Source organism: Mustela putorius, unplaced genomic scaffold, assembly GCF_011764305.1.
Source record: "Mustela putorius furo isolate JIRA1106 unplaced genomic scaffold, ASM1176430v1.1 tig00000129_pilon_pilon_pilon, whole genome shotgun sequence".
Classification (NCBI taxonomy): Eukaryota; Metazoa; Chordata; class Mammalia; order Carnivora; family Mustelidae; genus Mustela; species Mustela putorius.
Genome location: NW_025421290.1, coordinates 41,237,066 through 41,481,681, shown reverse-complemented (window position 1 = coordinate 41,481,681; position 244,616 = coordinate 41,237,066). Strand labels below are relative to the sequence as shown.

Genomic DNA, 244,616 nt, shown 5'->3' with positions numbered 1-244,616 from the left:
ACCAGTTTTTTTCCCTCTGTATTCATGAGTCTGTTTCTGTTTTTGTTGTTGTTGCCATATTTTTTTTTTAGATTCCACATATGAGTGAGATCATATGGTATCTTTCTCTGACTTTTTTTATTTGGCGTAATACCATAGGGCCATCTATCTTGTCTCAAATGGCAAGATTCCATTCTTTTTTTTTTGTGGCCAAGTAATAATCCATTGTGTATGTATACCACATCTTTATCCATTCATTATCAGTGGATGCTTTGGGCTTTTTTGTACCTTAGCTATTATAAATAAGGCTGCAATAAACATAGTGGTGCATTTATCTTTTTGAATTAGTGTTTTTATTTTCTTTGGGTAAATGCCCAGAATTACTGGATCATATGGTATTTCTGTTTTTATTTTATTTTATTTTATTTTTTATTTTCTGTTTTTATTTTTTTGAGGAACTTCTGTACTAGTCTCTATAGTGGCTGCACCAATTTACATCCCACCAGCCATGCATGAGAGTTCCCTTTTCTCCACATCCACCCCAACTTTTGTTACTTCTTCTCTTCTTGTTAATAGCCATTCTGACTGCTGTGATGTGCTCGCTTCGCTCATTGTGATTTTGATTACCATTTTCCTAAAGAATAATGATGTTGAGCAACTTTTCATGTGTCTTTTGGCCATCTATAGGTCTTCTTTGGGAAAGTGTCTGTTCAGGTCCTCTGCCATTTTTCAACTGGATTGCCTGCTTTTTGGTGTCGAGTTATAGGATTTAAAAAAAAAACAAATATATATATATATATATTTTGGATATTAACTTTTGTCAGCTATTAACATTTGCACAGATCTCCTGGACAGTAGGTTGATTTTTCATTTTGTTGATGGTTTCCTTTGCTGTGCAAAAGCCTTTTGATGTAGTCCCAATTGTTCATTTTTGCTTTTGTTTCTGTTAATGGAGGAAATAGTTTCAGGAAATATTGCTAAGGCTGATGTTCAAGAGTTTACTGCCTATATTTTCTTTTAGGATTTCACATTTAGTTCTTTCAACATTAAATTTATTTTTGTGTGTGGTGTAAGAAAGTAGTCCAGTTTCATTGTTTTGCATGTAGTTCTGCAGTGTTCTCAACACCATTTATTGAAGAGACGGTCTTTTTCCCATGGTATATTCTTGCCTCCTTTGTGTAGATTAATTGACCATATATGTGTAGGTTTATTTCTGGACTGTCCATTTTGTGTCATTGATCCATGTGTCTGTTTTTGTGCCAGTACTACACTGTTTTGATTATAGCTCTGTAGTATAATTTGAAATTTAGAATTGTAATACCTCCAGCTTTGTTCTTCCTCAAGATTGCTTTGGCTATTTGGGGTCTTTTATGGTTCCATATAAATTTTAGGGTTATTCATTCTAGTTCTGTGAAAAATTACTATTGGTATTTTGATAAGGATTGCATTGAATCTTTTAGATTACTGTGGGTAGTTTTGAAATTTTAACAATATTTTTCCAATCCATGAGCATGGTATATCTTTTCATTTACTTGTGTTGCCTTCAGTTTCTTTCATCAGTGTCTTAAAGTTTTCAGAGTTATAGTTCTTTCACTTCCTTGGTTACATTTATTCCAAGTATTTTATTGTATTTTATTTTTTGGTGAAGTTATAAAGGGGATTGTTTTCTTAATTTCTCTTCCTGCTAGTCTCTTATTACTGTATAAAAATGATACATTTCTGTATATTAATTTTGTATCCTTCAATTTTACTAGATTCATTTAGTGTAATAGTTTTTTGGTAGAGTCTTTTCGGTTTTCTGTTTAAAACGTCTTGTCATCTGCAAATAGTAAAGTTTTACTTTTTCCTTACCAGTTTGAATGCTTTTATTTCTTTTTCTTATCTGATTGCTGGAGCTCTTACTTTTAGTATTGTGTTGAATAAAAGTAACAGAAGTGGACACCCTTTCTTATTCCTGATCTTAGATAAAAAGGTTTCAGCTTTTCATCATTGCATATGATATTAGGTGTAGGCTTGTCATATATAGCCTTTATTATGTTGAAGTATGTTCCCTCTAAAGCTACTTTGTTGAGACCTTTATCATGAGTGATGTTGAATTTTGTTAAATGCTTTTATTCCATCTGTTGAGATGATTATGTGATTTCTATCCTTCATTTAGTTATTGTGGTGTGTCATTTTGATTTATGGATATTGAACCATCCATGCCCTGCTGAGATCAGTCTTTTTTTTTTTTTAAGATTTTTATTTATTTGTCAGAGAGAAAGAGGAGCGAGAGTGAGCACAAGCAGACAGAGTGGTAGGCAGAGACAGAGGGAGAAGCAAGCTCCCTGCCGAGCAAGGAGCCGGATGTGGGACTCGATCCCAGGATGCTGGGATCATGACCTGAGCCAAAGGCAGTGCTTAACCAACTGAGCCACCCAGGTGTCCCTGAGATCTGTCTTAACTTGATCATGATGACTGATCCTTTTAATGTGTTGTTGAGTTTGGTTTTGCTAATATGGGTTGAGGATTTTTGCATCTGCGTTCATCAGAGATATTGGTCTGTAGTTTTATTTTTTTGTAGTGTCTTTGTCTGGTTTTGGTGTCAGGGTAATGCTGGCCTTTTAGAATAAATGTGGATGTGTTCTTTCCTCTTCTATTTTTGGGAATAGTTTGAGAAGAATGGGTATTACTGTTCTTTAAAACTTCGGTAGAATTCATCTGTGAATCCATCTGTTCCTGAACTTTTGCTTGTTGGGAGTTTTTTGATTACTGATTCAATTTCATTACTAGTAATCAGTCTATTTGGATTTTTTATTTCTTGTTTCAATCATGGAAGTTTTGTTGGTTGTTTTTGCTTTTTTAGAAATTTATTCATTTTTTTTAGGTTGTCTAATTTGTTGGTATGTAACTTTTTATAGTAGCCTCTATTTATAATCCTTTGTATTTCTGTGGCATTTATTGTAACTTCTTTTCATTTCTGATTTTATTTGAATGAGTCCTTTCTCTCTTGCTCTCTTTTTATGAGTCTGGTGAAAGGTTTATCAGTTTTTTATTTATCTTTTCAAAGAACCAGATTTTAGTTTCATTGATCTTTTCTACTGTTTCTTAAATCTCTGTTTTATTTGTTTTCAAGTCTTTTGTCTATTTTTACTTGAGTTGTTTCTTTCCTTGGTTTAGCTTTCATTTTTTAAAAAAATGTGTTTTGGATAAAAATTCTTTGTTGCAGGCGCCTGGGTGGCTCAGTGGGTTAAGCCTCTGCCTTCAGCTCAGGTCATGATCTCAGGGTCCTGGGATCGAGTCCCGCATAGGGCTCTCTGCTCAGCAGGGAGCCTGCTTCCTCCTCCTCCTCTCTCTCTGCCTGCCTCTCTTACTCCCTGTGATCTCTCTCTGTCAAATTAAAAAAAAAAAAAAATTCTTTGTTGCCTATGTGATTTGCAAATATTTTCTCTAACCTGTACCTTACTTTTTAATTCTCTTAGCAGTGTTTTTCTTAGAGCAAGAATTTTTAAATTTGGAAGTGTGGTTTATCTTTATTGTCTTTTTAATGGCTCATGCTTTGGGGGTAATGTCTAGGTACTCTTTGTTTGACTCCACATCATACCAATTTTCCTTTGCTTTCTTCTAAAAAGTTTATAGTTTTACATTTTATGCTTAGATCTGTATGATCTATTTTGAATTTATAGTTTATAAGATCTGAGGTGTAGGTCAAGGTTGGATATCTGATTGTTTCAGTACTATTGAAAAGACAGTCTTTTGTCCGTTGAATTGCCTTTCCACCTTGGCCCCAAATCAGTTGGTTTGGTATTTGTGTGGGTCAGTTTCTCCAGCTCTTCCTATTTCTCTGAGGTTCCCTTTCTTAGTCCTCCAGACACAAAGATGGGGCTTTAGAATGGGGCAGTGCGCTTCCTGTGACTGTCTCCATTCTGGGCCAGGGGCAGGAAGACAGAGAGCAGCAGACTCACATGGTGAGAGTGTAGCTCCTCTGATTAGTGAGGAAGAAAGGTTCCTTTCCCTTAAGGTTTAGGTGACTGTTTCCCTCTGCTTACTACGACCTTGTGATCAATTCCCTAGGGCTGGGAACCTAGACGCAGAGAAATGAAAAAGAGCAATGAGGAATTTCCCCCCATTCTAGGAATCACTTTTCCTGCTTCCTAAGCTAGAACTTGGAGTATTTATGGATTTTCCCACTCTCTCTGTATTTTGGTGCTTGCTCATGTTCAGAAGTGGGGCTACCTCAATTCCAGGCTGGAAAATTTTAGAGGAAAACATGGGGAAATTCGTCACTGGTTGGGTAATACTTTGAGTTTTACTCTCCTCCCCCCCTTGAGCCTGCTGTGGTCATTTACTTTCCAGAGCCAGCTCTCAAACAGCTGTTTCAGATACTCTGCCCAGGTGTTACAGCTGCTTGCAGTGAGGAGGCTGGATGGAGTGTGCCTCCTTCGTCTTGCCTGAGACCAGACTCCCTTATGTTGTTTTGAAATACAAAACTTGGGGTACTGTTTTGGGTGGATTACATAAACCTTAAAATAATAGGTATTCTGTGGACAGTTGTTTCTCACAGGCTTTCTTTTTTTTAAGTCATAGTATCTTGGCTGAATTGATTTATTTACATTTGTAAATATGAGAACAGAGTGGAAACCTTGTGGTTTGTGGAAATTGTGTGTTGAGTTTATAGTGAGATTTTCTTCCTACTAAAAAATGAGCAAATGTTGAAGGCAAACATTTTAGTACTGTGTGCAGATTTACACTTAGTACTGTGTGTTTTTAGTCTCACTACTGCACCTGGATGCACTTGGGAGGCCAGAACCATTTAATATGCTGTTTACATTGTAATTCTTATCTTTTGTGATAGCAAGAATTGTCTGACTTTATACCCTCAACATCCAGTATTGAGTTGCCTCTGAGATGTGAGTTGACATATCTATATTCTGAACCCCTTGCTTAAGCTTTGAGAGGAATTAGAAGACTTAGGGAAGTCCTAAAAAGAGTGGCAAATTATTAACATATTCATTCTCTTCTGACTTAAAAAAAATATGGACTAAATATAATTTTCCAGACAGCTGGTAAAAAGCAAATATAGCGCTGTGGCCTCCTAGTGGAAACAACTACATGGTCTAGAAATTAGCTAATTTAGGTAATTATTTATCAGTAGAAACCCATTAAAAATTAGTGAGGGAGGAATCAACTGTCGGTGATCGTAAATCTCTTGAAATCAACCTCAGGAGGCCCTGTTAATGGGAGTACAGCAGGTTATAGGAGCAGAAAATTAGAAAGGCCGAGTTTAAGGTAATTAAGAATAACTCCTTTGGCATTAAAAATATAGAAAGTGACAGTAATATATGAAGAGGGAAGATAGTTGCATAATCCTGTGGTATCCCTTTATAGATACATCACAGTGGTCGTTGTTATTGGTGTTATGATTTTGGCATCTATTTTACACAAGATGATTGAGTCTTTGAGGACTCTTTCATTGGCTCTCCTAGCGTTCCCATGCTTTTCCTATTTAAGACTATTAATGGTTGTGATCGTTTATGGACCTCTGTAGCAGACCCTGTCCTGAGCACCCTCTGTTGTTATCCCATGTCTTCCTCACCAGGCCTCGTGAGACTGGTCCTGTTTGACAGGAGAGGGATTGGGCATGGGGTGGGTAAGCACTGAGGAATGAATTCATGTGGTCTGGCTCTGGAGCTTTGCTTTACTTTTAACCTTTTAGCTATAAGATTGCTGAGTTGCATGGGGGAAGATTCTCAGAAGGATTGAGAAGTCCAAATTAAATACTAAAAATTAAATTAATTTTATGAAAATAAAGAATATTTTGACTAGGTATGTAGGAGCTTCAAAAATCATATGCTGGGTTTAGTGATTATCCAACTTAAACCGAAGAGGGAACGGGAACAGTCTCTGTTTTATGATTCATTCTGTTATCAGAACGTCTCTTCTGCCAGTTTTCCCCATGTCAGCTTGGTGTAAGTAACCGCTGTCTGTCACCACCCCCTTCCTAAGTATAGCTCGCTTGGTAGAACTGTGCCATAGTGAGCTTCGGTAACCTGGTGCCGGGGGAGTACATCTAAAGGAAGACTCAGATGGGTTGAGGTTCGTGGAAGTAGGAACTTGGCACTTTTTTTCATATGGGTAATTCAGGGTCCTAATACACTTAGTATTTTAAGCTTCCCAAGTGATAGTAGGAAATGAGTCTTTATGAGTGTTCAAAAGAGATGACTCCTCTATGAGTTTCCTTCTTGTTACTGCAATGAATTAAATTGCTCTTAAACCAATTGGTTGATTTTATACTTCTAAGAGAGATTAAGACCCTTAAGGAATTGAGGAATGGTGTTAACATCCTGTCCAGATGGATATTTGTGCCTGGATGTTCGTGTTTATCACATTTTTCTTTGTGAATCTACAGACAGCAGCCAACTCGGAGTCAGCCAGACAACTTGTGTGGTATCCTTCCTTCCTATGAACAATTTTGGCTGATAGCTAAGCATAGATAAGATCTTTTCTTGATGCCTACAGAGATGTTTTCCTCTTTTTGATAAGTGACTTCATAATTCTAGACCAAGCACATACTAAAATCATTGTGGGAAAAGCCAAAATTTGAGGGCTATCAAAATTGTATCATTTTTCTAACTCCAAATACTTGGTTGCCAGTAGTTTATCCTCATTGCATAGACATTTGACAAATGTTTGAGATAAAAGTTTTTATTTCTGTTCCTAACAGTGGATCCTAAATAGAGGGAACTAAGAGTGGAACTGGTAGTGAGAAATGGACTCAGCGGTATCTGGTGGCGAAGTTGCACAGTCCTCTCTCTGAAGATGTCTCCAGATTGACCTTTCATTTGCATGGCACCAGACTTAGTGACCACTTAAAACCAGACCACTTTATTCTGTTCTTCTGGAGCCATTGGTATTCTTGGAACATTACATGGATATAAAATGTCTACAGAAACCAAGGAAGACCCAGCTTCATTGTAATGCCTTAGGAAAATCTTATAACAGATCAAGCTTAAAATATGAATTCTGACTGTAGCCTTATTCCTGCTCACTTGGATACTAGTTGACCGTCCCATTCTGCCCCTGCAACCAGTTCAGTTTCCCCTTTGCCACCATAATTTCTGTGCTGCAAAGCATATTTATCCATGTCCTCCTCCTGCTTGAAACATTTGCCAGGGTCCTTACAGCCTGTGGGAGAAAGTCCAGGGTAATTTCTGTGGCTTTCCAGACCTCTGATGGGAACCTGGGCATCCACATTCTCTGCCAGACCTGCTTTGAACTTGGTCCTTTTGGCACACCTGGCAGTCTCTCACCTCCCAGTGCTTGCACTGTTCCCTTTCAGTGCTTCCCTTAACACCTTCTGGTTCTGGAAGATTATACTCAGGGGGGTGCCTTCTTCTGATGCCCACTAGATTGGGTGGTGTGCCCAGCTCCTGAACTCCTGTTACACTCTGTATCTCCCTGTCTTTGTTCCCTGTCACTGGATTGTATTTGTCTGTTGATGTGAGGGTGCTGTGTCTTCCTTGAGAGCAGGGCCCCATGTCTTAACTACCAGCTCCCTCAAGCCTGACATGGTAACTGACACATTGTAGATATTGTGCTCAGTGCATGTTAATGCCTGAGTGGTAGAGTGACCTTCCAGCTCCCGAGTTTCCAGCCCCAAAAATGTTTTGGGGAGGAGCTGAGAGGACTCTGTTACTCAGAATTTATTCTAGCTCTCATTTTATTTTTATTTTACTTGATGCTTTTAGTTAGCCTTTAATTTTTTTTATTTTCATTTATTTATTTTTTTAAAAAGATTTTATTTGTTTATTTGACAGACAGATCATAAGTGGGCAGAGAGGCAGGCAGAAACAGAGAGAGAAGGAAGCAGGCTTCCTGCTGAGCAGAGAGCCAGATGCGGGGCTCAATCCCAGGACCCTGGGATCATGACCCGAGTCAAAAGCAGAGGCTTTAACCCACTGAGCCATGCAGGCGCCCCTAGTTAGCCTGTTTTAAAAAAGTTTTTATCTTTCATCTTTGACAGCCAAATAATTAACATCATATTAATAGCTACAAAATCCTAATACATACATTAACACTAATTTTTCCAACAATGGCAGTGAGCACTGTTTACATGTTGTGGTTGTAGGAACTGAGGCCGGAGAGAGGTAAATTAGTCTGCCCAAGGTTTTACCTATAGTTCGTAGTCATTAGAACCAGGATTTAAATCTGGGTTTGAATCTGGACATTAGTACATTTCATTGTCCCATTTTGCCCTCAAAGAAAGCTGGTGTTTGTGTACTAATTTAACACCCAGCAGGAAGCCCTCCGCTATCAGGCAGTGCTGAAATGATAGAAGGCTTGCTGTTTGGTGACCCTCTTTGAAGTAGAAAGGAATAATCTTTTTAAAAAGGTGGACAGAAATCAACATAGAAGTAGAATTATTTTCTGTTTTGTTTCTCCATTTGGGTTTTGTTTCTAGCTTTAAACAAAATCTGTCCATCGAGTTAAAATGAAGAAGGTGGACATGACCTTTCTTTTCTACACCCTGTAAGTTTCTGGTTCTCCCCAAAGATAGCAGTGTCCCCCTACCCCCGCCCCACCAGCTTTGTGGAATTATTCTCTTTATGTTAGACATCATTTTTTGCACATAATACCTTAGTTATTTTGACAGTAGGAGGTGGAGGAAGGTGTCCAGTAGCATTTCCACAAAGATGTAAGAAAATAATGACTCTCCCCTCTATCAGACAAGTTGTTGTAAAGCAACTCTGCTTTTTCAAAATAAAATGATGATATTGAGGAGAATAAAAATGCTGTGGCATAGAAATTGCAATGTGGTTCAAGTGACAGTGACAACCAGGGTGAGTTCAGATCCTAGATCTCCAAATGACACTCACCAGCAATTCACCTGGCTTGTACAGCACCGAGAAGCTCTCCGCGAGCAGCTTGAGATGTGCGGTGCTCCTGGTGCTTACTTCTCCCACTCCCCCTCCACAGGGTCCCCCTTGCCTGCTTCCCTGGGTTTGTACTCCTGGCCCCACTCACTCCCCAGTTCAGCTCCCAGAGTGGATCAGATGTTTCAAGAATGAAATGTCTTCTTTGCCCAAAGGAAAATATTGGAAAAGATGTATTCTGATTTAAAAGGCTGTTTAGTAATGACATGGGTGTGTGATTTAGATGACAAACAGTGAATCATAAAATAATATGTTTTAATACTACAAAACTTTTTTTTTTAAAAGATTTTATTTATTTGACAGAGATCATAAGTAGGCAGAGAGGCAGGCAAAGAGAGAGGGGGAGGCAGGCTCCCTGCTGAGCAGAGAGATGGCTGTGGGGCTCCATCCCAGGACACTGGGATCATGACCTGAGCTGAAGGCAGAGGCTTTAACCCACTGAGCCTCCCAGGTGCCCCCTACAAAACTTTTTGAAACTGCTTTTTTGCCAAATCTTACTTACCATGTATGCTTTAAGTATTTTCTAGCATCTGCAGTGAAAGTTGTGTTTGACTAGTAGGAACATGGATCTGATTCAGCATGGTTGATCTCTCATGTGAAATGTCTGTAGGGAAACCTCTTAGGAGTTGTTGTTCCACCAAATCATCAGGGAGGGACTTAGGCTGCTCTGGCTTTTAGCATCCTAAGCAGCATAAGGCCATCATCCACGAAATCATGGGACACTGTCAGAGCTCGAGCCAAGCTGTCTGCAGGAGGAGGGGAAAAGAAAAGTGGCAAAAGGAACTTTCTGGAATCTCCACCCACTGACTTCTTGAAACTCTTTGGCGACCACTGTCTTCAAAGGAGGCTCAACTGTGGTGTTTAAGTGGGCACGTTGCCAGCCTAAATAAAGTCAGATTTCTGTGACTAAAGAGCAACAGGAGGGCAGTGGACATTAGGTTTGAAAGGGTTGACTCTGCCACCAAGTATGAAGTTTATTTTTTAAGTCATGAATCTGCTTAACTATCTTTTCAGAGTTTAAAGGCAGCCGTATTATGTAAGGATATTTTAAGGAAATATTTCAGTTTTAGGAAAGTTTTTTTTTTTTTGCCCAGTCTACGACTGTGCTTTTTGTAAAATGTTCTTTTATTTCTCTTGAATAAATAATCTCGTAATATTATAAATATTAATAATCTGGGCTTAAAAATAGAGTAGGATTGATATTATTACATGCTTCAGAATAAAATACTCTTTCATGCTTCAACTAAAGGCACATGTTTTAGAAATCGCTGCGAAAAATCACGAGGTCTTTCTCACTGAGCCCCTCCTTTACATGTAATGGGAAACAGCTCTGTCCATCGGGTGGTGAAAACTGCTTCGGGTGTCTGTCGTCATGATCCAGAGTCAGTCATACTCCTCTGAGGTCCTGTGGTCTCTGCATGAAAAGTTCTGCTTTTACTTTTCAACCTGGGAAAATTCTCATCCTCCAGGCTATACTTGACTACTTAGCTTTTCCTCCTAGCTGCCCCCTGCCCTCTGTGTCCCATGACCTCCTGACTGGGTGCGGCTGCTTCAGTGCTCCTGCTGCCTGCGTCACAGCGGGGACCTCCAACAGTGATGGTGTGGAGCCCGTGAGGTAGTCTGTAGGGCGCTCCGATGCTCCCTGCCCGCCTCAGGAAGCACACATGGGGCAGATCCCTTTTTCACACTGTCTTATAATCGCTTCTGCACTTTCCTCTTGCTTTTCTGGATCATAGTTTCCTTCAGGAGAGTTGCCTAGTCGCTCTAGTTATTCCTGGCACCCTGTGCAGGGTGCAGTGGATAGTGGCTGCTCAGTGAAGGTCGTGAGTGAGCGAGTGTGCGTGAGGCACAGGGGAGAGGAAGACTGGAGCTCTCCAGCGTCTGCTTTTGTCGCACTCAGACACAGAGACGTTCGGGAGGGGGGTCCCTGCATCTGGCTGGGGGTGCACCAGAGCTGAGCAGGCAGCCAGCTTCCCTACCGATCTTTTGTCTCCGTGAATGAGCTGGCCCTCTTGTAGACACCATGGCATCCTTCTGAAACCTAGAATTCTCTGTCATTGGAGTTTAGCGGATCTGGATTCATTGGCTTCACTTACTGAGTGCCTGCCCTGTGCTGGGCTCTAGAGCTGCAGAAGTGATTAAGGGTGGTCCTTGCTTTTAATTTCTTTTAGGATAGTGGGGACATACACACATACCATCTTTAGTGTGTAAGTGCTTAAGTGAAAGACTGAAGGTATGAACAGAGGAGGGACGTGTGAGTCTTATGTTTTTTTCCTTTTTCCTTAAGAACATTAAGTTCTCCTGTGGCAGATAAGTACTCTACTGTTCCTTAAGCCCTGTTCTTTCCGAGACTTTATAAGCCTGTTTATGTTCACACACATGAGACACCAGGCTGTTGCTGGCATCATGAGGCAAAAGCTGCACCAGAGGAGACTAGATCGCCTCTACAGGGCTCGGCTCTTTGACCGCTCCTGCCGCATGCGACAAACACTGAAAAACATGCTGCTTAGACATTGTCTTCAAGTTCCTGGCGGTCATCCTTAAGGTGATCGCTTGCTAGGAGATAGCTCCCTGGAGCATCACATTCACACTCTAGGAGGTGGAAGAAGAGAGAAAAAAGGGCGGAATTCTGAACAGAGTCCGCTCCCTCTAAGCAACCTTTCTTTGCTTAATTTTCTCCAAACACCTACGACTGTTTCTCATTGGCCAGAAGTGAGTCATGGACACTCACCTGGCTGCAGAGTGGGCTGTGAAGGTGGTCTTTAGGTGGATGTCTGGCTTCTCTGATCAGTGTGGGATCTGTTAGGAACAAGAGGAGGGTGGGTATTGGGTCGTAACAAGCCCTTGTCAGCTATGTGGTGGCTCAAGAAATGTTCTTTGTGTGAATGAGTCAGGCCTGACCAAATCAAGCCCTTTGGTTTAGACACTAAGCATTTAGTTTTCATGGTCTACAGGTTTTGAATCTTAAAATCAGACTAGCTTTTCAGATATCTAGAAAATGAAATATTTAGATTAGCCCTGTCCTCTGAATCCCGGAGTTGGTTTATCTTTGGGCGTGGGGGCCCCCGGGCAGGAATTGTAGGCTTGCTGGAAGAGGCAGATTTTGTGTGTGACATAATGGCCATGTCTGGCATTTTACTTTTATTCTTGATTTGTAATAGTTTCTTTATGGATTTTACTAAGTTACGGTTAGTTTCATTTACAGAAATAGATAATTTATATAGTTTTGTATTTATAGACATTATTACATTGGTGGACAGCTTGCAGTCTGTTCCTGATGTTTCAGAGATTTTTATGTCTTCTTTTTTCACTTCTGTCCTGGGGCACTTTTCCTCATGCGGATACTAAGGTTGATAGGGCGTAGTTTCCTAAGTGATAGAATGTGCTCGTGCCAGTCTTATACTACTGTGATATCTTGAAATAGAGCTTTTAAAACACATAGTGGAAGTTCTAAGTACTTTGAGACTTCCTCAGAATTGAGAATAACAACCTCCAAAATTATCATCATTCGATGTTGTAATGATTTAACAGTTATTATGAGAGGATATCTTTTCTCTTCTAGTTTGTGAACATAAATGCAACAGGAAACTGTCTTCATTGTCCGTGAGACTATTTTGGTCATGATGGCCCCGTGAACTTGTACTTTCTAAAAAGAAATGTTCTGTGAGGAACCTTAAAAATAGGTTTTTTGTTGGCTGCTTCTTTGGGATGATATTCATGTACTCTGTATGCCATTGAAAATATGCTCTAATACTTCATTCTGTGGGGCTGACCAATTGGAAATTGGTTTCCCCAAACTCTCTAAACATAAGAATGGCCTGCTTTTATTAGTTATGTGAAGAAGTAAACTGCAGAGACCCTCAGCTGCAGGATGGCTCTCTCTTCACAGCTGCCGCTCTTCCTTTGTGGACGGTGCCAGTTGCTAAGAGAAGGCTTTGTCTGTTGCGTATAAAATGCACTTTGTTTGGACCTCCCTCGAGCAACTTGAACTGCGTATGAGTCCAGCTGGACATTCCTCAGCAGATGATCATTTAAATGCAGGTCAAATTTAGAACCCAACTTACATTAGTTTAAAAATAGGCACTGCCTTTAGAAAGCTGACCTCTGGTCCATTTGGGGCTTGAGGATCTGATAGGGTATTTCTTGTAATTCCCACAGCTCTGTTTTTGACTCTGAGAGGCAGTACGCAGTTAGGCTCGATGAATCCAGTATCCTTGTAACGTGGGACCCCTGTCTTCGTGCCGTGCCTCCTTTCCTTCCAGTGCATTCGTGGCAAGATGAGAGATTTTGCATCATGGAATGGAATCTGCCTTCTGTTACATTTTATCGGACGTTTTATTGGCTAGGCCAGGCTGGAGAACATAGGAAATCTAGCAGATGAATTTTAAGGTATTTATATGATAGGTTCTTTCGTTTGGAGCTCAAAGTTTATCAAATGATGTAGGTTAACATTCATCACACGCAAGTGAATAATCAGTCATCAAAATATGGAGTAATTTTCTCATGTCTCATTTAGCACACCCAAGTCTCAGGTTTATGTAAGGTGTGTTCAGCAGAAAAGTTAATGGGGTAAGGTTGAGGTTGTGAAGAAGTTTATACTTGGCCTTTGAATGCTCAGAGATGCGAGCATGTATCGAGCTTGCACGGCTGTATGAATTACTGCCGAAAAGTTTGTCCTAGACTGAAACGAAATGGTAAGTTTAGAGTTCCAGATACTTGAATTATTTAGACTTCGTTAAAGAAGTAACCCTCGAGGACAGTTTTTTTTTTTCCTTCGTCATTTAAAAAGGTAAAATGGATACTTCTTTTTACCCAGTAAAATCTGTCTTCATTTCTGGACACCACTTTTCTTATAGTCTTCATGGTATCAACTTACTAACACCTTTTATATAAGCTTCGTGGAGGCTCTTACACTTTTAAACAGAGTTAGTGTTTGACATTCAGTCTCTTTGGTACATTTAGCAACACGAAGTTACATATTGTGATCCTCCTTTGTAACATAATTTTTTACAGTAAAGGGAATGTCTTTCCGATGACCATATGATCTCTCTGATATGAGGAATTTGAGAAGCAGGGCAGTAGGTCATGGGAGGCAGGGAGGGAAAAAATGAAACAAGATGGGACTGGGGAGGGAGACAAACCATAAGAGAGACTCTTAATCCCAGGAAACAAACTGAGGGCTGCTTGGAGTTTGGGGGGGTAGGGAGAGGATGGCTGGGTTATGGACATTGGGGAGCACAAGTGCTATGGTGAATGTTGTGAAATGTATAAGCCTGATGATTCACAGACCTGTGTCCCTGGGGCAAATAATATATTATGTGTTAATTAAAAAAAAAAAAAAAAGAATGTTTTTAAAGAGGCAATATGGGTTTTTGCTTGCTTTTTTTTTTTTTTTAAAGAGGTCAGAGTATATCGAATATACCCTGTGGGTGTGTGTGTTTGTGGTTCACGTTATAATAGTTGATGAGTTTCCGAGAGAGTCTACAGTGCATTGCACAGGTGATGTTTGGAAATCTCCCGTGATTACCCTGCCATACTCCTAGGATAGAAATGTCATACACTGACATGGTTTGAAACATTTGTGGACATGTATACACATTTTTTCTTTGTTGTACACCTATTTGGATAAAGGCAAAGTACTTGCAATAGTCATTTTTCATCATAATATTAAAGCTGAAACTATATAAAGTAGAATTTCCTTCAAAGAGGCAGCCTGAGGTATTAAGCAGCTGTATCATAAAGAACGTTTTTGAAGTTAGTGTTTTAATGGGAATGAAGATTTCTGTTCCTGATACTGGAAAGTTTGTTCCTTTAAATTAAAAATACTCTTTATAATGTCTTAATTTTCATACTGCTCTGTAGCTTTCTGAGTGCTTAAGTAATTAACACCCTTTTGGTATGCAGGCTGCATTTTTAGCAGATTGTACACAAAAGCCAATTATTTGGAAATATGAGGATGTACTTGATCCTCTGATTTAGTTCAGGTGTGTATAGGTTAAAGGTGGGGAAGCAGAAAGGGAAATGGAGGGAGACAGAACTGACAAAGATGAGTGGGAGTGTCCAAACTGGGACTTGGGAAGTAGGAAAATGTTCAGACGAACCCTCACCCCGACAAGAAAGCTGAGTGCGTTTGACAAGCTTAGAGTTAGTGTGGTCGGACCATAGTAACGGGGGAGATGGGGCTCGCCTTCAAGTTGGAAAGACTTGCTGGGTTATCATGTAGGGGCTTTTAGACTGTATAAAGCATTTTTTAATTTTATGCCTAGTGTAATTAGAAGCCACTGGATGGCTTTAGGCAAGGGTGTACTGTGTCTCTCTAAAGGGTTGCAGTGTGTAGAAGGTATTCGAAGGTAGTGGGAGTAGAGGCAGGGAAGTCAGGTTGCAGTCTTGCAGTCTGTCTCTGGGACATAAAGGGTTGACTGCATTTTTTTTTAGAGCTGGAATTTTTAGTTTTTGCATTATGGATGAGCTTTATTTAGTTCTCCCAATAGAGCATAGGTTCCTTGAGGTCCTGTGGTTGGTTTGGTCTTTTTCCCTGCTGTGTGCCCATAACTTTGAGCAGAGTTTGACAGAGAGAAAGTGCTTAGTAAAGATTTCTGAACTGACCACCTGATGGCCCGAGAAGAATGTGCTTCTGTTTCTAGCTCATCTGAGTCCATCAGCATCTTCTCCTCTGCTGTCTGCCTGGTGGTCTGACAATATGGAGACCCATCTAATGGTGAGGGTCACGACAGTCAGGTCGGCATAGACTCTCGTCCTTGACAACAAGGTCTCTGTCTGCGTACTTGGGGAAATATTGGCAGGTACCAGGGCTAAAGTGCAAAGAAGGTCTATTAGCTTAATTTTTGGTGCTAGCTGCCTAATGGCATAGCTACAAGAAGGATTTGGCTGGAAGGAGCCAGTGTGGGTTGCTTGGAGTTAGGGGGAGGTGAGACATGCCAGCATATTGGAATGTGGTAGTGGTTTTATTAGTTCAGAAATTTTAAGTTTCAGTATAACCATGTTTTTTCCAACTATATTAACAGATCAGCTTGATGCTTTATTAAGAAAAAAAGAGGAAGAAACAAGAGGTGGGATTTGAGGCTGCATTGTCAGTATGTGATCAAGGTTCTACCCCCCCCCCTTTTTTAAACCGAGATCTTTGACTTTGAAACAGCTTGGCAGATAAAACCGTTCAGTAGTGTGAACATCCAGTGAGCCGAGAGCAGTTTTATTCTCGGATACAGATCATGTTTATATAAACTCTGAGTATAAATGATTTTCGTTCTCAGGTTGAGACTTGTAGACTGGGTGACCGGACCAGACTTGTGCATTCACTCTTTAATGATGTGAAAGTTCAAGTGTGAAAGAAGCATTTGAGGCACCAATTCTGTCTTTGCTCTCGTGGTCAGGAATTGTGGGGGAATGTGCAAGTGCGCTTTTCCTCTCATTTATTACTACTAAGCTTCACCGAGGTGGTTATCTGTGCTGTAAATGGGTTTGTAAGTGACTTCAGTTGTAAAGTTTGGGATAAATTTCTTCCTTTTCTCCTTGAGGGAAGTGAATGGCATTTTCATGCAGTTATCTCCCTTTTTGTTGCTCCAGAAGACAGGGTCTGGGATCTGTTTTCCTTCTGTACTAATCCCCAGTTTCCAGCTCAGTTCTCATCAGAGAAGCTCACGGAAGACGGGCTGCCCCTCCAGCCCTCCCTTCAAAAATAGTCCGTGAACGGCCACATGCGTACGTGTCAGATACTGTTTTGGAACAATACAGTTGGCATTTTTTTGTGCATGGGACTAGAGACTATTGAAGTAATTAAATTGATTGACCAGTATGACTGAGGAGACCACCATTATTTCTCTCCAAGGACATCGTATTGACAAACGAAGGGGAGCATTTTGTTTTAAGCGTCACTGTGAAAGGAACCCTCATCAAAATATATGACTTGAATTCATATTGGAAACTGGAATTATTGCTTCCTTTGTTACAAACATTGGAACAAGAGTTATGCCTGTTATGTCAGAAGTGAAGCAGATGTTATAAAGCCTACAGAATTTTATTCAAATGGATTAAGATAAAATCTGTCTACACTTGGAAAATATGTCAGACAGTTTAAGATGAATAAGTTTGGTTCAGCACATATATTCCTTTGTTGTTCTTTAAGTTGATGTATTCAGTGTGTTGTTTGCGTTTGTTAATTTCACTGAAGAACTTTGGTACTCCTGATCACTGATAATGTTGACAAGACATGGCTTAATACTTACCACACAAATGGCACATTGGCTCTCATTTTTAAATATGAGTTGTCTCGTTGGGCGGTGTGTGTGAGGTGGTAGTATTAGCAATCTAGAAAACTGAAGCTGTGGAAGCTATCAGTTTCAGGTCTTCCTTTCTAATTTGTATACCTTTAATGTTTTTGCTTGCCTGCTTTTTTGCTTACTGTGTTAGCCAGAACCTCCAGTTGAATGTTGAGAAGAATGAAAAACAGACCTCCTTATCTTGTTCCTGATATTGGGGGAAAGCTTTCAGTCCTTTACCATTTGTGCAAATACCCTTTGTCAGATTGAAGATGTTCCCTTTCTATTTCTAGTCTGCTGAGGGCTTTTTTTTTTTCCCCTCAATCATGAATGGGTGTTGAATTTTTTCTATATGTTGATCATCCTTTTTTGTCTTATACTGTATTAATATACTGTATTAAATTAATTTTCAGATGTTCCGTTATTGATTTTCAAATGTTAAAACTAGTTTATGTCCCTGGCGTGAATCCTATTTGGTAACAATATTTGGTAACAATATCTAGTCTTTCTTTATTGTTGCTGGATAGGATTTATTCATTGAGAGTTTTTGTGTACGATATTTATGAAGGATATTGATTTGTTTTCCTTTTTTGTAATGTCTTTGCATTGCTTTAGTATCAGGATAGTATTGAATTCAGAGAATGAATTGAGAAATGTTCTCTGTTCTTCTATTTCCTGGAAGAGTTTATGAAGAATTGACATTATTCTTTATAAATGCATGATAGAATTCAGCAGGGAAGCCATCTGGGCCTGGGATTTTTTTTGTGACAAGATTTTTAATTTGCCAGTTTAATTTCTTATTATAAGTCTATTCAGATTTCCTGTTCCTTCATGAATCAGTTTTGCTAATTTATGTCTTTCTAGGAATTTGTCCATTTCATCTAAATTATCTAATTGGGTGATACATACCTTTTCATAATTATTCTGTAGGGTCAATAGTGATGGCTCCTCTTCCATTCCTGATTTTGGTAATTGGTGTCTTTTTCTTTATTTCTTGGTCAGTCTAAAAGTTTTGTCAACTTCATTGATCTTTGTAAATTAAAAGAACCACAGTTGACTTCATTGTTTTTTTTCTGTTGTTTTTCTGTTTTCAGTTTAATTGAATTTTGCTCTAAACTTTAATTCTCTTCCATTTGCTTGGTTTGTATTTGGTTTACTCTATATCTAGTTTCTTAAAGTGGAAATAAATTGAGATCTTTCTTGTTTCCTAAAAGCTATAAAATTCTAAGAACTGTTTTAGTTACATCCTATAAATTTTAACATGTTGGGCTTTTGTTTGTTTGTTGGGTTGGTTGGTTTTCATTCAGTTCAGAACATGTCTTAATTTTGCTTACAGTTTTTTTTTTTTTTTGACCCATCGTTGTTTAGAAATTATTGTTTAATTTCCGAGTACTTGGAGATTTCCTAAACTTCTTTCGGTTGTTGCTTTAATTCTTTGGAGTCCCATATTTTGTATTATTTCAGTACTTAAATGTATTTTATGGCATAACAAATGGTCTCTTCTTGAGCCTTGGAAAGAATGTGTAATCTGTTGTCAGACGGAGTGCATTAGAGATGTCAGTTAGGTCAGTATGGTTATTAGAGTTATTTAGATGTCCCAATCCTTGCTTATTTTTTTGTCTACGTGCAGTCATTTTGAGTGGAGTGTTGAGGTCTCCGCTTAACTGTTGAATTGTCTTTCTCCTTTCAGTTCTGCTCATTTTCATTTCATTTTTGGGGGGGCTCTGTTGTTAGATTACACAAACTTTTATAATTATTGTATTTCCCTGATTAATCAATCCTTTTATTGTTTTAAACTATCTCCCCTAATATTTTTTTTTGTCTTAAAGTCCACTTTGTTTAATAATAGTATGGCTACTCCTGCTATCTTATGGTTACTATTTCTGTTATATGTTTTTCAGTATTTGAAGGTGATCAGAATGAGTCATGTGTCAATCAATATGAGAATGTTATGTGTGATCCTATTATACCTTTTTCAAACCTGCTACATTTTGTTTATATCCATGATAGTGATACCACCTGAAAGTAAAAGGAGAACCCTTTTAAAAGTAGCAAACAGTTGTAAACTATCATACCTGTGTACAGTTCTGTAAAAGTTAACACCCATATAGAGTCCTATAACTTCTGTCACAGTCAGAATGCCTGCTTCCTAACCTTCCCCTACCCTCTCATGCTAGCCCTTCATAGTTACTTCCCCTCCACCACCATCCCCTAGCAACTACTGATCTGTGCTCCATTCCTATTGGTTCAGTCTTTTTTTTTTTTCCCATGAAAATTACCATTTGGGGTCTGCAAATAGCTGACTTTATCCCTCCTGTGACTTTGTATAATTGCTGAAAACTCAAAAACAAACAACAAACAAAAACTACAGCATGATTAACCTTTTTTCATTAGAGACAACTTCCTGTGGTAGTTAAGGAGCTACAGTGTTAGTTTTTTTGTTTTCAATTGTAATTTAAAAAATGTTTGTTTTATTAACATAAAATGTTTTATTTGCCCCAGGGGTTCAGGGGCAAATAATTCAGCCTGAATTGTCAGGCTTACACACTTCACAGTACTCACCATAGCACATAGCCTTCCCAATGTCCATAACATTTGGGTGCACATGCCCCTTCGGATCACTCCATTTGTATCTTTAGGTTAAATACCCAGTAGTGTGATTGCTGGGTCATAGGGTAGCTCTATTTTCAACTTTTTGAGGAACCTCCATGCTGCTTTCCAGCTTTCCAGAATGGCTGCACCAGCTTGCATTCCCACCAACAGAGTAGGAGGGTTCCCCTTACTCCAGAGCCTCGCCAGCAACTGTCGTTTCTTGACTTGTTAATTTTAGCCATTCTGACTGGTGTGAGGTGGTATCTCATTGTGGTTTTGATTTGTATTTCTCTGATGCCGAGTGATGTGGAGCACTTTTTCACATGTCTGTTGGTCATGTGGATGTCTTCTTTGCAGAAATGTCTGTTCACATCCTCTGCCCATTTCTTGATTGGATTGTTTGTTCTTTGGGTGTTGAGTTTGATAAGTTCTTTATAGATTTTGGATACTAGGCCTTCATCTGATATTGTCATTTGCAAATATCTTCTCCCATTCTGTCAGTTGTCTTTGGTTTTATTGACTGTTTCCTTTGCTGTGCAAAAGCTTTTGATCTTGATGAAGTCCCAATAGCTCATTTTTGCCCTTTCTTCCCTTGCCTTTGGCTATGTTTCTAGGAAGAAGTTGCTGCAGTTGAGGTCGAAGAGGTTGCTGCCTGTGTTTTCCTCAAGGATTTTGATGGCTTCCTGTCTCACATTGAGGTCTTTCATCCATTTTGAGTCTATTTTTGTGTGTGGTGTAAGGAAATGGTCCAGTTTCATTTTTTCTGCATGTGGCTATGCAGTTTTCCCAACACTATTTGTTGAAGAGATTTTCTTTTTTCCATTGGACATTTTTTGCTGCGTTGTTGAAGATTAGTTGACCATAGAGTTGAGGGTCTATTTCTGGGCTCTCTATTCTGTTCCATTGATCTATGTGTCTGTTTTTGTGCCAGTACCATGCTGTCTTGATGTTGACAGCTTTGTTATAGAGCTTGAAGTCTGGAATTGTGATGCCACCAACTTTGGCTTTCTTTTTCAATATATCTCTGGCTATTTGGGGTCTTTTCTGGTTCCATTTGATTTTTAGGATTATTTGTTCCATGTCTTTGAAAAAAATGATGGTATTTTGATAGGGATTGCATTAAATGTGTAGATTGCGTTAGGTAGCATAGACATTTTCACAGTATTTGTTTTTCCAACTCATGAGCATAGGCCATTTTTCCATTTCTTTGTGTCTTCCTCAGTTTCTTTCATGAGTACTTTATAGTTTTCTGAGTACAGATTCTTTGCCTCTTTGGTTAGGTTTATTCCTTGGTATCTTACGGTTTTGGGTACAGTTGTAAATGAGATCGACTCCTTCGTTTCTCTTTCTTCTGTCTTTTTGTTGGTGTATAGAAATGTAATTGATTTCTGTGCATGATTTTATATCTTGACATATTACTGAATTCCTGTATGAGTTTTAGCAGTTTTGGAGTGGAGTCTTTTGGGTGTTCCACATAAAGTATCATATCATCTGCAAAGATTGATAGTTTGACTTCTTCTTTGCTGATTTGGGTGCCTTTAATTTCTTTTTGTTGTCTGATTGCTGAGGCTAGGACTTCTGGTACTATGTTGAGTAGCAGTGGTGATAGTGGACATCCCTGCTGTGTTCCTGACCTTAGTGGAAAAGCTCTCAGTTTTTTTTTTCCATTGAGAATGATATTCACTGTGGTTTTTTCATAGATGGCTTTGATGATATCGAGGTATGTACCCTCTATCCCTACACTTTGAAGAGTTTTGGTCAATAAAGGATGCTGTACTTTGTCAAATGCTTTTTCAGCATCTATTGAGAGTATCATACGGTTCTTGTTCTTTTATTCATGTATTATATCGCTTTGATTGATTTGCAGTTGTTGAACCCACCTTGCAGTCCTGGAATAAATCCCCCTTGGCCATAGTGACTTTTCCTTCTAATGTACTGTTGGATCATATTGGCTAGTATTTTGGTGAGAATTTTTGCATCTGTGTTCATCAAGGATATTGGTCTGTAATTCTCTTTTTTGATGGGGTCTTTGTCTGGTTTTGGGACCAAGGTAATGCTGGCCTCATGAGTTTGGTAGTTTTCCTTCCATTTCTATTTTTTGGAACAGTTTCAGAAGAATAGGTATTAATTCTTCTTTAAATGTTTGATAGAATTCACCTGAGAAGGCTCTTGTTTTTTGGGAGATTTTTGAGGACTGCTTCAATCTTCTTACTGGTTATGGGTCTGTTCAGGTTTTCTATTTCTTCCTGGCTTAGATTTGGTAGTTTATATGTCTCTAGGAATGCATCCATTTCTTCCAGATTGTCAAATTTGCTGGCATATAGTTGCTCATAATATGTTCTTACAATTGTTTGTATTTCTTTGGTGTTGGTTGTGATCTCTCCTCTTTCATTCATGATTCTATTTATTTGGTTCCTTTCTCTTTTCTTTTTGATAAGTCTGGCTAGTGGTTTATCAATCTTATTAATTCTTTCAATGAACCAGCTTCTAGTTTCGTTGATTTTTTCTTCCTTTTTTTGGTTGTTGTTGTTGTTTGTTTGTTTCTGTTTCATTTATTTCTGCTCTGATCTTTATTATTTCTTCTTTCTTGCTGGGTTTAGGCTTTCTTTGCTGTTCTCTCTCCAGCTCCTTTAGGTGTAGGGTTAGGTTATATATTTGAGACCTTTCTTGTTTCTTGAGAAAGGCTTGTATTGCTATATACTTCCTTCTCAGGACTGCCTTTGCTGTGTCCACAGATTTTGAACAGTTGCATTTTCATTATCGTTTTTCCGTGAATTTTTTCAGTTCTTCTTTAATTTCCTTGTTGACACATTCTTTCTTTAGTAGGATGCTCTTTAGCCTCCATGTATTAGAGTTCTTTCCAACTTTCCTCTTGTGATTGAGTTCTAGCTTCAGAGCATTGTAGTATGAAAATATGCAGAGAATGATCCCAGTCTTTTGGTACCAATTGAGACCTTATTTGTGACCCAGAATATGATCTATTCTAGAGAATGTTCCATGTGTACTAGAGAAGAATGTGTATTCTGTTGTTTTGGGATGGAATGTTGTGAATATATCTGTGATGTCCATCTGGTCCACTGAATCATTTAAGGCCTTTATTTCCTTGTTGGACTTTTGCTTGAATGATCTGTCCATTTCAGTGAGGGGGAGTGTTAAAGTCCCCTACTATTATTGTATTATTGTCAATGTGTTTCTTTGATTTTGTTATTAATTGGTTTATATAGTTAGCTGCTCCCATGTTAGGGGCACAGATATTTAAAATTGTTAGATCTTCTTGTTGGACAGACAGATATAATTGCTGCTCTTCTTCTCTTTGATCTCCTGTTGGGTTTGTAGGTGCTCGGAATGGTTTGATAACTATCTAGCTGAACTCCTGTGACCTGATGTCATCTCAGTCTGCTACTCCTCCGCCATCTTCTGGTTCAGTCTTTTTGAGGACGGCATTTCACCTAGTGAATCAGATCATCATATAAATAGAGTCATAGATTATTTATCCCTTTGAGACTGGCTTGCTTCATTTAGCATGCCTTGGAGATTCATCTGAGGCACTGCCTATTTCTGTAGTTTGTACCTGTTTATTGCTCAGTACTCCATTGTGGGGAAGACCCAGTTTGCTTGTACATTCACCCAGTATATATTCACCCACCACCCATTATATATTCCATTTTGGGCAATTGAACATTTATGTTCAGGTTTTTCTGTAAATGTAAGTTTTTATTTCTATTAGGTAGATTCCCAGGTGTGTAATTTCTGGGTTGTAGGCTAACTGTATATTTAGTTTCGTAAGAAACTGCCATTTGGTAGCAAGAATCGGAAGCAAATGGAACTCTCAAACATTGCTGGTGGAAATGCAAAATGATACAACCACTCTTGAAGACTTGCTACCATGGGGTGTACAAGTATTTTTTTATTTTAGCCACTCTATTAGGTGTGTAGCAGTCCTTCATCATAGTTTCAACTTGCATTTTCATGGTGGTGAATGATGCTTTAAATTTTCTATATTAACCATTTCTGAGAAAAATTTTTCTAAGTACTCTAAATATAATCTCTTTTTGATAACAGAAGCTATTATTATGACCTATAATTATTATATGGGTTTGGAATTACTGGGACACTTTCAGGGACTACTATGTGGTGTTAAGGCTGCTTCTGTGTCTTTTAGGCTTTACTTTTCTGCCTTCAGTGTGCTGGATTCTGGCAGAACTCCCATCTCCCGTTCTCTTTTTGGTTTACAGCTTTTGTGAAATTATCATGAATAAACCTGTTAGAATTGTGTTTGAGAAAGAGTAGTAAAGTGCCTCTCTGAATGCCACAGGAGCTCTTTTCCAAGTAAAATACCTAACCTCAGTGACATCTGGTTTTAGAGCTTCTGAAACGGGGGCTATGAAATTGATAGGACAGATCTGTGGATGTGACTCCATATGCACTCAGGATTAAATGAACAGTCTCACTTGCCAAGTAAGTATTCTGCAAAGTATTCTGAGTAACCTTGAATTCATTCTAATAGTTCTTTCTTTTTTGGTGTCATTTCTCTACCACCTCTTTTGCTTCTTTCCTTTTTCTTGCCTGTTGTGGGGCAAGTAGAATATGTCATCTGGGGCCTTCCTGGTTTAAATATTGGTGTTCCTGATTAACCAGGACATGGTGAAGTCTTTCTTTTAGTTGAGTTCAGTTTAGTTTTGTTTTAGTTAGGATACTTGTAAGCTCTTTGACTTCTTCAAATGAGAGAGTCTATGAATTATTACTAACAACAATGTAAACTAAACTAAAGAGTGACAAGAAAAAGTATATTCTTCAAGTCACTGTTGCATAAGTGACATTTTTAAATCATGGGCTGTGGCGCTGATTCTGAATCTTTTCTCATATTCATCCTGTCACTTTGATGCATTTGTTATAAATAAACTTGATGAGTAGCTTGGTGGTTTAATACATAAATTTTAAAATTAGACAAGGAAACAGTTCCTGTATATGTACTTTTTATAAGCACAATGTCTGCCTGTGTGTTCTTGATCAGATTCTTACCTAAGTCTCTGAAGTACTTTGCTGCTTTGCATGCCTCATACTGTCAAGCAAGTTCTTGTTCAAGGGATGTGTAATTAGATCATAATATGGTAATTTGTTATGCAGATATCATGTCTTAAATTATCAATCTACTACCAGCTTTATTTTCCTTAGTTATTTTTGGTTCTCAGATGTGAAGTAAGATAGTAATTTCTTTATGTTAACAGAAATTATCTGGGCAGAAGTACAAGAAAAAGGTTGTTGATGCTCAGCACCCTGATTTCAGTTATGAGATTTTCAGCTGTGTTATTTATCAAGGGGGCTCTTTTTATCACATTCACTGTGATTCCCAAATTCCTTTATGATATTCAAGTAACACTTATCTTTAAGAACCATTGTTCAGAATTGTTTGAATGAGAGTTCAAAATGAAAATAAATGTTCCTGACTCAGGTGGGGATCAGTTAACATGGGATGTGCTCCACCAGACAGCAGGGAGGCATTCCTAATCACTTCCCACTGGAATGACCAAGAAGAGTGTTTGTTGTTGTTGTTGTTGTTTTACTGAACAATTAACACTTAGTTTGTTAGAAATTAAAATCTTTGTATAAGCTTGTTTAAGGTGATGAACTTTATGTTATGAAACATGCCAATGTATTAATTGAAAGTCTAAATGTTCCTCTTCACATTTTAGTTTCATTGAAATTAAACATAAAAGAAATTGATAAATTGAACTACATTAAAATTAAAAAATTCTCTTCATCAAAAAACATTCTCATAAGAATGAAAAAGCAAGCAACATGGTGGGGGAAGATATTTGCTATATCTATCTATCTATCTATCTATCTCCAACAGAATATATATCCAACAGAAGACTCCTAGAAAATATATAAAAAACTATAAACCAGTCAAAGTCAGCCCTCCATTCTGTCTTACCTTCTGCCAGCCAGAGACAGAACACTTGAATAGATAGTTTACAAAAGAAGATACTAGTTTGGCAATAGGTGTGAAAGTGTGAAAGGGTCTCAAAATCAGGGAGAAATGAAAATTAAACCATAATGGTATAATATTATATTCTCACAAGGATGACAAATGGAAAGGTCTGATAATTCCAAGTGTAGAGCAGCTGGGATGCACACACACACACGTCTAGGGGCAGTGTCAGTGGGTACAGTCTGTGGTCCAGCAGAACCAACAGAAACTCACGCCTGTGTGCTCCAAAGAATATGTTTAAAAATATTCATAGCATTATTTGTATGCCAAATAAGGAAGAATGAAAATGTTCTCAGTAGTAAATGGGGAAATAACCTGTGGTATGTTCATCAGTGGGGTACTAATGCTTCCTATTACAACACAGATGAGCTTCCCAGGGTTGTGAGAAGAAAGACAGCATATTCTGTGACCTTATTTATATAAATTGCTTGCCAACCTTGTACTTTCCTTGAACCATAAAGTGACCAGTTCATAAGTAGGTAGAACCAGTCTGAGGTGTTGGAAGTCATCATGGTTTTGGATGTTACTGATGACCTACAAGAGTGACTTCTAAAGTGTTAGTAGTGCTCTTTCTTGATTGAATAGTGGTTGCATTAGTGGGTTCACTTTGAAAATTCTGAAAGGTGTGTGCTTGTATGCATATATGTATATTTCAATTTTTATAAAGTTTTGCTTTAAAAAATTCATTTACCCCTCCCTTTTTTAATCTGCATATTGCATTCTGACATGGAAATGATAATTAGAATTCTTTCATGTTAGCCATAATTGTTCTTAAAAACCTCCTTTCCTTCAAGGACTCATTTTTTTTTTTAATTTTGTTTTAAGATTTTATATATTAGAGAAAAAACATAAGCAGGGAGAGTGGCAGGCAGAGCAGGCAGAGGAGAAGCAGGTTCCCCACGGAGCAGGGAACCCAATGCAGGACTCAAGACCCTGGGATCATGACCTGAGCCAAAGGCTGATGCCCAACTGACTGAGGCACCCAGACATCCCAGGACTGATGCTCTTATTTGGCTATTTTGCTTTTACTCTTTCTTTGGGTTTTTAGACCTAATTCCACTGGGACTGGAGTAGTTCCCCACACTGCCAAGCAATTCTACAGACATCAGCTGGGTGTTTTACAGTTGAGCCTCATTCTGATACCATATACCCAGATTAGGTAGATCAGGTTTGATTAACTTGCTATAGGGGCACACGGAACTGGGAAACCTGTTTACTAACCTGTTAGGAAACCTGTTTACTAACTAGAGTACCCATTTATTACAAAGAACATTAAAGGATACTAATCAACAGCCAGATGAAGAGATCCCTAGGGGGAGGAATGGGGACAGGGCATGGAGTTTCCCGACCTCCACTCATGCTACTGTCTGCAAAGCTTCCATGTGTTCACCAACCCAGAAGCTTCCTAAATCCCATCCTTCTGGATTTTTAAGGTTTCATTACAGGCATGATTGACTGTCCTTGGCCATTCTCTTGCCCATCTCCCCTCCCTGGAGGTGGTGGGGGATGGTGGACTAAAAGTTCTATTCCTCTGCTTGGTTGTCTCCATTGGCTACCACCCCCATCTTTCATTGCATTACAAAAGACACCTCATTAACATAATGTTAGAGATCTCTTCAAGCTCTCATTGCATAGGATACTCCAAGGATTTGGGAAGCTATGAACCAAAAACCTTGGAAAAAGACCAAAAATGTATCAGAAATATATATTTGGTTATCTGAATGACCAAATATATATTTCTTATTTCTTACAAATCACAATATTATAAGGATTATTTTGAAGTTGGAATATTTTAAAAGGTCAGAAAGAAAATTTCTGGGCTTTTGGTTTAGGAATAAACTATAGTGGGTTTATTAAATATGAAAACCTGTCAATGTTTAAAAAATGCTACCGAAAACTAAAATGAGGTGTTGATAAGGTCTTTTTTTTTTTTTTTAAATATTTATCTATTTATTTGTCAGAGAGAGAGAGATTACAAGTAGGCAGAGAGGCAGGCAGAGAGAGAGAAGCAGGCTCCCCACTGAGAAAGGAGCCCGATGCGGGGACTTGAGCTCAGGACCCTGGAATTGTAACCTGAGCCGAAGGCAGCCACTTATCGGGACGCCTGGGTGGCTCAGTTGGTTAAGGTCTTCTTAATGGTGGTCCTGTTAGTCCAGAGAGAATATTTTTCACTTACAATAATGCAGATCTAGTTATGGTCTAATACACTTCTTGGTTAATATAATTTTATCATCGTTGTGTTCTCATAAAATCCTCCTAGCACTTACCATATTCTGCCATATGTTAAAGTTATTTATATTTCTTTCTACTGTATATTCTAATTTTCTTGAGGGCAGGAACTGTTTCTTTATTTCTTCTAACATAATGCATTGCTTATATTAAATAATCAGAAAATGTTTTTTTAAAAAAAGAATAAAAACAAATTAGCAAGTAAAAAAAAAGGAAGAAAATGCTGGTTGTCTACATTTTATAGAAGATAGTTTATAAAATCCTGGAAGTATGGAATTCTACTGCGTATTCCCCATACATGAGACAAAATTAGCTGTAATTTTTGCTTGATGATGTGATGATCATGTAACATCTGTTCCAGCTGATGGTCTTGAAATTTTGTAGTCTTCTCCATTGAAGAAATGTGCTTAATATATGTTAGCACGATGAACTTAGTTTAAATTTATCCTCATATGGTGTAAGTAATATTATTTAAAGATTGGAAGATCTGGACTTATTACATTTGATAGTGTAGGAAAGTGCTTTGTAAATTAATACAGTTAATCACAGTTAGTAATAGTTCTCTAACTAGAGGGTCATGAAGGAGTTTTCTATCATGGTATGTATTTTGGCATTGATGCTGAACCCATGTTTATGTTCAGAATCACTTTAAAATATTTTATGAGACAATCACTGGCGTAACATAAATTGATTGTGCTGAAGAGACATTTTAAGATGCTCATTTCATTGACTTGATTATTTTGTATGTTTTCAGTTGTATAGGCAGGGGTATAATAAATGTATTGGCTGGCAAGATTGGTTTCCTCATTTGTATAAAACATTAAGGAATTTGTGGTGCATGCCAGTTTGGAGGGGTTAATTGTTGTAATTATGGTAATTTCCAGAGGTGTTTAATGTCAATATTTCATTAAGTATTTTTCTTTACAATTTTTTTTTCCAGACAACCTATTTGTTGAGGTTAAAAAACCAGTGAAATTGCCATTAAAATTTGTTTATGTATGTATGTATACACACACACACACACACACACACACATTCACTTGATCCTTGAACAGCTGTTAGGGGTACCAACCCCTCTCACAGCTAAAAATCCACATATAATTTTTGACTCCCCCAGAGTGTAACTACTGATAGCCAACTGTTGATTGGAAGCCTTCTGAGAACAAAAACAGTCAACATATAGTTTGTATATGTATAAAATCTGTATTTTTACCACAGAGTAAGCTACCGAAAAAAAATGTTATTAAATCATCAGGAAGAGAAAACATTTACAGTACTGTACCGGGTTTACTGAAAAAAAAAAAAAATCCATGTGTAAGTGGACATGCACAGTTCAAACCCATGTTGTTTGGAGGTCAACTATATATATGAGGTCAACTATATATACTTATTTATTTTAGTAAACCCTTTATTTTGGAGGAAACTTGGATTTATAGAAAACTTGCAGAGATGTGAATATGTATTTTAAATTGTCTTCAGTGATAGTTCCTTAATTAGTATTTCTATGAAAGTTTAATATTTTTAATAAAGATGGCACGTGCCTCTAATTTTTGTCCCATAGACGCCTATTTGGTTTAAAAGTATATGTTTACATGAAAGTAGGCTGATTTAGTCCTTTTTTTCTTAAATGCCACTCTCCCTCTGCTATGAAGTGGCTATCACTTACATGGAGAGCTGTGAAACATAAATGTGTGCATGTGTGATTTATGTGCTATATTTATGAGCATGAATAAACTTTATTGAATCAGGACCATGGGGATCATTTAATTATAGATATGATCAGAAATCTGCCTGGCCAAATGTTCACAGTTTTATATTTTTATAAAATAAAGTAGTTTAAAATTGCGTCTGCCAAGATTTTATTTCCCTTTCCTCGCTTCTATGGTAATTGTATGGTACCCTGAGAGGGATTTGCGAGGACAGAGGGATACCACGTTTTATTGAATGGAAGGTACTTTCAATGTGTAAGACACATCATTTTTTTATGTCTCATTATGTTGTCTTATTTTATCTGTCATTAAGGAAAAACCCCACAGCCTTTTAAAACTGTAATATAGTGCAAAGATGCCACCAATTGTAAGATTGGTCATGATTTCAGTGGTGTTACAATGAAGTCAGATGTGAATTTTAGATCTGTGCAAGGCACTCATCGTCACTGTCTCCCATCCAAGTACTAACCAGGCCCGACCCTGCTTAGCTTCCGAGATCAGACGAGATCGGGCGCGTTCAGGGTGGTATGGCCGTAGACTCATCGTCACTGTCAATGTGAGAATCATTTATTTGAATTGTGTGGCTTTTATGTGCAGATCCTGTTGGAGACATGTTCTAATGTGTCTCTTATTCTAAGAGGACAGGAAAATTTTCACTGGAGTTTTACCTCTGGAAACAAACAGAGTGCTTTCCTGGGGCTGAGAAGGAAAAGCCACATGCCGCTTCATGTAACTCGAGTCCTTGCCTGCATGGCCTCCAGAATACGTTCCATGATGTTCCTTCTCTCCTGAAATTTTAATTTTTCTCTTTACTGATTATTCACTTTTCTAGGTTATAACCTGAAAACACTTGGCTCAACCCTGATCCTTCCCCAAATTACTATCCCCTTTTTCCCCCAGACCAGCACCTGCTTCTTTCCCAGCATTGCCTGGGTCACAGGCACTTTCCTGCCTCTGTCATTTATACATCGGTGCTCTGCAGAAGATTTATGTCCCTGCTGTTTTGCTGAAACTGCTTTCTCGAGGTCCCTAGTAGCCTTCTGATTTTCTAAAGCTGGTAGCTTCTTTTGAGTGCATTTGTTCAGTTTCCTCTCTCTGGCTCTCTTGTGTTTGGCTCTCTCCGGCTCTTTCCTTCACACGCTGGCTGCTGCTTCCATCTCTGTGCCAATTCTATAATCCCATGGTGCCAGATTTTCTTCCTATTGCATTTACTGTATTATTAAAAGGATACTGAAACATGAAAAAAATCTCCATAAATCTATCACTCTAGTGTATTATTAATTATTTCCTCATTTGAATATTTCCATCCGTGGCTTGACCACATGCCAACCCTTTTTTATTTTATTTTTTTCCCTCATCGTAATCTTGGTAGGCATACTGGGTTTTGGAGGAGTTTTTTTGGTAACCATATTGTTTTATTGTCTGCCTTCATGTGATATCAGCTATCTTCTTGCGGTCTTCCGTATTGTTATATTACAGGACAGTAAATTAGAGAATATAATGTTGATGCACTGTAATTTTTTTATATAGTTTTTCTGTTGGACAGTTGACTCATCTCTAGATTCTTTGTGCTTTATTTAAAAAAAAATATTATAGTAGAGCATATATTCACTCATATAACCTTTTACTTCTGTTATATTATTGACATGAGATCCATTTCCAGGAGTGCCATTGGTTACAGGGGTGATGCTGCTAAACATTACCTATTTTTTTTTAAAGATTTTATTTGTTTATTTGACAGACAGAGATTATAAGTAGGCAGAGAGGCAGACTGTGGGGGGTGGGGAGGGAAGCAGACTCCCTGCTGAGCAGAGCCCGATGTGGGGCTTGATCCAGGACCCTGGGATCATGGCCTGAGCCGAAGGCAGAGGCTTTAACCCACTGAGCCACCCAGGCGCCCCAATATTACCTATTTTTAAAGGTGTTATCTCAGTTTATGACCCTGCAAGCAGTTTTAATTCAGGCTTACTAGTGTCAAAGGTGGAAGAATCATTTTCCCGATGTAGGGAAGGAAAGCTTTTCCCTTCTTCCATTCTAGCTTGTCTTTCCTGGCTTCCATTCTGCCTTTCTAACAATTTAATTATATCCTAAGACAGATTAACAAGAGAAAAACAAATTTTATTTCCTGTGTGTGGAAGTCCCAAAGATGTGAAGAGCTCCTCAGCCGTCAGGCAGTTGAAGCTCAGTCCATTCTTATGAGGTGAGGGGAAAGGGACACAGGTCTGGGAGGGAGGGAAAACAAATCCCAAGAAGATGAAAAGAGCGAATGTTTGGTCCAGAAATGTTTGCCAGGCCATGTAGATAACGACTTTTCATATAAAAAAGTTATCTTTGATATCAGTTGTCTTCCCGGTACAGGCCGCTCTATCTAAATTCTTCTAGGCAGTTAAGGGAGACGTAAAAGCAAAGCAAAACAAAACAAAACAAAGCCCCTCTTTCCGGGTCAATAGGCCTCGATTGCCTCCAGCTCAAAATAGTGCACGTTAGTGGAGCCCAGGTGGATCCCGCTGCACTTGAGTCTCACGGCTGACCCTCCCCGAGAGCTCTCACAGTCCAGAGGCTGAGCTGGTTGGTTGCTCCATCTCACTGGACCTGTCTGTTGGTCCTGACCGTAGGCCACTGCACTTACACTCCTGTCAGGAAGACAAGTATTTAGTAAGAAGCAGTTTTGTGGAAACAAATAAAAAAAACCCACCGTGGTTAATTGAAGGAGACTATAGTCCCAGGGTCAGAGTTCTGGGAGGAGCCAGTTGGGATCCCTAGATGTCAGGCTTGAATCATCTTCAGGTAGAGCACGCGGAGGGAGGGGCAGTCTGACTGACTTTCCTGGTCTGCAGCTGAATGTCTCCAGTGGTCTTGCTCAGTGTCCTGCACAGCCAGAGGCATGGAGATGTTCTGCACGTGAAAGGTTGTTGTGGTTTCTCTGTAGCTTATACCAAGCTGACCCACTTCAGCTTGCAGGCTTCAGGAAAAGAGCAGTGTTAGTTTTCAGTGATTCCAAGTCAGAAGTGTGAGAGAAAAATTAAAATTGTTAGTTTGGAGAGTTACTGTAGCCAAATATTGGAGGAAATGAGGAGAATTCAGGATCTAGTCCATTTTATAGGTAGCAAACAGAACCTTAAAAACAGTGAACAGTGCTAGAATTTGATACCCACAAAGTGCATTAGTGACAGACAACTTTTCTCTCTGTAATTATTTATTTATTATACTATTATACTATTTACTACAGTAAATCTAGTTTTTTTTTTTGCATTAAACTTGGCCTGGTTATTTACATAAATGCAGCAAGAACAGGAATTGACTCTTCTCTTAATCTGCTTTGCTGTATCTTTTTATAAGGAATCTCAGATTAGACTTGTAAAAGCCTCTCAAGGCTAGGAAGCCAGGCCAATGATTTACCTTCAGATTTATATTATAATACCTATAGATTTGGGTTAATTCCTTTTTCTCTTGAGTTCCCCCAAAATATCCTCAGGTTTTTGTGCCTGCCAGAAAGTGTGACATTCTTTACTTACCTGGTAAGGCTGCCAGGAACTCTGTAAGCAAGTATCAGTTGGATTTTTCCAGTGGGCTTTATTTAAACCTTCATAAATTCAACCTTATTTTCTTAAATTGTCTGGTCATATCTGAGTCTATTTGTGTCTCTTTGAAATATGACATTCCAGTCAAAGCCTTAGTAACATGACCAGTTTCCAAGTGTGAACTGTTATAAGGAGAACAGATTCTTACTGAACTTATGGAAGTAACTCTATTGCCATGAAAATAAGAATACTCTCTAAGAGTTTTTGAACTCTGGAGGGATCAAGTAAGGAGCAAAAGATAAGTGTTTTTATCTTCGCAAAAATACATTTTTACAAATTGCTGATAGCTTAAGAGAAAAACAGTTTCCTTAAATCTGGAAAAACAAACCATAAGAGAATGAAGAATATTTCAAACAAAAAGTAATAAAAATTAGAATCATCCTCACCCATTCATTCATTATCATGAAATTCATTCATGATGTTGACCTTGATCTTTTTATTAGCAGTTTTATGAAACCACTGATTTCTTCATTAGAGTTCTATAAATTCTTAACCAGTTTACTAGTATGATCTTAAAATGATCAGAAACTTGTACACTAGACTACTTGCCAGTCCTTCCCATGAATCTCTCTGAAGGTGAAATGTATTTGCGAAAGCATCAGAGTAAGACAGTAGCTCTCTGGAAATGACAAAGACTTAAAAAGCCATGGCTAAAGGTCTAACGAGAGTTCATCATAATGATACTGACAAGGAAATTTGGTTATGTCTGTGACATACAACATTTTAAGGTAATAACTAGAACTACAAGTGGTAACATTATATGGACGTATGAGATATTTTAAGAAATTTCATACAGTTTCTAGAACACTTACATCAATAATGCTTACTTACACAATCTAACCTAAGAATCTTTATCACCAACAGCAGACCAAAAGTTTAAGAAAACCTTGTCCTTTTGGGGCTCCTGCGTGGCTCAGTCAGTTAGGTGTCTGCCTTCAGCTTAGGTCATGATCCCAGGGTCCTGATATTGAGTCCTGGATCAGGTTCCCTGCTCAGCAAGGAGCCTGCTTCTCCCTCTGTTCTCCCCCTGCTTGTGCTCTCTTGTGTGCATGCTCTCTCTCTATTAAATAAATAAAATACTAAAAAAAAAAAAAAGAAAAAGAAAATTTTGTCCTTTTAACAAAGAGATAGCCACATTCTGATCTTGCATCAGTACTTTTGATATTAAAATTCATTTTTAATTAAATCCATTCCAGCCTTAGCCCACTTGACCACACATAAAATTTATTTCCCAAGATTCCTTTTCCATAAACCTTCTACAACTTTTATTTTTTTTATCTCCATTCAAATTTTGACTTTAATTTTTCCTCTTTTCTTTCTGAAATATAACCAGCTTTACTTTAGGACAAAATTACCTTCTTTTCCCTCAACAAAATATATCTCCACCCCTTGTACCTTTGCTTGCTAAAAACACACGTCTTACTTTGCTTGTATATAGAGATATTCCCTAGTTATTTCAAGTAGCTTTAGTTATCTATATTAGAATGTCAGACCCTTAAAAAGTTAATTTCCAGTGAAAATTAAGCATATAGTTGTGTGTTACTGGCAAATTTGAGTACAACTTATAATTTCTAGAATTATAAGCTGCCTCATAATACAATCTTTCAGTGTGGCAGAAGACATGTTAACAACACCCACATTTATCTTTAGTGTCTCTGTAATAAGCCAAAAAAAATTAAACCTGTGGTCAGTAATGATAATTCAGTATTCTATCTTATTTGGAAGTGATCAGATATTCAGTGAATTTCCATCATTTAAGCTAACTTAGCAAAGCTATTGGTGGAAGTTACCAAAAATTTGGGAAACTATTTTTAAGTAGATATGCCATAAAACATAATTATTGCGGAAAAGTTCACCTAAAAACTCTTGACCCACTTATATCTATTTAATTCACTTGTTTTGAACAACTGTATTTAGATTACTTATGAAAATTTCATGAACTATTATATCAGTAAGCCATCGTTTTCTGTTTTTTTTTCTTGATGGCAACTTTCAACAGATGTAACGTGAGCTTTTTGACTTTTAGTCATGCTAGGTAGAATAAAAGTATTATACTTAATGCTGATAACTTTAAAGACATGTCTGTATTAACTAAACTCACAAACTAGCTCTTATTTACCAAAAATTACCCTAGATCATGTGACGTAAAAAACATTTGGGTTAGTTTCTATTATATTTCTGAGTTTTAGAAATGCTTAATGTGATAAGTTATGTGTCTTTAGGCTAGTTAAATAGAGCTCTTTTTGATTATTTTTACTAACATGTAATATATTATTTGCCCCAGGGGTACAGGTCTGTGAATCGTCAGGTTTACACACTTCACAGCACTCACCATAGCACATACCCTCCCCAATGTCCATAACCCTACCCCCCTCTCCCAACCTCCCCTACCCCCAGCAACCCTCAGTTTGTTTTGTGAGATTAAGAGTCTCTTATGGTTTGTCTCCCTCCCAATCCCATCTTGTTTCATGTTTTCCTTCCCTATGCCCCAAACCCCTCCCCCTGCCCTGCCTTTCAAGTTCCTCATAACAGAGAGATCACATGATAATTGTCTTTCTCTGATTGACTTATTTCGCTCAGCATAATACCCTCTAGTTCCATCCACAGGTTGCAAATGGCAAGATTTCATTTCTTTGGATGGCTGCATAGTATTCCATTGTATATATATACCACAACTTTTTTATCCATTTATCTGTTGATGGACATCTAGGTTCTTTCCATAGTTTGGCTATTGTGGACATCACTGCTATAAACATTCGGGTGCACATGCCCCTTCGGATCACTCCATTTGTATCTTTAGATTAAATACCCAGTAGTGTGATTGCTGGGTCATAGGGTAGCTCTATTTTCAACTTTTTGAGGAACCTCCATGCTGCTTTCCAGCTTTCCAGAATGGCTGCACCAGCTTGCATTCCCACCAACAGAGTAGGAGGGTTCCCCTTACTCCAGAGCCTCACTAGCAACTGTCGTTTCTTGACTTGTTAATTTTAGCCATTCTGACTGGTGTGAGGTGGTATCTCGTGGTTTTGATTTGTATTTCTCTGATGCCGAGTGATGTGGAGCACTTTTTCACATGTCTGTTGGTCATGTGGATGTCTTCTTTGCAGAAATGTCTGTTCACATCCTCTGCCCATTTCTTGATTGGATTGTTTGTTCTTTGGGTGTTGAGTTTGATAAGTTCTTTATAGATTTTGGATACTAGGCCTTCATCTGATATTGTCATTTGCAAATATCTTCTCCCATTCTGTCAGTTGTCTTTGGTTTTATTGACTGTTTCCTTTGCTGTGCAAAAGCTTTTGATCTTGATGAAGTCCCAATAGCTCATTTTTGCCCTTTCTTCCCTTGCCTTTGGCTATGTTTCTAGGAAGAAGTTGCTGCAGTTGAGGTCGAAGAGGTTGCTGCCTGTGTTTTCCTCAAGGATTTTGATGGCTTCCTGTCTCACATTGAGGTCTTTCATCCATTTTGAGTCTATTTTTGTGTGTGGTGTAAGGAAATGGTCCAGTTTCATTTTTTCTGCATGTGGCTATGCAGTTTTCCCAACACTATTTGTTGAAGAGATTTTCTTTTTTCCATTGGACATTTTTTGCTGCGTTGTTGAAGATTAGTTGACCATAGAGTTGAGGGTCTATTTCTGGGCTCTCTATTCTGTTCCATTGATCTATGTGTCTGTTTTTGTGCCAGTACCATGCTGTCTTGATGTTGACAGCTTTGTTATAGAGCTTGAAGTCTGGAATTGTGATGCCACCAACTTTGGCTTTCTTTTTCAATATATCTCTGGCTATTTGGGGTCTTTTCTGGTTCCATTTGATTTTTAGGATTATTTGTTCCATGTCTTTGAAAAAAATGATGGTATTTTGATAGGGATTGCATTAAATGTGTAAATTGCTTTAGGTAGCATAGACATTTTCACAGTATTTGTTTTTCCAACCCATGAGCATAGACCATTTTTCCATTTCTTTGTGTCTTCCTCAGTTTCTTTCATGAGTACTTTATAGTTTTCTGAGTACAGATTCTTTGCCTCTTTGGTTAGGTTTATTCCTTGGTATCTTATGGTTTTGGGTACAGTTGTAAATGAGATCGACTCCTTCATTTCTCTTTCTTCTGTCTTGTTGTTGGTGTATAGAAATGCAACTGATTTCTGTGCATTGAATTTATATCCTGACATGGTTACTGAATTCCTGTATGAGTTTTAGCAGTTTTGGAGTGGAGTCTTTTGGGTGTTCCACATAAAGTATCGTATCATCTGTAAAGAGTGATAGTTTGTCTTCTTCTTTGCCAATTCAGATATGTTTAATTTCTTTTTGTTGTCTGATTGCTGAGGCTAGGACTTCTAGTACTATTTTGAATAGCAGTGGTGATAGTGGACATCCCTGCTGTGTTCCTTACCTTAGGAGAAAAGCTAAAATAGAGCTCTTTACAAATTAACTTTGTCAATACCATCTGGTGGTAGAAAAATACCACATCTATATACATTCATAGACATAAGTAAACACACAGACGCAAACCGAGAAATACTGAGGCTTCTGTTCTAAAATTTTAGCTATGCATCAGGTATAACACAAAACTCACTAGTTTATAAATAACCGTGTCTCTGGCAAAGGAGCAAGTTAAGGTTACCCACTTAAATGGTTAAGGCCTTCTAGTAATATTTGTGGAGAAGACTTTTTCAGTTTGTTTTTAAAGATTTATTTATTTATATTAGAGAGAGAGAGAGAGAGAGACCCCGTGCACGCACATGAGTGCGGATGGTAGAGGCAGAGAGCAGAGGGAGAATCTCTAGTAGGTTCCCTGGTAAGTGTGGAGCCCATTGTGGGACTCGATCCCACAACCCTGTGATCATAACCCAAGCCAAAATCAAGAGTCAAATATCCAATTGCCCGAGCCACCCAGGTGCCTCACTTGGAGAAAGCTTTTACAATTTATATTTGTCCATAAGAAGTAACGTTATGGAGGCTGTGAAATAGATTGGGCAAGGGAGCCTTTCTAGAAATTTATATTGTAAAAAGCATGCCCCACACCCGTTTTTCCCCTTCATTTTAGGAGACTGTGGGCTGTGTTTTAGTTACCTGCTGTGGTGTATACATTTTTAAGGACAATGGTAAGATTTACAAGATTTCAAGGGATGGAGAAAGAATATACATTATGGCCGAGTTTGGGATATCTTTATCTTTTATCAGAAGCTTAGAATAATTACTATTTAAGTTTTTACTTTTTCTCACATGTAGGACAATTGTATTCCCAGTGTCTTCATTTTTTGCACCATCTGCTAATGTCTGAAGGCAAATGGGAAAGGAACTGAGTGGGTTTTGAGTTTTAGAGTTAAGCTTTTGTTTCTCTTAAGATCCAAGTTGTAAATCAAGAATTATTGCTGTTAACCCCTTTTCTTTTACACTCATGCATGCCATCTCCAAATCATTGGGTAGCTGCTTCCATTGTAGTAATTCAAGGTTGACTAGCCTTGCTAAGCATGTTATTTTGAATTTGTCTTTTTAAACTAGGGAGAAAGTGCCTTACTAAGGTGGAAACTAAAAGATTTTTGTGTTCTGGAACTTCAGGGTATAGTGAATTATGCCTTTGAGAAGTCTATAAAGTGTTCAACAGAGACCTTCAGATGCTCTCCTTCTTTCTGGGTGCATGATTTAACCTTAAACCAATTCACCTTAGAGAGGAAAGCCTCTACTAATGTTTCTGTTAGCCCCTGAATATCAGCCCCCCGCTGAGACATTTCTTGGCCATTTGCAGGAGGCTGGAGAGAATTTGGGCTATCTGATTTTTTCTGAATTCCCTTCCTGCCCTCCCACTCCCACCCCAGGTTGCCCTGGCTTGTCTGGTAACTACATACAATTGTGGGTGGGAAGAACACTTCTTAGCAACAGAACAAGGTCCATGTGAGTGGCCATTCACCTTTTTAATTGCTCTTTAAATTTGGTTGGATATCCTGAAAGAGGAGTTAGATGGGCTTTATGATTTAAAAGATGTTCCTATTAATGGGGCATGAATTTTTTTGTGCTTGGGAGGATCTAGGATATATCCACAAAGGCTATTACATAGGAAGTCCTGAAGCTGGCAGAGCCTGATTTTTAGAGCCAAGCAGAGCAAGCCTTAGTGTAGTGTGGGTGCTTCTGCTAAATTCACTTCCTGGCTTCCAGCATTCCCATGAGTAACCTGTGTACTGTGGACCTAGAGATTAGGCTGGAGTGCTGTTTGTAAATCTTGTAGGGAAAGGAAAGCTAAAATAGGCAACGGGGTATTTAAGCGATTTTTCTGAGGAGGGTGGAAGGGTTTGGGAGGTAAAGGAATTGGCTGGGGAGATGGGGCTGGATTTTAAGAAAGAGGATTTATGATGCCAATTTTTGTACTTAGTCTAATTTCTGTTCTTTCGTCTTATTAAGGCAGATTTCAACATTAGCCATTATATTCCATTGTGTTCTCTTATTAATTTTGTCTTTTGTAGAATGAGAGCGCTCTAAATTTTTTTTTTTCTTTCACATATAGACAGTTCAATATGGCCATCATCTGGTCCTCGATAGGTCGGATCTTACAGTAATCTCAGCAGTGACATAAAGCAACAAGACTTTTTATGGCATAACCATGGAAAGCCTCCCAAAAGAGGGTGTAAAATACAGCCCTTACCATATCCAGAGAGTTCTTTCCCAGGCTTGGCCTGGGAAAGGGAAGACCTTCTTTGTCACAGGCAGTAAGAATGGTAGTGGAAGAAGCAAGACCTGGGAATCCGTGATATGGGGCAGGCACCATCAGAATGGGACTTCTCAACCATAACAGGACAGTGAAGGTTGAGGGGACAAAGGCCTCCTTAGCAGCAGCCCCCCGCATGACAAACCCCTACAACCTGGCATGGCCAGACAGAGAGGGTGCTGCTTGTGACTTTGTGTCTTGGAATCCTGGTCCATTTGACTGATCACCAGTTGCAGATCAGTACTTGCACGTATTGGGTGGTGGAGACCAGAGAGAACATTCTCACTGGTCACAAAGCCAATGTCTCAGGGCTTAGAAGAAAGGAAAACTTCAACTAGTTTTTACATAGGGCACCCATAGCAAAGTTTATCTAGACAGACCCTGGTCTGGTGAGAACTATCCACTCACCAGTCTGTGAGGCTGGCTTGAACAACAGGCTTATAGGCCCCATGCCTACATTCTGCCCTGTGGTTTTTCTTCTTCTAACAAACAATGCAAAAGACAGAGAGAAAAGAAGCCAGTGATCATCTCTAAGAGGAAGGGTGATGATCAAAAGAAAATAAGAGCACTCATAACAAATCATTACTGGAGTTGTTATACTGAAGAAACAGATTCACACAGAGTTAATATTTTCTCCCGCTGATATGAATTTAGTGGGAAATAAAGACTATTACCCCTCTCACTTCCACATGACCCTGCAGGCAGAAACCCAGGGGACTGGTGTGGTAAGAATCCTTACATTCTGTGGTATTCTGTCAGCTCCAGCAGCCCCCGAATATTTGTAATGTCCAGCCAGTGGAAAGCCCCACTTTGGGTGCCAAAACTGCAGGGGAGGAAAGTTTTTCCTTTTTCCCTTCTAGGTTCTTTGGCTGGTCTAATAATTAAATTCACATAAGGCAGATAAAAACAAATTGAATTTTGTATGTTTAAGAGCCCTAAATAAGTAAGAGATTCCCTGGCATTTAGGGAGTTGGGGCTTATATTCTGTTTCTTAGGAGCTAAGGAAAGTTTTTAACATGTCAGATAAGACTTAATAATTTAGATACCCTATGACAATTCTGGCCAATGAAAAATGGCTTTTGAGAACTCGGTGATAGTATTGACATAGATGGTAATTCAGAGACACATCCTTCTGTTTATACCTTAATCAATTGCTAAGTAGTCTAGTTTTCCAGGTAGTTTAAGTGGATTTTGTTGTAGATTTTGATTGATGTTGTTTGTTGATTTTGTCACTAAATAAGTTACGTTGTGGGGGACTCTGATCTCTCCCTGCAATGCTGGTGTCACAACTGCGTGAATTTTTGCTGTAATCTGTACACCATCCATGTACTTAAATCATTCTTGAGTATCTCACTCCTTGAACCTAACTTTCAATTACTGTTACCTTTCTTTTACTCTCTTGAATTGTGGGCATTTCCTAGAGTTCCATCCATTCTCTTTTGTGAGTTCAGCCCTCTTCCATTTAACCTATTTCAGACCCATCTTAAACCACACCTCAAGCCCTGTCTCCCATGAATAGCCAGAGACCCATATTTTCCACTCCCTTCTTGACTCTGTGCTTCTGCGGCAGATTTGCAAGCTTAAGTGCCTGGCCAGCAATGTCAATGAGTAAAAGCAGGCCTCAGGGTAAGAAAAAATATTTTTCTATACTAAGAAAAGCAACAGAGTAAGTGGAGTGATAAATGGCCGTTGACATAGTCTCAAGGTCAGGAAGACAGAGCTGGGGACAACAGGGAGTGGGGAGGGGAGACTGTAGACCCCATGCAGGCCATTTAGCTCTGGCCATTTGATGTTATATGGGAATGTGAGCCCAAGGTTACCAGATCTCCCAGGTTTTTAAAATTTTTTAACTTTTATTATTATTTTTAAGAACAGCTATAAATGAGGATTTGCTCATTAAACAGTCTGAATATTAAAGGATGGGTTGAATTTTTTAAAACACATATTTAAAAAAAATATGTCTATGGACCAAGTTCAGTATATAGTCTCCTAGTTTATAGGCTCTTCGTGTAAAGGCAGTTTGTGTTCTGGGTTATTGTCAAGCACTCCCCTGCCCATCTCCCATTCTTCCCTTCTGTTTCTGTTCATTTAATGAGAGAACCGTCCCCCAGTTATTTAAGTGAGGAACTTCCAAATTGTCACTGACACCTTCTTACCTCATTGCTTCTTTATTTTGGAGAGAAGAGGTCTGGGTCAAGGGAAAAGCTTTTTATGAATAAAGGGAGATTTGGACTTGTTAATAGGCAAAAGGGACAAAGCCAAACAGAGAGGGTAACGGACAGAGCTTGGGACGTCCACTTGAGGGTGGATCCAGCTGCAGGACCTTCTTGATCTACTGATCTACCCTTCATTACTTATATTTCCCAATGATTTTATTTTACCCAAAACCAAGTATTTTCTCTTTATTTGATGTGCGGATACCATATTTCCTTGAAATTTCTTTTTTTTTTTTCTTTAAGATTTTATTTATTTATTTGAGAGAGAGAGCTAGAGGGAGCACAGGCAGACAGAGTGGCAGGCAGAGTCAGAGGGAGAAGCAGTCTCCCTGTGGAGCAAGGAGCCCGATGTGGGACTGGATCCCAGGATGCTGGGATCATGACCTGAGCCAAAGGTAGCTGCTTAACCAACTGAGCCACCCAGGCGTCTCTCCTTGAAATTTCTTGAGGAAATTTATTATCCTTTTAGAAACAGGTTCTTTGTTTTTTCATTTTAACTCTTTTTTTCTTTGACATTCTTGAATTCAATGTTTCTTTCCATGTTGCTGATTTTTCTGGGGTGGATAGCGATTGTGTAAGGGAGGTAAAACTTCACCTTCTTAGGGTCTCTGACTGGGTCTGAGAATTAAGTTGACATGCGACACATTAGAAAAGCATTTTTTTGAACATGTACATGGGAGTTTTAGCAGGAAAATGAAGACCTGAAAAAACCATTGAGGCCCAAGTGTTTCTATATTAGGTTGAACAAAGAGTAATGATCGTGGAAAAGAAGCTAAAATATATGGGGAGGCTAAAGTAAGATAATAGATTTTATTTTAAAAAGATTTGTTTGTATATGTTCTTCTCAGCCTTGACTACCTGTCTCTGGTGATCATAATGTCCTTTTCCTCCAGGTACAGGAATGGGAGTTTTCATAGGGGAGTTTTATCTCCTGTTCTCAGGAAGTAAAGGGGAGATTAGTGCATCTTTCTTGTACTTGTGTTTTTTTTTTTTAAAGTAAACTCAGTATACCAAATTGGCATGTTTTGGGGTGTCATATTCTAATCTCCTTTGGCTGTTTATCATAGATTTATTTGTAGTATATGATAGAGCCAAAAGATTGAATTCAGCATTTGTCATGGAGGTTCTGCTGACCTGGTTGTGCATGTGGGCTCTGATTTACAGGAGCCATGATGGGTGGGCCAGCCATGTTGGTAGGGTGAATTTTCCAGAAGATGTGTGGGTTACTTGTCTTCTCAGTGCAGGTAAGCTTCGTTATTAGTTATGTGAGACATTGTCTAGCTTCTCTGGGGTTTAGACTCTAGCTGTGTGATCTACCCTTCGTTACATTTATTTTCCAAAGGCCCAAAGGATCACTCTGTGGGTGTTTCTCAGTGGTTTTAATCCAGGGGCTAATACCACGGAGTATGGTCTCACAGAGAAGGGACTGACGCAGGTGTCACATTCATTAATGACCTGCCTCACTATCCATGGTGTATTTCTGCTGACACGTGTTAGGTTTTCCTAGAGTCTGCTGGGAACTTTTTTTTTTTTTTTTATAATTTTTTATTTTTATAAACATATATTTTTATCCCCAGGGGTAGCTGGGAACTTTTATTTGGAGGTCCATCTTCTAGTTTCTAAGGGATCTTTCAGTTCTGTTGAATTCCATTTTCATTCCGCTTCAGTATGCTTTTTATTTGTTAGAGTTTGTCACAATGATCTGCTAGTGCCACCTGTACTGGGATTTCCTGTAATTGCTGTGCATTTATTTATTTGTTTTTTTAATATTTCTTACAAAATTGGAGATTTTGTAGGTCAAAAGATAAATTTGTGAGTTATTAGCAGTTTTGAACCAGAATTGTTCTCTTTTTATACAGTTTTACCTTTCTGTTTCTGCTTATGCTATTTCCCCTCAGTCCCCTTTCTGTGGACAGACATCAAATGTAGTATGCCTTTACTTGTGATATGTGTATGGCATTGCTCCTAAGATTCTTGGGCTTGGAAGGTTTTTTCCCCATTGTTCTGCCTGGGAAGTAATGTTAGGGAAACTTAGAGCTCAGTAGCTTGACCTCAAGTGTAGGTGCATAACTGGGATCCAGTACCATTTAGTGGCCATATCACCTTGTAGAATTACATCTTTCGCTTCCCTGACCTCCTGAGAATTGTGGACTATACTAGCATCTGCCCCTTAATGGTGCTGTGAATAGTTAGATGGGATAGACATGTTCCAACACCTGCGACATGGTAAGTTCTGAAATACTTAGCTGAATTTAAAAGGTTGGCTGAATAAATTCTGTTGTGGTTTGGCCTTCTCTGTTTTGCACAGTTTCCTTTCTGTTCTCCTGCCCCCTCCCCAGACCCCAAGTTAGAACTCCTGTTCCCCTGTTCTTGTCAGCAGCGAGTGGTCTTCTAGTACACCAGTGATACCCTTGTTTTCCTAGGTAAATTGAGTTAAATGAAGGTATTTCTTTCTTTGTATGACCACAACCTTTAAAACTCATGGCAGGATTCTCATTTTGCTCAGCGTATCCGTCAAGACTCTCTAGAGAAACAAAATCAGTGGGAATACACACGTATGCGTCTTATACATATACATAAATATATTTCCCCCCCAGTTCGATTGGAAAATAATTGATATACATCACTGTATAAGCTTAAGGCACACAGCATGGTGATTTATTCACATATCTTGTAAAATGATTGCCATAACAGGTTAGCTAGTGCCCATTTTCACATGTAGGTAGCAGTAAAAAGAAGAGAAAGATGAAAAGAAAAATAAATATTTTCCTCATGATGAGAACTCTTAGGGTTTACTCTTTGAACAACTTCCCCGTATAGCATACAGAGGTGTTACCTGTAGTTATGTTGTACGTTTCATCCCTAGTACTTGATGTATCTTAAAACTGGAAGGCTGCAAGATTGTGCCTTTTGAGCACTTTCTTCGAATTCCCCCTCCTCCCACCCTCTACCTCTGATAACTATAAGTCTGATTTCTTTTTCTGTGAATTTTGTTTTGTTTTGGTGTAGATCTCCCCTATAAGCGAGATCATATAGTATTTGTCTTTGTCTTTCTCTGACTTCCTTCGCTTAGCATAATGCCTTCAAGGTCTATCCATGTGATCGCATAGGATAGGATTTCTTCTTTTTTATGGCTAGTAATCCGTTGTGTATACACACAGAAGTAGCTCATGGATTTGTGGGCCTACAGGTCTAAAATCTGTAGGGCAGACCAGTAGGCCGAACACTCGGGCAGAATTTAATGCTGACAGTTTGAGGAATTCCTTCTTCTTTAGGAAACTTCAGTCTTTGGGATTAACACCTTCAGCTAATTAGATGAGGCCTTCCCACATTATCAAGGGTAATCTCTTTTCATAAAGTCAGCTGATTGTAGCTGTTAATCGATCTACAAAATACCTTCACAGCAACCCCTAAATTAGTGTTTGATTAACTGAGCACTATCTAGCCAAGTTAATATATGAAACTCACACCTGATGTAAGCTTAACCAGTACTGAAAAACACTGCATGATTGGTTAAGCATTCTATCAGTAGAGTTGAGGCCACCTGTGCTGATGTCATCAAATATCCAACTGAATATTTATGCTTCAAGTTCTTAGCAATTCTGTGTTTAGTGGTGGTGGAGCATGTATGGTGATGGTGAGGTCTGTGCATGTTTATCCAAATTATCGGAGAAGGCTGTTCTCTCCCATTTTGAGCAGCTATAAATATGACATTTATGATTTGAGCCTGTTTCCTTCATGCTTATTTTTAGTGAAAAGATCTGTATATTGGCTGAATTTCAAAAGAACCTGGTTGTTTAGAATTCAGGCCAAATGCACAGTTGTTACTGTAGAGGGGAAAGCAAACATTGCCTTCTGATTATTCAGTGTTCTCTAAAGGAAAGAATGACAAATTCATGTAGCAAAATTATGGCTTAATAAATTCAGTGCCTTGTAGACTGGTATACTTAGGGCATACCCTTGAGGATGAAAGCGAATGCTTTCCCTGGCCTACTGCTTGTGTGCGCCCTGGCAGTTCGTTTTGTCTCTTACCCTGCATAATTGCCTCTTACATAAGGAAAGATTGTTACCTCTGCTTAAAATAGAAATCTCCTCTATGGGCTGTGGAATTGCTCTTTTTAAAATAACGCCATTAGGAAGCAAACAAAATGAATTAGAGGTGAATCAGGTAGAACTGTCACTCTCTGTCTCTCTGCTACGTAAGGATTCGTTTTGAAGATTTTGTGCATATTCCTACCCATATGAAGTATGGACCATAAGAGTCTGAGTTCTGAACACTATTCATGACATTTGAAATAAAAAAAAAAATACATTATGTCTTTGATGACAAATTTAAATATGTAGCCTCTGATTTTTTCCACATTGTTAAAGCATGTTAACCTTACAGTAGTAAATAAAGTTAACTTAGGGAACCTCCTGGCCAGGTCAGCTTAGCAAAAGGTGAGTGACACCAGTGTTTATCACTATTAGAGGTTTAATGCTACAGCTCTGAGCAGTTGTGTTCATATAAATGTTTCGTTTCTAATCTCATAGTGTTGACTTGAAAAGTTTTTTTGTAGAAAGTTTTTTTTGTAGAAAAGTTTTTTGTAGAAACTTTTGTAGAAAACTTTTGTAGAAAGTTTTTTTTGTAGAAAGTTTTTTGTAGAAAGTTACACTGTCATAATACATATTTTTAAATGAATCAGTAGTATAATGGGTCTGAGTCTAAGAGAAGCGATCTCCTCCACGCTGGTAGCTGACTGACAGAATAACAGTGTTTTTGGTCTTTTCTTTAATTGTATAGGTTTTTTTTTTTTTTTTTTTTTTTTTTTTTTTTTAAAACCACAGTGTGGATGATGCCTTCTCAAATGTTTTAATTACGTTGGGAAATAAGTATCCTCTTCTTTAGGTAACGATGAGATGTACAATTTTTTATTTTAATGTTTGCCATGGGCTCAATTATTGTGTTCAAAGCTATAGAGAATTATATTATTATCTCTTGGAGGACTTAATAGTCTATGCCTTGGAAACATCCACAGTACTGAGTATAAAACCGTAGAAGGATGGGGTGCTTGGGTGGCTCAGTGGGTTAAGCCTCTGCCTTCAGCTCAGGTCATGATCTCAGGGTCCTGGGATCGAGCCCCCCATCGGGCTCTCTGCTCAGCGTGAGCCTGCTTCTTCCCTGCCTCTCTGCCTGCCTCTCTGCCTACTTGTGATCTTTCTCTCTGTTAAATAAATAAAAAAAAAAAATCTCAACCCCCTCCCCCAAAACCCAAACCCTGTAGGAGGCTTCTAATGACTATTAAGTGGTTTTGACCCAGCCTATAGTGAGCTTGTAATCTAATTTGTTAAAATTTTATATTTTAAAATCTTGTTGTACAAGTATTTAGGGAGATTGTCCCCTTGAATTTTTCCACATTCGTGCATTTAGCATCAGAGTTCACTGATTCTGCTGCAAACAAAACCACATTTTATTTTCCTGTTCCATTGGAATTTGGATTGTTTGCACTTTTCTGAGGTTAGGAACAATTGTGTTTGTCTCTGGGTGACAGTTCTCCTGGTGACCATGAACTCAGGAATGGATTGTTGGCCAGTGAGATATACCCATGCTTGACTGTTTTCCAAAGTGACTGTACCAAAGTGCAGCTCCCACCTGAGAGTCTGAATGTTTGCCCTGTTCCACATCTGTGCTGCACACTTGACATTGTCTCACTTGTTAAAAGCAGTTGAGTTGATGGGTGTGTAAATGTGCTTTTTATTTGTTTCCCTAATTACTAAAGAAACCATTGTTTTATGTACATAAGGACCTTCTATATTTTCTTTTATAACTTCCGTCCATTTTTCTCTTGGATCATCTTTCTTAGAAATTCATAAAAGATATATTCCAGATACTTACTGTTTTGTTGGTTATATGTTTTCTTGTTTGTGGTTTTGCCTTTTTTATGATGATTTTTAATGAACAGAAAATTTTTTTATTTTAGTGTAGAATGAATTTATTTTTCTTTATGGTTTTTTCTTTTTTATGTTGTTAACCTATTCTGAAGCCATAAGATATTCTTTTATTAAAAAAAGTTTTTTAATCCTGCCTTTTATATGCAAGTCTTTAGTTAAATTAGAATTGATTTTTCAATAAAGAGTGGAATATAGATTCAATTTAATTTCCCCCCCACGTGAATAAACACATGTGCAAGCACCATTATTAAATAATTCTACCTTTCTGTATTAATCTACAATTCCTGCTGTGTTGGAATTGATAGTTGGTAGGGCAGGTGCCTCCCTACCATCTTCTTCTTGTGCAATATCTTGATTTTTCTTGAGCCATTGAGTTTTCATGTAAACTTTATATATAATCACCTTGTCTTGTGTCTTGAAAAGCCCTGTGGTTGTAAATGTAAATGTGTGTGCATGTGTGTATGTATAAGCACATACACATGTGTATCCCCCACCTCTGTCACTGTGGGTGTGTCTCAGAGTAGTCCCCACTGGCAATGAACACATCTTGCACTTGGATTTTGATTTCTAAATACCACTTTCTAATCAAAGGACTCAGGACTCCTTGGCTCATTTCAGGGAAAGAAGGTACAAAATGAGACTGAAACATCTATTTTCAAAAAGTAAGAAATGCTCAGAGAATGATAGGGTCATATGAAAATGACCTAGAAGCCATCTTGAAGGGATTTCCACTGGCCAGATCTGGGACAGGTTGGGTTACAAAATGGATAATCGTAGTAGTGTATAATAAGAAAGAATAACAGTGCGGGCATACCTCGTTTCCTTGTGCTTTATTCTATTGCTGTTCACAGATCCTGTGTTTTTTAATAAATTGAAGGTTTGTGGCAGCCTTGTTTGAGCAAGGTTTTGGCGCCATTTTTCCAACTGCATTGGCTCATTTCATGTCTCTCTGTCACATATTGGAAATTTTCACAATATTTCAAGCTTTTTTTTTTTTAAAGATTTCATTTATTTATTTGACAGAGAGAGATGGCAAGCAGGCAGAGAGGCAGGCAGAGAGAGAGGAGGAAGCAGACTCCTGGCTGAGCAGAGAGCCCGACGCTCGATCTCAGGACCCTGGGATCATGACCTGAGCCGAAGGCAGCGGCATAACCCACTGAGCCACCCAGGCGCCCCAAGCTTTTTATTATTATTATTATTATATTTGTATGGTGATCTGTGATCAGTGATAATTATAACTGGTGTAGTTGTTTTGGGCCTCAAAAATCATGCCATATAAGATGGTTAACTTAACTGACAAACGCTGTATGTGTTCTGACTGCTCCACTGACCAGCCCTCCCTATTCCTGCAGACACAATACTTTGAGGTTAGATTAATTAATTTCCTTGCAATGGTGTCTAAGTGTTTGAGTGAAAGGAAGAGTGGCATGTCTCTCACTTTAAATAAAAAGCTGGAAATGATTATGTTTAGAGAGGAAGGCATGTTGAAAGCCAAGATATGCCAAAAGCTAGGCCTTTTGTGCCAAAAAGCCAAGTTGTGACTGCAAAGGAAAAGTTCTTGAAGGAAATTAAAAGTGCTGCTCCAGGGGACACATGAATGATAAGAAAATGAAACAGCCTTATTGCTGACATGGAGAAACTTCTGGTGGTCTGCAGAGAAGATCAAACAAGCCACATTCCCTTAAGCCAAAATAATCCAGAGTGAGGCCCTAACTGTCTTCAGTGCTGTGAAGACTGAGACAGGTGGGGAAGCTGCGGGAGAGAAGTCTGAAGCTCGCAGAGGCTGGGCCATGAGGTTTAAGGAAAGACGTCGTCTCCGTAACATCAGAGTGCCAGGTGAGGCAGCAGGTGCTGACGGAGAAGCTGCAGCAGGTTCTGCAGAAAGTCCAGCGAAGATCATTCATGAAGGTGGCGGCACTAAGCAAGAGGCTTTCAGTGTGAATGAAACAACCTTCCATTGGAAGGAGATGCCATGCGGGACTTTCATAGCTAGAGAGAAGTCAACGGCTGGCTTCAAAGCCTCAAAGGGCAGGTTGACTCTCTTGTTTAGCTGGTGACTTTCAGTGGAAGCCAGTGCTCACTGGCCATTCTGAAAATCCTAGAGCCCTTTAGAATGATACTAATTCTAATTCTATTCTGCCTGTGCTCTCTGAATGGGTTAAGAAAGCCTAGATGACAGCACATCTGTTTACAACATGGTTTATAGAGTATTTTAAGCCCACTATTGAAAACTGCTCAGAAAAATGTTTCCTTTCAAAATACAACTACTCATTGACAGTGCTCCTGGTCACCCAAGAGCTCCACGGAGATGGACAAGGTTAATGTTTTCATGCCTGCTAACACAACATCTACTGTGCAGCCCATGGATCAAGGAGTCATTTGAACTTTCAAGTCTTACTATTTAAGATATGTATTCAGAAGGGCTCAGATAGTGAGTCCTCTGATGCATTGGTTAGAGTAAATTGAAAACCTTCTAGAAAGGGTTTACGATTCTAGATGCCATTAAGAACATTCATAATTCATGGGAAGAGGTAAAATTACCAACATTAATTAGCAGGAGTTTTGAAGAAGTTCTTTCCAGCCGTCAGGTATGACTTTGAGGGGTTCGAGACTTGAGTCAAGGACGTAATTGCAAATATGACGGAAATAGCGAGAGAACTAGGAAGTGGAGTCTGAAGACAGGACTGACTTGCTGTGATCTCCTGATGAAACTTTGACTGATGAGGAGCTGCTGCTTGTGGACGAGCAAAGAAAGTGGTTTCTTGAGAAGAAATCTCCTTCCGATGTAGATTCTGGGCAGACTGTTGAAATGGCAGCAAACCATTTAGAGTATTACATCAATTTTGTTGATAAAGCCGTGCAGGATCTGAGAAGATTTGACTCCAGTTTTGGAAGACGTTCTGCCACAGGGGAGATGCTGTCGAACAGCTTCACGTGCTACTGAGGAGTTATGGATGAGAGGATGAGTCCATCGATGCAGCAAACCTCATTGTTGTCTTATTTTACGAAACTGCCACAGCCATTCTAAGCTTCAGCCGCCCCCACCCTGCTCAGTCAGCTGCCATCAACATCCAGACAAGACCTTCATCAGCAAAAAGGTTACAACTCACAGAAAACTCAAATGATGGTTAACATTTTTCAATCAAGTACTTTTAAACTTATGTATATTGTTTTTTAGACATAATGCTATTGCCCACTTAGTGGACTATTGTACTGTAAACACGACTTTTTTTTTTGCTGGGAAACCAGTAAAACCAGTGAGTTTATTGGAATACTCACTTTCTTGGGGTCAACTGGAACTGAGCCCACAGTTTCTCCAAGGTGTGCCTGTGTCTGTCATCACCTATTGAATATATATATTCAAAAGCATGATATCTTTGATTTGAGTTCAACACCACAGAATTCATTCCAGCCTTTCTTTTTTTCTTCCTTTGTTTTGTTTGTAGCCTCAGAGTTTATAGCCAAGACAGTGGTCTCCGAAGAGGCTAGGTTTCTTCTCCCCCATGTTCTCTTGAGTGGTGTTATATTGTGCATTTATAATGCGTCCATTTGTCACTGATTGTGTTTTCATTTTGAATTGCCCCACATACTGGTTGATTTTAGTTATTTACTTTTTTTGATTTTGTGAAGAATTACCATGTTTATGTATGTCAAAACTAGACAAGGAGTTATATTCGGAGATCCGTCTTCTCTCTATTCCTTGTATTCCATTTCCAACCCCCATTTCCTAGCCTAATGGCTTTGTAATATCTGTAGAATAAAATTCCAACTTAGGGAACACCTGGGTGGCTCAGTTGGTTAAGCATCTACCTTCAGCTCAGGTCATGATCCCAGCATCCTGGGATCGAGTCCCACATCAGGCTCCTTGCTTGGCAGGGAGCCTGCTTCTCCCTCTGCCTCTGCTGCCACTCTATCTGCCTTTGCTCGCTCTTGCTCCTCTCTCTCTGACAAATAAAAAAATAAAATCTTTAAAAAAAAATTCCAGTTTAGTATAACTGACAGGTTCTTCTGCCATCTCAGTCTTGGCTTGTCCTTGCCCCCCATGTTCTGGCTGCTGCAGATTTCTTGGTACTCCTCAGATAGGACTGGTTCATTCCTGCCCTTGCACATTCTCTCTCTCTGCCTACAAAGATGCTCTTCTCCTCTTCTTACCTTGCTCATCTTTAGTCATTCAAAATCCATTTTAGCTCTTGCCTGTTATGTATAGGAAGACTTTCTTTACCTACCCCTTCTCCCCACTCCTTCTCCATAATAATTCTCTCTCGTTAATTTCTAGCTCCATAGCGCTTGTGAATATTGTATACTGTTAAGACATTTAACTTAAATTATCGATGCCTAGACTTGTCAGCTTCTTTATAACTGTGAGCTCCTTAAAGACAGGAACTTTATCTTTGTGTTTTCAGCATCCAGGTCAGTTTCTTACACATTTCAGTTATGCAGTAAATGCAGTATAGTGAGTGGATTTAACTTTTTTCTTTTCTTTTCTTTTCTTTTAAATTCCTTTGCTCTTTATTTCATTCATGGTATAAGCAGCTGTAGAGAATGTGAATCCTTGGGTTATGCCTTTGATCTTTTTGTTCATGGCATTGTTGTATTCTCTGCCTCTCCCAGTATATTTGGGCATAACCCTGGTAGTTCAATGTCTTCCTCTGATCCCTGGGATGTTGCATATCTAATTAAATTTTAGACATGGTACGGATGTTTAAGATGAGGTCAAGATATAGAAACTGAAGTATGCAAATGTAGAAAGTCAAGACTATTTTGTCTGTCAGGTTTGCTTCCTCAACTTGAAAAGCTGGAAGAAATTGTACTGGAAACAAATCTGTTCAACAGTGTTTTAAGAACCCTAGTTAGCTTTTAAAATGTCATTATTTTTGTCCAAAGGGCACATTCAGTGACCTTCCAAACTGTGTTTCTAAGCTGCTCCTGTGAGTTTTATTCTGTGTATAGATTATCCAGCAGATAATATGGAAATGTGGGGCTTATTTCCACCAGTTTCCTCATCCACCATCTGTTACTTTCCTTCCTCCCTCTGGATTGCATTCCCTTCCCGCCACTCCTCTGGGTTCTGTCTCATCACAGCTGGAACTCCGAGCAAAGGTTTGGTTGCCGGGCAGACATCATGCTAGATAAGGGAGGGCTTCAGGATCCTGCCTTGTGGGGGTTCAAGATTTGCTGCTGCTCAGAGCAGTTGATGTCCAGGGAGCCTGGACTTTGAGAAAGCATCCACTTGTACTACTGACCTGTATTTTTTATTTATAAAACAAAAATCAAAAACTAAAATATTTTACTTTTTTATTTAAGTGTAACACATACGCAGATAAGTAGATCGTAAGGGAGCCCTTTGATGAATCTTCCCAAATTGAGCATGATCATGAAACCACCACTCAAATCAAGGAGTGCAGTATTACTAACGCACCAAAATTCCCTGTTCCACCCCTTTCTGGTATCTTCTTACCCCTCTTCCCACCTCAAAGGTAACTATTATCCTGACTTATATAGGTTTACCTATTTTTGAACTTCCTAAAATGGATCATGCAGTGTATTCTCTCTGTGTCTGGCTTCTTTGTCTCAACATTATGTCTGTGAGATTCATCTGTGATCTTGTATTAATTATGATTCATTTATATTTATTACCATATAGCAGACAAATTACAGTGTTTGGGCTGGCTGCTTTTTTGGGTAAATTAAGTCTTATTGGCACACAGCCAAACCCATTCAATTACGTATTCATCTATGTAAATGTACCCCAAAAGCAGAACTGTGTAGTTGCAATAGGGCTCAGTAGCTATATGGTCTGAAAAACAAAAAATATTTACTGTTTGGCCTTTGCAGAAAAAGCTCACTGACCCTTGTTGTATAATATTTCATTGTATGAATACTTGACAATTTGTCACTGAGTTTTGGCTATTAAGGTTAATGCTTGACTATTTCTGTGTGTGTCTTTGGGGCTACGAGTGTGCATTCCTGGTAGGTATCCTACTGGGAGTGGAATTGCTGGGCTACATTGTAAGTTTATGTTCTGTTTTATCTCGTTCTGCTCAACTGTTTTCTAGTTCACACCCCCACCAGCGGTGTGTGAGAGCTGAATTGTTGTTCGTCCTAAGACCTAGTATTGTCAGATTTTCAGTTTTAGCCATCTTAATCAGTATGTACTTTTATTTCATTGTAGCTTTATTTTGTAGTAAATGGTAAGGAATGAGGGTGAGTACCTTGTTGTATGCTTATTGACCATTGGGGTATCTTGTTTAAGTGGTCTTTTTATTGTTTTATCAGAGTTCTTCATATATTCTGAGTGAATCCTTTGATGGATGTATGTACTGCAAATATCTTCTTCCATTCTGAGACTTGCAGCATTATTCTTTTAGTGGTGTTTTTATTTCTGTGAACCTGAAGGTGATCAGAATAGGCCACCCAAAATATGCCACTTGGCACGAGGATTATTTTGAGTGAAGGAAACTGAGAAATGGCAGATGCAGGGAGAGTTCTCTTTCCTCCCTTCCTTCCTGCCTGAAAATTGGGGCATAGATTTCCATTTGTAAGGTCACATCCCATCTCTATACCAGGAAGAGAAGAACCATTCTTCTCACTGGAGAAACTTGGGTCCACAGAATCTTACTAAGTGGTTCTATCTGCCACTTCGTTCCTGGTCCTCTTTCCACAGTTTATCATCCGTAGGCACTCCGATCTCCTTTTCCTGTCTATAGTCACTTCTGCACAATTTGTTGCCCCTTATTAAGATGGTATTTAAGCCTCTGGGTCAAACTGCTTCTCTTGTTTTTTTACTTGTTTTCTGTGACATCCCCATGGGTGTAAAAATATTAACATCAATAAAGAAACATATACCTTTTCTTCTGTTAATTTGTCCTTGTCAGTTTAATTAGCAGTCCCCTAGAAACTGAACGTGAGACGGTAGAGAAAAAGGTCTTTTCTTCCCTACAAGCTAACGAATGCCCACAACATTGGTGAGCCTTACATACACCGAGGAAGGTGAAATTAGACGTGGTATTTGTAGATATGTGGACAATACCTACTCCCTGCCTTCTCAGAAGGGCACACCATCCCCAGGAAATATCATAGCAGAGAGTGATTTTTATGTTTTTAAGTCCTTTTTAATTAACAGTGTGATTCGCTATATTGTTATTTGTCCTGAAGTCCAAATAGGGACAAAGTTCTCACCTTTCACTTTCAAATACTCAAAACCTTTCCAGGATCTTGGGGTTCCTAGTTCTGTGGGTGTGTTTCTTTAGTGTTCCATGGTATTCTGAATATTCAAAGTTTTAATAAACATGCTGTCAGAAATTTGATCTAATATATGTATGTATTCTGAGACCTATTCCCTCATATCCCTGAGTTTAGAAATGTAGAAATTGAAGCTGACTTATCTGACTTCAGTTCGTAGTGATTTGAAGAGGGTAGGTAGGTTTTCTAGGGGATGGACTGCATGGTTTTTGAGGTCCATTTAATAATTGTGTTTTTGTTTCAGTTTTACAAATAGCAGTTCAGGACAATGTTAGTTGATTAAAATATATTTAATTTGTTTGATAGTAGATACAGATGATTTGAAGGTATTTAGAGATACTCTAACACTGTAAATGTTTTCTTCTTCTTCTTTTTTTTTTTAAGATTTTTAAGATTTTTCAAAGATTTTATTTATTTATTTGAGAGAGAGAGAGGGTGGGGAGAGGAGCAGAAGGACACTCAAACTCCCCACCGAGCCCAGAGCTCGATGTGGCGCTGGATCCTGATCCCAGGACCCTGACTGAGATGTGACCTGAACCCAAGTCAGACACTCAGCCCACTGAGCCACCCAGGCACCCCTGTTTTCTCTAACTTCTAATTTAAATGCAACTGCCTAGGTTGGTTTGCCTCTTTCAGAAAAAAGATAAAACTTTTTTTTTTCAACTCTTTTCTTTTAATGAGATTTCTTGTGCACTTAGCTATTTTTTTTTCTGGTTTTTTAAACTGCTTTTTTAAACTACTGTATATTTTTCTTTTCTTTTCAGGTTATTCACTATTAATATGGATGCTATTGTCTAAATTTCTGCAGCCATGGCACAAGAATATAGTAAGTACTATCCTCTACTTCCTATGACCTCCATGCTTTAAAATGTGTTGACATTATGTCTTCAGGTTTTTCATTGGAGCAGAGGAAGTACAGAAACAAAAGTTTTTAACACTCTGCTTTTCTCAAAGAGATCAGTTCATTTGGTCATCTACTTCTTGAGTTGGTAGCTTTATACAGAAATTCATCATGGCATTGATTAATTGCATCTTTAGATAAACACAGTCGTGCTCAGCCTGCTTCTGATCAGGACTAGCAGAGCGGGCATCAAGGTTGGATCCGTATCTCGTAGCCCTTCCATCTCCCATGTGGGAGCTCCAGGGTCGGCCCTGTTCAGGGGCAAGCCATCCCTGCTTTGTCTGTGCTTGAGTCCTCATGGACAAATGCCCAGGGTTGGGCGCTACCTGGACAGAAGGATGGTTTCAGGAAGGTCGCGTGATCCTATCGCAGCCAGTGACATTGGAAGGCATGTTGGCCAGGAGCTCCAGGCCGAGGCTGTCTCATACCTGAAACGAGCCTGCAGGAAGAGTCCGCCCCCCTTTCTCTTCCTCTGGGTGCTGTTCCATGCTGGCAGGGGATCTGCTGTGGCTGCAGCCCGAGCAAGAAGCCACCCAGGGCGGAGGACAGAGAAGCCAGCCCAGAGGCCTCCCGAAGGCCCAGCTTTTGAGCCAATGCGTTTCCTTTTTGTTTAAGCCAGTTTACACTGGGAGCCAAAACATCCGAAGTGATTCACTTAATCTCCATTTTATTTTTAGTAATCCATTAGTTTCTCCCTGGGGAATGTGGGAGTAATTGCAAAGCAAGGCAAAATAATTCCGTTAAATTAAACTGGCAGGGTGTGCTGCTGGTGTTGACTGGCACCCTCTTCACTCTGAACAGTTAACTGATGGAGTGATTTAGGATTCAGAGACAGGAGAGTAAAATAGATTGCTTTCACTCTCTCTTTCCCTCCAGAAGGTTCTGCGTTTTAAACAACCCACTTGGCCTGTGAACTCTGAAAAGCGTCTTGGCCTTCCCACCTGAAAACCAGCCCCCATCCCGGTGTAGATTTGGCAGTATGGACCTGTTCTTTGTGTTTTCAGATTTAAAAACAGTGGTATAAGGAATAACACACATACCCATATGTACTCTCCGTGTAATACACTAGCGAAATTGAATGATTACCACTTCTATGGAACAGTTAAAAATCTAGGATAATGCCCCTAACGGCAATGCCCTTCTCTGGCTCCGAAGAACCGTTCCTTATCCTGCTCTTACTCTGTATTTTTCCCGATGCATTTGCCTGTGCTTTTATCGCATTTGTGCGGTACGATTTTTCTGTATGCTCTTTAACTTCAGGTAAATGTAGATACTATGTACATTTGTTCTTTAAAATCACAGAGGAGTTGAGAATAAATTCAGGATCATCGAAAGAGGCCCTAAATTTGTTCTGAGACACTAGACATCCCAGTGACCTATGCTAAATGTGTTAGACTATAAATTGTTGAGTTTAATCAACATGTGGACAGCTTTTTATCTTATTCTCTGAATCGGTGTCTGGTCTGCTAGTGAGTTCCCTTTCCTCACCTGCTTCTGTACTCCCATGCAGGCTCGACTTCTGTTTGAATAACCCATGCTCAGAAGGCTTGCTTTTGGCAGACTTAGGTTAATCTGCATTTTCCTGCCATCACACTTACAGAATTTACTCTCATGCATTCTGAAACGTCAGTTTGTTCCTTGTATTGGTGGCAGCAGTTCCAGAAGAGGCATCCACTCCTGTGAACAGGTTGGGAAGCATGGTGCTTTGAAACACAGGACCTCAGTCACTGGCACTGTGTCATTATTTCCTTTTGTGTCTGAGCTGGAATCTTGGAGATCATTTTGTATCGTTCTTGTTGGAAATAGACCTCAAGTCATTTAACTTCTGCGATCAAATAACTCCTTCTGTTGCTCTTGGAGGATTCATGTTACCCCTTGTTCTTGTTTGGAATGTGGCCTACACAGAACTCAACAGTCATTTCCATTCAGGGATCATTAATTCCTTCACTTGGGGACATAATTGCTGATAGAGTGTCAGAGAAAGATTTATGACAGTCAGAAGAGAACTTTTCTTTTTTCCTAGGATGTTATTTTTGTTTAAATGTTTGATGTATAGGGGAAAAAAAAGTAAGCTCAAAAGATATTTTCTCCTTAGTTCATATATACTGTGTACATGTTACAGGAAGGAAAACAATAACATCTTTTGTTGGAATCAAATGGGGGTTTTTGTGCTGTGTACATGCATTTTTCTGTTGTTAAAAGAATGGGTCCTCCTTTAAATTTTATTTAGATGTAACTATCTTTAGCTTTTTTTCCTTCAGTGTGGACCCAGGATTTTAAGTTAAGATGTTGCCAGTGTGAGATGATTATAGCCATCAGTGGAAATGCCCAATGAGGCCCTTGTGAAAAAAGCTACTCTCCCATTGAAAGATAACTAGAATTCAAGATAGCACATGCTCTGTTATACATCAGGCCAAATAGAAGAAATACAAGATATTTACATTTTAATCCCATAGTATATTTTATATGCATTTTCTCATTTAAAAAATTTAATGTTATAGTTGCTTTTTAATGGACGAAGCCTATTGAAAATTTTTTTTTGAGAAATTGATATTGTGAACTGATGTGTTTGTTGTATTTGTGTGTGTGTGTGTGTGTGTGTGTGTGTAATGGTATCTTCTTATTTATTTTTTTATATAAAGGGATTGGTAGGCTTGGCTTGATTTTATACCTCAAAATGAAATGGTGCCTTTGTGGGGGATGGTCCACAGGGCTGAGAGAACTTCTAGACAGTGACTCAGACCTGTAATTAGGTCTTGCTCTCCGCACCCTTGTTGACTTGAAAGCACTGGCCATAGACCATTTAGTCTGGGAAAGCAATACATGAATCATCTAAATTGGCACAAATTATCTGGAATGCTACTAAATGTTTTCTATTCTTTATTCTGATTGAGGGACTGAGAAAGGGAGACTTGTTCTTTGTGAAAATACTCAAGAGGATACTTACAGATTTGGGGAACTGGTTTTCTTCTCTAGATAGAATGGAAAGCAGTTGAATATTCGACATTTGTAAAACAGTTTTGATTTTGTGGATTTGCTTTAGAATATTCCTCTAAGCTCTGTATCCTTCCCTTTGGTGAACTGTTGCTTGTCCATCTTTCAGGAAGGGGAATCCAGGGACGCTCTTGTTCTCTGGAGCCTCAGCTTAACCTCCACACCACAACGGGAGTTATGGGAGAATCCTAGAAGGTTCTATTGTGCTTATTTTGCTTCCTTCTAACTTGGCCCACTCATCAATATCTCTCATATTTAGGATATAATTTTGTTACCCTTTTCTTCCCTTTCTCAAAATAAAGGGTCAACAGACCTGTTGAGACCTGTTAGGTACTTGGCAATGAAGTTGGTGAAAGTTTCTATCTTTACTAAATAAAAAGTTTACTTTGTTTCAACTTAACTTTGTAGCAAAATCTTGAAAATATTCATATTCATTCTGAAGTGGCGGACATTTATAAATCATTTAGGTTAAAGATAAGACTATATATAGAAAGTCAGTCTTTTAATTTTTTTTTTTCCCCTTTGGGTTTTCTCTGATGGTGCATTAGGGGTCTTGCCAAGGGCTTACTATCTTACTGTGTCTGCTCTAAAGAGAAAAAGACAAGCAGACTAATCCATAGCAAAAAGACCAGATTTTCAACTTGTAACATGAGTTGACCTTTTGGTGCATGGATAAATCTTTATTTTCATTTTGGAATATATGCGAATGAGCATCTCCTAGGAATGCATCTGTTGACAGGAAGCAGAAGAAAGCCACCGCTTACCGTGTAATTGCATATCTCGCGGGTCTGTCTACTGTTTTGTGTCTGTGGGTAACTGTGCATAAACATGTGAGTTATGTTGTTTGTCTTCATCTAGGGCATTGGCTCCCTGTTAGACATGGCCACATTCACTTTAGAGTTGTTGGAGATCAGGCATTAAAATCATAAAATTATTATTAGCACATGCTGATTTGAGTTGGTAGATGTTAGAGTGAATTTCTAAGAAAGAGGTGAAGTATTTTATGAATACTCTTGACAAAATTCTGTATTAATGTGGTTAGTTAAACTTTTTTCCCTAAAAACAAATCACAGAGACCTTCCTATTTGCAGTTTAGGGTGTGTTCATGGAGAACTGGGATCCTGTTTGTCACGAGGACTTGCTTAGTACACAGTTAGCCTTCCACTTAATTTCTTTCTACAACTAGGGACCACGAGACCATGTCTTGGTACCAAATACAAATCACCCAACCTTTTTCCCTTTAGTTTACATATTGTGTAAACAATTGGGTCATTAGCCAATACATAAACAGAGGTGTGTGAAAGCTGTATCTCTAGTGGGAATTTAACATCACTTGATGGTTTCCAAGTTACTTTCTGTAAATTATTTCTTCCATGCCAGTCAGTACCTCTTGTTTGATGGGTACAGTGAATCGTAAAACCTCAGTCAAGAATTCTAAAGTTCTTAATGAATATAAAAATACCTAAAGGAGTTTTATGTTTGATTCTGTCCTATCCCCGAGGAGCAAATGCCTTCTAACTTTGTGCCAAGGAAATCTCAGTGTTCTGAGTGAATGCTAATCCCTGACCAACACGTCCCATCTCTCTCTCTTTTTTTTTTTTAATTCTCAGACTAATTAAATAGAATTAGTCTGGCCTGTAGGGTTAAGTGCCCCTTCTGTAATCTGGAGAACTCTGCTAAACTGTGTGTGAAGATAGACCAGCTGTCTCCATTTCTGTCTGGATATTTGACCCCATCCCTAAAATTTGATAATGTACTCCCTGTACTACATAAAGACTTCATTTAAAGATGGAGGTCAGTGGATTTTGATGCTCTGCAAGGGTATAGAACTTACTGCTTTTAAAGATTTAGGCCAAGGCCCAGCATTAATCACTGCTCTAATTTGATCCTTGACTTGTATTTTGATGATCATTTGGAATATCCATTCAGTTGTATTTATTCAATGCATGGAGAAAATCTCATTTAATACTGTCTCCCAGCATTGGGGCACCTGGATGGCTCAGTGGGTTAAAGCCTCTGCCTTCAGCTCATGTCATGATCCCAGGGTCCTGGGATCGAGTCCCACATTGGGCTCTCTGCTCAGCAGGGACTATGCTTCCCCCTCTCTCTCTGCCTGCTTCTCTGCCTACTTGTGATTTCTGTCTGTCAAATAAATAAATAAAATCTTAAAAAAAATACTGTCTCCCAGCATATTTTAAAAAAATCTTTAATAAAAATAATATATTCTTATGAAAATGTAAAAACAGATAACCATAAAGATGAAAACCAAAATGAGAACCATGTAGAATTATGCCATCTAGAAGTAGCTGTTATTAACATTGGCTAATAATGTGTTCTCACAGAACACAGAGCATGCCATTAAAACATGGATACGTCCCTCACCCCAGTTCTGAATAAAGATGGATGGTGGTGGCACCCAGAAACCCTGAAATACCTCTATATGGTACGTGTTAAACCTAGTATCATCTCAACTGCTACCTGTGTTTAGTTCCACAGGTTGTCATCACGTCGTCACAGGGTAAGGAGATAGCCTCTTGAGAGAGAAGCTGGACTGGGGCCCATACTGGCTACCTTTTGTTACCATCTACTTTGAGGGAGAGATTTTCATGAGTATGGCATAGTTCTTGTTTTTCTTTTTTAAGTGAAGGTGTATTGTGAAAAAGCTGCTTTCTAGAAAGAGTAGAATAGTGTGCTTTTGAAAGAAAGACATTCCGCTCCCTTGATGGAGAGATAGGAGAGGAGAGTCAAGGAACCGAAGGCTCATGTGGTAATTCTCCAGGGATGACTGAATGTCAGAGTCTCTCCTGGGGGGGCTGGCTCTCTCTCTCTCTTGCTCTCTTTCTTTCTTTCAGTACGGCATATCTGTCCCCTGCGACCTCCTCTCTGATGCTCCTCATCTCTCCTCTCCCTCCCCTGCCCTGTGGCAGCTTCCCACAACCGAGCAACGCAACATGGCAAACCTGCGGAATTCTGCACTGACTCGCGCTCTGATGTTCCCGCTTCAGGCTTTGGTTTGCAATAACTTGGGCGTCTGTGTGGTTTGCAAATCATCGCACCACAAAAACTCAAGTCACAGACATCTCCCTGGATCTAAAAGTATTTGTCCTTTGTGGTGTTGTGATAGTTTCTGAGCATTTGTTTGTTGGCCTCCTTCTCAGAGGCCCCAAATAACGTGGCATGCCACAGCCCTCTAGGCTTCCAGTGGGCCACTTTCAAGTGTCCCTCACCGAGCCATTCTCCATGAGCAGTGATGCGCTGCAGCCCGTTAGTGGGTAATGAGTACCCCCCCCCCGTTTCTTGTCCTGAAGCCATTGTGGTGTAAACAGAACAAATGAAGAGAGCTTTACACTCTCTTCCAAGTAGAGAGTGTAAAAGTTGTTTTAGAGGAAGTCTGCATTTTGTGTGGTGTCGTTCAGTTTTGGCACTGCGTCTGCTTAAATGTCAGCCTGGAGTTCTTTGGGAGGCTCCGCCCCTGGAAGGCACTGAGGATTTTTGGAAGAGTGTTAATCCGAGCTGTTAATGTTAAAGAACGTTTGTTACACAGCAGCAGCTTGCTGACTTCACTTTTGCCATTGCAGTGTCTTCCACTGAGAGACCCCGGAATTCTGTCAGGCAAATAGGGCCAGGTTTTACATTACTTGGTAAGTTTATAGTATTGGAAAACACTCAAACTTAGGTTCATTGATGTCACAATGTGTTTTTCGTTTTAAGTACTTTTTTTTTTTTTTAAGATTTTATTTATTTGACAGAGAGAGAAAGATCACAAGTAGGCAGAGAGGCAGGCGGAGAGAGAGGGGGAAATAGGTTTCCTGCCGAGCAGGGAGTGTTTTTAGTTTTAAATATCAAATTGAGGTCTTTGTATTTCAGTGGTTGAAGAAAGCAAATTTTAATTCATTTTTAAAAGTCATTATTAAATAATAATCCTATCTTTTCTACCAGTTTTACCTGTGGGACATTTAAATACTGCACAATGATATTTAGTAGTTCTGAACAGTTGTCTTTTTTTTTTTTTTATGATTTTATTTATTTGTCAGAAAGCACAAGCCAGGGAATGGCAGGCAGAGGGAGAAGTAGGCTTCCCATTGGGCAAGGAGCCTGACGCAGGGCTGGATCCCAGGACCCTGGGATCATGACCTGAGCCAAAACCACACGCTTAAAAATGGACTGAGCCACCCAGGCACCCCCGAACCATTGTTTTTTTATCCACAATGTTGGGATTGTTTTTCAGTTGATTCTTTTGGATAACACACATTAGATTTATTTCAGGCAACTCTTCTCAGCCCCGTTGCTGTAAGTAAATAAATAAAGAACTCTCCCCGTTTATTTATTCGCTACTTATACTCCTAACAGGTTACAAGACTATCAGCGGGTTCCTGATTTTATTAAGTTTATTACTCTGCACAAAGGCAGCTTGATGAGTTTTTTTGCTTTTAGGTATGATTCCAATATGATCTCTTTTTGGAAGGGCTGTGGATAAGTCATTTTCAGTCCGTCTCCCCATCTTGTTCCTTAGAGTGGGCTACCTCTTTCCTTCTCCACCTCCACTTCTTCCTCCTTTTTGGAGATGGAGAGTTGGAGCTGGAGTGGGGTTGGGGCAGAAGGGTAGTTAGGGTAGTTAGATTTGACTTTTTTTTTTTTTTAAGATTTTATTTATTTATTTATTTATTTATTTGACAGAGAGAGAGATCACAAGTAGGCAGAGCAGCAGGCAGAGAGAGGGGGAAGCAGGCTCCCCGCTGAGCAAAGAGCCTGATGCAGGGCTCGATCCCAGGACCCTGAGATCATGACCTGAGCCAAAGGCAGAGAGGCTCAATGCACTGAGCCACCTAGGCGCCCCTAGATTTGACTTTTTCAAAGTGGAGGATGAGAATAAAATCAAGTTCAAGTAAAGAATGAAGTGGTGGACCTGATCTGGGAAAAATATTAGAGGGTAAAGAATTCGGGCGAGGAATTTATAGTCTAAAAAGTGAAACACCAAAGGGAAGTTGCTAGCTCTGCCCTTCCCCCATCAGCTGTTTCTTCTGTGGACTTCCTCGCACCAGGTAGCCACTATTTCCTCACCAGCGTCTGAGGACAGCTTTTGAGCAATAGTTAACTTGTCAGTGGGTTTTTTTTTTCCTCTTCCCCCATAGTAGATGCTCAGTTAATAGAAAGTTTGACTTGCAGAATTAGCAGAAAGAAAAATAGTCCTTAAAACTGCCCTTCTAATTTGCTATTAGATGAGTTCCTCCTTCATTATTTCTGTGAGGAGGCTAGGAGGTAAGTGGGGGTGCTTTTTAAAAAAATTGAATCATCCCTACTGTTATACCAGGATTTTTTCTTTCTCTAGAGGAATGAAAAGTGTGAGAAATCATTCAGGTTTCAAGTTAAGAAGGTACATTGTTGTCTAGTTCCCACAGAGATGATTTCTAGCCATTCTTATATTTCATTGTTCTCCGTATATTGGTTCAATTAAAATTTTGTTCTGAAATCTTGTCACATTGAGTTCGTGGGGTCCCCTAGAGGTGGCGTGAAACCACAGCTCAGAATCATTGCATTAGGGATCATCCCTTGGCCAGAAAGGCAGTTAATCTGGAGTTAGTCTGGGAGGAATACCGTCTGGATGCTTTAGTGTTTCTCTTCTGCCTCTTCTGGTTTGCTACCTCAGATCTCTGTCCTTATCACCAGGTCTTTAAACTTCATTGTCAAGTTCACTCTCTTCCTGATGTTACAAAATAGAGGCATGGTGCTTTTTGGAGGAGTTTGTGTCTGTTTTCTGCTATTTCTGGGTACAAAAGGCAAAGCCAGGACCATTCTTCTGGGTTTCAATGCTTAAAAAACAACAAAGTTGAAGGAGAAAGAAAGAAAGGAGAGAACAAAAGGAAAAGAGTCTGGTTTCTTAAGTAGTTTGTCTTTGTTTTGCAGATCCTATTTTGGTCATGATTATTGAATGTCATGTACCACTGACTGCAGGCACAGGGTGTTTCCAATCTGGGAGAACACCATGGTCTATAAAATAGTTTCTCGGTTATGGTTTCTCAGCTGTTCTTTAGCACAAGAGAAGATGCAATTATTTCAGTTTTGCTAGTTGTTTTCCTCTAAGGGCAGAGGAGAACATTGTTTTTCTGTGAGCTTCCTAAGGCCAAGTGGTCTGTTTGACGCTGGGATGTTCCATGTAGTCCCGCATGGACTTGGCCCATTTTCCCAAATGAGATAATGAATACAAAAATGCTCTAGTAAACTATAAAATATCATAAAAAGGAGAAGTATCATAAATTGTTCTCACTATTATTCTGGGCTAGAGTGGGTGACTACAGATATTCTGCTTAGTTCGTGACCTTTCATCTAAGCATCTAAGAACCGGCTACTTCTGATAATCCTGTTTCTGGGGACTAGCTAGTTCTTGATGATGCCGGGTTTTTTGTGTTTGTTTGTTTTTGTTTTTTCATTTTTTTTTTTTTTTAATCTGCCTGGACCTTTTATGGCAGAAAAATGATTTGCATATTGAACAAATGTTGTAATGTATATTGCATTAAAATGAGTTCCTGACATTTCACAATATTTACAAACACAGGAGTCACTGCCCTTCATATACGGCAGTAATTGTCTGTTGGCAATGACCGTGAAGTTCTTGGCCATGTGAAAAATTACTTCAGAGTCTCAGTCTCCTCGTTCAGCCAGGGGCCTGCTTCTCTGGCAGATGGACTTTGTTGCCTTGGTTGAGCTTTCGTATAGAATATTGCTTTTTGTTTTGGATTAACTCTTTGCCCTCAGGCTTTTCAGTTGGTACAAATCCAGGGCAAAGACCGTTCTGACTTAGAGATGTGACCTGGTCTATAGAAAGTAGAACTTGCGAGGACAATTAAGAGGGGGGAAAAAGACTTTGTTTCCTCTCTCTCCCAGAGGATCTACAAAGCAGAACTGTTCTCGTCTAAGTCCTCAAGCCTCTGTGGGTGAAGCGACCCCGTTTCTGCAGGTACTGTCTCATCAGGTGCCTGCAGTGGGACGCGGCCACGTCAGTCCGCAGGCAGGATGATAGGTGCTTCTGCATTGGCTGCGACCGCCTCATCAGAAACGCTTCCCCGGCTCTCAGTAGTGGACCCGGGCCGACTCTCGGGGGGCTCTGAAAATACTGTCTTCGTTTACATCCCCAGGCCTCTTGGAATTGTTTCCAAACACTAATGGCTTGGTCTCTGCGGCTCGTTTCACTCAGGGGCGGAGATGGGCTGATGGTGGCATGTTTTCTAAGGCTGTCTTATTCGAGGGACGTTGTAGGTTCTTCCTTTCCAATATACAGATCTTCCTCGACTTAGAGGGATTCTGTGCCAATAAACCCATCCTATGTTGAAAATCGCAGAAGTCAAAAATGCATTGAATACACCGATCCTGCTGAACATGAGGCTTGACCTACCTAGCCTGCCTTGACGTGCTCAGAACATTTGCATGAGTCCGAAGGTGGGCAACATCGTCGTTCATAAAGCCTGTTTTACAAGAAAGTGTTTAAGATACCATGTAATTTGTTGAGTGCTGCTCTGAGCGTGAAAAGCAGAACAGTGCTATGGGTACAGGATGGCGGTCGGTGTACCGGTGGTTTACCCTCAAGATCACGTGGCTGACTGGGCCCTCTGGCTGGTGGTCACTGCCCAGCATCCAGCGACAGGATCTTAACATGTATCACTAGCCTGGGAAAAGATCAAAATTCAAAATTCCAAATAGGCATTCTCCTGCTTTTGCACCATTGTAAAGCAAAAAAATCATTAAATTGAACCATCATACCCTGGGGACTGTCTGTATATTGAAATCAAATTCAGCGAAAGGCTGTGATAAAGTTGATTCATGGAATTTGTTTTTAGGTATTTGGGTTTTGTTTGTTTGTTTGTTTTTTAAGCAGAGAATTATAACGAAGCTAACAGTTGTCTTGGAAGTGATGTCTTAGCTGAGTAAGAAAAAGAAGAAAGTGGCAGTGGAAACACTTGATGGACCTTGATGAAAATGTTTTAAACTCTTGTTAGCATAGAAGTCTCCTCCTTCAAAAGAGAGGGGGATATTTAAACTTAATTATGGAGGCCTTTTAAACTGGAATTGGGGTGAAAGCAAGAGGACTCAAACATGCAGAGAAAAGAAAGTCCAAGTTGTAACTTCCACAGCAACCAGACTTGTTTAAGCTACAAAGAAGCAATTTCTTGTCTCCACCTCTAGTCCGTGTATATAATTCATGACCCCATATGAGGTGAATTCACTCTTTTATTGGGCCATTTATTAAATGTTAAGTTCCATCTATTGGTGAGTAAATCAGCCTAGAGAACATGTTCCATATTGAGAATGTTTGGCTAACCTAAGGATTCGTGTGTTTATTAGTCTGTGATATCTCCATTTTAAGGAAAGTAAATACAGGCCCAACGACATAGTTCTCTGTTAAAAGCAGCAAAACAAGTCACTTGAAGGGCAGGGAGCAAATGGGTCCTTGCATACTTCGTTCTCAGAAAGATAATTCGTGTGGGCACAATGCAGGCTTCGCTCTAACGAGAGAGAGTCCAGTTCTGCCCACACGCCCTCGTTCTGTTAGGCCAGCCTATGGCCGCTGTGCAGCACTACCTCAATGTTCTCCCGTCATACCTTTTCCATCGATGGAGCAGAGGACTTCCACATACCTGGGGACTAGGACAGATGGAGGAGACAAAGGTAGCTTCGGGGCCAGCCTACTTCCCAGCTCCCGTCTCCTTGGTCGCTCTGTACTCGCTTCACACCTGCTCTGTGAGGCCCTGCTCCTGTCCACAGGTGACCCCTTCATCCCATCTGTCTCGTGGTCCTCCCACCTTCCAGGTGTTGACCTTTAGCTGTGTCATTGCATCTCTCCCAGCTCATCGCTACTTTGCCTGTCAGCACCCTCCAGCTCTTTTTCTGTACAGCACAGATCTTCCCGCCTGTCACAGATCTGTCATCCTCTCTCGGTCCCTGCACTGGGGGACGAGGAGCTTGACATCATCACTTTTCTACCCTTTGTCTTCAAGATTTTTGTTTTTTATTTTTTTGAGCTGTCATATGCATGCAATAAAATGCATATTAAGATTTGGGCTATGTCTAGTCATTGGCTCTTGGGAATAAGGCTGCTATAAGCATCCTTATGAAATCATTTTCTGGGCATGTATTTTCATTTTTCTTGGGTAGATATCTGGGAGTAGAATTGTTAGATCATGGAGTAGATGGATGTTTTGCTGTCTAAGAACCCATCAAACTGTTTCTCCAAAGTGGTTGTGCCATTTTATACCAACAATGTGTGAGGTTCTAATTGCTCCCCGTTCTTATCAGCATTTGGTATTGTCAGGTTTTGTTTTGGTTTTCATTTTAGCTGTTTCTGGTGGGCTGAGTGTGAAACACTATCTCATTGTGGTTTTAGTTTGCTTTTTTCCCTGAAGTCTAATAATTTTGGGGATCTTTTCATGTGCTTCTTGGCTATTTATCCCCCCCCCACTCTTTTTTTTTTTTTTTTTGCAGAGTATCTTTTTTCAAGTATTGAGTGTTTTTCTAAATTATTATTGAATTATCTTTTAGTTATTTAGCTGCAAGATTTTAAATATATATTAAAATACTATATATATTTAAGTAATAAAGATACACATAAACACAGACACATACAATGTTTCTGGTGAGAGGAAGGTTTTATTTTAAATTTAATTTACCATTTTTCATGGTCAGTGCTTTACTGTGTGTTATTTGAGAAATCCTTGCCTATACAATATTGGGAGTATACTTTTCCTATATTTACTAAAAGATGCTTTAGGGTTTTATCTTCTACATTTAGCTTGATAACCTAACTTTAATCTTTTAGGGATATGAAATAGGGCAGCTGTTGAGGTGACTTTTTTCATACACACACACACACACACACACACACACACACACACCTAGTACCATTTATTAAAAGATATTTCTATTAACTGAGCTGGTGTTTTGGTTGAAAGTCCGTTGCCCATCTACGTGTGCGCCTATTCCTGGACTCTCTTCTGTTTCTCTGCTCTGTTGTCTGTTCTTAGGGCAGTTACCTGCTGTCTTGAATATTGCAGCTTTATAATAAGTTTTGAAGTGAAATAGTGAAGTCTTCTAACTTTGTTCTTGTTTTTATAATTGTTTTGACTATTATAGGTTCTTTACATTTTCATGTAAATTTTAGAATCAGCTGTGTTTTTTTTTTCCCATAAAGCTTGGGAAAGATACAGAGATCTAACTGTATCTGTGTGATACAGTTATCTATCTGTGTCTAAAATGGGACTGGAACTCACAACCCGAAGATCAAGAGTCCTATGCCATACTGATTGAGCCAACCAGGTGCCCCTAAAGCTTTTTAGATTTTGATTGGGATTTCATTGAACCTCATTTTCAGTTTGTGGAGAATAGACATTTTGGTGATACTAAGTCTCTTCATCCATAAACCTCTCCACTTAATTTCTCTGAGCATTTTGTAGTGTTCAATATAGAGGTTTCTCACATCTTCCATTTGGTAAATGAGTTTTTTAATGCTTCTGCGAATGATGTTTTAAGATTTCATATCCAGTTGTTCACTTGCTGTTTGCATACTGACCTGAAAAACTCCTAAATTCTCTTGTTGGTTCTAATATTGTGTGCATGTGTGTTTTCTAGGATTATTGACATATATGATTCTAGGTATCTGTGAATCCCAACACTTATTTTTTCCTTTCCCATCTGTATATCTTTTTAAAGATTTATACCTTTTGCAAAGATTTGCTTTAAATGGCCTTATTGAACTAGCTAGAACTTTCAGTATAAGGCTGACTAGAAGTGCTAAGAATGGAATATTTGCCTTATTTGTGATCTCAGGGAAAACATATTCAGTGTTTTCCTGCTCGGTTTATACCTAATTTTTTTTTTTTTTACAGTGGCTAAACCCAATAATTCTTTGATCTCCTTAGTTCCAGGTGTGGAGCTCTCAATCTACATGTTCCCAGGCTTCCCTTTGTTTCTGACATTTGTGCTGAATTACCCTCATTCTTCTCTTTGTTTTCTGCCTCATTTCCCCCAAAGTAACTTCCCTCCTGCCCCTTGTCCTTCTTTTTCTTCTTTATTAACTCCTACCTCCATGAAAATCGCTTCTTATCTTTCACTAGCTTTTCTTCTTCTCATTCATTTATTCTTCTATCAGCTAGTTATTGAGCAGGTACAGTGTGGCTCGCTGTGCTGGTACCTGGGGCTGTCCAGGTTGATGGCATAGCTTTATTGCCCCCAAAGAGCTCACCCTAAAACCATGCGAAGTGGTTCCAACGAATGGAACACCCAACACCCAAGATGAGGGGTGTTTCTCTAGTCCTCTGCATGTGGTCACGTGCCTGTTCTCAGTTGTGTCCGTCCCAGGCCGTTTCCGCGTCCAGCCAGAAGCACGGGTGTTGGAATAACGGCGCTGCTTACTGCTTTCTGTTCTCTGGTTCATGGAAGGAGCTAGCCCAACAGTGCTTCAGCACCTGATGGTAGTACCTTGCTTTGTATCTTCAGGGACTCTGTAGAGTTTTATATGCATCAGAAACAGTGTTTTCAAATAAATGAACTCATAGAAGACCTTGTTCTTTGTTTATTTTTATCCTGTATTTTATGACTAGATAGATACTTTAATCAACTGAATTATGAAAGTGATTTGGGAATGTATTAATTTACCAGGACAATTTTTTCTTGTTCTTGTGTTTTGTTGGAATGTTCCCATGCAGGGCTCCTTTACCTCTGAGCTACGGGACAGTAGGATGGTTCCCAGGCTTGTTACTGCTGGCAGAGCAGACTCTTTCTTTCCTTGATAAGTAAACATTCATGAGCTACACTTTTTCAAGATTCCTACCTAGGGTTTTCATTCTGTTACTTTATCCAAACAATGTCTGTTTCTTTTCCTTTGTTTGTCAGAATGCTTCTCTTAATAAAGAGCTCTGCTTCTCCTTGTAGAGCCATAATGATGCCACAGAATACATTTCTTAAAGGAGGTACCAACTAAGGATTAATGTATTTTCAGATCATTAAATTATAAAGCCATGAATAGTGTATTAATGCTAATGGAATAGATACATGAAGCATTGTTCAGTGATTTCACTGGCACAAAGGTGAAGCAATTAAATACATTAAATATATACAAATTGAATTATGTATTTCTTTCAGGCAAATGTATGCTACTTAGTATCCATTAAACGTGTCTGCATAGCTTTATTGTGTTTGAGCATCATGTCAGAAGTCTGTAAACCCAATCATGTAATGAAAAGTCTGTTACTAGCATTTTATTCACTGAGTTTCCATCATTTACAAAATTTAAATTACTTTGAAAGATAAAGAACTTATCTTTTATTACCAATGGATTTTTTAAATATCCTTACAGAGAAGAATGTACTGATGATAGAAGGTATTTTTGTATCAGATAAAATCCGTGTATATGGATGTATGTTTTATTGTGATTTTTTTAAGAGCCCTAAAAATGCAGTTATCAACATATAGTCAACAGGAGAATCAGTGTTTTAAATAGAATTTACACTAGGATGTAAACAATTCTTATATTCTTAATTAAAAATAAAATAAATTTTATATTCAGTATTAAAGTGAAATGAAAAGACATGAGTGGACAATGAAATATTTCTTAAACTATTTGACCGGGAGCAATTATTGGGTCTTCCTCTCAGAGGTTGTATTATTCCTTTTCTTGTTTTTAAACTCAAGTCTGTGTTTTCTGTTCTTTTTCTTAATATAAGATTAAAAATTCTTCACTTTGGGGTACCTGAGCATCTGCCTTCAGCTCAGGACATGATCTCAGGGTCCTGGCATGGAGCCCTGTGCTCAGTGGGGAGTCTGCTTCTCCCTCTGCTTTTGCCCCTTTCCCTGCTCTTTCTTTCTCTCTCTCAAATAAATAAAATCTTAAAAAAAAGAACTTCGCCTTTATTATGCCTAATAAGAGTTCATAGTGATTCAGTTTGAGTGGTTTTCAGTGCTGGAGAAAGATTTGAGAAGTCCTTCTGAAGGGCAGTCACAGTGGCTCCCTTGGCCTTAAAGAGGACCTCACAATGCAGGGTTCATTTATCAGTAGATTGGGATTTTGTGGGCATAATTTATTTTCATCGATTACTCTCTCTGAATCCTACTATTTCAATTATGTTACCATCCTTTAGGCAGAGCCTTCTTTGTGGGAGAACATTTTCCCCCCTCCCCTGTTATGCCCTGAGTCCCGTTCTCCCTAGGCAGGATGCTTGCTTGCCCTTACAGGGAAGGGACCGTCCCACAGGGAAGCCCAGGTAATTGTGCTATAGCCCTTGCAAGCCATAGGACCTCTTTTGATTATTTCTGATGTTTTATTTATCCTCTTATTCTCTCTGCCCAGATTGTCCAGATAGAGTCAGATCTGACAAAGGTCAGCTGCAAACATGTGATATTTTCAATCACAAATTGGCCAATCGGGAGGTTTCTATTTAGTTACTTGAACTAGGTCACCAGACACATTGTGTTAATCCCATAGTTTAAATGGGCCATCTGTTGAGTCACCCTGGTAATTGTTCTCTTTCTGAATGCCACTGTACCCAAGTTAAGCTACAGCCGAGGGTGTTAGGAGTCTTTTCAAAGAGACTAATGCCCTGAACTGTGGGCCCCTCTCAACTGAAACTTGCCCTTGGAGGGTTTCTGTTGTTTACTTACTTGCTTCTGTATTCTTTTTCCTCAATTTTGAGATTTTTTTTTTTTTTTTTTATTGTGAGAGTTTTGGATTGTAAAAGTTGAAGGTCAAGCTTGTTGAGGATAATTAGAAAAAGGGAGATGTGGGATTGGGAGTAAGAAAATGAAAACATTTGTCAGTAGCAATAGTGGATTTCTTTGCTGGGAAGCTTTGGGAAAGGCACAGGAGAGGGCGGATGAGAAACCTGGTCTGCACATTTGGGCTTTTCTGTGACTCAGGAGAGGAGCTCAGAAGGGTGGGATGAAGGAAGATAGAATGGAGGGTGTGAGTGGAACTGGCTTGCCCGAAGCATCTGAAATATGCATTTTACTTTGTGTTTCTGATTTTCTGGGGAGATCTGGAAAGTAAGAGTCAAAAACATGGAGTGTGAAGTCTGGAGAGCCGTGGCCATGAGGCAGAGAACTGGACCGTAAACACGTTACCTGTGAAAAAGAGAAATACCAGCTCCATCCTGGGGCCTCTTCTCTACCAAGGAGAGGTCATCTCGTTCTGCGACTTTCACTGCCAACCACATACCTCCATGATACCTGCTTCTCTATCTCCAGCTCAGACTTATTTCAGATTTGTGTTTTTGGTGGCTTCCCTGATATCTCCACATACATCTCCAGTGGTCAGCACAAAACTTGATTTCTGTGTCAAGCGCACAACTCAACGTGGTTTCTCAGGACTCTCTTGGTTTTAACACCTTCTGGGGAAGCCTCTCAGTCCTAGGCAGACCAGTGTCGATGGCCATCCTACGTACAGTCCTTAAACCTTCCCGGACATTCCAAATTTCTTGGGAGACTCACCACCCAGAACCATCCACCCTTCTTGACATTGAAGAGTTACCCTTGATTCATTGTGTTCTACATCCAGCAGAGTGCCATGTAGATTACCAGCATCTAATCTCTAATCTCTCAGCATGCCTACTGTCTGTACCTTCAAAACACCCACCTTGTCCACTGCTCTCCATTTCTGCTGATCCTACCCTAATGCATGCCATGTGCATCTCACGCCCGGTCATGTCACGAGACAAGGCCATGCTGCCTTGCAGCTACTTAAGAAGGCCTCCAACCTTCCTTGTAAACTGACACCATCTGTCTCTCCTACCTCAAGTCACCCCCCTCCCTTCCAGCCGTACTGGCTCTCTTCCCTTTGGGCATGCTGAGTCTCTTCCTATTTTAGGGTCTTTCTATTTGCTCTTCCTTCTGCCTTCAATGCCCTTCCTTTATTGTTGTTCTTTAAAGATTTGTTTATTTATTTTACAGAGGGAGTAAGGTGGGGGGGGGTTTCAGTCCCTCCACCCTGAGATCACAACCTAAGAGTCAAACCCCAAACTGACTGTACCCCCGGGTGCCCCAGGAATGTCTTTCCTTTGGGTAGCAGATTCCTTCTTGACGTTTAGGTGTTCTTATCTTAAACGACTTCTTCACAGAGAGGCCTTCCTTGACTAGCCAACTGATGAGAGCTGCCAACCAGCCACGTTGACCACATTATTTTTTTAATTTTATTTTTCTGGATGGCACTTCTCACTCTCTGACCTTTGTATTATTTATTGATGGGCTTGTTCTTGATCTTCCCCTACTAGAATGTAAGCTCTTAGAATGACAGCTTTGCCCCTGTGTTCACCAGCCTATCCTCACATCTTAGAACAGTTCATAGATAGGTAGGTATTCAGGAAATATCATTAATTAAAATAAAGAATGAACTTAATTACCTCTAGACATCTAATTAAAACTTTGAGGGAAAGAAGATTTTGGAAGATTTTTAGCAAGCGAGGATCAGTAAATGGAAATTGTGGGGTATCTGTCATCGCTGCTACAAAATGTATAGTATATCGTTGATACAATTTCATTTAATAACATCATCTTTTGCTTTATGTTATTTAAAATTCTTTTATAACCTTTTCAGGATTATTTGCAAATATATTTCCCTATGTCATGTATTTCTTTTCAGTTCGTATAAATCTTTCAGTGGCAAACTCCCCTCTGACAGTGGTTTTCAGGTCTGTACCCCCGAGGGTAAAAGTAGAACCATCATATACATTGGTGTGTGGGCGCTGCAGAGAGCCTGGGAGCCTTCCTCCCTTGTTTAAACCAAGGGACTAAGTTTGGAATTTGGGTGATTATAATCGATGCATTTCAATGCTAAAGATACTTCTGAACCAGGGTGGGAACCTCTGGACCCTTGGCACTTGGGGCCAGATGCTTCTGTTATGGAGTCTGTCTCTGGTGAGGACATCCGCAGTCTCCCTTGGCCTCTGCTCGGTGGGTGTTCGTAGCATTACTCCCCAGCTGAAACCGTACATGTCTCCAGATACCGCCAAATGGCCCCTTGGGGACAAAATTGAAGCCTACTGTTTGAAACCGCCCTCTCTTTTTCTTTTATATTCTTTACCTTGGGAAATTACTATGCAAAAAAATCAAGTTGATGGCTGATTTGGGGGTGGGGGGGCAGTGAGGAATGTAGCAGATTTTTAAAAAGCTATTATAAAGACAGATTCTTCATCTTACATCATTACTAAGTTATAAGACTCTATTTTCAACTTAGTATGCCTCTGTAGTTCCACGGTAAGCTTTGCGTTAAAAACCCTAAAATATTCTGAGGGAATTTGTTCTTTCAGTGTTTCTATATTTTTCGCCTGCTCCCATCACCATGGAGCTAAACGCTTTGAGAGACATGTTAGGTTAAAAACAGTAATGACAGAAGAGGAAAAAAATGTATTTCTTCTGCTTCATTTTTCCTTCTCTCCAGTTCTTTTCCCCTCAGTCAACCGAATGGGGTCTTTAATGTGAATTTTGCTAAATTGGGCATCAAGGTAGGAAAGGTAGGTTTTTTTTTTCAGAGTGTGTTTCTCTCCCCCTTGGAAAATGCTCACATCAGAATTTGAGCAGATCTATGAATTGATGATATTCTAAGACAAGACAAAGCGTACCAGAACCATGTAGGGAAGGAGCCTTTTTCCTTGGCCTGCACCCATTTTAGAGATTTATGTATGACACAGGACACATTGAATTGCTAGGACTCTTCATCATCCAGAATTTTTTTAACATATGGAAAGCAAATATCAAAATGTGTGTATGCTTGTCTTTAGTGCAGAGCTGATTGATTCTCTGAATGAATGCTGTTCTTATCAGCATTCTTAAATTGAGAACTTAGCCCAGGATTGCCTATGAAGCATTTCAGTACTCCGAGATTCTCTATTAGTTGAAGAGTTTGAGTTTCTAGTCTCCTTCCTTTGGAGTGGAGATGTTGCAGCTTGCTGGGTGTTGCATGCTGTAATCAGTCATTTCTGGTCCACAGAGAGCAAAAGGTGGCACCCATCCGCATTTGTGTTTTTCAGGTTAGGGTTTTTATTTGAAGTCATGCCCTCAACCAGTTATATACTTTGAGCCTTGACCTATCTGAGTGGAACATTCTGCTCAGTACTTTCACATGTACCAAGGATTAATAGCAAATGGGGAAAAATTCTTTTTCCCTAGTATTTACAGACAGTGGTATCTTCTGTGAGTTTCTAGGAACATGCACTGATACATTGTTTCTGGTCATCAAAGGTGATTTGGAGAGTGTTTCTGTTTAAACACTGCATTTTTCTTTTTCTAAACAGATTAATGTCTTTTAATATCAATTAGTAATCCAGTGGTGGTCTAACTGTGCTGAAACCTTCCAACGTTAATTTCAGGATGCGGCGGTGCCTCATTTCTTTCTAAACAACATTAGTGCTTCCTTTTGCATGAATGAAGACATGGTATTGAATTTAAGAGTGGATGACTCTTAAACTATGGAATTTAAACATCAGACTTAAAAATAACTGCAAAGATTAAAAAAATAGGAAGTTGAAAAACTTGTATCTGGTTTTGTGCTATGGGCTAGTGAGAGAAGAAGGTCTTTTTCTATATTATGAAGTCCTTTGCTTCTTATCAGTTACCCCAGGATGAAACCCAAGGAGACATTCCTCGCATTCTTGAGTAAAACTCCACCCCCCTCCCTTCTGTATGAATTGCTGGTATGAGCTGCTCTTTGTTCATTTGTATATTGATCAGAACAAAGATAACAATTCACAAATTACAACATCCTCTGATTTTATTTTTAAAAAATATTTGGGCAAGTTTTTTGGATGTTTTCTTTCTTGTTAACTCGCCAGCAGTATCCAGACAACCCTGCTTTTTACAGATTGAGTATAAACATGCATGCAGAAAAGTTACTCTCTTCTTACCTTTATAGTGTTGCTACTCTGTTTGCAAGTATATATAGACACACCCACCCACATACATGTAGATTTACACATGTATGTATATGTGTTATGTGTGTTTCTTCATCTATGTGAATGTTTTTCCTTTGGCTTTCAGTTTAAGCAGCAGATACCTACTATGTGCCCAGTGTGGTGCCCAGTGCTGGAAGTGTAACGAGCTGGTAGAGACCCTGTCTTCTTTAGAGACTGTAGAAAACCTCGATACAATGTAACATGCGTACGGAAGGTTAATAATCACTATTAACATTACCAACCCTGAAATCCTGCTTGTTGTTGTAGTCTCCCCATCTGCACCCGTGCTGTTAATCAGGCGTTTTCCCTTTTTCCATTGTTGAGATATTACTTAAATTTAAACGTAACATTCTGTTGTGTTCTTTCATGTAGTTAAACACTTAAACATAATTGTAATGAGTAAACAGTATTGTGTTTGTGGACATAACATGATTTCTTTAGTTTGGGGACATTTAGGATGCTTAGAGTTCTTTCATTTTTTAAATTTATTATTGTATTTTATTATATTGTATTTTCATCATGCTAAGTGTACTCTTTAGTTCCCATTCCCTATTTCTCCCTCCCCCTCACCCACCTCCCCTCTGGTAACCACCAGTTTGTTCTCTATAGTTAAGAGTCTGTTTCTTGGTTTGTCTCTCTCTCTCTCTCTCTCTCTTTTTTTTCCTTTGCTTGTTTTATTTCTTAAATTCCACATGAGTGAGATCATATGATGTTTGTCTTTTTCTGACTGACTTATTTCATTCAGGATTTTCCTCTCTAGCTTCGTCCATGTTGTTGCCAATGGTAAGAATTCATTCTTTTTTTTTTTAATGGCGGATATTCCATTGTGAGTATGAGTGTGTGTGTGTGTGTGTGTGTTGGACATTTGGGCTGCTTCCATAGTTTGGCTATTGTAAATAATGCTGTAATAAACATAGAGGTGCATGTAAGCCTTTCAATTAGTGTTTTTTTTATTTTTTGGCGAAGCATTCAGTATTGTGATTACAGATTGTAAGGTAGCTCCATTTTTAATTTTTTGAGGACGCTCCATACTGCTTTCCATTGTGGCTGCACCAGTTTGCTTGTCCGCCAGTGGTGCACGAAGGTTCCTTTTTCTCCACATCCTTGCCCACACTTGTTTCTTGTGTTTTTGATGTTGGGCATTCTGACAGGTAGGAGGTTATATCTCATTGTGGTTTTGATCTGCATTTCCCTGATGATCAGTGATGTTGGGCATCTTTTTGTGCGTCTTTTGGTCATCTGTATGTCTTCTGCCAACTTTTTTAAAAAGATTTTTTTTTTTTTTTTTTTTTTTTAAATTTGAGAGAGAGAGAGCACATGTCAGGAGAGGGAGAGAGAGAATCTTAAGCAGACTCCCTACGGAGCATGAAACCCAATGCAGGGCTCAGTCTCATGACCCCGAGGTCGTGACCTGAGCCACAATCAAGAATCAAAGGTTCAACTGAATGAGCCACCCAGGTGCACCCAGTATTCATTTTAAAATTGGATTATTTGTTTTTTGGGTATTGAGTTGTATCAGTTCTTTATATATTTTGGATACTAACCTTTTATTGGATATGTCATTTGAAAATATCCTTTCCCATTTAGTAGGTTGCCTTTTAGTTTTATTGATTGTTTCCTATTTTATTTTAAGGTAGTCTCAGTAGTTTATTTTTGCTTTTATTTCCCTGCCTCCAGAGACTTTTCTAGAAAAAGGTTGCTGTGCCCCATGTCGGAGATTACTGCCTGTCCTTTCTTCAAGGACTTTATGGTTTCAGGTCTCACATTTAGGTCTTTAATCCATTTTGAGTTTGCTTTTATGTATAGTATAAAAAAGTGGTCTAGTTTCATTCTTTTGCATGTTGCTGTCCAGACAGTTTTCCCAACACCATTTGTGGAAGAGACTTTTCCCATTTGATAGTCATTTCTCCTTTGTCAAAGATTAATTGAACATATATAATTGTGAGTTTATTTGTGGATTTTCTGTTGTATTCTATTGATATGTGTGTCTGTTTTTATGCTAGTACCGTACTGTTTAAAATACTAAATTTAACTTGAAATCTGATATTGTGATACTCCCAGTTTTTCTTTTTTAAGATTGCTTTGGCTGTTTGAGAGCTTTTGGGGTTCCATATAATTCTTTTCTATTGTAAATAATGCGGTCATGAACCTATTCTCCATAAGATTGTGTCTTTTGGATTATTTCCTTAAGAAATTTTCAGGAATAAATAGCTGGGTATATAAAAATTATGTAAACATTTTATAAAGGCTCTTGGTACATATTTCAAAGTTTTTTTTTTTTTTTTTTTCTTAAACTAGTTTTCACTCCTCCCTGTAGCTAGGGAGCACATTTTATTGGTGGGGGGGGGCAATCCCTGCCTCAGCCTCTTTATTTGTATTTATTCCTGAAGAGAAGTATTTTTAAATGCTTATTAGCCAGTTATTTATTTTCTTCTCCTTTGTTAATTGCCTGTTATAACTTTTCCCAGTTTTCTTTTGGAGTCTTAGTACCTCATCTTGATTTATAGGGACTCTTCATAGATGTTCAGTATCTAAACCTGTATTGAACTTGCTAGTTTTTGGTTTGCCTTTTAATACACAGATATCTTCAAGTTTTGTGTAACCAAATATATCGGCCTTTTTTTTTTCTTCTGATTTTCTTCATTACTTTTATACATAGGATATCTTTCTCCATTATATATCACTTCCCCCTGCCATTTTATTATAGTTTTACTTAAGTTCTTTACAGTCACTGATTTCATAAGCAAGGAGGTCTGCTGTTCGTGAATCAGCAGGACGTTGCTGCCAATGAAGGCTACTGTGGGTTGTGTCTCTGTGCTTCTCTGCTTAGTGGGACCACTGAAGCTACTTGTTACCTTCTGGCTTGGGCTCTCAATCCAGGAGTGCCTGTTTAATTCATATGACTATGGTTCTGTTAAACTTGGGCCCTCGTGGATGTACTTTATAGAATACAAAGAATGAAAATGAACAAAGTAAAGTAAAATGAAACTAAAGCCTTGATCGACTCCTACTTGAGTTCGTACTTGTTTTAAGAGGCCCAGCAATGAAACTTGGCTCCTGTCAGGTGTAACTGATAGAAAGAAACCTACCTTACTTTTCCATGTGGGAATACTGTAACATTAGGCGTGAGTTGACTGCCAGATAGAATGTAAATATTATTTCTGGCTGTTTTATGATGAAAACTACTGATTTTTAGATTTGTATAAGTTCAGTTTTTAAGAAATAAGTAACTCATCTTTGCAAGGGCACAGACCGAAAAAATAGGGGGAAAGCATACTTTTGCTTGCGTGTCCAGAATGTACCAAGCCTTGCACTAGATACTCACTGTTCTTGTGACTGTAGAGAGAGCCTTGCTTTTCTAAGGATGAATCTGGTTTTTACCTTCTCTGATTTTCTGGATACATTAGGAGCAGTAGGTTGTTAGGAGACAGCAGGGAACTGGACGTGAGGAGAGTGCCCGCCGGTTTGAAGGTAGACTTCCATTCTGAGAGAAGGCATGTCAGCAGCCTCAGAGAACCACTTCCCGGGCTTCCATTTAACTGACCATGGTCAGCGGTGGTGTGGAAGGCTGGGCAGAGCTGGTGCGTGCTGTGGAACTGGCATCCACACATATCGGTGATTTGCTCGTGACGCTTTAGTTTATGAACCTCAGTAATCTAAGTCACCTGCTTTATTTTCTGAAGCATTTTAAATGTATGCAAGCTAGCAGCAGATGCCAAAATTTTCATTTTCTGCTCAAACCTAACTGTAACTTCACTTTTTGTAGAGGAAAGCAAAGCAAGATAAAAAAGTATTAATAGTTTTCGTTAATGTGCACTGTTCATGGACTTTTGTTTCCAGTGACATTGGACTCCCCCGTGAATAATTATATACCAGGAAACCAGGATTGTGTTAGAACATTATGGAAGATTATGGTGCCATTGTCTAGGACAGTAATAATCTTAAAGAGATAGCCGCATGAAATGTCATAACCTTTTAATTTATCTGACAGATTAATGTAGAGCAATCATTTGGTAACTGTAATCATTTGATTACAATCAACTTGATTTTTTTTTTTTAATCAAAGAATTTGGACCTCATTCCTGACTCTCACTAGAATACTTTGAGCCTGATTTACCTTTATAGACAATATGAAGTTTTCCACATTTTTTCATACCATATGTAAAATTTAATTTTGGGGATTTCCAAAAGCAGGTTTTCTAACTTGAAAAATAAGAAGCCAACTCCCATTTAAAGTAGGAAAGAATTATGTAAATTTATTTTTTGTGTGAAGATTCATACCAATTTCTGGAGCAAGCTTTGATGTGGAGTACTTTTCTTGGCTAATCATTAAAATACAGGCTGAAAGAAAGGAACTTCCTTATTAACAACCCAATTTTATACTTCACGTGTATGATTTTTCATATATTTTCTAGTGGTCTCTACGGTAGGAGCTAAATTTAAAGAACTGTCTTAAAGATCCTATTATTATCTTCTATTTATTCATTTGTTTCTTCATTTCTTTATTCTACCTACTACCTCTGGTTTAAATACCTTTGATCAAAATAGCTCTTGGTAAAAATTAAATGGCAAGTATTTATAAATAGAAATCACCTTTATGCAGATTAATTTCTTGTATCAGGAGTGTGATTTGCTTCAAGTATTAGAAATGACTGTAGTGGTTTAAGCAAAAGCAAGTTAATTTCTCAATAATGCCAACACTTCAGGTCTGGGGTACATGCTCAGGGATGCCATGAAGGACCCCGGATTTTTTTTTTTTTTAAGATTTTATTTATTTATTTGACAGAGAGAGATCACGAGTAGGCAGAGAGGCAGGCAGAGAGAGAGAGAAGAGGAAGCAGGCTCCCTGCTCAGCAGAGAGCCCGATGTGGGACTTGATCCCAGGACCCTGAGATCATGACCTGAGCTGAAGGCAGAGTCTTAACCCTCTGAGCCACCCAGGTGCCCCGAAGGACCCTGGATTTTGTCCTCCATTCCATTCATGTCCTTTCTCAGGCTGGCCTTGGTTAATGTAAGATGCCCATTGCTCTTCTTGGCTCCTTGTACTTCCAGGAAGAAGAAGGTGTGTTGGCAAAGGGCATGCTAGCCAAATCTGTTACATGGCTGCAGACATCTGCTTACTTCTCATTGGACAAACTGGATTAGGTAGTTACCCCTAGAGCGGTCATTGGTCAGGGGGCCCCAGAGTCCATGAGTGATTTAAAGAATTCCTGCTTTTTCCCTTGGGGCTGGGATAGATGATGTGCACCAAGGCTGCCTGAACAAACTGAGAATTTATCATTAGGGAAGAATGGGGAGGGATAAATTTGAGGTCGGTGATGGACAGGGTCTGCATTTTCAATTCCCTGAACCCCCTGATTTCTGGGAATAAATTATAGATATTTATAGATATTTTTTCAGAATTTCAATTTAGATATTCTTATCTAGTCACAGCCTGTCATTTTCATGGATGACTCCGGTATTAGGGCAGCAAATACTGTGTTTTAGACTCTTCCCTAATATTATGATGAAAAAAATGGGACTTTAGGGTAATACTCTAAAATTGGATTTTGAAATCTGTTTGAGGAATTTGTACTTTTTAAAAGTTCTCTTTAGTATGCCTACAGGATTAATTTTGTCATATTTGTGATTAAAACCTGAAGGTGATTCATTTTCAAAATATATAGACAACAGTCCATATATATATACACACACACACATACACATACTAATTCACATTCTGCTTTTTAAGTTTAACATTATATCATGTTTCACTTGTAGTATTATGTCATTTAAAAAATCTTTTGGTGTCTTAATTTATGTAACTATATTCCAATTATATGTTAAATTTACTTTCATTTTTTGCTATTAGTAATGCTTTCATTTACATCTTTATTTGTATAGGTTGATTTTTAATGTTATGGATTATTTTCTTTAAGAATTCCTGCCCTTTGAAGCATTTGGCTAATTGCATCCTGATAGCATTGTAACTAAGGAATTAGTTTGAATTTTGTTTATTTTTGTTTGTTACAGTAGTAAAGTGAAACATTATCTTTCAAACTATTTTCTTTTCTTGTGAATAGACTCTTCTTCTTCTTTTTCAATTTATTTTTCTAAATAACAAAATAACATTTTTTACATTGTAAAATTACATATTTTCACTTCAGAATATGTGTTACCCAAGTGCTATCATCTCACAAACAACACTAATACTTTCTGAACAATTTGTGTAAAGCTGTTTATGTGAGTGATTATGTATTTTATTCATAGTATATATACTAGTCATTTGTTTTGATCTGTGTGCCTGATAGTGTGAGGCCCCAGGAATACTATGGTCATTATAACAATTATCACATCCATGATATAAAAAATGGTACATTTGTCTCATTTTTTCCCACTATTTGTGTCATTTCGTTTTAGGTCATAATAAATCATCCAATTTCCAATAGTAACTTATGGGTCTTTTTGCTATTTAAAATAAATACCTTTTCCAAAAACAGAAGCCATTCCTACAGAATTCTTATATAGAATTTTATTAAATCATTTTGTATCTACTAAGTGATCTTATACTTTTGTTCTTGTCTTAGTAATTTATGTGACATGCCAACAGATATAATAATATTGCCTTAAATTTCATTTGTGTTGATAGTGTATGTAAAGTTTTCACTACAGTGCTTGGTGAATAGTAATTTTTCAATAAATAAAATGCAAGAGTTTAGTTTTCTCTAATACCTTGAGTGTTGAAATTGGAACGCTGTTTAACTTAGAATTGATTAGACAACCTGCCAGCTTTTATTTTACTCTATGTTTTGTATTTTACATGTATTTTTTCCTATGCATATAGAATATATAATGCATGATCTCCTAGTTAAGAAGTTAAAATTTCTTCAAGTTGGAAAGAATTTCCCATTATTTCTGTATCTCATATTTAGGAAGCATTTTATTGATAATTTTTTGTTTCTTCTTTTTTGGCTTTCTTTTGCTATTCTAATTCTTTATACTGTTCTAATGGTCTTTTTTTGGTATTCTAATTGCTTTATACTGTTACGTTTTAAAAGGAAAACACCTGTGTCCTTGCTTATTCATTTTCAGATGTTTAAAAATATCCACTGGTTTATGTATATATATTCTAATCTCAATTTGCTTCTCCTTTATTTTTACTTACATGATTTCTAGGGGGATATAAAGATTTTATTATTTTTATCAAAGAATCTTGTTTGAGACATAATTTATTTTATCCTTGTGTGTTTATGTTTATAGCTTATTTAATTTTACCTTTTTTTCTTGTTTTTCTTTACATTTTCCTGTATTTTGGGGGAAGGTTATGTTGAATTCTCAGTTTATCATTTGTATTAAAAGTTATAAATTTATCTCTATGATTTTGACTTAATCCAATAGGTTAGAAATTTCACTTTTCAAGTTTTAGGAATTTTTAAGAGTTTTTTTATTTTTTAAAAAAATTTTTAGAAGTGGGGGCAGTGTATGAGAGTGCAAGCAGAGGGAGGGGCAGAGGGAGAGGGAGAGGGAATCTTAAGGAGACTCCACTTCCAGTGCAGAGCCCAGTGAGGTCGGTTTCATCTCTACGCTGGAGATCATGACCTGAGCTAAAGTCAAGAGATACTTAGCTGACTGGGCCTCCCAGGTACCCCTTAATTTTCAGGAATTCTAAACAATGTCTTCTTATGTTTCAGTTTGTTCTTATATATAGTTATTACTTTGTTTTTATTGGGCATGCCTAAAAATTAAACTTTAATCCAAGTATATAGACTCCATTTTTAAAAATAATCACAATTTTAGGTTTTTTAAATACTTACTATTAGCTCAGTTTATATATACATACCATAGACAGTGAACTGACTAGAAAGGTAATTCTATTTTTAGGACATAGAAGGGAGGACAACTTTGTTTCATGAATTTTGTCCTTCCTTGTCTCTTGTCATTACTGTGCACGCTGGATCTGTGTGACACTGACTGCCTCGCTCCCTTTCCTCATGCTCTTGGCAGAAATGTCCATGCCTCGCTTTGTGTCTTCCTGACCTTCTTTAGAACTAAGATTCCTGGCATTCATTCTCTCTTCTCCTGCTTTGTTCTTCATACTGCTTTGCAGCATGTAAAAAAAAAAAAAATTATTATTTATTTTTTGTCTGTCTCTCTCCCTAGACTGTGACTCCAAAGAAGGCAAAGAATTTTGTCACTTTCATTCAGTGCTGTAACCTGGGTGCCAAGAATAATAACCTGCTATAGAGTAGACACACAGTAAATATTTGTCTAATTAATAACTGAATGTGATTATTTTCACTTGATTTCTCCTTTTATGTTTCAATTTTTTCCTTGATTTCTGTTTTTGACTTGACATAAAATGTCATATTTTATTACAGATCTTTCTTTTATCATAGCACCAGCTTGATGTTTTTATTTTAAACTTGATATCCAATAATTTGGCTTCCTTTGTTGTTTTTTTTAATCCAGTTTTGTAAAAAATCACCTTTAAAATTTTCTGTCCTCTTCAGGCTTACGCATTTTGAAAACATGTTGGGAAGTTTTTTTTAATTTTCTTTTATTACAAATTGGGCTCTTTTCTATAAGTTGAAGTAATTTGTTTTCATTTTCCTATTTATATTACTCAGTTATTTAAAATCTGAGAACCTGTATGGTAGTTTAAAAGCTTTGACCCTTCCGGAACTATAATCAATTCCTTTTGATATTTGGACCATGATTTTTTTCATTTTATACCTTCATGTGACTTGGAGCATAATCTCTGGACCAAACCATTTCTCATGATCTATTTATGTATTATATCCATGTTCTTAATCCATCATGATCACTGTGTATACCTCACAGTGCAGTATGGTTTGATCGATTTCTCACTGCTCAAGCGGCGCCTGTTCCTTTTGTACTGAACTACTGTGTCCAGGCTTTGCCTCCCAGCTCCCTCCTGTTTTATCTTCAGGAGAAGCTCATTCTTCTCTCCATGAAGCCTTCCCTCTTACAGACTTCTCCTGTGCCTTCATACGGCACTCTGTGTCTTCTAATGCAGCATGCCTTCCATGGTCCCTGATGTGCACTCAGTGCTGAATAAATACTGCTCTCTGTATTTTTTATAGTATTATTTGTTTATTATTTATACTGTATCCTGTTCCCAAACAGGATGTAAGGGAGCAGGATGGCTGGGCTCCCTGTATTTTTTTTTCTTTTTCCTCCTTGATGCTCTTTTGTTCTATAACTTACAAGGTAGTTGTGCCTTTCTGTTTTCTTCTCCAGACCCACTTTTCTTTGGCTTCATGTGAATAAATGATATACTTTTATGAGCTGTTTTTCTTTTTTTTTTCCCAAATATATGGAGGTCTGCTCTGTTCCAACATGTACTTCACTTAGAAATATGAGCAATATTTCTTTCCCTTCCTTGTTGTTCTCGGTTTAAAAAAAATTTTTTTTTTAAAGAAATCTCTACACCCAATGTTGGGCTTGAACTCACGACCCTGAGATCAAGAGTCAAGTCCTCTACCAGAGTCACGTGCTCTACCAACTGAGACAGCCAAGAGCCCAAGAGCTTTTTACCAGTACTTTTCCATACCCTGGTTCCTGACTTAAAAGTACCTTTCTGTCATTTCCTTTCATCCTCTGAATCATGCCCTTCCATTTCTTTCTTTAGAGAAAGTACTTAGATTTCACATTATCAGATTGGTAAAAATTAAAAGCTGTTGGAGAGAATGTGGAGAAATGGGCCCTCTGTTTAAGAACATTAGTGATTTTCAATTTGTTTATATTTTCTCCTTTGAAGTTTCTATTTGGAAATTATCACTTTCATTCTAGTGTATTTCATTTTCATATATACCCTAATGTCTCTCATTCACTTTATTTATCTGACAATTTTCCCTTCATGTTATTGTCCAATTTTTGTTTTACTTGTACCACACAACTTTTTCAGTTGGGTCAGGGTTTCATTTTTGTCAGTTTTCTAATTAAGTCACTAGGTCTTGAATACCTAGTCTTAAAGGATACTTTTTTTTTTTAAATTTTATTTATTTATTTGACAGAGATCACAAGTAGGCAGAGAGGCAGGGAGAGAGAGAGGAAGGGAAGCAGGCTCTCCGCTGAGCAGAGAGCCTGATATGGGGCTCGATCCCAGGACCCCAGGATCATGACCAGAGCCGAAGGCAGAGGCTTTAACCTACTGAGCCACCCAGGCGCCCCAAAGGAGACTTTTTTGAATTCATTTCCTGTATGTGCTCTCAGTAAGATCCTGAATTTGATTTTGGGAAGGAGGTGGGTAGCCCTGACTCGTGGTTTCATTGAAGGTTAGATCTTCCGTTGATTTTATAATCAAGTCCAAACTACTAGTATTTCAAAAATGCCTTTGAAAGTATAATCCATTTTTTTTCTCTGCCAAAATCATACCAAAAGTAATGTAAGAAGGCAATCTAAAGTGTACTCCTTGCCATATACTTTAGTGAAAATAATAGGCCTAATGGAGTAGTGGCCATTTGTTAGCTGGCAAATCCTTTACCATTGCACAAATACCCACGTGTGGTAAGATTTATTCCTTCTTTAAATATTCCGGCATATTTTCATGACTTTCTTGCTGATTACTCATTAGTTTTAGTAAAATTATGGGGTCTATGTTATTTTCTTAAATATTCCAAAGTAATTGTGTTTTTTTAAAAAACTGCTTTATAGCAAATATTTATAAAGAAGAACATCCTTCCTTCCAAAAAGCCAACTATTTCAACTATTCAACTGCACCATCTCTTGCATTTCCCTTGTATTTAAAGTCCTTGTGTTTTTGCATATATAAATATATCTTTACAAAGTAGGATATGGGGGCACCTGGGTGGCTCAATGGGTTAAGCTTCTTCATTTGGTTCAGGTCATGGTCTCAGGGTCCTGGGATTGAGCCCTACATTGGGCTCTCTGCTCGGCAGGGAGCCTGCTTCCCCCCCACCCCACCCCTGCCTGCCTCTCTGCCTGCTTTTGATCTCTGTCTGTCAAATAAATAAATAAATAAAATATTTTTTTTTAAAAAAAGCAACAAAGTAGAATATAGCATATCTTTTTTACTCAATGTTGTATCTTGAATTTAAGCCATTTTAACTACTAGCCAACTCTATAAGACAACAAAAAGGAAAAAAATTTCAATTTGTAAAAAATTAAAGAGAACCATTAAATTTTTAATAATAATAAAAGTTTAATAAGATTCTTGGGTGAAATAAATTGAAAGTAAGCAGCTTTTCAGTGTACAGCAACACTGTATTAAAAATATAATTATATAAATGATCCCAATCTGAATAAGAAAATACTATAATGTACCTGATAGTAAATATAACAAATGATAAGCGGGGACTCCTGGGTGGCTCAGTCAGTTAAGCACCTGCCTTTGGCTCAGGTCATGATCCCAGGGTCTTGGGATCGAGCCCCGTGTCAGGCTCCTTGCTCAGTGGGAAGCCTGTTTCCCTACCTGCCTTTCCCCCTGCTTGTACTTGCTCACTCTCTCTGAGAAATAAATAAATAAAATCTTAAAAAAAAATGATAAGCAATGACCATTGGATGAAAAGATCTTAAAGACGATCTAAATAAATAGGAGCTATATATGTTATTGAAAGGGAAGACTCAATATTACAAATAATTTAATATTTTCTAAGTTAACTTACAAATTCAGTGCAGTTTGAAAACAAAACAAACTGAGAGTTGCCATGAAACTTGACAAGAATGATACTTAAATTAATTGAAGGGGAGAACTGATGGGGTCAGCAGTGTTTATTATTATTTTATCGTATTTGAATTGGTTTGGCATTGGCAGTTAGAAAAGCAGTGGCCAGTCTTTCATTGTTTGTTATAGCAAAAAATTGGAAACAAGATAGATTTCACTCAGTAAAATCTAGCATATACAAAGAATGGAAAACATACAAGTTATTATAAAGGCTCTATATCTTCCTGTATCAACATGAATAAATCTTTTTTTTTTTTTTAAAGATTTTATTTATTTAACAGAGATCACAAGTAGGCAGAGAGGCAGGGGGAAGGGGAGGGGAGCAGGCTCCCTGCTGAGCAGAGAGCCTGATGCAGGGCTCAATACCAGGACCCTGGGATCATGACCTGAGCTGAAAGCAGAGGCTCAACCCACTGAGCCACCCAGGCACCCCCAAATACATCTTTAAAAACAATCTTTGTATGAAAAAAAGTTGTAAAAGGATGGATTCCAAATAATACCATCTCTATAGATTTCTTAAATACACAAAATACTTATGGGAGAAGTGCAGAGCATCTTTGGGAGAAAAGTTTCTTCAGAGAAGCTAAGATTGGAATGGAACTGATATTTTAGCTGTACTTGTAATGTTTTATTTCTTTGTAATCTGAAGCAAATTTGGCAGAATACTGACATTTATTAAATCCACATGATGGATAATAGGTATCTCTATGTTTTTGCATGTTTCAAATATTTCATCATTGAAAGTTTTTAGTTTAGAATAAATAGCATCACAGTTCCCAGTTAAACATGTCACATTGAACATACGCCACAGTTATTTACTTCCCATCCTTAAACCCTATGACTTATTAAAGAGCTATAAAAAGCATAAATATTCAAAGACAAATAAGAGAAAAATAGGAGCAAATTAGAATTAGAGGGATAAATGTTTATACCTAATTTAATGATGTGGACAGAGCTGAGAGTGAATGCCTTTATAGAGAGGTTCTAGGGAATTATTAATATTAATTAATTAATATTAATAATTGTACAACCCCAGAATTGGAGGACCCAGGTTGCTTGGAAGATTGGAGAGTTGGGACCAGTTGTAGATAGATACTGGGGTCCCTTCCCTAACCTGGTATAATCATAAAGCCTCCAGAAAGCAGGAGGAATTATTTGAAATATTTTTCGCTGAGCTTGGTTCTTGGAATGATGAACACTAGGTGGGAAATGTAACCATTCTTCTCTAGAGAACCTGTGAATGACTAAAGTGACCTATATACAACTGGCATGTGTGGATTTCCCCAATATAAAGAGAAAACCCTCTGTTTGAGTTAAACTGGAGGAGTTTATGGAAATAATATTTAATGACTTGCAGAATCACTAGGAAGACTGTAGAACTGGGTTTGGAAAATGGGTGAGAGAGCAAGGGAGGCCAAGGGGCTAAGAGGATACTCAGTCACACAGAAAGCCACCGTGGTGTTACCCCTGAACACTGATGTCCAGCCTTGTGTTGCCAGCATGGGCATTTTACTGAGGGCACCACCATGCGCTGGAGGCACTACTGCTACCACCACTTCCCATGTAAATTGATTCACTAACCCCTTGCTCTCTCCAGATACTACTTTTCAGTTCAGAGTTAAAGATGTGCATATGTCATTGGCCAAGGGGCAGGTTATATGTCTACATCTTATCTGTAAGAATGTCTGCTTGAGTGACACTGTGACATTTCTAACTTCTATTGTGGAAGGTAGATTCTCTGTATAAGGCAAGGAATTGCCCTGGATATAGGAAGAGAGCTCCAAGACTAAACAGGTACTAGACAGTTATAATTATATTTTTCCCTGTGTTCAGTTTCCACAACTAAAACAACTGGGAACCTAACCAGTCCCCTGTAGGAAAGTTTGTGTAGTAGTCAACAAGCCCTGCTTCTACATAGAGCTTCTATCTTTTTAATGCCTGAATGTTAAATATAAAAGGATAGCTAATGACAGCAGACATATGACCAAAAGCCTTCCAAATGAGAAAGACAGAGATCACAACAAACAAAAGAAAAGTATATGTGGGGAAAATACAGATACTGAATATGAAGAAGGAGCTTTAAAAATTAGTTTAACATTAGAGGGGATGAGAAAGAGTATTGCAATTATGAAATAAAAATACATTTTTTTTAACAATCATTGAAATTAAAACAATCATGGAAAACAAAAGTTTTTCCAGAATTGAATCCAAGAGTCAACTGAAACATTTAATAGTATGGTTGGGAAATGAAGGTAAAAAATTTCTCCCTGGTACTGGAAAGAAAAAGAAATGGGTGGTGGGAGAGAAGAGATAAGCTTATCTCCTTATTCAGGAGATCCAATACCTTCAAAATGAAAGAGAAAAGGAAGGAAGAAAATTATAAAAAAAAAAAATGAAGTAAAAAAGAAAATTTCACTTAAGTGAAAGAGATATGTTTTTAAAAGGCTTACTGGGTGTCCAATACAAGGATTATAAAAAGACTCACAGAAAGGCTACTCCAGTATTTTAAAAGACCTTAAAAACATCCTGAAAAACAAACGAATGAACATGTAATGTATAAAAGAATAGGAATCAGACTATCACTGGACTTTTCAGTCCAACAGTGGATGCTAGAGGATAATGAAATAATACCTTTAAAATTCCAATGGTAAATGTTTTCCAACCCAGAGTTCTATACCCAACTGAATTGTCAGTTTAAGGCCAGACCTGCCAAGTCTCAAAGCTTGTACATATGTACTTCTTCTTAGGCGTTTGCTGAATGAAAGTAATGGTTATCAAACTGAGGGAGTTAAGAATGAGGAAGATGTGAGGTCTTCAAAGCATGGGACCCATCAGAGGAGAGAGGAGAAGGAACTGTCAAGATGATAATGATGGGATGCTTCTGAGAATGCCATTACAATAGACCTAGTGATCAGCCAGGTCAAATGGGAGTGTAAGGATGGAAAGCTCTAGGAGAGAGGATTCCAGGAGACAGAAATGGAATTGATAGGGCACGTGTTGTTTTTAACCATCTGGGAAATAGTAATAAAAACTTCTTTTTTTCTCCTCTTCTTGAGTTCAGGGAAAATTAAGGGTATGTGTATAGAAACTAGAGGAACATGGGGAAAATGGGGAAAAATGAAACAATTATTAACTCCAGGAAAAATAATGGAAGCAATTAAGCAAATATAGCCATAATAATACAAATCCTGCTATATGTGTAGCTATAATATATGCACATAGCATAGGGCAAGGGAAGAAAGGAGATACTTATTGATGTATGCTTATTTCTCATTTTCCACAATAAAACTTCAAAAGATAATAGATAAGTCAAGAAATAGCAGTATGAACATGTTAGTGAGGAATATGAAAATACTGGAGAGAACAGTGGTGTGAATGAAAGGGGTAGCTCCTGCCAGTGGAGAAGATGGGGTAAAGCACTCCGGTTTTGTTCTGTTTTTTTATATGTTGTAATACTATTTGCCTTTAACTACTCTATGCAGTACTTTGTTAAAAATGTAAATGCAAAACTAAATAGCATAGCAGTGAGTATCTTTGTACAAAGTTTTCCTTCTAGAGATTGTAAAATCACTTCTCAGTGTGTGTTGTCCCACTTGTGTTTAAATGTGGATGACATTTATCATTAAACTTCTGTAGGAACAAAGTATCCAAAGCTAAATAAGGCATAATCTCTCACCTCATGGCCCACTTGTGGCTTAGTTGGTGGTGTATCAGAAGACCTTGAAATATTGGAATGTTTTGTATGATTGTCCTTTGAGAACCAAGGATGTGGTGTGAGTGTTAGAGACTTGAATAGAAAGAGTGGATGCTTAGAGCTCACAAGGAACGGAAAGTCTAACACAGATTCCAGGTCCTACCGGAGAAATAAAGATCAGAAAGAGCTGGCCAGAGTGTGAGGAGGAGTCTTGGGGCTCAGTGAAGGAAAATCCCTCTGCCCTTGGACAACTATACATTTCCAAATGTTGAAAGAGAGATTACAGAGCCCAACAATGTGAATATTTTCTGGTTTACTGGGGTTTGTTTTTTTTTTTGTTGTTGTTGTTTGTTTTTTAATTTTTGGTTTCCCCTGAAAGGGTTTTACCAGTTTTTATGACCTCTGTCAACATAAGGATGTCTGTTTTAACTGTGCACCATTAACCGTGAGTCCTGGCATTCTTAGGATTTTTTCCTAATGGGTATAAAATAATGTAACATTATTTTGATTTGAATGTCTTTGATGCTTATTATACCCATGATTTTTATAATACTAGTTAGCCCTTTTCTTCCACTTGTGTTCTATTAAAAATTTTTTTTCCAACTTCTTTTAACTGCAATTTTGTAAAAAAAAAAAAAATTCAGAATCAATTGTTTTGTCAGAAAACTTCAAACTGAGAATTCCTCATTTTTATTGCCAGCAGAGCTGGTGTTAGAAGGTAATGATGCATAGTAGAGTGATAATTTCTTTAAACTAGAGAATCCCTGTCTTGATTCTGAATCACCATATGTTACATGCAGTACTCTCAAGGGATGTTGTATAAAAGGTAACATGGCAGCATGGCAGGGGCTGGGGTCTGGTGTGGCCAACTTCCTAGGAGGGACTACAGCCAGATGCAGTCTTTTTTTTTTTTTTTTAAATATTTTATTTATTTATTTGACAGAGAGATCACAAGTAGGCAGAAAGGCAGTCAGAAATAGAGGGGGAAGCAGGTTCTCCGCCAAGCAGAGAGCCCGATGTGGGGCTCGATCCCAGGACCCTGAGATCATGACCTGAGCCGAAGGCAGAGGCCCAACCCACTGAGCCACCCAGGCACCCCCAGATGCAGTCCTGAGGAGTAAGAGTTGGACAGGAGAAAGAGGGGTAGGTAGGAACAAGCCGTGAGAATGAGGGAAGAGAATTGTGTGAGCTTGTATCCCAGCACAGGTTGCCACTTGGTTTCTCCTGAAGGCTCATTCATGGTACATTCAAGAAATTGTAGCTGGATCTCTTTCCCCTTGGCTGAGCTGAAGATTCGGAGAGTAGAGAGCCAAGGCTGCCTATTAGAGGGATCTGTCGTGCATTTGGGAGATTGTTGTTTTGCCTTGAAAGTGGTGGGAAGTTACTGTGAGGTTTTAAGCAGGAGAGTGTAAGTGTTGTGCTTGCATGCAATTTGTAAACACTCAGTACTGAACAGGCAGAGTGCTGAAATTTTAAAGCATGAGTGCTAATGCAGGCACACAAGATGACGTCTGAAGATCCAGCTTTCCATTGCAGCTAAGGGGATTCATTTCACTTTGTCACAAATATGAAAAGCATGGCCAGGAAACAGAAGACTTCCTGCCTCAAGGTCTTGTCTTTGAACACTTGGTTAGTTTGCATTTTAGTTAGTATTTTTTTCTAGTTTGTAAATGGAAGTTTAAATGATAAAGTTAATAAATTAGTGGGCAATGTGGAATCTAAAAATAAACCCAAAAAACAAAAGCCAAGCTCATGGATACAGAGGACAGATTGGTGGTTGCCTGAGGTTGGGGAGAATGGGATGAAATGGGTCAAGGTGATCAACAGGTACCAAGTTCCAGTTATAAAATGAGTAAGTCATGGTAGTCTAAGGTACAGCATGGTGACTGTAGTTAATAATATGGTATTGCGTATTTGAAAGGAGCTAGGAGAACAGAACTTGAAAGTTCTCATCAGAAGAAAAAACTTTGTAACCATGTATGCTGATGGATGTTAACTGAACTTACAGATAACATGCAGTTACCATTTTGTAATATATACGAATACTGAATCATTGAGTTGTACACCTGAAACTAACATAATGTTATATCAGTTATACCTCAATTATTTATTTATTTATTTTTAAAAAATTTTTTAAATTTATTTATTTTCTGTATAACAGTATTCATTATTTTTTCACCACACCCAGTGCTCCATGCAATCCGTGCCCTCTATAATACCTCAATTTTTAAAAAATAACAAATTTGTCAGTAAATCTCATTTAGAATTCAGGGGTCTTTAAGTTTGGAGGAATCAATAAACATAATTTTTATTTGAGGGTTATATAGAAGTGTGCATGAATATTTGTGTATGTGCATATATAGTAAAGAAAAAAAAACCTGGGGGAATGTGGTGTGAATTGGTTTAAAAAAGTTATTTCATTCGCTCTTTCTTTAATTGCTGTTGACAAGTTGTCAGAAACATTTGTAGAGGGCTCCTATTGTCAGCACCAGGATATACATGGATTTTAGGTCAGCTTGGCAAGGGGAGGTCTGCTGCCTCTCCTGGAAGCAGGTAGATTCTTTTGTTGTTCACCTTCTGCCCCTCTGCTGTGGTTTTCTGGTTCCGTACTCAATTGAGTCTCCTCGGAAGTGAGCTGTCCCATGTCCTGGATCCTTCCTCTCTTCTGCCCTTATCTTTTGATGCCTATCTTACTGTGGGTGCCCAACCACACCATGTCTGGGGGAGTACACAAACTATCATGAGTGGCTACCCTTGAAGTTGGTATTGGGGTGTCCTGAAGGAGAAGATGTATTTTTCACTTTTTCTGCACTATTTCCATTTTGTTGGGGTTTTTTTGGGAAACGAAAAGCATATAATTTGTTCACTTAAAAAACAGCATTGCAAAAGGGGGCAGCAATGGGAAGACTTGTATGGGAGAAAAATCACATAAGCATAAAAGATGATTATCCTGACCGTCATGAATTTGATGGTGGTTGTTTGTAATTTCTGGTTTCTATTGTCCTCCTCACCTGTGCTGTACTAACCAGCCCTCCTTTTCCTGTGAATGTGTTTATTTACTTTGCTAGGATTTTAAAGAGCTGATTCTATTGTGCATTAGTTTGCCTTTTGGTGATTTCACTGTGATGGTGCCTTGTCCAGTTCTAACAGATGCACTTCTGGTCTCTCTTTTAAAAGATTTGCTCATTTATGTGGCTGTTTTTCAAGCCCTTTTATGGTAACTGGATAGAAAGGAAGAAGGTCAAATCGCTGTTATTTTTCATTTACTTTTGTTGTGAAGGTTCCTAAAGAGAGAAAAATGAAGCCAAAATCGATATTAAATTTTAGTTAAGTGGGCTTTTTTTTTCCCTTGACCTGTCCTCCTCAACACGGATATTTATGAGATAACCATAAGTACATTTTAGATTACATGATAAATTCTGTTAACTTATCTGTTAATTTCTAGTCCATTTTAACTGAGATCAAGTGATTTTTGTTTCTTAATCATATGATTTCAAGGATATTGAGCTTAGATGCTTTTGGGATTTAAAAAAAAAAAAAAAAAAAAGCCCTCAGAAACCTAAACATCTCATCAAGGAGAGACATTTTTAGGAGGGAGGGTGCTCTAGGGCCAGCAGCTTGGGTGTGGAGTCAGACCCCTAGAGCCGTGACCCGGTTTGGGAGGCAGGGTCTTCACGCATGAACTTTGTGGATCACACCGCCGAGCAGTGGCTATGTGGAGTGAACAAGGTTGTGCAGAAAGGATGCTCAAACTGTGCTTCAAACTGATGGCGACAGATTGTAGAGGAGCGTGTTCTGGAAGAACATCAGGGCATAACTGATGGGATAGGAGTCTGGGCTTGAGGAGATCTGGCTTTGTTCGTGGGCTTGCCGCCTGTTTGCCTTCGGTGAATTTACAGTTTCTGACCCCGAGAGACCACATGTAGAAGATGAAGGGTTTGGACAAGGTCTTCTTTCTTATAACTCAGTTTTAAATGCTGAACATAAGGTCAGAGAGGGATATCCTGGATCTGAATCAGTCATCTCCTAGATCTTTATGCCACAATTTTTCCTGAATTCTAGGCCTAAATCACACAATAACAGGGTAGTGATTGAGGAGGAAGGTTCCCAACAGACAAGTGAGTTGACCACCTCGCATTTTAAGGAAGTTAATTATCAATAGTTTTCTCCCACTAAATGTATTTCTGCTAGATATAGAGATTCATATCGGAGTTAGACTTCAGAAGTAATAACTGAGGCTGTAAAGGGAGACCTTTTTTCTTTTACAATATATTTTCGAAGTAGTTTTCTGCCATCAGTTTTCTGCCAGTCCAATAATTATGGAGAGCAAGCCCGCCGGGTGTGAGTACTTTGTGTCATACACAATCTACTTACCTCCCTGAAAATGGAGATAACCTCACATGGTGCTCATGAGGAGTGAAGGCATAAACACCTGTTGGAGAGTGAAGTGGATGGGAATCCGGACACTGTGAAGCCCTGCAGGGAGAGCTTCTGGTCAGAAATAAGGGCAGGATGGGGGCGCCTGGGTGGCTCAGTGGGTTGAGCCGCTGCCTTCGGCTCAGGTCATGATCCCAGGGTCCCGGGATCGAGTCCCGCATCGGGCTCTCTGCTGGGCAGGGAGCCTGCTTCTTCCTCTCTCTCTTTCAGCCTGCCTCTCCATCTACTTGTGATTTCTCTCTGTCAAATAAATAAATAAAATCTTTAAAAAAAAAAAAAAAAAAAAAAAAGAAATAAGGGCAGGATGAAACAGACAAATGAACCATCTGCAATCTACGGAAATGTTAAAACAGGGTGGGGTGATTTTAATTTTTCTTTCTTTCTTTCTTTTTAAGCTTTTATTTATTTATTTATTTATTTTAGAGAGAGGGTGCATGAGCAGGGGCAGGGGCAGAGGGAGAGAGAGAGTCTGAAGCGGACTCCAGGTGAGAGCAGAGCCTGATGCAGGGCTCGATCTCATGACCCTGAGATCATGACCTGAGCCCAAACCAGGAGTTGGCCTCTCAACCGAGTGAGTCGCCTAGATGCCCACTTTAAATTTTTCTTTTAAGTCTTGGTCCTTGGGTGGTATTTTAAAATCTGCGAAGTGAAATGTGGTTACTGTTGATATTAATCATGATTAACAATTATTTGGATATTAGAGTTATTATTTGGATATTAGGATATTAGAGTAGAAATAACTCTGTTTATTCATTATTCTCACTGATGCTACTTTCTGCTCTTTTTCTAAGCTGAATTTACATGTGCTTTTTCGAGTGCACTTTCTTAGATTCTTTTGGACTATAAATACTCAGTTGAGAACCACGTTATGTTTATTAAAGCCACTGGTGATACTCTCTCTGACTGAACCCTCTGGATTCCCCTACTCCTCTCGTCTGTTCCAAGTACATTCGACCTGAGGATGGAAATGTTCCCTCTGTATCTCCTCCTGGGAGGGTGACTAGCATAGGGCAGAGCACCATCTGGTGCCCCCGAGTCCGTGCTTGCAGCCTGACAAGCTGTCTTCGTGATGTGGATTCTCTGCTGCGGTTCCTCGTGTGTAGGTCAAAGGCGGATTTCACAGCGTATCTAATTTAAATCTGACTTAATACAGTTCGGACGTCTTTTCCTTCTGTCCCCAGAGGAGAAAGAAGGTCAATATTATTGGGCTCTTCTCTCCAGGTTGCAAACAGTTTCAGTTTCTTGAGCCATCGATATCTCATAGCAGAGTCACATGGTGACAGTCTTTACACCGAGGCTGAATCTCTGGGGAAGGAAGCTTGTGAGGACGGAAGGGGAGATGCCTGCAGATGTGGGGAAAGGAGATGCGCCCCCCCGGGAAGGGGGTGAGTGATGGCGGCCCAGCCTCACTCTGGTCAGACAGCCTCACCTGGTTTTCCACGTCACCACCACCTGGTGAGGGGCTGAAAGGTAGGCCAGCTGGGCAAGAGGGAGCTTTTATATCAGTATTAAATTTAAAGATGTCATCTGTAAATGAGGAAGTATAGGCAGTTGTGTTCATCATCTGTATTAAGTAATTAATCAGATCTGTCAATACTGCTGATCTCAGTCTTGAATACTCTACACGTCACGTAGCCCTCTTTGATTTAATTTAAATCTGACAGTTTAGTGCAGTATCATCTCCTATGAAGGACATCAGATCTTTTGAATTTTGAGTTGTTTGGTGATTTGAATGGTTGGAGTTTTAACACAGTACAGTATCTTATAATTAGTATTCAGATGTGTGTTCATTGTACTATATTCCCAGGGTTTTGTTTTTTTCTTTTTTTGTAACAGAATGATTATTTCTTTCTGTTTCTAAGAATCACTTCTGAAAAATTATAAAATGATTATTTTTCTCTTAAGTTTTTTCTTCTGATTATTAAAGTTACACATGCTCATTTTAGAAAATAGAATGACTACAAAAAAAGGGGGGAGATATAAAGAAAAGAAAAAAGCCCAGAAGTTATTCTTAATCCAATTATCTAAAGACAAGCATTTTAAAATCCTTTGGGGAACTCCCTTTGGCATGTTTATATATCTATATGTAGCTTTTTAAAAAAACAGCTATATTTATAGTGTATATACAATTTTGTTTCTATCCTAGATTATTCTAAAATTGGGCATTCTTGTCCCCAGTTGTGTTCAACAGGATGCACAGTATAAAAATGTTCTGTTTTTTTAAAAAGTGAATCCATGGTCATATCCATTAAGAAACCTTAGTTTAAATAAACTAGGTTTTGTTTTGTTTTGTTTTTCTCATGGAGTCTTTAATCTACTAAAAGTTACTATCATGTCCTAAGGGAGGTGATATATACTGTGTTCCTGCCTTATTTAATTATGGGACCCTTTTATGTGGATTTATAACTTGCAGAATTTGAGGCAGAATTTGGGAAAAGCTGGTAAGGATTTCCCCCTGCATATGAGACATTTGTTGGTTCTTCCCTGGCATCCATTTATCACGTTCCTCTTTCTCTAGATCATATTTGGTATTAAGTGGTTTAGTACCAAGTCCTGTTTGATAGTCAGCTGTGTAGTAGTAGATCACAGTGTACAGTATTGTTGAATACAATTTTTATGAATTTTAAATGAATATTAATATACAAATTATTACATCAAAAACACACACTTGTTTTCCTGATCTAGTCTGGTCTTGTAATATCTTGCTGTCAGATATGGAAATACGCAGGGCCCCTGATAAGAGGGTGAGCTCCGATTTCTTTTTCTTGAAAGTATTAGTTTACCGAGCGTCAAAACCCATTATTTTCCCTTTAATAAATCGGATTCACTGTGACCCTCCTGCTCATTCCCTTTTACTTTACTTCTACCTTTACCATTCCCCCTGGAGCGCCTCAAACCTAGCTCTTTGGCGTTAGAGTAATTACGTAAGTTTAGTCGTACTTAAGTATAAAAGATAAACATTCCCATTTATTTCTCTTTTTCTTTGGCCAGCTGTTGAAACGTTCACTGCTCATTAGTAACTGCACCACGTAACCTGCTCCATACCTACTTTATTCATCATCTCTTTTTTTTTTGCCATCAAGCTTTCGGCCAAAGTTTGTTGTGTCCTTCACCAGGCCTTTGAAATGTAACTTTTTTTCATTAAACCTTTTTAGTTGGGCAGGTGGGTAGGATCCAGATGTTACTCCCACTTTTGGTTCTTGCTCTGGCTTAATGGACACATTTTAAATTGCTTGCTTATCTCCAAATTCAAATGTGACTTGATCCTGTCACATAGTGTTGTAATCCCATAACTTTTATACTCCGTTAATTTCAGAGTAAGTGTTTTGAATCTCCTTTGTCTCCATCAGTGGTGTCTTTTTCCGATAGTGAGTATTTTGAGAACAGGAACTAGATTTATCAACCCTGTTTTTCCCATTCCTTCCTGCTTTTTGTTGAAGGGACAGAATGGAAATGAAAAAAGCGGGAAATTCCTGTCTAAAAAGTTACATTTTGATTCAAAGATCTTAAATTATGCATGACATTGCACTGAGATGTTTGTGTGTGTTTCAGACTCTCTTGAAAGAGTGAGACAGCCCTTCCAATGGAGATGTTGTTTTTATGTAAAGAGCATGAAATTCAGAAAGCCAGGAAGGGATGTAAAGGAAAGAGTTTACCTTATTTGGTCATCTTTGCTAACCTAATGTTCAAGCACTGTAAGCTTGTATTTCTATTTTAAAATAAAGCTGCTTATTCCATTCTAAAGAATATTTATGGGCATTCTAAATCTGTATATACAACTTTGTAAAGTATTTACATTGATACTTTCATAAATAGTCAAATTTCATAACTAATATTAAATAAATACCAGTGGATGAAGTTAACAACATCCCATTTTGGAATATGGACATGTTTGATGAGAAGGACTGCATCTTTTTGGTGAATATACTGTATTGTGTTGTAAATTATTTTAGGGCAGAGGAAGTGTAGTTGTTGGTTTTTCAGTTTTTGGTTTTGTTTTTATTTTTTCCCTTCCCACATCTTCTTGTGTAGCCTTTAAACCATTTTTTATGCCCTTGGCATAAAGAAAGTTTCTCATGTTCCTTTTATTGGGTTCCTTCAATTCTTTATCGTTCTCACTTCCTTATCCCTCATTCATTTCTTGGGGAAAAAATTATTTTTCCCTTTTTTTGGTAGTTAATTCACCGGACAAAATGGGTGAATAAGGAAGGTATCACATGAGTACTCGCATGCGCTTCATCTGGGGTTTAGGGAACGAGGGTTGTGAGTGGAGACGTGGAGGCTACCGCACAGAGATTATATGTGAAGGTTCGGGTACTTCTGACATTACGAGAAGGTACTGGCTACCGTGCAGCCACCGCCCCGTGCAACTCCATTATTCTGTCTGTGGTCAGTGGCACAGGCAACTGTGTGATCCAACCAAGTGAGCATCCTGCTTTCCAGAGGAGTATGTTTACTTGGGTGTAGCCGTGCCTGCTGTCTCATCCTAATGCCCTCAGTGCCCCCATGCATCCCAGGACCAATACCTTTTATAGCCCCTTTAAAGTATGAATCACCAGTTTTCAGTGGAGCCCACTGGTGATACTGAAGAGTGTGCAAAAAGAGAAAGGCAGGGGAAAATGAAGAACATGATCAGCATGGAAATCTAGAGAAGAACGTTGTAGAAAGGAGGGGAGGGGTCAAGAGTGTAAATGTCTCAAAGAGCCAGAATGATGGGGACTGTTTTCTCTAATGGCCCTAGCGCCAAATGTGTGGTCAACACTCAGAAGGAAATTCAGAAATGCTGGGGATGATGCAGAAGTGAGGAGGAAGCACTTCTGGAAGGTTGATATTATCAGGAAAGAATGGTGGGTTACGCTGTGATGAAAAGACTGTATTATTTTCTGATAGAATCCGCAGCAAGTCACTGAACTAAACCGTGGGTTGGTATTCTTACTAAATGGGTATAACGTAGACACAAGTAGTGGTACCTAGAGGTGGAAAATTAAATGTGTACCAAGGAAATTTCTATATAGCTTACTCCTTCAACAGGTGGAACTGATGTGCTGTCAGTGAGTATTGTTCTTCTATTTAAATCTATTGCTTTTTACTGTATTTATTGATGTTTAGGCAGGTTTGCTGATAGTAAAGGGAATTACTAATAATTGTCAGCATATGTTTGCTTTTCTGTCGACCTTAAGGAATGGGTTTTAGGTGTAACTGATCTGTCATAATATTACACAGATGGTTGACATCTTTATTTTTGACTAGTTTAACAAATGCAAAACATACATATATTTCTACATTTATTAGTCTCTGTCCAAAGTTCATATTGCACTGAAAGGGATTTGAGCTATGCTGTACACAAGGATAGTGAGAAAGTGAGGGAGACGGGGCAGGCAGGGAATGAGAATAGTAAAGAAGGTCCCATGACAGAGACAAAAAATACCTGTTACTTGTCTGTCTTCAACTCCTTGGTTTTTACAGGTCATTAAACTGTGGGCATGCTCTCTCCCCCTGTGCCCATCCATATTTTGAAATTAAAAGAAAACATTGCATTGTTTTGCAAGATGTAGCAGGAGTCTTGGCATTTCTTTCAAATTGCAAAGAAATTTTTATGAAATATAAGATTTTTAAAAGCTCATTAAAAAATCCAGGAAGGCTTTGAGAGGATTCTGAAGAGGAGGTCTGTATAGAGACAGCCAAGCCTGGGCATTTCCAAGTCAGTTCTATTTATTGTCTTTTAGGGCTGGCTTTCAGTTTCCTCCTACAATGGGATACAACTTCACATATCCTAAAAAAGACTGTTCTGCAACAAACTATTTTCTGAGGGAAATGAAACGTGACAAGAATGTCTTTATCCTGGTGGCATTAGTGTGTTGGCCTTTTAGAGACTGAAAGCTCTGAGAATAGATTTATTTGGATTTCTGTGAGCTTGTGAGAAATGTTGAAAGCATCTGATTTTTATAAGAAGCTACTTAGAATTGTTCTTTATGCCAGTGTGTTCTTTGTCTGAAAGCTTGTTTCTTTGAAATCAACACCCCACCTCCCACCCCCCACCCCCAGTTACAAAATAGCTCATAAATTCTAGCTTTGGTTGCCTAAAGATTTTTTCCTTTGGAGATGGGCTGGAGGTTACTTTGTATTTTGGCTCAGTTGCCTGGTTTTCCTCCCATTTTATGTGGAGCACTTCTCGAACCTCAGCTGCGGCCACATGTGCTGTCCCTCTGCTGCTGGAAGCAACAGTTAGCACGTTCTTCCGCTTGAAGGCTTACAGTTCGAGAGGAGCATGCAGCCTTGTGAATTGTAAAGGAATCCAGAGCAATCCGGGGAGGGCAGAAGTGGCTGGAGAGCTCAAAAGCCAGGTTTAATTAGGTAGCCCTGCAAAGCCTTTATCCCCTGCACAGAAGCAGGGGTAGGTGGGGGGAGAGGAGCCAGAGTGAAAACAATCTGCGTTTCTCTGCCCGGCTGCCTGGCCGGCCCCTGAGCCCAGCTGGAGCTGAGCCGGCCCTGCATTCTGCAGGCAGCGTGCAGTTTCTGAAACTCCCCTAAATGTTCCAGCCTTTAAATAGCAGCGAGTCTTCTAAAAGGATGCCGCGTGCTCCAAGAGAAATTAAAGCGGCTGCCTCGGAGGCAGGAGGCCGACGAGTGAGATGCTTAATTATCGTGGAAGTAAGTGCTTGTTACCGAGGAGCCGAGTGCAGCAAGCGCGGGTCGTCCTCGGGGTGTCAGCCGTGATTTGTAGACAATGCAGCCCTGTCAGCGCAGTGCTGGTTCAGCAGCATCCTTCCAAACATGTATTTGGCAAGAATTTAAAGGCCACCTCTTGTGTAATTTGTGGAGCCTTGGAAAGGGGTCCTCTGCCTTTATTTTCAGGATGTACGCAACCATGCGGGGTTTTGTACTCAGAATGTGTGCCTCTTCCCTCCTGCCTGATGGGCTCACAAGGAAGTTGGTGTTCTTCACGCGTCACCTGCAAGGATGCTAACACTTCTCTGTCGTCTGTCGGGGAGTGCGGAGAGGTCTGTCCAGAACAGCATTTTTGTTTCTGCTGTCTTAGTACATCAGCACCGGAGGGTGGAGGAGGAAGCAATGCGTAAGGAAATGCAGGCGTTTTGTTAATTAGCGGAATATTTCTAGCTTCAAGAGTAGACTAAAGAGAGCTGGGGAAGAGGTGGTGGTGAATGCGGGACTGCTCCTCAAGGGGTAAGTAATAAAGTGAGGGAAATACAGGGGAGTGCTAATGGAGGTAATGGCTCCGGGAGAACCTGTTTATTTTCTCTCTATTGTATCTGCTCTTGCCAACTATGTTAAGCGTTTGTAAAGAGACTGAAAAAGCAAGTGGGGTTTTGAAATATGAAGGATGTTAAAAAGTGAGTGTTGCAGTGTACTTGATAACATGATTTTTAGTCTGGTTTAAAAACTGACTCTACATTGTTCTGATTATTGAACTCTGTTGCTCGTGTTTCGAACTTCTGCTCGGCACAGTGGTTCATGATGTTCTCCCTTATGGGAGATCACTGGAGCCTGGTGTACTTGGTCTGCACTTGGGGTAGGAGCCTTGATGTCTTGGAACAAGATTCCCTACCCCACCCCACCCCCATTACATGTAACAGTTCAATGAAGCTAAAGTATTAATAGTCTTTCAAAACATATATTACTTAAATGTTGGATTTTATTAAATGCCTTCACTTTCTTTTAAACATGCTTTACTACAAAGATGGACTGTGAACTGTGACCTGCAGTCCATTATTGAGTCTTTTATTTTCATGTGTCTGGTTTTAGCAATTGCATATTTATTTTTAGAGGTATTTATCAAATGCTAATTCTAATTGTCCTTCTCTCTTTTAGAGAAAGCATGGGATTGTGGCAATCACAGAGTCCCAGTAATACAAGTTCCGTTCAGTTTCTTCTGAAAGAAAGCTGTCTGTGAAAGCAAAGCAAAGGGAACCATTGTGGATTATAATGTTTTGAAGATCTGGATTTTCAGAGGTTTGGAAACAAGGCATCATTTCACCTTTTAAATGAAAAAGATTAAGATCTCATGCAACTGCTGTATTCTCTGGAAACCGTTCTCCAAAAGGGAAGTGCACATTTAAAACTTAGCTATGATGGTCCTTTGTGCAGGGATTTGAGTCTGATTGCTTCTCCATCATGACCAGCTTGAAACGGTCGCAGACAGAGCGGCCCGCTGCTCCCGAAAGGGCCTCGGTGGTGGCCACGGATGGCGCTCCCAAAGTCCACACCGACGACTTCTACATGCGGCGCTTCAGGTCCCAGAATGGCAGCTTAGGGTCCTCGGTCATGGCTCCGGTCGGGCCTCCCCGAAGTGAAGGTTCTCACCATATAACCTCCACCCCCGGAGTCCCCAAGATGGGGGTTAGGGCTAGGATTGCGGATTGGCCCCCACGAAAGGAAAACGTCAAAGAATCTAGCCGTTCAAGCCAGGAAATAGAAACCTCAAGTTGCCTTGAGAGCCTGTCCTCCAAAAGCAGTCCTGTGAGTCAGGGGAGTTCTGTGAGCCTCAATTCCAGTGACTCAGCCATGCTGAAGAGCATACAGAACACGCTGAAAAACAAGACGAGACCGGCGGAGAGCATGGACTCCAGATTTCTCATGCCCGAAGCCTACCCCAGCTCCCCCAGGAAGGCGCTGCGCAGGATCCGGCAGCGGAGCAACAGCGACATCACCATAAGTGAACTTGACGTGGATAGCTTTGATGAATGTGTCTCGCCCACCTACAAGACTGGGCCGTCACTGCACAGGGAATATGGTAGCACCTCTTCCATTGACAAGCAGGGAACGTCCGGGGAAAGCTTCTTCGATCTGTTAAAGGGCTACAAAGACGACAAGTCCGATCGCGGTCCAACTCCAACGAAGCTCAGTGACTTTCTCATCGCCGGCGGGGGCAAGGGCTCTGGTTTCTCTCTGGATGTTATTGACGGGCCCATCTCCCAGAGAGACAACCTCAGGCTCTTTAAGGAAAGGGAAAAACCACTCAAGCGCCGGTCCAAGTCCGAAACCGGAGACTCATCCATTTTTCGGAAATTACGCAATGCCAAAGGTGAGGAACTTGGAAAGTCGTCGGATCTGGAGGATAACCGGTCGGAAGACTCTGTCAGGCCCTGGACGTGCCCAAAGTGCTTTGCCCACTATGATGTCCAGAGTATATTATTTGACTTGAATGAGGCGATTATGAACAGGCACAATGTTATCAAGAGGAGAAACACCACCACGGGGGCATCAGCCGCTGCTGTGGCCTCCCTGGTCTCAGGACCTTTGTCCCACTCGGCCAGTTTTAGCTCCCCGATGGGCAGCACCGAGGACCTCAATTCCAAGGGGAGCCTCAGCATGGACCAGGGAGATGATAAGAGCAACGAGCTGGTCATGAGCTGTCCATATTTTCGGAACGAAATTGGGGGAGAAGGTGAGAGGAAGATCAGCCTGTCAAAATCAAATTCTGGCTCCTTTAGTGGGTGTGAAAGTGCCTCCTTTGAGTCTACGCTTAGTTCCCATTGCACAAACGCGGGGGTGGCTGTCCTCGAGGTGCCCAAGGACGGCCTCGTGCTGCATCTGGACAGGGTGAAGAGGTACATCGTGGAGCACGTGGACCTGGGCGCGTACTATTACAGGAAGTTCTTCTACCAGAAGGGTGAGTGGAGATCCTGCAGCCTTGTGGATAAAGTAGTTAAATGTATCTGCTACCATTTTTGTCTTTTTTGCATTTTTGAGTGAGTTCCTCCTTTCAGGCATAGAAATGTATATTTACTAGGAAGGGTTTTTTAAATGTAGTGGATGAAATTATAGTCTTTGTCTAAGAGACTTGCTCTGTTCCCTTGAGAGAGAGATGCCATAAAGTTGAAAATATTTTAAAGATAGGTTTTTTTTTTTACTACAAAAACAATCAGAATGCTGCCTTTTTGTAGTTATAGTTTTATAACTACAAAAAGGTTTATAGTTAGTATGGAACCATTTCTTTTCTGCCTCAGTGTTCTCATCAGTAAATGGGACTTACACATTCTTATCCTTTTGATAGGATTTTTGCTCTTTGACAAAAGTCGCAGAGCCAGGAAGTCTCAGGCAGGAGTCAAATCTAGATCTTACAGAATGGGGTAAAAAAGGGACTGAAGAGATAAGTATCCTTAGTATGTTGGTGACTTCCTTTCTAATCTTTTCTACTTTATGTTTGTGTGGGGGGAGGGATATATATGCATCTGTTTTTGGATTGTACTTTATGTATAGTCTTACCTCCTGTTTTAAAGAAAGGCCCTGTGATTTATTGAACCGTCAGTAGTTTAAATGAAGTCTTAGGAGCAATCTAATAGTGATTTTGAGCCACATTATTCACTCAAGAGTGAGCTTTAAGTCCAGCAAGTACCCACGCTGAGAAAACAGGCTGCTCGCCAAGGAAGGACCTACCCTGTGGAGCATTAGCCAGCTCAGGAGTCCCTGCAGTCCAGCCAAGGGGCCCCCCAGATGCAAAGTACTAGAGCAGTTTGACTTTCCACTTACTGCTCCAGGGTTTCTGAATCTGACTTAGACGTCTCCTTCCAAATGAAGTTCCACTTCTAGTGCCCATGGTAGCTGTATTACATTGTTCACAGTAGAATAAAACTTTCTCTAAGGTTATTACATGGTAGACCGTGTTCACGAGGGTTTATTGACCATAAGAATCTTGTCTTGCTGCCAGGTATCCATGTCTTCAGTCATAGATACTTGACAATATGATAACAAAAATCCCATTTTCATTTTTAAACAACCAGTGTTTTTCAATGATTTTATGGTGTTGAGATTTTAGAAATCACCTTTTCCTTATACACCGTCCTATATAACTTGACAAGGTTTCTCAGTGTTGCCAACTTGGCATTTGGGCCCAGATAATTCTTTGCTGGAGGGGGCTATCCTATGAGCCTTGTAAGATAAGATTAGCAGCAGCTCTGCCCTCTATACCCTAAATGCCAGTAGTTGCCCCTCCCCAGCTGTAATAACCTGAAATGTCTCCAGATAGGTCTTGGGAGGTAAAGTTGCTTCTAGCTGAGAAACCCTGCTTTATTGTACCTGGGAAATTTTTCACAGGTGTTTCTGAGCTGTCTGTTGTTGGGGGCCATCTCACTAAAAAAAGACACATTAAGAACATGTTAGTTATAATTTTACTTATGCAGTAGCAGGCACTGTTTCTATTAAGCAGTATATTAATATTAATGAACATTTTGAAGCACATATTATGTATGAGGAAGTTTTAGTAAGTATTTGATATGCCCTGCATTTTTCTCCTTTCATCCTCAAAATGCCCAGTGAGATATAGGTAGCATTAACGATGGCATCTCCCAGTTGAGAAGACAGGACTCACGTGGTTCAGTGGACATAAGTGGTTCAGCTGACAGGGAACTAGTCGTGTGGGAGCCCGGATTCCACTCCTGCTGTCTCACTGGCGTCGTGTTCTTAACCACCGTGCTCTTCTCTCTGCTATGTTAGACTGAAGGGAAAGAGTATGTTTTTGTGTTTAAATCTGGTAGAGATTTGTATGGCATAAAAATTTGGACATCTATATTCCAGAGGTATCCAGCTTAGATCACAGCACTTCATAAACTTAAAAGCCACTAATCCAAAGTCATTTCTAATTTGAAGCATGGAAAATAACCCTCTTACCGAGCATAATTGGAACTGGGTTAATTGAAAATACCAGTTAAAAGTAGGGAATCTTTAAAAGTTATACATGCCCAATATATTTTGTTTTCACTAAAATATGTAGAATGTACTTGCCAAGCTCTTGTGAGGCCAAGGGTTTTTCTTCAACAGTGATGCTACTATTTTGAATTTTATGTTGTATTAACAGTATAAAACCGTCAGAGGTACAACAGACAACAGCAATGCAATCCAGTTTTATGGACTCTGAAGTTTCATTTTTCTCTCATCTTTTATAGTCGTCTTGCCCATGTCTAATCCAATAGCTTTCTTTTTAGTGACTTGCTTTCATTAAGTCTTTCTAAGGCCTTCAGCTTAGTTTTTAATAGAAACAAGATTTATCTCTTATACTCCTATTCCATCAGCTTTCATAATATTTAATTAAATTTCATAATTACAATAACAAGTCGACTGGCATAAACAGGTTTGGGAAGACACCGCCTGACTCTGTCAGCATGAAGTCCAGCAGGTGGGAACAAAGTGCGTGTGGCCCTGGAGATGGTCTGCTCCTGTCCTTGGGCGTTCATCATTGTGCTGGACGGGGGGACTCAGAGCAGCAGTTAATCCAGGAAGTCGGTCCGGTGGGAGGCACTGTCACAGTGCCTGCTGCGTTTTCTTGGGCTGAACAACTTAGAATTTTCAAATCAGGCAGGTCATTTGTCACTGTAGGATAATGAACAACAAATTATGGCTCCAGGTAGCCTCATTTGAAGCTAAAGTGAAGCCCCGTAAGGTGTAACTATATACTTAAGATATTACATAGTTGTACTTAGTCACTAATAAGATATGGTTAAACAAAGTATCCTCTTATAATTTTTACGCTACAACTTGATTCCCTGAGATTGGTGGGCTAACGCCTTTTCTGATCCCGATCGGGATCTGCAAGCCAGTCCTCTTGCTGGAGGAGGACGTCAGTGTTGGGTGCAGCCGGGGCAGCGCCACTGGCCTGGCTGGCAGTCCAGTCCAGCCTCGTCATGACCAGACCCTTGCCCTTCTGCTGTTTAATGCATTCCTGATTGCACTGTGGCTAAGTCTCTGGACGTGGGAGCGGGAAGGGGTTTCCCTTTCGTGGAACAGTCAACATTATATGTAAAATATAATCTTATTGGGCTTGTGAAACTGCAGTCACTCTCTGATATCACACTGTTTCTATGCATGTCATTGTTTTGTGAATGTAGGCTCCAGAGGATATCTGACTCCGCTGTGTAAGCCCTGTGTGTTGCTTGGTGGAAGCTGGGCCAATGCAGGAAGCCCACTGTTGGCACTTGCTATTAAAATAAGCACGGCACCCTCAAGGTTCTGCGCCCCATCCCTTTCTCCGGACTGCGCCTCTTTGCTGGTTTGCTAGCATGCTGGTCCCTCACCCAAGGTTAAATGACAGGAATAACATAGGTAACATTTATTGTGTCTTTACTTGGTGTTTTATGTGGATTTCTTCACTTCCTGCTCTCAGGACCCTGAGACGAAGCTGTCATTGTGATGATTGCAAGTGATGCAACCGCAGCCTTCCTGGAGATACCCAACCCAGGCAGTAGGATAGCATTAATATCAATAGGGTCATCTCCCTTTGAGTCCCTATGTGTATTTTGTGTCTAGTTTTTATTTAGATAGTCACCGAGATCGAAGTACCCCAGAGGTTTGTTAAGTAGAGAAAACTGTTAAAGTTACGATGTTGCCTAGAGTCAGCATGGCTTGTTGGGGAGGGCACTTCGCCAGCCTTCGCTCACCTCACTTTCTGCGGCCGTACAGGACTTCTCCAGTTTTGCAATGGGTGTGCCTGTCTGTGAGGCAGGTCTGCCCCAAATCCCATTCAGACTGAGCATATGTGGAAAAGAGGGGCCCGCGGTCTTGGCAGTGGTGTTTGTTGCTCCATTGGTCAAGAGTGTTGATAGGCTAGTCTCTGTGCCATGTGGAGTGTCGCTCTCAAAGTTACTGGGGATGCTGTGGTAGTGGCAGGCCTCTCCCTACTACGCGGTAGCCAGGAGAAACTGCCACTCTCTGGTCTCAGCTCATCTGATAGCTTCCGACTCCTACTGCTTGTCTAATTATTCTTCCAACAACGTTAAACCATCAGGTTTGATTGTCTCTGTTGTTCTCCCCTTGTCTTCCACCTCTGCTTCTCCTCACCCCACCACACATGTGTCTGTGCTTGCTCCCACAGGTGCATACACACACGCACACATGCACACACCTGTCTCTTCAGCGGTATGCGGGACCCCAGAACTATCAGTTGATTGTTGGATTTCCATTGCTTTTATAACATCCAGTTTTCTTGATAAGAAGGTGAGAGATAAATAATCACCATCTTCAGCATCACGTTTCTCTAGAATATATACCTTACCGTCATGTGTACTCGGAAGCGACAGTTTTAGCAGTCTGATCTCGTTGCAATTTTGCTATCAAGAGCTGGTCTTAAAGCACAAGTGTGTTAGATGAGGTCAAGCAGCTGTTGTGAAGCCAGTGGACTATACTGTGGTGTGTGTAGATCATCAGGAAACACCATCCAGCTAATAAGCTTATTTGAAAAATCTGTGTTTAGTTTGTTTTTTAATCCTTCTGTAAGTATTGCAATATCAAACTTGAGAAAAGCTGGGTTGTGTGTTTTTTTTTTTTTAATTTTATTTATTTATTTGACAGAGAGAGATCACAAGTAGGCTGAGAGGCAGGCAGAGAGAGAGGAAGGGAAGCAGGCTTCCTGCTGAGCAGAGAGCCCGATGCGGGGCTCGATCCCAGGATCATGACCCGACCTGAAGGCAGAGGCTTAATCCACTGAGCCACCCAGGCGCCCCAGTTGGATTGTCTTATATTGAGTTCTTTAAGGATAATTATGTCGATGGGACAGTTTTATTTTTCAGGGAGGTGGTAAGCCAACAAGTCTGCATCGCTGGCCCTCTGGGTTCTTGAACTTAACTGTTAATTTGACCAACATTTATAGGGAAAGGTTTTATACATGTATAATAATGCATTGTTTTAATACCCTTGTTTTTTATTTTTCACTGAGCTCACATAAACTGTATATGATAGGTTTGAAGGTGGCTCTCTACTTAGGTAGCCCTTTCAGGGAGATTTTGGGCACTAAATGCCTTCTAGAGCTAACCTGGGAGTGTGATTTGCCACCATCTTTTTTTTTTTTTCTTTTAAAGATTTTATTTGTTTATTTGACAGAGATCACAAGTAGCAGAGAGGCAGGCAGAGAGTGAGAGGAGGAAGCAGGCTCCCTGCCGAGCAGAGAGCCCGATGTGGAGCTCCATCCCAGGACCCTGGGATCATGACCCGAGCCGAAGGCAGCGGCTTTAGCCCACTGAGCCACCCAGGCGCCCCTGCCTCCATATTTTTATCTGCTCAGGGCTTCCAGAAGCAAGGAGGCCACTGGGTATGAACGTTTGCATGTTTCTCCTTTGAAAATGGTCCTCTTTTTCTTTCTCAGCTGTGATCCCTTAAATTTTAACACTGATGCTGATCTGGACTCTGCACTATAAGAACTATATTCTGAATAGAATGCAGTACTACCTGAGCCATCTCCACTCAGTGGTTTGTGGAAGTTGGTTAAAAGGGTATGTGCCTCAGCTCTTCCTCCCTCTGCTTTTATTTTTAAATCAAGATAAACCATCAGAGGCCGCATGTGCACAAACACTTGACTTTATTCAAGGTCATCTTTTTAAGATCCAGTCATATAAAAACAGAATTTGTTGTTGCAATAAAACTGGTGATGAAGCATTGCCCATTATGTCATTCTTTAGCCCCTTTGGAAAGTTCCATGCGAGAAATTTATTTTAGAATGTGATGCCAGGACTTGTTTTCTGGTAGCTACTATGTCTGCTTTCTGGTGATAGGAGTACTTTATTGGTTTGCTTCTCTTGTTGACTGTGTCTCCTGTTTTATTTCAGCTCCCACAACCACATTTGATTCTCAACTGTACAGCCTTCATTAGTAACACCTTGTTTCCACTTGCATAGTTTATTTCTGGTTCATCAGCATAATTTGCATATTTCCTTTATAATTGATGACCTAAAAATTATCTTTGGAAAAGACAATTAGCATACATGTACTTCTAACCAAATGCATCTCTGTCTTCCAAGGCTTTCTCCTCCATTCTAGCTACCTTTCTTTTCTTTCTTTTGGAGTCCAAAACGGGGATAAGACTGGGCTGAGATCAAGAGTTGGAAGCTTAACTGACTGAGCCACCTTGGCTCCCCCTAGTTATGTTTCTCACCATCTGTCACCAGCTTCCACCTGGAAGGCTGATGAGTTGACAACTCAAAGCCATGCATACAATTGTTGACTTCTTAGTTTTTCCTCCCTAAACAAGTCTTCCTCATCACTGCTCACTTGCTGTAAATGCCATTGATATCATCCGTCACTAGGCTTTGAAGCACTGAAGCCTCTTTGATGCCTCTCTCCCCTCATTCTCCTCCTCCGATCAGTTGGGAGGGTCCCTTGGGTCTATCTTCAGATTGCTACTAACTTCCTGTTCTGTCCTGGTCCCAGGGCGATAGCTCTAGGCCCTCATTGCCTCTTGTCCAAGTTCTAGCATAGGTGTCTTTGTTTCTCCATCTCTAATATACCTTACTCAAAATCCAATCTCCTGCCTTTCCCAAATATAATCCAACCTTGCAACAGTATAAATTTATATTTATATAAATTATATAAATTTAAATTATATAAAATTATAATAATTAAATTATAAAAGTTATATAAAGTTGAATCCTCTGAGAAGCAGATGTTGAGACCGTATAGGCTTTCAAGTGGTTTGTTTGGGACTCGGGGATGATGCCTGGGACAGAAAAAAGAAGAAGTGGAATTGAACAGGGAAAGCCTTCAGTCCATGATGCAGATGTGACCCCTGACAGGAAAAGAGCACAATTGGACAAGGGGAACCTCAGACCATGATATAGAGCTAACAAAGTTGTAGGCAATACAGTGGAGTGAAGAGTAAGCTTTAGAGGAGTGCAGGCACTTTTGGCCCCAACATACTCAATTCATGGATGGGGCTATCTGAGAAGAGAGTGGCTGGGTTGAGAAACTGTAGCAGATCCAAAGAAGTTACAGCCAGAGACTTTGAACTAATTGCATTTCTCATGGCTCAGTCAATCAGTTGTAAGCCCTCTCTGGAAGGGAGACCCAAGTGTTACATGTCCTCTATGACTGCCACATAGGCACGTGTGCCTATGTCATGTTTGGCAAGATGTGGGGGACTGGAATGGTAAGCAAAACAGAACACCCTCGTAGAGGGCAAAGGACACTGACAATAAGTCACATAAAAGTATAATACTCTTCATAAAAATTAATAATACAGAAGTAGAGAAAGTAATCCCTCTCCTAATTCCAAGGATTTGGCTTATAATCTTCATCTTACACATAAATTCATTATCCTATTTAGTATCAGCAAGTGTTCTTTATGTTTTTAAAGTAGTTTTAAAAATCAACAAGTAGAGGCACCCGCATGGCTCAGTCAGTTGAGTGTCCGACTCTTGGTTTCTGCCCAGGTTGTAATCTCAGGGTCCCGAGGTAGAGCTTGGAGTCGGGCTCTGTGGTCAGTAGGGAGTCTGCGAGGTTCTCTCTCTCCCTCTGCCCTTTCCCTTGCTCATATGGGCCTATTCTTTCTCTAAAAACAAATATAAAAAAACGAGTACCCATGGGGCACCTGGCTAGCTCAGCCAGTAGAGCATGTACCCCTTGTTCTAGAGGTTAAGAGTTCAAGCCCCATGTGGGGGGCATAGAGCTTACTAGGAAAAAAAGTACATATTTATATCTTCATTCATTAAATAGTATTGATGAAGCATATACTCTGTGCCAGCTGCTGTGCCTGGCAGAGAACAGAAGCACACGCTCCTGTCTTCATGGTGTATAAAGTCTGCCATTGGTGATCTGATCTTGAGACAAATGAGAAACATTTGAGCATTATGAGAAATAATTAAGAATTATGAGAAATAATTCAACCATTATACTTTTTTCTGAATAGTTTTAAAAACCTACAATTTATTTTTTCTCTTTTTCTGGAGTCCATTTAGATGGATGGTGGAACTTCTGAATTTATCCTCCGTGCTTTTGGCTTTGTAATTTTCATTTCTCTGTTTCTGTTCTGTATTTATCAGTTTTATCTCCCGGGCGAGGGATTGGTGTGCAGCTCTCTGCATGCAGTTATCTAGGCCTTTCATTTTTGTCAACAATTGTGTATTTAATCCCAAGGATCCCATTATTTTCGTTTCCCTGTAGTTCCGTTGGACAATAACTTATCCTCCCTTTTTCTAACCCACATTCCTCCATTGCTGTCATTAGACATTTCTCCTCCTAAGTTCTTGGAATGATCTGTATCTTCTGGGTTGTATTTTCTGTTTTCTCCTTTTTCTGTCTCATGCTAATACTGGTGGTCTTGTTTATGAACCAGGGCCGGGGAGCATTGGCGTGGACGGCGGGCTCCCCCTCGGCACCGTGCGCCCCCGACCCCAGCAGGCTTTGCAGGCCGTGGACAGGAAGCGGAAGGGTAGCGCCGCCTGCGGCACAGAGAGCTGCGTGGAGCGTGAGGGGGCGGCGACCGCGGTGCTGCCTCTCCGCCTCCGCGCATGCCTGTTGTGTTCTCGTCTCTCCCGACCGCCTGACTGGCTCCTGCCTGTGGTGGGTCTGCCCCCGCCGCCACCCCGAGTCGTCCTGTGCCCTCAGCACTTCCTGCGACGCACGGGCTCACAGCGGGCCTGAGCAGCCCTTGGAGGCCCGCACCTATGCCTCGGCAGGCTCCGTGACCGTGCCGCAGCTGAGGGAATGTTCGGTGCGGGTGCGAAGTCTGTGAGTTCACGGAGTGGAGCGTGTCTTTGCCTACGGCACCCGGGAGAGGCCGTGAGGGCCCTCTGCGCTCACGACCGCGTGTTCCACGGCAGGCCCTGAGTAATGTGTGGCAGTTCCTTTTCCTCCCTTTTCAGGAAATGAGACCACAAACAAGTCTGTGTGTGGTCGTAGTGGTTTAGTGGGAATTAACCCGGACCACCAAGCTGATCCCCACAGGCCCAGAACACCCGTATGGAGACCGCGTTTTTCTGTGGTGAACTGTGCTGGACGCGGCGGCTAGATGCTGGCATCCGTGTGTGACCGGCGACGAGAAGCAGGGTGTGCGCCATGGCAAAGCCTCTCCTGGAAGGTATTTGCAACCCTAAGAACTGGCAGGTGCCCCTGCATGGAGTTGAATCAGGGTCCGTACCCTGAACCCGGGAATTGATGCACTGGGAAGGGGACATCATTTCCTTGGCTCTAGAGTACGCACCCTCGGTCCGATCGCGTGAGACCACCGGGGAGACCCCAGTGGGTTGGGAAGTACTCTGTGAGGGTGCCATGGTCGTGAGAGACGGCGAGCCGAGAGCCAGCAGCTGTCAGAGACTGCAGGGGACTGAGGGGGAGTAACTGAGTACACCATGGGATGCTGCGCGGGATTTCGGGACGAAAAAGGCAGATGGAAACCGTGATGGACTCTGAATAGAATCATCAGTTACTGGGATCATTGTACCCGTCAGAATTTCCTGGTTCTGACCATGATAATTGTATTGTCTGGGGTCACAGAAGATGCTAGGATTGGAGGAAGCTGCGTCATGATCTGTGGAAATTCCTTATACCATTTTTGCAGCTTTTTTCTGCAAAGTAGAGAAGATGAAAAGTGAAAAACAACCACCAGTTACCGTGGTTAACTTAGGAACCATCCACTTGGGAAGTGGGAGTGCTTCCCCAACTTCCTGCGAAGTCTACCAACATGACTACCATGCTCACGGATTCCCATATGCTCTTCTCTTTGCTGAGTCAAGGGAAGAAGGGCTCTTTAGATCTATTACTCAGTACAACTTGATACATAAAGCCTGACTCACCTGTCTTCCAAGCGTGTACCTCATTACGACTTTAGACACCCAGTGAACCCTTCCGTCCTGAGCTCCTAAATCAGGTGTTCAAGAAATATTTGCTTTATTGAATCAGTTCCTTTCCTGGCTTTTCTCATGGAGTCCCTCCTCTATACATGGAGGCCATCCCCATCTGATCTTTGGGACAGCAGGGGACCTCTTCCCACACACACACACACAGCCCCCCCCCCCCAAGATCTTACTTATTTATTTATTGAGAGAGAGAGAGACAGAACACATGAGTGGCAGCGGAGGGACAGAGGGGAGAAAGGATCCTTAAGCAGACTCCCTGTTGAGCAAGGAGCCTGACATGGGGCTCAATCCCACCACCTTGAGATCATGACCTTAGTTGAAGTCAGGAGTCAGATGCTTAAGCAACTGAGCCCCCTGGGAGACCTCTTTCTAACTGCGTTCACGTCCAGCAGAAGCATTTGATGGCAGAGGAGCCTCAGCAGAAGCAATGTCTGCAGCTGGTGCAGGCAGCCAGCAAGTCTATGGCTGTACTGTTTGTGAGACTCTCTGCATCGTCCCTGTCCTGCTGAGCAGCAGTGGTTTCGCCCTCAACCGCATTTCTGGCTGTCTTGGAGGGACGTTATTCCAAAGGCCTTTCAAAAGCATTTTTAGGTAGGAAGACCTCTTGCTGCAATGTCCCTGGTAAGGAGGGACAAAGGGTGTTTAAGTATAAAATAGTTGACTTAGTGATGGGTGTTTCATTGTAATTTCTCATATGTGGTTGTTAAATACATTTTTTTCCCTCTGAGCTGGCATTTGAATCAGGGTTAACATTAAAAGTAAAGAGTTACACTAATGTGCAGCCTTTTACAGTTTTTTAATACTGACTGGCCATTTGCAAACCAAATACATTTTTTAATATTTTAAAAAATCTTCCCATTATAGAAGTTATATATATTCATTACGGAAAAATAGTAACTATAGAAAATTAATCTTGGGATTACTAGTGATTTTATTTGTTTCTTAATACATGCCTATTCATGTTTTCAGTAAGATAGGATCATTAGATACAGTGTATAAATTTTTTCATGCTTCCATTATTGGCTCTGTTAAAGTTTTCCAGCTGTCGCAAATTAAGGTTTTCCCGTTTTTCATTATTACATATAACGTTTATATCAGATAGTCCTAAGGTTTCCCCCCACCCCACCCCACCCCCGCCTGCCCCACCATTGCCCTCTTTGGCAGTTGGGCAAAACCTATGGATTCACCTTAGGATAATTTTTTTTTCACCCAGATTAAAGTAAAAATACAAAGCAATTCAAGCATATTAAAATACAATTGCAAAAGCATTTAAAATTTTGCTTCTTCTGTGTTAACAAAATAATCTAGTATCAGGTCTGATAGCTTTCAAAGTAGTGATGAACATAGTTGACATTTTGACATATCTGCGATTAACTATCAAGTGACATGAAAATATCTAGTTTCTTTTGGTGTCAAAGTCACATGTACAGCTAATAGTACTGTAGTTTGTTGCCTGTGTTTATCATTGACAGAAATGGGGGTGTTTGTTTAGAAATTGATGAAAATAAAGATCCATATTTTTTTCATTCAAGTACATGGGGACCCTAATTTCTATCCATAGACAAGTCGAAAAACCTCTGGACATACATGAATCTTGTTATGTAACTTTCCCCCCACATACCCTGTTACTTCTGTAAGGTAGAGTCCTGTAAATCTAATGGTGTGAACTTTATAGGAACCTTGATTTTTTTACTGCCAGGTTGCTTCTCTTAAGAAAGCACAGACCAGAAAAGTCTACCTGGTATGCTTAAGATTGTATAGTTGAACATTTTCTTGCCTACTAGGAATATTTATAGTTTGTATTTTTGATTACTTACTATAGGCTCAAAACATTTTCTTTTAATCATTCATGAGCTTGAATTTTTTAAAAATATAGTTGTTGGCTATTTGTCATAGATAATGACCAATAAAATTTCCTCGGTTTGATTGTATTACTCTTTATTATCCTTTTGTTTCAAAAAGAGTTTTTTGTGTTTTTTTTTTATCTTTTTGATGCAATTTATTAATGTCAATGTAACACTATTAAAGCCTACCCTTTATTGGCAAGTTATGGAGGTGTTGTGGGCTGCTTAGTCACGTGCTCTCCTAAGCCCCACCACTTCATGCAGTTTTGGCAAGTAAACCACCTTACTTTTTAAGAATTATCTATGGGAAAAAGAATTGGAACTTCAGAGCACTCTGTACTTTGTAAATGTGCACAATTACTCTTATGCAACAATAATTATAAGCTTAGTGGAGTGCTATGGGACAGAATTCTGGCAGGTGGCCAGTCCTGTGTAAATGTCCCCATGCATTACTCTGACCTGCTTTTGATTATGATGCAAAGTCCTGGGCTATTTAGTTCTCATGGAACCTCCACCCTTATAATTAGGATGAGCCCTTTGGGGACTGGAGACTGAGAATATCTGAGTGGTGCACTTCTCGGAAAGAGCCATTCTTTAAAAAGCTGGCGTCTTAATACTTCTACTTTGCCAAACCTGGGTTTCATTTTTTAAAAAGCAGAATATGCTGCTGTTGCTTGCTTGCTTGCTTGCTTTTCTCCTGGCTTTAGGTCTGTCCTCTCTTTCTAACCTAGTTGTCAGTCTTATTAAGATGTAACAAGTTGTACAAAAACAGAACATCTGAACAACTTGAACCCAGCAGGCATAGAGGGGCATGCTACATTGCGGGGCCTTCCCCCTTCCACCTGGAGTCTCTGCCTGATGAAAATACAGAGGGTCCACATTCAGGTCCACGGCACTACCACTGGCACACTTGTAGTCCAGCAAGAGACTGTTCTAGGGAAAAATAGCTTAAAATACTGAAAATGGTGACATAATTGTCATTGGCAGGTCCATTCTTTGACCTGCTACCATATAGGGGGAACCAGGTCTGAGTGCTCAGTGCTAGTACCTTCAGTGTCCCCTTCCACAGTGACTTAAGATGCCTTTTCTGGAGACCATGGAAGGCTCTTCATTTCTCCTTCTGCACAGGCAATTAGGGTAGCTAAGATGAGAATATGAACGTTTTTGTGATGTTAGCATATATTTCTCGATGCTTTCTGAAGTGGCTGCTGTCCGTTCACAGCGCCAGCCACAGAGTATGAATGGGCCACTTGGCGAAACACTGGTTGTACTTGACAAATGTAGATGCCAGCTTGTTAGGTGTGAAATAGTAGCTGTGTTTCATTTGCTTTCTCTTGTGTTTATCATGTCTGTTCTCCCTATATAAATTTCTCAATTTTAAAGAAATACTTTAACTTTACAAATTATTTATAAAAAACTTAGTTTTGTTCATAATTCTGCACAGTGCAGATTCTACTGGTCTCCCTAGAAAAATATACAAATGAAGTACTAATACAGAGTCTGCAAATACTGTGAAGACCAACACAAAGATTGCCTGTTGAACCCTGTAACTCCTGTGATTGTATTTTCCCTTCCCCCTTTACAGATAAAATACCAGGCTTATTTTTTTTTTAATTTTTTAATTTTTTTGCCTTGTACACAGCTCATTACCAGGTGATGTGACTGTACTTGATCTAATTACTTGGTGCTTTGAACTACTTAGTACTTCCCTTTTCTCTGAATGTGAAATTACTTATTATTGTGAATGTCAACCAAAATATATAGTTTTTTATGCAGATTGTTCTAGTGATGACAGAACTGCTCATTGCCACATCTTTGTTAAAACTCAGGAACCAGAACTAAACTTCAGGCTAAAGGTTTGTTTAGGTGTTAAATATAGAAAATGCAGGCGGGGACAGGGGAATCAACCATCAATGGATAAAACATTAGTATCTCTCCCTTTGAACATAGCAAAGCCTTGACTTATGGCACATCAAGGAATAACATTTTTGTTTTGATACAAGCTCTTTATTTTTTAAAAATCTGATTTTAGATATTCTCAGATTTGTGATTAAGGTGTTTTAAATAATCTAAATGTTTTTTGGGAATATTAAACCAATCCAAAATTCACTTTTTTTGTGCAAAATACCAGAATTGCCCTTCTAGCCACTTAAGCAATTGGAGCTCAATTAAGCTTTCTTTAGGCATGATCTGGCTACTTAATCCCTTTAGGCATCAAATTTTATTAGACTTTTTTGTATTCATAATATAATTTCTGAAACTTTGGGGAAGATAATGTTAATATAAAATGGCTAAAAAAAAATGAGCTGTGAAATCAGTAGTTAAAATCATGTGTTTGAAATCTGGTACTGCTAGTTGCTCATGGCTAGGTGGTGACTTATTCTCTCTAAATCATTGCTGCCACATCTATAGAAAAGAAGGAAATACCTATATTTCCATGGTGGACATGAATATTAGATAGAATGCTTGGCACAGTGCCTCACTTCCCTGCATTATATCGTTCTGACAGAGTGTTTGCAATATTGATTTTTGGCATTCCAGTGTGCTGGCACTAAAATGTCATTAGCTTTGGTGGCCCAACACCTGTGTTTCAACTCCTGCATCAGTCCATTTACCCACCATACTTGAATATCCAGTTCCTTCTCCCATCCCCTCTCCTCCCTCAGACTTCATTATCCTGATTTCTCTCCTCACAGGCTTTCGGCTTCTCTGTAACCCTCCTCTTCTGTAACTCCCCCGTTCTTGTTCCCCTTTCACCCCCCTTCCATTCCCGCAAAAGACAGAGTTGATTTGTGGATCTGGCTGGGAGAGCTCTCTGCAGTTGAATAACTCTACTAGCAAAACGTGCAGGTAGATGGCTGCTGGGAGGAAGGTTCGAGTCCACTGAGTTTGAAGGACAGGAAGAGCCCAGACTGGCCAGAAGGACGAGATAAGATAGCCTCCAAAGGCTGGTATTTTGGTTTTAAAAGAAAAAATCAGTCATTTGTCTTGAAATCAAAGTGTAAGGATTCAGAAATTTGATTTAAGGTGACGTACTGAATTCTGCTGTCAGAGAGTTACACAGTGCATTAGGATTTTGAACTGAATAAAGTTATGTTCGTGTAGAGAGGGAATGTTTCTAGAACTCTGTAATCCTCGGGAGCAGGAAACAGGGACAGTGCACACAAAAAAACAAGGCTTTTATTGTGTGAATAATTCTCACTCAAATGGAAAGACATTTTGAACAAGCAGTGTCTGATCATGATAGTAGTGAATTTAACACCAGAAACCAGACCAAGATTTCCATCTACCCCAGTGAAACTGAAATAGTTCAACAAAGGGAAATGCCTTCTTGGAAATAATAGCTAGAGCTCTCTTTCAAGGAAAACAAAACAAAACAAAACAGAATGTTCTGCTAGAGCTTTTTAAATGGGTTTGAAGATAGAGTCTGAAAAAAGTATTAGAAATTAGTTCTAATTATCTCATGAACATTCCCCCAACTCAGCAGCTGTGAAAAACTGCAAAAAAAAAAACCAAAAACGGTCAGGACTTAATGATGACACACATAAAACTTCTAAATAATCTTTAAATAATCTTTAACCGATTAAAACACCTAGACTTTTCTGTTTTATAAATATTCTTCATTTTTATGTAAGGTTTAGGGTTTTTTTCAGAATAATACTATTTTAGGGCACCTGGGAGGCTCAGTGGGTTAAAGCCTCTGCCTTCGGTTCAGGTCATGCTCCCAGGGTCCTGGGATCGAGCCCCACATCAGTCTCTCTGCTCAGCGGGGAGCCTGCTTCTTCCTCTCTGCCTGCCTCTCTGCCTACTTGTGATCTCTGTAAAAAAAAAAAATACTATTTTAATTTTTTCTGCCAATTTATACTAGAGTGATAGGGTTTAATATTGACATTATGATGAATTTGTATTTGGGGGGTCCTAATAATATTTCTATATTTTTGTGTTTGAAATATATGAAATATTTCACTTCAGTGATTTGTCATTTTATGCATTCTTCCTTGAAAATGACATTTTGGGGGCGCCTGGGTGGCTCAGTGGTTTAAGCTGCTGCCTTTGGCTCAGATCATGATCTCAGGGTCCTGGGATGGAGTCCTGCATCTGGCTTTCTGCTCCGCAGGGAGTCTGCTTCCCTCTCTCTCTGTCTGCCTCTCTGCCTACTTGTGATCTCTGTCTGTCAAATAAATAAATAAAATCTTTAAAAATAAAATAAAATAAAATGACGTTTTGGAATTAATACACAGAATAAACACTTTGATTTTGCTCCAGTGTTGTCACATTTTAGAGGATGTCTAGACAGCATTTCATTTGAGACCTGCAGGGTGAGAGGACTTAGTCAAATAAAGTAGAGCTGTTGGAAGAATGTTCTAGACAGTCTTTTAGGTGAGAAGGGGCATAGTGAAATTTGAGCAACCGAGAAAAATTCCATATAGTGGGTTTGGAAGGATGATGGAGCGATCTGACTTGGAACTGGAGTGACAGGCTCACAATAGGCTGAGAGGGCCTTTGGAAAGGCATGGAAAGTATCCAAGAACCCTTGGGAAACCAGAGCATTTAAAACTTAATAGTGATGGTCAGGTCTGCATTTTGAGAAAGATCATCTGGCTGGTGGTGCGAAACTAATTAGAAGACCCACAAATGTCTAGATGGCTGAGGGATGGGAAGGAAGGTAGGTAGATTTGAGAGCTGTGCAGGAGCTGGAATTCCCAGGGAGTCTGGGCTGGACAGCTGGGTGGATGTGGCACTTGTTGCAATTGGGACTGCAGAGAGAGCTCTGCGGGTTGGTGAGGATGGTAACGAGTTCCTGTTTGCAGATGTTCACGGACAGACAGAGTTCCATCGGGAAGATGTGAAGATATGGGTGGGGGGATTCGAGGTGTCTTTAGTGGGCACCTAGACTCTTTTGAGGTGACAGTAGAAGTTCTTTCTGGGCGTGGGTGGAATATTCATGATGGGAAGAGGAAGGGCACCAGAGTAAGACCCACCAGAGTGGCCAGAAGAACAATGGGCAGAGGTGGTATCACAGAAGCCGGGAGGTGAGTGTGTTTCTAGAGAAAATGATCATCTGTGCCAGATGTTTTGGAGAATTGAAGCACGATAAGGACCAAAATGATGCATTTGCTTTAGCTTGAAAGCTGTGCGATGAGTGGTGGCTGTGCGATGAGAGTCGGACTGTAGCAGTTGTGAGGTGAGGAACTAGGCAGCCCTTTCAGGAGGTTGCCAGTGGAAGCAAAGACAAAGGAGAGAACCCAAAGGGTGATAAGGACTTGAGGACAAGTTTTATATTTAAAGATGGAGACATGAGCCTGATTCAGTGATGATGGGAATGAGGAAAAAGAGAGAGACACTGAAGTTGAAGAGGGGGGTTCAAGGTCTCAGGGAAGGTGCAATGAATGGAGGCCAGCATTGCGGGGGAGGTCGGGTTTGGGACTGTAAAGAAAAGGAACACAAGTCTGGATCCAGGTCAGTTTTTGTGTATAATGGCGGACAGTGAGGCTGCTTGCTTCTGATGTGGCTTCTTTTTCCTTGTGGTTAGACAGTTGTTGTCATTTGCTGAGACCAAGGAGAAGGTAGGTGGGGGAAGTGGAAGGAGAACAGAGGACCTCTGCAGTGTCTGCTCCGGGGAGGGGGAGCGAGAGCTGCCTGAGGGCCGCTGAGGTTACCAGCAGGGAACTGAGAGCAGCCCCGAACAGCTGTCCCCAGCCGCAGAGAACGGCGAACCCACCCGCCTTCCTGAGGACTGTGGGGTGTGTTCGAGGACTTTGTAGAGCGTTGGACTGCAGTCCGACCCCCAAAGTGCAAGGAGCAGACTGTAACGCATGTGGCTCCTGCTCCTCTCGGACACCGGCGCGGTGCAGTCCTGTGCTGCGGCAGTAAAATGCTCCGGGTGGTGATTCAAGCGTTCCTTCTCTCAATGGCCCCAGACCGCTGTCTTGTTTCCTTTAAGTTCTCGTCCACATTTTCATACGATTTCTGTCTCCTGTCTTGGTTTTCTTCCTCCTTGTCTGTTGTTCTGTTACATCACTTGCTGCATGCAAGCCTGTGTCAGTCCTACGCTCTGGACATTGTCAACATCTGGAAGGATCACTCCTCTGAAATAAAGCCGCAAGCTTGAAGACCAGACCACCAGGCTTACTAAACTGAGATGCAGAGTAAGAGTAGACAGCCGCGGAGTGTGACGATTCTCACGGGATGTGGTTTGAGAGTGTACATGAGTGTTTGTACACAGATTTCGTGACGCCTATCAGGTTGCTTCTCAGTTGCCCACTTATGAGATGTTCGGTGCCTCGATTCCCACTGAGTTTTCTCATTTTGAATTTCCATGGATTATGACAGTATTCTTGGAGAGCCCTCCTGTATCCTTATATAATCCCTCTTCAGTACCGGCAAAGTGTCTTCATCTATATTACCTGAATTTTAAGACTACATGATTAGACATTTAATGCCATTATTTCTTCTTCTTCTCATGGGCTTTTAAATGCTTTTATATCTCACATGGAAATGATGTGTATTTTCAAATTTATACATTTTGTATGAGGGTGACTTACCATGTCATGGCTCCGTCATCTAGCCATGTCACATGTCAATGAGCTAGGACAATGTAAAGTATTGTGGAGGTTCAAAAAACAAATTAGCTACTTTTGTTTTTTAGCTTTTCATATATTTCTGTTTTACGGGATTCCTCATCTGTGAAAATGTCATGTGTGTATCAACAATTTCAACTTTTTTAGAGAATTATATACTTAGTGTATAGTGAATATCATTTTCAAAGTTTTTTTCTGTTAATTAACTTAAGTTTCATCCTGACCTCCCCTCTGGTCAAGAGGAAGGAATTCAGCATCAGTCATTTGGTGGCTTCCCTCTAACCCCCCAGGCTGTGCCAGGATTTGGGGTCATGTGCAGGGCCAGCATGTTGAGGAAAGGGCCCTGAATCGTCAGTCATCTGGCTACACTGCTTACCCAGGAGAGAGCTCTTACCCACCCCAACTGTGCCCTTCGGGTTCATGGCTTTGCAGGATGGCTCTGGTGCTCCCTGTGTGGGAACCACTGGTGAGGCCCAGAGCCCTGGGCCTCAGCTTCTGGCTCTCTCAGCTTCTTCTCCTAGAAGCTCTTTCCTCCGTAGACCCTACTCTTGCTAGGAGACAGTGTGGCTCAGTGACTCCCAGTCCTTTCTCCTCTCTCCTGTTCTAGGAGGTCTTTTCTTTTTTTTTCTTTTTTCTTTAAAGATTTTTACTTATTTATTTGAGAGAGAGAACGTAAGTTGGGGGCAGAGCAGAGGGAGAGGGAGAAGCAGACTCCCTGCTGAGCAGTGGGGGTTTGGGGGTGGGATGCAGGACTTGATCCCAGGCCCTTGAGATCATGACCTGATGCTTAACTGACTGAACCACCCAGATGTCCCTTGGGAAGTCTTTTTTAATCTGGGGGAAAACCCTCAATCCTCAGTCTCTGTTCTCAAGAGATGTAGGGTTTTTTTCTGTTTTTTTGCACAAACACTGGCACTGGCACAAACCTTCCCTTAGGCAAGGAAGCCCACACAGTGTAGCCTATTTAAATGGTAGAATAGAGGGGACAGAACACAAATCTCTTAAAATAATATTAAATAATAAAGTAGTAAGTTGCACACTAGTTTAAGGAAAAAAAAAAGACACTTAACAAGCCAGTGCTCTTCAGTGTTACCTCCCCTGAGACCAAACTTGTATAGCTAAGTCTCTGTTTTTATAACTCACTGAGGAATATTTGCTAAATGTGTTTATATTTTATTGACATAACTTCTGAGCGATCTAAATATCAGGCAGAATGTAACATTTTTAAAGTGACGTGTCAATTTTCTAATTTTGCTTTGTCTTACTTTACCCAAGAACACTGGAACTACTTTGGGGCCGATGAGAATCTTGGTCCAGTGGCTGTGAGCATTCGAAGAGAAAAACCAGAAGAAACAAAGGAAAATGGATCTCCATACAACTACCGAATAATTTTTAGAACCAGTGAGGTAAGTCACAAACTAGAAAGACCGAGGCTTGACCGGAGTGAGGAGTCGCAACAACACAGCCGTGGAAGGTACCAGCGCAGAGCTGCCTGGGTCTCAGAATCTGCTGAGGCCACGCTCATCTGTTCTGCTGGGGACGGGGGTGCACATCACCATTGGATTTGAATCCTTCCTCTCCATCGACCCTGGGTAGATGTGATAATTGAATGAGGGGTTTTGATTGGGAGAAAGATACTCAGATAAGTGTGGCCCCAGGAAGCTGGAGTCCTCAAGATTCCAAAGTGGATGTTGTGTACCGTGCCCCGGCAGCTGGGTGGCACTGAGCCAGTGGCCTGACAGGTGAGAGCGGGTCACCCAAGAGTTAACTCGCTCTTCCACACTGTTGCTTAGAACCATTTTTGACCCAAGAGGAGGGAAAGAGACTTTTCTTCTTCCACTTCTGCTTGGCCACCCCCTGGGCCTGTTCCCCAGCTGTCAGGAGACTCCAAGGGACCCGGCGAACCCGAGGCTACTTCACAGCATGGGAGACCGGCTCTTGGGGCTCTCTAGGACTCAGAGTACACATCACGTGTGAATTTTTTTTTTTTAAAGAAAAAGAAAAAAAAAAAAAAGAAAAGGAAAAGAAAAGGAAAGGAAAAATGAAATAGCACTAAAGCAGTTTTTGTTGGTGGTACTGTTGTTGTAAACTCATGAACAAGTTTGGGACCCTGAAGTTTCGCCTTTGTTTTCTTTCTAAACACACAGTTGTGCCAGTTACGAATTTGTTACTGCCTCTGTGCACCACATTCACCGTAGGATTGCTCTTGTGCATTGATGCCCAATACCCCGCTGAGGTAGCTAGAAAATAATGGTTTTGAAACCAGATTAAATAGGACATTTACTTCATTTTCCCCATTGGATACAAGGCAGGTTTCAGGGGTTGGCTTCACTTAGTAATTGTTCCTCAGCTTGAACTCTGGGGAAATTAAAAATAGGATTTTTAAAGGCATGCCTTCAGTATCTAACGGGTTGTACGTAGTGGCCACAGAGAACTGAAGAGCTCACACGCCCCACTGTACTTTCTCTCTTAACCAGAGCTATATGTTAAGCAGATTTGGGTGAACATAAAAAGCACAGAGAACACACTGTTTTTTAATCTGGACGTAGGTAGTTGCCTCTTTCTGCCTTCTTAGATTCCTGTCAGCCTGTTTCTTTACTTCTGGGGTTTTTGTCCTCCTGTTCCTACCTGTTTCCCCTCCCAGGGCCACTCCAGTTGCTACCATCCGTGACGTCCGAGGGCAGAGTTTTCTAAGAGGGATTGCCCGGCTAGCTCAGTCGGTAGAGCATGAGACTCTTAAGAGGGATTCCTCCCGCCCTGGCTCCTGTCACTGGTCTCCATGATTGTCCCCTGCAGCTTGCTTCCCAGCTCTCCCTGTCTGGCCCCGGCCTCTCCTCTCCCTCTGGTCTGAACTGCTGGCCTTTCATCCCCTGCCGCCTACGCCGGGTTCAGGCTGCACACACAACCCTCCCCACCCCCACTGCTCTGGTCTGACAGTTCCGTCCCCTTCCTGCTAGCCCGTCCCATGGTCCCTTGGGTCCATTGCCTTAGCCCTTGACTGGAACATCCAAGTCAAACGTTGTTCCTGCTTTAAGACACCATCATCACTTATTTTTATGTTCAAATTAATGTTTAACTGACAGCTCTGTTACTAAAGTTGTTCAGGCCAGAAACTTAAAGTCACACTGAACTCCTGTCTCCTCCTGGCCTCCTAACCCCCAGTCTGGTCTGTCAGCAAAGCTTGTTGACTCCGTCTTCACAATATGCCCAGAATTCAGCCTCTTCTTTCATCCCACCACCTTGGTTTGGGCCAGGCCACCATCCTCTTTCTCTGAGAGCCTTTCTTCCGGCTCTGCCTTTAAGCCCTGCAGGGATTTTTTAGAAATGTAATCCAGATCTGTCATTCCTCAGTGCAAAATCCTTTAAAGGTTTCTCATCTCCTGAGTAACAGCCGGTCAGTGTCCTTGCTAATTTAGGCTTCCTTCCCCTCCAGGCCGCCTCAGTGCCTCTGCCTCAGGGCTCAGCTATTCCTTATTCCTCTGTCCTGCAGAGCCCTTCCCTTGGCTTCCTCAGCCGCAGCTCTCTCATTGCCTCCTGACCTTTACGCATAAATCACAGCGGCCTTCTTTGGCCGCTGGATCTAAAATTTCTACTCCCACACAGCCCATTTCATGTCTCATGCTAGGCTTTATTTTTTTCACAAACATTTATTACTGTCTCACATGCAGTACTTTTTATTTTGTTTGTTTTCTGTCTCCCCCACGAGAATTTAAGCCCCATGAAGGTGGGACTGTTGCTTGAGTGGTTCCTGACTACACGTCTAATGCGTGGAATCCTAGGTCGTGCTCTCCCTTCCTCTCTGTCTCCTTCCTGTCCTTTCTAATGTGTATGTAATGAAGTGTCCCTAGCTTTCTTGTTAACTTTTTCCTTTCCGATCAAAGTCATCCTTAAATGTGGTGTAACTATAATATCCTAGTTAGGCTTTTCACAAAAATTAACTAACGAAAGTCCTTTGAGAGAAATATCTCTAGATGCCAGTCCCTGTCCCACAGACACTTCGCTGTTTCCTCTTGCATTTCAATAGAAATCATCAGTGCACAACCTAAACATGTTTATAAGCCTGACAGTTTATGAACAAAACCTTACAGCATGTGAATGTTTTTAAGCAAAGGTGCACCAAGACTTCTTAAGATCCTTGTCTTATTTCTGGAAATCGTTAAGAAAAATGGCAGCAATGCTAGTGATCCAGATAGAAAAAAATGAGTCTGTCTTTTTTCTCTGCTTTGGCTTCCGTGAGGTGAGCTGCTATCTTTCTGTGGTGCAGGATTAGCCTTCCTGGTCTTGGTTTCTCCACTGAACAGACTTCAGCCTGTGTAGCTTCCTGTCCCCAGGCACAGGTGATCCCATGGAAGCAGGGGCACAGTAACTGGGTTGTTCCGCAGTTTACCATGATTTAAAACACAAACAGAAGAAAGCTTCAGAAAACATTTCTGTCAAATTCCATATTAAATCATAGGAAAAATGTTTTTATTACACAAGTGTTATTTGAAAACAAATTATTTGTAAATGAAAGAAAAGATATTAATTAAATGGATAGTACCTTGTTCTTGTATTGAGAGCAAGATGCTGGTAAATTTTGCTTTTCCTGCCCTTCTCTCTCTTCCCCATCAGCTGGGAAATGTTAGAGATTTGCCTTCTCTGGTGCCTGTTCCTTTGGTTTCCATTTCCCTGCTAACCGTGTTTCATGCCCCCTTTGCCTGGTTTCTGAGCCTCCTAACAGCTTCCTTCCAGCTGGACTGTCTGCCTGCGGCTTCTTCCTCCTGCAGTTCATCTGAAGGTACACGTCCTCTTCCCCATTCAAAGGAGGTCTGAGGCTCCGTGGGGGAGCCTGACAGGGCACAGCTCCCTCATGCACGCACTCCTGGGCCCCGGCTTCCCTGTCCGCCCTCCTGGGCGCTCCCCTCAGATCCTGCTCCACCACCGTGGTGGCTCTTTCCACCCCGTATCTTGTTCTTCTTTGCTCTCCCACATGCTCTTTTACAGAACTTACACACACACCCCCAATCTCGTGGCCCCTTTTTAGTGCCAAGCCTTCCGTGAGGGCCTTTTCTTATGCACTGAGCCACAACATCCTGTACTCTGCCTTTGGACTCTCTTAGAACCTGAGCTTGTTACACTCTTCTTAGCAAATTCAGCCTTCCGAATTGCCACTGAGGGCTGCTTCCCTCGTCCCCTCGCACACAGCGCACCTGGCCGTCTGCAGGCACGCCTTCCTCTGTCTCTGGCCACACCTGCTGCGGGTCGGTGCCTGCTGACCTGCTGGCTTCATGGGAAGGTGTTCAGTGTGATGGGGTTTTTTCTTAAGTCACCATACAATGTTTACATTATAGTAACAGTTTTGCTGTGTGACACTTTCTGGGAATTAAGATTCCTCTAGGCTTCATGTTTACTCCAACAAATCATCATTACATGGAGAAATTTCTTTGGTGATGTTTATATTTCATAATAATGGAAAGTGGTTTAAGAAATAAGGGGAAATCTTGGGGTGCCTGGGTGGATCAGTGGGTTAAAGCCTCTGCCTTTGGCTCAGGTCATGATCCCTGAGATGCGGGATTGAGCCCTGCATTGGGCTCTCTGCTCAGCACGGAGCTTGCTTCCTCCTCTCTCTCTCTCTCTGCCTGCCTCTCTGCCTACTTGTGATCTCCGTCTGTCAAATAAATAAATAAAATCTTTAAAAAAAAAAAATAAGGGGAAATCTAAAGTGATTTTCAGTGCTGTTGTCTAGGCTGCTGTACTACCTGCAGTCATGATCACACTATCGTAGCATTATAAATATAAATAGTATATGCTTGTGAGCAATATGTTATGAAATTTAAAACTTTATCCTTCCCTTTATCTTTTGTAATAAAATAATATAATAGAATTTTGTAATGTAAAATAATTGCATAGTAAAATAATGTAATATAAAATAAAAGGAAGGTGTAACATCTAAGTCCTGAGCCTTTATTCTTCAGATATTTCTCCGGGATATGTCCTTCCTAATTTGGTTAGTGGTGTTTTACAGCCATAGAAAGACTTGATCTTATTGAGCTCTCTAAGGAAATGCTCTATTTGGTTTTTAAGTAGGTGTCCCTGAAAGGCTTGATGATGAGTGCCTTTGGACTTGGCTGGGTCTTGGAAGTGTTGGCCTCTTTTCATACAGACTTCTTCTACCCCTCCTTCATTCTTTCTCCCTCACCAGCTTCCCCTACAGAAGCCCTTCCCTGCTCCTCAGCAGCCCCTTCCCCTAGGCGGTAGCATTCGATGTACTTACATCTCTCCTGCACCCAGAGTCCTCAACGGAGCACGCATCTGTCTTTCAGCTCATGACACTGAGAGGCTCAGTCCTGGAGGACGCCATTCCCTCAACAGCCAAGCACTCGACAGCCAGAGGACTGCCCCTGAAGGAAGTGCTGGAGCATGTGATTCCTGAGCTCAATGTCCAGTGCCTGAGGTTGGCCTTCAACACTCCCAAGGTCACGGAGCAACTCATGAAACTGGATGAACAAGGGGTGAGTTTGACTTTTGGGGGAGGGCATTCTTGCTGCTCAGATTAACTGCTAGGTTTCCAGAATATAGACCTCGATACTTCTTTTTTGTCAGGAAAAACTGATACCATATATGACAAAGGATGGTCTCTTTGCAATTACTCATTTTCTCCTTAACTCTCTGAACATTTCTCATCCGATAAAATTTTCTGTCTGACTTGATAGATACAGTTCTTAAACTGTGTTCAGTATAAACTTTCACTATAAAATCTTCCATAAATGCAGTGAATTTTTCAGATACTCTAGGAATAAGTAGTAGTAGTAGTAAGAGGCTCTGTTTTAAGTGCTTTAAATATGTTACCCATTTTATTCTCCCAACCCTATGAGACTGGCACCATTATTATCCCCATTTTAGAGATGAGGACCCTGAGGTTCAGGAAACTGAGTATAAGCCCAGGTTCACACAGTAAGTTCGAAGCCTGTGCTGTTAGCCGCTGTACCCTTAAACGCTTCAATTTTCAAAAGTCTATTTATGCCATCGAAGATGTATGCTAGCCAAGATTTTAAAAATCTGTGTCCTAATTAGTCACAAATGATCAAGATTTTCTCACTTCCAAACTTACTGTACCTTAATGTTTGGCCATTTGGTCAAGATGCAGATGGTTGATAGGATAATCTACACAGAGACAGCAAAAGGGTAGAGAACAGAAAGTTATGCTCTGGAAAATTCACTAACCAAGGATTCTGCTTGGAATAGTTTGAGCATCTGGGCTAGTTGTGTTAGATGCTGTATTTATATACTCTGATTCTCTCTTTGAACATCTTTGAACATTTCAGCCATATTACATCCTGGCACTATGACTAATTATAGCTTTACTATTGCAATTAAAAAAATTCTCCAAATATAAAATTGGTCCACTTATTGAATGCCATTTTATGAGCAAATTTTGATGGCATCTCCTTAATTAACCCAAAATTCCAACATTATTAAAATGACTAGGAGTTTAAAAAAAAATCCATTTTAAGGTGTACCCTTTTAAGTCAGCCAGTGTTAGGAGCCAGTGGCTGGACACAACTTTTCAAACCATTGCTCTCTGTCCATTCACTTTACTTGTCAGAGAGCCCAGCCGATGTCTGTTCTGTACGTAGATTTCAAGTAGGCTCTGCGTGTCCACGTTAATAACTTTCAAATCAGGCACACTTGGAATGTTTCAGAAGACCACCGATGTACCAGTAAGCTCAACTGTTTGGGGGCTGTTTTCTAGTAAATGTTCTGAAATTTAGTCTAACAGAGGAGGAATAGAAAAATGAGGATTAGGTTCTACTTTATGGAGTCAGTCTTTCCAGTTACTGTGCTTTTCAAGGAGAATTATATTTAGACACTGATAATGTAATCACAAATTGAACATTCTAAATCCTACATTAGAACAGGTTATTTTATAGAAGGGAGGTATTTTTTGCCATTTTTCTGTTTTTGTACCCATATTCAGGAAAAAGTGGGTGCCCTAATTATAGACATCTTTTGTGTTCTCTGGTTCATCTTATGCCCTCTCTTAGTGATGAACACTTTCTGGTCCCATCAACATAGAAAAGATAAGAACACTAGATAGTGAGTTTAACTTAAAGCTAAATTGATTTAATTCACAAAACTGCCTAAGCTACAATTATGGGCTGCTTATTCTTAGGGGTTATTAAAATATCCTTTCCTTCATAAATTATTGATGATAATATGTGTTAGTTTCTTTAATGCCTTTCATCTGAGAAATTAAAATTTGGCAACCTAGGGTAGTCTCCCCAGTTTTATTTTTGGACATTTTACTAGGCAGTTAAACCCAGAAGTTTAAAGCCTGCTATTCTAATCTGCAGCTCTAAATCTGGACTAAGGAGCACCTCCCCGCACCCCATCCCTCCCAACCCCCAACTCCCTTGGCCTCTGTCTTTTCATTTATATCTCCATAGTATTCAAAGCCAGGATTGTGCTGATAAAAAGCAGATGACATGCATACTTGAGCGTTTAGTCTGGGGAGTCATTTTTTTTTTTTTTTTTGGTAGGAAATCTTATTAAGGCCTTGGAATCATTTTGAGAAAATGATTATTTTCATGCGTTTATATATACAGATTTTTAAAAAGAAATGCATCTAAGTGCAGTGGATCACACATTTGAATCATTGCAAAGCATTTTCTGTTTCCGTCCATGTCATCATTTTTAAAAATTTCATGCTTTGTACATCCTTACATTTAAAAAGATTCATAGAATGTTATCAGGAAACTAGACTTACTGAAAAGACCTTCTAGATGTCCCCTTAAGTTTTATTTAAGCAATTCCTTTAGTATCTTTTTTCCTTTAAACAGCATACATGATTATGCTTGGAAAAAGAAAACACTGTTTGCTTGCTTCATTGCGACATTTTGCCTTCCAGATCTCTGGTACTTTATTTTTTCATTTTACCACTTCTAAAAAGTTGAAATGAATAGAAGAGCAAATTAAAATTTTATCTGTAATATATGAAAGAAAGCATTTCACAAAAATATAAAAACTGTATTTTTCATTTGATTAGACTGATATGTTTGTGGGAACTGAAGGTGGGTGTTTTAATTTCTGAAGTTTTAGAAAATAAATATATGCTTATCCACATTTTATATGTGGCTTCTCTGAGCTTTCACATTCTCCTTCCTGATGCCTTTTTGGGCTCTCACTATTTATTGATGTTCATTTCCATTGTCCTAGACAAGGCAATACCCTACCAGTGATTTCACACTGTCAATAATTTAGAACAGACTGTGACTCAGAAAATTTGGATCAGCTCTGGATTTGGTTTATCCATCTTGGTCCTAGACCTTCACTTATTAGATAATTGAGAACATCATTTATGATAAAAATAAATTAGATCAGCATGTATGTTTACTTAGTGCACTGCCGTAAGCACATTAGCACATGTCCTGACTTACTTTTTACAGTGCCCTGCACAGGACTTCTAATCATTGGCCCATTTTATGCTTGAGAAGATTGAGACTTTCAGAAGTTCTCAGTGCTGTTTTCCCTTAATAGTCCTGACCACTGGGTATACACATTTGCAGAATACTGCCCTTTGTTTTTACGATTTGCAAGTTTTTATACTTCTGCATGTCTTGAATTATTTAGATATTCAAAACTATGTTGTAAAATATCAGGAATTTCATGATCTCTTCAGGCCAACTTTTTAATAATATAGCTAATAGTTACTTTTAAATTTGCCATGTCAGAGCCATTTTCTTCATCAGTCTCTTAAAAACATCTTTATCGCATCTATTCTGTGCAAAGGGAATGGAAAGCCACTGTGCTGGGCACATGATGTGCTCCAAAGAACTATTAGCTGTGGTTGATAATGATAAAATATTAGTTTATTAGTGGCCTGTTACATGCACTATCTCATTTAACCTTTGTGAGCGTCCCATGAGAGCACTGCTAGTACAGGCCGAATAATATGTTATGTTCACGGTCATAGGTAAGCACAACTGTTTCAAATCTAATAAATGCTTATTGAGAACCACTCTCTACGGATTGTTAAATACTACGGAGAATAAATAGGCTAGTAAGACACAGTGTTTACCCATGAAGGAGACAAGGTCATAAATTACTATAATGAAAGTCAGGTTTAATATAATGAGTATAATAAAGAGAATTGCAAACAAAGAGCAACGAGGTGCAGGCCAACAGGGCCAAGCCATGACTGATGAGGCCTGTTCCCAAGATGGGCCATGGAAGGGAGGAGGATTTCCTCAGGGCGGTGGTCGAGACCCAGAACAGTAAGAACAAAGCATGGAGGGATGGAAGCAGAGTGTCCAGATGGCAGTGGACAGCGTAGCTGCACAGGAATGGGAGGCACATTTAAGAGTAGTTAAAAATAGGTTGTGTTTTTTTTTTGTTGTTTTTGTTTTTTTTTATTGAGCAGTGACCAAGCCAGGCATCCTTTGAAGCAATTTACATGAATTATTTTAATTAGTTCTCAGAATCCTTTGTGTCTGTGCTGTTATTGTTCTTGATCTACAGACAAGAGCACTGAGGCACAAAGAGGCCGAAAGACCCCCACCATTCACAGTTAGGGTCTGGTGGCAGCGGTCCTGAGTGCAGGCATTCGAATTCCAGAGCCTTCACTCTTTCGCAGTGCACTGAACACCCTGTCCTCCTTTACCTCCCTTGAGTGGGAGAAGAAACTGGAAAGACGGCTCCAAGCAGTACTGCTGCTGACTTCGGCGTTTAATATTAAGTAGAACATATTAGATTATAGTTGCCAGTTTGCAGTAGAGAGAATTGGTAATCCTGTTTCGTTAGGAAATGTCAAGTTTCATGTACGTGGTAGTGGTTTTACCTAAATGAGTATCTCCACTATTTTTCTAGATAATTATTAAAAATGCAAAAAAATGAAAATATTTATTGGGCTTTCTATTCCTTAAAAACTTATGCCTAAGTTATTGAAGTTAAAGGGGAAAATGATCATATCTAATTAGGTCTGCAAGATTTATTTCAAGAAGAAATGTTAAGAAAAGAAGCAAGTGTTATTTGGTAATGAATACCACTGATTCTTTGATTAAAGATATGGATGAAATTCTGTGCTGACAGAGGATATTCATTGCCACGTTGCATTATTTTATTGAGGATAAATGAGTTTGACCAGCCACTTTCTTCTTTGATTCAGGCAACCAGATTTGAAGAATAAACCATAAGGAAAACATCTTTCCCAAAACCCCTTTTATATGAATGAAGCTTTGGCAGAACAATTACCATTCCTGAGATTTTCTTCTTCTTTTAGATTATGATAACAGCTAGTACCCAATTAAATTCAGATGGCCACCACTTTGGTTCTAAACTGCTCATGGACTTATATGTCTGTTATCAGGAGGGAAATACACATGACCATCATCAGGCCAGGGGAAGAAGGCACTGGCATTTGTAGCTTTATTTCATCTCTTCACAAGGATTCTGCCCTGGCTCATCCATGCTCTTGTGCTGGGCTGAGGCTGGGCTGGATGTCTGGCTGGAGTCCTGTCCAGTGCGAAGCTTCTCTGATTAGCACAGCAGTTGGCTGTGGTGGGACCACAGTTTGCAGGATGGATTTGAGCATGGTAAAGTCATGCAGTGGGGATTCTTTGGTTCACAGTCCAGAAAGAGTAATGGAGTGCAAGTATCTCAGTCTTGGCTTTAAATTGTGGATTGTGTTTTAATTTCAGCTTTAGAACAAAAATCTAAACTGGTTTCTTTCCTACAGGACTTACCTTAACTAGCTAATATCTTCAAATGGTGCAGAAATCAAACTAATTATGTTTACTTTGAGGGATCCCATTACTACTCTGTTCTATTTCCTCCCCTCTCTTCCTACATAGTTGTTACCCTTTTGCTAGTTTCTTATATAGTCTGTCTTTCTTTATACAGATAACATCATATATGCATATAGAGTCTTATTTTTTTCCTGATACAGAATATAGCATGCTGTGGACACTTTCTTTTTTCACTGAGTAATGAATTTTGGAGATCTTTCTATATCAATATCTAAGAAAGCTTTCCCATTGTTTTTATGGCTACATAATACTCTTGTGTTGCTGTACCATAATTTATCAGTTTCCCTTATTGATGGACATTTGGATTGATTCCAGTCTTTTCCTATTACAAACAATGATGCAATGAAGAGCCTTTTTCTGTATAATAGAAATTTGTCTTAATGCCAAATCAAAACCAGGTACATTTATTATCAATTTAATATACAATATGAAGCTTTTTATTTTTGTGAGAAATTTTGCACATTAGGGAAGATTATTGCATGTTTGTATAAAAATTTTTTATGTTACGCCAAGGTAAAAATAGCTTAGAATATGTCTGTGCACAAATAAAAATAATTTTGACAGCATCTCAGTCAGCTTTTTAAAATAACTTTCCGACCAGTATCCATGTCATTTTAAAAGTGATTTTATTTTTGTTAGTAATTTCCAGTGAGGATTAATTTTCTAAATGGCATTTTTTGCCCACAACACTGAATTTTTCCAGTCTCTTTGACATTCTTTTTAGGGGATAGTGTAGCGATGAGTCTTTTAAGAAGTGGTTAAGAGATTCATCATGTTAAATGCTGTAAGTGTGAATGATGAGGATTTTGAAAAATGAACAAGGTCTTCACGTCCAGTAATGACAGAATGGTTTGCCCAGACCAGCTTACCCAGTTAGAATAACCAGGAACACTGGACAAAATAGTTTTTAAAAGTAAGTTCGTACTTTTGCTTCTGGAAATACAGAGTAGATCTATTATTTGCCCATTCTTCCTGCTAAGTAAAGCTAAAAGCCTTATGCACTGTATATAAAGCAAACAGAAAATGAATTTGCAAAGTGGAGCGAAGGAGGCACATTGGCTAAGGATCGAGGGATTTGAGGAACAACAGTGGTTTATTCATTATAAAAAGAGAAGGAGGGAGGAACTTGCTCAACTTAACAGAAAACATCTACAGCTTATATCCTCCTTACTGTGAAAGACTTAGTGTTCAGAAGGCGAGAACACTGTCACCATTGCTGTTTAACATGATACTGGAAGTTCTAGTCAGCGCAATAAGGCAAGAAAAGGAAAAGAAAAAAAATGGATAAAGGAAAGAAAAAAAGGACAGATAAAGGAGAGAAAAAAAAACTGTCCCTATTTCAGTGACATGGTAGTCTATGTACAAAACCCCAAAGAATCTACAGAAACTTCCTAGGACTATGGAAGTGTGTTCAGCAAGGTTATAGGATTGAGCATCAGCTCACAGTGATCAGTTTGATATCTTTGTTGGTTCTTTTAATTGAAGTAGAGCTGACACACAATGTTATGTTAGTTTCAGGTGTGCAACTCAGTGGTTCAGCGAGTCTCTGCGTTATTCTGTGCTCACAAGGGTCCTGCCATCTATCACTGCAATGCTGTGACAGTACCAGGGACTGTATTCCCTGTGCCATACCTCTCCTCCCCCCGACTTACTCTTTGCATAACTAGAAACCTGTACCTCCCACTCCCCTTCACCCATTTTGTCTTTCCCACTTTCCCACCCCACTCGGAGCAACCACTGGTTTGTTCTCTATATTTATGGGTCTGTTTCTGCTTCGTGTGTTGGTCTGTTTCAGATTTCACATATAAACAAAATCCTATGGTATTTGTCTTTCTCTGACTTATTTCACTTAGCACAATACCCTTTAGGTCCATCTGTGTTGTTGAAAATGACAAGATCACATTCCTTTTTATGACTGAGTAATATCCCATTGTATATATGTACCACATCTTCTTTATCCATTCATCTATTAATGGACACTTAGGTTGCTTCTGTGTCTTGGCTATTGGAAATAATGCTGCAATAATAATAGGGGTTCATTTATCATTTTTAATTAGTGTTTTCATTTTCTTTGGTTAAATGCACAGTAGTGGAATTAGTGGATCATATGATATGTCCTGTTTTAATTTTTTTAAGGAACCTCCATTCTGTTTTCCACAGGGGCTGCCCCAATTTGCATTCCCACTAATAATGCACAAGGGTTCCCTTTTCTCCACATCCTCCTCAACACTTGCTATTTCTTATGGTTGTGATTTTTGTCATTCTGAGGTAATATCTCATTGTGGTTTTGACTTGGATTTTCCTGATGATTAGTGACATTGAGCATCTTTGCATGTGTCTCTTGGTCACCTGTTTGTCTTCTTTAGAAATCTATCTATTCGGGTTCTCCCCTGTTAAAATCAACCATTTGTTGGGCTCTGCAGCCTAAAGAAAAGGTAGAAGCCAGCACAGGTTTCTAGAGTGCCAAAGAGTAACTCTCACAGTGGGTTTTACTCAACAAAAATATTCTTTAAAAATGTAGGGAAAAGTAATTTATAGTTGGGGGTGGGGGACAGTGATCATCTGAGTTGATACAGGGATGGGCTACAAATGGGAACCAGGAAACTCGGAAATGATGGAAATTTTCTGTATTTTGATAGTGGTACCAGGTGTATTAGAACTTATTAAATCCAACAGATGCAGTTTGCTGTTCAGAAATATATGCCAATAAAGTTGATCTAAAAATTCAAGGCAGATTTCTGCTTCTAGCCAAGATTAAGAAAGAGGGGCTGGATTTACCTTTTTTTTTTTTTTTTTAAGATTTTATTTATTTATTTGAGAGAGAGAGAGAGAGAGAGCATGAGAAGGGAGAGGTCAGAGGGAGAAGCAGATTCCTTGTTGAGCAGGAAGCCTGATGTGGGACTCGATCCCGGGACTCCAGGATCATGACCTAAGCCGAAAGTAGTTGCTTAACCAACTGAGCCACCCAGGCGCCCCTGGATTTACCTTTTCATCTGAAACAACTTTAAAAAAAACTAGGCAAAACAATGAAACAATGGTTTTTAGGATTTGGGGCATTAGGCAGCAAAGGACAGTGATCTCTGGGAGGTAGAAAGCAAGTTAAATGGATAGAGAGATCACACCAGCTTCCTGCCTGAAGGGTTTGCAGACTCCGGTACAGGGCTGGAGTGTGAGGGGTTGGGGGGTGTCTGTGGAAGCCCAGCGGTCTCCCAAGTCAGACGTACAGCTTAGTCCAGGGAAACCAAGGAGGGGGCAGCGTTTGCAGAAATGAGTACTAGTAAGTGCGTGCATTTGAGGAAACAACTTGAGTCCGGGGTGAGAACCACCTTCCAGGTTTACGGGGGCAAATCCTTAGTCCTCCCACAAGGCCAGGAATAGCTTCTGCCTCTACCAAGTCAACTGGAGAACCTCCTAGTTCCCATGGCAGAGAATCCTCTCAGCATGGTTTTGCCTCAGTAGTGGGGCAAAATTATCCTTAAGTTAGACATTACTGTTGTACGGCCTAACGGAGTTTAAAAGCAAGAACTGAAAGGATCAGACTACTTCCAAATATCTGTGTCCCAGAGCAAAGCTCAGGCCCCCTCACAGCTTCATGGCCCACAGTCTGAGAACCACCTCACAGTGAAATACCATGACTCATACCGATGGTTTGAAATTTCCGGATTAAGTCAAATAATGTAAAGATTGTATAAGAATTTCAAAACTGGATTGTCTTGTGGTCTTTGCCGCCCCAGTAGCCTCGCTGAGGCCGGGACACCAGGCAAGAAGAGGTGGAAATGCAGAACTGAGAAGTTGCTTACTCAGTTATGTTTTTGTTGGTGGAGGGTTCTGACTTTATCATCCTTCCTTGCAGACACTCAGGGCTCTGAGTGTTTGTATTTGTTTCTTTAATTCTGTGTTGAAGTTTCCACTTAATTAAAGGAAGAGCAATTTTATCTACTGCTGGTTCCTAGCTCTGAGAGCCCATATCACTTTGGTGGATTTTAAGGACACTCTGATTTATTGACCTTCATGTCAAATATAACCTTTGCCCTGTTCGATTGACCATCATTCCTTGTTATAGTAGAAACATTGGTGGGGGTCTAAATGCTTCCAGAAGGCTCCCTGTCAGCCGTTGATGTGCAAGCATGGGATTGTATAGCATGGCCCTGAGATTAACCAAAGTGAGGATCCCAAACTGTGGGTAAACACAGGCCTGTTCCCAGGATGGCTTCCGGTGTCCTCATAACTCTATTCTGAGAAGGACACAGAAGGATTATATATTCATGTATGTAAACCCATACAGATGTGTTTGTGTTTGTCTCAAAAAAAAAGAAGAGTGCTGTTTTATATAACCTCCTAACGACTCACAACCCCAAACCATAGCTCCGCCTCCGTGTACATGTGCTCTTTCTCTTGAAATGGTCTGTGTTCTATTTACCTCACTCCTCTTCCCCAGCTCCTCTCTTCTGGCAGGGGGCAGGGCTGCTAACGAAGGATTGGAGGGGCCTGCTTTCGGAGAATACCACCTACCTTGATTTAATTGCAGTAGAAACCACGAATACAGTCAGATTGTCACATTAGAGGATAGAGCAGTGACATTTGGCACAGTTTCAGACTGGAGGAAACCTGACATTCGAACAAATTTCATAATCCTCTTAAAGGCTCCTTCTTTTCACAAGCAGCAGATGCCAGTTTGTTCTCCGAGCTGCCGGTGGAGTTCACCAGAGGATGAGAAATCCATCAGAAGGAGGCGGCACACTGTCTCATTGTCCTCGGATTCAGCTCCTCCAGTGGTTTCGGGGGAAGTTTCCTTACTTCTCTCTGTAGTGAACTCCTTTCTTTATAGAAATGAATCCTTTTGAATTTTGCACAGTGAAATCTTAGGCCTTTATCTGAGAAGTTTTACAAAGCCATCCACAAATCCAGTGTCACTCTGATGCTTTCTCTTGAACAGGATGACTTTTGTTTTACATTGTAGCCTGAAAAGGCTGATCTGGGAGGCACAGAGCCAAACAGCAAATAACTCAAAACCCCTTCCTTTCTCCACATGCCTTCCTCTCTTTGATAGCCCTTCCTGCAGGGAGACAGTAGAGATCTGGCCACATGAAGGACTTCTTTTGTAGTTGACACAGAGCCTACCACAACTTCTTATTTGTTGAGACTTAATAGGGTAGATACTCAGATTAATTCTAAGGCCCAGGTGAGATCCCTACCTGTGGGAGTCACCCTGCGGACATTAGCCACATCCAGACACTTGAAGCAGGCTGGCTGAGAGAGGGGAGACATGTCAGCGGTGTGCAGGAGGCTTTATTCTGACATCTTCTGTTCCGTTTTACCTACATTTGGTATATAAAAAAGGAACTAGGTTGAATATGTTTCTGTCAATGATTTAAGTGAAGTAGAAATAATGTGACGTTGAGTGCTGTTTGGAAGATATGCCATGATTACTCTATCTGGTTGTTGGCAAGTTTCTGACTTGGCACTTGACCTTCTGCCTGCTGGGGTCGCTGGAGCGAGGGAGAGTCACTGCTAGGAGCTCTCCTGACTCTGGGCGTCCTACTAAGGCTGCGGTGCTTCCTCGTCAATGAGATAGTGTGCTGTGGAGGGAGGAAAGCAAGTGAGAGTGTCGCCCCTGTGACATTTCCTCATGACTGTTCTGAATCACTTGGTTTCGAAAGTTGGAAGAGCAGTTCAGGTTCACAGTCCCTTATGTAAAATGGTAGGGGCTGGGTGGGTTTCAGAATTCAGAAATGTCCTTATTTTAGAAGGACAAAAGAATATATATACCATATGGTAATATGCCCACTGGGACTGAGACAGCACCCACAATCACATTAATATTTCCACAGGGGAAAAATGTAAATATTCATATAACATGGAATAAATTAAAAATATTTATGTCAGCCCCATCAAGTGATACTGCCACATGTGTTTGCCTAAATTTGGTTTTTCCCTTTCATCTCCAAAATTGCAAGTCAGGGGCTGTGGATTCAAGCCTGGCTGACTGTTGGTGGTACTTAGGAGAGCCAGCACCCAGTCTGTGGTCTTGTGCCTCTTCCTGCTCCCTGGTCACTTCCTCTTCCACTCTCCGGCTCCACTGATCTGTCACAAAGGGATAATATTTGCTCTATGGGCTGTTGTGAGGATCAACTCTTAAACATCAAACAGGGACTGGTGTAGAGTGTGTACTTGGTAAATGTTAGCTGTTACAATCTTTCCCCTTCCCTTTCCCCTTTTGCTTTGGGAGGTGAAAATTGACGGATGCGCTGGCCGCAGTGTCACCCTGGAAAGAAGCCAAAGGCAGTAATGGAGTGTCTCGATTTCACTGGGGAATTAAAAGTCTGAGTTTTTATACTGAAAACTAAATGTCTTGGGACGCCTGGGTGGCTCCTTCGGTTGGGTGTCGGGGTCCTGGTTTCTGTTCAGGTCATGATCTCGGGGTCTTGGAATCCAGGTTGGTCTCCCGCGCTCAACGGGAGTCTGAGCGTCTCTGGGTCCCTCTCCCTCTGCCCCTCCCCCCTTCATGTGTGTGCGCGGGCTCTCTCTCTCTCTCAATTAAATAAATCTTAAAAGAAAAAAAACCCCTAATGTCTTCTTAAATGGCTAATATCACCATAGAATTTGTTTGCAGAATGACTAGACTTTTCAATGATGAGTAAATATTTTGATTAATGTTACATCATATTTAAATCTCCTGAATGATTTTTTTTTAACTGTCTTTGAGGAGGGAATATTTGCCACTAGCTGATTTGCCATTATGAAACCCCTTTTCAAGTTTCTGTTCAAACACTCATCGTTTAGAAAAAATATTTGAAAAGTGTATTGTTGATGATGTTAATGCTCTGACAAAGCTATAACTAAGGTTTATACTTTAGTATATTGGAAAAGTGGCATTGAGATTGAAATCTTTTCCAGTTTTACAAAAAAAAAAAAAAAAACAAAACACCAAACCAAAACAACAACAACAACAACAATGACAAAAAAACCTAAAAATTCGCCAGTACATTTATGGGCTTTTTAGTGTGAAACAATATTTATTTTGAAGTATCTTTTGTAAAGTGAACCTCTGCTTTTAAATTTATAAAGACTTCCCCTTTTCTAAAGGGGGGGATGATTAAAAAAGCACTACCTTTTGTTGTCAAGCTGTTTTTTAGAGTCTCATTTTGTACCCTGTAATCCATTCAGAGAAATTCCCTGAAGTACCAACCTCCCTTCTAAGGGTGCATGATCTTGTCGTACAGAAAGTGTTAATTCATTTTCCTGGCCCTTTCTCTTAACTTGTGAAGATGACAGGTATAAATGCTCGTTCTGCTGTATTTTTTGGATTAGAGACAGAAGAATTAAAACAGAAGGATTTCAAGAGAAGAGAAACATTAGCTTTCTGATGGGCCTGTGCCCTACAGGTGTTAGGAGCATCAAAATGGGGCATGGTGGACCTGCCTACATTTACGTGCCCTGTACTGCCTCTCTTCCCAGCTGAACTATCAGCAGAAGGTGGGCGTCATGTACTGCAGAGCTGGGCAGAGCACTGAAGAAGAGATGTACAACAATGAATCTGCCGGCCCGGCGTTTGAGGAATTCCTTCAGCTCTTGGGAGAACGTGTTCGGCTCAAAGGATTTGAGAAGTATCGTGCACAGCTTGACACCAAAAGTAAGAAATACTTATACTCTCCTGCTAGGCTTATTTCCCTCCTGCTGCGTTGATGTTCATCTGCTAAATTGCCCATAAAACAACATGGCCATTTACTGCAGAACACTGCTGCTGAGAGGGGAGAGAAGCCAGAGAGGGAGGATGTGGCACCAAAACAATTGAAGACTGTAATCAAAGTAGCTAGGATCGGACTGGTAAAAAAAAGAAAATCATGTTATCGGAAGTGTTGACGGAGTAGTAGAGCCGTGGTGCAAGTCATGCAGGATGGCTTCTGGATAGTGTTGCACAGATTTCCCTATATTTAGCTGAATGTTAAGAGGGATTGAAAATTCCAGAATCTTCAAACCATCTGGTCGTAAGCTCTAGAATTTTTTATTTTCATGATCCTCGTGCTTATCTACACAGTCAGTCTTCATACGGTTTTCTTACTCATTTTTGTATTCTGTTAATAGTGAGGGCTTTTGTTTGCTTATTTTCTATTTTTATTGTTCAGAGTCTAATTGAATCCCTGAGAAAATAGGCTTCTTAACTTTGGTATCAATTTGGCTCCTGAAATTCGGTGATTGAAAGCACAATGATGGAGCAGGGATTTTTAGTTATGGCTCACGAACATACAAAGTATATGAACATACATGTACACTCCTGTTCCCCTAGTCATTAATAAAGTAGTTAAGTTCTCAAGTATCTATTTAGGTTAGAGTAGGTTGACATCTGCTATGTGTCTGTGAGGAGGCAGTTTTAAATTTTATCTCAAAATCCATCCATGGACACCTGTGACCTGTTTTGCTTAGAGAGGGTCTTTGGGTGAGCATATCTGTACTGTAGTCTGTAGTAATCTCTCCGGTTTTCTGTACAGGAAATTAAATAAGGAGTTGAGTCATGAAAACAGAAAAGCATTCATAAACTCCACTGCAGGGAAGAATTTCCTGTTGCCATGGTTTTGCTGTTGCCAACTTGGAAACAACATGCAAGAGAGACCATTAAAGCCCATAAATAGCCTCAACTCTTAAATATTATTTTAACGTTCCATACTCTGCTTGCAACTGCATGAAATGTGGAATCTCAGTATGCCCTGAGACTCTGCTTTTCCAGAGACTCTGACATTTGCTCTATACGCTTCAGTCCTATTGTCCCAATTTGTTGTGTTATATAAATTATTCTCACTGCAAAGAGCTATATGAAAGGGTCTGGGAAGAGAATATAATAAGCACCCTTGTTCTTTTTTTTTTTTTTTATCATATAGTATATTCATAGTTTCAGGAGTAGACTTCAGTGATTCATCAGTTGCATATAACACCCAGTGCCCATTACATCGAGTGCCCTCCTTAATGCCCATCACCCAATTTACCCCATCCCCCCCTCCCGTACCCTCCAGCAACCCTCAGTTTGTTTTCTGAGTTAAAAGTCTTTTGTGGTTTGCCTCTCTCTCTGTTTTTATCTTATTTTATTTTTCCTTCCTTTCCCCTAGATTCATCTGTTTTGTTTCTTAAGTTCCACATATGATTGCGATCGTACAGTATTTGTCTCTCTCTGACTGATTTCACTTACCGTAATACCCTCTAGTTCCATCCATGTCACTGCAGATGGCAAGAGTTCATTCTTTTTGATGGCTGACTAATATTCCATTGTATACATATATATTCATATATATATATTCCATATTTCGTATGTATGTGTATTAGCATTCCATTGTATATATATACTATATATACACCACATCTTTATCCACTCATCTGTCAATGGATATTTGGGTTCTTTCCATAGTTCAGCTATTGTGGATACTATTAACACCCTGATTCTCTGCATGAGTGGCCAGATTGGAAATTGGACTGCGATTTATGCATTCACACACTCCCTGCTGCCTCTGGGTGATGAAAGGCAATATGAGAATAGCAAGAGTGAGGATAGCAAGACCATGCATAAGCAGTGTGGCATTAAGTAAGACACTAGATAAGCATTGTGCATATTTTGCCTCCAAATCCTAGTAAGGGTGAAGGCTGAGGGGGACAAGCCTCGATTAGTAAACTCTTTCACAGTTCTGGAATGTTCAGCAGGAAAAGGCTCCTCTTAGCTGTGTGCCCTCCTTTAAGGCCCATGTAACCTTTCAGAGCAAAACTGAGGAGCGGAAGAGTCCATAATTTCTTTTTCTGCCCTTTCAGAATGTCAGATTTCCTCCAGGGAACAGAAGTCCAACAAAAGTATGTCTATTCTACAGCCCCGAAAGAGGCAGTTTACATATTTATCTCTCTTACTTCAAGCTGACAGGATTAAAACCAGCCTCTGCATACCTCAGCAGCCTCTCCCTGGCCATGGTGCACCCAGGGATGAGAGTTTGCTGTGTGTGCTAGGAGGTCATCTCACCACATTTTGTCCAATTTTATTTTGGGTCAGGAAACCCTTTCTTTCAATATAATCATTAAAATGAGAAAATGCTGGGACACCCCGGTGGCTAAGTTGGGTAAGTGTCCAACTCTGGATTTCAGCTCAGGTCTTGACCTCAGGGTTGTGAGATCGAGCCCAAGTCAGGCTCTGCGCTGGGCATGGAGCCTGCTTAGAATCGTTCTCTCCCTCTTCCTCTGCACCTCCCTCCTCTGAGAGAGAGAGAGAGAAAGCTGTCCAGTTCCCTGTTCCTAAAGGATTGTTTCCTTTACATTCAGCAGTGATTGGATGTGATTGGATCTGTGGATTTGCTTTTCATCAAATAAAAATAGTAATTGTCAATCTTGATTTCTTAATTTTTACTGTGCCCATCTTCTGAATCATCCGGTTACACATACATTAGATCACTCACCAGCATACTATGGGTAAATGAGGCTCTATTAATTTAATTTTTTTAACTTTTTTGTCTCCCTATGCTTCCATATGGATAATTCCTCTTAATATATCTTCCAAATTCACTGTTTTTCTTTTCTTCCATAGTGTCTTAATCTGCTGTTAATGCAGTCCAATGAAATTTTCATTTCAGATATTGTCATCTTCAGGGCCGAAATTGCATTTGGTCCTCTTTTCTTATATTTCTCACTTTCTCCTCTGTAGGTTCACGTTTTCCTTTAAATACTTGAAGATATCTATGATTGCTGTTTAAAAGTTTTTGTGTGCCAGTTCTCTCATCCTTGTCATTTGAGGTCTCCATTTAACAGATTTTCTCCAGCTTTTGAGTTATATTTTACTGCTTCATGTCTCTGGTTACTTTTGATTAGAGAGTGTATATTGCGAAGGTTTTATGGTTGTCCAGATTTTGTTGTCTTCTGTAAAAGGACTGTTGAGTTTTGTTTTGGTGGACAGATACATTACTTACAAAACAGCTTGATCTTTGTGAATCTTGTTCTTAAGCTTTATTAAAGCGTACCTAGAGCTGTTCTTTGCCCTCTAATTTAGCTCTATTCTAAGGCATGACTTTTCTTGTGTCTGAATACCCACAGATGCAGTGAGGTCTCTTTCCTGTGGCTCGTTAGGACTTGAGTGTCTTCCAGCCTATGTGAACTGTGAGAATTGTTTTCTTCATAATTCTCTGCTGGTTTTTCTTTCCCTCATAGTTTTTCTGTCTTTCTTTTATTGAAGTATAATTGACATATAGCATTCTGTTAGTTTCCGGTGTAGAATGTAATGATTCATTACTTGTGTATATTGTAAATTACCTCACAGTAAGTCTAGTCAACACGTGTTGGCAAACAAGGTTACAAAATTTTTTTTCTTGGGATGAGAACTTTTAAGATCTACTCGTAGACACTTTAAGATACGCAATATAGTATTATTAACTATAGTCACTATGCTGCACACTCCCCTGATAGTTTTTCTTTGCCTGGCTTTTGGAATCTTACTCTCTGTGTGTGCAGTCCAAGACTGAAGGACCCTTATGCAGAATTCTGAACCTCTCTCACTGTGGAGTTTCCTCCTCTTTGGTACTCTGCCCAGCAAGCATCAGCTACCTCGGGCTTCTTGAACTCCAGTGTGTTTTGGTTTCCCCCTTCAAAGCCATACTCTGTGCTCTTGTTCCAAAAGCACCTCCAAGTGGAAAACCTGGTGGGAATCAGAGGGTTCCTCTTCTTTGGCTCTTTTTTCCTCTGAGATCACTATCCATCCCTGCCTATTATAAAATGCCTGAAAAAATTTGTTTCAGATATTTTGTCAGTTTTCCTAGTTACTTATAACAGGAGAACAAGTCCTGTACCAAATACTCTTACGGGTGGAAGTGGAAGTTCCAGATATTTTCATGTTTGCCATCTCATGCAACTCTCACAGGCCTTGCCAGGTACACAGAATTGGCTTCTTTACATTAACGTGCCCAAGTTTAGATGGCTGGGAAGCATGAGGGAGGTAGAACAGATCCTAATGCTGAGGTTAACGACGTGTTCAGAGAAAGCATTAATGTGGAATTAAGTACAACAAACCCCAGAGCTCTGCCTCGTGGCTGTGTCCCCCTTTCTCAAGCCCTTGGGCTCACATTACCCAAGCCATCTCAAGAAATGGCTCTGCTTGTTATGTATTACGATTCTATTCAGATTTTAGGAAGAATTGATGGAGTTTTTGAACCATTTCTTGTTTTTCCCAGTTTTTCATACAAAGTCCATTTTCCTGGTTCAAAAATAAGGTCTTATTCACAAACAAGCTACAGATGTGTCAGGGGTTGGAACGGTTCTACAATGAAGACATTTTCGGTGGTGGATTTTTTTTTCTTCCTTACTTTGTCTCCTCATTTGGATGACATAACCTCTAGATAATTACCGTCCTCTCACACTACAGTAAATGCAAAAATAAACTTCCCACCAAGCAATTTGTTGTTTGGAAGCGGGAGGCCACCTTCATTTTTAGCTGTGTATATGGGTGAGGGAAATCATTTCCTGGGCGAGTCTTGTTTGACAAGGCAGGACATGGGCGACTTTAGAAGCCCTTTGTAAAGCATTACTCCCCGAAGCTTTCACCTTCCTTCATTTGCTGCAGTGTTTGTGAGTGCCTGTCACTTCCCCCATTTTTCCGTAGTGTTACAAGAGCTGCTGAGATTCAGGGTCTTGGAAGAGTAACAAATTTTTTCCAAAAGAAATAAGTCTTTTATTTGGAATAAATATTTAAACTTTGATAGGGAACTGGATGAAACTAACACTGCTCACCTCAAATGCTTTTGCATATGCAAAAGTCCGTTTGGAGTTGCAGACATGGATGAGCGAAGTAAAGGATTCTGTTTTCACCTCCTTAACTCTGTGTGTTACACTGTAAGGTTTTTCCTTTGAGCATTCCTGGAATGCACCTGGCAAAGAATTTAAAGTATGTAAAGGTCCCTCTTTAAGAAAACTACCCTCTTTTACTTCCACTGTACAACATTCTAAATTCTACTCCGCCCATCCTGAGCATCTTTTGTGGGCAAGGACTTTCATGTACATTATTTCATGTAATCCTCACAGCGGCGAGAATATCGATGGACAGAGAAGTGGAGTGATTTGTTTGTGGTCATTTAGCAAATGATGCTACTGTCATTCAAATTCAGATCTTACTTCCGAAATGAGAAGCCAGGTAACTGCAGGTGTCTTGCCAAGTGAGTTGTTGACAGAAAACTGTAGTGGCTGACTCCTTAGTGCCAGCCCCCACTGTCTCCTCCTTCCTCACATCTCCAAGTGTTAGAGGTTCTGAGAAGCCTCGAGTCCCAGGTGTATCCACTGGCACCAGCCTCGAGCTGATACAGTATGGGCTCACCTGTCATGGCAAAGGGCAGGACAACAAACTTTTCTTGATCCTGTCCCTGAAGTAAAGGCCACCACTAAACATACCTTGAAAAATTATTAGTAAACATGATAGATGCCAGAGCAGTTAGAACTCTTGATTTCCCCAAATACTTCATTAGTGAATGAGTGAAATCATACCACAAAGGCAGAAGTGTGTGTCCTTTCGAATATGTGCTGCTATTCCAGATGTCAGTACTTGGCCCTGGCTGTGCTTGTGGGCACAGGGTTCTGCGTTCCCCATACCCCAAGACAAGGTTGCATGGATGGGACATCTGGGGATGGGACATCAAGGGATAGTCCCCAGAAGCCAACTGACGATTATTGTATTTCAAATTAAATAAAGGGATAAAAACGAGACTTATAAGCTATCTGATTTCATCTTGCATTTGATGTGTTCTGTAGTGGTGAGTATGTTTAATTAAGGGAGCTTAAGCTTTCTTCATTCTGTTGACTTTATTTAGCCTACATGCATTTAGTTAATGAGATTACTTTTCTCTTGTGTTCATAAATATTTAAAACCAGGAACTTTCCTGAAATTAAATTGCATAGGTTTGTTTGCCTTCATCGAGCTTTTCTTAACTCTGATACATCTTCAGTGATTGAGAAATGGTTGTTATAACAGTCTGATTACTTGCCCTCATTCAGATTTGTACACAGACACCTTTTTAACCAAGCTTTAGACTACGGAGAAGTCAAGGCGTTGAGTCTACACGAGCAGTCAAGGGTGATTATGACACTGACTGTCTCTGAAACTGCTCTACAAACTCATTAACCAGTTCATACCATCCTCAATCAAAATGCTTAATGTAGGATGTGATCGTGTGTTTTACACTTTTTCAAAGCGGCTGAGAAAAATACTGTTACCATTCCTCAATTATTCAGTACTGCCTGTCATCTTCATTGAATATTAGAAATTTTACTTTCTCTGACTTTATTAGTGGGTATCCGTCACTTGCGGGTAGTATGATTTGGAGACAGATCATGTGATTATCAAGATGACCCATAAGATGCCTGAATTTACTTTTTAACTTTTAAAGCCCCTTGACAAGTATGAAGGAGCATTATCTTCCTTTCACCCCTCTTCTCAAAGCATATTTCCCTTTAGAAATTTTTTAATATATATTCTCTTCAGCCAGAGAAAAAAGGATTTTTGTCACTTTCATTTTCCTGATTGTCATGCTATTAAATTTTTCATGGTTTCAGGGTTTCAAGGTCGCTAAAAATGCCACAATAGCAACATTGGATGCTTTATTTTTAAGAAAATATAACAAACATTCATTTTCCATGCTCTCTGATAAAGTTTAGCAATTCTGGTATGTATATAGTATTTTCAGGATTTTGGAATTCCTTCCTTCTCAGAAAGGAAAATGTCATTTTTTTGGCCCTCATTTCACCTCTGAAACTTTTGAAACTATTTAAACTGTCTAAAATTATCAGCAAAACTTGGGGATTTCCAGAAGTCTCCAGAAAAAGGCTGGTCAAGCAGCATTCATGACATAAATGAGGCATGCAGAAAAGATAGCAAAAATGGGCCAGAAGTAGAAAAGCAGATGACCTTCCACATTATCTTCCACATCAGCTATCTTCTCTGGCAGTAATACTTTTAGAATTAGACAGACATAAAAAGCGCAATGTAATTCATGAATACTAGATGACAGTCTCTTTTCTAGTTCATTAATTTTGCTCAAAATTGACTTGAAACACATGTAAGTACACGTCAAAGCTGACACATTCACTTTAAGGTTTTAAAATGTACTAATCAGTTCAAGAGTTATTTATAGCAGGAGTCCTTAACAGTAGATAGGTTCTTCATATTCAAGATCCATCTTAGCTAGTTCAATTATTTATTATAGTGATTTGTAGTTTTTTGTGTTGGTGGTCATTAGGACTTAGAAGATATTTTTTCTTGGAAAGTTATATGTTGGTCCCTATTTTTACAATGTTAGAAGAGTAGTCTGTGCTTTATTTCACTTTTATCTTACTTCTAATTCTAACCCTTTGCATTTAACGTTAGCTTCAAAAATTAAGGTCCTCTGAGAAGCTTGAGGTTGAAATTCCAGGCTCTACAACATTCTTACAAGTCTGTCTTCGAGGCACCACGGTGGTAGTCTATTCTTGGAGCAGCGCCTAAGGGCAGTGGAGCTCCTGGGTTACAGTCGCCCTGCGGGTGTTTATTAAAATAGATTCCTTCACCCAGCCCCATACCCACGGAGCAGGATTTCTGGGGGTGGTGCATGGGAATCTGCCTTTTAAACTCACTCCCCAGATGTTACTGTACATGCTAAATTTGAGAACTACTGCCTCCTGGTATATGCCAGGGGCTCTGTCTTGCAGCTTCTCTAAAATGCACTTGAGCATTTTGGTCCTCAGCAGTATGGTTGATGGAGGCTTGAGTTTACCCAGGATGAACACAGTTCTGTCATTTTGCAGTCAATGCGTCCAGGGCCTTTAAGACTAAAGATGCTCCCTTTTGATTGGACTTATTTCTCTGGTTTCCAGTTATTTGTGGGCAATTGAGTTGTTAATGATTAAGTGGGAAGGGGTTGCTGTTGACTTAAGGAAGGTGAGAGCAGAATGGTCTTAAAACATTGTTGGACATTGCTAGAATACCTTTGTTGTTCAGTTTTACGGTCTTGGTAAATCTCCATCTGTTTCTTAAGAACAGAACATTTCTCTTGCTTAAATGAGAAGTATTGGAAAAGATGTTCTTCGACTGATGTTTGGGTAGAATTCAGGGGTGTGTAAACTTGGATGGGAAATAATTTTACCTTTATTTTCACTGATCCCCTAAAACTTAGCACTTTCTTAATAATTGAAGGTAACAAACTCTAATTGTTTAAGTTCTACCTATAATTTTATTGCAAGTAGAAAGCATAGGTATTTTTATACTGTATTTTTTTTGGAGACTCTTTAAAATATTACTTATGTACATCACTACTTCAGAGACAGTAGTTACTAGATCAATTGCTAAAACTTTTTAGAGAAATCTAGTATCATTTTAAAAGTATTTTTGATAACTATTTTGCTGTATAATAGATTTCTGTTGTAATCATATATATTTTATACATTTACAAATACTATTCTGACAAGGGACCCATAGGCTTCACGTGACTACCAAAGGGAATCAGATACAAAAAATGGGTTAAGTACACCAATGCTCAGGCCCTTGGGTGGCTCAGTCAGTTTAGTGGCTGCCTTCAGCTCAGGTCATGATCCCAGACCCTAGGATCCAGCCCCGCATCAGGCTGCCTGCTCCACAGGGAGTCTGCTTCACCCTCTACCTGCCGCTCCCCCTTGCTTGTGCTTGCTCTCTCTCTCTCTTTGACAAATAAATAAATAAAATTAAATTTAAAAAGAAAACACTGATACTAGATCTTATTCTAACACCTTTTCATTCTAAACCATTTCCTTTTTTTTTTCTAAGATATTTTCCGTAAGTGAACTGTTTTTCCTATTACAGTCATCTCGTCATTATATATATATATATTTTACTGTAGCTGACTCCACTGGAACCCATTCTCTGTACACAACATACAAAGACTATGAAATCATGTTCCATGTTTCCACCATGCTGCCGTACACGCCGAACAACAAGCAGCAGGTAAGAGACCGACCCGGCGTTGTCTGTGTTTCCTCACCCTCGTTCATCTCCCCCAGAAGCCCGAGTGGCAAGTTTGTAAAATCTTAAACCAGAATTTAATGTTGCACCTGTCACCACAGCAGGAAGCTTTGTACTTTGCGGAAATAACGAATAGCAAATGAGCTGAAAACAAATGAAGAGACACAAATTCTAGGTTAACAGCCAGCTGGATGGCTTTGTGAATTAATCACTTGCTTTTCACCCGCGGGGACGGAGGTTTTCATGGAATCTGAAGAGAACAACTTGAAATCATGGTGATTAGGTGACCCTGCAGGGTTGCAGAGACCATGTATGAGTGGGTGGAATTCCATCTCAAGAGGCCAAGGTACAAAGTAGGAAAGTACTGATGTGTCATGCAGATTTCAGAGGAGGTTTGGTACCCTAACTGGGAGCAAAACCAAAATAAATGTCAGTGAGATCTCAGAAAAAGGTATTTTCTTAACCTTAATCAGGAGACCACAAAGAAGATAAAAAACAATTACCTTTGTATACATTATACGCAGTTTCTTTTTAAAAAGATCTAAAAGCACAATGTCTATTACTAAAATGTGGTGGTTGACATAGGAAATGAAGAAACCTAGAAGTGGCAGATTGTCACAGAGCAAAAGGGAAACGGGCAGTATTGTTTTAGAAAGTATGTGGTTATTGCTGTTTTTAAAAAATATGTCAAAATAAATGATACCAAACTGACATTTAAAAGAGCTGGAGAGCAAACACCTTCTCCTTTCGATAGCAGTTATAAACACAAGCCGTCCAGAATTACTTCTGACCTTAAAATGGATCTAGATTTTGTTATTGTCAACTGTTGTGCTAACAGAACACAGGCCAGCTGCAGAATGAATCACATCCTCTCTTCCAGAATTTAACCAAACAGAGATCTAATCGAACACTTCATCACTGCAGGTTTGATTAAATCACAAATCGAGGTAATGAAATTTTGCTTCTTATAATTACCAAAGGAATCAAAGAGAGGAGGCAAAGCAGTGAATCACCTATAAATCTGAAATAAATCTATTTAGAATAAATTCTATGATCTTGAATTTGATAGCAGTTTTTTAATGCAAAGTCCAAGTTCCAGATTACCCAAAGAGGAAAACATGATGGTAAGGAAAATGTACTTTTCTTATTCTGACCAGTAAGTAGACAAAAAATTTCAGGATGTTCACAAGTGATGTTTAAAGGATTATTCTTTCTACCTGATTACTCAGCAGAGAAAGTAAGATATATGAAAGGATAAAAAATTAGTTAACAAGATTCAGTTACTTGTTTATTTCTCCTAAATGAGTTGAAGTGTGTTGAGCAGCATTAGTTGGTATTTAAATAGACATCTATCCAAGTTATTTAATTTGGAGGCGCAGTCAAGGCAAAAGTGTTATTATGGTCCTAAATCAGAGTGAAAGAATAGTTGGTACTGCTACATCTTAAGAAATTTTAATTCTCTACCTAGAGAATTTATTTCTTTTATGTAGATCACTTTAGGCTTAGAAAAAACAAACAGAACATAGCTTTTAAATCTTGTGGCAGGAATTTATTTATAAATAATGTCTTTCATTATATATAATGTGAGATGGATAAGTGGATTTATTTCTGTTTGGGTCCTTTACTAAGACTTTAGTGTTACATATCAAGCAAGAAGAAAGAATGACATTGCATCAAAAAGACAATGACATCATTGTATGTATACATCAATGATGTAATACATAGACAAATTGCATTTTCTTTTTTTTGGCATGCCCAAGATCCTGAGTAGATTAATAATGTTTAATAATGGGTAAGTTCTTTATAGCAATCAGTACAGACCAGCCTTTATTTCTGTAACATTCAATAATGTATCATGTTTAGAAATGAAAATAAATGGCCTCATTAGAAGATAATTTTGGGATGCTTTGAAACGGGAGATAAACCATAAGAGACTCTTAATCTCAGGAAACAACCTGAGGGTTGCTTGAGGGTGAGGGGGAAGAGAGGGCGGCTGGGTGATGGACCATTGCGGAGGGTATGTGCTAAGGTGAATGCTGTGAATTGTGTAAGACTGATGAATCATAGACCTGTACCCCTGGGGAATAAATACATTATGTGTTAATAATAAAAAAAAAGTACATTTCTGGAACATTCTAACTCCCAATTCTCATCCCTAATCTAAAAGGCTACTGTTTCTCCCAGCTGGCAGCCAATACTAAATCATTGATTTTACTGGTATATAATTTGTGTAGGTTAAAGTCACTGGAGAATTTAAAAAAAAAAAAAAGTTTTACAAATGTAAGCCTATACCTTATAGATAGTTGATATAAATTGTATATTTTGTTATTTTTCTCCTTGACAGAACCTCTATATAATGAATGAGAAATGCAAATTTTGTTCAACTTTTTTTTCATACTGCTTAATTAAACTATCTAATAAACCCCTCTGACAGAACCGCTGACCTAACCTGACTTGGGGTGCCTGAATTTGAAAGCCACCTTTCCAGAATGCTGTTGAATGTGAAACAGAAGGTGGCCTTAAGCAGCTTCCACTGTAATTAAAAAAGCTGCTTCAACTTGAAATTTAACCCACTTTAGAAATATTAGGAATGTCTGCATTCCCAGCTGGTAGGTAATACAGAAAGCATCTTCGAAAACACCTTAGCCACATTTCTTTAAATGGACTGAATTCAACCAGAACATAAATTGCATTGTAATTACTTCAGCCATTCTCTTCTCTAACACATCTTCCCTATGGCAAGTTTCTTTCTTATGTGAAAATGGAACAAAACTGTTGTTATGGAAACAGAATTTGGAGAGGCTGGAACTTGGCATAATATGCCAGATATTGGTTTGGTCCTGAATGGGCTCTATATTTTATGCAAATTTCAGAATATTCATTTCTGTATTCTTCCTGGGAGGGATTAAGACAGACTAAAATATTGCCAGCAACTGTGTCGATTACCTCCCTTAATATGTCCTGATTAATAATAAATGTTTTAAATACAGTCACAGAAGGGAGTTGGGAGGAAAATGCAGAGTGTCGTCATTTGTGTTGTTTGCTTATTTTTTCTTTCAGCTCCTACGGAAGCGGCACATTGGAAATGATATTGTCACAATTGTTTTCCAAGAGCCGGGAGCACAGCCATTCAGCCCCAAAAACATCCGCTCTCACTTCCAGCACGTGTTTGTCATCGTGCGTGTCCACAACCCCTGCACTGACGGGGTCTGTTACAGGTACTGGCACCACGGCTGTGGCTGCATGGGTGTTGGGTGGCGCTTGCACCGAGGGCCCCCTCCAGCTCCGCTTTCTCAAGTGGCAGTGGGAAGTCCATTAATACTTACTTTTGTCTTTAAACTGTGCGTGTAGATGGCTGAAGTCACATGAAGATGTCACCTGACGGTGTTGACATTGCCCAGACACGTTGGCTAGACACCTGCTGTTTTGTTTCCATTTGTACCTGTTCCTTAGGTGGTGTCCTTCATCCATACCATCTGGTCACCAACTAATTACTCATACTGCTAATTATACTTTGCTTTTGGTGTGGCAAGAGCAGAGAATGATGATCATAATAAGTAGAAAGGTTTTAATTATTATTATTTAAAAAGCTCAGACCGTTGCTCAGGACCGATTTGATTCATGCTGACATTTCTGACTGCCATCTTGGAGGCATTTCTCAGCCTTAGTAAGCCCGTGATGGAGTTGTTCCCGTGCTCCTTGTTGACTTGGTCTCATGAGTATCAGAATTCAGGCGTCTCTGCAAGAGGCCTTTGAATTGCTGGGTTGATGTGGGCAGAGTACCAAGAAGATATGGAAGGCTGTTCTGGCATTAACAAGATGTTTCTAATATGAATCTGTCCTTTTAAAAGTATGGATTTTTATCCTGTCTTCCTATCCCTAAAATTTGGAAGATTAGGCTTTGTTAATTTGGGGTATTTGTTTTTGAATTAATACAGCCACCTACCCAGAAGCTGGCCCACGCAGACTGATAACTGGTTTGTTGTGAGCTCCACACCCGTCTAATTCTAGGTGTCAGGCGGGTTAATTGCAGAAGTTGAGCAAGTTTCTGGGCATGAAACAAATAAAGGTTCCTGCGGACTCCTGCAGGCCGCCACCTTCCGTGCACCCGTCCCATGTACGTGTTGGCCTCTGGTGATAAGCCCAGCACAATGCTCGGCGCTTGATGTGGGGTACCTCATTTAAGTTTGAAAACCCATGCCTTAGGTACTGTTTTTTAAAAATCCCCATTTTCAGATGAGGGAGTTTAAGCAGTGGGACTAGGTAGTTAGATTGTAATGCACTAAGTCTGATTCCACAGCGGGGCCCTTCACTGTTCTGTGTGCGGACTCGCTCCCAGGCCCTGTGAAGCGTGGGTCCTTGCTGCCCTGGCTGCTAACACAAAGGCTTTTCCAGAACTCTAGGCGAAGGGGTGGAAACTCCAACAAAAGAGGCCTAGATCTGCAGCCTTTTCCTGGGAAAATGGTCCCTGAAGGCTGCGTGTTTAGGTGTGCAGAACATTTGACTCTAACTGGGAGGGATATCTCTTCCCATTTAGAAAATACCCCCAAACAACTGAAACACTCCTCGTGCTGATTCGTGCTGGGGATTTCATACAGCTTTGGTAGAAATCAAATCCCTTTTTGATTGGTCACTACCATGTTTGGGAGTAGAAGGCTGTGCAGTTTGTTTTAGAGAGAGATTCTTCTTTAAAAGCCATTGTCTAAATGAAATGCTGTTACATAGAAATGTATAGCATAGAAATGCAAGCCATATGTTAATTTATATTTTTTAATGGCCATATTTTTTAAGGTAACAAGAAATGGGTAAAATTAATTTTAGCAATATGTTTTGACCCAGGAATATATTTTATTTACCTGCTATATCCAAATGTTATTATTTCAACAGGTGATTTTGAAGTTTTAAAAATTATTGGCCTATTTTACTTATTTTTGGACTAAGACTCTGGAATCTGGAGTCTGTTTTAGACTTCCAGCTCGTCTCAGGAAGGATGCTTGATTTTCATTGGAAGTAATCTGTGTTGAGATTTCATAAAATTTGTAACTGGAAAAGTAGATTCGTATACCCAGATTTTCCAGACATCCTTTTTCAAAGCTTTCGAATAACTGAGTTGAATGTCACTTTTAAAAATATAATGTAACTTCCTACTCCTTGGTCACAGTAGCCACATTTCAAGTGCTCAGTAGCCTGCACGTCGCCAGTGCAAGTCTAAACAGACGGATCGGGAAGAAAGTGTCTCCCAGCCCTGTTCACACTTTGCTAGATGACGAAGTGAGGTCTGTCTTACTCTTTTATGTCCCTCCTACAACCTCACCTTGAAAATCATGCTTTTTTGCTGCCTTTCTTAATTTTTAATCTGTGCCTGGAGAGCCAGTCTTCTTAACCCCACCATGCCATGTGATGCTGGACCCTTTGTGGGAGGACACTGGCCTCCCTGGGTCATGCCACATGAGCTAGTCTGGGATTTCCTAGTTGTCAAGCTTGTTTGGGGACCCAGCACACTGCTTTGTAAACTGGGAATGTGGGTCCTCTGTAAACCCAAGAGAACATACCAGTTTGGAACATCACTAAAAGAAATCACAAGAAACTAAAGTAGTGCTCTTCTGTTGTAAACTTTACATGTATTAATTGTTCTCAGTCCCTCTCAAACAGGGGTTGGCATGTTTCTTGGGGTGTGTGGTGACATCAGATGTTTAAAGTCTCAGAAGAGGGCAGTTTTTTATAGTTAATACTTGGGAGAAAGCGTGTGAAGGGATTCATGTTCTCATGAAAATAAATGGTCATGAGGTGCCTGGGTGGCTCAGTTGGTAAAGCAGCTGACTCTTGATTCAGCTCAGGGCATGATCTCAGAATCCTGGGATCGAGCCCCGTGTTGGGCTCACACTCAGTGGGGAGTTTGCTTGGGATTTTCTCCCTCCCTCTCCCTCTGCTCCTCCCCTAGTTAAAGTGCATCCAAGTCCTTGCTCTCTCCTTCTCTAAAATAAGTAATCTTTAGGGAAAAAAAAAGAAAAAAGAAAACTCAGAAAGAAAAGAAATGTATTATGAAGCACAATAGAAAATTTGTATAAATTTTAAGATAAAACATGGGTCTTCCAAAGAATTTCTGTACATATGAGTTTGTCTCATACTCCATCCACTCCCCAGACTACTAGGGATACGAATTTATGGGCCTCTTTTATTAGAGGTACTTTGGTAGAAAAGTTTAGTGCTGCATTAATCATACTAAATTAGATTTAAATCTAATTTAACTCTATTTCTGAGTGATAGAGTGATTCAGATGCTTTTTATCATTGAAAATCTCTTGTTCCGAACTTTCCACCCTATGAACATTCACATTTATTTATTGACATCTACTTGGTGCCTGTAATGAGGAAAGTGCAAAAGTTGTTTTCTCAAAAGAGCTTCTTGCTGTATTCAGGTAGGAAAGTGTGGGGTCAGTACAGGCTGAAATTATAAGGAACATTTAACTGAGAAAATGGGATTTGGCGTGTGTTTTAAAGCACCAATGGATGAAATTCAGTGGGGAAAAGAGAAACAGTTCTAGGAGTGGCCAGCATTACATACAGAAGCATAGACACAGGAGGGGGTATAGAAGGTACAGTAAGAAGGCTGCTCTTGGAATGCTAGGCTGTCTAGTAGCACAATATAAATGGAGTTCTAGGGAAATTCACCCAGTGTCACCATGCAAGGTAATTTGTATACAAAAAGGCAAATTTGGAGCTCATTGCTGTTGTTCATTGATTTTTTGCCTGTTCTTTACAGTCCTTATCGCATAGTATGTGTGCTAGACACTATTCTAGGCCTTGGGCTGCCTCAGGTAAGCCAAGAGAGAAAAATCCCTGTGGTGGATATGGAGAAGAGGTCCTGTTATCTCCCCAGGGATTGAACAGTTTATAATAGGAAAAACTGACTATTTCAAACTAATTTCAGAGGCCAGTTAACTTTGAACAGTAGACATAGCCAAGAACTCAGAAATGAATCGCTAAGTCTGTACTATGCCCATACCTGTTAAGAGAGTCCTCTGGTCTCTTTATTTTGTTTGGTATCATCGTACTGAGCTTAATTGTCTGGTCCTGCTTGATAGAGCAGGTTAGAAGCAATAAATCAAAAAGATGAGGAACTGTTCAGTGGCAAGAATGCACCGAAAACATCAATAAGTGATTACTAATAAGAGAGATGCAGGAAAATTATTCAGATCAGTGATACAAAGCTAATAAGCATAGCAGTCTGGGGTCATTTGGTTTGAGAACAAAGGACCAATTATACTTCATTCACCCCTGGGGCCTCACTTTGTAAAAACTCAGTGTAAAATGATTTTCAACATATTTTTAGCAACCAGTGAATTAGGAGATCCAGGCATTGATCTTCAGAGGTTGCAGATAGCACAAAAAGAGACAAATATGTGTGTCATAAAGGAAGGGCACAACCCCACTTATGAATTGGTCTTGTTCCCTATGCCCCCAACATTGAACCTGAATCTGATCAAACTTCTAGAGAAGCCAATGTACAGGAAATACAAAAGACAGAAGAACATGCCCATATTCAGCAAAATTCAGGCATCATGCAACTCTATGTGATAAGTAGCCCAATTTCCTAACACATAAATATAAGAAATAAAACAGAACATAAGAAGTAGAGAGCAATGAACAGATAAAAAAAATTAATATAAAATTAATTAAAACATGTGGGTCTAACTTGAATTCATTTTAGATAAAAAGATTTAAAAAATTTTTTTTAATTTAATTTTTTTTTCAGTGTTCCAGAATTCATTGTTCATGCACCATACCCAGTGCTCCATGCAATACGTGGCCTCCATAAAATTTTAAAGCATCTTCTGGAGCGCCTGGTGGCTCAGTGGGTTAAAGCCTTTGCCTTCAGCTCAGGTCATGATCCCAGGATCCTGGGATCAAGCCCCACATCGGGCTCTCTGCTTGGTGGGGAGCCTGCTTCTCCATCTCTCTCTGCCTGCCTCTCTGCTTACATGTGATCTCTGTCTGTCAAATAGATAAATCTTTTTAAAAAATGTTAAAACACCTTCAACAACTGAAAATTGGAAGATTGACTCACTGTGAAATTAAATAATTATTACAGTTTTAAAACTAGTGTGATAATAAGTGGTTATAATAATAACCTGAGTCTTCAAAACAAGTGTTAAATTGTGTTCAGTAACCATGTTTAGAGAGGTAGAAATGTATGTTTCTTCTCTGAGAAAGATTTCCATATTCAGAGGTTAAAATACAATAAGTGTTGAAAGGAGGTAGTAGGATATAGTCCAAAAACCACTGGGAATCAGACCAGACTGTTAAACCTCTCAGATCCTAAATTTCCCTTTCTATGCAGTGGAAGGTTGCTTGACATCTACTTAAAAGCCCATAAGTAAAGTATCTAGTTGTAGGCAGGCAGTGTGCTGTATGCATAGTAAATGTGCACGCCCTTCTTTTCTGGAATAAAAGCAAATAAATATGCAGGCTTTAGCTCAGAGGAACAATTCAAAGTGGGTCAAGTGGTAGACATTTCTTTCAGAAAGTGTTCAAAGCCTCGTCGGCATCCCTGTTGTCCAGTGTTGCCAACCTTTTTTAAGACAAAAAGCGAAATATGTCCCTCTCGGTGCTTCAGACCATTTGGGAAAAGCTCAGCCTCCCTAGTGTACAGCCTCCTGCATGAGGTCCTTCGGGCCCAGCCTTTCCACTCTCAGCCTCCACTGGGGCTTCTGCCGATTCTCCTCCGCACCCCTACTCCCAGAGCCGCATGGAGCTCCTTATAGCTCCCAGAACATACCGTGCCCTGGCCCTCTTCTCTGCATATGCTGCTTTCCAGGCAGAAAGGCCTCTTCTTACACACCCCACCCCTCCTTTAGAGGATGAATTCCTGCTTTTCTTTTCTTGGGGAGGGCTCTCCTGACCTCCCAGGACTAGGTAAATTGCTCTTCCTAAGTGTTTCCAGTAGAACCCCATACCTCCCACAAGAGCACCCAAACCTCTGGATGCAGCCCCGTGAGACCTGGAGCTTCTGGAGGCCCAAGCTTGTGACAGCGGTGCCTGCCTTGTTACAGCAGGTGCTCCGTGTGCATCAGTGAATGAGTACTAGTAGAGGCCAAGAGCCCCCCAGGGAGAGAGCAATGGGCACACATTTGTTTTGCTGCTGATCCTTCTTGTCCTTGCCCCGGATCTGCTTTCTCAGAAAGCTCCCCAAGCTGACAATCTGATCCAGCCCCCAAGAAGGGGAAGCCTCCCCTACCGTTCTGACGCCGAGTCCCCGTCCTTCTAAATTTGGGGTTGGAATTGTTTATTACCATTTCCGTGGTACTTCAGAAATTCAAGCATTGTCGTCTTATCACTTTTTTTTTTTCCCATTGGGACATCTGTTCGGATATCTCTGGAACATTCCCATGTATCAACTTGAAACTGGCTTTGGGTATCAAAATCTGCTACTTTATCCAAGGTCACTGATGCCATCAAATGCTACAAAGCCCAGCCTAATGGTGGTCTCTTCAGCTCTGTGACTCTTGTGGATGGTGCCTTGTGTAAGCATCTCAAGAGTGGGGTGTTCAAAAATGTTCCTTCAGAAGGAACAGCGTGGTCTTGTCATAGAGCACACTGCTGTCCATCCAGAAGCTCAGATTCCAATCCTGGATCTCTGTAACAGGCTCTGGGCACATCATTTTACTTCTCAGAGTCTGTTTCCTGGATAAGTGGAAAAATTCGTACCAGCCATTCAAATGGAGGTTCAGGGCTATGCCACATGTCAGTAAAGCAGGATACTTTCCTAGTCCTTGAGTTGTACTCCCAAGACTTGGGGGGACAGAAGATGTTTTTGTGTTAAAACGAGCACAAATATTCCTCAGTAGAATGCAAAATCAAGATGACTTAAGAAGAAACTCAAGATTTTATTGGCAGAATTTGAGGAACACTGAATTCTCCATGTTCTTTTCTGGTGCTAACTTTCCATAATTGCTTCAGCCTCTGAGCGTCGGTCTGCTGGATAACTCTCCTGGTAGAACATCCAATCCTCAGCCCTGCCGAGTACATCCAGAGTGGCTAGGATTATAAAGAATGTATAATTTCTTAGGAGATACAGTATTGCATATGAGGCTAACAGAAGTGTGTCTAAGCAGAAGCCCTTTGGAATCTGCTTTTAGAAATAGCAAGAACCATTTATAATTACTACATCTTTAAGGATCTATATATAGCAAACTGAAGTTCTAGAAAGCCTTCTTATAAGGCAAAAATATTCACTCTTCTGAACTTAAAGCAGGCATTATTAGCAGGAGTTCAGAATGTGTGGCATCTAAATCAATGTGCTTTTAACCTTGTAGAAAACCTTGAAGTTATATTAACCCAGAACAAGACCTTTTGTTTGAAAAAAAGCATCCCTGGGCTGCTTCCTCCTCCTCTTCTGCAAGGGTTCTATTTCTAATGATGCGAAACTGATTTTAGCATCTGTATCGTTTACCTCCCTACCATGATGAATCGTTGATAATTATATGTTGAGGCTTCGTTTTTTTCCCCTCATAGTTCATTCTAGAGGCTTCTAATTATTGTTGGGTTTTCAATATATGTTTGTCTAAAGTTCTAACAGTTAATAAGTAGATCTGTAGAGAGCCAGTGAGTTAAGGGGCAAGCGGGTAGATGATGCTCATCTTGGCACCTCTGGTAAGCATTTTCCTCTTGTATTTAAAAGAAAACCGCAGCTGCTTCTTGAGAAAGAATAACAATTTGAAGTGAAATTAACAAGAAAAGGAATTGCCTATTTAAAAATGAGTGTTTCTGGATCCTTATAGGATTCCTCTTTAGAAAAGCTAGCATATCTGGATTTTAGCATCTTTTGCTTGACTTTTTAAGGAAAAAAAAAAAGGATCAAATTAAAATTATACAGCTGTCAGCATTCAAGCCAGACAGCTCACAACAGACAAGAAAAATTGCCTTTCTAATACTGGTGTAATTAGGCTGTAATGCATATGGAGGTTTCTGTGAATTCTTATCTCCAGTTAGAAAATGGAGTGTCGCTTGCCACCTTTTTTCACCATGAAGCCAACTAGATAATCTTTTTTTTTTTTTTTTAATAAAGTTTTGAAAACCAACAAATAGGCCATTCCATGGCATCTTCAGACAAAATAGGTAACTTAAGACCTGGGTTTCCTGATTTTTATTTATTTATCCTATTTTCATGACAAATAATCCTTTTTTGAAAAGCAAAGCTAAATATCTTAAGCCCTTTTTAAGCAGAGCAAAAATAGTAATGAAGTCAAGGTCTTCAATTTATTTCGAAAGATACACGCTCTCTGATTCACTTTTCCCTTCTGGAAATTCAGAAAAATATTTTTGTATATCTTCTCTAATACTTAGTACAATTGCATAATAGACTCACTTTTAAATAATTAGGTAATTTGAAAAGAGGGGCATTCAGTCTGTTAGACTCATCATTTCCAGCCCTCTCAAAGTCCACTGAGGTCCTAGAATGAGGTCGTAGAACATGACAGAAAACACACAACCTTTCTGTTTCTATTTAACTTTTGTTGTTACTGTTTTAGGAAAAACTTTATTTCTTTGTTGAGATGAAAAATAATAGGCTATTACAGATGCTCATATGGTCCTTATCTTAGTCCCAGTTTTAACAGTATTATGCAGAAAAATGACTGGGTCAGGCTTTCTCAAATTAATTGTGCTTGGAGGAAAAGGAAAAGGGAAATATTTCCTCACAAACAAGTTGTCAGAATCAAATACCAGATGTAGAGAATGTGGATCAAAGAATAGCTCAGTTTAATACTATGATTTTTTAAAAATTTTTTATTTTTTATAAACATATAATATATTTTTATCCCCAGGGGTACAGGTCTGTGAATCACCAGGTTTACACACTTCACAGCACTCACCAAAGCACATACCCTCCCCAGTGTCCATAACCCCACCCCCCTTCTCCCAACCTCCCTCCCCCCAGCAACCCTCAGTTTCTTTTGTGAGATTAAGAGTCACTTATGGTTTGTCTCCCTCCCAATCCCATCTTGTTTCATTTATTCTTCTCCTACCCCCTTAACCCCCCATGTTGCGTCACCACTTCCTCATATCAGGGAGTAATACTATGATTGTAAAGCACGATTGCTATTACTATAAAAACCATAATCATTTTAATACTGCAATTTCAATTTTCATTTTAAAATTATGCTTTTTGGTCTGGTTGCATAGGCCAACAAATAATATTTTAAATTAAAAAAAATTTTTTTTTTAAATTTAATCCATATCTTTCATGACATGCATCTTGGGATATTTTCATTATAGACTGTCTGCGCATAGGCATCATAATCTAAAATGGAGACCACATTTGTATTCTTAAGAAATCTATGCTTATTCTAAAAGGTTATGCTGATTATAGTAACCCATGCTTTGAAATAATCAGTAGGTATTTAAAGGTAAAATATTACAGTACACATTTTTCCCTCATGGAGTTATGGTTGGTTTACTATCCATTAATGTAAGGATGCTTTTTGGGGTTTCTTGGACTAAAAAAAAAAAAAATCTATAAATAGAAATTTCTATTATTTCTTGTGAGACAGGTCTTCTTCTTTGAGAATGTGTATTTTATTCTCATGCTATGAGACTGAGAACTCCTGACGCTCCACTTTTTCACCTTTGCTCTGTCTCGTAGTGTGGCTGTCACCAGGTCCAGAGACGTGCCTTCCTTTGGACCTCCCATCCCCAAAGGGGTCACTTTCCCTAAGTCAAATGTGTTCAGGGACTTCCTTTTGGCCAAAGTGATTAACGCAGAAAATGCTGCTCATAAATCAGAAAAGTTTCGGGCCATGGCCACTCGGACCCGCCAGGAATACCTGAAAGATCTGGCAGAGAAGAATGTCACCAACACCCCTATTGACCCATCTGGCAAGTTCCCATTCATCTCTCTGGCCTCCAAGAAGAAGGAGAAGTCTAAACCATATCCAGGAGCTGAGCTCAGTAGCATGGGGGCCATCGTGTGGGCCGTCCGGGCCAAGGACTACAACAAGGCCATGGAAATGGACTGCCTGTTAGGGGTGTCCAATGAGTTCATCGTTCTCATCGAGCAGGAAACCAAGAGTGTGGTTTTCAACTGTTCCTGCAGAGATGTGATAGGGTGGACCTCAACTGACACCAGCCTCAAAATCTTCTACGAGCGAGGAGAATGCGTTTCAGTGGAGAGTTTAATTAATAACGAGGACATTAAAGAGATCGTCAAAAGGTTGCAGGTGAGTATTTTCTTTCCACTTACCCACATTCCATTTCACTTTCCTGAAGCTTTCAGTACAGACCAGAAGCAAGTTCCTGAAGCTGGTGCAATTTTATTAGCTCTTCTGGAAACTCCCTTGATGATGTGAAGCAACCCAGAGTTTCTGTCACTCGTTTTCCATCCTTTTCCGAAAGGAAAAGTAGAGCAAGTGGGAGAAGACACGCCGGCTGTGCATGTGTGCTGGAAACCACTTGCACGTGACCTGATCCTACTACCCTGATGGCTGATGGGGTGGCCCAGCAGGTCTGCCTTGGCTGTCGAGGGACGCTGTTCAGTTGAGCATCTGCTGCCCTGAATTTTCTAAGGGCGAAGTGAGTAGCAGAATATGGTCTCTGTTGGCTGCCAGCTCCCCGTGGGTTCTCTGTTAGAGGTTTCCTTGTAAGCTCAGCAAAGCCATTGAGTCTTTGGACACAAAAAGTATGTTCTTTTTGGCCTGATGAATGGAGGTCAGTGAAGGGGAAGTAACTGGTCGCTCGTCAGCTGGCGTTACAGTATTCGCAATGACCCCACAGGCGGTGTTTCTCCAGCATCCTGCCCAACACTCAACACCCCATGGCGTTAAACTGTGCTCCCTTTTGTTTCCTTGTACAGTTTGTATCCAAAGGTTGTGAATCGGTGGAGATGACTCTGCGGAGGAACGGGCTGGGGCAGCTTGGCTTCCACGTCAACTACGAGGGCATCGTGGCAGACGTGGAGCCCTACGGCTACGCCTGGCAGGCGGGGCTGAGGCAGGGCAGCCGGTTGGTGGAGATCTGCAAGGTGGCCGTGGCCACCCTGAGCCACGAGCAGATGATCGATCTCCTGAGAACATCTGTCACGGTGAAGGTCGTCATCATCCCCCCGCACGATGACTGCACCCCGCGGAGGTAGGTCTGAGTTGGCAGCTGGGAACCGGGCCATCCAAGGCCAGGTTTGTGTGCCATAGAGAACATCTCCTGCTGGGCGGGGAGAAGGGTGCTGTGCGGTGTCCTGGGTCACACACAGTGCTCAGAGTTCCATCCACGGAAAGCCTGACTCAGGACCTAGCTCCCTTTCGGTCTGTGGCAAGAGCAGCTGGAAAGAGTGACTGGGCTGGACCCTTCCCCAGATTTTACGTCTGTGGGTTTATAAACTTGCCAGTACTACAGATAGAGAAGTCTGGTAACATGGGCTTAAGGATCTTGCGCCGGTAGCTATCTTAGCATGGAGTGCTTAATATTAGAAGACACTCAGCAGCACAGACTGTCAGGCTTCATGACGCTCCTATTCATCTTCCTGTCCGAAATTCAGAGTGCCGTTCTGACCCCTGCCTGCTCTGTCATCCTGGAGCCCTGGACGTGACTTAGCAAGCATTCTCTTAACTGCATCTGTGTGTGTGTCGGGAATTGGCTTCAAATGAGCTGGCTGGTCCTGCTCATGCTGCTTGGCAGTTGGGTCCCCAGCCCTTTGGCAGAAAGAAGCCTGGGAGCTCCCTGGCCCTCCCAGCTCCTGCCAAGCCAGCAACATGCTTGGAAACTTAATTTCTTGGTCTCTGGGGAGATTTCTTGGGGGAACAAATTTAGTCAACTTTTTCTTTTCTCCTTTGGGTATGTCCATGCTATTTTTACTAATTTTTTCCAATCTGTTCATTCACTTTCAGCCCATTATTTCCTATGAGTTTCTCTTAAGCGTTGGCAATTAATTCTTAGGCCTTCTAAAGCCAAAACATCCTTCACCTGTTTGTTTTTTCCTCAAAATGTGACCTGTCCTACACCTGAGCTCTTGCAGATTCATGAATGGTGGATGGCAGAATGTGCAAACCGTTATGTGGGTTATCTGTGACCTTTAAAAAGTCAGCAACAAGGACAGTTTACGTGCATGTCAGTCCTTCGGACCAATGCTGTGGAACAGACTGTGCTCAAGGTAGTGTTTCTGAGCAGTGCTTACGGCCTAGACAGCCCAGAGACTAGGCGGTCCCGTGTCACAATATGGTGAACTCCCGTGTCTGATGGCTTCAAGACATGTTCCCTTTTGGATGACTGGATTTTTCTGGAAACCAAAATATGTATCTAGAGCTTTTTATTATTTCAGCTATTTGGGGGGAATGGGGGGTATATCCTGAAATTGTCTTACACACGACCCTGCCTCAGTTAGCCAAGTGTTTCCTGGTTTCCTGAAGCACATCATCATTAATGTTAAAATTTTGCTGAACCGGGATTCAGGAATGACTCTGGTGACGGATCAGAGAGGTGGTTAGGTCCTTATAGCACTCTCTGGCTGCTCTGTGCTCCTTCTCTTGTCCTTCTGTCTTCTGTCCCTTGGTCTTTCCTTCACATTGTTTACTTGGTTGTTTCTAAGTAGGCAGCTATAAACTGGAGAAGAGAACCAAGCTTTGTAACTTGTCAACCTTAATTACACACAGTACAGAATTAAAGACGCTGGTGTATGGACTAATGGTCTAAGAATGAGTCTGTGGATGGTGTGGTGCCATCTTGTCTGCTCAGAGGCCTTTCCCCTGGCTTCATAGGCTCCCCAGTTTGTGTGGGAAGAGGGGAGGGGAGTGAGTATGAATACGTGAGTATGAATATGTGTGAATGGACAGGCAGCATGACTGACGTTGAACTGTGCGCAGTTACTACCGGAAAGGTGGTTTAGAAGGCCTGACTCTGGATAGATAGGCCTGCGGCAGAAGGTGGTTTATCTACAGTGATATACTAAGCCAGATATGTCTTCTGTGGAATGCTGGTAAAAACAACTAACGTTTGCTGAGGATTTAATTTTCCAGGTTAGAAAAAACACTTTTACGTGGATTAGCACTTTTAATCCTTGTAACAACCTTATGAGGTAATAATATTAATAGGATTCCTATTTAAAGGAAACCAAGACTCAGGTTAGTCACTTTCCAAGCTCATCTGGCAAATTTAGTTAGGTCTCACTTCAGAATCCAAGCTCTTAACTACTACTTAGTGGGCTTGGGGCACAAATCCTTTTTTTTTTTTTTTTAAATATACCAGCATAAGCAGGGATCTGCTGGTACGTTGGCTTTATGCTGAAGAACAGAACCTCGATTTGTAGCCTTTGCTGATGCCCATGTGCCAATACTGCTTCTGGGGTCGATTTCAAGCTCCCGACATGACAGTGCTGGACTCAGTTGGGATAGATGCTCCCAGCCTGCTCTTGCAAGCCGGGACAGGCTCCCGCACATCTCCGAATGAGCGAACTATGTTTATCTTCATTTTCCAGCACTGCTGCCGAGACACCCGTTGCTGCTCTCGGGGGGCCAGTGGAGCCTGGCAGTGACGCAACAGAAAGGCGTTAGGAACCTGCCCCCTTAGGGCGGGGACTGAGAGGCTGGGATGCAGGATGGGTGCCATGCATAGCCCCATGCCTGGGAGGCACACTCTGCCTTTCCCACAACGGTTTCCATCTGAAAAGCCCCAGTCACACCTTCTGGGCAGGTGTGAAATGGTGCCTTGGATGCCTTTTGGGGGACTGGAAACTCTCCTCTCTCCCTTTCCTCATTTAAAAACAATTTCAAAGGAACATTGGAAGCATGAACACCTTGCTGTAATTTTCAACGAAATAAGATAATGCTCTTCTGTCATTTTTCTCTCCTCCACACTTCAGACTCCCACTGCTGTTTTCCTAACAGCTGATTACTCTGTTCTTTGACGAGTGACTCTCTTTGTCAGCTGTTCCTGCAGCTCCAGCACGAGGGAATGGCCCTCCTCCAGGCCCCCTGCCCCATAGTCCCTCTGCGACCTGCTTCCCGGGGGGCCAGGGTCCTGAGGGGTCACAGGCACCCAGTGTGCTGACTGGACATACATGCAGACACCATGTGTGTTCACATGGGAGAGTCCTTGGTTTTGAAAAGGCAGGTTTTTTGTTTTAATGAAAAGAACAGTTTAACAGCAACATGGGGCTTCAATCATAAAAGTGAAGTAGGGCTCTTTTCCCTGTTTTTAGGACATAAGCAGATCCTCTGACCTACTGCTTTCATGCTAACATCGTTTTTAAGAGACAGAAGGACAAGGGAAGTAAAATTCCCGAGCCCCTGCTAAGTATGGGGCATTAAAAATAAATAAATAAAGTCAAGTCATCCATTTCCATTAAAACGAGAAGGAGGAGGTGTGAAGAGATTCCATCACTGCGCAGTGGGCCAGCAGGACGAGTGAGAATGTGCACCTGCTGGAGGCCCTCCTGCAGCCTCTGTCAGGAAGTTTCCTGGGGAGGAAGATGTCCAGCATCAGGAGGGGCCCCTCACCCCCTGCCCAACCCTGACTCCAGAGTGCTGGAGTGCATGACCCGCATGTATCTGTTGGTGCCTGCGACCTCTGAATCCTCAGGAACTGAGCCCTTGGCAAGATGAAAAACACCCCGCTAGCAATTACACCGACATGAAATCATGAGGTTCTGAGTAGTGGTGCGCCGGAGTGGTGGACCTTTCTTCTGTTGAGGGCCACAAACCTACAGCCTCTGAAGAACACAATCAGGGACCATTCAGAGGAAGAGCTAAAAACAAACAGTTACATAAAAGGACCAAATTACTTTGTAAGTAGAACAGATCACAGAGTTTTGTCTTCATTTTAAAACACAAGTATTCAAAATGCAAAAGCATACTGCTTGGGAACCAGAAGGGCTGTGAGAGTTCATTGGTTCAGATCGCTCATCCTTTCAGGCAGAGAGCTTTGGTGCAAAGAAGTTAGGTGTTTTTCCCAAACCCAAATCACATGGCCTGTTAGGGTCCCAGCCATCCTCAGACATCTGAGTTGGCTGCTTCCGGAGTCCAGTGTTGAGATGATCTATTGGGTGTGCTGTACACTGGTTCCTCTTACCTGCATTCCTAGCGTTGAGAGGGAAAAGGAGAAAGCGATGAACCATCAGAACCTAAAGGAGGAAGACTAAGAAGGCTGAGAAAAGAGACTGGGGACAAGGAGTGGCTTTTCAACCAGCAGGGCTTCAGTGTGTAGCCATGTGTCTCTTGGGCCTGAAATCCTGAAATCATAATTCCAGTGCCCATCGCTCCTCAGAGACTATTAAGTTTTCCATTTTATCGTCAGCTATGCCAAATGAAGCAAGTAGCCCTGGAAATGAAGACGGCTGGGGACTTGGCATGGATGTAGCCTTTAGTTAGTGATGAAGGCCAGTGTCCGTGTAGATTAATTATGCGAGTTCAGATCCCGGCTGGGCCATCTCGGGCAGATTCATCTCTCCAGGCCTCCGTTTCCTCATCTAAGAAGGTGGGGATAACGATAGCACCTACTTCAGAGCCGTGGGGGCGCCGCGAGATCTGTGCCTGGCCCGTCAGGGTTCACTGCCATTCAACACTGCGTTTTCTTAAATGACATAATAAAAATCCTTCTATGAATTTTCATGTGTCACTACAAACCAACTCTTATCTTTGTTCTTCAGCGTACAGCCCACTTCCTGACTCTATGTATCATTCTTATATTTTCGGAGCTAAGTCAGTGATGGGAAGCAGGTGGGTGGGCTGTCCCATCCCGGACGGCAGTGAGCCGTGGCGAGTTAGCTGAAGTTTAAGATTGCAGACCCGCTGTTTCTCGTTCTCTGCGAATGAGCCTTCTCTCCCTGCTTAGGCTTTCTCATACTGCATCCTGTTATCATTGACTGTGCAGGAGGTTTCTTGCTACACGTTAGAGGTGGTGGAAACAAGAAACAGACGAAGACGACCAAGTCTTGGGGTACCGGGGTCTTTTAACCGGTTTTAGTATGAAATGTTATATAGCTTAGAAGTCTATTTCAAAGAGTTTTTGAACTAGAAGAGAGTCCAGCAATCACCAATTCCCAATCTTTCATTTCCCAAAGAAGCTACGGCCCCAGGGATGAAAGCAGCTCGTCTGTTTCGGAATAGGTTACATTTGTTTCTGTTACAGGAGGCAGCCTGTGCCTGGAAGGTGCATGTAGGGTGCTGGGGAGTTAAAACCCAGCAAGAGAATCTGTCAGAGGGTGGGGTGTGCTGAAGGGAAGACATGGCCCACGGGAACATTTTTGAAAAGTTGGTGCCCAAAATATGTGACAGCAATGTTCTGTACATGTGCTGGTTGCCAGCACCCAACAGAAAGATGGAAGATACATATACGTCTTTGCCATGTAAGTGATACGACACATTGGATTTACAAGTTAAGACAGACCACTATGGGGGGGAAGCAGAAGCTAGTCTTGATTTTGGCGTGGAGGGAAATTTTCCCAGGGATCACTGCAAGTTTTTATTACTGCCCCTTCTGCAAGCTGCAACATTCTTGCCTTATATTTATAGACCCGGAGCACAAGTTACTGTGTCATATGCCGTATTTGGTCAGAAATGGAAGACTTCAAACTGTACTACAGTGATAGCTCTATTAAGAACCAAAAAGGTATCACACCTTTTTTGTCAGAACGATCAGGATCAAAGCTAGAAATTACGTCCAAGCCTCAGGTGACAGTCCCTTCTATCAGAGGAAAAGTTTATTACATAAGAAGTCACGAGCTGCTGAAAGTCATGTCAGATGTGCCACAAAGCAGTGTTCTGCACACCGCAGGTTGTAACTCCAAAGGAGATCGTGAAATCCACTTAGGGAGCTGCATTCAGTGTGCTTCTTTAATGAAGGGGATTAACACAGAATACAGCCGAGTGGAAGAGTGTGAGTGTGTATATATGTGCATACAGCTGAGTGGAAGGGTATGTGTGTGAGTGAGTGAGTGTGTGTGTGTGTGTGTGTGTGTGTATACAGCCGAGTGGAAGGGTGTGTGTGAGTGTGTGTGTGGTTGGGCTGCATCACATTGTAAAATGTATTTCTTACTGGGCTCATGGTCCCAAAGGTTTGAAAACCACCACGGTCCTTAATGCTTCTAAGGAGTACAGAGGAGCCTTGGGCAGAGAGTCAGATTAAGGTTGATTTAGGCTTTTAGGGAATCAGGAAGAGTGGTAAGAAAACTCTGAGAAGAGGTTCCTGTTGGAGACTGGGGCTGAGACTGAGCAGGCAAGGACCCCAGCAAGTACATGCACCTCAGAAGCAGCCCTTCTCAAACCCGCGTCTCACGGAGGTGTGCGAGAGGGCGCACGGTGGTGTAGACGTTGGAAACGCCAGGAGTCCTACCTGAGACACACAGACAAGGTCCCGAGACAGTGATACCCTCCACTGGGCTTATTCTCCCACCAACACAAGCCTGTTTCCCAAACCAAGACCCAGCCTCTGGCCCTGTGCTGTGCAGAGCGGAGCCACAAGTCGTCCGTGGCTAAGGGGACTAGTCCGCAGTGAGAAGTGCTGTACGTGTACAGTACGCACCAAATTTAGATGCATGTACATCATCTCCTTGTTGAGTTTTTATATTGATTTTCTTGCTTACATGTTCACATGACAGCATCTTAGATATATTAGACTAAATAAAAGAGTAAATTAATTTCACCGTTCCCTTTGACTTTTTTCATGTGGCTGCTAGCTCGCATTGTCTCTAGTGGACCTCACTGTTAGGACTCTCCTTCCTCTGTCTCTGAAGTGTTTCATAATCAGCTTTAACCCATCCTTGAAATGTAGCAACCCTTCCTTTCCCACCTGCTGCTCAAGCTTTGAAATTCCTTTACGCAAGGAAGTCTTTATTTTTTTTTTTGCTTAGTACGCAGTTTGAGTTAATGCCTTAGTGGGCATAGGGTTTTCTCAGTAATTTGTAGTTCAGTGAAGTTAATAATAGACTGAACATTCCTTGGTTGTTCCAGTAAAGAGAATGGAGAGTGGGTTCCACATTTCCTAAGGTTTCGGGGGCCGGGACAGTAGCACCAGAAAAGGGGCTAAAGCAACAGAAAGACATTTGGGCCTGACATCAGTTTCACTCAGGCTGCTCCCGGGGGCCAGCCCTGCTTTCCCTGCTGTGGGAGATTTTTGGCTTGGGGTAGTCGGGGGTGGGGGCAGTGAGGGGAGTCTGATTTCAGATTATGCTTTGTTCCCTGGTGATTTGATAATTGCAAAATTTCTATAATTGGGTTTTTGTTTTCTCCTTCTGAGCTAAATGTGGCTCTCATTTTGGATTTTGAAATCTATCCCCCCCTTCATTTTTTGACTGTTAAGATCCCAGACAAACTCAGTACCTTTTTAGATCCACAGTCATGCTACTGAGTGAAGGGTGTGTAGAGCTTACTGCTTGCTTCTTCTGAGGCCTGGTCTTGGGGTTCTGCTGCCTTGCCCTGCCGGCCTGGCAGCCTTCCCTGCTCAGGCCTCAGGCCTGACCCTGCTCCTACTGGCTCCCTCCGCTCACTGGGATGACTCTGGGTCTCACTGTTTTTTCAAGACTCCATAGGTGAGACTGAGCAAGGGAAATACACAGTATAATATACTCCTGTGGTTCTGGTTTTTGAAAGGATAGTAATGATTAAGACAGTTTGAAAAAAAGGATGAAGTATTTGATCCACTTTCACTGTTAATGAGAAGCAGTGTGGTTCCACTCACAAGAACAACAATATTAATTTTTCTTCTTTCTGTGCCCTCACTAGGAGCTGCTCAGAAACCTACCGTATGCCCGTGATGGAATACAAGATGAATGAAGGGGTTTCCTATGAATTCAAGTTTCCCTTTCGAAATAATAACAAATGGCAGAGGAATGCCAACAAGGGGACTCATTCACCGCAAGTCCCCTCTCAGGTGCAGAGTCCCATGACCTCGAGGCTGAGCGCTGGGAAAGGAGATGGAAAGATGCCTCCTCCGGAAAGAGCTGCCAACATCCCTCGAAGCATCTCCAGTGATGGGCGCCCACTGGAGCGGCGGTGAGTGTGCCTCCAAATGCTTGCTCTGCATCTCGGCCCCAGAGATGCAGAGCACCAGACCCACAAGCACTAACTGTAGGTCTTCTCATATTGTACTAGAAATCCAGACTTGTGGGGCACCTGTGGCTCAGTCAGTTAAACATCCAGCTTTTGATTTTGGCTCAGGTCACCATCTCAGGGTTGTGAGATCGAGCCCCGCGTTGGTTTCACACTGGGCATGGAGCCTGCTTAAGATTCTCCCTCTCCCTCTCTCCCCTTCCTCCTCTCTAAAAAGAAGGAGGAAAAAAGAAATCAGGAATTAAAATAGAAACAGGTGTGTGCCCTGGTGGCTTTCAAAGCATGGTGGCGTTCTAAAGCCGTAAGGATGAGTGTCCAGCAAAGCATTCAGCTCTGAGCAGTGAATCTGTGCTTTGTGCTCTCACTTCCATGTGACAGCAGCAGAAACGGTCACTGCACACTTAGTGGCAACAGGGGTTAGAAGTTGGCAGACTCCTTGAGGGGACATTGGCCATATTATCATCTTTCATAGTCTTCGTCTTTTGGGGAGAAGTGATATGATAGTAGCAAAAGACTGCAGGTTTTTGATTGTCTGTGTGTCACTTTGTTAATAAAGATTGTAAAAATTTTAAATAATAGCACTGTAAATGACCTATGCCAACAAGGGAGACAGTTGAATTTAGTAAGCTGGTAGTCACCCGCTAGAAGCCAACTTCTCTCTGTACACTTTCCTTTCTGCATCACTTCTGCTTGTCTTGATCACGTCTCAGAATGTTTTTGTGGCCCCCATGCTGGAGAGGGGTCAGGAATCCCCGGAGCTGGGGAGAGTTCTCTGTTTCAAGAGCTGTGCGGGGCAGAAGGAAGGTGGGAGCCAAAATCTGAGTCTAGGCCAATGGAGCAGCAGAAACAGGGTGCCCCCAGCTTTGCTTAAGTAGCCATTGATTGGTTCAGACTGGGAGCAGAAAGCTGGAGGCTTTAAAAACCACACTGTGACATTTCTTTTCTTAGTCTAACTATTGTACCTTTATGCGTTTTGTGTGCTATTGCATAAAACATTGTCACTTAACTAGCTCAGAAATATTTGAGTATCGTGTAGAAATAATTTATAGACAACAACGACAAAAAACTAGCTGTCTTTCTAAACTTCCTCACTTAATCCTGGAGATCTGCTTACAGAGCTTCACCAGTCACCACAATAAAAGATGCCTCCCAAAGTGGCTACTTTCCCATCTGGACTCCTCTTGTTTTCATCATTTTCGAGGAGGAAAATATCCGAGAGATCTCTGAATAAACTCTTTGTTCTCCACATTCCAGACTTGGCTCTCCCTGAGGTGTGTATGAGCTGCAATTCATGATTTGGCCCACATTTTGAAAGATGAACTGCAGGAACTGATTGTTTGGAGAAGGACCTCAGTGCTATTTTCTTTCTCTTTCAAGACAATCATGAGACTTTTATAAGTTAAATTGTTTTGTGTGGTTTTCTTTATACAGTATTTCATATAATAACAGAGCAGGATATATTTTGATTCCATGCTGAATTTAGTTTCTGCAACAGAAACTGAAGCCTGTTGCTGAACATCCTGACTTCAGAAGTGGAAATATTTTTTGTAGCTAATTGTCACCTTATGATGCAAGCAGATTTCAGTGCTAGAGAATGCATCAGCTCCCTTATTTCCAGAGGGAGCTCTCTGATTCCTGAGGGCACTTGTGTCTGCCCTTCATCTTGACCACTCCCTGTCCCCCACCCCTGGGGGAAGGGGAATCTGAGCGCTGTCCCTGAAGACCATCAGAGTAGCCCTGGGGCCCTCCACGCTTTAGAGATGAAAGTGGCAGGAGCGAGGTTGCCAGTGGTTTTCAGAGAACTTTAACCTCCACTCAATTAAAACTTCTTAGTTTCAGGTATCTTCAGAACACTGGACTGGTATCTTGTATCTTAACAAGGAGGGTTTATGTGACCTGTGAAGTCTCAGGTGTACATATGCAGGATATTCGGATTATCTGACTCCCCTTCCTTTTGAAATATGTGGTGGTTTGATAGTCATCTTCTGTGGAGTCTTAAGAGTTCACTTTCCTATCCCGTCATCGCTCATTTTCAGTAATACATTATTTCTTTTTGTAAGTTTTAACTTGGAGTCACAAATAGAAGGTGCTCTCTAAGAACCTTTGTTTTGCTACTGTTTCAAGGATAATCCGATAGAGAACAGACATGACATTCATCAGGAATATTTTCTGAGTCCTCCATGAATCCCCAGATTTGTAAATTTACCTGGAAGTATCATTTTCTTCTTGAAATGTAGTAAAATGTTACCGGAAGGCATCCCCTCGTGGTGTTACTGAGAACGAAACACCTTCCTGAAATGGGGAAGGCGGGCTCCTGGCTGCCGGATTTTCCTCATCTGTTCAGCCTTCCCCTTCCTGCCGGTCCTGCCCTGGGCATCATTTGCATTTGTACCTGGGCAGTCTGTAAAGTATGACTCCTTTCAGATGAGTTGCAAGTGGTCAAAATAAATGCCATTCTCTGCCATACCTTGAATCTTGCCGTATTGATCACATCGTGAGCCTAATACTGAGAACAGAGTACTGCCTTTACGTAATTTTCATTCCATTTATTTTCCTCCCCAACATGAGGCAAGTCATACTGAACTGGTGAGAAACCAGCTGTTTTTAAGCTGAAGCCAATAGCCCTCTCATGTGTGCCCTGCCCACATTCGCTACTCAGATCTGCCTGCTTCATTCACCGTGGCGGGTTCCAGCCTGCTTTGCTTTCGATGAAAACACCAATTACTGCCTGTAGAAGTCTAGTTTTCATTGCATTTTTATGTAAGATCCCAGACTTCAAGGTCATTAGGAAGAATTTTTTTTTAATACTTGTGGAACAGATTTTTCCTTTTTCCTTTAATACCAAGGGCATGATTTTTATAACATACCAAAATGTGTTGGTGTTTAAAGTTCCTAATAAGAATTATTTCACTGAATTGTGTTCTGAATACATTGTTGAGAGAAGCTGATGCAGTACAAGCAGAGGGTTCATTTGCCATCCAAATAGACTCAAGTCTAATTCTGTTTGGCTTAAATATGTGAGCTTTATGCGCTCCAGGTGGCCTTTTGAGTACAGGATTTTATAGTATTTGTGGGAGTAGTATTTATTAACAGAATTAATATTTACTCAACAAAAATAGGTAATATGACTCAAAAATATCACTATTTTGGCCTCAGATTTATCTAGAGTGTAAGGGTAGAATTGGAACTGAAATATCTACCGTAGCGCATTGAACTTACTGCATTACTGTGCTTAAACCTAGTGTGGGACCAGTCATAAAGCCCTGATGCGTGTTAATGTATTTCAGGAGCTTTGCCAAACAACAGGCATCTTAGCATAAGGAATTTTCCTTTCCTTTTTTTTTTAGTTGAAGCATCACCAGCCTTTATGCAAATATTTGGTGTTGGAACTTAACCAGCTTTGGTACTTTTAAGTCGTGCCTGGATGCCACTGTTCCCTGCATGCCCTGCTTTTAGCTCTGAGCAGCTGGGGGGAGTCCTTCCCCACTTGGGAGGTTAAGGCTGGCTGCGTGGAGCCTCCGTGCCCCTTCAGCAGACACCAGCCCCCCACAAAGGGCATGAGGGTCATGTGCCTGCTCAGTCGGTGTCCTTAAGGAGATGCTGAATTTATTTCAGCAATCCCACGCCAGTCTTCACTGTTACTTTCTGCTTTATCATAAGGCAAGCGCCCATTTGATCCCCCAGTGGTGGTTAGACGGTTTAGGACTTGCATGTCCTAAGTGCCGTCTCCCTGGCTCGTAGTTGTTTGTCTTGAGTTGAGGACCTTGAAACCCTAGAACTTGAGAGTGTCGCTGTCGCTCCATCTACATCCCTGCCCTCTGTGTTTCTAGAGCTCTGGCCCCCGGATGCGGCAGTCTTCAGTTCATCTGGCACCATTCGCTGCTCCCGCTTTCAGACTCCTTTTCTCTGTCTTCCAAAACTTTGCCCCTGGTTTTTTGTTTGTTTATTTTGTTTCTTTTTTGTTTGTTTCTCCTTTTTTTTGGTCAGCTCTTTGCACCTGTCTCATTGCTCCCCCAAACTGTGTGTCCTCCAAGACTCTTTCCTCCCGTGGCGTGCAGTGCCTCACGGCGGGCTCATTGACCTCCACCACATCCCCAGCGTGCGGGCAGTTCCTCAGTGGTGTAGCTGTGCCTTGACCTCCTTTTCACTGTTCATATCCATTTGCCTGAGGACGAGCTGAATCTGCCCTTGAAGGTCACGCCCGTGTCTCCTCACAAGCCCGGGAGGCCTGCAGCCAAGGCCTGTAGCCACGCCCCTGCTCGTCCATTCCGTCCTCTTTCTCACATGTCACCAGGCACGGTGAATGGCTGTGCCAGGGCCACAGGTATCCAGGGCAGGGCTAGGATTCCTAATCGCCTTCCTCTCCACCCTGTGCCCCATCCCACGCCCATCCAGGTAGGAGTCCCAAACTTCTCTGAGCTCTTGGTTTTCAAGCTTCCCCAGTCATCATCACAGGCGTGTCAGGTCACACTAGGACTGTTCTGGCCCAGACCACGTTGCAGACTTGGGGGACGCGCAGGCCGATAGAAGTGGAGGCGCCCCTCATCGCCGCCTTCTGCCAGCCGTCAGCGCGAGTCCGTCGGCCTGGGAGCCCTGGCTCAGCGGGCTGGCACCTTCCACCCGCCACCCCAGGCTCTGGACTGTGAAGGACTCCGTGGCTGGGTTTTCTGTCCTTGATGCCTTGATGTGAGTGGCCCTGCTCGGACTGCCCTTCGGCTCCCTGTTTCTTACAACTGGTCCTTCCCAGAACCGGTTCCAGCGGACCCTTGAACAACATGGGTTCGGACTGCATGTGTCCACTTGTGTGTGGGTTTTTTTCACAGCGCAGTGCTGTGAATGTATTTTCTTTACTAACATTTTCCTTTCTCTGCTTACTTTACTGCAAGAATATCGTGTATAATATATACAACATAGAACACATGTGTTAATCAGCTGTTACCAGTAAGGCTCTGGGTCACGAGGCAGCTCTTAGTAAAGTTTTGGGGGTGCCTAAAGTTATACATGGATTTTCACGTGCTTTAGGGGTCGGCACCTCTAATGCTCACATTGTTGAAGGGTCAGCTGTAAATTTCATTGTAGTCTTACTTGGGGATATTGCCAGTTTTAGCCTGTCTTATTCATCATTATATCCCAAGGATTAATTATAAATTCTGGCATTGTCATGGGCCCGCAATCAATTTTTTAAAACTTTATTTAGTAATTAAACCAATGAACAAAAGAACTTACTTAAATAGTAGGAACAGAGGTAAATCAATTCAGGAGAAAGTACATTTTTTTTACTTTTACATTTTTTGTCATTTTTTTGCCCTTCTTTATTGTGGTGTAATATATATGACCTGAAATGTACCACGCTGGCAGTTTACGTGTAGAGTCCTGTGGCTCTGGGAGCATTCACTGTTGTGGCAGCCTCCCACTGTCCCATCTCCAGAACCTCTTCAGCCTGGCAGAACAGAGACTGTCCCCGTTAAACAGTCCTTTCCCATCCCTCCCTGTCCCCCTCCCCACCCTTAGTGACCACCATTCTATTTTCTGTCTCTGTGACTTCTGTTTCTTATATAAATGAAATTATAAAATACTCATCCTTTCAGGACTGGTTGTTTCACTGTAACATAGTGTCTTCGAGGTTCACCTGTGTGGGGATTCTGACCTGTGTTAATGCAGGCTGCTGTAGCAAAACTCCATTGGCCAGGTGGCTTAAATAGCAGACACGATTTCTCGAGGCTCTGGGGGCTGGGAATGCCAAGGTCAGGTGCCCGCAGCTGCAGTTTTTGATGAGGACCCTCTCCCCAGCTGTGGACAGCAGCCTTCCTACCATACCCTCACACAGCAGAGAAGGAAGTTTTGGTTTCTCTTTTTCTCCTTACAAGGGTACTGATACCATTGCGGGGGCTACGCTTTCATGACCTTGTCTATGACCAGTCAGCACCTCCCCCAAAGGCTCCCTTCCTAATATCATTACAATGGGGGTTAGGGCTTCAGCCCATGCATTTGGTAGGGGTTGGCGGGCGGGAGACACATATTCAGTCCATGACACTTCCTTCTGAACCTGAATAATTTTCCTTTCCGTGAAGATACCACATTCTGTTTATCCATTCATCCTTCAGTGGGCACTTGGCAAATCAGTTCATTTTTATAAAATTTAAAAGATCAGTAGAACTGAAGCATTCAGTAGTCTGACAAAGCTATAGAATTAAAGCTAGATTTAGATAGAATTCCTTGATTTTTGTTGGCTTAATTTTAAATACTCCTATTTTAAAAGTATATTGCGAGTAAAGCTGTCTCAGACTGACTCAGAGTGAAGTGTGAGTTGTTCTTGATTGAATTTCGTATGAAGCTTTCCATTTAGTGGAAACCGAATTACAGTATTGTATTTATTTATGGCCAAGAGGAGGAAAAGCAGAGGACCATATTTGATGTAAATTCACTGGGCTCTTTTTTTTTTTTTTTTAAGATTTTATTTATTTATTCGACAGAGAGATCACAAGTAGGCAGAGAGAGGAAGGGAAGCAGGCTCCCCGCTGAGCAGAGAGCCTGATGTGGGACTCGATCCCAGGACCCTGAGATCATGACCTGAGCCGAAGGCAGAGGCTTTAACCTACTGAGCCACCCGCGCCCCTCACTAGGCTCTTAATGCTCCTTTTCCCCCAACTCTGCGCAGGAGCTGGCATCCTGTGGCATCCACACTAGGATTAGGGTCAGGTGGGATGCAGGCTCCCACGTTCAGATTATAGTACAGTGATGTTTCCTGTTTAAGTGTTCAGGAAACGGGCACAGTGCTGGAGTTCCACATACCCCCTGTTCCCTTTCCTTTATGTACTCCAGACAGACCCAGGGAATGAGACCAGAGTGCTCCAGCATGGCCCCCAGCCCAGGCTCTCCAAGTGCTTCGAAGTAGCTGTCATGCGCTCAGCCCAGACACATGTCCCCACCGGGCTTCCCCCAACATGTCCACCAGTGTTGCAGCGTGAGCCACTGGAAAACTCCCACATGTGCCAGGAGCGCAGAGGCCTTGGTTCACATGTGAGTGCTGGGAGTGATAGACAGTGGGAGGTTCCCTGCTCCCCCCTGTACTTCAGGGCACCACGCATCAAATGGGCACTAGCCCCACGCCCCAGAGCTGATACAAAGATTGACCAAGGCGGTATGGTTACGAACAGGTATGGTTTAGAACAGGCCTGCCACATAGGGAGGCTCAGAAAATGGTGGTTGCTGTTTGTCACTGTTGTCCTTTTTTCGCTGCTTTTCCAGACAGAGCTTCGTTGTGGGTGGGTGGTGTTGAGCGAGGGCGGAGGAGATCATGTTCCACTGGAGCATTTTTGGGCTGTGGTGGCTCGGCCAGCCTGGGCCGGTGAATCCGTCTGCAGCCTAATCCAGGCTAGGCCTGTGGTAGGTCAGTGTGTTTTCACAGGCACGTTGTATTGTCTTCAGTGACAGTGTCACGGGTGACTTCGGTGAGACAGAGGATGAGTTCAGGAGGCCTGCTGTGCTGAGAGCAGTAGTGATGAGCTGTGCGTTTGCAGGAAGTATAGGAAATTCTGGCAAACCCATCCATGCAAATTAGAATGACCTTCAAGAGGATCTGATGAAGCAGTTGTGTTCTGGGAAGAGCCATAAGGGGGCATGTGACCATGCTGCTCTGTGTGTCACAAAGGAACTGTACTCCTGTGAGTGCCCAGCAGCAAGGTCTTACCCTCCGACCCAACGCTGGGAGGCTGCTACCATAGGACTGCCTGAGGAGTCCTGGCCTGGCCATACCCTATGGGAGGCTCTACAGAGGCCCACGATGGCCCTGAGGCTACCTCAGCCCCTATGTGTGTGCACGCACGCGCGTGCGCACACACACACACACACACACACACACACAAAACATGGGGAGGCCTTTCTAGAAGTCATAGCTAACATATGTCTTGCTGTCACTCTCCTCCCCGTGGAGAAGTTAGTCCTTTGCCTGATGAAGGCACATCAGCTACATGAATACATTTCTCAAGAATTTAAATAACTCACGGGGGAAAAAAGTACATTCTGCTGCCTTATATTTGAAACGACTGACATTTTTCTTTAAGATCTGTTGATTGCACAGTATATATATATATATATATATATATATATATATACTTGTAGAAATTAGTTATAATGAAGACATATGAGCCACCAAACCCACTGCCACAATCATCTGTGTGAAATTTTCCCCTAAGCTTTTTTGTTCAGGGTCCTGGATAATGAACGGGCCAAGGTCAGCTTCCGCTTGTGAGAATCACCCAGTATGGTTATAGAGTGGCCGTTTGGGATCTGCCTGTCGTTAAAGTACTTGCTGAGAAAAGTGGATTTAATTTCCTTTTTATTTGCAGGACCAATTGCTATGTATCATTAGATGGGGAGAGGGTCCTTAGGGCTGGTCTTAAGAGCTGAGGTGCTCTCTCGAGAGTGTGTGTTTCTGCGTGTTGGGTGTATTTGGGCTGAGTGCTGGGTGCTTGGCGGTGGCCGTACCGCAAGAGGGCTCATGAGACCCTGCTTCAGGCCATGTAAAGACGGCCCTGAGCCACTGGCTCTGGAGCTGCAGGCTCATTTTAAGGAGCGCAGTGCAAACACATAAGGAGGGTTGATAGGGAAGGAGCTCACTCCTGTACCTGTGGCCTGCTTACAGGTCTGTGCTGGAGTTCACTGTCCCCTACAGTCCCCACTCTGGAGAGACTCTGAGCCCAGCCAAGTGAAACAGCCTGGAGTGTCCCAATCTGCCACTTTTTGTTTGACTCTCTCAGCTTCCCATTATATTTTTTAAAAGGACAGATGATCATAGTGTATGAAATACGCCAAAATAAAAGTAGGGGTGTAGAGATGAAGATGGAGTGCAGCCTGGAACCGTGGCCGACAGCAAGCGGTTCAGACTTGGGTACTAGTAGGGTCCGGTGGGAAAGGAAAGTGGGTTGTGGGGTGGAGGTTTTTTCTCCCAGCTTAGGGCAGCTGTGAGGAGAGGACTGGGGGTCTCAGAGACCCCCCGGAGGGGGCTGCCAGTGCGCAGCCGCTCTGAGCGGAGGCCAGCATGGCGTGCCGTCATTCCACTTCTGCTTCCCTTATTCTTGTTTGTAAACTGGGACAGGGAAGGAACTTATTTCGTCTAGTTTTTTAGTCTTTAAAATTCTAGCATGTCAAATCCAAACAAAATCTCTTAGCTTCTCCCAGAAGGATTTGGTTGTGACTTCTTTTCATGAAGGATTGTGGGTATTGGTGGAGGGTAAGACTAATCGAAGAAGCTAGTGTTTGTGGTGGGCTAATGGATCCTCAGCTGTCTGTATCTCCCTCAGATTTGACTGTTTAAGGTCAGCTCCGGCCATACCAGTGCTTTCCTCCAGAAGCTTCTGTGCATCCCTGTTACCTGACAGAGAAGGGTTGTGCTTCCTTGGCCCACCACAGGGGGCTCACCCTGCAAGACCCACGCATCCTCCCAGTCACAGCCCCTTCCCGTCTTCTGCAAGGATAGAGCTCTCACCTAACTCATGGCAGCCACACACACCCACAGTCCCCTGTGTCCCAACTCCTGACTTCTGTGGAAATCCTTGGCTTCCTACAAGACCTATTCCAGATACATTTCTTCATAAAGCTTCCTTTCTCCTAGTTTTCGCAGTAGGAGTTGACTTCTAACCTGCCTGAGCCCCCTGACACCCTATGTGTTCCGCTCTCATGCCATTTACATTTTATTTGTGTTTTATGTAAAAACTCTAAGTCGGTAGTATTGAGTTCCTCTTCTGTGCCAGGCTCTATTCACAGTCCCCTGTGTGAGTTTTCTCAGTTCACCCAACAGCCCAGGACCTTGGTTGCCGTTCCCCTCTTTCTTCAAACACAGATGCTCAGGGATTAAGAGATGAGATAATTAGCATAGAGTGCTAGCAGGCTGGTGGTGGAGCTGGGGTTAGCATCAAAGCCATCGGCCTCCATAGCCTCCAGCGCCATGCTACAGGAGCGAAATCTAGCACCATACATAGACCAGAGCTCAAGACAGATGAGCTTGTCAGATGAGTACATGCGTGTTTGTGTGTTGGGGGCCCCATTGCATGCACTGCAGTCTGGGCCGGCTTCGCAGAGCAGCCTCTGCAGGTGCGCAGAGCCCCACGCTCGTGAGGCTCTGTGCTGGGTTCTGTGCTCTGCTGTCCCTGTCTTGACAAAAGGGATTCTTTGTTTTCATTTTGCAACTGAGTCCCATGAATTATGTGGCTGATCCTGCAAGCAATCCATTTTTATTTTCTGTTCTTTCGAGTCACCCTTAGATAGAAAATTGACTGTCAAGAGGCCCCCATGATGGACGCCAGGCTGGGAACTTCTAACAGCGTGCCAGCAGCTGCGACGTGATGATTCATTTATCTCAGTGTGATGGATTGCTGTATTTTCCTAATTGTGTAAAGAAGTTATCCCTTGTTGTAGAGTGACCTTGTCGCAGGAGGCTCATCAGAACAGGATTTTCATGATCCATTCTGAACAGCTGATATGAACTGCTTGTTCAGAAAGCCAGGGGGCTAGCTCTGGTTCACAAAGAACACGGTAGAAAGAGATGAAATGACAGAGGGACAAGTGGCTTGAATTAGAATAGCTTGTTCAAACTTTGGTCTGGAGATAGCACCCAAATTATATTACATTGAATCATTTGTGAGAATTTGTTGTTGTTGTTGTTGTTTTACAAAATTCTGGAAGAATCCTGGTTGATCTACATTTCTGAAGACAGATTTTAACTTGGTCCTGCTCTCTGGGTGAATAGCATTTTAATTGCTAAGTTGTGGTAAAGTGCTGTGCTTAATTATGGACTCAAGTATCTAATTTGTCAGTCATTGGTGCTATTTGAAACCCTCTCTCTTGTTTTTACCATCATTCCACTGTTTGCACTTGGGTTACGGAGGGCCTCGTCTCCTTGGACACATCTAGGCAGTGCTGTCACTTTGGAGTATAAAGCAGGACAGAGAGGCATAATTAAATCTATATGTAACTACTCAGGAAAATGTTTTATCATTAGCCACTCAGATACTAAGAATTCTTTATCCACAAGTTGATAAATTATAATCAGTCATGATCTGAAGAGATCAATTTAATGAGACTCTATTAATGTTAATACTGTGTGTATAGACCTGTGAGTTGATTTATGGGAAGGGCATGATGGAGTGCAAGAGTTTTACTTTATTAGAAATCTGAGTTTTGTGGGTAAGTCTCTTCTCCCTTTGCCCTGGTATAAGAATGCTTCTGGAAAATGAGGGACTGATTCTGATCTTGGACCATCTCTTCCTTAATGTCCATTCCATTCAATTCTGTTTCCATTGCAGTGAAATGCATTGCATATAAATGAAAAGCTGGTCTTAAGCAGAATCTTGTGTGGACTCTGGAGGTATTATCTAGCTGGCTGACGATTATGACTTTTTCAGTTGCTGCATTTTTCATGGGATCAGAAAGCCCTGGTGTTTTGTTTCTGCAGAGGGAAGTCATAGGGACCTCCAGAGAACATTTAATTTCAGTTGCTTTAAAAACATTTAGTTATTTCTTGGCTAAATTAAAAAAAAAAAAAAAGTTGGGAAAAGAATCTACCAAAATTAACACTAAAAGGTTTAGACATTTCCTCACAGTGACCGGAACATTCCTGGAAATTCTTACATTCCACAGAATTGAAAAGTCTCACAGCCGCTGAAAGATGTTTTAGTGTGAGTCCTCTAAACCTATTTGGCATTAATGTCCAGAAGTCAGAGGCTTGTTGAGACTAAGATAGTAGAAAGATCTCAGTTTCTCTCAAAAGAGAAGAGAAGCCCTAATCTTACACTGACTTTTCAGTGGTGCTTTCAAATACAGGGGTGGTGGGGTGGAGAGAGCCAAAAGGTCAGCGTGCTGGCTTCCTCTGTGAGCCAGTTTGGGGGTCCCCCTTTTCCAAGTGGTGGGATAGCACGTGGCTGGCCCAGCTTGAGTCACAGCCAACCCCAGGCTCTCTCTGGCAGAAGTGGACTGCCCAGCAGGCAGCACCCCGCCCCAGTCACTGAACGAGGGCTGTTCTCAAACAGTAATTGTGATGGTATTCATTTCGGACTGTTAGAAAAAAATAGTAAGTCATCAGAATAAGAGCTAATTCTGAAAATTCCTTTGCCCACCATACATACGCATCTAGCGTCGTAAAAACATTTGGATGGCATTCCATCGGTTTCTGTTTGTGTGTTCTATGTGTGTGAACAGACAGAAAACAAAGCCACTATTGAGTTATATAAATGCAGAAGAGGGATGGGAGTGAATGCTGGCCTTCTGGAAATGCTATTTTTTCACTTTGGGATAACTCCAGTAACCAAGTAGAATTTTCTGATACATATGCCAAATAAAAGAGCTGAGGTTGAGAACTAGCATGAGATATGTTAAATTAATGTACGTTTTGGAGAGCAGAGTAAGCAGAGCAAGCTCTAAATACAAATGTAAAAGTTACATCTGACTTTTCCTACGGAGTCCGTTGTCACTTCCTTTCGGAAACACAAACATCTGAATATTTACTGTAGTTTAATTCACTGGCATGACTGGTTCAGCTGAAGAGAGTTGGAGGGTCACAGGTCCCCCAGATGTTGCAGCGGCCCTGACCTGGCGACCATGCTCACACTGTGTCTCCTTTGTTTTCATCTTTCTTTAATGCCTCCTCCTCTATGCGGCAGAAACACAAAGTCTCCACAAACGCAGCTAGTCCCTGACCCCACTGAGGCTGCCCCACACCTACCCTCTGCCGAGCCGGTATCCGCCAGCCGTGGAACTAGTCTTTCTGTGAGTCTGCGTAGCAAGAACAAGATCGCTGATGATGACCAGGGGAGCTTAGGAACTCGGCCTCTTGTCCCAGCTTCTCATCCCATTCCCTCAAGACCTGGCATCCTCGGTGTCCTTATTCGCCGCACGGGGCAATGCCTAGAGGAGCCGTGGTCAGGAAGTTCTCTTGCCACTGCACGTCAGAGCGAGGATATGCTCAAGAGTGTCTGGGGTCATTCCACCGTCCCTTTTTCTCACATTTAAGGAGGAACGTTAACTTTGAAGCTGTTCTAATTGCTTTTTAGTAATTAGTAATAATAGTCGCCAGTTTGGGCATTTTATTATTAGTGACTGACTGTTTTCCAGCTGATGTAGACCCACCATGGCTGTGAACCCCTGGCTGGGCTTCTGAGGTCACTAAGGGCCCTGATCCTGAACCCGCCTTCTGTTCGTCATTTTCTGCCCTGCCGATAGGGGCCTCCTTCTTTCAGCAGACGTGTTTGAAGCCACCAGAAATGTAAAGGGAAATAAAGCTCAGAGCTGCCCCTTAAGGAGCGTGTCTGGTTGGGAAGATAGACACACATAAGACTAACCTTTCGGATGGATGTGTGACAGCGACACAGAAAGCAGGCGGTGGGGGCCCCCCAGGAAGTTCTGATTAGGCATTCGTGGACCTGATGTTGGAATTAGGTCTCAGAGAAAAAGGATTTTATGTCAGAAAGGGAGACAAGAGGCAGAGAGGACGAGATGAGTAAAAGTATGCACGTGGTAGCTGTGTCTGAGAACAGGGGCACCCCGAACGTGTCCAGGATGGAGGGTGCGCGGAGGCGGCAAAGAGCACAGAGAGAAGGAAGGGCTTAGACAGGATGGTCCAAGGCCTGGAAGAAGGGGCTGGGGATTCGGTCCTCTTCTCTGAAGGCAATGGGAAGGCGTGCAGAGCATAGTGCGAGTCCCATGGCTCGGCCTGGTGGGGGTGGGAGGAGTGGGCTGCACAGAGCCTAGAAGTCAGAAGACCAGTTAGAACAGAGCCGTGCTGCTCCAGGCCAGAGGGAGGACAGTCAGCAGGCTGAAGACCAGTCACCGCCTTAGTCTTCGCGTTGTCAGGACCAGCCCCCAGGCTGCCTGACACACTCACTCATTAAAAGTTGAACTTAGAGCAGTTGATGTGGAAGATGAAGAAAGGGGGAGGGAAGAGGACAGTTCCAAGGGGTTTAGCTCAAGATAACAAATGCAGGAGGGACAGGTTTGGGGGAATGGCAAAACCTTGGGTTGGATGAGGTTTAATTCGAGCTGCGGGTCAGGGTGTTGGGTAGGGACCTCCAGGAGACAGTGGGAGAGTCTGGGCTTGTCCTGGAACAGATTGAGAATCTGGATTCTCAAGTCTTTGGAACAGATGGGTTCGGGAGTCATGCTCTCAGCATCCACCCCTGTTGTTGTTCTGTTAGAAAAGCCTCTTGTGATTCTGTTATCCCTTGTGTCACCTTCTGGCACCCAAACCGCATCCTGTCCTGCTTCAGAAGGCACATAGTCGTGCTGTTAGAAAATGCTCTAGTTCAGCGAATCAGGGTCTGTCCCAGGCTGCTGAACTTTGGTTTGAGTAAAAGATATCTTTTCCTGCGAAAACACCTGTGCAGACCTGCTGCAAGCTATCCCTGGAAGCGGAGAAGAGTTGTCCTTCTCTGGGGGACAGCAGTGGCTTAGCAAAGAGCAGTGGATTCACAGTCAAGGGTCCCAGCTTACCGAACCAGTGACTTTGATCCCGCTGCCTCAGCTGTCCCGTGGAAATGGCTTGCCTGCTACAGAGTCAGGTGCTACAGAGCTGGTGGTGCAGCCAGCTTTCACCTCCGAACTAGAATCTCCATAGTGAGATGGACTTCACGTCCATTCACATGGCCATGTCACCTACTGATGTCCCCGGGGCTACGCTGTCATCCACTAGAGGAGAGGAGGTAAAGGACACAATCTGTCCCAATGACAGAGCTCCGGTGTCTGTCCCCAGCGCCTGTCAGCAGAGTGAGGAATCTGGGGCACACCTCTACCACACTCTTACATAAATTCACTAGTGCCAATTAAATTCAGTAACTGACACGCCAGGCATTTTTTTATGGGGGTTTTTAGATGGTGATGCTCTATAATCAACCCCATTTATAAATACTAAATAGCATAATCTGAATATTCATTCCCCACTTTGAGTAAGAAAATTGGAAAACAAAGACATATACGAAGAGTGCACTAGTCTCACTGTGGTCACACTCTGGAAGAACCAGTGTGAGAAATTGGAATTAATTGCTGTGTCAGTGTCACTGGGGTTCCATTATCCTTTGCACTGCCATACTAGGAATTCACTCCACTGAATTTTGGCAGCTTTGGGAAGCATACATGTCCCCCCCCCCATTATTTTTTGACGTCCCCCAACCACATCCCCTTCAAGGCCATTCTCCAGCTGTTCCCTGAGGGAGTCATTTTATAGGGAAGTTTCTTTTGTAGGCTTCCAGCTGGCTTCATTTTCACTACCTCTGCGAAGTGGCTTTCTTTGTCGTGTTTATATGATATTATCCATCATGCACTGCCTTGGGGCTTTCCCTTGGATTGACTTCATATTTTTGGTTTGCGCTCACAGGCTGTCTCCCGGTTCAGACATCTACGTGACGGTCTCCTCCATGGCTCTGGCAAGGTCCCAGCCCTGCCGTAACTCCCCTAGCAACCTGTCTTCATCCAGCGAGACTGGCTCTGGTGGAGGCACTTACAGGCAGAAGTCCATGCCCGAAGGGTAGGTGTGGCGCCCATTGACATCGCTGTCTTTCTTCTGTAATTCAGACAAGCCTTGATCACTCTCAAAGGAGCAAGAGGGAAAATGTGGTTAATACCGCAGATAGAACTCTATACATGTTTTAATGTCTGGTTAAACCATTTCTCAGGAAGTTCATCATTCTCTGGCCTCCAAGGGCTCCATGGCAGAGAAATCAGGTTACGTTCATGTCTCCAATTGTATGCATTGCCTAGTTTCATGGTATAGTAGTTGCATAGTTCAGGTTTTGTTTCTTCCTCCAAAGCAAACTCCATAGTACTGGCTAGAGTTTGTGTTGGTGTTGCCGTTAAAGCAGGGGAAATAATCATCCTAGCCAAAGCTTAAAATTACTTTTCTCACACTTTCAAAGTCTCCTGTGACTTTAGCTTGAGAGTTTTTCTGGCTGGCTTTCTTTCTTTCTTTCTTTCTTTGTTTCTTTAATTCCTTTTTGGAAAACACCAAACACCCAAAGGTTAACTCTTTGCTTCTGACAAGACTTAAAAATAAAAGGCTGAGCATACATGATTTTAGAGGCTACTAAAGAGAAAAACACCACCACGACCGCCAGAATGTCTGAAGCTGGGACATAATTAGCAGCAAAACGTTACATGACACACACATGCCCCCTTTGCCCAGAGGAAGAGTAAAGGAACCATCGAAGACATCCTGCTGGGCCATCTCTCTGGGAAAGGTGGTAGAGAACTTGGAACTATTTGAAAATCAAATGTGAGGCATTTATAAAAACATGTTTCTATTGAGTTTTCCCTATATATATATTTTTAACAAATGCACAATGATTTGGTTACTTTCTTGAGATTTTATCATGTTATAAAATAGTCATATTTACTAAGAATACCTTCATAATGGATATTTTGTTATAGCATTTTGTTGGTTTTTACAACCATTTAGTGTTGTTGTTGCTAAATATTTATGTTAACAGGAAGTAGGTAATAAACCACCACCACTCCCTCTGCCATCTCAGTGTCCCCCCGGGACTCCCCTAGTAGCATATCTAAAATGCACATGTCTCTTTTAATTACTTTAGTGACAATGAGAAAAAAAAGTTAGCTCTTATCATGAGTTAAAAGGTTATATGATTTTAAGTATTACTATCATACCCTACCATGGGCCCAACTAATTATTTGTTGTTTTAATTAGTAGATTTTAAATGGGCCTGGTTTGACTTCAAAAATAAGAATTCACTGCCTCTTCAGTGTTGGTACAGCAATAAGACATAAGCTAACAGCAGCAAGAGCACTGTTTTCTTGTGACCTGATACGTGTACCCTCGAAACGTGTACCAGAAATGTAAGCCGAAATCTGAGTGTCTTGGTGAATGTTAGCAACACAGTTCCTGTGCCCATCCTGCAATGTTTTTAATTATTCAACCTGATCTGTAATGCCAGCCCTACCGTAGGTGATATTGAGGGTTTTTCCATTATTTGTGAGGTTACCCGGTAATTGTTGACCATAGATGTGTATCTATATCAACATAGATGTTGACCAAAGATGTGTAACATCTTTTTTCACCTGGACTGCTCTTTGATAAGAAGGTAATGATCCAGTGTTCTCTAGAGCCTGGGCATTTTTGCCTGTACCAGTGATAGAGGAGACAGTGCACAGTCTGACTCACGTGCTTGTCCCATGGGCCAGGCTGGATTCTAAAGTTACCCTTATCAAGAGAAAGATGATCTCCTCTACTCTACAGCATAGCCCCGTACATGTAGGTATGTACCATTGATGGTGGGGCAGGACTGTATGGGGTCCACGGCAGACTCAGTCCTGCTCAGCTGTAAGAAGCTCAGTAGCGTGGGGTAATACCAGTAGATCAGAGCAGGACATGGTTGTCATCCACATGTGTAATCTGCTCATTCCTAGTCCTCCCTCTGCTTTAAGGGGCCCAGTATCTGCCTTTGTGCCCCCAGTGCAGAATTCTGAGACTACCCAGATGGGTTGAGAGATGAAATTTAGCAGGGTGACTGATAATGCCCGTTCCACACAGGTTGGGGGAAGGTACCTGCGCAAGTTTAGGATGGCAACAAGAGATAAGTAGAAAGCAACACTGTGAAAAAGACAAAGGGTTTGTTCTACTCTCCTTGGAGATTTGTCTTCGGACTACATGCTTGAGGGCTGTGGAGTCAATGGCCAGAGGCAGGGATGGGCTGAGTGAATGAGAAGCTTGGAGATCGAGTCCAGAAGCATAGTGGAGGGCCCACAGCCCAAAGGTGAGACAGAGACAGGCCACTGTAGCTTCCTTCTAGCACTCTGCCATGAGGGTCGAAGCTTGTCCCTGAGGACCACTGAGATCAAGAAAGGAAAGTTGTAGAGAAGTTTCCAGCCTGTGATGAGGAAAGGCCATGAGCCTGCTCTGCAGCCGTGGACTGGCTCATGAGTTAGAGAGTCCCTGGTCCCTGAACATGCCTCGTGTCAGCCAAATGGTACCTGCTTCTCAAGGTAGGATTGAAGGACAGCCTTGCTTTATCGCTTATTTAAAACCAGACAGCCAGAAAAGCACTCAGCTTTAAATCCAGAGGTTTTAAAAGTTGTCTTTGGTTTCCATTGCTACCAAAAAGGAGAAGCAAGACTGAACCCATGTCTAACTTTTATATCTGTGCCTTTTTTAAAAGTCTTTTTTAAAAGTCTTCATTTATTGCAAATTTGAAATAAAATCATAAAATCATAGGGCCAGTTGGAGGATATTGACTGTTCTTGAGCTAAACAAGGACCCTACCTAGGGAGGAAATGGCAAATTTCATAATTAGAGACTCACCCCACCAACCGTTTTTGTTGTCATTGTTAATGAAAATCAGCATCATTGCATCAATTAATAAATACGTACAAAGATGCAAACAGTTTTAGTCATTTTCTTCCAGATGTTTGGATCAACTTACAGGAAAGGCAGAACTGAAATCCACACACAGTCTGCAGGAACCACTGTTTTGTTTCTTAAACAGCACCTTTCACTGAAATTTTCACAAGTCAGTTTTCTTGTTTAACATAAGAGAGGTAACTTCCTTTAGGAAGGTTTGTGATTGAATTTGTAAGCAATTGTCATTGTGCAGAAGTAATTTAGGGAAATGTTAGAGTACAAGGTTCATGTTAACAGCCTTCTCTCCTTTGCAAATGCTTTTGTATAGATTTTTCTCCCCATCCATAAGATAGAATTGCCATTTTACAAATAAAGGCATGGAGATAAAATTCAAGTGACTTGGGGGGGGTGGCTGGAACTTGACTCCAGGCCTCCTCATCTCCCGCTCTTTCCAGTGCACCACTTGCTGGGCCTCCCCATGCATTTATCAGTCCCTAGCAAATAGGACACCTGTCATAAGCCTGAATCAGTTGGGATCTGTTGATCTTTTATCACATTGATTACTCATAAGTTCGTTAGTAACCACACACAAACGTGTAAGTGTCCACATGAGTCTTTGAATTTTTCACTCTGGCCCTTTCTCCTGGGATCACTCAATATTTACCAGCTGATATTGCTAATCAAGGCATGTGCTTTATAATTAGGCATATATTATTATTCTACCCAGGGTAAAATAAAACTGGCTCATTAAATAACTAACAGTTCTTTCCAGAAATAGCCACTTGCCTTTATGTATGCCAGTTTCCTACTTCCAAATTGCCATTCCCAAAGGCAATTTAAAATTTAGACATCTTGAAAGTGGTCACTCTGTAACGTAAATGTTAGCAATCTTTGTCTTTCAGACCTTGGAGCACACATTTGGAAAATATTGGCCCCGAACCTGAGTGACTTAGTGACTTAGCAGATTACTGAGTTAAGAGAAACCCCTAATGTGTTCCAGTCAGAAGACAGACATGGAACATGAAGATGGTGAAATCTTTCCTTTGCCCACGAATGAGAATCTGAGCTTAGCTACATGTGGGCTGGAACATTTGGGTTTTCTTATTCTATATTTATTGGGTTAGCTTTGAGCCCTTGTCTACAGAGTATGTACTGAACATATACCCTGTTCTTGAACAGACGTGTGTTCACCATGACTCTCACAGTTTCAGCATCCGCGCACACGAGCGCAAGCGTGGGTAGGCGAGGGCCTTCATTAGAGTGTTGCTCATTTTCCTGAGGCCCATCTTCCCCTTCTGGCTGGAGGTCCCTGATGTCGTCTTTGCCTTTGTTTGGGGGCAATCGCCACAGGTTTGGAGTCAGCCGCAGGTCACCCGCCTCCATCGACAGGCAGAACACCCAGTCAGATATTGGCGGCAGCGGGAAATCCACACCCAGCTGGCAAAGAAGCGAGGACAGCATTGCTGACCAAATGGGTAAGTAACTAATTCCTACAAGCAGCAAGTTGGCCACCTCTTGACCTCATGACCACATTCTATGATAGAATACAGCCTCGGTTAATACATGTGGTTAATACATGTGGAGGATTAAGGATTAAGTTCAATTATGTATGAGTGAGGGCAGCAAATAAGACCTGAGAGAAAAGTCAAAGAATTCTAAGTGACCCCCCCCGCCCCATTTAGACATAGAAAGGCCATAGGAATTAGTTTTGTCACCGAGATTAAAATGCCACACTGCCAAGCCCCTTGTGTCCTGAGTATCTCCCTCAGCCCTTGCTTGTTGGGTGGTGGCTGCCTACTCTCAGTGCCCTGGAGATTTGTTGGTATTCTTAATGTCAAGTTTAAAAAAACAAAACAGAAGTACAAAGTGGGAAGGAGATGCAGTTGCTGTTGGGTCCCATCTGTAGCGTGCTTAATATCTCGCTCCTCCCGCCTGGGCTGTTCCCCCCTGGCTCTGCTATTAAGCTGTCAGCTGTGGTCAGGTCCTAGCAGTAAAAAACAGCTGGATGGGGAGGATTCCCACTGGTGAGCCTCCACTGGGATTTCTGGCACAGCCTTTCTCTCGCTACGTGGAGCTGTTCCACAGTGACACCGTAACCCTCGTTGATACCATAAAACTTTGCCATGAAGCAAGACCAAGTCTCAAAACAGTAGCCTCAGGGATTTAGTGTCAACCTTGTTCATCCATCTGGGACTCGAGTCTGGCCCGTGGGGTGGGCTTTTATTTTTTTCCCCTTTATCCTAGCTCTAGCAGCATTACCACCAGTGGGGGTAAAAAGAGGGAAACTTCAGGGCCAAAAAAGATAACTTTTAAGGCAAAGACCCATCTTTATTTTTTTTTCTTTTTTGCAAATATATTGTTTTGCTCTGTTCTAATGACTCTTCCCCTGTAAATGTACCAATAAGCACAAATGTAGAAAGCAGTGGAGACGTATTTAGCTAAGCCAGGAAGTGAGGAAAAGAAATGTAATTCTCAGGTTCGGAAGATCTGCTTTGTTCCAGTCACATCAGTGAGACATGCCTTGTTACCGGAGCCATCTGTCATTACCCACTCTCACGGCACCTACCCCCAACGCAGAAAACCTGAGCATTTTCCGATCTGCTGTTCTGCTCTTGACGGAATGTTTTTAATTCCATATGTTTTGATACTGTTGAGATGGTAACGCCACATGTGAAAAGGATCCCTTCTTCAACATGACTTTTAGCAGCTTTTTTTGGCTCCTAGTGCGGCCTTCAAGCAGAGCTGCGAGCAAGGTCTTTGTGCAGCGTTCAGAGCCCCACTTCCCACTCATGTGAAGTCACAAAGGTATCTTGGGACTGGAAAGGGTAATTACAAGGTTCGTCCTAGACCCACATTCATTGTTTCACATAAACCTCCCTCCAGTCTTTTTTGCTTTGCATCTACTCTCATTTGGTGGCATCCCACTCTTCATAGATGAGGCTCGGAAATTAATATCAATGAGTCTTTTTAATATAATTGTTCATCCTTTTAGTAAGATATGCCTTTTTGCTTGCCTGCTTGCTTGCTTTTTTTTTTTTTTTTTTTTTTTTTTAAAAGTAAGATACCCCAGAACCTGCCAGAGAAGCCTTTTCACCAACTGGTGGCCTTTCCATCCAAAATCGATGGCTTCAAATAAAATGTTAAAATAATTTTTTTTTCTAATTTTTTAAATTCTACCTTTCCAGAGGAATAACCTTGCTTTCTCTAACTGGAACATCAGACGGAATCTGGGGCTTGGTTGGTCTAAGCCATGCTAGGGAGAAACCAAGAAAAATAATTGCCCTGTTCTCATTACTCAGAGCACTGTACATTGCATGTATCAGGGGCCAACCTTGATACACTCAATTTGTAAGAGCAATTCTCTAATGACTCTCAGGTCACTGAGTGAAAATGCTGAGGGGACTTTTATCTGGTAGCCAGACCCACCTGTCTCTGTACCTCACGTGTGACACACTGGTGCCCTGGTGGAAGTGAGGGCTTGAGCGTGATTGGCTCACCCATCTCGGTGGATTTCGTTTTTCTGCCTCTGCTTCCGGAGGTGGTCAAGAGTCAGAGTAAAAGAGGATGTTGCCCTGTCCTTTACATTCAGGAATGGTGTCGCAGAAGTCCAGACCTGTTGCTCTTAGCTATCAGTGTGTTAAAGAAGCTAAATCGCTCACCTTTTACCTTTGGAACCCCACCTTGAACGCCGGCTTGGAGTCCAAAAGGAAGCAATTGTCTTAAGTAAACTAGTTGCTGTGTGTCTTTTCTGTTGTGCTTAGCTTACAGTTATAGAGGACCTCAGGATTTCAATTCTTTTGTCCTCGAGCAGCATGAATATACAGGTAAAATATTTCCAAAGTGTCCTGGTAAGTAACACGTGATTGCATCCGTGCCTGTCTAGGTAATGTAGACCGAGCTAGGTTAGCCACACTTGGCAATGAACAAATTTCATAAATTGAATCCATATAGTCTCTACTTTCCCCCAAAACCAAAAGTTGATTCCTAACTTTGCCGCGTTGTCCATGGCCTTTGGTTTGGTGGTACTTGGCTCTGCTACTGTGTATGACGTGACACACTGTCACCAGCTGCAAGCTTCACCCATCAGCCACTTAGTTTCTGACATGCTGTCTATTGTGTAAACTCTCAACAAGCTTATCGCTGAAATTCAGAGTTTGCTGGTCAGTGACCTGAGAGATGCAATGGCAAGCCGTCTTCATTTGTCAACATGTGCTCGTGCCTGTGTAGCGCCTGCCCCATAACGTCCTGTGCTGTATTCCAGAGCCGACGTGCCATCTCCCCGCAGTATCAAAGGTACTGCCTGCTTTCCGAGAGAGCCCCAGTGGGAGATTAATGCGGCAGGATCCGGTGGTCCATTTGTCTCCAAACAAACAAGGGCATGTAAGTTAACTGTAAAATAATGAAAACGATAAGATTCCTAGCAGCGTACCTTCCGTGCAATGTGAAAATGGCACAGGCGCGCTTCGCTGTTTCTTCCATGTGGTCAAAGAAGCCATTCTGGCGGGAGGTGGGCATTTACTGCTCTGGCCCTGAAATTTCTATTGCCGGTGGCCCTATGGTTGCTTTGAGATAAACTCAGATTCCTCTGTGGTATGCACCCGCCACCCCCACAGATCTGGATGGAAGGCCACATGATGCATTCACAAGGAGTCCTAAAGTATTGGGAACAGAAAGTGCTACACATGGGTCTTATTTGCTTACACAATGGCAAGGATGGGATATGGTGGAAGCATCCATCCAGGGACAGAGAGCTTCTGACAACTGCCCTTCCTGCTTCTCTTGTCTTGTGTAGCTACACACATTTTTGTTTTGCCATACTTCTACATAATTTCTGATCATGAACGGGTAGAATGAAGGATCAGAGGTTTTGCTCATATAAGCTGTGCTCTAGTAAAATGAATATGAAGCTACAGAAACAGAGCACATGCCCGTGGCCAAGCACCCTACGCTAGGCTGTGTGGTGAGAGGCTTCACTGCAGAAATGTGATGTGGTCGTAGTTCTACTTGTAAGTGATAAATTACCCCATCCGTCAGTTTCCCTTCCCTCATTAACACCTTTATATTGGTGACACAGTGAAATAATATTTTGAATAGATTGAGTTAGATTAAATATATTCTTAAAATTAAGTTCACCTGTTTCATTTACTTTTTTAAATGTGGCTACTATAAAGTTTAAAATTACAAATGTGCTTCCTATTATGTTCCTATAGAAATCTGTTACGTAGTTTATACCCTCAGCACATCTTGTTTTGGACTAACCACATTCAAAGTGCTCAGTAGCCATTCATGGCAAGGGGCCCCCAAATCCCACAGCACAGATCCAGAGCTAAGGAAGTTCTGCCCCACAAACATTAAGAGTAAAGGAAGACCTCGTAACACATGTGGTGGTGTGGCAAACAAACTAGAGTGCACCGGTGAAGTAGCGGGTTGATTGGTTCTTGTTTTAGAAGGGATTGTTCATTTGAAGTGAAATTTTTGCATCCTTCTCCTGCTCCTTCCCCTCGCCTGTGAAGAACGTGTCCCTTCCTCAGGCAGTACATGCACACACGTGCGTGTAGTTCCTTCTGTCCCCTTTTCACTCAATCTCTACCACGTATCTGGACTTGCTGTCTCCTTCCTAGTTTAAAATGATACTTTATTCAAATACCTTTTGAAGTTTTATTTCTTGGGTCAACTGTAGAATGTTCTAGGCAACCAAGCAAGCCTCCGTGTGGAAAGGATTCTGTACACATTTTGATTGAGATAATTCCCATACCATAATATTCACCCACCTGAGTATGCAGCTCACAGAGTTGTGCGCCCATCACTGCGGTCCTCTTCCCTCCGAGCCCTTGACCACCATTCATCCACTTTCTGTCTCTGTGGACATGCCTGTTCTGGACATTTCCCATGAGTGGAATCAAACAACATGTGGCCTTTTGTGAGTGGCTTCCTGCACTCAGCACAACACTCTTAAGGCTCTTCTGTGTTACGGCATGTATTTGTACTTCATTTCTTTCTGAATAACATACCATTGAATGGATATACCACATTTTTAAATCAGGTGACGGACATTGGGGTTGTTTCTGCATTTTGGCTGTGATGAATAATGCAGTTGTAAATACTCATTTAGGTTTTTCATGAACACGTTTTCATCTCTTTTCAGTAGATACTGAGAATGGGATTGCAATTGTTTTCCCACAGCATCTGTCCCATTTTACATTCCCGCCAACCATCATTCCTCTCTGCCTTTTTGGTTAGAACCATCCTAGTGTGTGAAGTGTTGTCTCACTGTGGGGTTTTACACCTCTCTAGAGACTGGGGATCGTGAGCATCTTTTTGTGTTTGTTGGCTATGTGATACTATCTTTGGAGAAATGTCTATTCAAATCCTTTGCCCATTTTTAAATTGGATTTCTTGAAGCACAAAAGTTTTTAGTTTTGATGAAATCCAGTTTATTGTTTCTTTTTATCTTTTGTGCTTTTGGTGTCATATCCAAGAAACCACTGCATAAATAGGTCATGAAAATGTATATGTACATTTCCTTCTAAGAGTCTGATGGTTTTGGTTCCTACATTTAGGCCTTTGATCTTTCTGAGTTTATTTTTCTGCGTGGTAAGGATCCAGCTTCATTCTTTTCTTTTGCATGCAGATCTCCGGTTGTCCTCGCACCATGATTTCCCCCCATTGAATTGTCTTGGCATCTCTGCATAAATTTTCCCTCTAAGCACTCCTTAGAAAGAAAGTGGTGTTCTAAAGAGCTGCCAGTTGGGGAAGGAAAAGGAGATCTCTTTAGGAATAGGTCTTATATTCTGCCTTGTTTCCACTCCGAGTGGTAGGACTTTTGGAATCCAGCACACTTTCTGATTAAGGTGATCTCAATACTATTGATATTTTAGCCCAAGTGAATGAAAAATGGATTCTTAAAAAACAACCTGTCTCTAGCGTTCTTTGCCACAAATGCTGCAAGTGGGTTTGTCCAGGCACCTCCTGTCTTTCTTCGGCTTGTTGTCATTTGAATTTTTGTGCCTTGAGAACCCCATAACCAGGCACGGGCCAGGAGGTGCTTCTCCCTCGCGTTCTAGCGCTTAAGTCAGTCTTGCTTCCCTTGCAGTCCGATAGCCACTACTCAAGCCACTCCAGCAGCAATACTCTCTCCAGCAACGCATCGAGCGCCCACAGTGACGAGAAGTGGTTTGACGGGGACCGCACCGAATCCGAACTCAACAGCTACAACTATCTGCAGGGCACCTCTGCCGACAGTGGTATTGACACCACCTCCTATGGCCCCAGCCATGGCAGCACGGCCTCCCTGGGGGCCGCCACGTCGTCCCCTCGCTCGGGGCCAGGCAAGGAGAAGGTGGCCCCCCTGTGGCACAGTTCCAGCGAAGTGATCTCCCTGGCAGATCGGACTTTAGAGACAGAGAGCCTCGGCATGGAGCGGAAGGCAGAGTCCTCCCTGAGCCTGGATATCCACAGCAAGAGCCAGGCTGGCTCAAACCCGCTGACCAGGGAGAACAGCACTTTCAGCATCAACGATGCCGCTTCCCATACAAGGTAATGCTGTTCCCCGCTGCCTCGGCCGCCGCGCCCAGCCCGGTCCTGGGTCCGGCGGCCAGCCTCATCCCGCCTTCCTGCACCCACCAGTGTCCAAAGAAGGGGGTTCCGAGGCAGTGACTGCCCGTTTTACATTTGCCTTGGATCTGCCACCCGACACTGGATTCCTCCCGTCCCCACACATTATCTTTCACTGCAAATAGAAAATAGAAAAGTTCGCAGATTTAGTCTTCATGAAGTTGTGTTTGATGTTATAAAAGACTTTCTTCTGTACCAGAATCAGAGAAGAATTTTAGAATTCTGGCTGTCAGGTAGTGATAGAGAATGAAACAGTCTTTAAAGATGCTAAAAGAGAATCTTGAGCATATTTTTAAAAGAAAGGGGTCCTTCTAGACTCATGTGGCTTTATTTATGACGCCGAACACATCCTCCACACTGCCTCTCCGTCACCGAACATCACTCAGCCTGTGTTCACATGAGAATTCTTTTTCAGGAAGTGCCTCCTGACAGTGATGTGTTGATTGGGGGCAGGGGGGTGTCCAGTAGAAAAGTGTGGCTAAAATTAGACCTCGAATCTCCCTTTCTGAATAAAAGAAGTGCACATTCTCCAATCTCTGATAGGCAAAATAAATGCCATTTTCCATTTCCTCTTTTGGATTTGAGCCTAAAATCCAAAGTATGGCAGGATTCTTCCGTTTCAAGGAGGAAGTATTCTACTACGATGTTTTGGGGCCTATTAATGTCTGTTGTGGTTTCTCCTTTTGCCTTTTGTTGTTGTCAGTCATTGATCATTTTGCTTGACAGCACCTAACTTTGCTGTCCGCTGGGCTTCCTTTATCATTACGCCCTGAAGAAAAGTAGCAGAGAAACTGAATTTAGTTTTTCTTTTTTGATGGGAATCTAGGCACATAAATTGTCAGTAAACCCCAGATAATCTAAATAACAGAGGATGCCCTCTGTGTAATGTGGATTTGTTTAACATGGTCGGGTAAATACTCAGTTCTCTCATTGTGTCTGCACTGTTACTGATGAGGTTCTTGAGCTCCCCATCAAGCATTTCAGAAGCTTTACTTCTGTTTACTACTACCTGTCTAGAAACCACGTGACTCCCAAGCAGGAAGGTGATTGGGAAAGTCATCTCTGTATTCTTGAGTACCAGGCATCCAGTTACTTTTCCATAATTCAGAAAATAGAATGTTTGGTTCAGATAGGTTAAGGACATTGTTGGGAAAGCAGAACAGAAAGCTGAGCATCAAATGCCATCCTGCTGTAACGTAGACCTAGGGTCACGTGACAGAGAACTATGGCAATTTGAGGCCGCACCATCTCCTCGACTAATCCTGTGCCCTAACTCAGACTGTTTTTCTGTGTGTCTTCTAGGTTTAGCTCGACTCTTGTCTTTTTGGTGTTCAGTTATTTTGAAAGGAGGTTATCTTTTTAAGAATGATATTCCGGGGACACCTAGGTGGCTAAGTCAGTTAAGTGTGTGCTTTTGGCTTGGGTCATGGTCCTAGGAGCAAGCCCCACATCGGGGTCCCTGCTCAGTGTGGAGTCTGCTTCTTCCTCTTCCTCTGCCTCTTCCTGACTTGTGTGCATGTGCACACATGCGCTCTTTCTCTCTCACTTTCTCAAATAAAATCTTTGAAAAATTATATTCCATTTGGGGATGTATATGTCTGGTCTGATTTGATGGCAGAAGAAAGTCAAGTTATGGAGGTCTTATCTGGAATAGCATCCCCGTGGAGTAAGGTTGACAGGCTGGGCCTCTGAAGCCAAAGCCCAAGATGTTAGCTGTGCCATCTAACACATGCTGAGGCTACAGAGATTCCCCCTGTGAAAAGTAGGGTTTGTATAATCTGGGCTGGCATTATCTGAATGTGCTGATGGGGGCTGCCTAAAGGCCTCAAAGGATTATCTAAATTTTCTGCTTCAAACTGACCATGCAGAAATCATTGAAATCATCATTTGGAAATAACTCTTCGGTTGAAAGTCAGACTTTGTAGAGAAGAATGTGGCCTTTCAGGCAAGGTGGAGGGCTTCCCACCCGCTGACAGGTTGAGTCACAGTCATTGTTAGACTCTGGTAAGCAGGGATGCTTTGTGCCTTCTGTCTGTTGATCTTGGCAGACTGAGCTGGATAATCAGAGCTTCTGCAAACTTCCTTCTCTGAAGGAAAGAGGGACTTAGCCACCAAATGCACGGTGCTGGAGAAACCAGAATCACTGCAAATTAGAGTGTGCATGTCCTCAGAAGACGGGAATAGCAATTAATGTGGAGATCTCTTGACAGTGCAGAAAAGAGCTCGTACCTGGGACGTGGTGACAGAATCTAAATTACAGTGATTAAGTTCCACCGCGTGTTTCTGGCTGGGCTGTGTTCCTACCCCTCTGTCCTCCAGTCTCACTGCGGATGATCGTGCAGGTTTTTTGTGCCCCCCCCCCCCAGGAGAACTGCATTAATGTAAGTTGATAATTACATAGGCTTGTTCTATTTGCATATCATTAAGAGAAGCCACACACACTGATAACAGTTCAGTCTATTCATGGCTCTGAAGTGTTGCTCCCTAGAATATACATGTGTTTTCTATGAAGTTTGGAAGTTTAGGGAGAGATTTTTGGTTTTTTGCAATGGCTGTTTCACTTTGAGGTCTTAAACCATTCCAAAAATAAAATAAAATGGTTTATGGTGACCATAAGAGAGATGAAGACCTTTCCAGTTTTAAAACACTCTTACCAGGGGACCTGGGGGTGGCTCAGTTGGTTAAGCATCCAACTGTTGATCTCAGCTCAGGTCTTGATCTCAGCATCGTGGGTTCAAGCCCCATGTTGGGGCTCCACGACCAGCATGGAACCTGCTTTAAAAAAAATAAAAATAAATAAAAGTAAAAGACTCTTACCAGCTGGGCTCTTCTTTTTCTTAGAGTTCTGGCCTGGGTGGTAGACAGTGCTGGTTTGTGTGGTGACCAAAGACCCCTCTGTTAGTGTATGGCACTCTCGTCCCACATAGCCAGTGATATTACTGCCATCAGACCAGACTCAGGAGCACATGTTATAAAGCTGAAAACTCCTTTCATAGGTACAAATCCACATTTCTTCTGTAACGTCCTGACCTGTTCTGTTCGGGGTTCAGGCTTCCACAACCCCCCTCATGTGCCAGCCATTCTGCCCTATCCTCCTGATGCCTATAGCCCCTCGGAGCTCGGCGGTCAAGGCGTTCCCACACATGCAGTGACATCCTTTCCCCCTGATGGCCAGCACTAGACTGTTTCCCACCCACTGTCCATCCTGAGCACCTCTCCGTACTGTGTGCCACCACGAGCGTAGTTTGGAGCGCTCGGGACGTCACAGACCTCAGATAGGAACAACTTGTTCCTTAAAGTTCCCACCTTTTTGAGTGCTGTGAAACGTGTAAGCCTGACAATTCACAGACCTGTACCCCTAGGCCAAATAATACATTATATGTTAATAAAAAAAAAGATCCCACCTTTTGCCTGATGACTCCTCAGGCCTTCCACCAATAATCCAGTTCAAAACTAACATAAATCCTCCACTCCTGACTACGACTGTATCTCAAAGCTTGTTGTAGAGAAGTGCCCGTATTCTCACAGAGGTGTGCTGCTTTTATGAATAGGTATATGGAGAAGAGTATACAAAAGTCCCGGGACAGCGTGAACGTTGAGTGAAGTCATCTCTACGTAAGGTTTGTTTCATCTGCAAAATACAGCTGGGGAGAACTTTTTAATAGCGTCCATGCAAGTATCAGTCACTATCTGGATGTCAGTTGGTCAGTGTCTGACATTCACTAAAAGGGCTGATTTCAGTCCAGGAAAAATGCCTGCCCCTGGTCATCAGTACAGTTCAATTTCATGACTGTGCTTTTTCTGGCTGACTTAATGAGTTCACTAGTCATGCCAGGAAAGCTGTAGGTTTCTTGAGAGTAGAGGTATAGAAGGACTTCTTCAATTGAGTTCACATAGAACAGCAGGATGTGCCTCGGCCTCCTGGAGCTCCCTGGACTGTCCGTGTGCCGCTGAGTCTGCGTTAGAGCCGGCGTGTTTGCCTTTCATTCTCTGCCCTTTTTGGCATCTTGTGTATGAGAGAAATATGCCTTCTTTGTTTAGAAGTTACTCTGTTATCTTTATTCTGCTAACATTTCTCTCTCAGATCTCTCCTGCCTGGAATTTTTTTTTTTTTTTTTTTTTTTTTTTTTTTTATTGCTAACAGTGAATTGCCTCTCATCTGTGCTTTTTTCTTAAGATGAGAATATTATTTTTCTAAGTGTTATGAGCTAATTCAGAATTTGAATGTGAAGCCTCTGAAATGATAAACCCAGAACTTATCCTCAACATGTGGTTGGCTCTGCTTGTCTTATGTTGGTTGGGTCATTTTCATTGGTCATTTCTTTGGTCTGACACACAGTGGGCATTCAGGATTATTGTATTTTGCTTTTACCTAGCAGAAACTTGCACAGATTTGTGCTAAGCTGTTGTGCCCCATTTCGTTCAGTTTATGGGAGAGGGTGATTATTTTATCTAGAATACAGTGCTGTCTAGTTAACCTGAAAGACTAAGAAACAGAACCACTGTGGTTGAAATTTCAAGAGAACACTGAGAAAATGAGACATCTCTCAAGCCTTAGACATCAGACGGCTGGATGGGGCACTCACTGCCATAAGGTTTATTACCTCTCTGATCTGTGATGCAGCTAATTAGTTCATCCAGTCAATATGGACAGCCCCAATTCTCCCAATGCCATTATATCATCAGGCCAAAAGGAATTCGGAAAGAACTGAGTCCATCCCTTGTCCTATTGAAACCATCTTACCAGGATCAGAACTTGCCCAGCTGCCTCAAATGCGGGGAGAGGGAAGATGATCCCAAACAGAGAGAGGCCATGTCCTCTCTGAGCAATTCCTGTGCTCATGTTCTCTCCTTCTTCAAAACTTCGTCCTATGTCTACCTACCTGAAATTCTTCTCACTGCAGCTTAAATGAACAATTAAGAGAGACTAAATGGTTTCTCTGAGCTGAGTTTTTCCTAAACATTAAGATTTTTGAATGCTAAGATTATAAAAAATTGTAGATATCAATAAGAAACCATGTGCAAAATATACAAAATATACATACGTATATATATGTATGTGTGTGTGTACACACACATACACACACACACACAATCTCTTTTTTTTTTTTTTTTAAGAAATATTTTTAAAGAAATTTTATAACAGTTCTCCACCCCCAGGCAAGTTGAGAGGGGAACGGAGGGAAAGTAGGTTTGCATCCTGAGATGGTGGTACAGGTCTCATTCTGCCACTCAACAGCCCTCTGGCTGGTCAGGGCATTTCACCACGTGGGTCCCTTATCTGGGAGCGAATAACACCTGGCCTACTTAACAAAATGGTTGTTTTTCTATGTCTGTGAGAATAAGAAAAGGTTATCAAGTGTATTGCAAACTGTAAATTTTCTTTTGAGGTGAAAGGCTTTTGGCATTTTTTTTTAAGCTCTCCATCACCTGCCTTAATGAGGTTTATCTTGCTCCTTTTCCTTCAACAAACAGGGATCTCCCACAGGTCCTATAATTGTCTTTTATGTGTCTCATTCTATAATTACATTTTTGCTTCTCAAGCTCCCTGCTTTTTCTTTTTCCTTTTTAGATGCCAAACCTGAACGTGACATTCTTCTCAGCTGTGCTTAAAAATATGATAATATTCGTAGTTCTCTTATTAGCTCCCTCCTATCTAGCTCAGCAGACTTGTTCAGCTTGTGGTCCACTGTGACCCCTGAAGCCCCTTCTACTGTGTATGCCTCGCCACCCACTTCTCTATGCTTTATATATCAGTGTGCCCTTGGACTTACTAAATATCTTGTGTTGTTTGTTTTTTAATTTGAATTCTAGTTAGTTAACCTACAGGGCAATATTGGCTTCACAGCATTCAGTGCTCATCAAATAAGTATCTCATGTTCTAGATGAATAGTTTTCTTTACCATAATTATTTGCACATCTCCTTTGCCAGCTTAATCATTCCTGTTTCTTTTCCGCGATCCTTTAGATTGAGGCTTCTCAAGCCCTCCTACATTGTGGAGCCCAGTATTGGACAGAATCAGCTAGTGTTGAACACAGCGGAAACAGGAGTCCTCCTTAAATACATCCACCACGTTATCTGTCACCCAGAGGCTTAAGTATTTGTTATTTGTACAAGTAATCACAGGAAACCTGATCCCTCCCCTTGGTGTCTGGCCAGCATTCAGACTTCATGCAGATTTTGTCATAGCCATTACACTGGTGACTGATTGCTGGTCTCCCCGTCCTGAAAATATACTTAGTACACCCAGCCTGTCTAAACTCTGTCCCTCTGTGTCATCCCTGGAGGGCAGATGACTCCAAGTGTTTCCTTCGGCAGCTTTTGGCAGCGCAAGAGCAAGCATAGCCCGTGTGTCCCACAGGAGGCCGTGGCCTTAGTGACAGTGCAGACGTGCAGGACGGCTCCCCAGGCCCTCAGAGCTCTGGTATTTGGGCTTTTGTCTCCTGACACTCAGGCTGCTCCATCCTCCTTGGGTTATCCCTTTGCAAGGTCCACAAGCAGAGGTAGCCCCTCCTCCATGACGCGGTACATGTTGTGACTCGCAGATAGGTCGTCCAGCATCTTCTCCTAGGAGGTTTGACCACGGCTGGGAAGGTGAAATCACCAGCTCGTGGGGCATTGGGTTCATGGTTTCACTGGGCTGAGACAAGAAGTTGGGACAGACTGCCCCAAGTGTCCAATTACCCCGTGGCCTCCGTTCTTTTTGTGTGAGGTAGTACATATGTCCATGCAGCTCTCTTCCTTTTCCAAAATTCATGTCCTGGAATGACCAGACAAATAAAACCTGGTCCATTTTGAGGAAAGGGAAACACACTGTAGTTGGTATGAGAAGTAAAGCTGGTGGCCCCTTCTTGTGGCATCCAGGAGCCCCCGACCGGACGGCTCAGTTTGGCCGTACTCACAGTTAAACTCACTTCTGATACAGTGAGAAAAGTCACGAGTGTTGTATCTGTCATGTCCTAACATACCGATTGCTGTTCTCTTTCTGTTCCGTCTTGCTCGCTCATTACCTTCCTCCACAGCTCCCGTGGAGAGATCTAATTTGCCCAGGCTACCACCGGATGGCAGCGTATTGGATTAACATGAAATCTGCGGGATGGTGAAACAACGCAGCCACACCGTCCCCCTGTACAAGGGAGCTGATGGCTTCATTGTAGTTGTTTTGTAATTAAAGCCGCCTCAGAGATGCTCAGGGCCAGCGGGGTGGGCAGCTTCAAGGAGCCCCACCACCGGCAGGGGCCAGGAGCGGGGCTGCGAAGCAAGGACGAGCCCACCCATTTTAGAATGGGGGGGGGGGGAGAGGCTGACGCAGTAGTTCGTAAACCTCTAGGGACATCTCTGGGCACTCCTCCAGATTTCTGGGGCTCTCGAAGATCTGACATAAGCCAAGGAAACTTCATTTACATCAATCCCCGCAGGTGGCCACAGTCATGGCTGGAGGAACACTGCTCCAGGGGCTTCACCGTTTCACCTTTTTTTTTTTTTTCCTTTTTGAGAGTTTTATTTATTTGAGAGAGAGAGGGAGAGAAAGTGTGTGCAGGGTGGGGGCGGGTGGGGGCGGGTGGGGGCAGAGGGAGAAGCAGTCTCTCCAGTGAGCAAGGAGCCCGATGCGGGACTCGATCCCGGACCCTGGGATCATGACCTGAGCAGACGGCAGACACTTAACCAACTGAGCCACCCAGGCGCCCCGTGGCTTCACTTTCTTGAGGGTGATCTTCACTTTCTTGATGTTGGATGATGTCTTAACAGTCTGAATAAGTCAAGTGATTGGAGCAGTTCTCGATCAGTGTGCACACTTAGAGGGAGATTCCACAAGAATCCATACTCTAGGCACCAGCCCAGCTCTTATCAAATTAAAATATCTGGCATTGGAGCCCAAGAATGTGTGTTTTGAAAGCTCCCAGGTGATCTTCATGTGCCTGCTTGGAATTAGAGGCCAAATGTGCCAGAGTCTCACCTTGCTTCATGCTGTGAGTGGTATACATTAAAGAAGGAAGCACTGCTGATGAATTATTCATTTGTTTTTACTTTTACTTTTGTTCCCAAATCTAATCAGTTGTTAAGTAGGGCTGTCTTGATTATAACCATTAGTGAATAAAAGTGCGCTGTAATTTCACACCTGAGAGCTAGTGCCAGCCATCACGTTCACAAATAAAACTGATAATCGGGGTCTATGGTCTTACTTAAGCAATCATCCTTTTAAGAATATGCTTAGAAGCATAATCTGTAGATTTAATTATTTCCTGCAATAAAAATAAAGCAACACCTAGTTTTAAATACAGCCTGAGTAAAACACATTGTCTTCACACCTAACTCTCTCTTACATTTAAAATGAATAGCTGATTTATTTGACCGTTTCTCTCATCACATTTTGAATGCCTACTATGGCCGGCGACTCTGGTAGGCATGGAGAGTACAGCAGTGAAGGAGAAAAAGATCAGCCCTTGTGGGGCTTCCATTTAAGTGGGGGAGACAGACTATCAACAAGATAAGCAAGTTAAGTAGATAGTGAGCTCCGTACGTACTGAAGAGAAACCCTTTGTCCAACAACTCTTTCATCGGGAGTCCACTATATTCTGGCATTGTTACACACCCAAGAATGTCTGCCTTCAAAGAGTTTATAATCTGGTTCAAAAACTTACTGAACGCCTCCCAGGAAAATGGTACTAATTAAATTCATACAGGAAGCAAAGAGCTCCAAAAACTGTATATGCTGTATATATTGTTCTCTCTTTGATGTCTCTAAGCCTTTCCTATAATTTCCCTTTTCACAGAGGCCAGACATGGCTGAAACCAGCATAGCTATTTTTTAAAACATGGGAGAAATGATTTAAAAATTAATGGACTATGCAATTTACATTTTATTCTCATTCTACATTCTACATTTAATGGCAAATTATTTCTATTTTGACCACACGCTTAGTCTTTCAAAGCCCCAGGGTTCTGAATCTTCGTGCTATCATATCAAGATACTTGCTGAGAAATGGAAACTACCGGAGTTTCGAAGGCTTGTCTGGTGCAGTGGTTTTCAGGTTTTGAGTTAAGGACCATGGCATTGGCTGGGAACGAGTCAGAGCGCAGATTCCCGTGTGTCTGCCAAGGCACCCAATCAGAATCTCTGGGGTCTGTCCTTCAACGTAAAACATGCCCTGACATGCTCCGGCACTAGTAATTCACAAACACTTGCTTTCACCTCTGGGTGCTAATCGAAGCAGGTAAAACCAGCCCATGATTATCCAAGACGAAGGTGTACAGGTCAGACCCTGATGTACTATTTTTGACTTATGGGAATCTGCTTCCCATCAAGAAAGCATGCTTCCCATGCTTCACCGTAACCATGGATGAGTGGAGACACCCCCACATCTGTGTTATAAGTGTGTATGAGAGAGGTATCATGGGGGGGGGGGCAAGTCTACAAGCCAGAGATAAGCTCTTGTCCCTAAAAACGCAATAAACAGCCACAACCCTGTCATATTGTGGCAAATGACTGCAAAGGCTACGTCTACTCTTAGCGCCTAGGAAGCTCCTGCTGGTGTTCCGGAGTTACTGTGTGTTGCTTTGTCTCTGGAGACACAGTCTGAGCTTGTCTGCCTCTGTCTTTATGTCCTTCCTGATTCCTTTTTCCTTCTGGTTCATCTTTCCACTTTTAGTCTGTTTTCCACAACAGAGTCCTACTATTATTTTGTTCTTATTGATTTAACGCGTGGCATTTATGGAAGAGTTCTGTATCCCTTTTTCCCTTTTCTTCCTTTTAAAGGCAAACAAATGGGATATTTTTTATCAAGAGGTGAAAACTAAATGAGATTACATGGCCTTTACATTTATGCTGCCCTTTGAGGTCTTGGGAGACATTTTTTTTCTTTCCTTTCCGCTCTAGCTACAAGTCTCTGGGAAAAAGAAAACTGTTAGAGCAATCAGAATATAGCTAGTCGTTTCTTTTTATCGTATTTTTTGTGAAGTTTGAGCCTGGTCCCTCCTCTTTAATTACAAAAATAAAGATGTTTATGTTTGTTCTGTGGCAATAAGGCCAATTTAGTGTAGCGAACTTTGCAGATCCCCTCTGTTCCGTGCCGTTCCCTCTAGTCTGTGGCAAAGCCTCGTGGACTGATAAGGCCTTCTCCTTTCAGGTCATCTACTTCTGATTTATTTTTGTGGGTGTGTTCTCATTGAAGTATGACACATGTAGAGAAAGAGGTTCAGGTCATACTGTCCATTGGCGTGAATTTTCACGAAACGAACATATCTCGTGTAATCTCTACCCAAATCAAGCGCTGGAACAGAGCCAACATCCAGACACGACCTCCTCTCACTTGTCTTCCCCGGTCATTCCCACCTCCTCGCCCGGGTAAACACAGTCTCGAATGCTAAAATCACACACACATTTTGCCTATTTTGGGCTTTATGTGAGTGGAATCGCGCCATATGTTTTACTCCATGTCTGGTGTCTTTAAGTCAACAGTACCTCAGTGAGCGTCACCATGTGTCTTAGGTAGCATCAGTTTAGCTGCGTGGCTGTGTCAAATTTACCTCGTGAGAACATGGAACAACTCATGTATCCCTTCTGTGGAGCATTTGGAGTGTTTCCAATTTGGGGACATTACAGATTCTTGCACATGTCCTTTGGTACACCTGCGTGTGCATATGGCAGGCACAGGCCTAGGAGTGGAGCTGCTGTGTCCTTCGATACACACACGTTCAACTTCAGCAGAGAACGTGAGCTGCTTCATCTCAAGACGGTGACAGCATATCCGTAGTGTAGGAGAGTTCAGGCCACTTCACATCGTTGTAGCACTTCATGTTGGAAGTCTTCTTAATTTTAGCCTTTCATTTGGGTGTGTAACTGGTTTTTCTTTTGGCTTCAGTTTGTAGTTTCCTGATAACTGACAATGTTAAGCATTAATGTTTACTTATTAATCTTTTAGATATCCTTGTTTGTGGAATTCCTTTTCAAATCTTTGCTCATTTTTCCTATTGGAATGTCTGTCATGTTGAGTTTCAGAAGTTCTGTATTCTGGATTGGAGCCCACCGTTGGGTGTATATGTTTTACACATATTCTGCTTCTCTTTCTTTTGAGGACTAGAAGTCCTTACTTTCAGCGGGGTTCAATCCTTTCCTTTATGATCCTATGAAAGAAACCTCTGCCTCTGTCGCAAAGATGTTCTTCGCAGTGTGGTCCAGAATCTTTAGATACACACTTAACTATGCGAGCCAGTGGGAATGGATTTTTAGGTGAGGTTGCAGGTGGGGGTTCAACACTGACTTTCATCTGTGCGTGCTCCCTCAGCACCACTGAGATTGGGTGGTTTTGATTTTTTGTTGTTGTTGTTCATGCCCTTAGTTTTTTTTTTTTTTTAATAAAAAATGTTTTTATTTTAGACTAGTTTTTGATTGGCAGAAACATTACAAAGACAGTGCAGAGAGTTCCCGTGTACCCTCCCACCCATGGTCTGGGGTACACACGTCGTAGCTAATGCGTCATTATGAAGTCCAGGCTTTATTCAGATCAGGATCATTGGTTTCTGACAAAGCGCTGCTGGCAGATGCTGTGAGACCACGTCCTCGTGACTAAATCTTCCATGACAAGTGTGCTGTGGTAGGAGCCCACATCTTTGGTCTCCGCTGACACTCGAGAACTCAGCAGGGCTCGCGTGGTGTGGACACAGGTCCTGGGAGACCCTGGGGAGGGACGTGTGGAAATTCTGCCATCGAAGAGCCTCCAGCGTTGTAGAAATCCTGAACTCTCAGGCCCGGCCTTGGAAATCCTGAGCTTTAGTATGTGATGAGTAGCCTTTCCTTGGGTCCTGAAGACTTTAGTTTTGTTAATCTTGAACCAGAGTTTAAAATCCACAAATCATGACCTGCTTTGTGTTTTCTATTTAGTCAACATGCTATACATCACATCCCCAGGACTCCCACATGGACATTTGTACCTTTTGACCCTCTTCCCTCAGTTTCCCCCATCCTCCACCCCCACCTGTGGCCACCAGTCTGTTCTCTGTGTCTGTGAACTTGGGTTTTTTTAGATGGCACGCATAAGTAGATGACATAGTATTTGTCCAGCTTATTTCAATTAGCGTAATGTCCTCAAAGTCCATTTATATTGTTACAAATGGCAGAATTTCCTTCTTTTTATGGCTGTATAGTATTTCATTGTGTATTTATACCACTCTTTTTTTATCCATTCGTCCATCAGTGGACACTTAGGTTATTTCCATAGCTTGGGTCTTGTAAATAATACTGCAATAGACATGGGATTGTAGATGCTTTCAAGTTAGTATTTTCACTTTCTCTAGGTAAAACTCAGAAGTGGAATTTCTAGATCATATGGTAGTTCTATTTTTAATTTTTTGAGGAACATTTTGCTGTTTTCCGTAGTGGCTGCACCAAATTACATCCCCACCAACAGTGCACAAGGGGTCCCTTTTCTCCACATTCTTGTCAACACCTGTTATTTCTTATCTTTTTGATAACAGCCATTCTAACAGGTGTGAGTGATATTTAATTGTGGTTCAGATTTGCATTTCCCAGATAATTAGTGAGGTTGAGCATCTTTTCATGTAACTGTTAGCCATCTGTATGTCTTCTTTGGAAAAATGTTTATTGAGATTCCTTTGCCCATTTTAAAAAAAAAATTATTTTTTATTAACATATAATGTATTATTTGCCCCAGGGGTACAGGTCTGTGAATCGTCAGGCTTACACACTCACAGCACTCATCATAGCACATACCCTCCATTTACTCCTTTCCTACCCCCCAAACCCCCCAACGTTGCCTCTCAACTTCCTCATGTCAGGGAGATCATATGATAATTGTCTTATTCTGCTCAGCATAATACCCTCTCATTCCATCCACGTGATCACAAATGGCAAGATTTCATTTCTTTTGATAGCTGCATAGTATTCCATTGTGTATGTGTATATGTATGTGTGTGTGTGTGTGTGTGTGTGTGTGTATACACACAAACACCACATCTTTATCTATTCATCTGTTGATAGACATCCTTTTTTAACCAGATTTTTTTTCTCTGGAGTTATATGAGTTATTTATATATTCTGGGTATTGTGCCCTTATCAGATGTATGATTTACAAGTATTTTCTCCTTCACTAGGTTGCCTTTTCATTTTATTGATGGTTACCTTTGCCGTGCAGCTTTTTAATTTGACATAGTCCCACATGTTTATTTTTGCATTTGTTACCTTTGTTTTTGGTGTCAAATTCAGAGACATCATGGCCAAGATCGATGTCAAGGATATTACCCTATGATTTCCTCTAGGAGTTTTGTGGTTTCAGGACTTACAGTCAAGTCTTTAATCCATTTTGAGTTGATTTTTGTACATGGTGTAGGAGAGTGGCCCATTTTCACTCCACTGATCAGCCTTTTAAGAGTCCCTCTTACTGCCGGATGCCATGGGGAAGGAGACATCAGTGTCCCTCTTTGGCCTTGGATGTGGGTGTTTGGAGAACTGTATGCTGATCTAGCTTGGACCTGGGGAGCATCACCATGACCCCTATTTCTGAGGAAGGCAGGCAGACAGCCACTGAGATGGCCAGACCTTTTATTGCCATTTCTCCTGTTCCTTGCCTGTCCTAGAGCCCCTAACAAACTCCGGTGTGCCAGCATGTTTCAAAGCATCCCTGATTTCCTCAACTGTTTTTACCTTTTAACTTAGAGTGCAGACTAAGCCCCAGTGACTGTGTTTCATTTTTATAGCAGACATTTAAATTGTAGCAAGAAAAAAAGAAAGACTAGCCAGCCAATCCCATTAATATTTGATGATACAGTCATTGTTCTTTAACGTGGCCATAACCCCTGTCCTGGATGACACTTTGATAGCCGCCGTGTGGACCCCGGAATGCACACATGCACACTGGGGTCCTTTTGTCTTTGTCACGCTTCTCCTCAGTACCATGAGCTCTCGACACTCTGCCAGCCCAGTGGTCTTCACCAGTGCCAGAAGTTCCCCCAAAGAAGAGCTCCATCCTGCCACCTCGCAGCTCGCACCTTCCTTCCCCTCCTCCTCCTCCTCCTCTTCGTCTGGCCCTAGGACCTTCTACCCTCGCCAGGGCGCGACCAGCAAGTACCTGATTGGGTGGAAGAAACCCGAAGGAACCATAAACTCTGTGGGATTTATGGACACGAGAAAGTAAGAATTCTTTCGCTTCTCTTACTGGGTGGTTTGCTTTTAACAGGACAGAGAACAGAAAAGGTTGAGGCAATTTCCTACCACAGAGGCGGCCGGCTGGGGGTGGTCAAGAGATTTTTATTTTTCCCTCCTAAGTAAAACTTAAATTATTTCTCTCCTTCATTCCTTAAATAAGTTATGTGGCAAATCATTGATTTGAGAATCTTAGATGTTGTAGGAAGGAGTCTGTCTAGAGAACAAACTGCAGAATAATTGACCTTCTGGCACGAAGGTGACATTCTCCCTTTGGTGATGTTAATCACAGCCTTCCCATGGGGTTTTTAACTCAGGGCCCAGCAGAAGGGAGTGTTAGAGAGGGACTGCCCTGAATATAAAGAACTTTTTGACAAAGTAGTACAGGAGTAAAAAAAAGTTCTAAATGAGTCATTCGATCATATTGTTTGAGTTTGTACAGAAGTAACATTTGGGATTTGTAGCCTGTGGTCTTACTAGTAAGTCGTGCTAACTCTGGCTTAGTGGGACTAATGGGTTCCTGTAGAAGAGCAGTTTGTGGTGCTTCCAGTTGGTTGTGTTTCTTTCACAAGCACTTACCTGAGCAGCTTGTCCTTGTGTCTCCTTGAATACGTACCTCCTGACTCACCGCCTCAGGGTCCATCATGGCCTTACGTCACCCTGCTTGGTTTCTCCCATCTCTTCCTTTCAAGGCGCCATCAGAGTGATGGCAACGAGATGGCCCACACCAGGCTGCGCGCCTCAACCAGGGACCTCCGGGCGTCCCCCAAGCCAGCCTCCAAGTCCACCATCGAGGAGGACCTCAAGAAACTCATCGACCTGGAAAGCCCAACTCCTGAATCCCAGAAGAACTTTAAGGTATAGGACAGAGCTCGGGGCGTGTGGCTGTTAGGGTGGGTGGCCGGAAGGGCCGGGGCTGCTCACCACGGTGGCCCCTCCAGGAGGTGTTGGCTCCCAGCTCCTGCCCTCATGCACTCTGCCCTAAAATGAGCTTATGACGTTCTCCAAGCGTTTTGTCCCCACTGCCACAGCTTTCAGTCTGGGTTTTATATTTACCTGTCCCTACCACCCTTTATCTTCCTTAGTGTACCCCACTGCCCGTGCACAAGCCACGCTCTTCCACAGACGTTAACCCAGATGGCACTGCTTCTGAGAAGTTGGCAGAGCACCTGTGGCTCCCTCATCACAAAAGTTTTCTGTAAATGCCTTAGAGCCTTCTGTCCAAAGGGTCCCTCCTCCCACAAGTAGCTCCCAGTTCACGTCCTGTCCTGTGTGCCTCACCTCTGTCTGTGCACCACGTAGCATTCAGTCACTCGGAGAGATGGCCTGATTTACACCCACTCTCTTCACCTCCTCATCCTCCAGAAGCCACCTCTGCAGCCCAGCAAACTAGGTCTACATACTTACCTTCAGAACTTTCTAAACTGTCTTTACTTTGCAAAAACCTCTCCACTTCCCTTGCAGAATTCTAGGCTAGAAATTCTCTAAAGCCAGCCTCCCTCCCCATCATGTCCTGAGTGCCTGCTCAGGGTTTATGTTTGTGGGTCAGTGGCCAGACCTTGGCGCAACCACGTGGAAGAGTTTGTTCTGCCCGCCTTAGCTTGGAGGAGCCCTGAAGCCTACTTGAGGGTCTTTCTTGTCCTCAGAAGTGTATCATCTCCTCCTCCCAGGGCTTGGAGCTGGCCTTTGTTGAGTGGGGCCCAGAGCTCTGAGCACAAGGCATTTCTGTGTGCGGTGTGTTGTGTAGCCCCAGAAGGAGGGGATCTACCCCCCAGGAAGGGCAGCACAGCACACTTGGACATGTTCTGTTGTCCAGCTGCTTAGCTGAGTGACTGGTAGTCTGTTTGAAGTGACTAGAGAGTATAGTTTAAGAGGAACTCTGATAGTTGATTGGAAAGATAAACTGAAGTATTTCCTTAACTACTTGCTGTCCTCAAACCAGGAGCAGAGTGCAGGGGCCATGCCCAGCGGGATGAGCTATGTGGCCTTGTCCATTCTCTCTCCAGCTTCTCGTCACAAGAGTGTGTGTGTGCGTGCACCTTTCTCAAGATAGGCCAGACATACCCCCTAAACTGAAAAATCAGCATTTATAGAAATTAAGTGTACTCCAAAGGCCATTCTGGCATTGTGCTGCGAAATAAAGATTTATTAACATAAACATTAACATCATAAATCATTTTAAAGAATTGGTCATTCTTGATTTCTGTAATTTCTGTTTTATAAGCCAGCACTTCACAGCTCTGACTCATCACGCAGGGTACAAATTGTTTCCTTAGCAACCTCGCAAAAGACAGTACTTGAAACTTCTTTATCCGTCAGAACCCAAAGAGGTGTATTAAAATGTTTAAGTACCAGTTTCAAAATACAATTTTTTTCAGATTTTTTTCCTTTGAGGTTAGAGGAAAATAAAACTTGCCCTGAAAGGAATCTTTCCTCCAATTCTCGGTTTCCCATTTTTGGAAAGGGGCAAACTTAGAGCTTTGATTCTTTTGATTTACTCATGCAGTAGAAATAATTGAAAGCAAATGTCTCTTTTGCCCTCATTCCTGTTCTTGGCTTTTATTTCCAAAATGAATTATTTTAACATTCCTGAAACAGGGGTGTACCTTCTTTGTGTCCCGATTGCATTATCGAGAGACCCTCTGTAAAGAAGGCTCTCTGCAGGCTACTCCCTTACTGGGAAGGGCTGGAAGTAAGGCTCGTCTTTCTCCAGTGTCCTCCTTTTTGGTTTGGTTTCAAATGACTTTAGCTAAGTATCTCTGTGTGTCTTCCGAAATTCTCCGTTGGGATGTCCCTGGCTCTGCTGTGTCAGAAAGGCCCTTGTGAGACCTTTGAGAGGTCTTCCAGGCCAAGCCTGGCTTGAGGCCCCAGGCCACTGCATCAGGTGTCAGGGTCCTGGCAGTGGCCAGCTTTGGGCTATGAGACTTGGAACCCACTCGGACCACACTGGCTTTCTTGGAGAGCCCGTGCTACCTGTGAGTGAGTGTCAATATCAAATGAGAGGGTTAATCCAGGGTGATTTGCCAGCAATGTGTGATATCTGCTGTGGGACGTGGTGAGCTGTGGCTCAGCAGTAGGTGGCCACAGGGCCTAAGCACCTGCCACAGAGCTCCTGTCTCAAGGAAGATGGCAGTCTGCTGACCTTCTAAGAAACCTCACTGGCAGGCAGAGAGGGATCACCTTACCTCCCCCAACGGCTGCACCCAGCGGCAGGTGAACAGACACAGCGCAAACCCATGGTCCCGCTTTGCAGCCAGAGTTGTGAGGCACAGGCCAGAGGTGGTGGCTGCGGGCAGCTCCAGGTCTCGGGAAGTGCTGGTGCTTGCTTACGGCGGGTGCTGGTGACCAGCTCATGAAGCCAGGAGGCCTGGGAAGAGGGCGGGAACAGGAGCTGACCTGGAGCAAGAGGCCCCTCCTCTAGGCCGTGTTCCTCGGCTTTGAAATAGATTGGTGGTGCCGGATGGTTTTAAAGTTTGGGAACCCCCCCCTTTTTAAAGAAAATAAAACATGGAAGTCTAATACGGAGAAGTCAGAAAGTGGAGTCCTCTGACGGGAGGGGTGGCTGTCATGGGCGCCTGGTTCTCTGCTTGAATGTCTCTGCTCCGCAGGCAGTGATGCTGTGAGGAACCGGTAAGGTCCCCAGGACAGTCTGCAAAGCCCCCTGGCCTGATGCGCTCTCAGAGCCCTTGTGAGTCAATGTTGACTCATGGTGGTTCTTTCCCAGGGCTGCAGCACTGGGCACAGCCCAGCAAGCACCCTGGGAGGCAGGCCCAGGGCGCTCTCAGAACCAGATCGGTGTGCACGTGCCTTCAAGACTAGAGGGGAACAGGGATGGGGTGACGGGCCTCCCCGACATGTTGGGACGAGACAACTTTTTTTTTTCTCAATTTATTTATTTTCAGAAAAACAGTATTCATTATTTTTTCACCACACCCAGTGCTCCATGCAATCTGTGCCCTCTATAATACCCACCACCTGGTACCCCAACTTCCCACCCCCCCCTGCCACTTCAAACCCCTCAGATTGTTTTTCAGAGTCCATAGTCTCTCATGATTCACCTCCCCTTCCAATTTACCCCAACTCCCTTCTCCTCTCTAACACTCTAACAAATATCATGTCCTTTTAATGGCGCGAAGCATCAAGGCGGATTGCCTACTTCCATCTCCTGCCCTGCCTCCCTTCAGTGCAAGATGTTAGAACTTCTAAGAAAGCATTGCCGCTCCAAGGATATCCTCAAGGTGGCAGCTCACAGCCCTGAAGTTTGTTAATATTTCCCAAAGAGGCTGAAACTAGAATTAGTGGAAAACCACCTTCCTGTATGACCATCAGGGCAGGGATACTCACTAGAAAAGGAAATCCCTTTGCTGACCCCAGAGATGCTAAAACAGGTTGGGAGCAGTGTTTGAATGGAGAGATCTGGGGCCTGGCCTGGTAGGCAGGAGTCGTACGTGATAGTCCTAGAAGCTTGCCGATGGGAGAAAGAGAGGATCTGGCTATATTTTTTAAAATCATGATCAGCGGGCCATTTCACCTCTGCCATGCCCACTCTTCTCGGTGAGGGTAAAGGAAAACCACCATTTCCATACCCAGTTCCCTGCACTGACAGACTCACAGAGCCCTGATCTCAGCAGCTTCGCTTTCTAGGCAAGCGTATATGTACCTTGTGCTTAACTCATCATGAATTTTTAGAAGTGAGCATAACTTTTACACCATCGGCTACACCTGGGGCTCATTGGCAATGCGCTTGACTAATTATTTGTTCATATTTATGTGGCAGCTGTGCACACCACTTCCTAGGGAGCTTTGACTTGATTAACCCTTGGTTTGATGAACAGAAGCATGTTAGACCCTGAGTGTCAGCTCTCTTCCCGGCGTCCTCAGCGGAGACACGGTTGTGTCGTCCTCTCTCTGCCCCTTCCCATTGTCCCAGAACATCCCGCAGAGGCCTTCTGCCGGCTGAGACTCCGCCCTCCTACTCACATCTTTGCCCGTCCTCTACATCGTTCTCCCTGCCAAGGAGAATACTTGTCTAGGAAGGACTGAAGAAGTGCAACTTTATTGCTAACCGACCAGATACTCTGCTGGCTCTGAGGCTGGATATTTAAAATACTGTTAATGTGTCTCTTGTTTCTCAAGTAATGGATTCTCAGAAGCTTGCTTTTTGCAAAAGGACCTCAACTAAATGTCAAATCTGGTGACAAAAGCAAAGGACAAGAGAGAACAGCTATCTAGAACTTCTGCCATTTATATAGAACTGTATCAATATGTAGATGGCTTCTCTATTTTAGTGGGTAGAAATCCATCCTCAAAAACATTCTGTCAGACTGCTTCAGTAGACTCTTAGCAGCTGCTGTTTATCAAGAGGCACCTCCTACTAGAGCTGCTCTCTGTCCTGAGGACATAGGCTACCATGTAACTCCTTGTCCGCCCGCCGCTCTCAGTTCCAGGCGCTCTCCTCGCCACAGTCGCCTTTTCCTGCCACGCCCACGGCGAGACGGGCCCTGCACCGCACGCTGTCCGATGAGAGCATCTACAGCGGCCAGAGGGAGCACTTCTTTGCCTCCAGGGCATCACTTCTGGACCAAGCCCTGCCCAATGATGTCCTCTTCAGCAGCACGTACCCTTCCCTGCCCAAGTCTCTCCCGCTGCGGAGGCCTTCTTACACCTTGGGGATGAAGTCGCTGCATGGTGAGTGGTTTTGGGTGCTCAGATTCCCGGCTTGCCAACCTCGGTCAGCTGCGCGCCTGTAATCCCAGACCTCAGGGTACGCACGCTCCGCCTCCCCAGAGTCATCTGGGATGCCTATTTGGGGTCTGTTTGATTCGATGGTTGTCTATATTGTGAAATGGCCGCCATGGTGAGTCTAGTTAATATCCGTCACCTTGCGTAGTTGCAGAGTGTTTTCTTCCTTGTGATGGGAACTTCTAAGATGCATTCTTAGCAAACTCCACATAATAATAATAATAATTCCACACAGTAGTCCCCGTGACTTGTCTTTCTCTAATTTATTTCAATCAGCATAGTGCCCTCAGGGGCCGTCCATGTTGTTGCAAATGAGAAGATTTCATTTTTTAAGGCCAAGTAATATTCGTGTGTGTGTGTGTGTGTGTGTGTGTGTGTGTGTGTTTCATCCGTCAGTGGACACTTAGGTTGTCTCTTTATCTTGGCTATTATAAATAATGGTGTAGTGAACTTGGGGCTATATACATATATTTTTCAAGCTTGTGTTTTCATTTTCTTCGTATAAATACCCAGAGAGGAATTTCTAGATCATATGGTAGCTCTATTTTTGAAGAACCTCCGTACTGTTCTGCGCAGTGGCTGCACCACTTTACATTCCCATTAACAGTGCACAAGGGCTCCCTTTTCTCCACAGCCTTGCCAACACTTGTATCTTCCCTTAACAAGTGTGAAGTGGTGTGGAGTGTTATGCCTCCATCAGAAAGGATGAATCCCCAACTTTTGTATCAACATGGTCGGGACTGGAAGAGATTATGCTGAGTGAAATAAGTTAAGTAGAGAGAGTCAATTATCATTTGGTTTCACTTATTTGTGGAGCATAACAAATAGCATGGAGGACATAGGGAGATGGAGAGGAGAAGGGAGTTGAGGGAAATTAGAAGGGGAGGTGAACCATGAGAGACTATGGACTCTGAAAAACAACCTGAGGGTTTTGAAGGGACGGGGGGGTGGGAGGTTGGGGGAGCCAGGTGGTGGGTATTAGGGAGGACATGTATTACACGGAGCACTGGGCGTGGTGCATAAACAATGAATTCTGTTATGCTGAAAAGAAATTTTTTTTAAAAAAGCGTGAAGTGGTATCTCATTGTGGTTTTGGATTTGCATTTCCCTTATCATTAATGATGTTGAGCATCTATTCACTTACCTGTTGGCCATCTCTATTTTGTCTTCAGAAAGATACCTATTCAGATTCTATTTTCTAATTGGTTTGTTTTTTGGTTATTGAATTATAGGAATTCTTTATACATTATGAATGTTACCCCCTTATCAGATCTGATTTGCAAATATTATCTCCCAGTCCATAGGTTGCCTTTTCATTTTGTTAATGGTTTTCTTTGCTGTGCAGAAATTTTTTAGTGTGCATGTGGTCTATTTGTTTATTTTTACCTAACAAAGGTAACAAACCTTTGCTTTTGGTGTCAAATCCAAAAAGTCGTCATCATCAAAACTGATGTCAGGGAGCTTACTGCCTGTATTTCTTCTGGAAGTTTGGCTTTAGGTCTTACAGTTAAGTCTTTTATCCATAATGAGTTAACTTTTGCGGTTTGGTGTAAGATAGTGCTCTGGTTTCATTCTTTTGCATGTGGCTATCCCATTTTCCCCACACTGTTTATTAAAGACCATCCTTTCCCAATTGTATATTCTTGGCTCCTTTGTCATAAATTAATTGACCACATATGCATATGTTTATTTCTGGGCTCTGTTCTGTTTCATTGATGTGTTTGTTTTGATGCTAACACCATACTGTTTTGATTACTATAGCTTTGTAATATAGTTTGAAATCAGGAACATGAATGCCTCCAGCTTTATTTTTTTCCAAGATAGCTTTGGCTATTCAGAGTCTTTTGTAATTACATAATTTTAGGATTGCTTGTTCTACTTCTGAGAAGAATGTCGTTAAAATTTTGGTAGGGATTGCCCTGAATCTGTAGATTACTTTGGGTAGTAGCATGGACATTTTAATTATATTCTTTTATGAGCATGGAGTATCTCTCCACTGCTTTGCTTCTTCAGTTTTCTTTTATCAGTATCTAATGTAAGTTTACAGTGTGCAGGTCTTTTACCTCCCTGGTTAAAGTTATTCCTAGGTATTTTATTCCTTTTGTTTACTGTTGTGAGTGGGATTGTTAATTTCTCTGATAATTTTGTTATTAGTGTATAGAAATGCAGCAGACTTATGTGAATTGATTTGGCATCCTACAACTTTACTGAACTCCTTTGTTAATTCTTAGAGTTTCTGGTAGAGTCTTTAGGGTTGTCTAGTATCATACCACATTGCAAATAGTGAGTTTTACATCATATTTGGATGCCTTTTATTTCTTGTCTAATGCCCCGACTAGGACTCCTGATATTTTGTTGCGTACATGTGGTAAGAGTGTGCATCCTTGTCTTGTTCCTGGCCTTAGAGGGAAGGCTTTCGGCTTCCATCGTGGAGTATGTCAGCCATGGCCTTTATTATGTTAAAGTACATCCCCTCTATACCTACTTTTTGTGATTTTTTTAAAATCATAAATGGATGTTGAGTTTTGTCAAATGCTTTTTCTGCATCCACAGAGATGATTATATGATTTTTATCCTTCATTTCATCAGTGTGGTATGTATCACATTGATTTGTGGATGTTGAACCATCCTTCCATCCCTGAGACAGATTCCACTTGAGCATAGTATAAGGAGGTCCTCTTAATATATTGTAAATTCAGTCTGCTAATATTTTGTTGAGGATTTTTGCATCTGTGTTCATCAAGGGTATTGGCCTGTCATTTTTTTTTTTTTTTCTTATGGTGTCCCTGTCTAGTTTTCGTATCTGGGTGGGTAATGCCAGCCTCATAAAATGAGTTTGGCAGTGTTCCTTTTGCTACTGCTTTTTTGGGGGAAGAGTTTTAAAAGAGTTAATTCTTCTTTAAATGTTCAGAAGAATTCGCCAGTAAAGTCCTCTGTTTCTGGATTTTTGTTTGAATCAGTACTCAACAGACCTTCCGACCATCTCCTTACTAGTAATCAGTCTGTTCAGATTTTCAGTTCCTTCATGATTCAGTCTTAGTGACTTAGCACAGCAGGTGGCACATCAGTCTCATAATCATGATTCAGTCTTGGCAAGTTGTATGTTTATGGGGTTTATGCATTTCTTATGCACACTTTGTTGGCATAAAATTCTCCATAGTAGTCTCTTAAGATCCTCTCTATTTCTTTGGTATCAGTTATAGTGTCTGCTCTTTGATTTCTGATTTTGAGTCTTTTTCTTTCTTGGTGAATCTAGCTAAAGCTTTGTCAATTTTGTTAACCTTTTCCAAGAACCAGTTCTTAGTTTCATTGATCTCTATTTTATGTGTTTTGTTTATTTATTTCCACTCTGATCTGTTATTTCCTTCCTTTTACTAACTTTGGGCTTTATTTGTTGTTCTTTTCCTAGGTCCTTCAGGTGTAAAGTTAGGTTATTTGAGATGTTTCTTGATATGTAGGCATTGTCACTATGAACTTCCCTCTTGGAACTGCTTTTCCTGCATCCCATAAGCTTTGGTATGTTGTATTTTCTTTTTCATTCTTCTAAAAGTATTTCTTGATTTCTCTTGTCATGTCTTCTTTGACCAATTGCTTGTTCAGTAGCAATTAGTAATTATTTAGACTTTTGTCATAGTTATTTAGTAGTATTTAGTTATTTAGTCTTCACACATTTGTGAATTTTCCTGTTTTCTTCATATAATTGATCCCTAGTTCCATAGCATTATTGTGGGGAAAATGTTTGATTTCAGTCATCTAAAAATTTAGTAAGACTTGTGACCTAACATATGATCCATCCTGGAGAATGTTCTATGTGTGACTGAAAAGAATGTCTATTCTTTTGTTTTTGGATGGACTATTCAGTATAAGCTGTAAAGTCCATTTGGTCTAGTGTGTCATTTAAGGTGGATGTTTCTTAATTGACCTGTCTAGATGATCTCTCCATTGATGAAAGTGGGTTATCAGAGTCCCCTACTATCACCATATTGCTGTTTCTCCCTTTAGGTCTGTTAATATTTGCTTCACATACTTAGGTGCTCCAGTGTTGGGTACATAAATATTTACAAACATTATATCCTCTTATTGGATTGTTCCATTTATCATTATGTAATACCTTTTTATTTGTCTTTTATTATAGTGTTTGTTTTAAAGTGTTTTTCATCTAATACATTACCTTTCTTTGGTTTCCGGTTTGCATGGAATATCTTTTTTCAGTTTGTTTATGTCCTTACTTCTCAAGTGACTCTCTTACAGGCAGCATATAGGTGGGTCATGGGTTTTCTTTACTCATTCAGCCACTCTGTGTCTTTTAATTGGAGAATACAGTACATTTACATTTAAAATAATCAATGATAGGCATAAACTTTTGTTTGTTTGTTTTTTTAATAGTTCCTCTGTATTCTTTTCCTCTCCTGCTCTCTTCCTTCATAGTTTAATAAATTTCTGTTGTGGTAGGCTTAGGTTCCTTTCTGTTTATCCTCTGTGTATCTATCATAGGTTTTTGCTTTGTGGTTACCATGAGGCTTATGTATAACTTAGATTTATAACCATTTATTTTCAGTTCATAATAACTTAAGTTTAAATGCATTCTAAAGTTCCACATTTTTACTCTCCCCCAACATTTTATGTTTTAGATGTCACAATTTACATCTTTTTATCATGTGTATCCCTTAATTAATTACAGTTGACCTTTGAGCAACGAAGGAGTGTGGGATATCAACCATCTATATACTCAAAAATCCATGTATAACTGTTGACTTCCCAGAAACATTAACTACTGTAGCCTAATGTTGACTGGAAGGCTTACCATTAACATAAACAGCCATTTCAAATATTTTGTATGGTATAGGTCTAATAAACTAGAATCTTACAATAAACTAGAGAAAAGAAAATATTAAAAATCGTAAGAGAAGATACATTTATAGTACTGTACTGCATTTACCAATATCATAAACTTACCTTGTCTGTTTGATTAACCATCTGTCAGTACCTATACAATTTTTGTCTTATAGGATTCAAAACACGGTAGATGTTATATGTATTGCTAACACTAGATGTCAAAAGTGAAAAGGAATGCGTACTTATTTATAGGTATAACAGTTTGTGCACAGATGATGAAGCAAGAGCAGTATGATTGCTCTCTGATAGCCTAGCGGAACTGATACACTTCTTCACAGTGGCCTTGTCTGTACACTAATGAATGAAGCCCTCTAAAATTTTTATGGCATAAAGTACTACAGTCATATTCGTAGTACAGTTCTAGAAACATTGTTACATTTTTTCCTATGATGATAGGCTGATACAAGAGCAAGAGACATAATTTACAGTAATGTAATTCCTTGAAAGCAAAATTTTAAAACAGTAGAAAAACTAAGGCATTATTAATTATGTATTAAACATCAGGCACACGTGCCTATGTAAGGACAGGTCATCCACTTCCATACAAGACTTACACTCAGTGTTCTACATGATGAGTATTTGGATGATGGTGATATTGGCAGAAAAGCATCTTGTACAATTACTGCTATATGGTTAGATTTTTACACAAAATGTTTACATATACAACAGATCAGTTTATTAACTGTATGGCCTGATGATTAGTTATTATTCATTAAGTGGAAGTGGATCATCATAATGGTCTTCACCCCTGTCTTCACGTTGAGTAGGCTGAGGAGAGGGAGGATGAGGGGTTGGCCATGCTGTCTCAGGGGTGGCCGAGTTGGAAGGAGAGGTCGGAGAGGCAACACACTCAGTGTAATTCTTTGGAAATACATTGTAATTTCTGTTTTGCTTTTTCATCTCTCTAAATATGTTTCTATACAGTACCGATCCTTCCACTGTGAGCATTAGTTCAGAACCCACATCCTATAACGGTTCATGTCATAAAAGGAGTCAAAAGCAGTCTTAGAGAATCAGAACTCTTCTGCCAGACTGTCCAGTGTCAATTTGTTTTCTGGCACTTCTTCTCTGTCTTGTTCTTCCTCATCTGGCACTAGTTTGGAAGCACTCATCTCCATCCAGTGGCCTTCTGTTAATTCCTCTGGTGTGTTGTCTGTTACCTCTTGGACTTCTCCAGGATCTGCATCTTAAAACCCTTCACCTCCCTAGTCTTTTTGCCAAATCCACAGCCTCTTTCATGATTTTCTTGATTGGTTCTATTGTAAATCCTATGAAGTTATATACAACATCTGGACAGTTTTCTCCAGCAGGAATCCATTATTTCAGGCTTGATGGTTTTCACAGCTTTTTCTATAATCTTGGTGGCATCTTTGATGGTACAGACCTTCCAGAATTTCATGATGTTCTATCACAATTCCCTTCCATAGTGGTGTTGACAGTCCTTTTCACAGACTGCTGTGTGTAGGGAGGCCTAGGTGACTCTGTCACGTAAGCATTTGCCTTCAGCTCAGGTCATGATCCCAGATTCCTGGGATCAAATCCTGGATCAGGCTCCTTGCCCAGTGGGGAGTCTGCTTCTGCCTGCTCCTCCCCCTGCTTGTGCACCACTCTCTGACAAATCTTTTTAAGAAGAAGAAGAAGAAGAATATTGTGTGTAATCATCCTTAAAGGTTCTGATGACCCCTTCCTTGATCTGGGGGCTGAATTGGAGATGTCATGTTTGGGGGCAAGTAGACTACTTCAACACCAACTCATGGGGTTCTAGGTGGTGAGGGCATTGTCCAATATCTAAAGTACATTAGAAGGCAATCTCTTGCTGGCAAGGTACTTCCTGACTTCAGGGACAAAGCAGCAATGGAACCAATCCAGAAAAAGGGTCTTCACTTTCCAGGCCTTCTTGTACAACAAAAAAGTCTGACAGCTGGTATTGTTTCAAGACTCGGGGTTGGTAGGTTTATAGAAGAGGGCAGCTCTGATCCTAAACTAAACTGCATTTGCACAGAACAGTAGTCTGTCCCTTTCTGCCTTAAATCCTGCTGCTCACGTCTCTTCATATGGATTAAATAATAAATGCCTTTTGTGACATTTAATTCTAGAATAGGGCACTTTTGTCTGCATTAAAAACCTGTTCAGGCAGATATCCTTTCTCCTCAGTGATTTTCTTAATGGTGTCTGGGAACTCATCTGCTGCCTCTTGGTTGGCAGAAGCTGCTTCTCCTGTTATCTTGACATTTTTAAAACCAAACCTCTTTCTAAAATTATCAAACCATTCTTTGTTGGCATTAAATTCTGTAGCTTTCGATCTTTCACCTTCCGTTTCCTTTGAGTCGTCATATAATGACTTTGCTTTTTCTTGAATCATATTAGAGTCTGCAGGAATGCCTTTCTTATTAGCCATCCTACACCCCCCTGAAAGCTGCATTTTCAATAGGAGATAAAAGGGTATTTGACAAAAAGTACCACATTTTTGTGTCTTGTGGCACTGCTCTGGTGACAGTTTCATGAATTTCCTCTTCTTTTTTTCACAATGGTCCTTATGCTAGATTCATTTACCTTGAAATGGCAGGCAACCACAGCTGCAGACCTCAATCTGGGATACACGTCAAGCAGTTCAACGTTTTTGTGTTATTTCATGTCTTTTCTGCTTTTTGGGAACACTTCCAGCATCGCTAGTAGCACTTTGGATGGGTCCCCTGGCATTATGCAGGGTTTATGGTGTTGCACTTTTTATATGAAAAGTACGTGAGAACGGAGACCAGTTTTTGCTGTGATACCCAGTTCACTGGAGAGAGGAACTGCTCATGCAGAGATGATCAGCCTCACATGCATTTTAAGTAGCTACTTTGAACACCAGGCCTCACTGCAGTAGCAACAGGAGGTGGCTCCAGAATTATTATAATAGTCCACAGTATGTGCCATAGTGAATTTTGTGCAATTATGATGTAATACTGCATCGTTGTACACATTTCTCTCAACTGTGAGTGGTGCCCTGTACAGTATGTCTGTGTTTTGGAAAGTTTTAACTTTTTATAATAGATTTATATATGTATTTGGCATTCAAGATATTCTCTTTATAGATATATTTCTAAGCTGTGTAGTTTGTCTGCAAATTTTTGAAATTGTTGCAGATCTTCAAAAATTTTTCTGAAATATTTGTAGAAAAAAATCCACACAGAAGTGGACCCATGCACTTCAAATCTGTGTTGCTCAGAAGCCAACTGTAAAATAATTATTTTTATTATATTTGTCTTCTTTCTTGCTAGCCTTGTAATTAATTTACTACTGCCTGCACTATATGCTTACCTTTTCCAGTAAGATTTATATTTTATATTTCCTTTTTACTAATTAGCACACCTTCTTTTCAGCTTAAAGACATCCCTTTGACATTTCCAGTAAAGCCATTCTAGTTGTGTTGGACTCTTAGATTTTTTTTTTTTCTTAAAGATTTATTTATTTTAGAGTAAGAGAGAGCACAAACAGGGGGAGAGGCAGAGAGAGGTGACAAGCAGACTCCCGGCTGAGTGGGGAGTCCTGAGTGGGGAGATCTGAGCTGAAATCAAGAGTTGGATGCTTAGCTAACCAAGCCACCCAGGCACCCCCTTCTTCAACTTTGTTTGTCTGGAAAACTTTATCTCACTTTCAATTCTGAAGGACCACCTTCTTGGGTAGAGGATTCTTGGTTGGCAGTTTCTTTTTCTTTCAGCCACTCCCTTCTGGCTTGGAAAGTTCCTGTTGAAAAGTCTTGTGGGGGTTCATTTGTACCTACCAACTTGTTTTTCTCTTGCTGTGTTTAAGATGTTCTTGTCTAACTTTGGAGACTTTAATTATAATGGGTCTTGGTGTGAGTCTTTTTATATTCATCTTGTCTGGAACTCTGGTCTTCCTGGATCCATAGGTTAGGGAAGTTTTCTCTCTCCTCTTCTGGGACCCCTCTAATGCAAATGTTGGTCTGCTTAATATTGTCTTATAGGTCTCTTGAGCTGTTTCACTCCTTTTCATTCTTTTTTTCTTTTTGCTGCTCTGATTGGATGAGCTTCATTGCCTTATCTTTGAATCCACTGATCCTTTCTTCTGCTTCATCTAATCTGCTGTTGAACCCCTCTAGTATATTTTTTTAGTTCAGTTATTGTATTCTTTGGCTCTGTGACTTCTACTTGATATTTCCTTATGTTCTCTTTTTGTCGAAGCTCTCACTATGTTCACTCTTCTCCCAAGTTCAGTGAGCATCTTTATGTCCACTACCTTGAACTCTTCAGGCAGATTACTTATCTTCCTTAAATTAAGGATTTTTTTTCCCATGGTTTTATCTTGTTTTGTTCATTACCTACTTCTCTGTCTCCTCGTGTTGCTGGGCTCCTTGTGTCAGTCTCTGTGTTAGATAAGACAGCCGCCTCTCCCAGTCTTGAAGGAGTAGCCTCGTTTGGGAGATGAACCTAATCCTTCAACTCAGACCTAGCTCTTTCTGGTCTCTCAAACCTTTGTGATGGTCCAAACAGCCTGTTTCATTTTTAATAGACCCTAGTAGTTGGGGGTCTGCCAAGACCAGTGTCCTAAAGGGGAAGATCTCAGTCAGCACCTAGATTTGTAGGTGATTAAAACCAGATCCTGGGCACCTGGGTGGCTCAGTGGGTTAAAGCCTCTGCCTTCGGCTTGGGTCATGATCCCAGGGTCCTGGGATCGAGTCCCACATCGGGCTCCCTGCTCAGTGGGGAGCCTGCTTCCTCCTCTCTCTCTCTGCCTGCCTCTCTGCCTACTTGTGATCTCTGTCTGTCCAATAAATAAATAAAAATCTTAAAAAAAAAAAAAAAGCCAGACCCTCTGGCAGCAGCTCTTAAAGTATGAAAATATACAGTCTTATTGGACGATAACTATAAGCCCCACTGGCCATCAGAGTCTGGTGATTTCAGAGTGTCTCCTAGGTGGCATTCCTAAAAATTGGGGTACTAAGTGAGTGTATAAGTTCCTTTCTGAGAGATAACAGTGAGCCTGAGGAAGGCAGAGGGCAGGCACAAGGATAGCAGACACTGGCTGGCCTCTGTGCCCCACGAGCACTGCCATGTGCCAGACCTGATGCCTGCCCTAGGCCAAAGCTATGGAATAAGCAGAAAGACAGGAGCTTGTTTCGGTCTGCGTTCTGTGCAGTGCCCTACAAGTGGTAGGCTGTCAAGAACTGTCCCTTCAATTGTTAAAGTTCCATGGGACCCAGGATTGCAGGTCCCCCCATGGCTCCCAGAGCCAGGCAATCAAGGGGCATCCCTTGGGTGGCAGCCCTAATAAGTACTAGTACACCAGGTGCACGTACCAATCCTCTCCGAGCATGCTTGCTAAAAACAGATTTCCAGACCTTACCCAAAGCCTGCTGAAATTTAATACAAAGGTGTAGTTTGGAGATTATATTCTTACCAAACATCCCATCTGCTATTGTGATTGGGCACATTTGGGTAAAATTACATTATTTTTTGGAGACTTGTATCCATTGGACCCCTCCAGCCACCATAAGAGCCCAGACTTGCCATTGCTCTGTCTTCACTAGACTCTGAGGGTATTGCCTGTGGTGTCAGCCAGTTGTTGGTTGACTCATTCATTCAGTGAACAGCCAAGTATTTGTCTAGGGAAAGACGTATTGATGCCAGGTACCTCCATGTTCTTGCCTTTAGTTTATAAATGCCTTCTCTGTGACTGCTTTCTTTTATGAAAGTCCATATTCTGAGACTGTGGTTTACATTTGTTCTTTTTCTTCCTCCTCGGTCCACCTCCATTCCGAAGTTCTGCACCCACCCTCCCCTACTGTGACCTAGCTCAGCAGACTCCGGCTATGAAACCTGGGGTCCTGCTTGTTCATTAGATATGCTGTACCCGGGCTCCTATCTGGCCTTTCTCCTTCCGGGTGTTCTGCGTCCATTCAAACCCATGTTACTTTTCCTTTCTGCTGCTTCTCTGGAGCAATATTTTCTTTGAATCTCCTGCTTGCCTCATTTGCTCTCTCCCCACATCCCACAAGCTCTCAACCCACACTTGTGCGTGTCCCTCTACACTTCTGTCCTGCTCACTGCTCCCCTTCACCCCGATGGTAGGCATCCCTTGGGGAGCATGCCAGCTTCCCCCTGCTCCCTCTCCCCCATCTGATGACAGCTGGAATCTGGCTTCTCTTTTCTTCACAAGATCACCCTCCAAAGTTGACACATGAAATGACTGCTTTTTACCATCTAGACTCTAGAAAAAACTTCCTGGTAGTGACCAAATAGGCCCTAGCCTTTTCTCCCCCTTGGGTCTCTACATTGGGGCCACTCCCCCCTGAGTTCCATTGCTCCTGCAGCAATAAACCCTTTGTGAAGGCATGTCTGCATGTGTCCCGTCAGAGCAGACCCGGTCTTCTAGAGGTTTTCGTTCTAAGAGAGCAACCTGGAAATCGCACATGCAGACACTATCCAGCCGCGGAAGGCAGGGAACAGGCTGCCCTCTGTGAGCTTCTTGCTTTCCTGAAAGTCAGGCAGCACGGTGACCCATCTCCTAGACGGAGCAGCCCTTGTTGGGCCGATGCCTCAGCCCTGGCCTTTTCAGCGACTGTCACTGGGCAGTGGGGAGGAGTGGCTTCTTTTGTACATATGGAAATGTGGGTGCCAGAGATAAAAGGGGAGAAGGGTTGTGAGTGACACGCAGAATTGTCTGTTCCACCTACTTCCCCTTGGTGGGAGCATGTTTAAATAGATCAGAGCATTTAATATCTGGCAGTATTTGTTGATTTCCATTTACTCATCATTTTGCTAATTTAAGCACATTAATAACTAGCAGCTGTACTTCAGAGCAGTTCTTTTTGTCATTTGAAAGGGAAAACAAGCACTAAATATACTTTGGTTTACCAGGCTATCATCACTGGGGAAACTTTTTAACTCCTTGTAAACAGGTGTTTCTGGAGTCACTCAGCAATTTTAACTGAGATTTGAGCTTGCGGTGGCATGGATTTTTACTGTTACAGTCCCGGTGTCCCTTATCGAGAGGTCGCACACTCTGCCCTTGCTTCTGCCTCAGCCTCTGCCCTGCTGAGAGCATCTGTGTGTCGTGCACTCTGTTACCTGCCTCCGTGAACTTGAGCTGTAGCAGCTTGCGCTTGGACAGCGGGGGGCTCCCTGCACCCACTCTTCCGTGCCCCAGGCTGAGCAAAGGCTCGTCGTCACGATGACTTCATGTTTGTGTTTTTAAAATTGTTACCTTAAGGAAGCTCAGGCTACTGGACTGCTATGATCCAAAACCGATCCCAAGAGTTGCTGCTTCTGTCCTTGGGAAGGAGAGCATGCCCACACCAATCCTAAAATCACCTGCCTGTAGTAACTGCGTTCGGGTAATCGAGCACTCTCGTGCAATCTGATTTGCTCCCCACATCAGCCTGCAGACACATCAGCTGTGGAAACCAGCGGGCCAGTCCCCGGGGACAGGGAGTCCACAGGCAGGTGGTCAGGCCCCAGGGCCGAGTCCAGTATTCTGCCCCAGAACAGGGATCAACAAGCTTCTCCGGTCTGGCTTTTGAAACAGGCCTCGTTGTCCTAGTCTGAATCCTTGACTCTGGGGAAAAAACAAAAACAGGAGGACGTGTCTCCCCACTCCCCATAGACAGACAGCTCCTATGGAAGCAGACATGCTGTCTCAGGGCAAAATTAACTTTTCTGGGCCTCACACTACTAGAGCTGAGACAGTGAGAGACGATTAGGCAATGAGGTAAGACTGGAAGAAGCTAGTTCCTAGTTCACGGCTGCTTTAGAAGAGCCCCTGACCATCTGCAGGTCGAGAAACAGGTTCTAGGTCACACTGCCTGGGTAAGATCTCGAGCCGTTCTCCAACAGGCGTGAGAAGGATCTCATCTCTCTTCTCCGTCACAGGAGAGTTCTCGGCCTCAGACAGCTCCCTCACGGACGTCCAGGAGACCCGAAGGCCTCCCATGCCCGACCCTGGCCTGATGCCCCTGCCCGACGCGGCTGCCGATTTAGATTGGTCCAACCTGGTGGATGCGGCCAAGGCCTACGAGGGTGAGTCCGGGCAGGACACGCAGGGCTACAAGGCCATGCCGAGTTTTGGGGGGTGTGAGGCTCTGGTTAGTCTGTCCACTCTGCTGTTTTGCACACACAGACCGCACGGGGGGGGGGGGCGCGCTTCCAGCTGGGGCACTCACTGTATGATTTAATCTGATGTAGCCTGACATTTCCTCTACGCAGGATTTTGTAGCATGGCTGTCTCCCCTCCCCACACGTGGGAAGGGCAGGGAGTGGGGGAATCCCAGCTGTCACTTGGCTGAAAAGAACACCTGTCCAGAGAGAGTCTTTGACCAAGTGGCGAGTTCGTCATTGCGAAGTGCACCATTGGATCTGTTAGGGATGCTTGTCCCACTTGGCCCTGCCCCAGCCTTGACAGATGTTGGGTATTCCCTTTGCGTTTCCCATTCACCTCTCCTGACTCTGGCAGCATGTTCTCAGTCCACACTGCCCTGTGCCAACCCTCTGTCTGCGCGCTTCTCGGACGCAAGCCCTCCCACGGGCGCTGGTGTGCCAGCACAGAAAGAACGCGGAGTGTCAAGCTGTCCGTGTATGTGGACGTGAGGTTGGCAGATGCCCTTTTTGAACTGACTGACTCCACTCTGTGGTCATCATTCCAGACTCTTCAGTGCTAAAATGTTCTTTAGAAAACAAAGACAACAGATGAGTGGTTTAGGGTTAGGGGTTTTTTGTTTTGTTGTTTGTGGGGGGGGGGTGGCTTATGTTTGAAGAATTGAAAGTAGCTAGTGCATCAAGCTGTAATTTTCAGAACTTGCTGAGGTGACAGTGAATTAGGCCACAGGCAGCCCCGTGCTGGCCGCTGGCAGTTCCCCAGTACTGACATGACTGTAAATTTCAATTTATTGGTTACTCTCCCTTCTAGGAGATGGTAATAGTTTTGTGTTTTTAATGAGAGGTTTTGAAAATTTTATGGTGTTTTCTTGGCTCAAGTTTTAGGTTGGGTATATTTTAAAACATGTATGGTTGGACTTTGGCTAAAACCCACCAAGGTAGCCAGGAATCTTGGCTAGTGGAAAACCTACTTCTAGAAGTGCGTTTTATATCATCACTGAGTGGAAAAAGCCCTGGTCTGGAAATCTGGCACAATGCCTGTTTCCAGGGAAACATGTCATAGAATGCTACTTGATGAGTAAGAAAAAGAAGACTACAAATGGATTCACAGCCCGGGTTTTCAGAAGGGATCTTCTACCGCTCCTGTCCTATAGCTGAAACAGTGGTTTTCTCCTCCAGGGTCAGCAGAGAAGCCTCCTGATGTATCCCCATATGGGGATTAGATGTGACCGTCAGTGTAGGCTAGTTGTTGACCTTTGACAGACCCGGCCTGGAACGTGGCTCCGAAATACTGATCGTCTCCTCCTCTCCTCCTCTCCCTCCAGTCCAAAGAGCCTCCTTCTTTGCTGCTACTGACGAAGGCCACCGGCCCTTGAGTGCTGCATCCAACAGTGACCAGCTCGAGGAGCAGGCTCTGGCCCAGATGAAGTCCTACAGCAGGTTAGTCACCCTGTAGCGAGGTCGGCACTCTGCACCGTGTGTCCCCAGCTGTCGTGACAGCAGGTGGGGGAAGAGGTGGAGGCCGCAGGCATTCGCTGACCGGAGCTCACCACCACAAGGCCAGACTCTTCACATCTTAGAACGCTCTGTAACTAAAGCTGTACACATAATGAAACTGTTCTTGATGACTTAGTCTTAATCATGAATATTTATAATTCACGAGGCCTTAATACACGTATGCCCTCAGGACTGATCACCTCAGGTGAGGAAAAGTATGTACCTGGCATCCTTGAGCCTGGTTTTGGAGTGCCGCCCCCCAGTTGGTCGTACTTGGTCAGTTGGTGCCCCCATCTTAGCAGCTCCCCCCGTGCCGTGTCAGATCGACGTTAGATCCGGGTCACCAGGAGAGGGAAGATTCGAGAGGACTCGAAAGGCAAGTGCAAACTGAGACCCAGATGGTTTCCTGAGTAGTTAAGAGCAGGGATTTTGACTTTTGCTGAACTGTACCGAGATGGATCCCACTGTCTGATTTCAAGTGGTGAGGCTGCTGGGGAGTTGCGTGCTCGGACTCTGTGGGAAAGCATCTGACAGGCCGCCGTGGTACACGCTGTGGGTGCTCCCTGATGCAGGAGGAGGTCAGCGGCTTGAAATCGCTCCTTTTAAAACCTTTTGAGGATGGTTAAGAATCCAGGTATCCAGGAGACAGGCGACAACAGGGAAAGTGAGGTTAGCACAGGTTGTTCAAATAGCCGTGGACTGTTGCTAAAGACTTCGCTGATCGAGTGTATAAGGAAATGCTCTGCACATTGAAAGCGGAAGAGTCGGGGTGGCTTGTCTGGGGTGTAAGGGACAGGTGCTGCGTTCGCTCTGATCACTGAGGCATCTTGGGACCGAGAATGGCAGTTACTTTGGCTGTTGAGAACTTTAAAAAGAAAAAACAAAATAGAGCATCAAGGGCACAGTGAACCCAGAATGTACCTTAGGATGGGCCCTCCGAGCAGAAGTCTGAGTGAACAAGTCTGTCTTCCTGCGGAAGGATTATCGAGCAGTGAGTTCTTCAGTCTTCGCAGAACCCGAAGAGGGTGGTGGTGCCAGGCACGTGTGTTCAGTGAACAGATGGAGTTGTGTTTCTAAAAATCAGAGCCTCTGCAGGCACGTAATTCACTCTGAAAACCTTCAGAAGTCAAGACAGGCTGCTACGCGTTTTCCTGGGGCGCCCCCTCTTAGGGGTTTGGAGCTTCTTATCGTTTCATTTATTTACAGCCTTGAGACACTCGTGCCACTGTGAATTTGGCCTTTGGGGCTTGTAGATCTAGAACCAGCAGAAGACAGCAACACAGCTCCAGTACATATTGCCTTTGAGTCCAGGACTCGAAAACCTCGGTCTATCTGTGTCTTTTCTTTTGGCCTCTGGGGAGAGGCAGCTGCACGTTCTCCTAGCGGAAGGCTTTAGCTTGTGGGTTGTGGACTCTGAGGTGGTGGATCCGGCTCGAGCTCACTCAGACCTGACTTCAGGTCACAGGAGCTGGACGAAGAACGGCTGACGAGGGCTGTCTGCCCAGCCAGTTGGGTGGCCTTGTCATCCACTAGCTCCCTGGGGGGGTTTTTGGTATTCCATAAGCGTGGCATTACCAGCACTTCTGTTAATTGGGAGAAAGAAACTGGCGGGCCTAGTTTGCTATTATGATCTACAAAGGAGACATTAAGGTTGGACGGATGAGCTTTTGAAACACTCTTATTTTTTAAAATATTTTAAAGGATATTTAGACAAGCTTTCGAGACAGGAGCATGATAAGTTAGCTGCACGTGGATGAGTAACCACAGACTGTTTTCTGGGGACAGAGACCTACCTTCTCCTGGTCTCCCCAAGGTAGGGCTGACCTCAGCCCTTCTGCCCCCAGAGGAGTGGCTCTCTCTTTCCTTCAGCCACTAAAGAGAATAGGAAACACTGCACAGCTGTGCGGTGGAAACACAGATATTTGTACCTTCCAGAAAGTACCGCTCCTGTTGCCAAACAGACCATTTTCACTTACTGTCCTGTATTCTTTTGTCGTGACAGTGGAAGCTACTGATGGGCTGCCATTCACCCTTGCATTACCTTTTGTTAAAAATGACCATTTTCTTTTTTTAAAGTGAAAATGCACATTGGGTCACTGTACTGAGAAATTTGACATTAAAAAACCGTTTTACAGAGACAGCAGCCTCATTAACAACTGCCCAGCAAACCCGGCCAACACTGTCTTTTGTTTCTCATCCCCAGCAGTAAAGATTCCTCCCCCACTCTGGCTTCTAAAGTGGACCAGCTGGAAGGTATGCTGAAGATGCTCCGGGAAGATCTGAAGAAGGTAAACACATACTCTCAAAGCAGAGCCCGGTCAGTGCCAACTGCCCTTGAACAAATCCCTATTAGTGAAAGAACACGTGGGTATTGTCTGTTTTCTCGGGACACACGGTCCACGAGCTTCTTGGTGCTCGGTTCCCACCAGCACACCCCGTGCAAGCAGGCCTTCGTTGTCACGTGTGCAGAAAAGTTGTTGACCCCGGCCAGCCCCGCGGAGCCCTCTCTCGGCCTCCCCACCCCCGGTCTAATGGGTCGGTAGCCCAGACCCACCCATCTTCACTGTCAGTCGGGCTCTCACACCAAGAACATGGAATGTAGTTTGACTGTATTAAGAGCCTAAAACCAAACAACAGTCCAGAATTTTAGACCGCCCTCGCAGAAGACATTAAGGTACACGGTAATGTCTTCACATTCCAAAATAAACCGTAGTGAGCCCCCGGGGGACCCGATCCCTGGCTTTGAGTATCGGGATCCCCAGGGCCAGGCCGGGGGTACAGTGTTAGGATGAAGAACAGAAGTGGGTGAAGGGGACACGCAGGTCCCCGGCCACCCCTCCAGCCGCTGGGTCCCAGCCCTCTCCTCCTCTGCCCTGCCTCCCAGGAAAAGGAAGACAAAGCCCACCTGCAGGCGGAAGTCCAGCACCTCCGGGAGGACAACCTGAGGCTGCAGGAGGAGTCCCAGAACGCCTCGGACAAGCTGAAGAAGTTCACGGAATGGGTCTTCAACACCATAGACATGAGCTAGGGCAGGCTGCCAGGGGCCGGCCCGGGCTGGGGGAGGGGGCCCGGGAGGAGGGGGCTCTGTGGTGAGGTTTGGCGCTGCTTCGGCCACGCCGCCGAGAGCCTGCTCAGCCCGCCCGCCCTAGCTTCCTACTCTGGCCCCTTGCGGGGAGCGCACAACACAACAATTGCAGATCAACAATCATTATCTGCCTTTTGTAGAAAAGAAAAACAAAAAAGTAAATAAAAATTTTAAAAAGTAAAATAAAAGTTTAACTGCTAAAATGTGAATGTCTTTATTTTTTTGCACAATATCTTTATCTGTTACGTATTTTAAAAAGCAAGTGGGCCTAGGCCGCCTGGGGCCCATCTGCCTCTATTTCCATGAGCTCTTACTGATTTCAGGTAACCCAAGCTTTCCCTCGTTATCCTGACCCATGTCATTGCTCCTAGGAAAATAAAGTTTTTGCACATGGTTTCTTGGGGGAGGGGGATTTCCTTACCTTTGTCCTAAAATGCCTGGGGAGGGAGATGCTTGGAGAAGATGCCTCCCTCCCTTGAATGACCTGTGCATGAGCTAGTGCCCTTTGTCCCTACCTTCTGGAGGACAGCGGGCTCAGGGTTACCCGAAAGTCCGTGCGGGAGACAGAGCCAGTGCCTCGGGCGAAGCCCCTTTCCTGTCCTGCATTGTGACGTCACTCCACCCCTCAGTTACTCTCCCCTAGAGATGGTCCCCCGTGTGCGCTGCTCAGAGCTAGAACCCTTTCTGTCTGGTTTGACTGGAATCTGCCTCTACAGCTTCCTGGCTCCAAACATTACTGGCTTTCAGAATTCCTCCAGACTAAAATCTCACTTGTATGCATTTTGGTCAAAAGTATATCTTTTGTTTGAGATGTGTAAAGATGAAAATGTGGCAAAACTGTATTTTTAGCTTACTCAAAAATTACCATATTAATCAGTTCTCTCCAAAGCAAGACTTGACCAGTCTAGGGAAAAGTGAATGTTAAATTGTTTTAATTCTCGCTTGTTAGGAGCAACGACTGTGATCATAGAATGGGCTCTGGAAACCTGCATGTCCCAGTGTGCAATTCCAGCACGGCGTTTTCTGAATCCTTTTGTGGCCAGCCAGAGGATTCTGCTGCAGAAATGACTGATGTGCTATTTTTCCTGTCTAGTGATGCAGCTGCCCTGGGCCTCTGGCCATCGTCCCAAGGCCCGCAGGCCTGCAGACGGACACACCAGGCCCACCAGTGTTGAGGGACCCAGGGAGCCCTGGGGGCCTTGTTTCTTGCCTTCATAAAAATGTCATGAAGCTGCCACCTGTGTCCATTCAGTGGCAACTCTGATGTAGGGAACATTCTGCGATGTCATCTGCTCGGAAGCTTCCTGCCCCAAGTGATCTCAACTCCTTCCTCCATCCCTGAAAGACACAGGATGGATTTTCTCTCTCCTCCCCTTGCCCCCTCCTCCAGATTTTTACAGTTTCATTCATGATTGTGATTTTTCCAGAGAATTATTATTTTTTTTTTGGGGGGGGTGACATTTCCATCCTGGAAATAGGAAGATTTCGGAGTGCTCTGTAAAGATCTCAACTGTCTGTCTCTTTCTCTCTTTGACTTGTATGAAGGAGATTGTTACATTGCCTGATATCTCTTTGTAAATGAGAAAGATCGCTGACCTCCAAGCATTCTGAAGTCTTGCTTATCCTTCTGAGTTCAGTTTTTATTTTGTCTTTCATTTGTTTGGGGACTTGGGGCAAGCTATTTATTAGAGTTTTGCAACAGAATCTTGTTTGAAGCCTTTAAAGACTACTTGTAAAATTCAAACAATAAAATTCATTTTAAACGCTCTTTTAAAATGCTTTGGTATTATTGCTTGAGGTTTTTAGATTTGAAAGACCACCCAGGAGCTCATTGACCCTCCTTGCAACCAAGTATTCTCACAGGGCTCCATTAACACTAAATGATTCTTCAAAGTTTCTGTGCCTCTCAGAATGTTAATAACCTTTTTTTACTCCGTTCATATGTCCTTCGAGAATTCCTAATTTGGCTTCTCTACTTAAAATTTAATATTTGCAGAGCACTTTCTAATTAGTTCCCTCTTCATTATCCATGTGTGGATTTTCCATAACAACACTGTCATTCCCTGAGACCAGCACATTTTTGGACTGCCTCTACTGCATCACCCAAATCTGAGTTAGATGTTCTGTGCTCAGAGAATACAAATGCCTGTTAATATCAGGCTGTGTAAAATATAATTAGAAAAGTTAATCTACTGAAAAAATCATAATGCATTCCAAAGCCAAATGGAACCAAATTTTTAAAATCTACCACATCAGTGTTCCTCTCCACTGGTGCAGCTAATTGAGAACTGACAGAGTTCCTTCCTTCTATTTGGTTCAATAACCCTACAAATTCTAGAATTTCAAGACAGGGCAAGACTGGATGCCATGAGATAAATCTGATGAGCAAGCTAAAATCGTGGTCTGTCTAGACCATGATTCTTACCTGGTTTGAAGGGCTTTTCCATTGTTGTCGAAGGGCTTGGAGGGGGGTTGGGAGTCCCTGGGAGAAGGGGCCATTAGCCTACATTGATGGAAGGGCCATTTGGTTGTGCTTCATCTCTGCTGCCTGTGATAAAGAGATGGGGTCGGATTGGGTTACCAACTCCTCAGATGGGGATAAAATTGATAATCCAGGGGCAAAGGAAATAGACCAGTGAGCTTAACCCACTTGTCTCTAGTTAAATACAGAACAATAACCTGAACCATTTCAGCAACCTGCTGCTGCTTCCCTCTCTCAACCAAACCGGAGAGGAAAGTGCAAGATGGTGCAGCTGGGCCACAAACCTGGGGCCAGTGCAGCCCAGGGCATGGTTCAACAAGAACGCTGTTATTTTTTAAAGAATGATTCCACAATAATGGCTCTTCTCGGTAGAAATTAGGCCCCTGATGGCCTATTCATAAGGAATAAGCATTGGGTCCATCTGAAAAACTTTTAAGGTGTTCAGAGACTCAAATCCCATCGACTGCACAGCAACTCTGTCCTAGGATACATTACCTAAATCTCTGAGCATGGCTTTTTCATGGTAAAATCGTCACAGTTTCATAGAGTTTGAAGGATTAAATGGGATCAGACGTGTAAAGACAGTGATGGGCAAACCGAAGATACAATAACACGTCTTCCTCGTCTTCCATCTCCAACAGGTTAAGGCTTTTCTGTTGTTTTTCTGGGAGGGTGTCCTGGTGTGTTAATAGCAGAATGGGATGGAAGGGTCAGAATGAGCTCCTCCGTCCACCTTCCTGTCAGTCAGGAGCTTTCCATCCCCTGCTATGCTTTTTACAACACTGACTCTCAGACTTGAGCCTTCACCAGAATAGGTCATAGGGCTACATCCCCAGGATCTATGATTTAGCAGGGCTGGGGTGGGGACTTAGCGTTTATATCTTCTAGAAGCTCCCAGGTGATGGCTTAGGAGCAGGGCTTTCAAAGAGTAGCCTCAGCATGTGGACATCCAAACCCATGGACAGTTAAAAGAAACAGATGCTACAGGGAGAGGCACATAGTGTGTCCACATGCCTGAGTATCATTTTCATGGGTCAGCCAACCACAGAGCACCTTGTAGGAGAAACAGGCTTAAAGTATAGCTAAAGAGAGATTAGGTAAAAGGCTTTTTTTTTTTTCCTTTTTTACTAAAGAGGTAATTTAGAGCCCCCTTTACATGAATCTTTCTGCCACTCGACTATTTTTTGTTTTGTTTTATTTTTTTTTAATTTTTTATTTTTTATAAACATATATTTTTATCCCCAGGGGTACAGGTCTGTGAATTGCCAGGTTTACACACTTCACAGCTCTCACCAAAGCACATACCCTCCCCAATGTCCATAACCCCACCACCCTCTCCCTACCCGCCTCCCCCCAGCAACCCTCAGTTTGTTTTGTGAGATTAAGAGTCACTTATGGTTTGTCTCACTCCCAATCCCATCTTGTTTCATTTATTCTTCTCCTACCCCCTTAACCCCCCATGTTGCATCGCCACTTCCTCATATCAGGGAGATCATATGATAGTTGTCTTTCTCTGCTTGACTTATTTCGCTAAGCATGATACCCTCTAGTTCCATCCACGTCGTCGCAAATGGCAAGATTTCATTTCTTTTGATGGCTGCATAGTATTCCATTGTGTATATATACCACATCTTCTTGATCCATTCATCTGTTGATGGACATCTAGGTTCTTTCCATAGTTTGGCTATTGTGGACATGGCTGCTATAAACATTCGGGTGCACTTGCCCCTTCGGATCACTACGTTTGTATCTTTAGGGTAAATACCCAGTAGTGCAATTGCTGGGTCATAGGGCAGTTCTATTTTCAGCATTTTGAGGAACCTCCATGCTGTTTTCCATAGTGGTTGCACTGGCTTGCATTCCCACCAACAGTGTAAGAGGGTTCCCCTTTCTCCGCATCCTCGCCAGCATCTGTCATTTCCTGACTTGTAAATTTTAGCCATTCTGACTGGTGTGAGGTGATATCTCATTGTGGTTTTGATTTGTATTTCCCTGATGCCGTGCCACTCGACTATTTTAAATTCCTTTGTTACCTGGATGGTTCTGTAGTGTCCTCACGACCATTAATAGGATGAGACTAGTTACCAGGTCAGCGAGAAATGGCCTAGGTCACCTTGGGCCACCTTGGGGGTGGTGGCAGACAGTTTAGATGGCAGTGCTGCCGAGGAAAGCAAGGCCCTTGGCCGGGCCTACAGTGAGTGGCTACTCAGGAACACAAAAACTGGGAGACTTGCATCAAGGCTGGGAGTTCTGAATTCCACTCACCAACATCCAGATTCAGTCCAGCCTGCTCACCCCAATCTCCGAGTGCCTGTCAAACCTCAAAGTTCCCAGACAAGCAAAGTTTGGACTGCCTTCATACCTGCCGAAGCTGTTAAGGAACCTTTGCCTAAATCCTCATGCTGTAGACCAGCTCCTTTTCTCCACTTCTGTCCAGAAAGGAAGGAAGGGTTGCTGCTCATCTTCATATCCTTTGGATAAGTTGCAGCTCAGAGACTTGGAGACACTAGCAGTCTCTCCCGAGACGATCATTAGAACCTTGTTTGATTGGCCCCTGCTCTGGCCCCTCCTTGCTCTCCTTTCCACAGATCTCCTGCCTTTCCCCAGGTCTGCCAGCCTTGTGTTCCCTCCATGCACCTTCAGACTAGCCTTCTGGCCCTCCATCCACGTAAACCTAGCATCTCCCTCTGACTTGCCTTTGTGCACCCGAGTCATCACCTATGAGACCCGAGAGCTTTCCCCTCCTCTTCTCTTCTCTGCCTCTCGTTACACCCCTTCAGTCATGCTTGCCGTCGACTGCACAGCTCCTTCCATCACTTGCCCTGCCTGAGCACATGCCCTCGCGCAGCCTACATGGCTCATCCTCCAGGCACCGCCCACCTTTAAATATATGCAGCCCGTTTTTATCCTTCCATTTGGACCCCTCATGACCCATCTTC

General features: G+C 41.6%; 1 protein-coding gene across 5 annotated transcripts; it reads left to right on the top strand.

Annotated features, from left to right (window-relative positions):
• The first annotated feature begins 104,157 nt into the window (after window positions 1-104,157).
• On the top strand, window positions 104,158-239,398 carry SIPA1L1 (signal induced proliferation associated 1 like 1). 5 transcript variants are annotated; one of them, XM_013057455.2, is made up of 22 exons: window positions 104,158-104,176; window positions 104,822-106,622; window positions 126,266-126,396; window positions 131,293-131,481; window positions 144,232-144,406; window positions 153,621-153,724; window positions 156,803-156,960; window positions 166,385-166,958; window positions 167,591-167,865; window positions 175,443-175,712; window positions 191,131-191,280; window positions 195,457-195,581; window positions 197,868-197,930; window positions 198,368-198,486; window positions 201,200-201,642; window positions 215,628-215,867; window positions 216,572-216,737; window positions 221,321-221,567; window positions 234,392-234,538; window positions 235,939-236,053; window positions 238,314-238,398; window positions 238,995-239,398. In XM_013057455.2, exons 2-22 carry the CDS (start codon window positions 105,125-105,127, stop codon window positions 239,136-239,138), a joined length of 5,418 nt encoding a protein of 1,805 aa, XP_012912909.1. In that variant the 5' UTR covers window positions 104,158-104,176; window positions 104,822-105,124; the 3' UTR covers window positions 239,139-239,398. The 5 variants fall into 5 exon arrangements, 4 of the variants coding, with proteins under 4 accessions (XP_012912909.1, XP_044928801.1, XP_012912911.1 ...); XM_045072866.1 differs by lacking the exon at window positions 104,158-104,176 and having other exon boundaries at window positions 238,317-238,398; XM_013057457.2 differs by lacking the exons at window positions 104,158-104,176; window positions 197,868-197,930 and having other exon boundaries at window positions 238,317-238,398.
• The last annotated feature ends 5,218 nt before the right edge of the window (window positions 239,399-244,616 follow it).

Bases quoted from the DNA above. Each gene is read 5' to 3' on its own strand.
- SIPA1L1 (XM_013057455.2), top strand. From the start codon at position 105,125: ATGACCAGCTTGAAACGGTCGCAGACAGAGCGGCCCGCTGCTCCCGAA. The intron at 131,482-144,231 runs GTGAGTTTGACT...CTCTCTTCCCAG, and splicing joins TGAAACTGGATGAACAAGGG to CTGAACTATCAGCAGAAGGT. The intron at 238,399-238,994 runs GTAAACACATAC...CCTGCCTCCCAG, and splicing joins TCCGGGAAGATCTGAAGAAG to GAAAAGGAAGACAAAGCCCA.